At 43.5% G+C, this 288,358-nt stretch overlaps 4 protein-coding genes, 3 long non-coding RNA genes and 1 pseudogene across 22 annotated transcripts; 5 read left to right on the top strand and 3 right to left on the bottom strand.

The window, feature by feature from the left end:
• Positions 1-12,893: 12,893 nt before the first annotated feature.
• Positions 12,894-17,066, top strand: LOC125723841 (cytohesin-2-like; annotated as a pseudogene).
• Positions 17,067-24,855: 7,789 nt separating this feature from the next.
• On the bottom strand, positions 24,856-26,559 carry LOC125723865 (uncharacterized). Its single transcript, XM_049000709.1, has 2 exons — positions 25,659-26,559; positions 24,856-25,275 (listed from the first exon to the last, which is right to left on the bottom strand). Exon 1 carries the CDS (start codon positions 26,338-26,340, stop codon positions 25,666-25,668), a length of 675 nt encoding a protein of 224 aa, XP_048856666.1. The 5' UTR covers positions 26,341-26,559; the 3' UTR covers positions 24,856-25,275; positions 25,659-25,665.
• Positions 26,560-40,844: 14,285 nt separating this feature from the next.
• LOC125723885 (uncharacterized) lies at positions 40,845-48,575 on the top strand. 2 transcript variants are annotated; one of them, XR_007387014.1, is made up of 3 exons: positions 40,845-40,932; positions 42,619-42,672; positions 48,481-48,575. It is a non-coding gene; the product is annotated as an uncharacterized LOC125723885 (long non-coding RNA). The 2 variants fall into 2 exon arrangements; XR_007387015.1 differs by lacking the exon at positions 48,481-48,575 and adding an exon at positions 44,075-44,150.
• A 51,407-nt stretch (positions 48,576-99,982) lies between these two features.
• Positions 99,983-103,772, top strand: LOC125723851 (uncharacterized). Of its 3 annotated transcripts, none has more exons than XR_007386985.1 (3): positions 99,983-100,330; positions 101,609-102,990; positions 103,225-103,410. XR_007386985.1 is itself a non-coding variant. In XM_049000693.1 (3 exons), the coding sequence occupies exons 1-3, from the start codon at positions 100,219-100,221 to the stop codon at positions 103,507-103,509; spliced, it is 312 nt and encodes a 103-aa protein (XP_048856650.1). In that variant the 5' UTR covers positions 99,983-100,218; the 3' UTR covers positions 103,510-103,772. The 3 variants fall into 3 exon arrangements, 1 of the variants encoding a protein (XP_048856650.1); XR_007386984.1 differs by having other exon boundaries at positions 103,108-103,410; XM_049000693.1 differs by lacking the exon at positions 103,225-103,410 and adding an exon at positions 103,494-103,772 and having other exon boundaries at positions 101,609-101,792.
• Positions 103,773-159,544: 55,772 nt separating this feature from the next.
• LOC125723898 (NACHT, LRR and PYD domains-containing protein 12-like) lies at positions 159,545-224,228 on the bottom strand. Its single transcript, XM_049000724.1, has 15 exons — positions 223,861-224,228; positions 218,451-218,545; positions 217,854-217,955; positions 217,211-217,324; positions 215,374-215,487; positions 213,537-213,650; positions 204,615-204,678; positions 204,199-204,427; positions 201,729-203,574; positions 188,407-188,580; positions 187,767-187,940; positions 186,886-187,059; positions 162,834-163,007; positions 162,673-162,719; positions 159,545-161,058 (listed from the first exon to the last, which is right to left on the bottom strand). Exons 3-15 carry the CDS (start codon positions 217,913-217,915, stop codon positions 160,538-160,540), a joined length of 3,807 nt encoding a protein of 1,268 aa, XP_048856681.1. The 5' UTR covers positions 217,916-217,955; positions 218,451-218,545; positions 223,861-224,228; the 3' UTR covers positions 159,545-160,537.
• On the bottom strand, positions 166,366-168,263 carry LOC125723873 (uncharacterized). Of its 3 annotated transcripts, none has more exons than XR_007386996.1 (3): positions 167,792-168,263; positions 167,482-167,729; positions 166,366-167,419 (listed from the first exon to the last, which is right to left on the bottom strand). It is a non-coding gene; the product is annotated as an uncharacterized LOC125723873 (long non-coding RNA). The 3 variants fall into 3 exon arrangements; XR_007386997.1 differs by having other exon boundaries at positions 166,366-167,295; XR_007386998.1 differs by having other exon boundaries at positions 166,366-167,357; positions 167,544-167,729.
• Positions 224,229-235,305: 11,077 nt separating the features above from the next.
• Positions 235,306-236,219, top strand: LOC125723871 (uncharacterized). 9 transcript variants are annotated; one of them, XR_007386989.1, is made up of 3 exons: positions 235,306-235,354; positions 235,547-235,674; positions 235,707-236,206. It is a non-coding gene; the product is annotated as an uncharacterized LOC125723871 (long non-coding RNA). The 9 variants fall into 9 exon arrangements; XR_007386994.1 differs by lacking the exon at positions 235,306-235,354 and having other exon boundaries at positions 235,382-235,674; positions 235,707-236,090; positions 236,155-236,219; XR_007386987.1 differs by lacking the exon at positions 235,306-235,354 and having other exon boundaries at positions 235,382-235,674; positions 235,707-236,070; positions 236,103-236,218.
• Positions 236,220-250,457: 14,238 nt separating this feature from the next.
• On the top strand, positions 250,458-287,922 carry LOC125723837 (uncharacterized). 3 transcript variants are annotated; one of them, XM_049000671.1, is made up of 13 exons: positions 250,458-250,630; positions 261,989-262,106; positions 268,268-268,463; positions 274,609-274,761; positions 275,185-275,350; positions 275,810-275,910; positions 278,962-279,118; positions 281,672-281,783; positions 282,810-283,005; positions 283,699-283,851; positions 284,079-284,235; positions 284,581-284,681; positions 287,255-287,922. In XM_049000671.1, the coding sequence occupies exons 1-13, from the start codon at positions 250,477-250,479 to the stop codon at positions 287,429-287,431; spliced, it is 1,941 nt and encodes a 646-aa protein (XP_048856628.1). In that variant the 5' UTR covers positions 250,458-250,476; the 3' UTR covers positions 287,432-287,922. The 3 variants fall into 3 exon arrangements, with proteins under 3 accessions (XP_048856628.1, XP_048856627.1, XP_048856629.1); XM_049000670.1 differs by having other exon boundaries at positions 284,064-284,235; XM_049000672.1 differs by lacking the exon at positions 250,458-250,630 and adding an exon at positions 253,204-253,265 and having other exon boundaries at positions 284,064-284,235.
• Positions 287,923-288,358: the final 436 nt, after the last annotated feature.

Genomic DNA, 288,358 nt, shown 5'->3' with positions numbered 1-288,358 from the left:
CCTTAACTATTCATTTAACATTTTTTAAATGATTTATTTTTCCACTTTTACGTTTAGTGGTCACTCCATAAGAGCTGTCCTTTAACGTGCTGCGCAGTGTCCCTGGATGCTTTGCAGTCCACTGCAAGGCTTGGACTTGAGGAGTCGATTCATTATGAAATGACTCCCAGTCTGAGCTGTGAGCTAATGCACAATAACCAGAAGCCAGGTAGTGACTCTTGGTTGTTGTAGTTGTTCTTTTCTGACCTGGGAGGTGTTCCACTAAGCAGGATTTCTCAGTTAGCGGAGTTAACTTAAGCTAGAAGTCATGATTGTTCAATAGGAATGCTCCTTATCTCTTATTGGACAATTATGAGTGAGCCAGTGTCTTGTTTAATAAGAGAAAATCTGTATCCATCTTCTGAATTATTCTGAATTATTCTACTTCAAAACAAACAGTTATCCTCAGAGGCAGCATAACATCCTGGCAACTGCTCAATGCAGCATTAAAAAGCACTACAGAGAGTAATGAGCTCACAGATGTAATGAGCACAGAGCATCACCAGCACGCTGCTCTCAGCAGTTGAGGACATTAATCTTTCCCCACAGAATACTCTGCTTGTGTAGTGTTTGTACTTGGCCTGATACTGAAGGGGCATAAGTGATAATTAAGTGACATGATAATAAAGTGCATTGCTGGGTGTCTCTTTGCCAACCTCACATGAAACAGTACTGTGATGCAAGACAGGGAGCTCGCACTCCCTCATTCAGAGAAGGGCACAGAGTGCGGCTGTGGAAACCAGCGCATGTGCAAAAAGGGCATCAGAAATTCTCTGCACCCATCGAGGCCCATCCTGGCTGACGGGAAAGCATGGCATGCTGCCCATTTGGCCTCAGTACCCAGTGGACTTCCCAAATTTCCAGCCCTGCCAAAGACTGGTCCTGAAAGAACAGTTGAGCTTAGAATGGCCTAAGGAACTGGAAGCTGTGCAGCCAGGGCACACAAACCATCATCGGCTCAAGGACTATGGAACTTCACAGAATTAAACAAAGAAATGAAATGCATGTTCTGACCGTGATTTTCTGGTTAGAAAGAGATACCTTAAAGGAAAAGATAGATTCAGTGTAAAATATATAACAGTTGTTCATAGATCCTCTTACTGTGGTCCTCAGTGAATGGAACATTTCTAATTGTAATTGATTTCTGTTGGAAGCAAAACAGGCAGTTCATAGTGAAAAGGTTGTGCAGTTACAGGAAGGCACAAGCACAATGTGTTTTGTTGAACTTACATTATTGTTTTGTCTGGGGTGTAGTGACCTTAAAGGAAGAAATGTTACAGGTAAGGCGTGTCATGCCCGGCTCGTCCGCTCCTCGTCTGTGCCACGCCCCCTGATTACCCACGTGTATTTCCCTGATCGTCTCCAGCTTTGTCTAGTTACTTTGATTAGTCCTGTGTATTTAAGTCCTGGTCTCCCCGGTTTTCCTTGTCCGTCATTGATGTTTGTAGGTGTGCTATGTTTTCCAGTCCTCGTTCGCCCATTAAATCCCTGGTTTTGCCCCGACTTCACCTGTCTGCCTGCTATTTCCACGCCTGCCCGCGATTGTGACAGCGTGTCTTTTATAGAATACAGTGCTGCTGCAGGAAGAAGAATACATAAGTAAAGGGGGGATGTTGCGTTCAGTTAGTAATTGTTCTGGTTTCCATATTACTGTATGTCACAAGAGGGTGCTGTAAGGCTGTTTGATTCGACTTCAATTCCTATTCCAAGAGTCAAGAATGGATAGTTGATCCCAGGCAGCAGTTTTCCAGATTATCAACTTCAAAAACTAAAAAATATGATAGGAAAAAAGTCTTTGTAAAATTAAGAAGTATATAATACTATGAATGACAAGGGGTCTTAATACTTTTCATTTAATTTTATTAACTCAATCTTTTGCTGGGAAGTATACCTTTTAAATTATATACATAACAGTACAACTGCATTATTTGTGTTTTGTATGCACACTTCATACAAAGCAAAAGGTTAGGGCGGCTACTTCATTAATAGTGTTTCTTATTGATACTTTACAATTCCGTTCTATTGCCCAACTCCCAAAGGATCATACATTTTTATTAAAACATAGTAGTCTATGGAAATGTCAATACTAATCATACATTCCAGTGACATAACTAAATAGACATATGTTGACACACAGACACAGATAAAAACAATTAAACTCCCTCTATGTGAAAATGACATGTGACACACGTCCTCAATGTTAAAATCCATGAGTGTAAAAAATGACCATCGTTGCTAATGTTATATCTCAGGTCTCAGATTACTTCGTTAAGTGTCAATTAAACTGAAAAAAAAATCACAGAAAAAGGCAAGCTTATTTGCCGACATTTAGTAACCGACAAGCTGATTAAGGAGGACTAAACCTGTACCTGGCTTTCCTGTCAGCTCCTTGGGGATGGCTAATCTTCAAATTTTATTAAAAATACTACAACTTTATTTTGTGCCTTGCTTAAAGTAAAATATCTCCAGACTACTAAATACCGCGTTAATGGTGACATTTTAAACTGATTCGCTTCTTTCGCCTCACTCTCCTCTATGTGACGGGTGGGCGTGGTTGATCTAGCCGGCTCCCGATTGGCGGGTATTCGGTAGCTCCTGTGTCATGTGACTGGTAGTAGCGTAGGCAGCACCACCATAGATTTGAAACCCTGTATGCCGATACGCGATGTTGGCACGGTAATTGTGAAATAGAGGATTCATAGATATGACTTAGTGAACCGACTATTTTCGAAACTGCAACAACATGAGGAATGTTAAAACTAGAAAACAGGGAACCACATTTCACAGGTAAAAAAATCTGCGGTACGGTCAAATAAGATACATTACATGTTTACTAGCCTGTGACACTGACGGGATACTAGCATTAGTTTTTGTTGAGAATACTATGAGCAGTACTACATAAATTTGGGGGGGGCAGTAGTGGTGGGCTTGTTTATTTATTCTACATAATTGTAAGATATAAATGCGTTAATTAGTAAAGAAGTTATGGCCAAAAGATCTTTCCATCTACACCCTGACATGTTGCTTGTTTATGTCTAATTATCGCTCTAAGATGGTGGCGCTGCTGACACGTTGTGGAAAAGCTAGATGAGGCATCTAGGCTTTCAAATTCATGAGCACCACGATGTACTTCGTTTAAATGGGAGGTTCACCCCAAAACTATAAAAAGATATTTTAGAGGGGTCTTAATGTTATCTATTCATCAAAGTTCTGCTGGGAGTTGTTCAGGTTTGGAAATATCAGCCGTAGAAATGTCGTGCTTCTATCGAAGTACACTACTCGTATCACTGTGCATTAGACACAAGCGCGAGCTCCCTGGCGATATCTGCTGCGCAGTGATATTATTGGTGTGTGGAGTCGGGTAGAAGGAAATAGTTCGTATATTAAACTGCTCGCGACGAAGTCTGTGGATTTTCTTAACCTGTTCCTGATTTCTGGTAAGAGATATTGCTGTTGAATTTTTCAAATACGTTGTTCTGGTGCTTTAAGTAGTGAAAGCAAAATTGAATCTTATTATATTGCTTATTCATTAATAAGTAGCTATAACATGTATACTGCCAAATGTTTTGATTTAATAAATATTTAAAATTAATAAATATTTCAAAAATACTTCAACATTTAAAATAGTTCATGATTTTCAGGAGCAGTACAGTGGTTAGCACTGTTGCCTCACACCTCTGGGTTCGAGGTTCGAGTCTCGGCATGGGTCACATGTGTGCGGAGTTTGCATGTTCTCCCCATGTCGTCGTGGGGTTTCCTCTGGGTACTTCGGTTTCCCCCCACATTCCAAAGACATGCTGAGGCTAATTGGACTTGCTAAATTGCCCGTAGGAGAGCATGTGTGAGTGAATGGTGTGTGAGTGTGCCCTGTGATGGGCTGGCCCCCCATCCTGGGTTGATTGATGGATGATTTTCTGGTCACACCGCCCCCTCAGAGCCCACCAATCAGTGACTGTCTCATAGTGTGATGTAGTACACAATGTCCGCACCACCCACTTTTCAGTGAGCAGTAAAAACACACCAGCTTGTCTCAGCGGACAGCAGCTCTTATCAGATAAGGGGAAAAGGACGAGATATCAAAAGTAAAAATAAATATATCACATTTGGTTAACATCAAATGAAAACAGCCCTGCAATAATATATTGGATTCTAGGATATCACCTATTAAAAGGGTGAATCTATTCTAGCAGATCATAAAAATCCAATTATGAACAGTGAAAATTGGCATAATAGGTCCCTATAAACGACAGGTTTCTGTCCATGGTGCTGAAAACCAGGATTGGCAGATTTTAAATTACAGCGATTCCCCCACTATATCGCGGATTTTCCTCTGATGCCTCACGATTCTCTGCGTATCCCGTACATTGTTTGTGGTCCGATTGTTTTCGTTTTGTTCTAAGCCCTACGATGGAAGACGTTGACCATTCAGGAGAAGGTAAAACTTCTGGATGTGCTTCGGGAAGGAAAGCGTTATGCGGACGGCGTTCGCCATTATGGTTTGAATGAATCAACAGTACGCTACATGAAGAAGGATGAAAAGAATGTGTAAGAGCCATATATGTTTTAATTTTTATATATTCCATTACATATATAGAGAGAAAGTTGTGTGTGTGTGTGTATATATATAAAAAATTATTATTTTATTATTATTATTATTATTATTATTATTGTTATTATTATTATTATTATTATGTCACTCATATCCTTAGCCCGACATACAGATATATGTGTTGTTTTAATGAGTTTACATGTGTTTAAAGCATGTGGGAGGGGTATGTTAAGGCTTAAACCTAAAAAAAAATGTATATGGTCTTTCTGTATCGTGGATTTTCACCTATCGCTGATGGGTCTGGAACGCATCTTCCGCGATCGGGGGAGGGTCAAATTTACCTTTTTAACCTGATTTAACTTCAACCCTCTTATTTAGTTAACAGAGTGTGCGGGGGGAATACAAAGGATTACAGTGGGTAATAGGTGATTTATATTGACCTTAATTATCACCCAAGTGACTCTGGACAATCAGCTCAATAATGCTTCCCAAACGTTTCTCTCTTTTTCACTAGTTACACTTCATTACACCAAAATCAAGGAAGAATCAAATGTACAAGCACATTATACAAAATATAAGATGCAAACACATACAAAAATATTTTGTAAAAACATTAAAAACAGATTAATATATATTGTGCAATTTGAAACTTTACATTTAGACCTCACTTAGAAAACGCAGGTGATGACCAGCCCAACCAGCAGTTCCGTCTGGTTGTACAGAATACCTACTCAATTAAATTTTGAGGTCATGACTAAACTAAATTTCAGCTCTGCCTTTAACATCAGCCGTTAGATGAAACTGATCATTCCAGAGGGAAATACAGTGAAGCCATGAAACATACTAGATGTAAATATATTAATTTTCACATACACTTGAGCTCAGTGAATTCAAGCGCGTCATACACTGTAAAAAAAAAAGAATCCACCAAAAAACGGTTTTAAGTTAATGGACTCTTCCTTCAATTTACAAATATTGTATATTCAGTTTTCCACAGTTTCTTAAATGATAGTTTATTTTCATTTTTAATTCTTCATTCTGCCAATGCAGATTTGTTTGTTTAATAAATGGTGTTGTTCATAAAAGTACAAGTAACAAGTAATTTGAGAATATAGTGATTCACTACATTGATTATTTTTCATAACTCAATGGCCCATAAACATACAGTTATCCATCTGAAGCTGGATTTAAACCAGCAAACTTTGGATTACAAGCCCAAATACTTGAGCTACTGAGCCACACACTTACACTGACTCAGCTTAAGTTGCAGAGACACAGTGCACTTTCTGTTGGATGTCAGACAGAACGGCAAAGGACCCCTCACTAACAGGAACCTAAAACACACAAACACTTGGGAACACTTCAAATGCGTGATCTGACTCTGCAGGGGGAGAACATGTTCATGTGGAGTCTTGGCTTTTCACAATGTTTCATTCCTGCTTATAGCGAAGGTTTTTTTTAGCCGTCGTCACTCTAAGGTTGCCCATTAATGGTTTGGAATTGGGAATGTAAAGCTGTTTTGTTAGCATGTCTGCCTTACAATTCCTTTACTGTAAGTCAAGGCCTGCTGGAGCTCAATTCTGCTTCATGGCGCTTGTATTTACTCTTTATTTTGTATTACATTATGTGTGAGACTAACCCCTTTGTCTACCTCTCCATTCCTCCTGTCGAGCTCCATACAGAACTAGTGGAGAAAAGGGGTGCTTGGAGGGGGGACGATATCTCTGGATGCCCACTTAAGAAAGATCTGCGTTACCTTCCAATACACCTTCCAAACTTAAGTGGATTGAACATGGGTGCTGTTGAATTAATAAAAAAAATGCACTGTATTAAAATTATTTTGTTTATATAACATAAAATTGAACTATAAACATGAAATTTAAATCTGTTGAGTTTATATATTGACAAAATAATAATTCAGAATTTTGAACCCTCATTGAACAAAATTAAACCTAATATGGACAAATGGAAAGCATTGAAATTATCCTTATGGGGGGAAGGTTAATGTTACTAAAATGGTTGTGGTGCCTCAAGTTAATTATCTCTCTATGATGCTTCCATTTAATATTCCGGAAAGGATATTTGAACAGTACGAGAGTATAGTAAAAGATTTTTGTTGGGAAAGAATAAACCTAGGATTAAAATTACTTCGCCCAGAGACAAGGGAGGTCTAGGATTGCCAGATGTTAGATTATATAGCATGTCATTTGAAATAGCCAAACTCTACTATCACTGGAAGAATGTGAATTCTGATGTGGACTGGATAGCTATCGAGAGCAATTTGGCTTCACTATTTCAACCTCTGCACATTCTGTCACAATGGGGGGACAATATAAGAAACACAAACCCGATAATATCTTTTTCGAGGAATATATGGATCAAAATACATAAGAAGCTTAAAGTATCACATGACATGCAGCCATATTCCTCAATTTGGCACAATCCTCAAATACAAATAGGAAAAAGTATGGAAACAATGGCAACCCAAAGGGGTGAAAACTCTTTGGGATTTATTCGTAAATGGGATGTTTATGTCATAATCAGACTTAAAGAGTAAGTATGATGTAGGAGGAGGAGGGAGTTTTTGGAAGTTTTTGCAACTGAGGCATTGAGTCACAAGTGTTAAAATGCAGAAGATGAATGGTCAAGAATACTTTCTAGAGTGGGGAAATATTATAGGGAAGTAAAAGGTAAATTTATTCAGTATAAAATTATACACAGATAGTACTGGACACTAGTTAGACTAAATAGAACTGGACTAATTAATACTGATCAGTGTTGGAATTTTAGAAGGCAGGTGGGGGTTTATTTACACATGCTGTGGCAGTGCTCTCAGGTATATCCATTTTGGGGTAGAGTTCTTGGTCTCCTGGACAAATGGCTAGGCTTTACTTTACCCCGCAAACCTGACCCTGTCTGCTAGGAGATAGAGTGGAATTGCCAAAGGTGAATAATAAACAGTTTAAGGCTGTGATGGTGGGACTCATAACTGCCATGAGGGTAATATTAAGGCATTTGAAATCCTCAACAATCCCCAATATAAAGGAATGGACCGATGAGATGATTAAGGCAGCTTCATATGAAAAAATGTTGGACAGACTAAATGGGAAACGAGGTATAATGAAAATGTGGGAATGTTTCTAGGGCCATGTTTTTGAAGGATAAATGGCTGGGAGGTTGAACTAGTGATTGGTCATATTGTTTTATAAATGTGAATGGCTGAAGTGTATTATATGAGAGTGCTGTAACTTTTTGGTTTGAAAAATAAGAAAAATTTGAATTACAAAATAAAATGTTCTTAGAAAGTAATTTCATGTAACCACTAGTCTTAAAATTAATTACATCCAACGGTACATTTTTTAGTGTAGGTAAGTAGATGGATCGATAAAATTAAATAATTATTACAAATCACAAATAACTATTACAGTCATGGCCAAAAATATTGGCACCCCTGCACTTGTGTCAAAAAACACACCCCTTCTCCTAGAAAATTGTTGCAATTACAGATGCTTTGGCATTGTCATTAATTTCTCTTGTTGGCACTTGAAGAAAACAAAAAGAGGAAGAAGGAAAAACAGGAATCGGAGACATTCCACGCAAAAGGGCACCTGCCCTTCTCATATTGTCTCAAAAACCCAAAGCCAGTCAGAGTGGTCTGGGGGTGATTGTACACCCAAATACGCCGTCAGATCCCAACTGTTACAGGCCTATTTCTGTTTTGCCATGTATTTCCAAGGTTCTGGAAAAACTTGTAAATGGTCAACTCACCGATTATTTGGAAGCACACAATATCTTATCACCTGTTCAATCAGGATTTAGAACTGGGTTCGGGTGTATAACAGCTACTCTTAAAGTCTTAAATGATATCTATTCTGCTTTGGATTCTAAATTATACTGTGCTGCTATTTTCATTGACTTGGCCAAGGCCTTTGACTCTGTCAATCATAAACGTCTTATTGATAGGCTACATGACACAGGCATCTCTGAAAAATCCTTGTCTTGGTTTTCCAATTATCTTACCGACAGAGTGCAGTCTGTAAAATCTGAACTACTCCTTTCCCAGCCTCTCCCAGTCACCAATGGTGTCCCGCAGGGATCAATACTTGGACCTACACTTTTCTCTATTTATATTAACACTGTTGCTAATTCGGTTACGGACTCATCTATCCATCTTTATGCTGATGATACAATTCTTTATTCTACAGGTCCTTCCCCTGCTACAGTCTTGCAGCAACTCCAACTTAGTTTTAATAGTTTGCAACAGATTCTTTCCAATTTGCACCTCCAGTTAAATACTTCCAAAACTAAAGTTATGTGGTTCGGTAAAAAAGGTCATATTCCATCAAGCTCTCCAGGTATCTGTTCCCTAGACGGGACACCACTGGACCAGATTACTGAATACAAATATCTGGGAATTTGGCTGGATAATACTCTATCTTTTTCAAAACACATTGACAATTTGCAGTCTAGGATCAAATTAAAACTTGGGTTCCTTTATAGAATGCGTTCTGCATTTACATCATCTGCAAGGAAAACTCTGGTTCAAATGACAATCCTTCCCATGTTTGACTATGGTGATGTTATTTACAGATCAGCATCCAAAGGCCTGCTTCAGAAGCTCGATGTTCTTTATCATTCTGCCATTCGGTTCATAACAAATGCCCCTTTTAAAACCCATCATTGTACCCTGTATTCTTCTCTCAACTGGTCTTCATTGTACACCCGCCGTAAAATCCATTGGCTTATGATTATTTACAAAACTCTCGTTGGTTTTTCCCCTCCTTACTTACAGGATTTGTTACACTTTTCTACTTCTGTGTATAATACTCGATCTGCTAATTTGATTCTGTTGACAGTTCCTAAGGCTACTTCTGCATTTGGCCTGTCGTCTTTTCAGAACGCTGCTGCTAGAGATTGGAATGACCTGCAGAAAATGTTAAAACTGGATAATTTCATTCATAAATCAGCTTTCCAATCTCGGATTTCAGCTTATTATAAAGACGTGTGTCGCTGTTATTTAGACTAGCTGCTCCAACTCACTGCTGCTCTTTTCATTGCTGCTCCAACATTCTTATTGTTTATATAATATTTTATGACATTTTTCCGTAAATATGCAACATATTCACTGTTTCTCGCTTCATTTCTTTCTTTATTTATCTATTATTACTATTATCATTATTATTTATTTTTTCTATTTTCTTTTCCTTTCGTAAACTTGTATATTGTATATATGTATTTTTCTTAAAATGTTTTATTTTACATTATTTTACATTTCTTTTTAAAGGCTTTGCCCTTTCCAGGCCACAGTTGTAAATAAGAAACATGTTCTTAATCTGTCTTGCCTGGTTAAATAAAGGTGAATAAAAAATAAAAAATAGGCCATTTCATTCATGTTGATCTTAGTCTTTCTCATGATGGTGGGTAAATCTGGGGTGGCTCTTGTGGTCCTCATATGAGGTCTTTGGTGCACATTAAGTGAGGCAGATACAGGCCACCCATTGTGTACTTCTGTGCCATTTAAATGGGCTTGCAATCTGAAGAGGTGTGAGGTCACAGTGATTTAACACTGGTCCACTTTTTCTTATGGCCTTGAGCCAGGTCATGACAATATCTTGTGTAGCACTAATGACGTAATGGCATCTGCTCATGTTATCTCATAACTTGAGGCTGTTTGTGCAGCACAACCCACACGGCACCAACAAGACATTGAGAACAATCCCAGCAGCCCTCGGCTCTCTTACCCAATGCTGTTATAAGGGGACCAAACTTCTTTAAATTTCGCTTCCACGGTGGCTTTTGAAAAAAATAAGCAAATCACGCAATGCTATTGAAATTATTAAAACATAGAGATTAACAGTCAGATATGTTTTGTGATTTTAAATGAGGAAGTAATATATTGGATATAACATGAATGTATTTCTTATTTCTTTTTTTTTGGGCTTTCTGTGGTGAGAAATGAAAGCTACAGGCATGTAAATATTGCTTCCTGTAGTAACTTGTAAAATGTTCCTCATTGTTAACAATCACATTACATGTGAAGGTGTCAGTCAGTGGAAACACATAGTGAGGCACGCTGACCAGCCATTGTATTCGTTCAGGACCAGCCCATCAAGTAAAGGTTTCAGCACCACGGACAGTGACCTGTGTTAAACTGACCTCAGGTTCCTACATTGGCTCTATGGAATTTTCTGTAAATAATTAAATGCCACTGGCCCCCTACATGCGGAAATGTTTCCCCCTCCCCCAGACTTCTTCAGAGAGCTTTGGAGGACATTGTCTGCACGCTACCAGAGGCAACTAAGAATGTGCTTGAGTTAGGAGGAGGCAGTAGGCCCCATTTTTCCCTCCTGCTGTAGAGGGTCATCGGGAGGAGGTGGGTTTGCTGCTCTCTTTCGTGTCTCTTCAGCAGGTGGCTCTTAGAGATTTGTCTGAGAAAGGTCTGTACCAGGCTTGTGTTAAAGTGCTGCATTTTCGGGAACTGAGTGGACTGGCGGATTCTAGGTGGTCAGGTTTGTTGAGGCCTGGATCTTCCCCGCGGGGATGTTGGAGGTCCCTGTACAAGCCCCCCATTGAGAATGGTGATGCACATTGATTCCACAGGGTGGGAATTGGTTTTCTTAGCTAATCTGTTTCTTTAAAACAAAGAAATGGATTGTTTACTTGTGTTTTTTATTCTACATCATAGATAATGTGAACCTTCATATAAGTAAGAGGTAATATTTTGCTCAGTATCAGTTCAAGTTCAAATACTTCAGGTTTTTTATTTGACAAAACACATAAAATTGTCATGCAAAGTCATTGATTTATTTTTAAAACTATTGCACTGTGATATATTTAACATCATATTTTCTGTTCTGCCAAATCTCTTATTGACATCTTAGTGGTTTTCTAACAGCTTGTGGTGTCACATGGTGGTCGAAAATGATATTACAGGCTTTTGTTGAAATTACCTTAAAATTCATCTGGAATGTATTGATTTATGCTGTAATTAATGATGCAAATTAACACAGATGGGGCCATTTTGACCCCATTTTGATGTTTTTGAAGAGGTAGACGGGTCCAGTTGGCTGTATTAGTCAGAGTGCTAAGAAACATAGTGCCAACAAGCCCATGGCCCCTTTTCATGTAAAACTTCGTACAGGAGGCTGTTTGTGCAGTTTAGTGCCTTTGTTAGCCTCGGCTCCTGTAAATCATATAAGCACACCCACCACACCCCCAGGAGCATTCCGCGTGCCCCCACCGGCCAACCTGCTTGTCCCCCCCAACCCACAGACCGTCTGTAGTTCTGAAATTTATCCACATGGCTGCTGACCAAGTCTAAGGTAAAATTTCATAAATAAAATTTTCAGTAAAATACAATTTTTTCCTCTAATCTGGGAGACAGTGCAGAATTATTGGAGTCGGTCCTAACTCTGTCTTGAATATGTACCCAGCAGGCACCTAGGACTCGTATCTCCCTCTGAGAATTTCTTCTAATGCGCTCAGCAGCAGAAATTCTCCATCCTAGATGAGCCTGCAAAGTTCTGTTGAAGTCAAATATACTTTAGTCAAATAAAGGATGAGACAATTTACTTAAAGCATGATATAGTTCATATTGCTCTTCAGGCTTCGTGATTAAATATTAAAATTATGGAGTACAAAGTTGTACATGCAAAGAAAACAATGCACAGTGGCAGAGTGCCTGGCCCAGAGGGTCTAATGGAATTTATCTTAATGTCTTTATTCGATTTTACTTTAATTTTTACCATATTATTCATTGTATTGTTCTTTCGATTTTATTTCTATTTTATTATTGCTAATACACCGGATCTGAGTGCCTCATTTTGTTCCCTTCATGTAGAACACGTTTTGTAATGACAATAAAACATCCTTATCCTCATCTAAATCACACTGTCTAACTACTAACCTGTTTAAATAATATAATTGAATCTCAAAGGTTAATTTTCACTCAATTTCCCCCTCAGCCCAACAGTACCACAAACACCCAACATGCACGGAAATTTTCTCCTAAGTTGTTTTCCCTGCCTGGAACAATACCACAGCAGTCACATGGACTAATGTTTCAAAACATTTCAGAAACCTTGCATTGAGACTTGAGGTGTTTAGAAGGGATCAGTCCTGGGTGGCAAAGTTGCCATCACAAAGGTTTTTGATTAAGGGATTCATGATGCCAGGTAGCCATCTTTCACAAGCTGGTGGCCTGTGCCACTGATGCCTTTGCTTTGGTTTTATATGTCTGTCCTGGTTTGTGTTCTTGCCACTTCAGGTTCCCTGGTTTTGCTCTACATTCCTCGGTCCTCTGCTGTGGAGTCTACCTTCTGCTTCACCTCATTCTGGAGTCGCCCATCCAGTCAGCGGCCCATGTCCCCCTGGTTCCCTGTTTCCAGAGGTTGGTATGTTAGTCTCCGGGGCCAGGGGGCAGAAATCTGCCATGTTGGATGGGTGGCTCAGGTTGGGGTGCTCCATCATAGACTGGTACATGAAGGATTATAAATGGTTTTTAACCAGTATGTACCGAGTGTGCGTCGTGACGAAAAGAATGTCATGGGAACATTTAGGACTGACTGCAGTATTAGTTCAAAGCATGATTGTGTTTTTCTTAATTTTTATTGATTTATTTTTGAATTATTAATTTTCTAAAGTAACTTGATTCAGTTAAAAGGGGTTTGTCCATTTGCTTTAGCAGAAGTTCGTGTAAGTATGATGTTCACCTTCCCTTTTCATAGTCTAGTCTTTGCCAAGTTTTATACTTATTTCCCCTGGTTAAGTTAATCTGACTTGTGTGTTTAGGAGGGTCATACAGGCTTTTTGTTTGTAATGGAAGCACAGGGTCTGTACTTGCAGCTTATTTGCCATGCTAATGGAAGCATTTTACCTTCCTCTCTAATCTCTTTTTTTCTTGGCTCTCACTGCAGTCTCCTCTATGCCAGGGTTTCTCAAGCCAGTCCTTGGACCCCACTGCAAAGATCCACAGTTTTGCTCTGTCCAAGCTCTCAGCACAGCAGTAAAAGGTGACTGTTTGGTTCATGCATGCAGGGATCTGGGACAGAGCAAAAACGTGGAGCTGTCTGGTGGGCTGAGGAATGAGTTTGGAAATGCTGCTGTATGAAGTATTAAACCATTTGACCGGTTGGATAAATGTTAAAATGTTTTCTCAAAATATAAAAAGAGATAATCTTCTGTTTTGCGTCTCATTACAAGCAAACTTGTTTTTTGTTTTTATGTCATGTTAGTGTTTATGTTAGTATTTGATATCTAATTTTCAGTCTTCTGGCAATATAATCTGGTGAATGGGGAAAGACTTCCAGCAGGGGCTCCGGTTTCCTCCCACAGTCCAAAAGTGTGCAGGGTAGGTTAATTGGCAAATCTGAGTTGTGAGTGTTTGTGCCCTGCAGAGTGTTGACTCCTGCCCAGGGTTGGTTCCTGCCTACGCCTGTTGTTCCAAGGACAGGCTCCGGTCCCCCCCGCGACCTCAGTTTGGCTTGCTGTCTCCCCGCTTGGTTTTCTTTGGTTTACGTCTTCACTAGTCCCCTCGTTGCTTTGACTTGTGTGTAAGTTATGTATGTGTGATTGTATTGCTGCATAGGGAGTGACTGCTATTTTGTTTTGCAAGTGTGTGTTGGACTCTGTTTATTTGGTTAGGGAGTGAGGTGGAGTGTTTGTCTTTTGGTTTCCTTTTCTTTTGCACTTAGGTGAGATTAGCTGTGGGTCGCACTTGATAGTTGGGGATTTTGTTTGTTATTTTGGCTGTGGTCACTCCCAAAGTCTTTTGCACCGGGTTATTTGTTCAGTGTCAGTATTATACATGAAAAAAAATGAAAATACAAAAAATATCCTTTTGCCCACTGGTGTTCCCTTCTTGCCCTCACCCCGTTTGTCCCTTTATCCCATTCCCCTTTCCCGTGAATACTGTTACACTCCAACCCTAGACAGGATATCAAAACAGCATCTTACCATGAGGGATATTAATCATTGACCTTTATCTTTGCTATTTCAGAAATCCGTATCTGCTACCTTGTGACTGGAAGTATACACTGTAAAAAAAGGTAAAATTTGTCACAGTTTTAAACGATTTTATATCAGCCAATTTGACTACAGTATAATTATTTTTTTCCTCTTATGTTAAATGACAGAAAAGTTTTATCAAAACTACATTGCATAACTGGCATCGTAGTACTGATTAGCACCGATTCAGACATCCCGATGAACAAATATGAAGTTCATTTAAACTGTGGTACCTTAAATCCGTCAAGTTACCTCGATAAGCCAGTAACCCTGATTCGTAGTATAGGCCACTGATCACAAGCACTCTGTGTAAACGTATTGTTTAACCGGCGCTGTTGCATTACCAGGGTGAGAGGTTGACTTGCTGGTTAGCTATAAAAACAGACGTTAGTGCAACTCCACGTTAATGGTGCGGTCATCATGGCTTATAAATGCTTATTATCGTTCATCATTGTTTGTGTCAGTAACGATAACATAAACAAGGGTAGGCACCAGGAGAACATCATTGGCTCTTGCATCGATTACTTTTCCCGTAACACCCTTTAGATTGTTTCCCTGAAGGGCAGCAAACCGACAATTTCGGTGTGATTGAGCTGATCACGTGTGCATGGGGAGGGAATGCGGACCACATGACCTTCCCGGCGAGCTCAGCACATCCAGCATCGCTTCGCAAATACAATCAAAATGTTTTATCTTTATTCACACTTTCTATCTTTATTTATTATCTCTACGATCTCACTGCTGGACGAATGCCTGGCATTCAGAGCATTCTTTATTAGCCATTTGCCTTTGGATGCAGTTTATTTGCATGCCCCAAAGCTTCCAGGCATCAGTAATTGCTTCCCACGTTACTCCGGTCCTGGGGTCTTCTGTAACTGCCCTTTGGGATTACATATATTCAGCATATGCTTTTGTCCGAAGTGATGAGAGTTTGGGGTCAGAGCACTTGGGTCTAAGGGACTTGCTCAAGGGCTTAACAATGTTACGATTACTCTGCCATGGGAGTTGAACCAACAACCAAACTGGCAGAGATGGCCAACCTGCTGAGCTCCACACCCGCTGATGATCTCCTTTTCCTGTCTGCTGCAGTCTCCATGGACCTGAGTCCAGAGAAGCACTCTGAACTTGAGGACATCCGGCTGAGGAGAGGAGCCCTTCTGCTGGAGATCCAGAGGCTGCGGGAGACGCTGAGAGAGGCCCTCATGGAAGTGGAGGGCCTTGAATCCAGCACCAAACGCAGCCAAATCTTAGAAAAGAATAAGCATGTCGCCATGGGAAGAAAGAAATTCAACATGGACCCTAAGAAGGGTATCCTGTTCATGGTACAAAACAATCTTCTCCGGCACACGTCTGAGGACATCGCCCAGCTCCTATACAAGGGAGAGGGGCTGAACAAAACAGCCATTGGGGATTACCTGGGTGAGAGAGACGACTTCAATATCCAAGTCCTCCAAACATTTCTTGGGCTTCATGAATTCGCAGGGTTCAACCTGGTACAGGCTCTCAGGCAGTTCCTCTGGAGTTTCCGTCTGCCAGGAGAAGCACAAAAGATTGACAGGATGATGGAGGCCTTTGCGCAGAGGTACTGTCAATGTAATCCTGGAGTCTTCCAAAACATTGACACCTGCTATGTACTTTCATTTTCCATCATCATGCTAAACACTAGCCTTCATAATCCAAATGTGTGAGACAAGCCCAGTGTGGACAGGTTCATCTCCATGAATCGAGGAATCAATGATGGAGGCAACCTGCCAGATGATCTCCTCCGAAATCTTTATAAGAGCATAAAGAATGAGCCATTCAAGATTCCTGAAGACAATGGGAACAATGCCTTCTTCAACCCTGACAGAGAGGGTTGGCTCTTCAAACTGGGAGGAGGACGGGTGAAAACATGGAAAAGGCGGTGGTTCATCCTGATGGACAACTGCCTTTACTACTTTAAACATACTACGGATAAGAAACCCAGGGTGATCATTCCGCTGGAGAATCTGAGCATCCGTGAGGTGAAGGATCTCAGGAAGCCTAACTGCTTTGAACTGTACATCCCTAACAACAGCAGACAGCTGATGAAAGCCTGAAAAACGGAGGCGGACGGCCGCCTGGTAGAGGGCAATCATGTGGTGTACCGCATCTCGGCGCCAACCCCTGAGGAGAAGGACAAGTGGATACAGAGCATCACTGCTGCTGTGAGCACTGACCCTTTTTATGAGATGCTGGCAGTAAGAAAAAAACGGCTGAATAAATAAATAACGATAAAGACTGTGTGAATATGGTTGGATGTGCTATTGCAGAAAGTATTTATTTCAGAACAAGGAACTTTGCACAAAGTAATGTTTAACCTTAAGGTAGCATGACCGAATACCAGGTTTTGTTTTGATGCGACATATTGTTCACTACAGATTTTATCATCGAAATGCCCTGTCCTTTTTTTGTATAAATGTTAAATTAAATGTTATTTGCACTGTATTGCTGATCTTTATGTCAGAGTACCTTTTTTTCTGAGAATCCACACTGCTGTAAATTTGCATTAACATGATTGGGATTGGGATGGAAAAATTATTTTCCATCTTAACCCATATTCTAAGCATATTGATTTCTGTTGTAAATTTTACTTTTACAGCAGTATGATTTAAGACACTAACAGCAATTCATTTTTCAACCAGTAATTGTTAATGTGATAGGAATTGCATTCAACAGCAAATGCGTTCAACTTAACCAAATGTATAAATCTTACATATTCTGATGATTTGACATTCCCCCGACGTCTGTGTGATGTATTTCAGCAACAACACGCAGTTAATGAGATCACTATGCGGAATTTAGCCGACTGTTATTTTACTGATTAGGATATATCACCCAAGATTGGGGTATACTATATATCAAGGGTCAGCAACCTTTTTGAAACTGAGAGCTACTTCACGGGTACTGAGCCATACAAAGGCTACCAGAACAGACTTTACCTAAACTTATCTAAACTTCATGAAGAATAAACATGTTTTAAATGCTTTTTTGGTTATTGTCATTTTCAAATCTATATAAATACAAATGTGATTAAAGAAGAATAGCAACAAGATAAAATTAAATTTTAGTCGCTGCCCACTGGTGAGTTGTGGTATTTTTAGAACAGGTCCGTGGGTGACTCAGGTGGTCCTTGGGGGCATCCTGGTGCCAGTGGGCACCATGTTGGTGACCCCTGTTCTAAATGGTATGTAGGGTTTGCAAACTACACCAACGCTTCTGATGTAGCTACATTTAGGCTTATAGTGGAATAATATAGTGGAAGATTCCTTGCGTGAGTGTCTGAGAGCGTGAAAGTCATGCCAGATGCATGGTAGTCAGCAGCCCTGCTTTCCGTGTGCATCTGTCTCTTACTTTAGGTGGCTAGAGATCCAGCATTACTCAGGATTAGGAGCCACTTGCACTGATAATAATTAGTTTATTTTTCCCCTTGCAGTCTGCTGCTGTATAACATTATGAAATCAGCCCAAAAATCCGCAACCCATGACCTCCTAATATTTACCCGAAACTATGTTTTCAAAATAGCACAACTGGGCATGAACACCGCGGACCTGGAAACTGCTGAGCATTGAGAATCAGCGTGCAAAGGCTCTTAATTTGGATATGTTTGTGAAATGTTCTGCTGCACAGCACAACAAAGAAAAACAACTTGTCAGTGATAATGAAAAGTACAATCGGCATTGTTTTAACCATGAGAGTCCAAATGCTTAGATAAATTGTCACTTTTTCAGTGTAAGTATGCTCCTGAGCTCCACGATTCTGAATGATAGTCGGTTTCTCACTGAACCTCCATGCCACTCTGTTAAAATCTCTTGCCACCCCATGTAAAATTTTCTAGATCCACCACTGTGCCAGAGTAAAGACTTACAGTAAGAATCTTGAGTATTATTTCAACATAAACTTTGCTTGGGTGCTTCATACTTTAAATTAAATATAAATTATGGCAACGTGCAAAACTATTAAGCAAAATGCAACGTATTTGTTTTTCATTTACGTAATTATATATGTTGATTATGATTCTTTTTAGTTCCACAGTACATGCAGATACTACAATCCAAGCATGCACTCTTAGGTTAATTGCTATCAGTTTATATAAAGATTTATAGAAATTTCAGTCAGAGACTAGCTTCTGATATAGAAAGAATGTTTACATTTTTTTTGGCCGTGGAATAGTTTTTCAGTGCTGCATGTAGTTTCTCTTTATTGTTTGAATAGGGCACACTTACACATCAACAAGTGCAGTGGCAGTTGTGATGTCCTCGCATATGAGAAAATACACGGACAACTTTTATTAAAGAAAACGAAAGGCTTTACTCTCCATACTCCAGTCAATTGCATGCATAGGCCTACTGCCGCATCTCACTTTGCCAACTTCCGCTTCCGTGCGGCTCAGGAGGATCTGGCTGCAGAACACTGGAAAGGGGTCCACAGCTCAAGGGGACCACCAGAGGACAGATGGAGTGGAACCGGGAACCAAGGGATTTGCCAGTGACTGGCACTCACTGTTGTTTTCGACTACAATAAAAACAGCTGTACTGGCTAAATAATGAGCATACAAAAAGAAAAAAAGGCATGGATAGGAATAAAAAAGTAATTAAAAATAGAAAAACAACTGAAGAGTCATTCACACTGAACACGCGTCTCTGCTCTCAGGACGATGATCCTGCCAACTGCGCCAGACTGTGACAGACCGAACCACAAAACTGTAGACTCAGTGGACAGCTGACTACGCCACCCAAGGAATTTCATCCAGCTTTCCATTGAGACTACAGTTTTGCAGTCTGTTCTGCCAAACAATGTATTAAAAAGTGCAGTGTTATACATGACACTGTAATTAGTTCAATTCAAGAGATGTACTATCAAGTTATAATCGTGTGATTATCATAATCACACAAATATATGAATTCCTCTGATACTGAATTAAACAACCCTTTATGCTGTCCCTTATGTGAATTAGTAAAAATCTCCATAGTCATATGCAATTCCAATTCCCCCTTTTATTTATTTTATGGCAGACAGACAGCAGTGTATTATTATATTATAATTATATTATATTTATTATAATTATATAATTATATTATATTATAATTATTATATATATCATTATATTAGGGTGCCCCTCGCAGAAGGTAAATTTAATCTTATTTAATTACATTTTCTATATAGCGTCAGATGACAGCAGACGTCATTTACTGTAAGGTTACCTTTACTATAGAAGATATAACAGCTCCCAAAGTTCTTCATCTGGTACAGAAAACATACGCCTGACAGATGTTGAAGTTTATTCCGTCTTTATTCTTCTAGACGCCGTGAAAAACTATAAAATAAACATATTATTAAATTCCTGCATTACATTTAATCTTACAAGACATTCTAAAAGATCCATGATATTACCGCTAAACAGCGGCTCATACATCACCGCAATTCCACTTTTCAATACAAGACAACAAGTAAATACAATAAATATAAATTACCGTGTGCGCCTTCTGACCAAATGCTTAGGAGTTATTACAGATCCTGCCGTGACAAGCCGACAAACCACAAGTTGACTCCATGAATCTCCCAGCATGCATTTACTCCTACCCTATTCCGTCACATGACCATGTATTCAAGGGTTAACACGGATCAATTAAATAGTCAGCAGAGGGCACTGGCATACATTTCACAGTATACATTCTATATTAAATCAAACCAGCAAAAGGTGATTATAAAATAACCGTCTTAGCGACAGTTACAGAGTGGCGTAGTCGCCCTTTCGCTCTATAGCGCCCCCTACCCCTACTACGTTTATAATTATAGTAATTGCCTCATGTGCAGTTGCGTTGGCTAAGTTACCTGGAAATGTTATTAGCTGCACATTCTCCTAGAAACTAACAACGGTGCTCACTCAGGTATATTTATAATGGTCAGAAAGCTGATGTAAAGTCTGATATAGTGCTGAATGTGTTATTTTGTAGACAGTAATAGGTTTAATTAATTTTATATTCCATTACTGTAGAAAGCTATACTTGCTTACTTAAGGTATTTTGCGTTATTAATGTGTGATTTAAATGCAGGTAGTTTTATTACAGTCAGCTTTTATTCACAGTGAGTAGCTTGTCATCATGAAGAGGAAGTGTGACAATCGTGAGGTTTTGGGCAACCACAGAAAAGCAGGAAAGTAAGTAGAGACAGTGAGATAATTAGTGCCAGTCAGATGATAGACGTATACAGTATGTGAGTCAAAGGTTCTTCATATATTAATCATCCCATTCAGGTAACAAATCCTTAGAAATCCATTCCTGAGCATCATGCCAAGAAACACCACTTGTTTACTGATAACTGCTTTCATGTAAACTCTGCTGTGCTGAGAGTAAAGATGAAGAGGGAGAGACAGCAAGAGGCTGCTGACGGCAGAGAATGCAGGCGACATGGAGGGGAGTGAGAAAAGGAGCAAATATTGATGGTTAAGAGTGAATAATGACGTCACAGCAGCCTGATCCTGATGTTAGTTTAATATGCTTCTTAGTTTGGCCTGTGGTGTGTATTTCAGATACAGCATTTAATCAGGGAGACTGAGTGTGAGTCAATGGGAGAGAGAGAGAGAGAGAGAGAGAGAGAGAGAGAGAGAGAGAGCAGACAGGCAGATGAAGATGAAGGTGTATTAGGGAGGAGGGGGGAGGAGCTTGGACCTTCACCAAATCAGCCAAATGTAAATGCCACGTCTATCAAACAGGAGACCCTGCTTTCAGGAGAAATGGTTTAAAGATCACACTGGGCTCCCTTACAGCCCCCCCTCATCTTAAGGGGGGTTCTTTGTTTCTACTGTATAATTTGTAACACAAATGTCTAAACTGGCATGAAAGACACATTCAGCTCTTGTGAAGACTGGCATGTGAAACTGGAAAAGGCACTGGGGAAATTCAGTGCACATAAAGACAGGCAGTGCCACAGATTAGCACTGATGACATGGATTCAGAAGATCAATCCTGTTAATATTCAACCTTCAGATGAGCTGGAAAGAGCAGCAGCAAGTGAGGAAAAATCTTCTGAAGTTAAGTACTTGGCACGGCAAGGCCTGGCTTCTCGAGGTGTTGGTAAGGAGAGTGGGAATTTCAAGCAGCTTCTAATGCAAACAGCAGAGGGCGATGCAGAGCTGACCATGTGGCTGAAAGGTCACTTTGATTTCACCAGTGCTGTTTAACTGTAACGCCTGTTCCTGGGTTGCCCTCAGTCCTTGTTATTGGTTATGATTCTCACTGTCCTGCATTGTGTCTTGTTAGCTGTGTATTTAAGTGCCTGTTCTGCTTCTGTTCTTTGATGCTTCATTATAGCTGTATGTTGTATGTATGTATATAGTTCTCTAGTTGTGTTTATTCCATCATTTAGTTCATTCCTGGTCATTTGCAGTTTATTTTGGATCCATCCTGATCCTTTTGGTTTTGATGTGTGTGTTGTAATAAACCCTATTTTTCCAGCCGTGTCATGCACTGCCGCAACCAGAAGAGGGCAGAAGATCCATCCATCCATCCATTTTCCAAACCGCTTATCCTACTGGGTCGCGGGTGGTCCGGAGCCTATCCCGGAAGCAATGGGCACGAGGCTGGGAACAACCCAGGATGGGGGGCCAGCCCATCACAGGGCACACTCACACACCATTCACTCACACATGCACACCTAAGGGCAATTTAGCAACTCCAATTAGCCTCAGCATGTTTTTGGACTGTGGGGGGAAACCGGAGGACCCGGAGGAAACCCCACGACGACATGGGGAGAACATGCAAACTCCACACACATGTGACCCAGGCGGAGACTCGAACCCGGGTCCCAGAGGTGCGAGGCAACAGTGCTAACCACTGCACCACCATGCCGCCAGGGCAGAAGATATGGCACAAAAACAAAGGAAGAAGCCTAACTTTAAAAAGAACAAAAAACATCAAGACTCATCCAGCATGGGGTGGTGGGTTAACGAATAACACAAACAAAGAATAAGCAAACAAATGAAAAAAGATGCAGAGATGACTGAGAAGCAGGGGATGACTGGAGAAGAGACGACAGGACCAGAAGACAGGAGGGATACAGGGAGAGCGGAGAAGACAGTATAACTGAAGAATGGGAGAAGAGGAGAGACTGCAGAGGAAGGAGAACATAGATGACTGGAGGGGAGGGAATATAGGTGCAACAGAGAGAAGGAGGAAGGGCTGCGGAGGAGAAGACAGGATAAGAGGGGAAAATGTGAGCAGAGAAGAACAAACACCCCCACTGCCCACCAAAGTGGACTTTTAAGTAAACCACAATTTTAGCCTTGGGCTCAATATCTGGACTTGTCTCTGTGTAGCGATGCATAGAATCCCTGACACTGGTTATGACTGTACTGTATTAGTCCTAAACCTGCCATTATAGTGTAAGGAGAAAAGATTTTTTTTTAAATAAATCATTTAAAAAAAAAAGGTAGAGCAATGTAGCCGCCGGAGAAGTCCCCCCCCCCCCCCCCCAAAGCCCTGTTTATTCCCTTCTAGCTACCAGATGAAACTCACAATGCACCCCAACGCCACCTAACTTCTCTTCCACATGATGCACCTTATTTACCCTCTGAATCCTGTCTATTATTGAGCGTTTTTCTATCCATTTGATTATAAGCTTATTACACTGTATGTACATTAGTCAGCCACATATGCTGTACGGCTTTGTTTTCCGGACAGTCTGGGCTACTCAGATGTGTCATAATTCGATTTGTAAATGCTGACAGTCTTGATATTATCCTTCTTATCAGGAAAAACTACTTCTGCATATAGATATTTCTCAATTTTTAGTCTCATCTAATATAAAAATTGGCAGGTAGTACAAATATAATCTTATAAATGCTGAGATTAGAGTATCTGCGATGCAGGAATGCAGGGGTTTCATTGGGGCCCTTTCTATGGCTTAGTACTGTGAAGGAGTACATGGTTAGTGCCAGGCGCAAATGAATATCTTTGATTTTGCATCCATGTGGTAACTTGTTGAAGTTATCTGATAGTCAGTAATACATGGTTTAATTATTATGATTCTTTATTTATTACTTTATAACATCTAAAAGAAACTGAAATAGGAAAGCTTATTTTAATTTATGGTCCACTGGATAAACACAGACATTACAGACGGTTTTAGAGTCTAATGTTTTTTGCGATCATTTTTCTGCCTGCGTATGCTGTGATTGGTGCAGTGAAATTTGAGAATGTGTTTGTGGTCAGTATCATAGCCTCAGACAACAAACCAACGCTGTAGCGTGTCACTGTGTTTACATGTGAGAGGGGTTCCAGTTACATAATGAACTCGTTCTAATTGTTTTGACGGAGATCGACAAACCTAAAAAATAAATGCTGGTGTTATCAAAAACTATGTCATATAGCTATATTCCAGATTTATTACAGCCAAACACATCTCGGAGCTCCGAGGAACCTCCTTCTCCTTACATTTCCCTCCATCCCACTCTTCTCATCCCTCCATCCCTCAAATACTGTTACATTTGTCTTTTTTCCACACTCACACCCTATCTTGATCATACTCTGACTGCATGGCATCCATATGCAGGGCAAACTATTTTACAGTCTTATCTAGTATAATAGGACATAAACATTGAATTTGATAGTTATCTTTTATTTACACATTAGAACACAATGCATGAACATGAAGGGATCGTTTGCATTTGCAACCAACACCTCCGCAAACCCCCCTGCGGAATACTGGCCGCGGACAGGGGTGGGAATCCCCAAGCTGGAAGACTGTACTGCGTCATGTTAACATTAGCTAGCTAGTTAGCATGGATACAGAGTGCACCGGACTAAAACTATAAAGGACGTAAGGTGTGTGATATAGTAAAACACTTACTAACTGGTAATGCACGTTAGCATTACGTTAAATGACAACTTTACCTGTTACCAGAATAGCCTCCTACACGTTCGCCGAATGACAGCAGGCGGAAGGCGGTGCGTTTTTCAGAAACACACCAGAGTTAAATTTACTCCGCATTATTTACCGGCACTTCTAACACCAACATTTGCAGCCATTAACTCATATGTGGTAGTAACACTGAAATTACTTTCTCTGCGTCAAAATAAGGCAACCCTGTGATTTTGATACTTTATCATTTATACTTAACTGTACCTTCCTCCCATTCCTCCGTCTCTGCTTACTGACATTTAGGAGAGTGTCAGATATAAATTAACAATTCAAAATTATCAAACAAAGACAGACACAACACTGAAGAGATGACAAAGACACAGTTTGAAAAGTAAATATGTTTTATTGCAAATCTCTTATCTTAACATAGCCTACCTTATCATATGTTAACTTAACCCATCTTATATTTTAACTTAGCCTATCATCATATTTTAACTTAGCCTATCTTATGATATTTTAACTTAGCCTATCTTATCATATGTTAACTTAGGCTAAGATAAAATATGATAGGCTATCTTATTATATTTTAACTTAGCCTATCTTATCATATAACTTAACCTATCTTATCTTATTATATTTCAACTTAGCTTATATTAATATATTTCGTCTTAGCCTATCTTATATTTTAACTTAGCATATCTTATCCTATCGTATCTTATAGCTACATTAACACTTAAACAGTATCTCTTTCCGTTGGGTCCCGCGGGATCCCAGTCCCAATGCAGGGCTCTAACACGGGTATTCTAAGAAAAAGAAAATAAACACTTTACTTAACTTTACTTAAAGCAGTCATATAACTAATGAATAAATAAATAAATACCCAATTAATGCCTTATAAATCATTTATAAAAGTATTAAAAACACGGCTGTAAATACTTATACAAAGGCATAACACATTATAGCTATCTTGATAATGCATTATGAATGCTCTGATCTATATATACACAATAAATATCTTCATAATACATTATATCGGCCATTAATCCATAATAAACATGGCTATAATGTGTTATGATTTTTTTTCTTCAATATAATATATTTATGGATGCATTACAGTGCATTGTGAAGGTGTCAATAATGCAGTTATATTACTGCTTTAAGTCATTTGTAAACCTGAATTCACAACCTTATAATTACTGCCTCTTGCTACTTCTTCTGAAGGGCAGGGGACAGCAGAAGAAGCACCACTTCATCTTCTTCTTCTTCTTCTTGTGGCTCTTCTCAGTTGCATCTTCAGAAAGATCTTCGGCATTCACATGGAATGATACTTCTTCTTCACTGTAGATCTTCTCGGCAGCATCAGCATCTTCTTTTGTTTTATCTGTCTTCATCACTTCAGTCTCGTCCTCTTCCTCAGGTCCTTCTTCTGGTATAGTAAGTAGCTGTGATCTGTCTTCAGATGCCACCATACACTGAAACCTGACCAGTGTGGTAGCATCAGCATCTTCTGCCTGCTGGAATACCACATCAGCTTCTTCATTTTCCTCAGGTCCATCTTCCTGTAAAGTCTGCAGCCATATTCTGGCTACATATGCCGCCATGCACTGCCAACTGTCCACTGTGGCAGCATCAGTGTCTTCTGCTTCCTGAAGCTCCTCATCTCTTTCTTCATCTTCCTCAAGGTCTTCCTCCTGGATGGGTTCTAGCCAAGTTCTGCCTACTTGTGACACCACATATTCCACAGCATTCCCTGTACTTTTCCCTCCTCCTCCCTTAACCTCCTCCACATTCACTCCCACCTCACATACATTCTCCTCACCTCCATTTAGCATATCCATTATACTAATACCAGCCTCTGTCCCCTCCATCACAACCCTGGAGGCCTTCCCCTCAAATGTTCCCCACTCTGGTACCTCCACATATTCCTCACTACTCTGCCCCCTTACCTCACCCTCCCCCCGGCTTGTCCGGTCCTTCCTGACTTTCTTTTTTTTGTTAAGGTAGCAAGTTTTATAAATTTCCCAGTCTTCAGATGAAAGGCCGTAATTACTCTGAAGACTTTGAGATGAAATACTAGTGCTGGCTAGCAGTCCATCCTTTCCCACACTCTCCCCTCCCTTACCCAAATCAGTAGACCCCCCCAATCCCCCCTTAACCCCCCCAGCCTGGACAGTGGGGAGTGTCACTGGTGAGAACTCCTCCACACCTTCTCCCCAGTTGATCACTTCATCCCACAGGTTCCAGGCTTCCCAGTGTTGGGTGTTGGTCCATCGATCAGCTCTCTCAATTCGCTCTCTGGGGAATAAATGAGAGATTAACCAGCACTTAACAGAGATAATAAAATAAATAAAGAGCTGGAAATTCTTCAACCATACAGAAAATACAATTGTTATAATTATTATAATAAATAATTACAGGGTTCACATATATAAAAAAGAAAGAATAAAAGAAACAGCGAGCAAGATTGCAAAAAAAATCTACTGTAAAATGCACGATACTGTAAGTGCAATAGCATATTAAACAGTAATGTCACCAAATTATAACTAGAATCAAATACGAAACAACTGTACTCCACATCAAATGAATACCCAGATGAATACTACCAAGCACTGAGTTAACACTAACCAAGCTAAGAATATTTGAAAGTGTTAATCCTGTGTAACAATGTAAATAGATGTAATGATAAACTTAGAAGCATCTAGCCAACTCCGAAAGTGATGGCCCAAATTTTTTTTAACAATTTACCTACCACCATGTACAGTAGGGGGTCCCAACTTCCGGTCGGTGTTCCGGTACCGTCCGCGCGGAGTATTGCACCGGGCGGCAGACAACCGGGGGTAGAGGAGCCAGCCGTCCCGTTTATTAGGGGATCGCGCCGTTTTGGAAAGAAAGCTGCCCGTATTGATGTACGGAAATACGCCATTAGCCCCGCATGTCCGTATACACCGTCAATCTCCCGCCGCTCGGCGAGGGAACCCCCAAATTATACCGCCGTCTTACCCATCCGTGACACTTTTCTACGACGGAAACCGATCCGCGGACATCGAAAGGTTGGGAAGCCCTACTAAACTAGCATGTTTGAGATGAATTTACTAACCAAATAGTCTGTCATTATTTAAATATTAGCAACCACAGTAGCAATAAAAACCACTGCACTTTAAATGACGTTAAAAAATATGTAATATTAAAAAAATGTAATGTTTTTTATTGTATTATAGACATTTACTATGTCATTATAGTATAAAAGGCTAAATAATCAAAGTAGCACAACATCAGTTGAAGAATTCAAAGACATTTTGGAGAGCTAACAAGCTACTCACCTCTGCGCCATTTTCACTCAGAGTTTGTTGTGCTTCAAACGGTAAAGTTTGTTTACGTTGTTTCTATGGAAACTGCTCTGACTCTCCGCTTGACCGTAATATAAAGGCATGTATGCAGTCATTTTCTGATTGCAGATTTGATCCCTATGCAGTAATTGACCACTGACCTCTTGGACCCTCTGGGCTGCCTTCACCTGCATTGAGGCAGCTGTTACGTTTGCTGTCATTACATTCAGCCCAAAATATCAAAGTACAGGATTTAAGATTTGAATTAGTAACAGGACCGTGGGAAACAAAACATATATGTTATTGATCCCTCGAAGAAAGTTTTCAATTTTCTCCTTCTTTCAGTTCTTAAATAACGTGTCAGTTTTTGCTCTGTTTGGTTGGGATTTACCATTTTAACATTGTAGCAGTTCCTAGGCAATACACAGACAAATTCTTTTTTTTAGGATGGAATTGTTATGCTATAAACGATTACCTTCACGTTTCAACAAAGGTACTTGCTTTTGATATATAATTTTTTGTACATGTGTACTCTGGTCATACCCCTTGTACATATGGATGGCATGGAAGGACAGTCACTGCTGTCACCTATACTGTCCCTGTCTGCTTTTCTCATTTAAGTGTTGATACGGCAAAAGAAGATGGACCTTTTGTAGAAATTTCCAGCCAGAGACTTGGTTCCTATATGAAGAGAATATTTTATTTTAATTCAGGCTAAGAAACTACAGAAAACCAGCTCTGCATGTGATCTCCCCTTTACTGCACAAGGAGGGCACACACATCAACAATTAGCAATGCAGCAAAATACAGATGAACAATTTCTCACAGTTTCAGAATAAATCAGATTTCTCTGTAATTCAGAGATTGTCTAAGACTAGATCATTTTCTGCACTTGAACCTAATTTCAAGATAAATGACACCTGGGTCTATTAAAAGAAGGTGATGCTGCCTGACCCACCAACCAAGGCTGGGAGGAAAGGGAGGAATACTAGTCAAAGGAAGGAAGAAAAGCAGCCCACCCTGTCTCATGGTCATGGATACAAAAGTCAGGGAGTGTTACGAAGAAGACACCACACTTAAGACCATTGGTTTTATGCACTGAATTACACCAGATAGAGTTTTTGCATTCTAGCTGTGTTACGTAACATTCCTCAGCCTTCATTTGTTTCCACAGAATGCAGGACATAATTTAGGGTGCCAAACAAGACAGCGGAACTGCAGTATAGCCAATTATTTGTTTCAGTAGTTTATAACAACTCGAACATAAAATGTTTGTTTTTTAGATAAAAGTCCAGTTGAAACAGACTTTATTTTTAAATGTTAGATTGGATTTAAGAGATGGAACATGTTGCTTGTGTTAATACTGCTTTGATTTTGAGGATGAAGTCTGAAGTGTAGGTGACGTGTAACAGGTTGTTATTTTACTTTTAATTTATAATTATACAAGATTCTGTTTTCCTTCTTCTGTCTAACCTGATGGGTACAATATCCTTTAAACTTTCCCATGATGCTTTTGTCCTGCATCGCCCCTCCCTCTGTCTTTTCCCCTTTATAAGGGTCCCGACCTCATTTCCTCTTCCCTTTGGTGTATTGCACACGCGGGAAGAGGTGAGGATCTAGTGGCACGGTCCCCCGAGTTAGTAAGTCAATTGTATAATTATGACCCATATATATTATATTTGATTTATTATTCATCATAAGCAGGGGATAGAAAACACGTCTATACATAAGTATATACATTGTTTTACTTTGTGCAGAGAGAGCGAGAGGGCCAGAGCATATGAAGTTTACCCCTTTCCTTATTGTTCCCAACAGTTTCAATAAAATCCAGGAACGACAACGGCATCTGTAATATCCCTTCCTCCTGCACCCGACACACACCTGATAACACCCCAAAACACAATGCAGAGTATAGGCAGGGAATGACCGGTTACATAGGTACACTAGTGTGGCTTGTAAATATGCCCTTAATTTATGCCTGAATATCCCTCCCATATAGTGGCTGACCACATATCATGTGAAAGACCCGGAGAGAGTGAGTGTATATATATATATATATGTATGATGTACATGTGAGAGACACCATCGGAAGTCTGGTTCAGTTCCTCAGAGGCACTACTATGGAGGCGCTTACAGTAATAAACTTGCTGACCGCAGAAACTGGCACTATGATGGAAGTTATGCAGAAGTGCAGAGTAGATGGAATAATTTTTGTACCTCAATAAGATTGTATGCCTTTTGCCTGTGTCTCCAGCCAGTGCCGGGGGTGAAACGCGCTTGCAATTATCAGCGGGATAACATTATCGTTTTTTTTATTCTGTGGAAAATGAAAGACTGATTTGCTGGCCAGATTTATTTATGAATCATAAACATGTTGTGGGCTATATAAGTAAAGTCAGGGCTCTCAAGTCTTATGCATTGACTGTGAGACACTTGCATTTCAACCAGTTCACATGTTCACACACCGCACCTTATGTTTGTCAAGCTGAGAAGTAAGGGTTAGGGTTATAATTATCAATAAATAATGTACTTCCCTGTGAAACAATGATGCTGGATGTTTATTTGCATATCATGATATGGTGCAGCCTTTTAATAGGTTTCTGTTTTTCTGTTAATCCATTCATGGTGTTGAATAAGTCAGCAAGCATAAGTGTAAGGCTAGTGAGTGACTGGTGTTTTCGGGGGAGACTCCCTAGAGCTGGAGAGAAATACCTTAAGGCACGGGATGAAAAATCCCAAATCTTCCAGGAAAAATGTCAGCATTATATGTATTTGCCACACAGAACAGAACAAAAAATTCCTTAGGGAATCACACGCCTACCATAGTCACTATACTACTCAGAACGCCTGGCAGCCACCAAATCAAACATAGGAAAAGGTCCGGATTTATAGCGTTAGAATGTGGTAGAGACTAATATCCATAACGTACCATCCTAGAACACACTGTGCTCTAAAATTTAAGCCCAATTAAAATCTGAATATTAAATGAGGAAAATAATTTGATTTGTTCTTCTATCCCAAGTTGTGGTCTAAAAGCAATAAGACCACCATCCATTATACCTGCTTTGGGGAAAATGCACTCCTGTAGCCACTAGGGGAGCTCTCACCTCTTCTGGGCCCAGCTAAATAATTATGTTACGCATTCTAACAAGCTTTATTATCTGTGTCAATAAGCCCTGCTTTTACACTAACACTCCTGCTGAGAGGCTAGTTTGATTACCAGTCTTGCCCTTGTCATTAGGAACACATGAGAATTTGCGCAGTGCTGTTTCACAGTGGATTCTCACTGGTTTTCCCCAAGACTGGTACGATACATTTTATTCAGTTTCATACCACAGGTTATTGCAAGAGGGATCAATTGGTTTACTTTTATACTGGTGCAAGGAAACTATTATTATGATGGTGGGTTATCAAACACAGTAGCTGGCTACCTCAGACATAAGACGCCCATTATGTACCTGTGTGTCACCTATATGGGCTTGGAATCTGTATATCAATTGAAATAATTATTCATAGCCCAGATAGCATCATATTATTGTTTCAGCGTTGAAGTATAGTTAAATGCATTGAATTATGGTCAGTGTTAAATTATCAGCATTGAAACTGAATTGATTTTTGGTCAGATTTTCAATATTGAAAAATTAATGGTGGCGAAACCTTGATATAAAGTGACTTTTTCAACATTGAAAATAAGATGCTGAGTTAACATCAATATTATTGAAAATAAAAATGGAAAAATGAATTTATGGGGGGCGGCATGATGGTGCAGTGGTCAGCACTGTTGCCTCACACCTCTGGGACCCGGGTTTGAGACTCTGCCTGGGTCACGTGTGTGGAGTTTGCATGTTCTCCCCATGTCGTCGTGAGGTTTCCTCCGGGTACTCTGGTTTCCCCCCACAGTCCAAAAACACGGTGAGGCTAATTGCAGTTGCTAAATTGCCCGTAGGTGTGTGTGTGAGAGTGACTGGTGTGTGAGTGTGCCCTGCAATGGGCTGGCCCCCCATCCTGGGTTGTTCCCTGCCTCATGCCCATTGCTTCCGGGATAGGCTCCGGACCCCCCGCGACCCAGTAGGATAAGCGGTTTGGAAAATGGATGGATGGATGATGACATAACTGGTCTGTGAACATTAGTGAGCATATGATGTAGGCTGTCCAGGAATGTAATAATGTGTGCAGTGTTACATGGGCCCAGGGTTGCATGATGGTGAACAGCACCGTTCTGACTTATAGCTGCGCACATAGTTATGTTACCACCACGCTGTCCTGGGACATTGATTATGGCACCGTGTACAATAATGTTCCTGCCATGCTAACGCGCTCACTGTTTCTTTCAAAAGGGACTCTGTAAATGTGCTTCATCCTGATTCTGTTGCATGCCAGTACACGAGATAATGCAGAGATGCTCACATTGTTCATGTTTTGGGAGATGGTGTCATCCTCTGTTATACGCTGCTGTATTTCTCATAGCCTAATGGAATTATTTGTGATCACCATATTGACTATATGGGTCTCTCGTTCTTCAGTGAACATTCTTCCTCTGCCCCCAGATTCTGGATGTCTAGCAGGTCTGTAGAGTAACCATTTCAGTTTTTACCTGTACAGCATTGTTGTGTTTCTCATTAGAGTATAGTACTATTACAAAACGTACTGTGAAGTAACTGTACTAACCGATTCTCATTTGGAACCGTCCTTATGATGCCTGCTACAGCGTAGCGGCTCAGGTCAGGCTGAACCCATTGGCCAGCTTCCCTCAGGGTCATTCCATGGTTGATCACATGATCCACTGTTGTAGCTCTGATGACATCAGTTATTCTATTTCTTCTTACCCTTCCTCCTTCCTCTTCACCTCCTCATCCTCTAAATTCACCTCCTAGTCTTCATCCTCTTCCTCGCCGTTCTCTAATTCTCACTCTTCTCAGTCTTCCTTCTCCCTCCATTGTTCTCCACACTGAAAGCTTACTGTACCTGTGGCTTATTTATAGCGCTCATGCTGATTGCAAAGTGAACTAATTATCTAAAACCGTTTTCACATGTGACAGTGTGGCCAGACAGCTGGCAAAGTAGTGTAATAAATAGCTATAAATGTGTATAGTTTTACTAGGAGTGTGTTGATCATTTAGAAATTGTGTGTAAAACAGTGAGTTGTGTTTACAGTTCCGCAAAAAGAGTGCTGTGCAGTGGATTGTATTTACACATTTGCAAATTGTGTGTTACAAAAGTGCAAACTGAGTGCAAAACAGTGAGTAATTTTGCTATAACTATTAATAGTTTTATAAGAATCATTGTTAGTGTTTAAGTATTCAGAAAAACTGTAAAAAAATTAAACGGGGGTGACTGTCCATTAAGCTAATCTGCAATCCTATTACACATAGCATGACACAGTACTGTTTTTGACTTTTTCTTTAAATCCACCGCGATTGTGATGAATGGGGCAAGAGAACAAAAACCACAGAAATGGCTCTTTGCATGCTATCCAGTGACTACGCGAGATGGTATAGTCTCTATGGTTTAACTAGAGAAGGCTTGGAGGAAAATGCTATGGAAAACTGATTATTTTGTGTCTCATGCCTGGGCTCTCTAGGAAAAGCATAGAGACCGTATGTATCTCTACAATTGTGGAGATTTCTGTGGGGTGCACATATATAGTATATATCAAATTTATATTATATAGATTATATCTAAGCATCATTCATACTCAAGTGAGAAGACAGTTATAAATCCATGTTAAGAAAAGGTTTCTGTGTCGGAAAGGTACAGAAAGAGCCTAACGCAGGTTTACAGGAAACAATCATGTGGTGTAGAACACAAGGACATGGACAGAGAAAGGCAATGGCACAACCCCTCAATATGATCAATTCATCTACTCTGTGTCGTCCTCCCAGCTGTCAAAGTAATTGTCAGCAAATGATGTACTTGACACGTACATTATTTACGTGTCAAGCCGTTCGGACGTTTTAACACGTCATGTCCAGTTACGTGTACTTTACTGTTTACAGTAACTGGCAGTCATTGGACATAGTGCAATTATTATTATCATCATTATTTGTTATTATTATTATCCATCCATTTTCCAAACCGCTTATCCTACTGGGTCGTGGGGGGTCCGGAGCCTATCCCGGAAGCAATGGGCACGAGGCAGGGAACAACCCAGGATGTGGGACCAGCCCATCGCAGGGCACACTCACACACCATGCATTCACACATGCACACCTACAGGCAATTTAGCAAGTCCAATTAGGCTCAGCATGTATTTGGACTGTGGGGGGAAACCGGAGTACCCGGAGGAAACCCCACAACGACGACATGGGGAGAACATGCAAACTCTGCACACATGTGACCCAGGCGGAGACTCGAACCCGGGTTCCAAAGGTGTGAGGCAACACTGCACCACCATGCCGCCCCACTCTCAAGACCACATCATCTAATATAATCTCAATATGTGACTGTGTATATTTCTCACACAAGGATAACTGAGAGGTTATCTGATAATGCTCCAGTCCAGTGTCCATAATATACACTTCTTCATTACGCTAATCATTATCAATCGCATTTTCAGATGCAGAACTATGGGGACAGAAGCAAAAAAGTTACTCATTGATGCCTTTAGTATAACTGAGCTACAAAAAATTACATCTGCTCAATTTTTGCTCCACTTCTCTTTTCCTGCATTTCCATGAAACTTTCAAGTTGGCGCTGGGGCTTGTGGTCAACCAATAGGAAAAGTTTATCACTATAAGCCCCACCCAGTAAGTCTTGGTCGAGAAAAAAGTATGTTCTTTTTGGAACTAAAAAATGGTTCAGGAACTACCTCCTAAGACCTTCAGTTGGGCCAAGTTCGTGCAGTAGGAAATCGCCTTATGACCTGCACCCACAATGGCTTGTTTAGAGACACCGGTTCAGCTGCCTGTATGCTTTTTCACCTGCGGCAGAAACAGCAGGCAAACCAGCACAAACAAGGTACGAACATGCAGTAATGGGGGTTCAAATCCCCAGACAGCGCCACCCACTGGGCCACATAGCATTTAATTTATCTGCAAATGTATATTTAAACCTTTGAGGTCCATGTCAGGCTCTTTGCAAGCAGAGATCAGGTCACTGAAATCTGAAGCAGTGTGTTACTAGTCTTACTAAAGCATGACAGAAGTGCTCACTTCTTTAACATTTATTCTGTGATCAAAGCATTGACTGCAAAAAACAAGGAGACCATAACATCTATAAAAGGTGAAAACACCAAATGTCAAGCGCCCCCCCCCCCCCCCCCCTTAAAGGGGGTTCTTTGTTTCTACTATGCAAAATAAGTAAGTAAACTTTAAGGTATTTTGTGTCATTAATGTATGATTTAAATGCAGGTAGTTTTTTTACAGTCAGGATCCTTATGGAGAATCTCTATTAATCCATTTAAAACCTAAAACTGGCTAGATCAAAAGTGTTTGGGCAGTTTGCAAATCCTAAAGATTATTTACAAGGTAATAAAACGGTTATATAAATGTGAATACGTGTGTAGACTTGTCTCGAAATGAAAATCTCACGCCAACCAGCTGACCAAAGTTGGCAACCCTGCGTAAGTCGGCCCTTTATTTTATATGCAAACATGATCATATGCAGGGGGCACATAACTGGTATGAAAGTACTTATTCGCCGTTTAAACCGATATGCGCGGTAATGTCTTGTAGCAGCGCAAATACGTGTTTATTTTATGTACATTCGCAATGTTATGACAAGAAATCATTGTGCATTGTAGCCTTCATGCCGCAGACGAAGTACAAATTAGCCACATAAATGTTAAGATGCAGGGTAATTTCTTTTCATAACAGCGTGAATGCACATAAAATAAATGGTACGCATTTGCGCTGCTACAACAAGGAGTTGCCGCGAGTGTACAGGGAATGCGTACTTGCGCACCATGCAGTTATGTGATCCTGATCATATGTATAGTATATTGTACAATAAATGCTATGACATTTAAGTTGTATTGTTGGATCTTTTTTAATCATAATTTTCTTCGTTCATTCCTGCCGACAGTTGGGGCAGAGACTGTCATATGCTCTGGGTAACACTCACAGCCAGACGCGGCCTAACAGTAAAACATTTAGAAATGTGACAAAAGGTCTTCTGTTTGTCCATTTATTCCTACATAGAGTTTTAATCCCGTTTACATGAAAAGCTGTACTTTTTGTGTCCCTGACAATTCCAAATTTCTTTTTGCAGCAAACTGACAAAAAGAATAAGTCAAGGATACTGGAAAATACTTGAAAAACATGGTAAAGTGGATTTCAGCATTTTCTGTCGTCACATTTGTATTAGAATTGTAACAAATGTCTTCGTTAGTACTATATTGTATTTCACAGGATGTTCCTTGACAGATTGGTTCTGTGGACTGTGGTGCGTTCATGTTGATTGTTGTCACGTCACGGATCGGGGAAGCAGGAGCAGGAAGACGGAGAATCGGGAAACAAAGGATTTATTGGGGAAACCAGCTAGGAACAAGGGGCAATAGAAGTAGCGACTTAAATGACATGATTGGGGAAACATATTTTGAAGCGGAGTTAAATACATAGGACTAATGAAAACAACTGGAAACAGCGAATGACATCGGGATTCCACACGAGGTTAACGAGGGGGCGTGGCACACGGGAGGAGCGGACAAGCGGCGCATGACAATTGTAAGACAGACCACCTTGAATTGTTGGACTTGTGATACAGAGAATGTATTGAAGTTTTCCCCCCTCCCCTCCCTTTTATCAGTATGCACTCTGCATGGCCTTGGTGTGTCTTGAGTATTACAAAATGCACCATGAACTGTCTATATTATATTTTTCTTTTAAGTCATAATATGTGAATTTGATCTGTTGTTTTTCAGTGAGTTGCAGGGATTTGACAAAAACATCCTTTTAGAAATGCGTGAGGAAGTAAGTTCTTTTCTTTTTGACAAGTAGTGTATCTGTCAGGTTTGTGACACAACAGAGAAATTAAATATTTTATTTCACTCCTCAGGGTCAAGACTCTGGTCTCCAGCTCACCGCTCTCTCTTACATTTCCATGGCCATTTTGTCCGATAGTATTATTGGATTTTTCTACGCTATATATATATTTTTTATGTTTAGTTATTCTGTGCTCCATAATTATAAATAATAGTTTATTTTCCTTGTGACGTGTCTGTGCTTAATAGTATTAAATAAGAGTTTAAACAACTACAGTTTCCTCAGTAATGTATTTCATGAACTGATACTTCCCCAACAAAACCCATGCATGCATTCAAGTCTCTGTCATGGTTTGTACATAATATTTGCAGCAACCATTATGAAATTTTTGCAGAATATGTACTACAAGCCTCTCCAGTTGCAGCCACACCCATATCCAAACTCGCATATAAGGTATATTTGTATATGTGTGTTTCCAAGGTACCAACATTCCTACAGAACCATGTTACATAATATATCCAAATATAGGGAATTTCAGCATGAGCCCTGATGCATTATGCATACTGCTTTCAAATCTGTGATCAAAGCACTGACTGCAAAAACATGGAGACCATTACGTCTCTAAAAGGTGAAAACTCTACATGTCAAGCGCCCCCTACTGGCTAGCTGCAGTACCATTATTAGCACCACCCATCCCCATGTGTTTCAGTGGTAAGAGGCGATTTTCCACATCAATTTCATGTCTTTCCATCCACATAATGACAAACCATTTCTTCTCAATGTATTATTAGCTATGTAATTAATGTAATCTGAAAATGAACGTCACTAATATTATTATTACAATTAATTTGCATATTTTCAAAATCTATACTTTTCTTCAAAACAAAGTGCAGCTTCTATCCCAAGCACAATCCATATTATTACTTAAAAGCTTATTGACCCCCTGATTCTGGTATCAGTTACTTTTCAGTATTTTCAAGTAAACATTATCTGTGCTGTATTTGTATGATGAAACCAATCCTTGAGTCCAATATAAAATAACTGAAATAAACACACAGTCATTCAAACTTCTGCATTTTTTAATTTTGTTTTGTCTTTCAATAAAAGCTGAAAAGGCTAAAAAGTAAATGCTGGTGTTATCAAAAACTATGTCATATAACTATATTCCAGATTTATTACAGCCAAACACATCTCGGAGCTCCGAGGAACCTCCTTCTCCTTACATTTGGGGAAGATGGTGGCGCAGGAGGTAGTGCTATCGTTTAGCAACCAGAGAGTTGCAGGTTCGAGCCCTGGTTTCTCGTGACCCCATCAAAGTGTCCTTGAGCAAGACACTGAACCCCAAATTGCTCCTGGCATGCAGGTTGGCGCCTTGCATGGCAGCCTCCGCCACCGGTGTGTGGATGGGTGAATGTGAGGCATGAATTGTAAGGTGCTTTCAGTTCTCATAAAAGTAGAAAAGCACATTTACCATGTGTGTTTTGGATTTGGATTGTATTAGTGTGTAGTCAATCGCTCATGTACACATGCTCAATCGCAGTAACATTTTCACAGGAATTTGGGAGGTTGAAATGCTAATTCTATGGGGGTGTATTCAGTGGGAAAGGTGTGTATGTAGGGCATGTCCCCCCCCCTATTTGTGGTGTTAGATATTCTGTTTCCCCCCCTGTGTGTTAAGTAGTGGGTTTGCTCTTGCGTGTTTAATAAAAGATTGTACTACACTGCTTGTCCTGGCATATTGCCTGTGGTTTGGGGGGAGGTTAATCTGTGTGTGTGACCGTGAGTGACGCGACATGTGTGCTACAGTATACATCCAGTGTGTAACTGTATAAAGTAAAACTCACTGTATAATATAAAATGCAAATGGAATACTGTAATATGAAGCATTGCAGTAAGAGGACAATATTACAGTACAGGGCACATTGTTGGATTACATACCTGTTGGCTCTATGAAATGTTTGATGGTTGAGGACATGGTTGTTCTCCCATCATTCGGCCGACCAGCCTCAGCCATTGTAAGGCCATGATTGTGGACCTAAATATATATATACAGTACTGTGCAAAAGTCTTAGGCAGGCAAAGAAAATGATGTTTAGATTATCCTCCTGTTGGTGTAAAACTATGATATGATGCCTGTCAAAGTGTGTCAGCTTCGCCATTTCAGAACCTCTGCTAAAATCATCCTAGTATTTGCAGCGACCGTCCAGTGCAGCCATGTGTTTTTTGACTTGGCCACTAGCAGACCTCATACAGCTAGTCAGTCTGTCACTGACTTTTTAAACCAATATATTTATATATTTAATTGAGCTATTTGTGAAATTTAACAAAATCATGGAACGGCTGAGGTGCCCCTGAGGAGAAGTTTGGGAACTGAAGCGGTGTTCATCTAGCCATCCAACTAGATATCAGTAACTTTTTAGAAAACAGAAGAAATTATTACTAGTTTTTATTGTGTTACTCTTAATTTGCACACGTTCTAATGTTAAATTGTATTTTTTGTTCTAAGCCAAAGTACACTTGCTACCCAGATAAACAGCTTTAAACATTTCTTTGGACTGCCTAAGACTTTTGCACAGTACTGTACTGTATATGGTAATGCTAAATTGATAACTCCTATCAGTGTTGTGTTTTTGGGAAATATGCTAAATTTGCTGATGCAGTCTTCTCAGTTGCCCCTTTGTCCGCCTTACTTACTGTTGCTATGCCTGCTATGTGCTCACTCTGCGTGCCTTAATTATATTATGGGGTTTTATTATTAATTTATTCATAATCATTGTTATTTTTTCAACCTCTGTGTGGCCATAATATTTTGGGTTTTATAGTTACAGTCATGTGAATTAATCTATTTTCTCTGTTTTACCATGAAGTATAAGGTGTGACAGGGGATGATTTTGTGGACATTGGAGAGCAAGATGTTTACCTTTTGTTCCCCAAAAACCTCAGACTGAGGAAATCCCTAATTTACATTTTAAAACTAAAGGCAAGTAAACTGTCTGTTTGATAGCAAGCTCTGTGTTTTTTGTGGTTTCACAGACATACTGCTGTCAGGTCATGGTTACAGAATATATCATATTTAGTTTCATGATCTTTCCTTCAATCAGTCTGGAGTGGAAGCAGAAGACTTCCTAAAAAATAAGCAGGGAAGTCAGCGGCAACACCTGAACAAAAGAGATTCAGTGTAAGTATCACACAGTCCTGGAAATAGAAACTAAAGTGGACAGAGCTGTTAAAACACAGACAGCGCAGGTGGAAGTAGAATCAGCAGAATAAGTGGTTCTCACATCAGAAATACTGCTACCATTCATTCTGCTCATTCTATGTCCACCTGCACTCCTCTGTATTCTAACGTTTTTGGTACAAAACTGATATCTTTCTTTTTTCTACACGTCTCCACCAGGCTGTTGTAAGATCATCCCTGGGTGCATCAAAAATGTGTACCACTGCCTGCAAGGGAGCGGAAATTGACTGGAACCCTGTCATAAGCAAAATCTGTACCTCATATAATTGTTTAAAATCAATATTTCTAATCAAATAGTTTAATTTCTCTATTTTACTTTTTTACCACTTAAAGCACAATGAGGGCTTAAAATTTCTATTCACAAGGTAAAACACCAAATAAAGTGTTTTAACAGAATATTTAATGTAATTTCAAGGTCACGGCAGAGTTGCCCTGCAGCCTCGTCGGCAAAGAGCAGGAAATTCTGAAAAAACCCTTAAAAATGCTCCGAAACAGGAGGGAGGACCTCCGAAGGTCAGGAAAGGTAATACATACGGTACATAGGGAACCTGCAAGCAAGTTAAAATTATTCAGTCCCTTACAATCAAATTAAATCATGAATGTAATGTCCGGAATACAGACCTAGTCAGCCAAGGCTGAATAATGTTCCTGTTCATGTTCTGCTTCACTTTCCTGGCTTCTCATGTCGTGGCAAAACTTCATTTCTATTGATTCCATTGTCTAGAAGAGAGAAGGACTTCAGCTTCACTCCAACGGTATGTAGCTTTTCTGTATTTATACCTTATCATTGTGTAATATATATAGTAATACGTTTCATAATTTAGCTTCTAAAATATTGTGCAATCACCAGCCCAATTGATATTTTTGCCATCTTAATCCTCTCAGGATCAGTACAGTATATTTGCAAACATATTTTATGTCTTTACAGACATGTAAGACTGCTGAAAAAAGGTTGGAGAACAGTGGCTCTTGGAGGTAAAATGTGTTTTTACATTTTCCCAGTCCTGCTGCATGATTCACTGTACTGCAGTGTCAGGTTTCCCATTGCCCAGCACACCTCATTTGGCTAAAGAACTTGATGATGTTACGATGATCAGTGTGTTGGCCAGTGAAACTGACAATGTGCTGAACTTTGGGAAATTTTGAAATTTATTATGAACACAGTATATTAATCTGCACAATGTAGCAAAATAGTCTGAAATGTAACTGAGATACAGAGGTTATACACTGATCAGCCATAACATGTGAAGCGAATAATATTGATTATTTGGTTACAGTGGCATCTGGCTGTGGGGGGGTTATACAGGTCCTTCTCAAAACATTAGCATATTGTGAAAAAGTTCATTATTTTCTGTAATGTACTGATAAACATTAGACTTTCATATATTTTAGATTCATTACACACAACTGAAGTAGTTCAAGCCTTTTATTGTTTTAATATTGATGATTTTGGCATACAGCTCATGAAAACCCAAAATCTCAAAAAATTTGCATATTTCATCCGACCAATAAAAGAAAAGTGTTTTTAGTACCAAAAAAGTCAACCTTCAAATAATTATGTTCAGTTATGCACTCAATACTTGGTCGGGAATCCTTTTGCAGAAATGACTGCTTCAATGCGGCGTGGCATGGAGGCAATCAGCCTGTGGCACTGCTGAGGTGTTATGGAGGCCCAGGATGCTACGATTGCGGCCTTAAGCTCATCCAGAGTGTTGGGTCTTGCGTCTCTCAACTTTCTCTTCACAATATCCCACAGATTCTCTATGGGGTTCAGGTCAGGAGAGTTGGCAGGCCAATTGAGCACAGTAATACCATGGTCAGTAAACCATTTACCAGTGGTTTTGGCACTGTGAGCAGGTGCCAGGTCGTGCTGAAAAATGAAATCTTCATCTCCATAAAGCTTTTCAGCAGATGGAAGCATGAAGTGCTCCAAAATTTTGATTTCCGAATGACAGAAGCGCCTGACCCGGGCTACAGAGAAGCAGCACTGGACTGTTGCTCAGTGGTCCAAAGTACTTTTTTCGGATGAAAGCAAATTTTGCATGTCATTCGGAAATCAAGTACCCACAGTCAGTGATGATCTGGGGTGCCATGTCAGCTGCTGGTGTTGGTCCACTGTGTTTTATCAAGGGCAGGGTCAATGCAGCTAGCTATCAGGAGATTTTGGAGCACTTTTTCATTAGCTGTTTGCCGAAATCATCATTATTAAAACAATAAAAGGCTTGAACTACTTCAGTTGTGTGTAATGAATCTAAAATATATGAAAGTCTAATGTTTATCAGTACATTACAGAAAATAATGAACTTTTTCACAATATGCTAATTTTTTGAGAAGGACCTGTGCAGTATATAATGTTATATATCAGGCTTCCCCAATTCCAGTCCTGGAGAACCAGTTTGCAAGGACCTGTCAAATACACCTACTAAACCTGGCAATTGGCTGGTGAGCTGAATAAGGTGTTTGAGTATTAAAATCTGGGTGCAGACTAGGCCTGCAGGACTGGAACTGGGGAATCGTGGGGAATTGAAAGTTACCATCACCAAAAATAACTTTTATTTTAAAGTTTCATGATGAAATTAATTTGCTCATCAGGATGTTCTGTTTGGCAAAGTATTCCAGTACTTGGGTTTTAAATTATCCATCGTAAATCTTTGTCACCAGATGCACAGTAATCATCCCGCTAAAGCAGAACTACACTGTCATCGTATTAAAGGGGTGAGTGTGCACACAGCATCGGTTACTTCAGCATCCACAGTGTCATTCTCCCAAGTTACTATACAGCAATTAACAATCACTGACAGCCGCTAGTAATTAAATGCCTAATAACCATCATGTAGTGATTGAAAGTGATTCAGTCTCAGCCATGGCAAATGTAATCTTATGCATAGTTATTTAACAACAATAGTATTCCCAGATTGAGGTGAGTACGAGGACAATCTTTTCATAGCTATTTCCTAGCATGGAGTATGGCGTAAGAGGCAAGTTTATGCATGCAGACAATTGCATATTTCAACTGATATGGGAATGCCACTTTGGGGCCAATGACATGCTGACCTCAGTAAAATTCCAGAAGATATTTTTCAGCCTGGATACTTCTCTCCCGTGTAGTAGTTCTCCGCTTTACAGCAACAAGAACTTAACATACATGATGGTACATAAATGTGATCTGCTGATTTCAGATCTGTAAGCATAAATTACCTTTGTTGTATTCCCTGGCCTTCAGGCTAATTGGAGTTGCTAAATTGCCCGTAGGAGTGCATGTGTGCATGAATGGTGTGTGAGTGTGCCCTGTGATGGGCTGGCCCCCCATCCTGGGTTGTTCCCAGCCTCGTGCCCATTGCTTCCGGGATAGGCTCCGGACCCCCCGCGACCCAGTAGGATAAGCGGTTTAGAAAATGGATGGATGGATGGTATTCCCTGGCCTTCAGGGAATACTTTTGGTTTCAGCACTGTTCCCCTGTCGCTGCAGATACTTTGGCATGCAAGCCAATAACTCAAAAACCATTCGACGAATCCTTTTCAAACTTTGTACAGGTATTGGTGAGGAACTAGAACTGATTTAATTTTGTAACAGTACCAAAATGCAAGCAGCGCCACATAGTGATAATGAAAAAAGCAGCAGTTTTGATGCTTGACCCTGCTAAGACCATAATTCAATAACCGTTTGATGGCTCTTTTTCAGTCTTTGCAGAGGCATTATAGGGGGCTGGAATGGAACTGATAAAATTTTGAGACAGCTCGCCAGCAAATATGAAATATGGCTCTCAGGAAATATGAAAGAGCTTTGTGCGTGGAGATGTGATCTTTCCACATGATTTCAAGTGAAAACATGAAAAGTCATCTTTAAAACGAAGGCTTTCGCTATTGCAAATGTCACACTATTTGGCCTGAAGTACTACACTCTTACTTAATTTATTAATTAACCAGAAAGTATTAGTTATATACTGATCCCACGTTCGTTCATTCTTAATCATAACAGTTACTGTATTTGTTCATCATTTGTACTTGAGTAGTTACTGAGTTATTACTGAGTAATGTATATTTGAATAATATAAAATATAACAATACATGTGCTATAAATCAACAAACCATTGTCCTTTCCTTTTATCCACTGCAGGGCTGCAGGAAGCAGCATACAGAGGAAATGCCTTGGGCGGGATGGTAGCCCGGATCAGGGCTCACATACTGGCTCACATGTGAGCAATGAAGAAGTAGCACTTCATGTGTACAGGAGAAAAACAGCAACCAGAGGAATCCTATGCAATCTCAGTGAGAATAAACTCCCCAGACCCAGGACTGGGGCAGGAATTGCAGGATTCTCCTCTAGCATTTATTTTGGCATACTGTATTTATTGCTATTATCCTTGGTACATGTTTATATTTGCCAATAATTGAAATTGAAATAAACATGATTATTATTCATCCATCCTCATACCGCATATCCTGGAGACGAGGGCCTGGAGCTTATCCCAGGTAGCATAGGACACAATGGTATACTTTTGGATGGGATGCCAGTCCATTGCAGGGAATGCACTCACTCACACACTGTGGGCAATTTAGAGATGATAGTCTATTATTATTAGGATACCTATAGTTTTTAGTAGTTTTCACTATTATTATGCTTTTTGCCATGGGAGTCTATGGCAGCCCATAGAGCTGATTGGCAACTTTTTTGAAATTTGGCACATCGATAGAGGTCAGTTCCAACTATTCATACCAAATTTGGGTTCAATCCATCCATCACTCTAGCGCCACCCTCAGGCCAAATTTCAAGAAATGTTTTTGCCTTATTCTCTTTCTTATCATTGTATGATTATGCTATTTACTTTTAAGTATTAGCATTACCTGTCTTGGTGACATCCCATAATACAGCTCTGATGACCTGATCACATATAAAACACGTCCCACGCAGCACATTATGCTTTATTATCTATTTATTATTCAAACATCAAACTTTGATGACGTCAATGTATATCCCTGACATAAATCACTGATGTGAAGCTATGGACATCATACTTAACTAGCTGACGTTTTAGTATTTTATATAGCATGATGGGTGCAGGTCTAACTTAGTGTATAACTTAGTTTCGGCAGTGGTTTTGCTATATAGAGTCCATCGTCATGATCCCATAGTTAGCGGAAGCGAAAATAGTGTAATTAGTACAAGTACTAAAGAAATGTAATGTAATACCGAACAGCTTTCAAAAATGCGGTACTGCAATACCTTTTTGGCACCGGTATCCCGCGCAGCATCAGTCTGCCTGAGATATTTGATTAAGTGTGGATCTTCCTATACGTGCAGCACGAATAAATAAAAACCTCTGCTTTGTATACTTGACAAATCTGTGTGTGTCATCATACTCAAACCCGCCCCAAATAAGCCACGAAATTAACCATGAATTCTACCCTACTGTGGTACACAGCTTTGCTTCTTATGTTTCTTTCACACAAAAAGTTGCAGGTTGATGACAAAACGTGCTCGCGTCCTGACCAGTAAGTGCAACAGGGGGGCAGAACTGGGAAGGGGGGCAGGATGCGATCGTGCTCGGTTGCCGTATAAGGCAGCCGGGCCCAGTGTGGTACGCGCTTAGTCTAATTACAGGTTCTTGTGGGAAGCTTGTGTGACGTATAACCTTGTTCATGTCAGGTTTTGGACTGGTTGCGAGCGCGATCGCACCGGCAGGAAACAGGCAGGCAGAACACGGGGAAACTGGGATTTATTAGCACTAAAACGGGACGAAGCACGAACATCGACTAACTAACATCAATGACGGACCAGGAAAGAAAGCAAGACATGGACTGAAATAGACAGGACTGGGCGAAAATAATCGGACACAGCTGGGTATAATGGGGAAGCACACGTGGATAATCAGGGGGGCATGGCACACATGAGGATCGTACGAGCTGGGCGTGACAGTTCGACATACTGATCGCTATGTATCGCGATACAACAGTTTGCAATGTTACCAAAGTGTCATTTTATAATTCCCATATTAAATAAGTTACCGTGCATAGTGCTTTGGGGAGAGACAGACTCCAAGAGTGCAGTTCATTTCACGTGTCTTTAAGTCATTGTCTGATATTATCCAGAGCTGAATGTGTGATTCATGCTTACTACTATATTCTTGCTTTGCAGTTCTTACACAATTTTTTTTCTTATTTACTTCTAAAAGTAAATAAAAAACTTATAAAACTGCCATTATTATATAAGAACTATACGTATTATGATGTTATTATTTAGTTATGTTGTTGCTTGGTTACATTTGATGCCTCCGCACGTGGGAAGCTACCGGTTTGAAAGACGCGGCTTCACTTGCTTTTCTGCACCAAGATGGCAAGGTACGTTGCATTTCTGCTCCCATTTTATCGTATAACTTATCTTATTATTTAGTATCTGTCTTTGTATGTACAGTGGTACCTCGACCCACGAACAGTCCTGATCACGAATAAATCGGGTTACGAACCAGATGTTCCAAAATGTTTTGTACCGGTTGTCGAACCGTGTTTCGGACACACAAACGTCCCGAAAAGGGTCCAATGAAAGCTCCCCAAAGAACCACCCGAAACGCGAAGAAATGTCCAGTATAATAATAAAAAATATATATATTTTCGAAATTACTGCATTTGACTGTTACTTAGTCTTTTAATGTTGATTGTTTAGTTTTTTGGGGGGATGTTTTGTGGTTCTTTTCCGTGTTTTTGGCGTCTTTCGAGCGACCAGCGTATGCTCAGTTTTAATGTTTTATTTAATTTAGCATTTGTTAGCATGTAAATGTATGCTCTCAGTTGTATGTGCACAGTCTGTCATAATTTGATTGTACGGTAGGGGGCGTTGAGTTGTACTGCGCGTGCTCGAAGTGTATATATGTATGTATAGAGTGACCTAAAGAGAAAGACGGCGATATGTCATAGTTCATGGTGAATAACTTGTTGTGTGAACTTATTTTTCCATTTATAAATCCTCTATTATTGTTAGTCTTCTCCCGATTTTCTTACCGCTGCACCGACAGTTTGACGTGCCAACAGCATTATTTGTTACAAGTAAGGTTATTTTAATTTAAGTCTATATTCTTGGTCGCGTTCTCCCCATGTCGTCGTGGGGTTTCCTCCGGGTACTTGCTAAATTGCCCGTAGGAGTGCATGTGTGCATGAATGGTGTGTGAGTGTGCCCTGTGATGGGCTGGCCCCCCATCCTGGGTTGTTCCCAGCCTCGTGCCCATTGCTTCCGGGATAGGCTCCGGACCCCCCGCGACCCAGTAGGATAAGCGGTTTAGAAAATGGATGGATGGATGGTATTCCCTGGCCTTCAGGGAATACTTTTGGTTTCAGCACTGTTCCCCTGTCGCTGCAGATACTTTGGCATGCAAGCCAATAACTCAAAAACCATTCGACGAATCCTTTTCAAACTTTGTACAGGTATTGGTGAGGAACTAGAACTGATTTAATTTTGTAACAGTACCAAAATGCAAGCAGCGCCACATAGTGATAATGAAAAAAGCAGCAGTTTTGATGCTTGACCCTGCTAAGACCATAATTCAATAACCGTTTGATGGATCTTTTTCAGTCTTTGCAGAGGCATTATAGGGGGCTGGAATGGAACTGATAAAATTTTGAAACAGCTCGCCAGCAAATTTAAGTAGCAGTGATAGTAAGAAAAGAGGGCATCCATCCATCTATTTTCCAAACCGCTTATCCTACTGGGTCGCAGGGGGTCCGGAGCCTATCCTGGAAGCAATGTGCACAAGGCAGGGAACAACCGAGGATGAGGGGCCAGCCCGTCGCAGGGCACACACACACCATTCACTCTCACACACACCCCTACGGGCAATTTAGCAACTCCAGTTAGCCTCAGCATGTTTTTGGACTGTGGGGGGAAACCCCACGACGACATGGGGAGAACATGCAAACTCCACACACATGTGACCCAGGCGGAGACTCGAACCCGGGACCCAGAGGTGTGAGGCAACAGTGCTAACCAGTGCAGCTGTCAGAGTTCGCTGGTTAAAGCGGGTAGTGCGCACAGGCTGACAAACGGACAGGAAGCAGGCAAGCAGGCGGAGTACGGGGAAAACGGGGATTTATTCGGGATCAGGACGGAGCAGACAGCACTAAGACTAACTAACATCAATGACGGACCAGAAACTAAGGCAAGTCATGGACTGAAATAGACGAGACTGGGCGAAAATAAGTGGACACAGCTGGGCAAGATCAGGGAAGCACACGTGGGTAATCAGGGGGCGTGGCACACACGAGGATCGTACGAGCCGGGCATGACAGCACCACCATGCCGCCCCTGAAGTAGTACACTCTTACTTAATTCATTAATTAACCAGAAAGTATTAGTTATATACTGATCCCACGTTCGTTCATTCTTAATCATAACAGTTACTGTATTTGTTCATCATTTGTACTTGAGTAGTTACTGAGTTATTACTGAGTAATGTATACTTGAATAATATAAAATATAACAATACATGTGCTATAAATCAACAAACCATTGTCCTTTCCTTTTATCCACTGCAGGGCTGCAGGAAGCAGCATACAGAGGAAATGCCTTGGGCGGGATGGTAGCCCGGATCAGGGCTCACATACTGGCTCACATGTGGGCAATGAAGAAGTAGCACTTCACGTGTACGGGAAAAAAACAGCAGCCAGAGGAATCCTATGCAATCTCAGTGAGAATAAACTCCCCAGACCTAGGACTGGGGCAGGAATTGCAGGATTCTCCTCTAGCATTTATTTTGGCATACTGTATTTATTGCTATTATCCTTCATACATGTTTATATTTGTCAATAATTGAAATTGAAATAAACATGATTATTATTCATCCATCCTCATACCACATATCCTGGAGACGAGGGCCTGGAGCTTATCCCAGGTAGCATAGGACACAATGGTATACTTTTGGATGGGATGCCAGTCCATTGCAGGGAATGCACTCACTCACACACTGTGGGCAATTTAGAGATGACAGTCTATTATTATTAGGATATGTTAGGTTGAAGAAACTGTTATTAATCATTTGTTGTGCCAGATGTGCCAAACCCATACCTTTTGCTCAATTCTCTGACCCCTGATAAGAAGTATTTTTCAGTAGTGGATCTGAGTAATGCCTTTTTCTCAGTACCACTACATCCTGATTCACAACACTTATTTGGTTTCACTTATAAAGGACATAAATACACATACACTAGACTCCCTCAAGGGTTTTCAGAAAATCCACATGTGTATACAATGGCTCTTAGATACTCAATGAGTTCCTGTAAAATAACGCCCCATAGTCAAGTGCTATTGTATGTAGATGATATATTAATTGCCTCAGATACAAAACAACATTGCAAAGAAGCCACACTGTTAGTGTTACAGCATTTGTATGATACAGGACATAAAGCATCAAAACAAAAATTACAGTATTGCAGAGAGGAAGTTATATATCTTGGACATAAACTCTGCCAACAAGGTCGATCGTTATTAGAAACTAGAAAACAGGCAATACAAGAGGCACCAAAACCAAAGACTAAACAGCAAATGATGTCCTTCTTAGGACTTTGCAATTATTGCAGAGAATGGCTACCTGATTATGCTGCACTCGTCCAACCTTTACAAACCCTGATTTATGGGAAGGACATGGCACTGAAAGATAAAATTCAGTGGACAAAAGAAGGAGAATTGGCATTCACAAATCTAAAAATGATGTTACAAACTAATGTGACACTTGCTCTGCCAGATTATCAACAACCATTTACCCTATGTGTTGATGCAAATCAAGGGTATATGAAAGCAGTATTAACACAGCCATTCGGCGCAAAAGAGAGGCCATTAGCATTCTATTCTAAACGATTAGATGCAGTGGCAGCTGGTTTTCCGCAGTGTTTACAGGCATGTGCAGCTGCTGCAGAAGCAGAGAAATTATCAGCAGAACTAGTGTTGTGTCACCCACTCACCCTGAAGGTGCCACATTCGGTCTCATTGGTTCTTTTGCAGACGCCGCTACCGTTCCTCACACATGCTAGACATCTGACCTTAGTCTCACTCCTGCTTTCACAGTCAAACATTACTATACAGCGATGTGGTCCTCTCAACCCTAGCACCCTTCTTCCGACAACGGAAGATGGAGAACCACATTCATGCAAAGCAGTTGTGGAAGAACAAACTAAACCCAGAGCAGATATTTTACAGACCCCAATACCAGACTCAACGGTTGTTTTTGTAGATGGATCAGCATCAAAAATGACATGGGGAAGAACAAGGTTGGATATGCTGTAGTTACATCTACTGAAGTGTTAGAGGCCAATGCACTCCCCCCTGCTTGTTCAGCACAAGCGGCTGAACTCTATGCTGTAATTAGGGCATGCGAGCTTTTCAAAAACAAGCCACTTACTATATACACTGATAGTCAATATGTGTTTGGAGCTGTTCATCACCATGCAAGAGTGTGGAAAAATAGAGGATTCAAGACATCTTTAACTCATACGAACTTATTACTCAGGTTGTTAGATGTTGTGCAATTACCAAATTGCCTTGCGATATGCAAATGTAAGGCACACCAAACTGATGCTTCCGCAATAGCTAAAGGAAACAGTTTTGCGGACATGACGGCAAAAAGTGCTGCACAAAAACAACCTGCCTTAAATGTTACAGATGTCTTGTTGATACATAGTGATGTATTATGTGATGCACAGACTCATGCACATAAAACAGAAATACAGAGCTGGATTAAGAAGGGAGCAATACAACAAGGGAAAGTTTATTATATGAATGACAAGCCCATCCTACCAAAAAATTTATACAAGACAGCTGCCTTAGTGAGCCATGGAAATACTCATGTCTCAACAGGAGGGATGATACATATTATCCAACAATACTTTTATACTATAAATTTTTCAGATTATGCAAAACAATTTTGTCGAGCGTGCTTAATTTGCTGTAAACACAATGCACAGGGTAACATGAGACCAAAACGTGGCCAGTTTCCCGCAGCTGAGTATCCATTTCAAATTGTACATATGGATTTCATTGAATTATCTTGGTCACAAGGGAAGAAGTACTGTCTAGTCATTATAGACACCTTTTCTAAGTGGGTAGAGATATACCCTGTAAAACACTGTGATGCAATGACCGTTGCAAAATGTTTGGTAGGCCATTATTTCCCTACCTATGGCATACCTCATATTATAAGATCGGACAATGGGACTCATTTTGTGAATCAAACCATGTCCCTCTGCTCACAAGCACTCGGGTTTACGATAAAAAATCATTGTGCTTATCACCCCCAGAGCGCAGGCTTAGTGGAGAGAACTAATGGCACCATTAAAACAAGGCTCAGAAAGACAGTGGAAGAGACAAAAAGGCCGTGGCCAGAATGTTTGTCTCTAGTAAAATTATGGATGAGAATAACTCCCACTCCTGCAGGATTGACACCATTTGAAATAGTGTATGGTAGACCGTTTCCCTTAGCAACCGAAATGAGTGATATAGGGAAAGCGGACAGAGAAAATACGTTAGCCGATTGGATGCATAAACTACTAACATCACAACAAAAACATAGCCCCAGTAGTCTGCCGGTAAATTCTGTTTCTGTTCAACAGGATAACTTGCAGCCAGGAGATTGGATCCTGGTCAAGGTCCTGTTGCGAAAGGATTGGAGCACTCCTCGGTGGGACGGTCCTTATCAAGTCCTCCTCACAACACCAACAGCGGTGAAAATAGCAGAGCGACCTTCCTGGATACATAAGAGTCACTGTAAGCCCATCAAGCCCATATCAGAGACCTCTTCACCTTCGGAGTAGCAGTGGAAGTCCGCTACAAAGGCGCAGCAATCAATAGGATACTGACGTCTCAACCCGGTGAAGAAAACAGCTGATCTGCACTCCATTTAGAATGGCTCTGATTGGGTGGGGATGTGGTAAGGTGACTCTCGGTGTAATTCTCTTTATGGGAATTGTTGGTCTGCTCTTGCACTCACCAGAGCAGGTGTTTCATCCACCTAGATGGACACATGATGGTTCCTACCTGAGACCTATCTCCACAAATGAGACCCATCCTTTCCTACAAAATTACTGGTATCGTTATGTTTATGATTCAGCAAAGAAAGACAATTTAACTAACTGTTATGTCTGTACACATATGTCCCTGGATCCCCATGCCAGTCCCTCATGGTTGGACTGGCTTCTCACTGGGTCCTGGTGGCAGTTACTGCTAAAGTTCTCACTCCCCATTCTTGTTACATTATTATTTGTATGTTGTTGTTTCATTTGTATTATACCCTGCCTCCGTTCCATGATACAACACACTTTTAGTTCTGTTTTTCTGCTATACACTGCAGAAGAACGAATGGATTTACTAACCTTGTCTAGCCCTCTTAATAATAATGATGATGTGATCTAAATGACGGTTGTGCTGAAAGTGCTTTTGCAATTTGTACAATACTGATGTTTCTGATCATACTGTCATGATAAACAGGAGGGACTGTTAGGTTGAAGAAACTGTTATTAATCATTTGTTATCATTTCTGTATAATCAGCAATGAGTGTAAATATGTATATACATTATTTTGTTTTTCTTTACCTTCATAATTTAGATTATATTAGTTTACACGTATCCTGAGCACGTGTTTAAATAGTTGTCCACCTGAGGAAAACCACAACTTCTTCTTACTCTCACAGTCCTTTCTTTGTTCTCACTCCAAGACCCCTGCCCCCCATCGACTATAAATAAAGGTGCCAAGGGGAACCACCCTTTGTAACACATTCCTTTGTAGCCTAGCATGCAGAGAGTGTGGTTACCCTTGTGCAAGTAAAACTCTAAGTGTGTTGTCTCGTAATTAATGGTGTGTGCAGAGTTGGAGTGGAAAGCCTGACGCTTTCTCCAACACGCCGCTTCAGATTCCTGAAAGTTGAGCCAGGTGAGACGCCACGTGAACTGTATGTAAGGTTGAAGGACTTGTTTTCAAGATGGATTAAACCTGAAAACTTAACTGTAGAAGAAATATCTGAGCAGATAATTCTGGAGCAGTTTTTGAGAATGGTTAATCCAGAGCTGGAGATCTGGATACGGGAGCATGACCCGAGGACGGCAAAGGAAGCAGCCAGCCTCGCGGAGGTTTTCACTGCAGCTAGAAAGGGAAGCAGGAGCATCCATTTCAGCCGGGAGACCCACTACGCCCAAACAAGTAAGTCCATTGGGGGTGAACAGGGGTCTGGTCAAATGCAGGCTAGGGATTTTTCTAGCTCTAGGCAGCTTCCTTCCAATAGACCTTATAATGTGAAGAAATCCTTTAAATCTTCAGTTCAGGATATTGAATGTTATCATTGTCATAATTTTGGCCATACACAACAATTTTGTCCGGCCCTTAAGTCAAAACCATCTCTTTTGTGTGCAGTTCCAAGGCCAGCTGTAGAGCCGGTAGGAAAGGAAGCTTGTACTGTCCCGGTGTTAATTAATGGGCGTAAAGAAGAAGCATTGCTTGACTCTGGCTGTTTTCAAACGTTAGTACATTCTAGTATAATTTCAGGAGAAAAGTTAAATGGGGGGGGGGGGGGGACTACAATAAGGTGTGTGCATGGAGATGAATATAGGTACCCCACTGCTGAGGTTTACCTGACGGTGGGAGGGCAGACCTACTTGTTAGTGGTAGCTGTGGTTCCCAGTTTGCCATATTCAGTAATACTTGGTAATGATATTCCCACTCTTTTTGATCTGATATATCAGTCAGATTATGGCCCTCAGGGGAGTAGTGAGAAAGATATTCAAGGCTCAGGTGATGAAGCTGGAGGTTTACTTCCTCTAGAGGGGACAGTTGATTCACGGAAATCCTGTCATGTAGTCACAAGAGCACAAAGGGCAAAGGAAATGATGTGAGAGCTACCTTTTTTTGAGGACTCTCTGGAGATGGAGCCAGGAAAGATTAGGAAGTCGAGGGCTCAGAAGAGAAGGGAAAAGTTCAAAAGCTCAGGGGAGAAGGGTATAACATTGTTCCCTAAGCCAAATAATCAACTTGAGTTTGACGTTCCCTCAGATTTAGGTGCACTCCAAAGAAGCGACCCGACTCTAAAACCCTGGTATGAGAAGGTAACGGAGGTAGAGGGAGTTAGTCAAGGTCAGGTAAGTTGTCTTGCAGATACTATGTATTTGATTAAGGGAGGCATCTTGTATCAGAGGAAGGGGAAGTGTGAAGCAATGGCACTCCCTCAACAGTTTAGAAACAAAGTTATGGATTTGGGTCATTCAATTCCATGGGCAGGTCATATGGCTTTTTATAAAACACTGAATAGGATCAGTATCCGGTTTGTTTGGCCAGGGATGTATGTACAGGTTTCTGAGTTCTGTCGTTCTTGTGAAAAATGTCAGTTGATCTCGGGCAAAGGAGTAGCGTCAGCCCAGTTGCAACCATTACCAATTATTGAAACACCTTTTGAGAGGCTAGGCATGGATATTGTGGGTCCTTTAGAGAGGAGTGCCACAGGCCATCGCTATATATTGGTTATATGTGACTATGCGACACGGTTTCCGGAGGCCTTTCCACTCAGATCAATTAAAGCTCGTCATGTTGCTAATTGTCTGCTGCAGCTTTTCTCGAGGGTAGGGATACCAAGAGAAATTTTGACGGATTGTGGCACGAACTTTCTATCCAAGTTGTTGCAGCAAGTTTATAAGCTGTTAGGGATAAAGGGACTTAAGACCACCCCTTATCACCCCCAAACGGACGGGCTAGTGGAGAGATACAACCAGACTCTCAAAAATATGCTGCGCAAGTTTGTTTCTGATACAGGTGCTGACTGGGATCAATGGCTGCCTTACCTTCTGTTTGCCTACCGAGAGGTCCCACAGGTTTCTACTGGCTTCTCACCTTTTGAACTGTTGTATGGTTATCAAGTGAGAGGCCCACTGGATCTGCTTAAGGACTGTTGGGAGGATTCTAAAGCAGAGGGTGAAAACATCGCTGCTTATGTCATCAACATGAGAGAGAGATTGAAGAGAATGGCATCGTTGGTGCAGGACAACATGAAAGCAGCACAAAAACATCAGAAGACATGGTATGATCAGAAGGCGAGGGATAGAGGCTTTGTTCCGGGCCAGAAGGTACTGTTGTTGCTTCCTACCAGCGATAACAAGTTGTTGACAAAATGGCATGGGCCATATGAAATTGTCAGGCAAGTAAGTAAAGTCACTTATGAATTGAATATGCCAGAAAGAGCTAAAAAATATCAGACATTTCATGTGAACTTGTTGAAAGAATTCCACAGCCGACAAGGGCCGGTCCATCAGTTACTGGTGCGTTCAGTTAGGGATGAGGAGGTGACGGAGAGGTTTTTTCCAACTAACACTGCAGATTGTACTTCGGTTGACCTTTCTCATTTGTCCCCTACGGAGCAGGTTGATATAAAACCACTCGTGGATCCACAGCTCTTTCGAGAGACGCCAGGGTTTACATCGCTGGTTCAACATAACATACGGGTGAAGGAGGACGCACCCGGTCGTCAAAATAGTTACAGGATTCCAGAACGGTTGGTGCCAGTGCTGAAGAAGGAGATAAAACTGATGTTGGATCTAGGAATTATTGAGGGGTCGAGTAGTGAGTGGTGCAGTCCGATTGTCTTGGTACCGAAAAAAGATGATACCTTGAGATTCTGTATTGATTTCAGATATTTGAATGCAGTATCCAGGTTTGATCCCTACCCAATGCCCAGGGTAGATGAACTGTTGGAGAGGGTTGGATCAGCAAGGTATATCACGACACTGGATCTGTGTAAGGGTTACTGGCAAGTGGCGTTGGCACCAGAAGCGAAAGAACTGACGGCCTTCAAAACTCCGTTTGGTATGTACCAATTTAAAGTCATGCCATTTGGGCTTCAAGGGGCACCAGCGACGTTCCAAAGATTAATGGATCATGTACTGAGGGATGTGTCAGCATTTTCTGCAGCTTATCTGGACGACGTGGTGGTGTACAGTGAGTCCTGGGAAGAGCATGGTATGCATTTACAGAAGGTGCTACATTGCATCAGAATGGCTGGATTGACTATTAACCCCAAGAAGTGTTCCATAGCCCAGAGAGAAGTGGAGTACTTGGGCTTTGTGGTTGGCTCTGGGAAGATAAAGCCACAGGTTGGGAAGATCGAAGCAATCCAGGCTTTCCCTGTTCCGATGACGAAGAGGAAGGTGAGAGGTTTTCTGGGCCTGGTAGGCTGGTACAGGAAATTCATACCTTCTTTTGCAGAGCGATCTGCTGCACTGAATGACCTCACGAAGGGCTCAGCCCCCAACAAAGTACGGTGGACAGAAGAATGTGAGCAAGCATTTAGAGATCTCAAGGAAGCAGTTTGCACATATCCAGTCCTACACAGTCCAGACTTCAATAGGCCATTCATCTTGCAAACGGATGCTTCAGGAGTGGGCCTTGGAGCAGTTCTTCAGCAAGAGGTGGATGGTGAAAGAAGGCCTGTGGTGTTTCTGAGTCGGAAACTACTGGACAGGGAGACGAGGTATTCGACGGTGGAGAAAGAGTGTTTGGCCATGAAATGGGCTGTTGAGGCCTTGAGGTATTATCTTCTGGGACGTCATTTCACCCTAGAGACGGATCATCGCGCTCTCCAGTGGTTGAACCGCATGAGGGATGCAAATGTTCGCATTGCAGGATGGTACCTGGCTTTGCAGCCTTATGACTTTACGGTCCAGTATAGGCCAGGGAAGTCAAATGTGGTTGCTGATTGTTTATCTAGGATGACAGAGGACTGAGGTGCTCGCGCTTAAGAGAGGGGGGAGGAAATGTAAGGGAGAGGATTCCCTTACTATTTTATTGTAATTGATAGTATGTTAGTGATACACTCTTTCTTTATTTTAATAAATAGTATTTTATTTAGCATTGTACTTTACCCAGGGATTTGCATAGGAGAACAGTGGCATACACGGGTTTGCTGGTTTATTGGATCTTGAAGTCAGTTGGTGGCCTTGGTTCAGATCCTGCGTAGTGCCTCCTCATCAAGGAAGGTGGTGGGGTCTGTGAAAAGGAATGGTGATTGAGGGAGAATAAGGTTACCAGTAAGAACAATTGATGCAAAGAACTGATTGTAAGATGTGGTTACTCACCTTTCTTCTTGTGTTTCTCCAAGGTGTTTGGGCAAATATGTCCCCTGGGTCCAGACACCATTTAAAGGTTCCGGGAGAGACCAGGGCTTAAGGGAGAGTGGGGAATCTGTTGTGCTGGGGATTTTGGGTTTTATAATATGGGGTTTGTGTAAGATTAAAGAGGGAGATATGTATTAATATGAATGTTAAATGTAGTTAAGTATATATGTAGGTTGATGTGTTGTGTATTATGGTGGAAGGGGGGAATTTAAGAAACTACCTGTGAGTGGAAGAATGGTTTAGTCGGTGACAGCTGGAAGTATTTAAGGCTGCCAGTTGTCAGAGGGTTTTTTCTGTTCTTCTGTTGTGCTGTAAAGATGCTAGATGTGAAGTTCTTGTAGGAAGAGCTGCATGGAAAATAAAGATGTGTTGTTCCACTGCATTTGGGGAAGTCTTCTCACTGTAAATCCAGCCGCTGCAGGTCTCCATATGACAGGGTCCTTAGGCAAGACCTCCTCACGCTATACTGTGCCTACCTCAAATATGAGAGACAAACATAAGAATAGAGTCATGCCGGCTCAGACGTCGCCCGGATTAACAAGGTCTGCGCCAGATGTTGAGGAACCAGGACAATCTGACGATAAGTGGGCTACTGGAACAAGAATAAGACATGCATGGACAAGAGATGAGAACAAGGGACTGTTGGAATGCTACTATACAAGTAACCCCAGTGAAAGAGGTTACATGAAGCAGATGTGGGACCTATGGATTCTTCAACACCCCACATCAAGACTAACACCAAAACAACTAGTAGCTCAATGTTCCAACATCCGCAAGAAACAACTGCTATCACAACTAGAGATTGATGAGGTACAACACGAATGCTATGACAAGGGGGAGCCAGGACGACAGGTCAGGGGGGAGATATCATCATCATCATCCCCACATTCCGAGATTGGGTACCAAGCCCCAAGAACTACAAGCCCTAGTAGGCTGAATACAAGAGCAGCTGAGAAATAAGATCATGGCTAAGCTGGAAACCTGGACCCTCCGACACCGATTACCAAGAATGCGTGAAGTACCCTCAGAAGGTCTACTAGAAGATGTGAATGCAGCACTACGGACAATCCCTACTACAACCATCACTGACACCAACCAGCTGATCTACACCACAGCAACAGTGATCCTTGAGGTGCTTGGCTATAAGATGAACAACAGCCGCAAGGAGCAGTATCCCCCATGGAAGAGAAGGTTAGAGGCTAAAATCAAGGCAGCACGGAGGGAAGTTAGCCAGCTATCAGAATTACAGAAAGGTGTGATGAAAAAAGAGTATAAGTATAAGAGTATAAGAAGTATAACAAGCTGTCCATAGCTGAGGCCTTAGAAACTGCCAAGCAAAGACTCACAGCCTTGGCTACCCGTCTGAAGAGGTACACCAGAGATATAGAAGCCAGGAGAATAAACCGGACCTTCTCCACTGAACCATCCAAGGTGTACTCTCAGTGGCAGGGTAATAGCATGAAGATAGACCCACCAAGGCTGGAGACTGAGCAATACTGGAAGAGCATATGGGAGAAAGAGGCATCACATAACAACAATGCACAGTGGCTTGTGGAACTAAGAGCAGACCACAGTAACCTCCCTGAACAAGCCCCAGTAACCATCACATTGGCAGACATCCAAGAAAGAGTCTCAAACATGAAGAACTGGACAGCACCAGGTCCCGACATGATCCACGCCTACTGGCTAAAGAAGTTAACTGCACTCCATGAGCGCCTGGCAGCACAGATGAACCAGCTGCTAATGGATGGGACCCACCCGGAATGGCTGACCAAAGGTAGGACAGTCCTGATACCGAAGGACCCCCAGAAGGGACCGGTCCCATCCAACTACCGACCAATAACCTGCCTCTGCACAACATGGAAGCTCCTATCAGGCATCATAGCGGCTAAGATGAATAGGCACATGGATCAATACATGAGCGGGACCCAGAAAGGAATTGGTAGAGATACCAGAGGAGCAAAACACCAGCTACTGGTAGATAGAGCAGTCACTCAAGACTGTAAGACCAGACATACCAACCTGAGCACCGCCTGGATTGATTACAAGAAAGCATATGACTCAATGCCTCACACATGGATCCTAGAATGCTTGGAACTGTACAAGATCAACAGGACTCTAAGAGCCTTCATCAGGAATTCAATGGGGCTGTGGAAAACAACTCTAGAGGCCAACTTCAAGCCAATAGCACAGGTTACCATTAAGTGCGGGATTTACCAAGGAGATGCCCTGTCCCCGTTGCTGTTCTGCATAGGCCTTAACCCTCTCAGCCAGATCATCAACAAGACTGGCTACGGATACCGACTACGGAATGGGGCGAACATCAGCCACCTCCTCTACATGGATGACATCAAGCTGTATGCCAAGAGTGAACGAGACATCGATTCACTGATCCACACCACCAGGATCTACAGCAATGACATCGGAATGTCATTCGGGCTGGATAAGTGTAGTCGAATGGTAACAAAGAGGGGAAAAGTAGTCAGAACCGAGGGGATCGTACTGCCAGAGGGCAACATAGCAGACATTGAGGATAGCTACAAGTACCTTGGAATCCCGCAGGCAAACGGGAACCATGAAGAGGCCACAAGGAAAGCAGCAACAACCAAATACCTGCAACGAGTAAGGCAAGTCCTGAGAAGTCAGCTGAATGGGAGGAACAAGATCCGGGCAATCAATACCTACGCCCTACCAGTCATCAGATACCCCGCTGGCGTTATAAGCTGGCCAAAGGAGGAGATGGAAGCCACTGACATCAAGACAAGGAAGCTCCTCACAATGCATGGCGGGTTTCACCCCAAATCCAGCACACTGAGACTGTACACTAAGCGGAAAGAAGGAGGCAGAGGACTAGTGAGCGTCAAAGCCACTATCCAGGATGAAACATCGAAGATCCATGATTACATCAGGAAGATGGCCCCGACTGATGACGTGCTCAGTGAATACCTCAGGCAACAGAAACCCAAGAAGGAAGAGGAGCAAGAACAGGAACCATCATGGAAAGATAAACCCCTGCACGGCATGTACCACCGGCAGATAGAGGAAGTGGCTGACATTGAAAAATCCTACCAGTGGCTGGACAAAGCTGGACTGAAAGACAGCACAGAGGCATTAATCATGGCAGCACAGGAACAAGCTCTAAGTACAAGATCAATAGAGGCTGGGGTCTACCACACCAGGCAGGACCCCAGGTGCAGGCTGTGCAAAGATGCCCCCGAGACGATCCAGCACATAACAGCAGGGTGCAAGATGCTAGCAGGCAAGGCGTACATGGAACGCCATAACCAAGTGGCTGGCATAGTGTACAGGAACATCTGCGGGGAGTATGGGCTGGAAGTCCCAGGGTCAAGATGGGAGACACCTCCAAAGGTGGCTGAGAATGATAAGGCTAAGATCCTGTGGGACTTCCAGATACAGACTGACAAACTGGTAATGGCTAACCAACCGGACATAGTAGTGGTGGACAAGCAGAGGAAGAAGGCCGTAGTGATAGACGTAGCAATCCCAAGCGATGGTAACATCAGGAAGAAGGAACATGAGAAGCTCGAGAAATACCAAGGGCTGAGAGAAGAGCTAGAAAAGATGTGGAAGGTGAAGGTAACAGTGGTCCCAGTGGTAATTGGAACACTCGGGGCAGTAACGCCCAAACTGGGAGAGTGGCTCCAACAGATTCCAGGAATGACATCTGAGATCTCTGTCCAGAAGAGCGCAATCCTAGGAACAGCTAAGATACTGCGCAGGACCCTCAAGCTCCCAGGCCTCTGGTAGAGGACCCGAGCTTGAAGGACAAAGACCGCCCACAGGAGGGCGAGTGGGGAATTTTTATTAGGCAGTCACATAAACTTTTAAAATGATCTCCATGTTGATTTAAACCTATGATATTATGTCTGTCAAACTGTTTGCCCTTAACCGTTTCAAAATCTCTCCTAAAGTCATCCCAGTATTGGCAGTATTTTCAATATACTCATGTATTTTTTGACATGACCACTAGCTCACCTCATATAGCTAATCAATACCTCAGTGACTTTTCAAAACTAGTTTCATGAATTAATTGAGCTGGTGGTGAAATTTAACAAATACATGAAATGGCCGAGGTGAACCTGAGGAGAGGTTTAGGAACCATATTGGTGTTCATCTAGCCATCCAACAAGATATCAGTAACTTTTTGGAGAACATAAGAAATTCCTTTTAGTTTTTTTTGTTTTACTCATAATTTGCACATGTTCTAATATTAAAATTTGTTTTTAATACTGAGAAAATATAAATTTACTACCCAGATAAATAGCTTTAAACATTTCCTATGACTCCCTAAGACTTTTGCACAGTACTGTATATATCTCAGGATTCCTAATGAAACAGGATTTATCTGATTTTTTTCTGGTAATTGGTAATCACCTACACTGCTTCATTGATGATCAGGTGCCTTTCTGTTGTTGTTGTACTAACGTGACTTATTAAGATTTTATGTTATTTATGTTTACTTAGTTAATATATGATTAATTTGATTATGTTATTATCTTTACTAAGTTACCTCAGGACCGCTGTAGGTTTTGAGTTAATAAACTGTCTGCCGTCCCCTGCTGGCCAAAGCGTCGCCGCTGCGATATCAGGCTGCTGCGCTCAGTGAGCAGAGAGCGCGGATTAAGTCTGTTACTCAGTTACGTTCTGGGCAGCGCGGAACCGGGACATTAATGGGATAGAATAGGAAGCCTTTATTGTCAGTGTACAGGTAGCAAATACAATATATAGACCGAAATATAAAATATACATATAGAGGGGAGGGGAAAAGCTCCCCCCACTCATCAGGCTTAGATTTCATTACATTTTATTTTATTCAGAATCAAAATTCACTCCATTGGTACAACTGCATGTACTATGAATTTGTTTAGGCAGTTTTGGTGCATTAACAGCCAACATAGAACATACGTCAGAGAAAAACAGTCATTTTGTATGTTTGTTCAGCTTACAGAACCCAATTACTTGTTTTATTAACATACATCACACTTCAGACAGAGTAAAAAGGGTTATACTGGTTATAAAGCAGAGATTTTACCTTTTTGCCACGGAGAAGCAGCGACATGTGAGACTCTGATACGGTAAAAATGATTCCTCCAGCACACAGTGAGCTATCCCAGCATGCACAGCGACACGGGGGAGTTTGCCCCCCCATGTCACCTTCCTGTCCCCCCCTGACAGAGACACTTCTCTGTTTGCAGTGTTGGGGTCCAGCGTCAGCTGGCAGGAGCCTGTAGGCAAGAGGAAGAGCCATTAATCCCATGACGAAGCCCAGCATCTCCATCATTATCACTGTCACACCTCACACACTCACTCACACAGAACTCGCTCCAATACACACATTTTATTCCCAATATACTCATGTAGCCGCCCGAGTCTGCGGCGCTCCGGCTGCCCCCTGCGCTGTGAGACACGCCGCGCTGAGAGACTCGCTGGGGCCGAACTGCACTTTAGCCTGCGCTCTATTATTCTGTACGATACATAAAATTTAAAAAGTCAAATATGTGAATGACCTCAGGAAATGTTGGTCGCCCGCGCGACGCCGGTGGGAAGACGCGCCGAAATGACGCGGGTGTTAAACTAATAGGCTTAATTACAGGTAAATAAAATTACAAACAGCATTCATCAAACATATTAACCATAAAATTACACAACAAAGATTACCACTAAAAGTGAGTTTGTCTTTAGGTCACAATATGAACGTCTTTTAATCCACTTTGGACACACACCTCTCTCCAGCAGCGCGCCGACGCGACGCTCCCAACGCAGACGCATCTAGGCTGGTTCTCCGCAAAGCGCAGCACTCGCGTATTACACCGCGTATGCGTACATGGAAACGTTCATATTTCTCTGGTCAAGCTGTGTACTTTACACATGTGCACGTGCCCTATTTAAGTATTAGTAGTAATTCTGATATTCCCTGCACACGTACCACAGCCGCGAGGTCTGTGTATGTTTCCCTACGTTTTACAAATTCAGAGCGGCAGTTCACGGGGCTGCCAACTTTGATCAACTGGCTGGCGTGAGATTTTCAATTTGGGACAAGTCTGCACACATATGCATACGCATTTATATGTATGCAACAGTTCTATTACCTTGAAAATTGGCTGTAGGGTTTGCAAACTACCCCAATCCTCATCAAAATCATCTATGTTGGCGTTTAAAGACAAATTTGGAGTGCGGCAGGCGGTCGTCCGCGGAGGAGTAAAATGCATCATAAAAGTCTATACAAACACGTCCGCTTATACGTGCGCGGAGAGGTATCAGTCTGGCCGCCACGGGTTTTCTGTGTTGATTCCGGCTTCGTCTGTGCACTTACATGAGGATAACAAGACGCATGCGCGACGTGCAGTGCTACCAGAAATTGGGGTGGCAGTATGGTCACGTTTTGTCACGGAACATTGTCTTTACTAACGGTACAGATAGTATTAAAGTAGCATCTGATTTTTTTAGGAATGAGTGTCCAGAAGACCTGTATATTTTCACAGACAAGAAAAAAATATTCCGATCACTATTGTGTCCTTCTTTGTACAGCGTCTTCAAAATTTAATGGCAGTATAAGTTTCTAAGAAAGCAGTGTCATGCGTACAAGGTACAATGAAATTCTAACCTGAAATTCTTACTTGCCTACTTTCATAAGCAGCATTATTTTTCATACAGTTCCATCCATCCATCGATTTTTCTGGCACTTATCTAATATATAACATATAATCTATTTGTGTGTGTGTGTGTGTGTGCGGTTATATATATATATATATATATATATATATATATATATATATATATATATATATATATATATATATATATATATATATATATATATCCATCCATCCATTTTCCAAACCGCTTATCCTACTGGGTCGTGGGGGGTCCGGAGCCTATCCCGGAAGCAATGGGCACGAGGCAGGGAACAACCCAGGATGGGGGGCCAGCCCATCACAGGGCACACTCACACACCATTCACTCACACATGCACACCTATGGGCAATTTAGTAACTCTAATTAGCCTCAGCATGTCTTTGGACTGTGGGGGCAAACTGGAGTACCCGGAGGAAACCCCACGACGACATAGGTAGAACATGCAATCTTTGTCATCGTCTACTGGATATAAAATATCTTCAAACGGGATATTAAACAGTTCAATCTTGAGAAATAAATTAGCTATTTTAAACATAGAATAATTAACTGACTTACACTGGAACAGACCCAATACAGAAAAAAGTATTGCAATAATAACATGATGTAGCAAAATTTGTCAGAAGGTTTAGTAGTGACTTGGGCTCAAATCGGAAGAGATGAAGAAAAGAAAATTATAAATGAGATTTACTGCTTTAACCTGCAAACCAGTCATTCGTCTTACTGATACAGAAAATAATGTAGGAGGTGCCTTACAGAATAAATTGTATGATTATATATAAACATAAGGCAGAAGGAGCCTTTGTTAGATTGTGGCAAAAATGGCTTGAACAAGGTGAGCAGAACTCAGCCTATTTCTTTAGGCTAGAAAGTCAGCAAGCCTATCATCAAGCTAATAATTACTATGTATAGTTATTGCAGTCACTGGATGATTAAATAAAACCAGACAGTAGTAAAACTGCATATAGTTCACAGTACATGGTAAACAAAACAAGTCGGCTTGCAGCTCTAATCAAAGCGTGTTCTTCAGAGTGCCGTCTTGACTCCTTCGTCCTTGTACAACATTTAATGCCACAACCTCATACTAACAAGTGAGACTGGAAACGAAGGAACCGACCAAGATGGTTTTCTCGCACTGCCCCCCGGTGGACATGACCTTCAGTCCTCCAGATAGATGTAAACTACGCATGCAAGTGTAGTCGTGCCGTGTGAAGTCATGGCCCTAAAGCACAGACTTAGGAGATGTTCAGTGTCACAGCCAGTTTGGGTAAGACTGCAGGTGCCGTCTTAGGACAATATTAATGAATCTGAAAAAAAGTACAGTCAGCGAATAGACAAAAAGGGCAAATGTGAGGGAAGGAAGCCCCCCCCCCCGAACCTCACTGCTCATAGACAGCTCACACAAGATAAGGATGCAGATAAAAGGTTTTGATGAGCTGTTACTGAGTGATACCAAAAGTTCCTGCTACCCAAACAAAGCGAGGGCAGTTTCCCAGCTTTCAGCATTACAGTGCATGATGACATCTAGGACAGGCTGGGCCCTTACCCCACTGGCCCTTGGATCCCCTGCTGTAGCTACAGCCCACACTAGGCAGTGAGGAGCAGCCCCAGTGTCAGCCATTCCTGCTCTGACTGACTTCAGGGGGGACAAAGTGCATCAAAGCCCACAGCTACTCTCTCTCATCTGACTCCAGTTGTGTGTCACCTACACACTGGGTCAGACAATGTGTTTAATACATTAAACTGATCTTTACTGAATATCAGGTCTGTGGCTGGAAAATCATTATTAATGACTGATTGTATTATCAGGATAAACCTTGATTTTTATGCTTTAAACTGAAATGGGGTCAAATGAAAACTATGCAGCAGCCCTGATCAAACCAGCTACTCCTACCTGCCCTTTATCAGTGAGACTAGAGCACTTAGGGAAGGAGGTGGAGCCGCCGCCTTATTTAATGGGTTTGAATAATTTTTACAAGTCAGGCACTACTTTCTGTCAGAAGGGTAATTATGAATCTGAATGAACAGAAATTACATGTGGAGTTCCTCAAGGGTCCGTTATTGGCAGTGGGCAGTGGTGGCTTAATGGTTGTTGGATTGAATCCCCGACCAGCAAGGCACTGCTGAGGGACCCTAAGCAAAGCACTGTTCTCTGGGCACTGAATTAGCTGCCCCTTGCTATGTCACGATGTCACATATGGGTTAAATGCAGAGGACACATTTCGGTGTTGTGCACTGTGTGCTGTGGTGTGTCAACACTGATCACCAATTAGAATTATAATCCTCACTGAGCCTCTTTGTTCAACATCTACATGCTTCCATTTGCTCAGATTACGGAACATTATAAAATCTCTGTAACACTTAAGGCCATGTTGTTAGTAATTAAAAAAAAAATCACAACAAATAATAATCCATTGTTATGCATTATAATCATGGCTTTAAATATTTATCAAAAGGCATAACACATTATAGGCATGCTTATTATGCATAATGAATGATGTATGAAGCTCTCTTTAGTGCACTATAAATACCTTCATAATGCATTATAATGATCGGTATAAGCATTAAGGATGCTTTGTATTGCATTATGAAGGTATCTATAGTGCCTTATAGTTGAGTGTGTCATAAAGCATTCATAAAGCATTATAATTGTGGATATAATGTGTTATGCTTTTTTATAAATATTTATAGCTGTGTTTAGAATGCTTTATGAGTGCAGTATAATTAAGCAATGACATATGAGAAGATACTTTGATATATCATGGCTGTGATTCGGTCAAAGGCACAAGGCTATAAGCCACCACAAAAAAAAAATAGTTCTCATAACATCAGTGCAAGTGGGAGGGGCCATCGTGTCCAAACCGTCCGCATACCTGGATAATTCAGTCAATCACCAATATAGTTTTGTCTAATATTTCCGGTGCCAGCAGTAAAACAACTAGCCAGCTTATTATCGGAGTAACTTTGCATTGTAAATGAAAACCATGCCACAGGTCTGATAAATAAAATATTATGGCACTTGAGTGGCGAAGAGATCATGAGGCAGATTGCAAAGTTCAGTTATTGGCATCTCTAATAGTGCGACTGTTAAAAGGACAGTTGGCAGCTTATAAAACTTATTCTGGAACAGAAAAGAATAAATCCAACAAAACGGAATACATATGTGTGATGCCCGGCCCGTCCGCTCCTCGTGTGTGCCACTCCCCCTGATTACCCACGTGTTCTTTCCCGATTGTACCCAGCTGTGTCCGATTATTTTCAATCAGTCCTGTGTATTTCAGTCCGTGTCTTACCTGAGTCCTTTGTCTATCATTGATGTTAGTTGGCGTTTCATGTCTCCTGCTCCCTGTTTATTTATTAAATCCCTGGTTTACCCCGACTTCCGCCTGTCCGCCTGCTTCCTGCCCGTTCGCCTCGCACGATCGCCGTTCCGTCCGGCTTTGAACGTGACAATTATTTTTGAACCTTTACTCTCACTGTCACCTATGTTCATTTTCTAAACTGGTGGAAACACAGGCAGGTTCTGAAAAGGTATCAAGTGACAACCAGCCAGTGTTGTGCATGAACGAGTTCAAAAGAACGCGTTCATTGAATACGTTCATATTTCAGTGAACTTTGAACTGAACGCAACTTATTAGTAAATCTAACTTGAACGTGAATTTTATGTGTGATGAACGGCGTAGACGTCGTTCACTGTTAGAATGCAATTAAACATCGGGATTTATTTTCACCTGATATGTCGAGTGACAAGGTCGGCTCACACATTTAAACAGCATGTTGCGTTGTCACTCAAGCACTAGCGAAGGGCTCCTCCGCTCGAAAAATAAAATGCTCAGGCTGACTCTCGCTCAGTGCTTGTGTGCAGTGCATCTTGGGTAACGTAGTGTAAAGCCAAGGACAGTCGAATCTAATGTCTTTAGCTTCACACTACGTTTCCCATAATGCACACACACACACTTCTCAAAGGGCACAGCCTTGGCAACGCATGAGCGCGAAGCAAACTGCTGCAGCAGTAACCATGGCAAGCGCAGAGGAGGAAAGCTCAACCACCAGTGGAGCTGGCACAGAAAACACGGATGATGCTGGCTGTAACTTTGACAATTTACGGGCATTTTACACACTGTCTCACAGAGACTCTGACGGTAAAAACCTAACCTTTCTGTGCAAGCTTTGTCCACCTGCGCTGAAAAAACAAGTTAGAACATCAATGACCTCATTTTCCAATTTGAAAAGACACGTTGAGTTGAAGCATTCGTCCAGCGTGAAAGCATATATGCAAGCCCTTCAAGGTCATAGAGGGAAGGGCAAAACCCCCAGCCAAAGTCCCCAAACGACTCAAGTCACACTGCCTGCTTCCTTCAGGGGTATAATCTCCCAGCAACAGGTAGACAGATTAATAATAGACTACATTGTTGGAGATTTACAGCCACTGAGTAAGGTTGAAAAACCCTCCTTCATAAAACTAGTAACTGGTTTGCAACCAGGCAGACATGTGCCCTCAAGAAGACAGGTGCAGGGACTACTGAATAAGGAATTCATTGAGGTTATCAGTAATTTAAAAGCTGAACTTGCTGAGCTTGACTTTGTATGCACAACAGCTGACTGCTGGTCAGCTGTCAACAAAGGATTCATGGGCATCACAATTCATTGGCTTGATAAAAATGATGTGTCACTCAGGAGATCAGCAGCCCTTGCATGTCGTCGTGTCAGAGGGTCACACACATATGATGTCCTGGCTAAAGTGCTGACAGATGTGTACAAGGAATTTAAAATTCAAAACAAAATTGTGTGCACAGTGACTGACAATGCTTCCAATTTCGTCAAAGCATTCAGCTGTTTTGGAGACAGTGTTGTTATTAGAGCAGCTGATGAGGTGACTGAAGGCAGTGACACAGGATCTACCCCTGCTGAGAGCTCCGATGATGAGGACGATGGTCTTGAGCCTGCACCTCTGTCAGAGTTAGAGGATCCCTGCCTCCCACCTCATAGAAGGTGCATGGCCCATACTTTAAATCTTGTTGCCACAGATGCAAAGAATGTAACGGATAGGCTGTACAACAAATTAGCGAGGCCTGTATTTTCCAAGGCATCTGCTCTGTGGAATAGGGTGAAAAGGAGTGCGAAAGCCTCAGATTTTGTTGAGGAAAAGCTAAAGATTGGCTTTGTCACTCCGAACGACACACGTTGGAATTCTATGTTCCTCTCAATGCAGCGCCTGGCTCACATAGCCACCTTGACTCCCCAGACCAGCAATCTAACAGTGCCATTGGATGCCACTCCTGAGTATGACAGACTCCTTCTGCACACCATCTGTGATGAGTTTGGGCTTCGTCGATTCACTCCAGAGGAAATAGACTTCATCAACAAGTTTGTGAGTGTGATGGGTCCCTTGGCATGTGCTCTGAACATCCTTCAGGGGGAAAAAAACACATTCCTCGGCTACCTGGCTCCTACCATTGTGCAATTGAAAAATGATTTGGATGGTCTGTTGGATGAGAGTTCAAAGCCTACAGCTACACAAGGTCTGACGGCATGCCGCCCCCTCATCCAAACCTTGATGCAGTCACTCTCTAGAAGACTGGAAGGCTGTCTTGAAAACAAAGATCACATACTGGCAGCCATACTACTCCCAGTGTTCAAGCTGGACTGGGTGGAGGATCAGAGTAAGCGAGTGCAGTACAGATTGATGTTGAGGGAAGAGCTGCGATCTGTGAATGTGCCTGAGTCTGAGCAACCCCCTGATGACCTTGAGGGGAAAAAGAGTGCTTCATCCTTTTTTAAGTTCAAGCAAAGCCCATCAGCTGTCAATAAGTCTGAGGTGGACATCTATCTGGACGCCCCAACCACTGACGAGTTTACTGAATACATGGTGCTGCCCAAACTGAAGAAGCTCTTCATCAAATATAACACAGCAATCCCATCAAGTGACTCTTCAGTACCGGTGGCCAGATATTTAGGCCCAGGAGAAACCGATTGGGAGATGCCAACTTTGAAAAGCAACTGCTGTTAAACGTGAACAAAAAACAGTTTGGACTGAAGCCGTAGGCATGGTCTGTGGAGTGTTCATTACTTACTACAACAATGGCTTCTGTATGTGAAAGTTTTTATTTTTAATAGTTCAGTGAGATGGTGCCACACACCTTCAAGAAGCGTGAGTTTTTTTTTTTTAATAAATCTAAAGAGATATTTTGCTGAATAATAAATACTCTGTTCTGTCTAGTTTTCATTTGAGATGGATATGATGCCGATATGTGTTTACTGTACTTTTCTTTTCCTTCCCTTGTCTAGTATTGGGGCAAGAGATAAATAAACCATAAATAAGAATCATATTTTGTGTCCTTTGTCTATACATGTCCATATATGCAAGAATGTAGGTAGGTTATAGATGTATGTTAAAACAAAATAAATTTTCATTTAGACTATATATCGCACCTAAAAATAAAATGAACTGAACTTTGAACTAATTCAAAAATTTAAATTGTGAGCTATGAATGTGAACAGTTCACTTTGAGCATGTGTGAACTGAACTTTGAACTAGATCATGAAAAGTGTGAACTTGCACAACACTGCATGTTCCCATTTACATTAGTCTGTGTAGCGTTTGCTCTCATTAGTCTCCCATGTACCTGATTACCTTAGCCTCTGTGACGTTAGCACTTATTAGCCTCTTACTGTAGCCAGTGTGGCATTACAGTCCACATTTTTGCTCCCTGGGAGCTGGGAAGGAGCAAAACTATGTACTGTCTGGGATCCCTGAGGTCTGGGTTAGGAAACACTGCATTAGCTTTTTCTATCATCTCCAGTGGTGCAGTGATTCTTTAGACATGTCCCACTCTCCGAAATGTGAAATCCTGTCTCTACAGGTCAAAGATATTCATTCGTTTGCCAGTGAAGACGCCCTGGAAGTAAGAAAGCAAAGCATAGGTGAGAGATGTGGGGATGAAAAAGATGGTGTGAGTGATATAGGTCAGTCTGTGGTGATTATGATGTTTGAAAGGCTAGAAGACAGAGGAGTGGAAGCATGGACTCCTAGGTGAGGTGATACCTGGGTTTAGTGAGCTCAGAGATAAGAGGCAAAGCAGTTTGATGCCACTGCTGCTCCTCTGATGCTCCACCATCTTCCTGATGTTCCACCTCAGCCACAGTCCTACAGACTATCTGGAGGGGCTACAGCAAGAGGTCTAAATACCAGAAGCTGAGGAACGTGGGTGAGACCCGCATTGCTGGCTCCCTGTATCTCTGTCCCACTGCTGAGCGTCTTACTGACCCGAAACTTTGCTACTAAGGTTCCAGTGAAAAACAGCGCAGAGCTGGTCATTAATTTCAGTATGTTGTTGTCCCTGTGGATGGAGCAGACTGTGTAGCTGTCAGCCATTCACACGTCCATAGCATGAATGACTTGTATATGAACATAGTCACATAGTCATGTGTTCCTTAATGACAGGAATACCTCCTGAGAAATGCATCCTTAGGTGATTGTGTTGTTTTGTGAACATTATAGAGTGTACATAAACAAACCGAGATGGTACAGCCCACTACACACTTGGCCTACAGTAAAATTTTATTTCATTAGTAGAAAGAGTACACTGTAAAATACCAGTAAAAAGTAAGGCATAGTCAATGCATGAACCAGTAACTTAGCTGTCTATTATCATTATAGAGTATTGTGATGAAGACTGTGATCGAGTGCCATTACAGACTCTCTTTTGGAAGGGGGGGTGGTTAATTGACAAAGACTGCTGCCCTCACTCACCTGGAGATAATGAGACTGATGATGAGACTGAGGTTTTAATGGGGTGGGGGGCTCACCTTCGGAAATAAAACGTGCCAGAGAGAGAAGCAGGTTGGGGGCCGCTGGGTTGAGAGAATCTGTGGGGCGTTTTGTGGCGTTAGCGGTTGGTTAGCACCGGCGGTGCGGAAGAAACTGGGGACCACTCATTGACTGGAAGGAAGGTAGTGGGGGGGAAAGCTTCTGTAGGTAGCCAGGAAAGAGTAGACAAACACCAGCAGAATTACCCCAACTGCCTGCCGCTTACACTGGACGTATGCACTGCAACCAACACAGCCTTGGGACCTGCTCTGCAGCGAGACGGCGGGGTCTCACTGCGCGGACAGGGAAATCCGATTTTAATTCCTTCTGCGTTGTTTGTATGTGTTGTGTGTGGGCGGGGGGCTATAGTGCAGGCTATGGCGGCTGCGAGGGCCTTGTATGCATTTCAGAAGTCTGTTTATATCACGTTTGTATTTCCATGGTCGAGACTGCGACGTTTATTGCTGTGTAGACTCTCTTATTGGTGGCGTGCTGTGATGAGCTTGAATGATTTATCACTTTGAGATCGCAGCCTAACTTATTTCACAGTTGCTGTTTTTTTCTGTGTGCTGTGAGGCAGCCAACGTCAGCCCCTTGTTTTATGAACTGATTGAATAATAAAGTTTTGTTATTGCTTTAGTTTGCCTGTTTCTGAGTGCAGTGTTCTAACCTACAGGACCAGACCAGGGTATAATTAAAGGTGGTTCCAATATCGCCCTCTAGTGGTAAGCAAATGTTTATTACAGTATTATGTACTGTAGATAATTGTATTCATTTGTACGACTGGCCAGCATCACCAGAAACAGGAATTTTTCAGCTCCATTATAATCTAATGACACCATGTGGTCCATCGCTGACCGAAGAGTCATTATGTGACACGTGGCTGTATGTATAAATATGCTGTGTGTTCAGTGGCTGATTGCTGCAGTCCATGTATTCAGAGATTACAGTGTGACACGTGGCTGTATGTATAAATATGCTGTGTGTTCAGTGGCTGATTGCTGCAGTCCATGTATTCAGAGATTACAGTGTGACACGGGGCTGTATGTATAAATATGCTGTGTTCAGTGGCTGATTGCTGCAGTCCATGTATTCAGAGATTACAGTGTGACACGGGGCTGTATGTATAAATATGCTGTGTGTTCAGTGGCTGATTGCTGCAGTCCATGTATTCAGAGATTACAGTGTGACACGGGGCTGTATGTATAAATATGCTGTGTGTTCAGTGGCTGATTGCTGCAGTCCATGTATTCAGAGATTACAGTGTGACACGGGGCTGTATGTATAAATATGCTGTGTGTTCAGTGGCTGATCTTGATTTTATCTGGCGAATGTTTTTACTAGGATAATAATGCTTTACAGATGGATCTTGGAGCTAGAATAATTATTAGAAAGTAAACTGTATTTCTGAGTTCTGGTGTTTGGGGCCAGACTATGGTGGCTGAGAAAGCTCAGCGCTCAACTCAAAGTTAAAAATGCGCTGCAAATACAAAACAAACACATGCAACTTCTAAAACGCGCTGCAAATACAGAAAACGCATGCAACTTCTAAAACTCGCTACAAATACAGAAAACACATGCAACTTCTAAAACGCGCTGCAAATACAGAAAACACATGCAACTTCTAAAATGTGCTGCAAATACAGAAAACACATGCAACTTCTAAAACGCGCTGCAAATACAGAAAACACATGCAACTTCTAAAATGTGCTGCAAATACAGAAAACGCATGCCACTTCTAAAACGCGCTGCAAATACAGAAAACACATGCAACTTCTAAAACGCACTGCAAATACAGGAAACGCATGACGTTTTTCAATAAGCGACCCACCAAAAATGCAAAGAGAACAGTAAAGGTATACTGGCTTACATACAACATTAATAATAATTATATGACATATTATGCCTAAGGAGTGGTGGTATGGTGGTATGGTGGTGCAGTGGTTAGCACTGTTGCCTCACACCTCTGGGACCCGGGTTCGAGTCTCCACCTGGGTCACATGTGTGAGGAGTTTGCATGTTCTCCCCATGTCGTCGTGGGGTTTCCTCCAGGTACTCTGGTTTCCCCCCACAGTCCAAAGACACGCTGAGGCTAGTTGGAGTTACTAAATTGCCCATAGGTGTGCATGTGTGAGTGACTGGTGTGTGAGTGTGCCCTGCGATGAAATATACAGCTCTTCTGGACACTCATTCTTAAAAAAATCAGATGCTACTTTAATACTATCTGTACCGTATATATACACAGTGTTCCGTGACAAAATGTGTCCATACTGCCACCCCAATTTCTAGTGGTACTGCACCTCGCGCATGCGTCTTGTTATCCTCATGTAAGTGCGCAGACGAAGCCGGAATCAACACAGAAAACGTGTGGCGGCCAGACTTACATGCGGACGTGTTTGTGTGGACGTTTATGATGCATTTTACTCCTCCGCGGACGACCGCCTGCCGCACTCCAAATTTGTCTTTAAACGCCAACATAGATGATTTTGATGAGGATTGGGGTAGTTTGCAAACCCTACAGCCAATTTTCAAGGTAATAAAACTGTTACATACATATAAATGCGTATGCATATGTGTGCAGACTTGTCCCAAATTGAAAATCTCACGCCAGCCAGTTGATCAAAGTTGGCAGCCCCGTGAACTGCCGCTCTGAATTTGTAAAACGTAGGGAAACATACACAGACCTCGCGGCTGTGGTACGTGTGCAGGGAATATCAGAATTACTACTAATACTTAAATAGGACACGTGTGCATGTGTAAAGTACACAGCTTGACCAGAGAAATATGAACGTTTCCATGTACGCATACGCGGTGTAATACGCGAGTGCTGCGCTTTGCGGAGAACCAGCCTAGATGCGTCCGCGTTGGGAGCGTCGCGTCGGCGCGCTGCTGGAGAGAGGTGTGTGTCCAAAGTGGATTAAAAGTTCATATTGTGACCTAAAGACAAACTCACTTTTAGTGGTAATCTTTGTTGTGTAATTTTATGGTTAATATGTTTGATGAATGCTGTTTGTAATTTTATTTACCTGTAATTAAGCCTATTAGTTTAACACCCGCGTCATTTCGGCGCGTCTTCCCACCGGCGTCGCGCGGGCGACCAACATTTCCTGAGGTATTTCACATATTTGACTTTTTATATTTTATGTATCGTACAGAATAATAGAGCGCAGGCTAAAGTGCAGTTCGGCCCCAGCGAGTCTCTCAGCGCGGCGTGTCTCACAGCGCAGGGGGCAGCCGGAGCGCCGCAGACTCGGGCGGCTACATGAGTATATTGGGAATAAAATGTGTGTATTGGAGCGAGTTCTGTGTGAGTGAGTGTGTGAGGTGTGACAGTGATAATGATGGAGATGCTGGGCTTCGTCATGGGATCAATCGCTCTTCCTCTTGCCTACAGGCTCCTGCCAGCTGACGCTGGACCCCAACACAGCACACAGCCGCCTGTCTCTGTCAGGGGGGAACAGGAAGGTGACAGGGGGGGCAGAGCAGCCATATCCTGATCATCCAGAGAGATTTGACAGCTGGAGCCAAGTTCTGTGCAGAGAGAGTCTGACTGGCCGCTGTTACAGGGAGGCTGAGTGGAGTGGAGATGGAGCCCTGATAGGAGTGACTTATAAAGGGATCGGGAGGAAAGGAGGGAGGGACTGTCGGCTTGGAGCCAGTAACAAGTCATGGATGCTGTGCTGCTCTCCTCACAGACACTCTGTCCGGCGCAATAATAAACAGACTTTCATACCCATAGAGCCCTCAGGCTCCCACAGAGTAGGAGTGTATCTGGACTGGGGGGCTGGTGCTCTGTCCTTCTACAGAGTCTCCTCTGATGGACTGACCCCCCTGCACAGATTCACCTCCTCATTCACTGAACCCCTCAATCCAGGGTTTGGGGTTTATCCAAACTCCCCCGTGTCGCTGTGCATGCTGGGATAGCTCACTGTGTGCTGGAGGAATCATTTTTACCGTATCAGAGTCTCACATGTCGCTGCTTCTCCGTGGCAAAAAGGTAAAATCTCTGCTTTATAACCAGTATAACCCTTTTTACTCTGTCTGAAGTGTGACGTATGTTAATAAAACAAGTAATTGGGTTCTGTAAGCTGAACAAACATGTAGAATGACTGTTTTTCTCTGACTTATGTTATATGTTGTCTGTTAATGCACCAAAACTGCCTAAACAAATTCATAGTACATGCAGTTGTACCAATAGAGTGAATTCTGATTCTGAATAAAATAAAATGTAATGAAATCTAAGCCTGATGAGTGGGGGGAGCTTTTCCCCTCCCCTCTATATGTATATTTTATATTTCTGTCTATATATTGTATTTGCTACCTGTACACTGACAATAAAGGCTTCCTATTCTATCCCATTAATGTCCCGGTTCCGCGCTGCCCAGAACGTAACTGAGTAACAGACTTAATCCGCGCTCTCTGCTCACTGAGCGCAGCAGCCTGATATCGCAGCGGCGACGCTTTGGCCAGCAGGGGGCGGCAGACGGCAGACAGTTTATTAACTCAAAACCTACAGCGGTCCTGAGGTAACTTAGTAAAGATAATAACATAATCAAATTAATCATATATTAACTAAGTAAACATAAATAACATAAAATCTTAATAAGTTACGTTAGTACAACAACAACAGAAAAGCACCTGATCATCAATGAAGTAGTGTAGGTGATTACCAATTACCAGAAAAAAATCATATAAATCCTGTTTTATTAGGAATCCTGAGATATATACAGTACTGTGCAAAAGTCTTTGGGAGTCATAGGAAATGTTTAAAGCTATTTATCTGGGTAGTAAATTTATATTTTCTCAGTATTAAAAACAAAATTTAATATTAGAACATGTGCAAATTATGAGTAAAACTAAAAAACTAAAAGGAATTTCTTATGTTCTCCAAAAAGTTACTGATATCTTGTTGGATGGCTAGATGAACACCAATATGGTTCCTAAACCTCTCCTCAGGTTCACCTCGGCCATTTCATGTATTTGTTAAATTTCACCACCAGCTCAATTAATTCATGAAACTAGTTTTATAAAGTCACTGAGGTATTGATTAGCTATATGAGGTGAGCTAGTGGTCATGTCAAAAAATACATGAGTATATTGGAAATACTGCCAATACTGGGATGACTTTAGGAGAGATTTTGAAACGGTTAAGGGCAAACAGTTTGACAGACATAATATCATAGGTTTAAATCAACATGGAGATCATTTTAAAAGTTTATGTGACTGCCTAATATATAAAGCACTTTTCAGTCTCTTAATGCATGTTACAGTGAGCAGCTGCCATTCTGCGAAAGTCTGGCTTCCCTCTTGGGGACATGATCAACAGAACAACGTGTGAAAGACAGTGAACTAAAATGATGTGTTTTGGGGTAACTCTCAGGGGGCGGCTGATTTATCACTATTTGCCCAATTGTGAGTCAAAGTCAGAAAACAAAATCCTTTGTTCTGTTTTGGGCTCCGGCGCCCAGATGGGGTGACTGGCCCTGCAGGCTGTTTGACTTCACTGGCTTGTTGTCAGACAGTTTAGCTGTATCTGTAGCTCAGAACACGTGGGGACTTGTGGAGCCCATCAGCTGGGTCCAATAAATCTGACCGCCGTAGTCCCAGTTAGTATTAGCACAACTTCTCTATCCATGGCCTTCTCACTTCATAAGTCAAAGTCAACTTTACTGTCATTGTGTATGAGCACAACGAAACGGGGTAGTAGGGCCAATAAAGGCAGTAGAATAGAATAAATAACAATAAAGGCAGTGCGACAATTAGCGTCCTAAATATATATATATATATGAAATTGCTAATGGCCACATTCGGATTCAGATATAAAGTCAAAGTAATTAAAAATCTGGGGCCGAGTGCCTGAAAGACTACAAGTCCTGCTACAGGTTATTGTGTTTGTGTCACAGTCAAGTTTCCAGCAAATCCAAGTAACTCTGGGCAATGACATACAGTGGTTTGCAAAAGTATTCAGCCCCCTTGAACTTTTCCACATTTTGTCCACTCTTCCATAAAGGCCAACTTTGTGCAGTGCACGACTAATAGTTGTCTTATGGACAGATTCCCCCACCTGAGCTGTAGATCTCTGCAGCTCGTCCAGAGTCACCATGGGCCTCTTGGCTGCATTTCTGATCAGCGCTCTCCTTGTTCGGCCTGTGAGTTCAGGTGGACGGTCTTGTCTTGGTAGGTTTACAGTTGTGCCATACTCCTTCCATTTCTGAATGATCGCTTGAACAGTGCTCCGTGGGATGTTCAAGGCTTTGGAAATCTTTTTGTAGCCTAAGCCTGCTTTAAATTTCTCAATAACTTTATCCCTGACCTGTCTGGTATGTTCTTTGGACTTCATGATGTTGTTGCTCCCAATATTCTCTTAGACAACCTCTGAGGCCGTCACAGAGCAGCTGTATTTGTACTGACATTAGATTACACACAGGTGCACTCTATTTAGTCATTAGCACTCATCAGGCAATGTCTATGGGCAACTGACTGCACTCAGACCAAAGGGGGCTGAATAATTACGCACACCCCACTTTGCAGTTATTTATTTGTAAAAAATGTTTGGAATCATGTATGATTTTCGTTCCACTTCTCACGTGTACACCACTTTGTATTGGTCTTTCACGTGGAATTCCAATAAAATTGATTCATGTTTGTGGCTGTAATGTGACAAAATGTGGAAAAGTTCAAGGGGGCCGAATACTTTTGCAAGCCACTGTAAACCACAGGCATCACCCTAACGGTAGGAAGTGTGATCCGCTTATGACTGACATGCAGTAGAGACAGGATCCCATCCAACACGGGACCCACTATAGGCTCACACAGAAATAAAGGAGAAAAACACCAGCTGCCTTTTCCAAGCTGTTCACATTCCTGCGCTTCCTCATGGTGACAGTAACAGCCCGTGTCACATGACCACTGTCATGTCCTACCCATCACACCTGCCTGACCCTCCTGTCTCCTCACTAGTGTGACCCTCATTATTCATGCCTGTTGCTTGTTGCCCCTCGTTAGTCTTTGCATTTAAGTATCTATTTGTCTCGGTCATTGATGTTAAACTTTCCTGCTGCCTGTGACCTTCCCGGTTGCCAGTCCTCCCGTTTGTGATCCCTCACGATCCTCTTTGTTTCCAGTCTCAGCCCATCTAGTTCAGCAAACCCCCTTTTTGTTTCGCTACCAAGAATGCAGAGATGAGAGTCTTTTACCAAGCTTACAGTGTCCAGAGTGGATGAGCATGACCACAGTGAGAAGAGGATGTGATGGATGGAGGACCTAAGTACCATAATCTTAGTAACGCATGAGCAGAATTGGACCATAAGAGGAACTGGCCGGCTCCATCTCACACATGGTACGTGGGTGTAGAAGTTACTCAAAACCATATGGCTGAAATCCTCCACATGTGCATTTTGAATGTACTGGGCATCATGTTTTGAGCCTGTTTTAACCATGAGAATCCAGTGAGGGGCGGCTCAGTGGGTAACAGGGCTGCCTTGCAGCTGCAGTGTCGAATGTTTCCATCCTTCTCCTATGCTGTCTGTGTGGCGTTTGTTTGCTCTCTTTATCCCACATGGGTTTCTTCCTGCAGCGACTCTGACAGGCATCTGTAAATTGTCCGGACTCCATAACTGTGAGTGTTCCTTGTGATTAAATGGCATTGTATCCATGGTGGACCCCAGCTTTGTGCCCTGCGTTTCCTGTAATTGGCTCTGGGATACCCTTGTGATAAGTGTTTGGAAGATGGATGCATCACATCTTGGTACTTGTGACGATCTGTCCCGTCTCCTCCTGATTGGGCCAGCAGAGCTCACTGCTGACACTCCGTAACTCTCCTAACCCTCCCCAGCTGTATCCCATCGTTGACGTTCTCCACCCTGGTCTGTTATCCTCCTACACCTCTCTCCCGTCGCTGATTACTGTGTATAAATGTTCCTGCTCTCATGGTTCCTCAGCTCCGTCATCATTCTTCCAAGTGTTGTTTGCTGTATTCCCTTAATAAAGCCTGTGTCTTTCCCAGAGCTACTGCATCTGAGTCGTCCTTAACCCAGATTATATTACTCATCACATAGAATATCCATTTACATTTAACCCCATGGACACTAAGCTTTTCTCCCAGGGGTCTAAGGTAAGAGAGACCAATTGGACCAATTCGTCCAGATAAATACATTTGTAAAAGAAGTAGTGAATACGTTTCCAATCAATTCCTATTACACATTGATGTTATAATCAGAAGCCACATTATGAAATGGAATATATCCAAACAGCATTTTAATCTGACCAGTAGGGCATGCTGTTGTACCACTTGTAGAAACACTTTTGCATTTACCAGACTTGTTTACCCAAAGTGACTTACAGCAGTGGGAAGGGTTATGTTTTATGCATATTCTTGGGGGATTTGAACCCATGACCAATGCATCATAAATGCAACACTCTAATTGTTCAGCTAGAGAATCTCTATGAAAAAAGTCCTAATGACTTGAAGTAATCAGCTCCTAATGCCAGGTAGCTGAAAACACAATGAGGTTCTTCCTCAATGTGATGCTGCCCAACCCAGCAGACGGGAATCTGATGAATCAGACACGCTTGCCAGTGTCCAGTTTAACCTTTGGGGTCCATGGACTCAACGGCCAATCAGAGATGGCAGACAGCTGTCCACATGGCCCCGATTGAGCGGTACGTTTGCGTAACCTGCTGGCTGTAAAAGGAGACCATGTGTTTGAATGCTGCATCGCAGGCCTGACACATGAGAAAGACCAGATGCCAGCCACCTCAGACATGTGGATTTTATCTGTGTTCCACAGGCACTTTCATATAAGTGATTTACAGGAACAGCCAGTCTAGTGCAGGGCAGCGCAAACACCCTCATGCATATACTGGTTTTAGCACAGCTTCATTGTAAAGCATATCAGATGGCCTCAGAATCCTGCTCCCTGCTTAATACAAGGTGAACAGGGAGTAGGAACTGGGGCACTAAGGAGTAGTGGACTATGGGATTAGGGGCCACAGGACTAGGAGACTATGGGACTAAGGGAATAGGGGACCAGGGGAAAAGGGGCTACAGTGTTAGGGACCATGGGACTAAGAAACAAGGAGACTAGGGACTTGTGGATCATGGAAGTGGGGCAAAGGGGAATTGGGCACTATGGACTATGAGACTAAGGTATAGAGGGACCACAAAATTTGAGCACTTAAGACTAGAGGACTGTGGGACTGCAATACAGCATCTCCGGAAACCTGTTTACTCCTGCTGGGCAGCTTTCATGTGGCACCCCCTGCTGGACAGTGGAGACACTACAGAGGCTGTGTATTGTGTTCAGTCACCTTTTACTGTAAATCACACATGGGTTCATGCTCATTTGTGTTTGCTCTGTATCCCCATGGGCCGAGGCGAAAATTCCATCCACTTTAGGTAATTCAGGGGCCTCTTGCCAAGTTATGTGAGCTTCGTGTTTGATTCTATGGGCTTCTGTACTGGAAGCAGTCCAGGGTAATTCTGGGAAAGTATGGAGCTTAGACAAACCAAACTACAGCGTAACATGCAGCCAAGGGGGATTTTAAGATTTTGGTATATTGTGTGGGCATCTTTCTATTCTTGATATTGATTGATGTATGTAATTATGTAGTATTTTTAATATACGGATAGCGCACTATTGTATACAAAGCGACAAGCCAAGCTTGCAGTTTTGCAGTGTTCATGTGCTGCCACCTTCTGGGAAAACGAAGAACGGATTTTCAGATTAAGATCTAAAAAATTACACATTTACATTTTAGCCCATGTTACACTGGGCTTTTCTCCCAGTGCAGTAAGGTCAGAGAGACCTACCAGAGAGAAATCTACCATAGTTACTGTTGTATATACATTTATACTGACTTACATTTTACTTATTTATCAGAAGCTTTTATCAAAACGACATACAAATGAGGAAGCAGATTGACACTGTACGGTGCTGGGCGTCGCCCCGGTATGCAAAGTGCTTGGAAAGATTAAAAGCGACAAAACATTGTATAAAAGATCGAGTCCAAGTGCAACAATTATTAAAAATAATACTTAAGAATATCAGTAACAGAGCTCAGAACCAGCATGTATGGGCCCTCAGGACCTGTGATGATGAGCACAAAAACACCAACGCAAATCCCCAAACTGCACAATATTGTGTTTTGAGTGAAACCTCAATGAGTCTTTAGGTCCATGATACTGTAATAATTTCGAGGAACTTTATCGCTGCATGCAATTCTCAAAGCGCACCACTAGATGGCGGCTTCCTACCGTGAGCTGAAACAGCCGCCGTAGGGGCGATACGCGGCAAGTTTCCCCAGCCGCCAACCGGCGTGCACCGGGGCTGCGTCTGGTTCAGGCTTTTGCCTGCTGCTTTCCTCCAGCTTATTTTCTTGTGTAACTTGGTGCTGGGCTCCTCACCATATAAACAAACTCAGCCTCGCAAACATTAAGAAATCTGGATGCTATGAAAGGATCGTCTACCATACTCCCATATTCCACTCTGCTTTCATCCAATTGTCTTTGGTTTGTACTGCTGGGAACCATTATCGCTGTCCTTTTATTTTTCTGCAAACGTAATCGTATGATCACATTATATCGCGACGTCCCTTGTCCCCACCAACGTTTTGTTGAAATTGCATGAAGGTCAGACCCACTTTTGTACCGTTTAAAACACATGTTGATCATTTTTTCTCCTGCAAAAAAGAGCATTTACTTTTATTTTGGAGATATTTTTTTGCAAAGCGACTTACAATTGAGAAAGCGGCGAGTTGAGCAGCAAACTTAAGGCGGTGTGACTAAGTAGGTTTGGACCCACGAAGCTCAAATTCCACGGTCAAACAATTAAAAAAATTTTCTTTGAGAAGGCAGACGCAGGCAGTCACTGGTGCATTTGGGGTTAAGGGCCTTAGTCACAGGAGCATAGTGATATAAGGCACTGAGCCAAACGCCAACCCACAGCACTGACCTCTGGCAGAATTAACCTTTACAAGCATGTTAGGCAAATGCCACTAAGTACAAAACTGATGCACTTTTACATAAATAATTGTACTTATCATCAGGGTTCAAATGTCAGAAGTGCTTCTGCTACTCTTTAGTAAGGTTACAAATTCCATCTGTCCATCCATCCATCTTCTGTAGCCAGGTATACACAGACGCACACACACAGAGGCGCACACATGCACGCTAACACGCGCACACACATACACAGACGCACACACACAGAGGCGCACACATGCACGCTAACACGCGCACACACACACACAGACGCACACACACAGACGCACACACGCACGCTAACGCGCACACACACAAACACACATGCGCACACAAACACGCATGCACACAAACACGCACGCACACAAACACGCACGCACACGCGCACACACACAGAGGTTTGTAATTATATCTTTGTGGGGACCCTCCATTTGTTTCGATCGTGAAATCTCTAATCCCAACAATGACAGTCTACCCAGCCCCAACCTTAACCATAAGTAAGCAAACAAAATACAAGATTTTAGGTATTTTCAGTTTTGTGATTCTATTCACAGATTTTTTAATGAAATTGAGGTTATGTTTCTGGGGTGTGGGGAGTGAAAAATGTCCTTATATGGCAAAAGGTTTTTATCAAATCGTGGGGGACGTTTGGTTCCCACAATGTAATACACTGTGTTCACAATTATTAGGCGAGTTGTATTTTTGGGATTAATTTTAATAATAAACAAATATAGTGTCATCAGTCAGTCCAAAATGTTAATAAACCTGAAGCCTGAATGTTATGCAAAGGAAATGTGAGTGTGAACATTATCAGGGGAAAACACGTGTGTGCACAACTATTACACAACTATTAGTGTGCACAATTATTACACAACTATTAGTGTGCACAATTATTACACTATTATTAGTGTGCAGAATTATTACACAACTATTAGTGTGCACAATTATTACACAACTATTAGTGTGCACAATTATTACACAACTATTAGTATGCAGAATTATTACACAACTATTAGTGTGCACAATTATTACACAACTATTAGTGTGCACAATTTTTATGCAACTAAATGAAAAACCTACATTTTCCCATCTCCCTTGTTTATTATCATCTTTCAAAGTGCGAATAATAAACAAACATCACATAATTTCCAAATAAACATTTCTGACATGAAATATCAATTAGTGAGCAATATAGCCACCTCCTTACGGACGCAGCAGGAAGTGTGAGTGTCCTGCAGGCTGGAGAGAGAGCTGCTGATGACGCGCTCAGCGGTCCGGACCCTTCAGAAGACTGTGCAGACCGCTGAGTGCATCATCGGCAGCTCCCTCCCCAGCCTGCAGGACACTTACACTTCCCACTGCATCCGTAAGGCCACCAGCATTGTGACTGACCGGTACCATCCCACCCACCAACTGTCTACTACCCCTCTTCCATCCGGAAGAAGATTCTGCAGCATCAGGAGCAGGTCTGCACGACTGTGCAATAGCTTCTCCCCCCAAGCAGTCCGCCTGCTGAACAGCAATAAGTCTTCCATTCATGGAATCTGTTATTTTCTTGTTCTGTTGACGATTAACTTTTTTTGCAGCAGCAACCACAGCCTCCCAGACACTGTTCAGAGAGCTGTACTGCTTTCCTTCACTGTAAATCTCCCATATAAGCAGGACCCACAAGTTCTCAATAGGGATTATGTCAGGTGATTATGTCATTATTCTGTCATCCTTAAGGCCTTTACTGGCTAGCCATGCAGTGGAGTACTTCAATGCATGCGATGGAGCATTGTCCTGCGTAAAAATCATGGTCCTCCTGAAAGATGCTGACTTTATCCTGTACTGCTGCTTGAAGAAAGTGTCTTCTAAAAACTGGCAGTAGGTTTGGGAGTTGAATTTGAATCCATCTTGGCATTTTCTGGGAAAGTAGAGTGTACCCTTGGGGAGGTGGGCTCCGGCTGGGCTTAAGATACGGTTTCATTAATGAGACTCACATGGTCAGAAGGATTGAGGTAAACGAGTCTCACTGGCTGTTTCTGAAAGTGGGACCCCCCCCCCCCCCCCCAATAAAAATCTCACATCTTCCCATTAAAATAATAATTGTAACTCTCCACTACGATTATTCATGTTACAAGGTCCAACTGACAGCACTACTTTGAGGAGAGTTCTTCATCTTCTACCTGTGTGTTGGTAGAATAGTGATTCAGAACATGGGCTTGTGATCTGAAGCAGGCGGGAGTCGCCGTTGTACCTTTGAGGGAGGTTCCTCACTAAATTAGCCTAGTTGTGGGCATCTCCATCACTGCAGTTTGCGAGGGCTTGGTAACCTAGCCACTTGCAGTTGTTTCCCGTTTTAAGGTTCCCTTTCAATAGCGCTTGTAATCAGTCAGTGGATGGCGATTTGGTGGAGTGTTCCGGACCGGCGTGAGCCAGGCAGCCGGCGGGATACTGAGCCACTACAATTGCTGCTGTTTTCTGCTTTTGTTTCGTTGTGTTTTTGTTTATTTTGTTTTCGGGTTTCCTGTTTAATTAGTATTAAGTGTTTATGTTTTTTGTTTAGTTTGTTGTACGTAAACCGTGGGGCGCCGTTGGGGAGGCTTGGTGTTGGGTGGTGAGGATCTGGTTTGGGGGGGGGGGTAGGTCCTGGCGATATAGCGCTGTGTGGTCGCTCTGCCTTCTTAGCCCTCCCCCCTGGTGTGTGTATCTACGCCATGTGATGTGGTGACCCCGTGGAGTACCTTCTGACAGTGTGTCCCCCCACCCCAAGGTAATAGCTGCCGGGTTTGGGTTTCTTTGTGTGATTGGAGTGTTATTCTAACATGATTTGATTTGTACTATTTGTGGGTAATTTTTAAAGTAATTGCTTTGCTGTTTGGTTTTTCCTTTGGAGTGTTAACTGAACGCAAAATAATAAAGGCAGTGTTCATGGTCTTCACGTCCCCCGGGCGGTGATTATGAATTTGTGTGCTTTTATATCGGAGTGGGCGTAGTCGGCAGGATTTCACCAGTACATGGTGCAGATGTGACTCCCTGATCGCTCCCTGCGGAGGTTAGGTGAGATTTTTATTTATTTTTTTTTTTTTTTGGTGTTTAATTTGTCATAGTGGAAAGGCAAAGTAAAACAGCAGCATTAGTTTCCCAGGAGCCGCTACTATCTTGAGTAAATTTAGTTTGCCGGGCTTCGTTTGTGCCGTCTAGTTTTATTGTCCTATTGTCATTATGGACGACGAAGTGCAGCAGCTCAGGAATTTGTTGGGGCAGCTCCAGCCTGATAATGATCGTTTGCACCAGGAACGAGCAGAAGTTCCAGGTCCCTCTACTGCCACCCAATCCTCCCCTGCACCTCCACCTGTTTCGGTCGAGCCTCGTGTCTATAATGAACGTTTTACTTTTATTTCTAGAGACCGGAAGTGTCCAATGTTTGGGGGCAGGTCTGGTGTGAGCTTTGAGGAGTGGGAGGAAGAGGTGCGAGTTTGTATGCGGGCCTGGCTTCTGTCGTCTGCTGATCAAGCATTTTTTCTTTTTGACCATTTAGAAGCAGAAGCTAAGGAGGAGATTAAATATGGCCCTGCTGTTGAACGGGGTGACCCAAAAAGGAGATACTGACACATGGAGAGTCACGTCACCGGTTACAGGGTGGTCCCACACGCAACTACAACCGGATCTTATATACGCACGCTGGCCACAACAATTAATCTATCAATTCAACAAAATCACGATACCTGAAAAGATCGCACATGGAACTCATGTTTTTTTTCATTGGTACATGTCAGGGTCTTATGTTCACCAGAAATGGTTGTCAGTTCAACAAGACATGTATCAGGATGCACCAAGAGAGCTACAGAAAGTCAGTGATACCAGATGGGCATGCAGGTACTATGCATGTAAAAATCTCATGGACAGACTGCCAGCTGTATTGCGTGTACTACATGAGATAGATGGAGAGAGCAGTGCGGAGAGATCAGTGGATGCACGGGGCCTGCTTTCACAAGTAGACCTTACCTTTATTGGAATTCTAGCAGTTCTTAGGAAGATTCTTGGGGAAGCCAAATATCTGTCAGACATGCTTCAAGCACCTTCCCTTGATCTAGCTAGAGCTGTGGACCTAATCCAGGCCCTACAGGACACTTTATGGGAATACAGGGGTGAATCATGTTTTGATCAACCGTGACAAGATACTGTGTACAGCAAAAATGTATAATGTTGTAGTTGAGGCTGTTTTTTTTGTGATTATAATTTTATTGTCATTCCGTCAATTTATCAGAAGGCACATACAGGACAGAGATACCACAAGAATAAATGACAAAAAAGCAGCAAGAGAAAGGAGAAAAAAGAAAAGAAAAAAAGAAAAGGAAACACAGAACAACTTTTCACACTTGACATGTTGGCAGCAAACTCATATAAACTAGACCATTCAAAGAAGCTCTTTTTCAGCCATATTCCTCCAGGTATTTACAGTGATTGCTTTGCCTTGTTAATCTTTGCAGTGGTATACTCTAAATAGACAATGTAATGGAATGAGACAATCCAGAATTGCTTCAGGTTTGTATCAGGGTGTATCCATCGCTGTTGTGTGGTTTTCTTAGCAGCTGTAAAGCCTGCCTTTAACAGTTTTTTATCACGTAATGAGAACTGGTACATCAAGTCATCGTTAAGCAATAGTAAGCAAGGCTCCATGTCAAAGTATAGTCCAGTAAGATCACATTACACACGAGTGACAAGCTTCCATAAATGTTGGGTCACTGGACAGTCCCAGAACATGTAGAAACGTACCGGTAGTGTCAGTGTTGCAAATGCTGCAGTATGGATGGGGAGCAGGTTTGATGAGATACCGTTTGTAGGGTTACAATAGAAACGATGGATAGTTTTAAAGTGAATACGTACATAACTAAGGTTTTTGGAAGTAAGGCAAAGATTCGACCGCACTGTTTCCCAAACCGGGTGGAATCCTAACCTAGAAAGTTCTAAATCCCATTTTGGCAGAATCTTCAAAGGCTTATGAACGTTAAGGAGTAAATTGTTGTAAATGTTTGTGACTGTGCCTTTAGATGCCTCGACAGGATCGATCCAGCTAAACATTGGGTGATCATCTAAGACAGAATTCCATGGCACAGCATAGGTCTTCATTGTGGATCGTAGCCTGAGGTCGAAGAAAAATGAGAAGCCAGGCAGACTGTATTCTTTTTGAATGTCCTGGAATGTGCGCACAACATTCGCATCAAACGTATTATAAAATGTGAAAACCCCCTTGGATGACCAGGGGGGACAAACAAAAGCTTTATAGTCTGACAGAAAGTGGAAATTGTTCCATAAAGGAGATTGTTGACCTATTACTTTTTCGGCGTTGTACCATGCAGCTAAGGTGGATGAAAAGATACAACCAAGTTTGTGTCGTGATTTACGAAGACCTACCCCTGGGAAAGGTAAGTCCTGGAGTCCGTGGGGATGCACTATAGCCGATTCAATACCTCTCCACGACACTACACTGCCTGCGTCTGTCCAAGTGCGCATAGCCCTAATTTGAAATGCCCAATGCTAGAGCTTAAAATCAGGGAGGGCGAGGCCACCGTCTGATTTGGTGCGCTGTAAAACTGAGAAGCGTTTCCTGGGTTGTCTGCCGTTCCAAATTAATTTGGATACAATGAAATTTAAATCTTCAAAATAATTTGGAGGTGGTACACATGGAATCATAAAAGACCAAAAGATAAGTGAGTAAAATATTCATTTTGATTGAACGGCATCTTCAGCTAGAGAAAGACGTGGAGACAAAAGGCTGGAGGAGATAAAGACAGCGCAGAAAGAAGACGACGTATGCAGACAAGTGACAAACCACTGTTTCACAGAATGGCCAGAGAGATGTAAGTTAGATCCAGACATTAAACCATACTGGCAGCACAGAATGGATTTTCACCTTGCTCACGACCTTCTCATGAAGGGAGAAGGACTTGTGATACCTCCCCCCTTGAGAGCGGATGTTCTTCAGCGTCTGCATGAAGGCTATCAGGGAATTACAAAATGCCGAGCCAAAGATACACTGTCAGTATGGTGGCCCGGTATCACAGCACAGATTGGCCAGATGGTGGACAGCTGGGTCCTAAATGGCCAGATCTGCAAGTTTTTCGCAAGCAGGATGAGGAGAGAAGGCGTCAGCAGGCAAAACACTACAACCGCAGACTCCGCTCCAGACCTCTCGCAGAACTGACATCTGGTCAGACAGTTTGGATTAGCACAGAAGGGACTGCTGGGAGTCGTCAGACCTGCAGATACTCCTAGACCATATGTGGTAGAGACTGATAAAGGTCATCTTTGGCCTACAGGGACTGTTACTAGGTCAAGTTGACTGGAAAACCACCTGACAGAATGGACTTGTGAACAAAGAGGGAAGTTCAGTAGAAGAGAGAGAGAGAAGGAGGTTGTTGATAGCAGTAATAGAAATTAATGTCAAAAGGTACACAGCACATTTGACTTAAGCTAAAAGGAGGAGGTGTAATAATAGAACTACTGTTCCCATAATGCTCTATTCCCCACAGTGCTTTTGTGCCTTGTATGCAGTATTCCAGTTGTTGTATTAAACACGATCTAACCATGTACTGACAGTCCCATCTGCTCATTATACAGTTTAGTCAGGGTGATGACTGACTGATGACTGATAACTGAGGGGGACAGTTAAGTTACTTTGGTTAGTCTTTATTTATTTATTATTTTTTTATTTTGGGTTATTTCTGTATTTTTTCCCCTTTTTTAAATTTTCTTTAATTACATTTGGTTGTTTGGAGCCTATTGACACTTGATAGAGGGATTTAATGGACAATAAAGAGTGTGCATCCTATCCTATCCTGTAAGGCATTCAAGTTTGTCCATCAGCCCACAGGCCAGCAAGCAAAGGCAGTTTAAAGTTTATAAAAGTTTAGATGAATGCAAGTATTTTCTGGCTGATCATGTACACGGGACTGATTGCTTCCTAATCGTATAGTTTTTATTGTTTATCGTTTTATATGTTTTATCCTGATTAATTCTGCAAGGTTTTTGTGGTTTTTCGACCTCCCAAGAGCAACTTCGATTTCGTTTTGTTTTTAGTTCATACTTGGTTCAGGCAGAAGTTCTTTTGGTAAGTAGTAGTAAATTTATCGGATTTAAAATTTTAAATAAAAATAATAATTAAGTTCCGTTTCAACCCAAGTAACTTATTTTAGTGTACTCGGCACTTTATTGCTAATTAATCTTTAAAGTTAAATACGCTATATAAATTTACTGGGCTGGGAGTACGGGGTCATAGTGAGTTAGTTAATTATGGGGCCGGCTCAGTGTGGCGTTTGCAACATGTTTGCCCTTCTGGACGTTAGTGTCCAGTCGGACTTCATCTGCGAGCGATGTAAGCTAGTGGACTCGCTCATGGTCAAGGTTCGCGACCTTGAGGAGCAACCAGCTCTCATCCAATGCAACAGTGAGTTAGAGGAGCAAGTTAATACGCCTTTTAGGGAGAAGGTGTGTACGCCACTAGCCGGGAGGGGGGAGAATGAAGAGCAGAGAGGCTGAGAGAGCTGGGTGACCGTAGGTCGTAGACGCAGGAAAGGGCGTACACACGTTGCAGAGGCGGCATCACCTGAGGTGACTGTGTCGAACAGGTTTCAGGTTCTTCCAGCTTTAGAGCCGGAACGGACTGGGGAGGCAGGTGGGCACTTGGGCACTGAGGAGCCCCCTCCCCCCAGGAAGAGGGAGGTTGTGGTAGTGGGGGATTCCATTATTAGGGGAGTAGACAGTTATGTGTGCACGCGTGATAGAGGGTCCCGTACGGTGTCTTGCCTGCCTGGTACCCAGGTAGGAGACCTTCCAGATCGTGTGGATAAGCTTTTGGCCCAAGCTGGGGTGGATCCAGTTGTCGTGGTGCACCAACGACATAGGCAAGGGTAGAAGGGCTGTTCTGCAGGATAAATTTATAGAAGTTGCCAATAAGCTTAGAAGCAGAACGTCCACGGTGGTATTCTCTGAAATACTCCCCGTGCCACGTGCAAGTCAGGCTAAGTTAGCTGAGATAAGGAAATTAAATGCGTGGCTAAAAGGATGGTGTAGGAAAGAGGGGTTTAGGTTTATGGGGCATTGGAGGACCTTCTGGAACAGGTGGGACCTGTTCAAGCCGGATGGGTTGCACCTGAACCAGAGGGGAACCAGTGTATTGGGGAGGCGTATGTGTAGAGTAGTTGAGGAATGTTTAAACTAGGGACTGGGGGGGCAGGGAGGTTAGTTAACTATGTCAGTGGGGGGAAACGGAAAGCCCCAAATAATCATATTGTAAGTGGGCACCGTAATAGGCCTACCCTTTGTTGTCTGTATTTAAACGCCAGAAGTATTAGGAATAAAATTCATGATTTAGAGGCTTTTATCTCATCGGACTCTTATGATATTATAGGAATAACTGAAACGTGGTTGAGTGAAAAGGATGGACAAGAATATAATATGGATGGTTACACGTTGTTCCGTAAGGATCATATAGGAAAAAAGGGAGGTGGTGTTGCAGTATATGTAAAGGAAAACTTGCAGGCAAGGGAACTTACTGATATAAATAAAACTACGGAAGCAATATGGGTAAAATTAGATGCTAAAAACTCAAATAGCCTAATTGTCGGTGTTTGTTACAGAACACCTAATATAGCTGCTGAGGAAAGCAGATTGTTATACAGTGATATTAGGACTATGAGCAATAAAAATGATGTGGTAGTTATGGGTGATTTTAATCTACCAGGAATGCAGTGGGACATTGTCACTGGCTCTTCAGAAAATGAACTGGAGATGGTGGAATTAGTACAGGATTGTTTTTTTACTCAGTTTGTTAACACCCCTACCAGGGGAGATGCCATTCTTGATCTTGTTCTCTCTAATAACCAGGACAGGATTGGTAAATTAGACGTTTTACAACCACTTCACAGTAGCGATCATAACATGGTCAAATTTGAGGTTAAGTTTAGTGTTCGAAGAGCTAAGTCCAAATCAAAAATATATAATGTTAGGAAGGCTGACTTTAAGTGTATGAGACTAAAACTAGAAACTGTGAACTGGATGGAGTTAAATAACAAAACTGTTGAAGAGGCCTGGGAATTTTTTAAAAGCACATTATTGCAAGTGCAAGAGGACTTCATACCTGTTTCCAGCAAGAATAAATCTAGGAAATTGAAACCTAGGTGGTTTACTAGGGAAATAAAGTATAAAGTAAGGAGGAAAGGGGCTTTGTTCCAGCAATGGAAAATAACTGATGATGACAGAATTAAGCAGGAATATCTAAGTCTACAGGCTGAGTTAAAAAATGATATTAGACGAGCTAAAAGAAATGTCGAAAGGATGGTTGCATTGGAAGCTAAGGATGACGTTAAAAGTTTCTTCCAGTATTTTAACTCTAAAAGAGCTCTAAAACCTGAAATTACTAATCTGCAGGATAGTAAGGGTCTTATAATAGTAAACGACATTGATATAGTAAATTAGTTCAATGATAGTTTTGCACGGGTATTCACTGTTGAGGACCTTAGTAATTTACCAGTTATTACCTATCCAGCATTGTCTATAGCTAATATATATATAACTGAAGCAGATGTTTTGCAAAGCCTAGCTAAGCTCAAAATAAATAAATCACAGGGCCCTGATGGCATCTTACCTATAGTGTTAAAAGAGATGAGGGATATTATTTGCCGACCCTTAACTTTACTGTTTCAAAAATCCTTATCTGAAGGTGTGGTACCTTCTGATTGGAAGCACGCCTTCATAACGCCTATTTTCAAAAAAGGGGATAGAAGTAATTTGTCTAACTATAGGCCAATCAGTCTAACTTGTATAACTGGTAAAGTTATGGAGGCTATAATCAAAGAGAAAATGGTAGATTACCTGGACTCCAATAACATTTTGCGGGATAGCCAGCATGGATTTAGGAGAGGTAGATCCTGTTTAACAAATCTGTTGGAGTTTTTTGAGGAAGCTACTCAGGAAGTTGATGATAAGAAGGCCTATGATGTCATCTACTTAGATTTCCAAAAGGCTTTTGATGTTGTCCCCCACAAGAGGCTCCTACTTAAACTCAAAGCGACAAGTATTTTAGGTACCGTAGCGACCTGGATTGATAACTGGTTAACAGATAGGAAACAGCGAGTAGTTATAAGAGGCACAATGTCACAGTGGGCTTGCGTTCATAGTGGGGTACCGCAGGGTTCGATTTTAGGACCACTATTGTTCCTAATTTACATAAATGATATGGATACCAATATATACAGTAAACTGGTGAAATTTGCAGATGACACCAAGGTGGGTGGTGTAGCAGATACTGAATTAGTGGCTCAGCAGCTACAGCGGGATCTTGATTTAATTAGTGACTGGGCCGATACCTGGCAGATGAAATTTAACGTTGATAAATGTAAGGTACTCCATCTAGGGAGCAGAAATATAAAGTACAGGTATTTCATGGGTGTCACTGAAATAAAGGTAGCTGATCATGAGAAAGACCTTGGTGTGTATGTTGATGCTTCCATGTCCCATTCTCGCCAGTGTGGGGAAGCAATAAAAAAGGCCAATAGGATGTTGGGGTATATCTCCAGGTGTGTGGAGTTTAAGTCAAGGGAGGTAATGCTAAGATTATACAATTCCTTGGTGAGACCTCACCTAGAATATTGTGTGCAGGTTTGGTCACCATATCTTAAAAAGGACATTGTGGCCTTAGAAAAGGTGCAGCGTAGGGCCACAAAAATGATTCCTGGTCTTAGAGGAATGTCATACGAGGAACGGTTACTTGAGCTAAATCTGTTCAGTCTCAAGCAAAGGAGACTGAGGGGGGACATGATCCAGGTATATAAGATTCTAACAGGTTTGGATGCTATTCAACCAAATAGTTACTTCAGCATTAGTTTAAATACACAAACTCGTGGCCATAGGTGGAAATTAGCGGGAGAACATTTCAAGCTGGATTTAAGGAAGCACTTCTTTACACAGCGTGTAGTCAGAGTATGGAATAGCCTTCCTGATAATGTAGTGCAAGCTGAATCCTTGGGTTCCTTTAAATCAGAGCTAGATAAGATTTTAACGACTCTGAGCTATAAGTTTAGTTCTCCCCAAGCGAGCTTGATGGGCCGAATGGCCTCCTCTCGTTTGTATAGTTCTTATGTTCTTATGTTCTTATGTATAATGACAGACAGACAATATGTAAATCAATTTTGAAATCAGCCTATGGCTGGGCAATATTGTACAATAGTAAAGTTTTTTTCATAGGAAATGATATTGATAATTATCACGATATAATTTTATTCTACATTTTTACTTAAAATTCACATAATTGCGTTTAAAAAGGCAACGTGAAAATTGAGAAACGTGGAAATTGAATTGACTGCAAACTTAAATCTAAATTTAATAAATCATATATATGATATTTGAATGATGTGTGAATGTGCCCTGCGATGGGCTGGCCCCCCATCCTGGGTTGTTCCCTGCCTCGTGCCCATTGCTTCCGGGATAGGCTCCGGACCCCCCGCAACCCAGTAGGATAAGTGATTTGGAAAATGGATGGATGGATGGATGGATATATATGATATTTGATGTATACACAGGCCTATAGAGGACTCAGACGTCAATCCCTCGCACAGGCCTATAGAGGACTCAGATGTCGGTCCCTCACACGGGCCTATAGAGGACTCAGACGTCGGCCCCCCACACAGGCCTATAGAGGACTCAGACGTCAGCCCCCCACACAGGCCTATAGAGGACTCAGACGTCAGCCCCCCACACAGGCCTATAGAGGACTCAGACGTCAATCCCTCACACAGGCCTATAGAGGACTCAGACGTCAGCCCCCCACACAGGCCTATAGAGGACTCAGACGTCAGCCCCCCACACAGGCCTATAGAGGACTCAGACGTCAATCCCTCACACAGGCCTATAGAGGACTCAGACGTCAGCCCCTCACACAGGCCTATAGAGGACTCAGACGTCAGCCCCCCACACAGGCCTATAGAGGACTCAGACGTCGGCCCCTCACACGGGCCTATAGGGGACTCAGACGTCGGTCCCCTCACACAGGCCTATAGAGGACTCAGACGTCGGCCCCTCACACGGGCCTATAGGGGACTCAGACGTCGGTCCCCTCACACAGGCCTATAGAGGACTCAGACGTCAGCCCCCCACACAGGCCTATAGAGGACTCAGACGTCAGCCCCCCACACAGGCCTATAGAGGACTCAGACGTCAGCCCCTCACACAGGCCTATAGAGGACTCAGACTTCAGCCCCTCGCACAGGCCTATAAAGGACTCAGACGTCAGCCCCTCACACAGGCCTATAGAGGACTCAGACTTCAGCCCCTCGCACAGGCCTATAAAGGACTCAGACGTCAGCCCCTCACACGGGCCTATAGAGGACTCAGACGTCAGCCCCTCACACGGGCCTATAGAGGACTCAGACGTCAGCCCCTCACACGGGCCTATAGAGGACTCAGACGTCAGCCCCCCACACAGGCCTATAGAGGACTCAGATGTCAGCCCCCCACACAGGCCTATAGAGGACTCAGACGTCAGCCCCCCACACAGGCCTATAGAGGACTCAGATGTCAGCCCCCCACACAGGCCTATAGAGGACTCAGACGTCAGCCCCCCACACAGGCCTATAGAGGACTCAGACGTCAGCCCCTCACACGGGCCTATAGAGGACTCAGACGTCAGCCCCTCACACAGGCCTATAGAGGACTCAGACGTCAGCCCCTCACACAGGCCTATAGAGGACTCAGACGTCAGCCCCTCACACGGGCCTATAGAGGACTCAGACGTCAGCCCCTCACACGGGCCTATAGAGGACTCAGACGTCAGCCCCTCACACGGGCCCATAGAGGACTCAGACGTCAGCCCCTCACACAGGCCTATAGAGGACTCAGACGTCAGCCCCTCACACGGGCCTATAGAGGACTCAGACGTCGGTCCCCTCACACAGGCCTATAGAGGACTCAGACGTCAGCCCCTCACACGGGCCTATAGAGGACTCAGACGTCAGCCCCCCACACAGGCCTATAGAGGACTCAGACGTCAGCCCCTCACACGGGCCTATAGAGGACTCAGACGTCAGCCCCCCACACAGGCCTATAGAGGACTCAGACGTCAGCCCCTCACACGGGCCTATAGAGGACTCAGACGTCGGTCCCCTCACACAGGCCTATAGAGGACTCAGACGTCGGCCCCTCACACGGGCCTATAGGGGACTCAGACGTCGGTCCCCTCACACAGGCCGATAGAGGACTCAGACGTCGGCCCCCCACACAGGCCTATAGAGGACTCAGACGTCAGCCCCCCACACAGGCCTATAGAGGACTCAGACGTCAATCCCTCGCACAGGCCTATAGAGGACTCAGATGTCGGTCCCTCACACGGGCCTATAGAGGACTCAGACGTCAGCTCCCCACACAGGCCTATAGAGGACTCAGACGTCAGCCCCCCACACAGGCCTATAGAGGACTCAGACGTCAGCCCCCCACACAGGCCTATAGAGGACTCAGACGTCAGCTCCCCACACAGGCCTATAGAGGACTCAGACGTCAGCCCCCCACACAGGCCTATAGAGGACTCAGACGTCAGCCCCCCACACAGGCCTATAGAGGACTCAGACGTCAGCCCCCCACACAGGCCTATAGAGGACTCAGACGTCAGCCCCCCACACAGGCCTATAGAGGACTCAGATGTCAGCCCCTCACACGGGCCTATAGAGGACTCAGACGTCAGCCCCTCACACGGGCCTATAGAGGACTCAGACGTCAGCCCCCCACACAGGCCTATAGAGGACTCAGACGTCAGCCCCCCACACAGGCCTATAGAGGACTCAGACGTCAGCCCCCCACACAGGCCTATAGAGGACTCAGATGTCATTCCGCTGGATGCATTAGAGAACCAGAGCGTACCTCTGGCAGATACGTGGTGGCTGTGTGGTCAGGAGGGAGGATTGAGGCCTCCTCTCCCCAATAATTGTGGAGGCCTCTGCACTAGGGGGATGTTAGCTAGCCAGGTGGATATTGACAAACAGCCCTCTAGGTCCCACAGGTTTGTTACGAGCTGCGAAGATGATCCCAGTGTGTATATAGATGCCATATGCCAGCCGAGGGGCATTCCAGAGAAATATAAGGTGAGAAGTGAGATAGCTGCAGGGTTTGAATCAATATTAATTTGGCCTACTGTTAACAAAAATGTGGAATGGAAAAATTATTTGTACTATAATCAGCAGAGGTTTATCAACTATACTCAGGAGGCACTCGCATCTCTGGGGGAGCAGCTTCAGGCCACCAGTCTGATGGCATGACAGAACAGGGTGGCCCTGGATTGGCTCCTGGCAGAAAAAGGGGGAGTGTGTGTGCTGTTTGGGGATCAGTGCTGTACATTTATTCCCAACAATACAGCCCTGGATGTTTCATTTACTGAGGGTATGAGAAAGTTGCAGGGGTTACAGGATGAGATGGCGAGAAATTCGGGACAACATGACGGGTTGTTTGACTGGTGCTATAATATGTGGGGTAGTTGGCAGTAAGCCTTTATGAAAGCACTCTGTGTGCGTGCTGTGTTCATTCTTGCTTTGCTACTAATCTTTTTTTGTGTACTTCCTCTTGTTCGCTCCCTAGTGGGAAGAGCGCTGTCTCAGCAGGCGACTATAGCTGCAATGTTTAGAGTGGTGGGAGGACCGTTTGGAGCGGCAACCTCCTGGACCAACACGGAAACAGATGGCGACATAGACACCTTGGATACGCTCCTGCCCATAGCTGAAGTTCGGCCATACCGCCTGTGAATACTCCATGTTGGAAACGCTGCAGCCTGCCTGCCGCCCACGACACCTGGGACTTTCCTGCTCATGACAGAGTGCCTGTTATAGTAATCTACAGTGTTATCAGTTAACCTTTCAGTTATCTTTGCATTAGCCGTATATATTTATGTAATGAGCTTGTGGTAGGTGATGTACTCCTGGTAGATTATGTATTCCTGATAATATATGCAATGTATCCTGGGGAGTTCATTGCTGTTGGTTGATTCTGAGTGTTGATAGTTTGTGAGCCATGTCAGCCATGGACCCCGAAGGGGGGCCGCGCCTGTGGCGGGCTGGGAGTGGAATTTCCCTAGATCTTAGGGTTTTAGCCCTCCCTCCTAGGCTGGATGGACAGAATTGTGTGTGGGACTCTTTAGAATCCCAAAGGGGGGAAATATATGGGATATTATTTAGCACTATACAATGTAGAATATAATCATTACGGTATTATTAAAAAGCATGCCAAATACCCGTGATGTAATCATTACAATGTAATCATTATAATGTAATCAACACAATGTAATCAATTGAGTATGTATTTGCACCTTGTATTAGCCTCAAATGTTCTGTTAGCTACTTTATGTTAGCCCTGAATGCATGAATATCCACCTTTATTAGTGTTATGCTTTATCATTATGTTGAAGGACAAATATATTATCAACCCTCTAATTAGACAATGTGCAACAGGCTCACCAAAAGTTCACGGCTGAGCATTTTTAAAAAAGCAAGTGGAGATGGTCGCACCACCATTACGTTCGGCTGAGGGACCAAACAGTAAAAGAATTGATGGACAAACTTATCACCTAGGGGTGTGGATTGATGTAAAAAACAATGATTGTGAATGGTTGAAGGAATGATGATGCTTAAGTGACGAGATATTGTTAAATGATAAGAACTTGTATAAAAATAGGTATAAAACAGTACTGGACACACTTTAAGTGTCCGGCCTTGGTTGTAACTTAATTGTTGCAATAAAGACTGAATTTGGATCTACACCAGCGGCTTCTGACTTCTGATTTAGCAGGGAATGAAAAACCACAAAACTAACATTTTGCCTTTTTCCCCATCTGTAACTGTTATTATGTTATTATCATTTAGAACTGAATATCCATACTCCCTTTTAATCTCATGCATCTTTTTTATCATTCCCCAGACTTTACTAATGTCAGTTTCCCGTCCTACTGAATTACAGAAGGACCTCCAAAACTCCCTCTTTGCTCATTTAACTACCCTCCTTACGTTAGCCTGCAACTTTTTGTACTCAATCAAATTCTGAAAGTTGTGAGTACTTTTTAACATTGTAAAAGCTTTGTTCCGAGACTTAACTGCAGTATCACATTCCTTTGTTTACTATGAGATCTTTGGTTAGTCTGCTTTGCTGCCTCTAGAATTACTGCATCATGGTTAGATTTCTTTTGTCCGACATAAAGCCGGCCCTGCAAAACGTCACCTAACGTCACCAAGTCACATGGTACAAAAACCTACAAGACGATCGTGACAGATCGTGCAGCACGTGCAGAGAGCAAGTAAGATCGTGCAGCACCTTTCAGCCGGCGTAACTGTAAATGTCGCTACTATGTGCCCCTGGCTTATTTTGTAAATGTCTCGTAAATGTTCTTGTTTGTTTTGTTAATCTTAATGGTCACTGGTCAGCTATTACTTCTGTTGTAATTTAAAGCTTCAATAACAAAAATAATAAAAAAACCTCTCAGCCGGCTGCACAAACTGGAACTGCCTCCGTGACACAACTTTGCCCTTATTGGCTGAACAATTTTAGTCACACGCATGACGTTTGTATCTCTGGAAGTTCCGATACGTTATCTGCTATTTCTCCCGAAAAGCCTGTAAAGAAGTAAAGTTTCAATAAATGCTCTAATAGTACACATAAGTTAATCATTTATTTATTGTTAGTTACTGTAATGTTGCGCTGGTTTATGTGTTTAATCGTCTAGTCTGTGAAGAAGGCATTCAAGTAAGAATTGCATTGTATTCTGTGCATGACAATAAAAACTTTGAATCCTTGAAATAAATGTATTTGATCTTTTTTCTGGCAGCTATCTTTTCACTGCTAGCACTTTGGATCAGGAGTTGGTTATTGCAGAAGAGGTAATGTGCATGCAGGTGATATTTGTATAGATGTATCTACACCCTTTTGGAAGTGCGGCCATCTCAGTCAGGTCTCGCACTACGAGGAGTAGAAGTTGTCTAGTTTGGCTGCTGTCAGTTTATATTACAAGTTTATATTACAGTTTATATTATTATATTACACTCCTGCAGCCGCCGGCAGATGGCGCTCCCCCTCACGTCAGCTGCAGTCAGACCTAAGTGAAGTCGAACGCACCCAATGGCTCCTCCCCATTCCCAATTATCAAAAAACCCACTAATTGAATGGGTCGCGTAATTATCGCTATGAATTCTGGGAGTCTGTGCAACTTCAAGACCGCAGCTCTCGTGTTAATTATAACAAGGAAGGAATATTATTCTATATTTTTAATGGCGACCGAATGATTGATTGATATAATGTAGTGTTTCATTCTAAATCCTGTTTTGATAAGATATCGACATTTCGTAAACATTCGATATACAATTAAACCATAATTGGTCCGTCTTGTTTCTTTGTCACCCAGAAACTTTACAACTGTGTTGTGAGCGGATTTTCAGCGCTTATATGTTTTTAAACTTGTCTTACAATTTTGTGGTACTTCTACGTTTCTGCGCTTTTGTAAATGTAGATCGTATGTTTCGTCATTTGATTAAAGCGTTTGAAGACTTTGCAGCGCGCTGACACCAATCGGCCACCGTAGCTTAGCAACCGAATCATAACAATTCTTTTCCGTTTAGAGTTTTCATTTGAACATTTAAAGCAGCTCAGACTTGCAGTTTATCAGCAAGAGAGAAGACGCGAAAGATGTCCATCGTGAAAACCACCGTGAATCTCCAGAGGATTGACTGGCTGCTGCCGAAAGGTGCAGTCAGTGTGCGGATCGCCCCGGAATACATCCCCGGTCCAGTTGGCCGAGGTAAGGATGGCAAAATGATGCCCAGACTAACTCAGCACTTAAAGAGTTAAAGTCAGAATATGCTTGACTAGTCTTCTTGAATCTTCTGTTCTATTATCTTGTTTTAGAAGTACATGTCTAAATAATAAAGTAGTTCACCTTTAGCTTTAATATACGGGAGTCTTTTTGCATGTCTACTGCATTATATAATGAAATCAGTAAAATCTGTGGCTGTGCTGTGTTTAAACATCAGAGAAAATCATCATGAAGTGGTAAAGTAACAGCTGAATATGTCCTAATATACGGTGTTTCCCCGAAAATAAGACAGGGTCTTATATTAATTTTTGCTCCAAATGACGCGTTACGGCTTATATTAAGGTAGTATTTTCCCAAGTATAACATGCTACAGTATATTTACCGGTATTCATGAAAAAAATCCACATTTATTCAAACACAGACATCATGTCATCTTCTAACAGTATCTTTCCATGTAAACAATTTGACGGTGAATTTATTCATGAACAAAATTCTGCTGTATACTGCATATGTTTATTCAAATATAGTCGTAATGTCATGTTCTTCTGGAACATCATCGTAAATCTCCAAGTTCCAAATTCCGTCCTGAATATCTCGCAACTCAATTTCCTGTAGAACCAGTGTCCCCAATCTCTCATGTTTAGCAATAACTCTGTCCTTAAATGAGCGCCTCTTGTCCATGTAGCCTTCTCGTAGTATAACCGCATCTCATTCTAGTTACCGTACAATCCATGGGACAATAACTAGGGCTTATATTACGGGCTTCTTGAAAAATCATGTTAGGGCTTATTTGCTGGGAAACGCGGTAGAAATCAGAAAAAGCATAAATCTTAGTTTGGTACCTTGAGAGTGAATAAATAATGCAACTTATGGAAAGTGTAAGATATGTAAAGGATTTGACTTAATAGTCAGTTGTTGATGCCAGCATTTGGATTGAGTGGGCTGCTATATTTGATGCACATGAACCTTTCCAGTGTTGTTTTTCGCTGTTGTTCTGCGTATCAGGGAATCTGTGCACAAACTGGCTTGTTTTTATAGGTCAGGTTCCCCTGCTGAAACGCAGACGGCCCAAGTCAAGACCAGCGCATAAGTTTCCCAAGCGTGTGTTTCCTGTATCCAATAAAGACTGCAGAATTTTTCTTAGTGTGCAATACCGACTGCCAAGTGTGATATCTGTGATGGTTGTGATGTAGTGTTGTTGTACAGTGACATAATGTTTCATTTAAATTAAATATGCTGTCCCCTGTCTTTATAATCCCAAAGGACAAACCAGTTCCAGTGATGCTGGCCGTCGGAAGAAGTGCCGCACCAGGCCGCCGGCAGCCAGCTCCCTGACCACGTCTGCCTCTCCTGGATCTGCTGCCATCCCGGTGGCAACCAGCAGGGGTCAGCAGGGCACAGGCCGCCGTAGAAATACGGCGGGAGGCCGGTCAGGGCGAAGAAGGAGGTATGACCAACAGAAGGGGTTAGAGCCTAAGCCCAGCTCACCAACCTTCTCCTCTTCATTTTTATTTTCGTCTTCAGCCCCCTCCTCTTTTGTTTCATCCCCATTTCTTTTTATGGGCTCCTCTGTTTTATCCCCACACTTAGTCACACCTGTAAGCCCAGCTCCACATCCATATTCAGCTCCAGGCCTGGTTCATCTGACCCATCTGCTTCAGGCTCCAGCACAGGCTGTAGCCGCCTCATCTCACCTGGAAAAATTCTATTGGTTGTATAACTATTATGTAACCAAGTACTCTAAAATGACCTATGACGCCAAGTGCTTTACTGAGTACTGGTGTCAGGAGTTTTGGAACAGACATTTAAATGAAATTAACTTAGCGAAACAGGGGAAGAATGAGGATAATGAGGGTACTCATTCATCCAAGAGGCGTAGGATTGATGAAGATGAGTTCATCTTTCCTATTGATGCACTGGAGCAGCTAAGTACCATGCCCAGGGCTCAGGAGATGGGTGTGGAAATGGGCTATCAGTCAGATGCACATAGCTACATTTCCCTGTAGATTCAGCACATAATTACACAAGAGTTGTCATACATACTTAGGATAAGATAAAATTAGGATATGTTACCATGTAGTTCTATAGCATAAGGTACTATAGGATAAGCTTAAGATAGGATAAGGTTAAGATAGGACAAGTTAAGATAGTCTTAACTTGTATGCCATTTTATGTTTTACAAAGACATGATAAATTACCATAAGTTTAGGATAAGATTATATGAGATAACATAGTATAAGAATAAGATAGGATTGCATAGCATAAGATAAGAAAGATAGGATAAGATAACATAGAATAAAATTAAGATTGTATAACATAGGATTAGATTAATTATAAATAAAGCAGTCCTCCTCAGAGGGGCGTGGTGGAGGGAATATTTAAGAAATAAAAATAGGATTAGTTAACATAAGGTAAAGATAAGATTGTATAACATAGGATTAGATTAATTATAAATAAAGCAGTCCTCCTTAGAGGGGGGGTGGTGGAGGGAATATTTAAGAAATAAAAATAGGATCAGTTAACATAAGGTAAAGATAAGATTGTATAACATAGGATTAGATTAATTGTAAATAAAGCAGTCCTCCTTAGAGGGGGGGTGGTGGAGGGAATATTTAAGAAATAAAAATAGGATCAGTTAACATAAGGTAAAGATAAGATTGTATAACATAGGATTAGATTAATTGTAAATAAAGCAGTCCTCCTTAGACGGGGGGTGGTGGAGGGAATATTTAAGAAATAAAAATAGGATCAGTTAACATAAGGTTAAGATAAGATTGTATAACATAGGATTAGATTAATTGTAAATAAAGCAGTCCTCCTCAGAGGGGGGGTGGTGGAGGGAATATTTAAGAAATAAAAATAGGATCAGTTAACATAAGGTTAAGATTAGATTGTATAACATAGGGCTACAGTGAAGAAATCAAAAATTTCAAGGCAGCATGAAGGTAACGCACAATCAGGGATGTGCAATTTCTGAGGCATGTATTCAAAAAAAGTATTTTAATTGTGTTTTATGATTCATATTTGAGTTCATGAAATAAAATGTTTTTTTCTACAGACTTTGATCAGTGTTTTTGTATTTTGTAAAATATGAGAAATACTGTATGCATGGTAATGTCAGGTGTGCAAAATGTTTGTGCTAACAAAGGACACAGAGCCCCTAGAAGGGCACAGAGCCCCAGGGAACTTCCAAGCAGCAGAGCAGATTCCAACAACCGAGGATCAAAGGAAAGAAAAGATACTGGCAGGAAGAAGATGATCTTGTGGCCAAAGGTTAAAAATGTAGAAGTTTGGAGAACAAATGTGTTACAAATGAAATATTATTTGAAATGTGCTACAGCTTAATCATTCTATCATACATCCATCCATCCATTTTCCAAACCGCTAATCCTACTGGGTCGCGGGGGGTCCGGAGCCTATCCCGGAAGCAATGGGCACAAGGCAGGGAGCAACCCAGGATGGGGGGCCAGCCCATCGCAGGGCACACTCACACACCATTCACACCTACAGGCAATTTTTTAGCAACTCCAATTAGCCTCAGCATGTTTTTGGACTGTGGGGGGAAACCAGCGTACCCGGAGGAAACCCCACGACGACATGGGGAGAACATGCAAACTCCACACACATGTAACCCAGGCGGAGACTCAAACCTGGGTCCCAGAGGTGTGAGGCAACAGTGCTAACCACTGCACCACCATGCCGGCCCACAAATTTAAACAAATTCATTTTAAATAACTTTAATCTCAGAGCCAATTGCCATGTGCCCACAAATATTTCAATTATTATTGTTTATGATTATAAATGCCGAATACATTACTGGAGCCTTCGATTTAGCATACACAGTGCCCTCTACAGGATTCTGTCGAAACAGCATCTCTCAACCTCGTTCACAAGATTTGTCTTTTTCACAAAATGTTTTTCTTTGTAAATCCCAAAATCTTCCTATAAATGTATGTATGAATGCTTCTCGTCTTTTTCAGTCACACGAAGCCTTTATAAATGAGCTCCCCGATTAATCTGTTTACATGAAAACATCTTAATTGCGTTAAGGCATGTAAACGTAGCCACCTAACGAAAGGTAACCACGTGACTTAGCAGACTGCATGTTCCTCATTTCCTCTGTATGGACCATAGAGCTGTGTATCGGAGAGTCTGACAACACGCTACGTTTCAAGATACAGGCATTACAATTCAATGCGCTGCTCTATTTTGCCATTCTTTTTTTTAAAAATCTTCTTTTAGAAAAACATGGCACATTATAGAGAGCACACCACCAAATGGATGAAATCTGAGTAAAAACATTTGATTTTTAACGCAATCAGAATAAAGGGGTCTGCATTTATCACTGTCCCTGTAACAATCCAGCGTCGTAGCACTACAGCTATTTCGGATTCAGCCAACGAATAACGTTGCTAGTCAGCAGCCTTGTGCAAGCTACTGAAAATTACTAATTACCAATTACTGCATATAAAAGTAATTATAATAAGGGTGGGATTCGACCGTGTGTCTGCCTGGGGGGTCGCCGGCCAGGATCGCCAGCAGTTTGGACGTGTGGTTGGTCATCAATGTGCTGCATCAGCGTCTGCTCCCTCTGCCTGACCTGCCCTGTATAATTACATAATCAAGGAAAATAACAGTGGGCTAAAGGTTGCATAGTGATCACAGTAACATCGCGTCGATGTTGAAATACATGGTGCAAACAAAAGTAGTGGAATTACACTGACGAGTTGCTACCAACACTGCTAGGCAGCTAGGTTTGCTAATGCTAACGTTAGCAGCGCACCCATATGCTACTTCCTCTCGCAAGATAAGGCAGCGTTACTGTCACTGTGTAAATACAATGAGATCTCTTTGGAGCAAGCCTGTCGATACCATGTTAAGTGTAAAACCACAAGTAAAATACCTAGAAAAATAATAGAAATATAGATGGTGCTGAACCATGGTGAACAGTGGAGTCATAACAGAGGCTGTGCGTTGTGTTCAGTCACCTTTCACTGTAAATCACACATGGGTTCACAATCTTTTGTGTCTGCTCTGAATCCCTCAGGGCTGGAGTGAAAACTCCATTCACACTAACATGGTGCCAAGGGGTATTGGGTAGTCATGATTCTATCCTTTTTGGATGCAATTTGTTTTACTGATTTAAATAAGTTTAAAAAAATGTCAAAATATAAGGATAGCTCATTGTATCCAAAGGGATGTGCCAAGCTTGCAGTGTTGATGTGCTGCCACCTTCTGGGAAAATGATGAACTGATTTTCAGATTAAGAACATGTATGGTTTTCTGGTATCAGGTGAGAACTGTTCATGCTGCGAACCTATGCTTATGGGTTAGGGTTAAGCTTGGGTCTAGAGCTCAGGGTACTTCCAGGCTTGGAGGCCAAGGGTAAGGTCTCTCTTTCCCCATGTAAGCATTTAATGATGATCCAGCACCAGGGCTTGGGTAAGTCACCACGAGTTGGGAGCCTCATTCCCCAGGTAAAGGATGAACGATGTCCATCCATCCATCCAGGTAATGCTAATACTTGAAAGTAAATAGCATAATCATACAATGATAAGAAAGAGAATAAGGCAAAAACATTTCTTGAAATTTGGCCTGAGGGTGGTGCTAGAGTGATGGATGGATTGAACCCAAATTTGGTATGAATAGTTGGAACTGACCTCTATCGATGTGCCAAATTTCAAAAAAGTTGCCAATCAGCTCTATGGGCTGCCATAGACTCCCATGGCAAAAAGCATAATAATAGTGGAAACTACTAAAAACTATAGGTATCCTAATAATAATAGACTGTCATCTCTAAATTGCCCACAGTGTGTGAGTGAGTGCATTCCCTGCAATGGACTGGCATCCCATCCAAAAGTATACCATTGTGTCCTATGCTACCTGGGATAAGCTACAGGCCCTTGTCTCCAGGATATGTGGTACGAGGATGGATGAATAATAATCATGTTTATTTCAATTTCAATTATTGGCAAATATAAACATGTACCAAGGATAATAGCAATAAATACAGTATGCCAAAATAAATGCTAAAGGAGAATCCTGCAATTCCTGCCCCAGTCCTGGGTCTGGGGAGTTTATTCTCACTGAGATTGCATAGGATTCCTCTGGCTGCTGTTTTTCTCCCGTACACGTGAAGTGCTACTTCTTCATTGCTCACATGTGAGCCAGTATGTGAGCCCTGATCCGGGCTACCATCCCACCCAAGGCATTTCCATTGTATGCTGCTTCCTGCAGTCCTGCAGTGGATAAAACTAAAGGACAATGGTTTGTTGATTTATAGCACATGTATTATTATATTTTATATTGTTCAAATACACATTACTCAGTAATAACTTAGTAACTACTCAAGTACAAATGATGAACAAATACACTAACTTATGATTAAGAATGAACGAACGTGGGATCAGTATATAACTAATACTTTCTGGTTAATTAATAAATTAAGTAAGAGTGTACTACTTCAGGGGCGGCATGGTGGTGCTCTCATGCCCGGCTCGTACGATCCTCGTGTGTGCCACGCCCCCTGATTACTCACGTGTGCTTCCCTGATCTTGCCCAGCTGTGTCCACTTATTTTCGCCCAGTCTCGTCTATTTCAGTCCATGACTTGCCTTAATTTCTGGTCTGTCATTGATGTTAGTTAGTCTTAGTGCTGTCTGCTCCGTCCCGATCCCGAATAAATCCCTGTTTTCCCCGTACTCCGCCTGCTTGCCTGCTTCCTGCCCACTTGTCAGCCTGTGCGCACTACCCGCTTTAACCAGCGAACTCTGACAGGTGCACTGGTTAGCTCTGTTGCCTCACACCTCTGGGACCCGGGTTCGAGTCTCCGCCTGAGTCACATGTGTGTGAAGTTTGCATGTTCTCCCCATGTCGTCGTGGGGTTTCCCCCCACAGTCCAAAAACATGCTGAGGCTAACTGGAGTTGCTAAATTGCCCGTAGGTGTGTGTGTGAGAGTGAATGGTGTGTGAGTGTGCCCTGCGACGGGCTGGCCCCTCATCCTGGGTTGTTCCCTGCCTTGTGCACATTGCTTCCGGGATAGGCTCCGGACCCCCCGCGACCCAGTAGGATAAGCGGTTTGGAAAATAGATGGATGGATGTACTACGACATTATTTGTGCCCCCTCAAGTAAAGTGTTGCTCCTAACTCATCTGGTCTTTTTATATGTTGTTAAAACATACTGAATTAATCCCTGCAAGAATTTCTTTGAGGGGGTTAGAGAGAAAATGCAGGAGACTGAATCCAGGACCTCAGCTATATCTTTTTTAAGTGTTTATGTGTAAACAGTCAAGACTTAACTATATGGGCTCATACTAAAATTAAAAATTCATGGCAAAGTGTTACTCCATTTTGAACAATATGAGCAGAGTATGCACAACCTTTTTATGTGAGACACAGCTATATGCACTATATATTTGTGCTTCCCCTAGACTTCCTGAGACCTTAAATAGTGTGACATTTGCAATAGCGAAAGCCTTCGTTTTAAAGATGACTTTTCATGTTTTCACTTGAAATCATGTGGAAAGATCACATCTCCACCCACAAAGCTCTTTCATATTTCCTGCGAGCCTGCTGCAGTGGGCTCTTGGGCAGGCAATATTGTATGTTACAGACCAATAAAGGAGGATCACTGTTTGAGTGTACTATTATAGCACTTGAATTATATTACTTATTATCCTCAGTCTTGATAGAATGGTAGACTTCATTGATAAGGACCTACAGTGGTCTGTCAGTAAACCTACAGCTTGGACCACTACCTTAATTTCAGATCAGGTCAGGTCAGGTCAGGTTGGGGAGATTGCACTGGAATAGGGTAGTAGGGACCTTGCGAGCTGGATCACCCTCAGGGAATCATGCCACATGGTCATAGTGCTGTACCTGACACTTACAATGCAGGTAACCTGACTCACGCGGGACTCCCTGAGCAACCACTCATTTGACACGAAGTCAAACCAGTGGTAGCCAAGGATTCTCCGAAGAGACACAGTACCAAAGGAGTCCAGTCTTCATCTCTGGTCACTGGATAACGTCCATGTCTAGCAGCCACACAGCAAAATAAGGAGCACCAGGAGACCTTCACCGTCTTACAAAAATATCAGGAGTGCCACAGACCCCATTCCAGCGACTACATGACCCCCATGCTCTCCCAATCCATCTACTGACATGATAGGAAGAGGCACGAGAGACATGAATGTCACTGCTGAGGTAAGTGATCCTCTCAAGGTTGACATTCTCTCTTTTTCTGAACTACATTTCACTGTAAACAGTACATCTACTGTAGATTCCCATTCATATTCCATTACTGCTTCTCCAGTACAGGGAACTGCTGTGCTGGGAGCTTACAACAGGACCCAAGGTACCCAGAGTAGTATACACACAGTCATAGTTCACACAGTCTGTTGATGGAAACTAGTGAACTTGCAACATTATACTGATTTTTTGTCAGGGTCAGAACTGAACTCACAGCTCCGTAACTGTGGGGCCATGGTGTTACTCACTGAGCAAAACAAGCTCATGTCTGGATGTCTGCAAAGACCCCTATGAAGAGAAACAGAGAGGACCCTGTAACTTTGCCAGGATTAGGGTTAACAGGGTCCTGCCCAGGGGCGATTTTAGCCCATTTTTGGGGGTGCTTCAGTACCCCCAAAATGAATAAAAGCACCCCCAAAGATTTCTAAAGATTTCTAACTTTTTTTGACAGTTCATGCTGTTTATGTGAGACAGTATTAAAATATGAAAAATCATTCAGATGTAATATTTCAATAACTAGTATAGATACCCCCCCCCCCCAGCCCCGAAAAATGGTTCGTTCCAGCTTCACTCTCCGCTACTCTGACTGGCTCCAGCGCTCCTGCCAGAGCAATGGTGGCTGAGACCCATTGCAGCAGTTGTGTGAGTACTTGGCTTAAAACAGGACATGTTAGCTGCATTTAACCTTCAGTAACTCTTTCTTTATATAGTTAGGTAGTAGGAGTCTGACCATGTCTCTTATTAGCTGAAAAACATTACCTTCACAGGTAAACTGCAGTGTTGAAAACACGTTTTCTGACGATGTTTGCTACCCTACAATCCGCCCTACTCTGTAGGAAAATCAGCAACATTTTGACCGTCCTGTTGCTCCCATTGAAATTTATATAGCCTAAATCTACAAACTTAAATTGCCAACCGTTTCACCAGTCCTCTTTGAAATGGAACGAGAGAAGCTGGTTATTTTTTCATGTTCCGAATATTAAACCTAAGGTAGCTAACTGACTGGATGCCCATTAACTTTATAACTTCTGGTGTGTGTGTGTGTGTGTGTGTGTGTGTGTGTGTGTGTGTGTATTTTGCACAGAAAGACAGCCAGGTTCATAATGGATATAAGGAAGTTTTTTCAAAAAAAGGACGGGCATTCAGATAAAAGGAGAAGATCATGATCTGTCAATCAAGAATAATGTTGGATCAGTGTTTAAATAGTCATATATTTTATTAAATGCACACGTGGTTTGGTTATTTGCCTTTTGATTGAAAGTACACTGAGAGAAGAGTTTTTTTATTAGTGATGTCAATAGCATTTTTTTATATTAATGTAATTTCTTTATCTAATTGAATACTATCTATTTGTGTATGATTGTCAGTTCAAAGAGGGAGAGAGGAAAGAGCAGATAGTGAGGAGAAAGTACAAGGTCAGGAAGAACCAGGTAAGAAAACAAACAGGGAATAGTCAGTGACAGGCAAAACAGAAACTGTTAAACTGACAGAAAAAGATCCTAATTTTACTCATACAATCTGGAAGTTGTGTTCTCTCTATATTAAAGCTGCTATACAGAATCTGCAAAACAAACTGTGTTGAAGCAGTTTGTGCCTCTTTAACAATATTCCAACATAACATTATTATCATTAATTGGGCAGAATAAAATTAATGATATATTTTTCTTTGGTTCAGCCACAAATCTACAAAACCTCAGCCAATAGTAGGTAGGTCAACTTTTGGACCATCTAGTCTGTATGACTGCCGCAGTACGTGCCCCCCACAGTTGCATTAAGTCAGAATGAGCATCCTAAGAACGTGAAAATTTAGCAGGCTGACATTGAAACAAGAAGAAAAGGGAAGACAATGCTTAGTATATTCGAAATATGAATTTAGTATACTTTAGGTATTTTAATTCAAAGTTTTGTACCTTATTGATTGAATTGTACATGTTTGAAGTATTTTTATTTTCAAAAGATGCTTATATCTTTCCTCCAAGTACCACAATGGGGAGCTCACGTACCAGGTACCACAGTTTGAGAACCATGATCTTATATCATTAGACTTCATTCTGAAATGTAAACAGGACACCTTCATTACATTTTCCTATTTATCGATCTGATTTACTGTTTGGTTAATCTCATTACACAAGGAGGCGAAGAACAGGGAGAGACTCTGAGAAAGCAGACCAGGGAACAAGATGAGGAGAGGCAGAAAGAACCAACCAGGGAAAGAGATGAGGAGGGACAGACAGGGCAGAGTTCCAGTCAGCAATCCAAAGATGTTCAAGATATGGCTCTTGATTTGGGGGATAAGACTACTGGTCCTAAACAGGTAAAACTGTCCCAGTACCCTCTCACTCAGTTTGGCACACAAAAAAGATCCTTCCAAGAAAACTGGTTCAAAAGCTTTAAATGGTTAGAATATTCTTCCAAAAAAAATGCTGCTTTCTGCTACGCTTGTCGAGTCTTTGACAAAAGTCTTAGGTATGACACATTAGTGAACGATGGAGTCAGTAATTGGCAAAAGGCACTGAGCAAGTTTCAAAAACATGAATCCACTCAGTCACACAAGGACAGTGTAGTTTGTTGGAACAGCTACAAAGCAAGTCTGTCACAAGGCAATATTGTGGAACAGATAGAGGCAGCAAGTGCCGCAGAAGTAAGTGAAAGAAGGGAGTACCTAGAACGTATTGTGGCAGTGACCTGCTTTTTGGGGAAGCAAGGAATATCATTTAGAGGTCATGATGAAACAGAAGAGAGTGACAATAAAGGGAATTTCTGTGAGTGCATAAAACTTTTGGAAAAGTTTGATCCATTCTTGCAGAGGTACACACCCCCATGAAACACAACATACATCTCTTGTAGTAGTCAGAATGAGATGATTGAATGTTGTTCACAAGAGGTAACTGCAGCTATTGTTCATGAGATGACGGAATCACAGATGTATGCCATTATGGCTGATGAGGCCAGAGATGGAAAGACAGAACAGTTGGCTTTTGCAACTGTCAAACACACGCTGGGCATGCCAGGTTCGTTCAGTAACGGCTGTGCTTAACAACTTCCATGCCATAATTGAGTGCCTCTCCACTATCAACACACCTATTGCGGTGGGATTAAAGGCAAAACTCAGTAAATTCTCCTCAGTGTATTTGCTGATTGTTTTCAAGGATCTACTGTCTGTAACCGCATGTTTACACAGATACCTACAAAAGGAGACCATAGATATTGCCCAGGCACAGACATATAAAGATGCAGTGGTTGAGACTCTGAAGCAGAAGTGCAGTGATGCCACTGCTACTGATATTCATGCAAGGACAAAGGCTTTGTGTGAGGCAAACCAGATAGCTGTTTTGGAGCAGTCTTCTGGACAGAGGCAGAAACGAAAGAAAATGGATGGATTTGTTGTTGAATCAACCTGTGGGGCAGGCAGTGAAGTCTGTGGCTCTTCTATTTCTTAAAAGGAAATTGTTGTTTCCTTGTCTGGACAGAATGATCTCTGAACTTGAGAAGCGTTTTTCTGGTGTTAGTCAGGAATTGCTTAATGGGATTCAGGCCTGTAGTCCAACCTCAAACCAATTCTGGTCTGAGCCTCATTTGTAGGGACATATTAGGAGGGGAAAAAAGAAGGAAAAGGATAAAAAAAGACATGAAAAAGAAAAAAGGAGTGATAGATTCAGAAAGGAATAAACAAAATTATAGTGTGCAGAAAGTAACACAACTATACAAGCATATAAAATCTTAGTGTGTGCTTGGATGGGTGCGTGCAAGTATATGTACATGTGTGCTCAATTGTGTAGGCGAGATGCAGGCTAGTGTGTGTGCCCACTCTCAGAGACAGAGTGTTGGATGCGTGTGGAGATGTATGAGACTGTATGTAGTGTTAGTTAGTCTTAGTGCTGTCTGCTCCGTCCCGATCCCGAATAAATCCCTGTTTTCCCCGTACTCCGCCTGCTTGCCTGCTTCCTGCCCACTTGTCAGCCTGTGCGCACTACCCGCTTTAACCAGCGAACTCTGACAGGTGCACTGGTTAGCTCTGTTGCCTCACACCTCTGGGACCCGGGTTCGAGTCTCCGCCTGAGTCACATGTGTGTGAAGTTTGCATGTTCTCCCCATGTCGTCGTGGGGTTTCCCCCCACAGTCCAAAAACATGCTGAGGCTAACTGGAGTTGCTAAATTGCCCGTAGGTGTGTGTGTCAGAATGAATGGTGTGTGAGTGTGCCCTGCGACGGGCTGGCCCCTCATCCTGGGTTGTTCCCTGCCTTGTGCACATTGCTTCCGGGATAGGCTCCGGACCCCCCGCGACCCAGTAGGATTGGAAGCGGTTTGGAAAATAGATGGATGGATGTACTACTACATTATTTGTGCCCCCTCAAGTAAAGTGTTGCTCCTAACTCATCTGGTCTTTTTATATGTTGTTAAAACATACTGAATTAATCCCTGCAAGAAATTCTTTGAGTGGGTTAGAGAGAAAATGCAGGAGACTGAATCCAGGACCTCAGCTATATCTTTTTTAAGTGTTTATGTGTAAACAGTCAAGACTTAACTATATGGGCTCATACTAAAATTAAAAATTCATGGCAAAGTGTTACTCCATTTTGAACAATATGAGCAGAGTATGCACAACCTTTTTATGTGAGACACAGCTATATGTACTATATATTTGTGCTTCCCCTAGACTTCCTGAGACCTTAAATAGTGTGACATTTGCAATAGCGAAAGCCTTCGTTTTAAAGATGACTTTTCATGTTTTCACTTGAAATCATGTGGAAAGATCACATCTCCACGCACAAAGCTCTTTCATATTTCCTGAGAGCCATATTTCATATTTGCTGGCGAGCTGTCTCAAAATTTTATCAGTTCCATTCCAGCCCCCTATAATGCCTCTGCAAAGACTGAAAAAGATCCATCAAACGGTTATTGAATTATGGTCTTAGCAGGGTCAAGCATCAAAACTGCTGCTTTTTTCATTATCACTATGTGGCGCTGCTTCCATTTTGGGACTGTTTCAAAATTAAATCAGTTCTAGTTCCTCACCAATACCTGTACAAAGTTTGAAAAGGATTCGTCGAACGGTTTTTGAGTTATTGGCTTGCATGCCAAAGTATCTGCAGCGACAGGGGAACAGTGCTAAAACCAAAAGTATTCCCTGAAGGCCAGGGAATACCATCCATCCATCCATTTTCTAAACCGCTTATCCTACTGGGTCGCGGGGGGTCCGGAGCCTATCCCGGAAGCAATGGGCACGAGGCAGGGAACAACCCAGGATGGGGGGCCAGCCCATCACAGGGCACACTCACACACCATTCACGCACACATGCACTCCTACGGGCAATTTAGCAAGTCCAATTAGCCTGAAGGCCAGGGAATACAACAAAGGTAATTTATGCTTACAGATCTGAAATCAGCAGATCACATTTATGTACCATCATGTATGTTAAGTTCTTGTTGCTGTTAAGCGGAGAACTACTACACGGGAGAGAAGTATCCAGGCTGAAAAATATCTTCTGGAATTTTACTGAGGTCAGCATGTCATTGGCCCCAAAGTGGCATTCCCATATCAGTTGAAATATGCAATTGTCTGCATGCATAAACTTGCCTCTTACGCCATACTCCATGCTAGGAAATAGCTATGAAAAGATTATCCTCGTACTCACCTCAATCTGGGAATACCATTGTTGTTAAAAAGCTTTGCATAAGCTTACATTTGCCATGGCTGAGACTGAATCACTGTCAATCACTACATGATGGTTATTAGGCATTTAATTACTAGCGGCTGTCAGTGATTGTTAATTGCTGTATAGTAACTTGGGAGAATGACACTGTGGATGCTGGAGCAACCGGTGCTGTGTGCAGACTCACCCCTTTAATATGATGACAGTGTAGTTCTGCTTTAGCGGGATGATTACTGTGCATCTGGTGACAAAGATTTACGATGGATAATTTAAAACCCAAGTACTGGAATACTTTGCCAAACAGAACATCCTGATGAGCAAATTAATTTCATCATGAAACTTTAAAATAAAAGTTATTTTTGGTGATGGTAACTTTCAATTCCCCACGATTCCCTAGTTCCAGTCCTGCAGGCCTAGTCTGCACCCAGATTTTAATACTCAAACACCTTATTCAGCTCACCAGCCAATTGCCAGGTTTAGTAGGCATATTTGACAGGTCCTTGCAAACTGGTTCTCCAGGACTGGAATTGGGGAACCCTAATATATAGCATTATATACTGTACAGGTCCTTCTCAAAAAATTAGCATATTGTGAAAAAGTTCATTATTTTCTGTAATGTACTGATAAACATTAGACTTTCATACATTTTAGATTCATTACACACAACTGAAGTAGTTCAAGCCTTTTATTGTTTTAATATTGATGATTTCGGCATACAGCTCATGAAAAAGTGCTCCAAAATCTCCTGATAGCTAGCTGCATTGACCCTGCCCTTGATAAAACACAGTGGACCAACACCAGCAGCTGACATGGCACCCCAGACCATCACTGACTGTGGGTACTTTTTTTCCGAATGACATGCAAAATTTGCTTTCATCCGAAAAAAGTACTTTGGACCACTGAGCAACAATCCAATGCTGCTTCTCTGTAGCCCAGGTCAGGCGCTTCTGTCATTCGGAAATCAAAATTTTAGAGCACTTCATGCTTCCATCTGCTGAAAAGCTTTATGGAGATGAAGATTTAATTTTTCAGCACGACCTGGCACCTGCTCACAGTGCCAAAACCACTGGTAAATGGTTTACTGACCATGGTATTACTGTGCTCAATTGGCCTGCCAACTCTCCTGACCTGAACCCCATAGAGAATCTGTCGGATATTGTGAAGAGAAAGTTGAGAGACGCAAGACCCAACACTCTGGATGAGCTTAAGGCCGTTATCGAAGCATCCTGGGCGTCCATAACACTTCAGCAGTGCCACAGGCTGATTGCTTCCATGCCACGCCGCATTGAAGCAGTCATTTCTGCAAAAGGATTCCCGACCAAGTATTGAGTGCATAACTGAACATAATTATTTGAAGGTTGACTTTTTGTTGGTATTAAAAACACTTTTCTTTTATTGGTTGGATGAAATATGCTAATTTTTTTAGATTTATTTTGGGTTTTCATGAGCTGTATGCCAAAATCATCAATATTAAAACAATAAAAGGCTTGAACTACTTCAGTTGTGTGTAATGAATCTAAAATATATGAAAGTCTAATGTTTATCAGTACATTACAGAAAATAATGAACTTTTTCACAATATGCTAATGTTTTGAGAAGGACCTGTATAACCCCCCCACAGCCAGATGCCGCTGTAACCAAATAATCAATGTTATTCACTTCACATGTTATGGCTGATCAGTGTATAACCTCTGTATCTCAGTTACGTTTCAGACTGTTTTGCTACATTGTGCAGATTAATATATTGTGTTTATAATAAATTTAAAAATTTCCCAAAATTCAGCACATTGTCAGTTTCACTGGCCAACACACTGATCATCGCAACATCATCAAGTTCTTTAGCCAAATTAGGTGTGCTGGGCAATGGGAAACCTGACACTGCAGTACAGTGAATCATGCAGCAGGACTGGGAAAATGTAAAAACACATTTTACCTCCAAGAGCCACTGTTCTCCCACCTTTTTTCAGCAGTCTTACACGTCTGTAAACACATAAAATATGTTTGCACATATACTGTACTGATCCTGAGAGGATTAAGATGGCAAAAATATCAATTGGGCTGGTGATTGCACAATATTTTAGAAGCTAAATTATGAAATGTATGACTATATATATTACACAATGATATGGTATAAATACAGAAAAGCTACATACCGTTGGAGTGAAGCTGAAGTCCTTCTCTCTTCTAGACAATGGAATCAGTAGAAATGAAGTTTTGCCACGACATGAGAAGCCAGGAAAGTGAAGCAGAACATGAACAGGAACATTATTCAGCCTTGGCTGACTAGGTCTGTATTCCGGACATTACATTCATGATTTAATTTGATTGTAAGGGATTGAATAATTTTAACTTGCTTGCAGGTTCCCTATGTACAGTATGTATTACCTTTCCTGACCTTCGGAGGTCCTCCCTCCTGTTTCGGAGCATTTTTAAGGCTTTTTTCAGAATTTCCTGCTCTTTGCCGACGAGGCTGCAGGGCAACTCTGCTGTGACCTTGAAATTACATAAAATATTCTGTTAAAACACTTTATTTGGTGTTTTACCTTGTGAATTGAAATTTTAAGCCCTTATTGTGCTTTAAGTGGTAAAAAAGTAAAATAGAGAAATTAAACAATTTGATTAGAAATATTGATTTTAAACAATTTTATGAGGTACAGATTTTGCTTATGACAGGGTTCCAGTCAATTTCCGCTCCCTTGCAGGCAGTGGTCCACATTTTTGATGCACCCAGGGATGATCTTACAACAGCCTGGTGGAGACGTGTAGAAAAAAGAAAGATATCAGTTTTGCACCAAAAACGTTAGAATAGAGAGGAGTGCAGGTGGACATAGAATGAGCAGAATGAATGGTAGCAGTATTTCTGATGTGAGAACCACTTATTCTGCTGATTCTACTTCCACCTGCACTGTCTGTGTTCTAACAGCTCTGTCCACTTTAGTTTCTATTTCCAGGACTGTGTGATACTTACACTAAATCTCTTTTGTTCAGGTGTTGCCGCTGACTTCCCTGCTTATTTTTTAGGAAGTCTTCTGCTTCCACTCCAGACTGATTGAGGGAAAGATCATGAAACTAAATATGATATATTCTGTAACCATGACTTGACAGCAGTATGTCTGTGAAACCACAAAAAACACAGAGCTTGCTATCAAACAGACAGTTTACTTGCCTTTAGTTTTAAAATGGAAATTAGGGATTTCCTCAGTCTGAGGTTTTTGGGGAACAAAAGGTAAACATCTTGTTCCCCAATGTCCACAAAATCATCCCCTGTCACACCTTGTTCTTCATGGTAAAACACAGAGAAAATAGATTAATCCACATGACTGTAACTATAAAACCCAAAATATTATGGCCACACAGAGGTTGAAAAAATAACAATGATTATGAATAAATTAATAATAAAACCCCATAATATAATTAAGGCACGCAGAGTGAGCACATAGCAGGCATAGCAACAGTAAGTAAGGCGGACAAAGGGGCAACTGAGAAGACAGCATCAGCATATTTACCAAAAACACAACACTAATAGGAGTTATCAATTTAGCATTACCATATACAGTACAGTACTGTGCAAAAGTCTTAGGCAGTCCAAAGAAATGTTTAAAGCTGTTTATCTGGGTAGCAAGTGTACTTTGGCTTAGAACAAAAAATACAATTTAACATTAGAACGTGTGCAAATTAAGAGTAACACAATAAAAACTAGTAATAATTTCTTCTGTTTTCTAAAAAGTTACTGATATCTAGTTGGATGGCTAGATGAACACCGCTTCAGTTCCCAAACTTGTCTTCAGGGGCACATCAGTCGTTCCATGATTTTGTTAAATTTCCCCAACAGCTCAATTAAATATATAAATATATTGGTTTAAAAAGTCAGTGAGAGATTGACTAGCTGTATGAGGTGTGTTAGTGGCCAAGTCAAAAAATACATGGCTGCACTGGACGGTTGCTGCAAATACTAGGATGATTTTAGCAGAGGTTCTGAAATGGCGAAGCTGACACACTTTGACAGGCATCATATCATAGTTTTACACCAACAGGAGGATAATCTAAACATCATTTTCTTTGCCTGCCTAAGACTTTTGCACAGTACTGTATATATATATAATTAGGCCCTCAATCATGGCCTTACAATGGCTGAGGGTGGTCGGCCGAATGATGGGAGAACAACCATGTCCACAACCATCAAACATTTCATAGAGCCAACAGGTATGTAATCCAACAATGTGCCCTGTACTGTAATATTGTCCTCTTACTGCAATGCTTCATATTACAGTATTCCATTTACATTTTATATTACACAGTGAGTTTTACTTTATACAGTTACATACTGGATGTATACTGTAGCACACATGTCGCGTCACTCACGGTCACACACACAGATTAACCTCCCCCCAAACCACAGGCAATATGCCAGGACAAGCAGTGTAGTACAATCTTTTATTAAACATGCAAAAGCAAACCCACTACTTAACACACAGTGGGGGAAACAGAATATCTAACACCACGAAGGGGGGGGGGGGGGGGGGGACATGTCCTACATACATACCTTTCCCACTGAATACACCCCCATAGAATTAGCACTTCAATCTCCCAAATTCCTGTGAAAATGTTACTGCGATTGAGCATGTACATGAGTGATTAACTACACACCAATACAATCCAAATCCAAAACACACATGGTAAATGTGCTTTTCTACTTTTATGAGAACTGAAAGCGCTTTACAATTCATGCCTCACATTCACCCATCCACACACCGGGGGCGGAGGCTGCCATGCAAGGCGCCAACTTGCACGCCGGGAGCAATTTGGGGTTCAGTGTCTTGCTCAAGGACACTTTGATGGGGTCAGGAGAAACCAGGGCTCGAACCTGCAACTCTCTGGTTGCTAAACGATAGCACTACCTCCTGCGCCACCATCTTCCCCAAATGTAAGGAGAAGGAGGTTCCTCGGAGCTCCGAGATGTGTTTGGCTATAATAAATCTCAAATATAGCTATATGACATAGTTTTTCATAACACCAGCATTTATTTTTTAGGTTTGTCGAGCTCCGTCAAAACAGTTGAATTAGAACGAACCCATTATGTAACTGGAACCCCTCCCACATGTAAACACAGTGACGCGCTACAGCGTTGGTTTGTTGTCTGAGGCTATGATACTGACCACAAACACATTCTCAGATTCACTGTACCAATCACAGCATATGCAGGCAGAAAAATGATAGCAAAAAACATTCAGCATTAGATTCTAAAACCGTCTGTAATGTCTGTGTTTATCCAGTGGACCATAAACTAAAATAAGCTTTTCTATTTCAGATTCTTTCAGATGTTTTAAAATAATAAATAAAAAAATCATAATAATTAAACCATGTATTACTGACTATCAGACAACTTCAACAAGTTACCAAATGGATGCAAAATCAAAGATATCCATTTGCGCCTGGCACTAACCATGTACTCCTTCACAGTACTAAGCCATAGAAAGGTCCCCAATGAAACCCCTGCATTCCTGCATCGCAGATACTCTACTGTGCAAAATTATTTGTAACACAAATGTCTTGTGAAGATTGGCATGTGAAACTGGAACAGGCACTGGATAAATTCAGTACACATAAAGACAGGCAGTGCCACAGATTAGCACTGATGACATGGATTCAGAAGATCAATCCTGTTAATATTCAACCTTCAGATGAGCTGGAAAGAGCAGCAGCAAGTGAGGAAAAATCTTCTGAAGTTAAGTACTTGGCACGGCAAGGCCTGGCTTTTCGAGGTGTTGGTAAGGAGAGTGGGAATTTCAAGCAGCTTCTAATGCAAACAGCAGAGGGCGATGCAGAGCTGACCATGTGGCTGAAAGGTCACTTTGATTTCACCAGTGCTGTTTAACTGTAATGCCTGTTCCTGGGTTGCCCTCAGTCCTTGTTATTGGTTATGATTCTCACTGTCCTGTTAGTCCTCAGTGTCTTGTTAGCTGTGTATTTAAGTGCTTGTTCTGCTTCTGTTCTTTGATGCTTCATTATAGCTGTATGTTTTATGTATGTATATAGTTCTCTACTTGTGTTTATTCCATCATTTAGTTCATTCCTGGTCATTTGCTGTTTATTTTGGATCCATCCTGATCCTTTTGGTTTTGATGTGTGTGTTGTAATAAACCCTATTTTTCCACCCGTGTCATGCACTGCCGCAACCAGAAGAGGGCAGAAGATATGGCACAAAAACAAAGGAAGAAGCCTAACTTTAAAAAGAACAAAAAACATCAAGACTCATCCAGCATGGGGTGGTGGGTTAACGAATAACACAAACAATCAAAGAATAAGCAAACAAATGAGAGAAAAGATGCAGAGATGACTGAGAAGCAGGGGATGACTGGAGAAGAGACGACAGGACCAGAAGACAGGAGGGATACAGGGAGAGCGGAGAAGACAGTATAACTGAAGAATGGGAGAAGAGGAGAGACCACAGAGGAAGGAGAACATAGATGACTGGAGGGGAGGGAATATAGGAGCAACAGAGAGAAGGAGGAAGGGCTGCGGAGGAGAAGACAGGATAAGAGGGGAAAATGTGAGCAGAGAAGGACAAACACCCCCACTGCCCAGCAAAGTGCACTTGTAAGTAAACCACAATTTTAGCCTTGGGCTCAATATCTGGACTTGTCTCTGTGTAGCAATGCATAGAATCCCTGACACTGGTTATGACTGTACTGTATTAGTCCTAAACCTGCCATTATAGTGTAAGGAGAAAAGATTTTTTTTTAAATATATTTTTTTTTAAGGTAGAGCGATGTAGCCCCCGGAGAAGTCCCCCCCCCCCCCCCCCAAAGCCCTGTTTGTTCCCTTCTAGCTACCAGATGAAACTCACAATGCACCCCAATGCCACCTAACTTCTCTTCCACATGATGCACCTTATTTACCCTTTGATTCCTGTCCATTATTGAGCGTTTTTCTATCCATTTGATTATAAGCTTATTACACTGCATGTACATTAGTCAGCCACATATGCTGTATGGCTTTGTTTTCCGGACAGTCTGGGCTACTCAGATGTGTCATAATTCGATTTGTAAATGCTGACAGTCTTGATGTCATCCTTCTTATCAGGAAAAACTACTTGTGCATATAGATATTTCTCATTTTTTAGTCTAATCTAATATAAAAATTGGCAGGCAGTACAAATATAATCTTATAAATGCTGAGATTAGAGTATCTGCGATGCAGGAATGCAGGGGTTTCATTGGGGCCCTTTCTATGGCTTAGTACTGTGAAGGAGTACATGGTTAGTGCCAGGCGCAAATGAATATCTTTGATTTTGCATCCATGTGGTAACTTGTTGAAGTTGTCTGATAGTCAGTAATACATGGTTTAATTATTATGATTGTTTATTTATTACTTTATAACATCTAAAAGAAACTGAAATAGGAAAGCTTATTTTAGTTTATGGTCCACTGGATAAACACAGACATTACAGACGGTTTTAGAGTCTAATGCTGAATGTTGTTTGCTATCATTTTTCTGTCCTCAGTGCTCTTCCTCTGGCAGGACTGGGGATGAGAGAGTCCAGTTGTTTGATGCAGTGGGTCGCTCTCACTGGATGGTCTAATTTAGAAGCTGATCATTTATGTCAGTTATTACAGTCAGTGGCGCTAAAAGGTGAGCTTCAGTGAACAGTGTGTGGGAGCTGCAGGAACAGAGGCACTCAGGCAAACCCAAGTGCAGAATATTACCCCCGAATGGCAGCTCTGGGATGGGGGAAAGGGGGGGGTGGGGGGGGGGGGGGGTGCTGAAGGGCTGTTTGCTCTGGTGGGTCCAGGCCAGTCACTGGCAACTTCAGCACTGGTGTTTTGACAGGTCGCTGCTGCCTGTATTTTGTCTGAAATTTTGTGGTTTCCTTTCAATAAGCTGTCAGGCTGTAGAGTCACAGAGAGGCTGTTCTTCCCTGACTTCAGCTCTGAAGTCAAACCTCAGAAAGCTGGATCTGAGCTACAATCACCCAGGAGACTCAGGAGTGAAGCTGCTCTCTGCTGTACTGGAGGATCCCAGCTGTAAACTGGAGAAGCTGAAGTGAGTAGAGAATGAATATTTTATGTCGGTTTCAGTCAAGTTTATTTGTATAGCACATCTTCATACAAGAAGGTCATTCAAAGTGGTTTCCAGAAAAGATGATAAAAAATAAAATGCTTAATGCACAAAGTAAAATCGTAGGACTAAATATAACAATAAAAAATTAAATAAAAAAAAACATGAAACATTTAAGGAGAGATATTAAAAGTAGCAAATTGCCAGTCCCATCAGACTGGCATCGGTCATCGACCTGCAGCCCAGGATGCTCCGGTCACAGGAGCACTTATGTTCCACCATGCTGTTCGTTATGGACACACTGTGGGCAGCACAGGGATTCAGATCGGCCAGGCCGTTCCTCCCAATCACACCCTTCCAGGTTTCACTGTCGCTACGCACATCAGCGTTAATGTCTCCCAGCAGGACGATGCAGTCCCCACGGGGGGCACCTCCCAGCCCCCCTCCCAGGTCTCGAAGCAGGCCAGGTACTCTGAGCTGGTGTTCGGTGCATACGCATAAACAGTCAGACCCCCTCCGCCAACTCGAAGCGGAAGGGAGGTAACCCTCTCGCTCACTGGGGTGAACTCCAACGTTCTGGCACTGAATTGGGGGGGCTATTAGCTTATTTCGCAGAGGTCACCATTTTCAAAATGAAAACAAGGCTGATGTGGGATGAATTCCACAAAATTCGTTGATGCTAGTGTGGCATATTGTTGTGAACCAGGATGTACATCTTATCAAAAACGAGAATGTGATCAAGGTTTGTCTTTCCCTTGATTTCCTTGTAACCGGGACACTTAGAAGCTAAGTTCAAATTTAGAAAACACACTTTTGCAGAATCATGGATTTACAGTAGTGAGGATGTTTCATATAACCAAGCTGCCTCCTGCTATAATTCCTCACAGTGGGGCTGAAGATTTTTATTTTCTATGTGAAAACCCAAGATCCATTGGAGGTGAAGTACCTGACTCTGCTTGGACCTAAAATGTATTCATACCCCTTTGATTTACTCTGTAATGTACCATATATGTTTAGTAATATGTATCCAGCATTTTCAGCCTCTCTCAGGATAATAGTGCTTGTGCTTGTTGTCCAGAAAATTGTAAATTCAGAAAATAAATCAAGCTTGTTAATGACTAACGTTAGTTATTCACGCTGCAAACAATATTTTGATATTTGCTGATTAGCTAGTACATTGACACTTAGGCTACGCCTGTCAAAATCCTTAACTTACCTTTAATATCAGTAATGTTCCCCTCTATTCAGTCGCTGTATCCTTTTAACAGAACTGCTCTTGATATTCAACATCCCTCCTCAGCCCATTTTTCAGCATCGTTTATGGTAAAATGTGGCACCAGCTCAAAGTTTACGGTCCAAGCCGTTGTTATGTGACTGTACTTCCAGGCTTCCACTTGGGGTGACTCCCTCCTCTGCCTCGCTTTCCATTCAAAATGGCGGCCGTGTGAAATCAGCACATAAGTAGACCCACACCTGCCCAGTGCCTCTCACCGGGGGCAAGTCAAGAGTGGAATAGAGGGGAGTCCAGCCCCTCTCAAGCCCAACCTGTGCATATATTTAGTCGGTATCTCTCTACCTCCCCAACCAGCTCAGGTTCCTTTCCCATCAGAGAGGTTACATTCCATGTTCCTAGAACCAGAACTGGTAGCCGATGATGGGTCCGCCTAGGCCCCTGCATACACTGCCACCTGATCCACATTGCACCCAACCCCCACAACTCGCCCTGCAGATGGTGGATACACAGGAGGGGGGGCCCATGTAAATTAGGCGCTCACCTGCTCCAGGGAAGGGTCCCGGTCTCCCCAATGTGGGCAGGGTCACATGATCCTTATTGTAAGTGACTCACACTTTCTCTGGCTGCTCACCCAAGAACAATTTGCCTTGGGAGACCCAAACAGGGGCAGCTCCCCCGACAACATAGCTGCTAACCTCACAGAGGGACAGGAACCCTTCCAGCACAATAGTGTCAATACATGGAAGGGCCCAAACGTCACCCTCGATCTACCTACATACTGTCCTGGCTGACCTCACTCAAGCATTACCCACTGATCTAACACCATACTGTCATGGATAACCTCACTAAAGCATTACCCACTGCTCCAATACCATACTGTCATGGATATCCTCCATCACATGTGACCAACTGATCTAATAACATACTGTCCTGGCTGACCTCCCTCAAGCGTTACCCACTGATCTAATACCATACTGTTATGGATAACCTCGCACAAGCATTACCCACTGATCCAGTACCATACTGTCATGGATAACCTCGCACAAGCATTACCCACTGATCTAATACCATACTGTCATAGATAACCTCCCTCAAGCGTTACCCACTGATCTAATATCATGCTGTCATGGATAACCTCGCACAAGCATTACCCACTGATCTAATACCATACTGTCATAGACAACCTTACTCAAGCATTACTCACTGATTTAATACCATACTCACATGGATAACGCAACTCAAGCGTTACCCACTGATCCAATACCATACTGACATGGATAACCTCCCTCATGCGTTACCCACTGCTCCAATACCATACTGTCATGGATAACCTCCCTCAAGCGTACCCACTGATCTAATACCATACTGTCATGGATAACCTCCCTCATGCGTTACCCACTGCTCCAATACCATACTGTCATGGATAACCTCACTCAGGCGTTACCTACTGATCTTACACCAAACTGTCATGGTTAGCACTGTGTTGGTTAGCAGCTAATAGACAAAGAAAATGTTGCAATTTTAAATTTAAATATGCTGAGTTTAACAAAATATAATGTTCGTCAAAACTGAGGTGAGTGTTAATCTGCCACTTAAAAGCTGTACAATAAATTCATTGTTTAAAAGAATCTCTTCTGTGATGAATGTAACGGCTCACTGTGATATTGATGTTGTACCTGTATAACTATGCATGTCACAAATAAAGAATCTTGAATCTTAAAAGTCTTTCATTGTCCTAAAGGTGAACCGGTGTGAACTCAGAGAATTGCTGTGAGGCGCTGGCTTCAGCTCTCAGATCAAACCACTCACATCTGAGAGAGCTGGACCTGAGTGACAATGACGTACAGGATTCAGGAGTGAAGCTGCTCTCTGCTGGACTGGGTATTCCACACTGTAAACAGGGGATACTGAGGCCAGTATTACTGAGTATTCCTTCCACGTAGTAAACTGTATTTATTGAAAGGAAACACATTGTCAACAGGAAATATTCTTAAAAGTAATAAATAAGATCACATCACCAATACAATTATCAGAGTGTTTTTGTCTGTCTCTCTGCAGGCTGTAGAGTCACAGAAGAAGGCTGTTCTTCCCTGGCTTCAGCTCTAAGGTCAAACCCCTCACACCTGAGAGAGCTGGACCTGAGCTACAATCACCCAGGAGACTCAGGAGTGAAGCTGCTCTTATGGAATATTATTTAGCACTATATAACGTAGAATACAAGTATTATGATATTATTAAAAAGTATGCCAAATATCCATGATGTAATCATTACAATGTAAACATAATGTAATCAACACAATGTAATTGTAAGAGAGGATCACTTTTCCCCCAATGATGCAGGTTTATAACTCGGCTAAACTGGGCACCAGCTATAAGAAACAGCTCACAACAGAAGTCTAGCAATAAGCCTTTATTACCAGGATTCCACAATTCAGTGTCGCTGCCTCAATAAGTGAATAGAGCACCCAGACAGCACCACAACCCCCCACACAATGATCTCAGCACAGCAATCTCTAAAACATTTGGGAAAACACTTCACACTCAGCTAAAACACCCGGCTAAAGTTCACACGTGGACAATAAAAAGGCCTGGGCAGCTCACATCAACACAAGGGCCATGAACACCCAAATCACATGTGGTTCCTCCTAAATAACACATAAATACACAAGGAAAAAAAATCAATTCATATCAAACAATATTATTTAAAGTAACTAGTCGGGGGAAGACAGCCCAATCCCCCGAAAACAAAACCCACAACACAAACCATAATCCAACTCCTAGAAGGAACCACAAACCTTTCCTGTGGCGCCTGGAATCCACGCCGCTGCCACCAATCGCTGACCGGCGTCATTAGCTTCCCAACTCTGCGCACCCCAATAACTCGCCGTATGTCCCACAATGCAATAATTTTCCCCCAGCGCACGCGCTTCCGCATCTGGCAGCTGCAGCATGGACTCCAAGCACCACCGAGCATATGGGCCCCCCTTCTTACTCCTTCGCTGACAATTTATGTTGTTCCTCCTTTCCCCTCACAGGTGTTTCCTATTAACCCTTATCACCATCACAATCCCCACCTACACACGCACCCATCCAAGCACACACTAAGATTTTATATGCTTGTATAGTGGTGTTACTTTCTGCACGCTATAATTTTGTTTATTCCTTTCTGAATCTATCCACTCCTTTTTTATTTTTCCTGTCTTTTTTTTCTCCTTTTCCTTATTTTTTCCCCCCTCCTAATATGTCCCTCCACTACGGCCAGCTCACCCACTGCAATGTTTTTACATGTGTTAAAACAAAAATAAATAAATAAAATAAAGAAATAGATCAACATGAGGGGCCTATACAGAGTTTATAGAGCCCCTCATGGTAAAGCAAACATGTTTGGCACAGCAGTGCATTCAGACCATGATTCTGCTAAAGCTGCCGGACAGGACAAGGGGAGAAAAATAACATTTCTAGAGCCTCTTGATATGGGAAGTCGGAAACGTCAGGCCTATTTGTTGTAACTGCATGCAAGTTACAAGATGGTCTCCTGGCAGCCTATTGCAGATGTTTGGTTCGAGCTGAAAATATATTAACTGTTAGGCTTTAAAAACGATAGCTGATAGCATAAAACGGTGATAGTTTAAAGCAGAAAATTCCATTGTGAAACGTCTTTATCACCCTGGGAGCGTTTAAAAAACGCAGATATTTTTCGCTGCTTTTCAGGTGGCTGACGCTACATATTTTCCGACGCACGCTCTCTGTCCGCTGGTGGGAGTGTGCTCACCTGTGTGTGCGCGCACGTGTCTGTGAGCGCGCATCGGGACGGAACTCCGCCATGCGCGAAAGTGTAGAGCAGGGGTGTCCACACTTTTTCAGCTTGCGAGCTACTTATAAATGACCAAGTCAAAATGATCTACTTAAAAAACATATTGTTATTTATAGATTTATAGATATTCGTTATTATTTATTGTTGTTATTATTATTGTTATTTAATATTGTTTATCATTGTTATTAATTTCCCTTTGGCATAAATTAAGGATTTTTGCATTGAACTGGGATTTTAGTTCCTTCACCTTTCTCTTTCTCTGCTCGCTTTTCGGAGTGAAGTTAATGCCGTAGTTTTTATGAGCAGTCCGAAAATGCCGCTCCACATTTCCCTTCTTCGGAATAGCAGTGGTAGACTGACAGATGAAACAAACGCACTTCGAATATGACCTTGTGGGGAAAAAATACTCCTCCTTTCATTCCGTATGGAAGTGGTAGGTTATTGGCTTCGTACTTGGTCCTGCTCCCCCATTCAGTTTTATACCCTCTCTTTAGTTTAGTAGAAATAAATTGGAGGCGACTCTGTTGCTTACTGGAGTTTTGCAGCAGCTGGCGCGGTTGATCGCGTCATCCTTCCTCTATTTTTTATGTCATGCGATCTACTCAGTCTTTGCGATCGACCAGTAGATCGCGATCGATGCATTAGGCACCTCTGGTATAGAGACAAAAATGACAAGCTGTTGTGCAAATAAGATATAATAACAAAAGGTTATTTAATCTGTTGATTAAAAGGACAATGTATAGAGCTCTTCTATAGTAAAGGTAACCTTACAGTAAATGACTTCTGCTGTGATCTGACGCTATATAGAAAATGTAATAAAATAAGATTAACTTGACCTTCTGCGGGGGGGGGGGGGGGGGGGGGGGGCACCCTAATATAATGATAGGGGAAACACTGCTGTCTGTCTGCCATAAAATAAATAAAAGGGGGAATTGGAATTGCATATGACTATGGAGAGAATGGTTGGCTATAGTGAAAAAGGTGTGGAAATTTTTACTAATTCACATAAGGGACAGCATGAAGGGTTGTTTAATTCAGCATCGGAGGAATTCATATATTTGTGTGATTATGATAATCACACTATTATAACTTGATTGTACATCTCTTGAATTAATTACAGTGTCATGTATAACACTACACTTTTTAGTACATTGTTTGGCAGAACAGACTGCAAAACTGTAGTGCAGGGGCGATTCTAGGTTCAGAGCTTTGGGGGTGCTGAGCACCCAGGGAGCTGCCCAGCAAGGCAAGATACACTTTACTCGTCACAATGAGACTTTTTCCCTGCCTCTTTCAGTCCCCGCATCCTTAAATGTCTCCAGTTGTCCCGAGTTCTATCTGACTGTCTCCTTTGTGCATTTAAACCCCTGTTCCTCCCTGTTCTTTTCGTCTCTTGTCTTCGTCTCCGTCATCAGTCATCATTTTACCATCTCTGTGCAAGTCTGCAAATTTCTTTATTAAATCCTAAGAGTTTCTCTGTGCCTGGGTCCTTGTCAAAAAACATAACATGACTGTTTTGTACATTTTAACAATTTAATTCCAACATTTGTGTAAGAAAAGCAAAACACTTTTTGGAAAAGTCTTTAACAAGACCATCAAATTTGATAAAGTTTTTTTTAAATGCTGCAAAAGACCACAACTGCAAAAGAAGAATGGATTGGAATAAAAAAATACATATCCTAACCTTAATTACTGGAGGAGAGTAATGAATGATGCTAATAGTGAGTGAAAAGTAATGTGTATGTATAATATAATACAGATACATAAAGAATACCCTCAAAAAATAGAACAGTGTGAAATACACAAATGTACAAAATATTAATTTAAAAAATTATAAAGATGGAGGCAACTTTACCTATGGTACAATGTATGCAATGTATGAAAAGATCTTTACTGCAGATACTACTATGACTCTGCAGATTTGTTTTTTTATTTTAACCTATGTCGCCTCACCTTGTGGCTGGCAAATCTGTCTATCACTTTTTGGTGGTCAACTCTCTCAAGCATCTCTTTCTCAACTGACATCACAGCCAGGTGCTGGAGTCTGCTTTGACCCATGGTCCTTCTCAGCCAGGTATGGAGCCGACGCAAGACACTGAAAGATCTCTCACAGCTACAGCTGCTAACTGGGATTGTTAGGGCAACCTGAATAACAGTTTTCAGTGTGGGGAAGATCTTCTTATCCAGAAGTTTGTATAATGTTAACATATCTGGAATGGCACCAGCCTCACTCTGGAGCTTCAAAAAGTTTTTGGCAACTGCAACTTCCTCTAACTGAAGTTCAATATGGTAATGCAGTGCCAGGGCTGACAAATGAGGCTCAGACAAGATTTGGTTTGAGGTTGGACTACACGCCTGAATCCCATTAAGCAATTCCTGACTAACACCAGAAAAACGCTTCTCAAGTTCAGAGATCATTCTGTCCAGACAAGGAAACAACAATTTCCTTTTAAGCTCTTCTGACACAGAAGAGCCACAGACTTCACTGCCTGCCCCACAGGTTGACTCAACAGCAAATCCATCCATTTTCTTTCGTTTCTGCCTCTGTCCAGAAGACTGCTCCAAAACAGCTACCTGGTTTGCCTCACACAAAGCCTTTGTCCTTGCATGAATATCAGTAGCAGTGGCATCACTGCGCTTCTGCTTCAGAGTCTCAACCACCGCATCTTTGTATGTCTGTGCCTGGGCAATATCTATGGTCTCCTTTTGTAGGTATCTGTGTAAACATGCGGTTACAGACAGTAGATCCTTGAAAACAATCAGCAAATACACTGAGGAGAATTTACTGAGTTTTGCCTTTAATCCCACCGCAATAGGTGTGTTGATAGTGGAGAGGCACTCAATTATGGCATGGAAGTTGTAAGCACAGCCGTTACTGAACGAACCTGGCATGCCCAGCGTGTGTTTGACAGTTGCACAAGTTCACTTTGCTCCAATCCTAATTTCTTCTGAGTGTCCATGAACTTATGATGGTTTACAAGAGACACACTAAAGAAGGAATGGAGACTTTCAAGCACGTTAAAGAACTCTACAGTTTCAGAAACAGCTCTGCATGTGTGACATAGGATGAGATTTAACTCATGTGCATAGCAATGAACATATATTGCCTCAGGGTGCTTCTTTTGAAAATGGGATTGCACCCCCCCAACTGTTCCGCTCATGACAGCTGCTCCATCATAGGTCTGTGCCACACATTTCAACTGCTCAATTCCCTTTTCTTGCAGCTGATTCTCAATAGCAGCATTTATTGAGGCAGCATCAAACTTTGGGATCTCTGTCAGGGCTAGGAAGCTCTCTTTAACTTCCACAGACACATACCTCACACAGAGGGCCAACTGTTCTGTCTTTCCATCTCTGGCCTCATCAGCCATAATGGCATACATCTGTGATTCCGTCATCTCATGAACAATAGCTGCAGTTACCTTTTGTGAACAATATTCAATCATCTCATTTTGACTACTACAAGAGATGTATGTTGTGTTTGATGGGGGTGTGTACCTCTGCAAGAATTGATCAAACTTTTCCAAAAGTTTTATGCACTCACGGAAATTCCCTTTATTGTCACTCTCTTCTGTTTCATCATGACCTCTAAATGATATTCCTTGCTTCCCCAAAAAGCAGGTCACTGCCACAATACGTTCTAGGTACTCCCTTCTTTCACTTACTTCTGCGGCACTTGCTGCCTCTATCTGTTCCACAATATTGCCATGTGACAGACTTGCTTTGTAGCTGTTCCAACAAACTACACTGTCCTTGTGTGACTGAGTGGATTCATGTTTTTGAAACTTGCTCAGTGCCTTTTGCCAGTTACTGACTCCATCATTCACTATTGTGTCATACCTAAGACTTTTGTCAAAGACTCGACAAGCGTAGCAGAAAGCAGCATTTTTTTTGGAAGAATATTCTAACCATTTAAAGCTTTTGAACCAGTTTTCTTGGAAGGATCTTTTTTGTGTGCCAAACTGAGTGAGAGGGTACTGGGACAGTTTTAACTGTTTAGGACCAGTAGTCTTATCCCCCAAATCAAGAGCCATATCTTGAACATCTTTGGATTGCTGACTGGAACTCTGCCCTGTCTGTCTCTCCTCATCTCTTTCCCTGGTTGGTTCTTTCTGCCTCTCCTCATCTTGTTCCCTGGTCTGCTTTCTCAGAGTCTCTCCCTGTTCTTCGCCTCCTTGTGTAATGAGATTAACCAAACAGTAAATCATATCGATAAATAGGAAAATGTAATGAAGGTGTCCTGTTTACATTTCAGAATGAAGTCTAATGATATAAGATCATGATTCTCAAACTGTGGTACCTGGTACGTGAGCTCCCCATTGTGGTACTTGGAGAAAAGTTATAAGCATCTTTTGAAAATAAAAATACTTCAAACATGTACAATTCAATCAAAAAAGTACAAAACTTTGAATTAAAATACCTAAAGTATACTAAATTCATATTTCGAATATACTAAGCATTGTCTTCCCTTTTCTTCTTGTTTCAATGTCAGCCTGCTAAATTTTCACGTTCTTAGGATGCTCATTCTGACTTAATGCACTTACTTTTTAGCGTAACTTTTCATTTTAGGAACAGATTGAAATTTTGTCTTGTAAGATTTATGAGTTTCATGCTTTCATAGTGGTACTTGGGAGAGCTTAACATTTTCTCAGGTGGTACACGCTGTAAAAAGTTTGAGAAACACTGATAAGGCAAGTTTATGTGCTTTTGGAAAACATTTAAAGCTGCTGTACAGAAACTGTGAAATAAACTAGCTTAAAACATTCTTAGTATATATATAAACTGAGCACTCTGCTTCTCTTTACAACTCCTCACTCCACCAGGACACTGTTTGGCACTTTCTGATAGTGCGCAAATGTGGGGGGCACGTACTGCGGCAGTCATACAGACTAGATGGTCCAAAAGGTGACCTACCTACTATTGGCTGAGGTTTTGTAGATTTGTGGCTGAACCACAGAAAAATATATCATTAATTTTATTCTGCCCAATTAATGATAATAATGTTATGTTGGAATATTGTTAAAGAGGCAAAAACTGCTTCAACACAGTTTGTTTTGCAGATTCTGTATAGCAGCTTTAATATAGAGAGAACACAACTTCCAGATTGTATGAGTAAAATTAGGATCTTTTTCTGTCAGTTTAACAGTTTCTGTTTTGCCTGTCACTGACTATTCCCTGTTTGTTTTCTTACCTGGTTCTTCCTGACCTTGTACTTTCTCCTCACTATCTGCTCTTTCCTCTCTCCCTCTTTGAACTGAGAATCATACACAAATAGATTGTATTCAATTAGATAAAGAAATTACATTAATATAAAAAAATGCTATTGACATCACTAATAAAAAAACTCTTCTCTCAGTGTACTTTCAATCAAAAGGCAAATAACCAAACCACGTGTACATTTAATAAAATATATGACTATTTAAACACTGATCCAACATTATTCTTGATTGACAGATCATGATCTTCTACTTTTATCTGAATGCCCGTCCTTTTTTTGAAAAAACTTCCTTATATCCATTATGAACCTGGCTGTCTTTCTGTGCAAAATACACACACACACCAGAAGTTATAAAGTTAATGGGCATCCAGTCAGTTAGCTACCTTAGGTTTAATATTCGGAACGGAGTAGCGGAGAGTGAAGCTGGAACGAACCATTTTTCGGGGCTGGGGGGGGGGGGGGTATCTATACTAGTTATTAAAATATTACATCTGAATGCTTTTTCATATTTTAATACTGTCTCACATAAACAGCATGAACTGTCAAAAAAAGTTAGAAATCTTTAGAAATCCTTGGGGGTGCTTTTATTCATTTTGGGGGTATTGAAGCAGCCCCCAAAATGGGCTAAAATCGCCCCTGGGCAGGACCCTGTTAACCCTAATCCAGGCAAAGTTACAGGGTCCTCTCTGTTTCTCTTCATAGGGGTCTTTGCAGACCTGAGCTTGTTTTGCTCAGTGAGTAACACCATGGCCCCACAATTACGGAGCTGTGAGTTCAGTTCTGACCCTGACAAAAAATCAGTATAATGTTGCAAGTTTTCTGTGTTCACTAGTTTCCATCAACAGACTGTGTGAACTGTGACTGTGTGTATACTACTCTGGGTACCTTGGGTCCTGTTGTAAGCTCCCAGCACAGCAGTTCCCTGTACTGGAGAAGCAGTAATGGAATATGAATGGGAATCTACAGTAGATGTACTGTTTACAGTGAAATGTAGTTCAGAAAAAGAGAGAATGTCAACCTTGAGAGGATCACTTACCTCAGCAGTGACATTCATGTCTCTCGTGCCTCTTCCTATCATGTCAGTAGATGGATTGGGAGAGCATGGGGGTCATGTAGTCGCTGGAATGGGGTCTGTGGCACTCCTGATATTTTTGTAAGACGGTGAAGGTCTCCTGGTGCTCCTTATTTTGCTGTGTGGCTGCTAGACATGGACGTTATCCAGTGACCAGAGATGAAGACTGGACTCCTTTGGTACTGTGTCTCTTCGGAGAATCCTTGGGTACCACTGGTTTGACTTCGTGTCAAATGAGTGGTTGCTCAGGGAGTCCCGCGTGAGTCAGGTTACCTGCATTGTAAGTGTGAGGTACAGCACTATGACCATGTGGCATGATTCCCTGAGGGTGATCCAGCTCGCAGGGTCCCTACTACCCTATTCCAGTGCAATCTCCCCAACCTGACCTGACCTGATCTGAAATTAAGGTAGTGGTCCAAGCTGTAGGTTTACTGACAGACCATTGTAGGTCCTTATCAATGAAGTCTACCATTCTATCAAGACTGAGGATAATAAGTAATATAATTCAAGTGCTATAATAGTACCCGCAAACAGTGATCCTCCTTTATTGGTCTGTAACATACAATATTGCCTGCCCAAGAGCCCACTGGAGCAGGCTCTCAGGAAATATGAAAGAGCTTTGTGGGTGGAGATGTGATCTTTCCACATGATTTCAAGTGAAAACATGAAAAGTCATCTTTAAAACGAAGGCTTTCGCTATTGCAAATGTCACACTATTTAAGGTCTCAGGAAGTCTAGGGGAAGCACAAATATATAGTGCATATAGCTGTGTCTCACATAAAAAGGTTGTGCATACTCTGCTCATATTGTTCAAAATGGAGTAACACTTTGCCATGAATTTTTAATTTTAGTATGAGCCCATATAGTTAAGTCTTGACTGTTTACACATAAACACTTAAAAAAGATATAGCTGAGGTCCTGGATTCAGTCTCCTGCAGTTTCTCTCTAACCCCCTCAAAGAATTTCTTGCAGGGATTAATTCAGTATGTTTTAACAACATATAAAAAGACCAGATGAGTTAGGAGCAACACTTTACTTGAGGGGGCACAAATAATGTCGTAGTATATCCATCAATCTATGTTCCAGACCGCTTATCCTACTGGGTCGCGGGGGGTCCGGAGCCTATCCCAGAAGCAATGTGCACAAGGCAGGGAACAACCCAGGATGAGGGGCCAGCCCATCGCAGGGCACACTCACACACCATTCACTCTCACACACACACCTACGGGCAATTTAGCAACTCCAGTTAGCCTCAGCATGATTTTGGACTGTGGGGGGAAACCCCACGACGACATAGGGAGAACATGAAAACTCCACACACATGTGACCCAGGCGGAGACTCGAACCCGGGTCCCAGAAGTGTGAGGCAACAGTGCTAATCAGTGCACCTGTCAGAGTTCGCTGGTTAAAGCGGGTAGTGCGCACAGGCTGACAAGCGGGCAGGAAGCAGGCGGAGTATGGGGAAAACGGGGATTTATTCGAGATCGCGACGGAGCAGACAGCACTAAGACTAACTAACATCAATGACGGACCAGAATCTAAGGCAAGTCATGGACTGAAATAGACGAGACTGGGCGAAAATAAGTGGACACAGCTGGGCAAGATCAGGGAAGCACATGTGGGTAATCAGGGGGCGTGGCACACACGAGGATCGGACGAGCCGGGCATGAGAGCACCACCATGCCGCCCCTGAAGTAGTACACTCTTACTTAATTTATTAATTAACCAGAAAGTATTAGTTATATACTGATCCCACGTTCGTTCATTCTTAATCATAACAGTTACTGTATTTGTTCATCATTTGTACTTGAGTAGTTACTGAGTTATTACTGAGTAATGTATATTTGAACAATATAAAATATAACAATACATGTGCTATAAATCAACAAATCATTGTCCTTTCCTTTTATCCACTGCAGGGCTGCAGGAAGCAGCATACAGAGGAAATGCCTTGGGCGGGATGGTAGCCCGGATCAGGGCTCACATACTGGCTCACATGTGGGCAATGAAGAAGTAGCACTTCACGTGTACGGGAGAAAAACAGCAGCCAGAGGAATCCTATGCAATCTCAGTGAGAATAAACTCCCCAGACCCAGGACTGGGGCAGGAATTGCAGGATTCTCCTCTAGCATTTATTTTGGCATACTGTATTTATTGCTATTATCCTTGGTACATGTTTATATTTGCCAATAATTGAAATTGAAATAAACATGATTATTATTCATCCATCCTCATACCGCATATCCTGGAGACGAGGGCCTGTAGCTTATCCCAGGTAGCATAGGACACAATGGTATACTTTTGGATGGGATGCCAGTCCATTGCAGGGAATGCACTCACTCACACACTGTGGGCAATTTAGAGATGACAGTCTATTATTATTAGGATACCTATAGTTTTTAGTAGTTTTCACTATTATTATGCTTTTTGCCATGGGAGTCTATGGCAGCCCATAGAACTGATTGGCAACTTTTTTGAAATTTGGCACATCGATAGAGGTCAGTTCCAACTATCCATCCATCCATCCATCCATTTCCCAAACCGCTCATCCGATTGGGTCGCGGGGGGTCCGGAGCCTATCCCGGAAGCAACGGGCACGAGGCAGGGAACAACCCAGGATGGGGGGCCAGCCCATCACAGGGCACACTCACACACCATTCACGCACACATGCACACCTACGGGCAATTTAGCAATGCCAATTAGCCTCAGCATGTTTTTTGGACTGTGGGGGGAAACCGGAGTACCCGGAGGAAACCCCACGACGACATGGGGAGAACATGCAAACTCCACACACATGTGACCCAGGCGGAGACTCGAACCCGGGTCCCAGAGGTGTGAGGCAACAGTGCTAACCACTGCACCACCATGCCGCCCCCCAGTTCCAACTATTCATACCAAATTTGGGTTCAATCCATCCATCACTCTAGCGCCACCCTCAGGCCAAATTTCAAGAAATGTTTTTGCCTTATTCTCTTTCTTATCATTGTATGATTATGCTATTTACTTTTAAGTATTAGCATTACTTGTCTTGGTGACATCCCATAATACAGCTCTGATGACCTGATCACATATAAAACACTTCCCACGCAGCACATTATGCTTTATTATCTATTTATTATTCAAACATCAAACTTTAATGACGTCAATGTATATCCCTGACATAAATCACTGACGTGAAGCTATGGACATCATACTTAACTAGCTGACGTTTTAGTATTTTATATAGCATGATGGGTGCAGATCTAACTTAGTGTATAACTTAGTTTCGGCAGTGGTTTTGCTATATAGAGTCCATCGTCATCATCCCATAGTTAGCGCAAGCGAAAATAGTGTAATTAGTACAAGTACTAAAGAAATGTAATGTAATGTAATACCGAACAGCTTTCAAAAATGCGGTAGCGCAATACCTTTTTGGCACCGGTATCCCGCGCAGCATCAGTCTGCCTGAGATATTTGATAAAGTGTGGATCTTCCTGTACGTGCAGCACGAATAAATAAAAACCTCTGCTTTGACAAATCTGCGTGTGTCATCATACTCAAAACCGCCCCAAATAAGCCACGAAATTAACCATGAATTCTACCCTACTGTGGTACACAGCTTTGCTTCTTATGTTTCTTTCACACAAAAAGTTGCAGGTTGATGACAAAACGTGCTCGCGTCCGGACCAGTAAGTGCAACAGGGGGGCAGAACTGGGAAGGGGGGCAGGATGCGATCGTGCTCGGTTGCCGTATATGGCAGCCGGGCCCAGTGTGGTACGCGCTTAGTCTAATTACAGGTTCTTGTGGGAAGCTTGTGTGATGTATAACCTTGTTCGTGTCAGGTTTTGGGCTGGTTGCGAGCTCGATCGCGCGGGCAGGAAACAGGCAGGCAGAACACGGGGAAACTGGGATTTATTAGCACTAAAACGGGACGAAGCACGAACATCGACTAACTAACATCAATGACGGACCAGGAACGAAAGCAAGACATGGATTGAAATAGACAGGACTGGGCGAAAATAATCGGACACAGCTGGGTATAATGGGGAAGGACACGTGGATAATCAGGGGGGCGTGGCACACATGAGGATCGTACGAGCTGGGCGTGACAGTTCGACATACTGATCGCTATGCATCGCGATACAACAGTTTGAAATGTTACCAAAGTGTCATTTTATAATTCCCATATTAAACAAGTTACCTTGCATAGTGATTTGGGGAGAGACAGACTCCAAGAGTGCAGTTCATTTCACGTGTCTTTAAGTCATTGTTTGATATTATCCAGAGCTGAATGTGTGATTCATGCTTACTACTATATTCTTGCTTTGCAGTTCTTACATAATTTTTGTTTTCTCATTTACTTCTAAAAGTAAATAAAAAAAACTTAGAAAACTGTCATTATTATATAACAACTATACGTATTATGGTGTTATTATTTAGTTATGTTGTTGCTTGGTTACATTTGATGCCTCCGCACGTGGGAAGCTACCGGTTTGAAAGACGCGGCTTCACTTGCTTTTCTGCATCAAGATGGCAAGGTACGTTGCATTTCTGCTCCCATTTTATCGTATAACTTATCTTATTATTTAGTATCTGTCTTTGTATGTACAGTGGTACCTCGACCCACGAACAGTCCTGATCACGAATAAATCGGGTTACGAACCAGATGTTCCAAAATGTTTTGTACCGGTTGTCGAACCGTGTTTCCGGCCGCGAACACACAAACGTCCCCAAAAGGGTCCAATGAAAGCTCCCCAAAGAACCACCCGAAACGCGAAGAAATGTCCAGTATAATAATAATTTAAAAAAATCATATTTTCGAAATTACTGCATTTGACTGTTACTCAGTCTTTTAATGTTGATTGTTTAGTTTTTTGGGGGGATGTTTTGTGGTTCTTTTCCGTGTTTTTGGCGTCTTTCGAGCGACTAGCGTATGCTCAGTTTTAATGTTTTATTTAATTTAGCATTTGTTAGCATGTAAATGTAAATGTATGCTCTCAGTTATATGTGCACAGTCTGTCATAATTTGATTGTACGGTAGGGGGTGTTGAGTTGTACTGCGTGTGCTCGAAGTGTATATATGTATGTATAGAGTGACCTAAAGAGAAAGTCGGCGATATGTCCTAGTTCATGGTGAATAACGTGTTGTGTGAACTTATTTTCCCATTTATGAATCCTCTATTATTGTTAGTCTTCTCCCGATTTTCTTATCGCTGCACCGACAGTTTGACGTGCCAACAGCATTATTTGTTACAAGTAAAGTTATTTTAATTTAAGTCTATATTCTTGGTCGCGTTCTCCCCATGTTGTCGTGGGCTTTCCTCCGGGTACTTGCTAAATTGCCCGTAGGAGTGCATGTGTGAGTGAATGGTGTGTGAGTGTGCCCTGCAATGGGCTGGCGCCCCCATCCTCGATTTTTCCCTGCCTTGTGCCCATTGCTTCCGGGATAGGCAACCCAGTAGGATAAGCGGTTTGGAAAATGGATGGATGGATTCTTGGTCACAGAAAAGTATTAAAAATTGAAGAAAATGCAGCGTTTCTGAGGTTTAAACATATTGAACATAATACATATTTACATTATTTGAAATGGGAGAAATTGATTGAGGTCACGCACTTTTCAGGTCAGGAACTAAGTTCGTGAGCCGAGGTATGACTGTATATTGAAATATGTTTGTGTAAAATTCAGTATATTGTTTGGATTATATTTAAATTTTATGTGCAGGTTAGTTAGTGTCATATGCAGGGTTGCCAACCCTCACTCAAGATGTCTTGTAGTCAATCTGTTTTGTTCAATTATAAACCTAAAATTAGCTCCATCAAAAGTGTTGGGGTAGTCTGCAAACCCTCCAGACTATTTACAAGGCAGTAAGACTGTTACACATATGGAGATGAATGTGCAGACTTGTCTGGAATTGAGAATCTCACGCCAGCCAGCTGACCAAAGATAGCAGCTCTGCCTGTGCAGTAATGCGGTTGTTGATTGGGAAGGTGTGGGTCAGTGCAGAAGTGTAGTCCACATGTCAGGAGTGACTGACAGCTCCATTGCATTGCCTGTATGTTGTTTTTCTCATTCAGAATCAGACGAATGGAGAAAGCTGTTTGCTGGAGCGACGACAGATACTGGGCAACTTGGGACAAGTGGGGAGAGGTGATTGACTGGGGAGATGAGAAAGAGCTGTGCTCCCCAGCAGAATCACCTTCTGACCAGGCTGACAGTTCCACTGAGTCACATTCCCGAAGGCGAATTGCCAAGGCAGTTAGCTGGACGGATGATGCTTATTGGGCAGCCTGGGACAAGTGGGAAGAGATCATCTGCTGGGGTGATGAAGAGGAGTGCTCCCAAGTAACTCCACCCACTAGCCAGCTTGGGAGGGATAAGGGGATAGATGTACATGGGTTGGAGGCTTTTGTGATAAATAACAGGACAATCTCCATAAAGCCTGTAGACAACCATCAAGACAGTCTGAAGATAGGAGCTGTGCTGGTAGACCTCTGCCAGTTTGATCTCGAATATTTAGATCATAGTAAATTTAATTTCGAAATTGTACAAGTACAAATTGGAGAAGTTGAAGTGGAGGAGACTAGAGAAAAGGCTTTTGAAAAAGCATTTGAACTGGAAATTGTGGATGTGGCAGTAGAAGTTGTAAACAGTGAATTCCAGCTGAATGCTATGAATTTGGATATTGTTGAAACTAAAGTGGAAAAATTATTATTGGAAGAACTGATCGTTGGCGATTTAGAAGCAGGCAATGTGAAGGTGTCAGTATCAAATGGCAATGTGGTGAAGGTACCCTTAAGGTACCCTTCACCACAGAGGAACAGAAGGACCAGGCAACCTTAGACCATACTCTCTGGTGGTTGACTCGTGGCAACTGGACTTGTCTCTGAAAGTTAGAAACGTTTCGCTGCTCATCCAAGCAGCTTCTTCAGCCTGAGGGAGGTAGTAAGTGTCCACATATTTATCCTCCTGGGTAAGTAGTATAAGGGGGCTCGTTGAGTGAAACAAAGTTGGGGGGGGGAGTTGCGGGTAGATGTAACCAGTCCCTCCTACTCCAATAGAGTGGGTCGTTAAGGGTGGTCCACCTGGTGGAGGTGTGAATTGGGTCTGTTTTTTTCCTGGGAATTATTTTTGTTTTGGCAAATGATGAGAGGGCCGCAGGTTAAATTGGAGACAGGTTGTGCCTAATGCCTCTACCTCTGTTGAGGGAGGGGTTGTGCATTTGCACATGCAAAGCTGCTTGGACGAGCGGTGAAACGTTTCTACCTTTCAGAGAGGTACAATGTCTTTGGATGTCTTTTGTCTTTTGTCTTGTGCAGTCTGGGAGTTGACTGAATGCTGGGGCGGGGGTAGCTTTTCCTTTGTAGTGGGGTCCGGTGGGGCGCCTTGGGCTCTGTGGGGCCCGGTGCTGCTGCTGCCTTGGGCCCCGGTCTGGATGGGCTGGGCCCCCCTCCCTGGATGGATTTCGGGGAACGGGGAGTGCCTATGGGGGTCAGTGGGGGAGCTGGCTCCGGGGGGGGAGGTATTTTGCCCCCCCCCATTCCTTTCCTCCCCATCCCTAAATGCTTCCCTCCTCCCGCTCCATCACACCACCACACATGTAGGGCTTTGAGGTGTAGGTGCGTTGCTGGGATGCAGGGTAGGTATTCCTCCTCTGTCCCCTCGCGACCACCTGTACCTCATTCATACACTACAACGTAGACACTCTCATTACTTACTCTCTCATGACACATACATTTAGGGCGTTGGGGATGGGCACACAGAATGGCATCCAGAGGGCGGTCTGTTCATTCAGCCTTACCTCTGGTGCCAGGGCCCACATCTCAATTTTAATCACACATAGACATTGAGGGCTCTGGGGAGAGGCCGAGCTAACACCAGCTGTTGGTCGGCAGGGGGTGGTTAGTGCCATGCCCTTCACCTGTTTTAAAAGCACTTTAGAACAACACGCACCAACACCGCATCTGAGCGGGCGAAGGGGGGCATGGGGTCTTTTCACACCCCCGTTCCCTGTTCGCCATTTGGGGCTGGGGGCTGAGAGGAAGAGCTGGCCGTCTGGTCGGGGTCTGGGCTGGTGGGCTTCTCGGCTACTGCGGGGTCCGGGGTGATCTTCTGGTCTCCTCGCCAGAGGAAAAATAGGGGTCCACATAGAGTATATATGGGGAGTGAGAGTATGTGTACAGCGTTCATTTCTGTGTGTCTAAATGTTGGGTGAATGTGTAAATATTTGTTTATGTCTGCATGAGGGTGGGAACGTATGCTTGTATATGTGTGTGCCTGTTTGTCTATACACACGTGTCAGGTTGGGTCCTAGACTCCACCTGAAATAACATCTCGGGCACAATAAAGTGGTCCTCCGCAGAGGGGGGGTGGTGGAGGGAAAAAAAAAAAAAGCTTGTGACCCACCGACCGATTTCTTATTTGATTACTGTTGTTCCTTGTCTTGTTTTTGACCCCTCGTGGTCTGCTTTTGTTTTTATTAGTGTCTCTAGTGTTTATCCCCTTTCCTCCTTTGAATCCCTGAGTGAGTCGTCCACTCTCTGTTTCTGCTTGCTCCATGACACGCTGTCGCTCTCAATCCGCCCTGGACCTGTGACAGTATTTCTGTTTTTGCTTTTGTTTGGACGTACTGAGTTTAGGATACCTAGCTTAGAAGGAATAGTTTAACCTGTCATGTGTAACATTGTTAAATGCGCTGATATCAGTGTTATGTCACAGTACCAGAAACTTAAAATGGTACATTTTGTTTTCTTTTTGTTTTCTTGCAATTACTACATACAAATGTTTAATGTTTTGCTGACATCTAATTAGAAAATAAATGCATTTATGCTTTAAATGATCTTTTTGTTGTCTTCAATCATTTCAACAGGTGAAAATGAGCTGAAATCAATGAGTTTGAACACTGGACACTACATTCCGTGTTTGTGTATAAAGTCATGTTTAGCGTACATGCGAGTTCATTCGTATCCTTTTCCCCAGAGACAAAAAGTAGGCTAGGCTAATGGGAAAAAAACACACAAATATATAGACCTAATGTCAGTGTATTATTCATGAAGTTTTGTAATATCTGAGACCAAATTAAACTTAATCTGTGTATTTAATGGATTTATGTGCTATTGCTACTGGTTTAATTGGTAAATAGGCCTTTTTTACCAAGCAATTGAATATTTAAATGGGAATGTTTTACGTTATTGATTTAGCTTTAATCATGAAGTACCAAGCTTGATATCAATCCATGTCTAATGTGACATATTCAGGACATGCAAAGTCTATACACATAGGCACAGACTATGGCTGGGATTCGTGTGGCCTACCCTGCAGATGGGAGGCCAACACTGCATGGTATATATTCTTTAAATTTATTTAATATTAGTTACATAATTACTCATATAGACCATGTTAATACTTAATATTGCATATTATATATAGTGAAAAATATACTCTCATATACTATACTGTGTGAAGTGTATGTAAGTATGGAATATCCATCCATTGGCTGTAGCACTTATCCTATTCAAGGTCAAAGCCAGAAGCTATGGATGCAAGACTGGGACAACAGGAGCTGACCCTGACAGGAAGCTCATCTTATAATGATATTCCCCACACCGTGCTACTTCTTGCAGAGCTTTGCTGGGGTAGGTGGTGTGGCTATCATACCAGCCGGCGACGCATCCAGTTAGGATGCTCTTGATGACACAGTTATAAAGTGTCCTGAGGATAAGGGGACTTGTGCCACACCTTTTAGCTCGTCGGAGGTAGAAGGGCCGCTGCTATGCATTTGAATTTTTCCCAATATGATAAATGTAGCGTGGAAAAAGTAACCATATCAGTTTACATGGGCTTCTACAGGGGGTTAAGTGTCCATCCATCCATTTTCTGAAGCCACTTAATTCCAACTGGGGTTGCCTGGGGACTGGAACCTATCCCAAGAACACTGGGCACAAGTGGGAACCAACCCTGGGGAATCACCAACACACCACAGGGTGCACACACAACTACAGGACCAATTTAGACTCACCATTCAACCCCTCTTGAATGCTTTTGGACCGTGGGAGGAACCTACAGCGCCTGGTGAAAACTCAGACAAATAGACAACAGTGCTGTGGAGGTGGTCAGCAGCGTCAGATTCCTGGGGGTGCAGATAACTGACAGTCTGGACTGGTCACCAAACACAACATCACCGGTTAAACGGGCTTAGCAGCGTTTGTACTTCCTCCTCCGGATGAAGAGAGCTTTCCTCTCCTATCCTCAGCACCTTCTACCGAGGCACCATAGAGAGCGTGCTGACCAGCTGTATCTCCATCTGGTTTGGCAGCTCGAAAGCCTCAGACAGGAAATGGCTGCAGAGAGTGGTGAGGCCTGCAGAGAGGATCATCGGGACTTCTCTTCCATCCATCCAGGACATTGCGCACAAACACTGTCTCAGCAGAGCCTCTGACATCATCAGAGACTCCGCCCACCCCCACCATGGACTGTTCGCCCTGCTGCCCTCTGGGAAGAGGCTTTGCAGCATCAGGACCAGGACAGTCAGATTCTCTAAGAGTTTCATTCCTCAAGCCATTAGACTCCTGAACTCTCAATACCTCAAGGCAGCCCCCCCCACCCCAGACTCCGCCTCTCTCCATCCATCCACACGTCACTTTCCAGAGCTGCCTTTTTTCAATTGTCTAGTGCAATATGTCTGAAACGCTGATGTACACTGGTGTTTGCTGCTATAGTGCTGTTGATATATTTTTATGCATATTCTATGTTAATTCCACTATATATTCTTTTTTAATTCACTCTGCTGGGCCGATGATGAGTCAATGCAACGTAATTTTGCTCTGATGTGAACTAACCGGTGTATGTTCTGAATGACAATGAAGTAGCCATTCTATTCTATTCTATTCTTTTCTATGTCTGGATAAGTTTGGGCTGGAATACAGAGAGAAGCTGGTGGCCAAAGCAGTGAGGGTCATGAGTGGCAGATGCTCTGGGGTCCAAACAGGAGTTAGAGAGGTTGCCAGATATGCATTTTATGTTCACTGCAGCCCACACTGTTTGCATCTTGTCATTGTTGACTGTGTGAAAAATGTCCCTGTAGCTGCATGTTTTCTCCTCTTTGCTGGAAAGACTGCATGTGATCATGTCAGGCTCATATGTTCACAAGAAATGGCTGGATGTACAGAAATAAATGTTCAGTGGGGCCCAGGGGAACTGCAAAGGCTCAGTGAGACTAGATGGACCTGCTGCCGTGCTGCGTGTAGAAACCTTACGGAGAGGCTGAGTGCTGTACTAAGGCTGCCAGGTGAGATTTTAGATGATGCTGATCCCCAGAGAGCTGCAGAGGCAGGAGGACTGCAGTCTCAGATTGACTTGAGTTTTGTAGGGCTCCTTGTAGTGTTCAGAAAGGTGCTCGGTCAAGCAAAGTTTCTGCCAGACATGCTCCAGTCACCTAAGGCTGATCTTAGCAAAGCAGCTGACCTCACTGATGCATTATGCATACTGCTTTCAAATCTGTCATCAAAGCATTGACTGTAAAAAACATGGAGACCAAAATGTCTCTAAAAGGTGAAAACGCAACATGTCAAGCGCCCCCTACTGGCTGGCTGCAGTACTATTATTAGCACCACCCATACCAATGTGTTTCAGTGGTAAGAGGCGATTTTCCACATTACTTTCATGTCTTTCCATCTACACAATAACAAAACATTTCTTCTTCTGGAGAATAAGATCACAGACAGCTTCAGCAGGACTCTGCTAAGACAGGATGACTCTGCCCAGCATGAATGGGGTCAACTGTGATCAAATGCTGCACGTGAATCGGGGGGTTTAACCGGCATCCTACCCACATATTTTACATACATGGGCACCGACTGGGGGCATCAAGAATAATTTACTGTAAGAAGCAATGATAATAGAAAATAATGACAAAACATTTCTTCTCAAAGTATTATTAGTTATGTAATTAATGTCATCTAAAAATGAACGTCACTAATATTATTATTACAATTACTTTGAATATTTTGTAAAATGAAAATCTATACTTTTCTTCAACACAACATGCAGCTTCTATCCCAAGCACAATCCACATTATTACTTAAAAGCTTATTGACCCCCTGATCCTGGTATCACTTTTCAGTCATTTCAAGTAAACATCATGTGTGTTGTATTTGTATGAGGAAACCAATCTTATCAACATCAACAACTGAAATAAACACACAATCATTCAAACTTCACCACTTTTTAATTTTGTTTTGTCTTTCATTAAAAGCTGCAACATCAAATCTGGCCAGTTCTGATCTGCCTGCCATTTTTGCCTAAAAAATAAATGCTGGTGTTATCAAAAGCTATGTCATATAGCTATATTCCAGATTTATTACAGCCAAACACATCTGGGAGCTCAGAGGAACCTCCTTCTCCTTACATTTGGGGAAGATGGTGGCGCAGGAGGTAGTGCTATCGTTTAGCAACCAGAGAGTTGCAGGTTCGAGCCCTGGTTTCTTCTCACCCCATAAAAAGTGTCCTTCAGCAAGACACTGAACCCCAAATTGCTCCCGGCGTGCAGCTTGGCGCCTTGCATGGCAGCCTCCGCCCCCGGTGTGTGGATGGGTGAATGTGAGGCATGAATTGTAAAGTGCTTTCAGTTCTCATAAAAGTAGAAAAGCACATTTACCATGTGTGTTTTGGATTTGGATTGTATTGGTGTGTAGTCAATCGCTCATGTACATGCTCAACATTTTCACAGGAATTTCGGAGACTGAAGTGCTAATTCTATGGGGGTGTATTCAGTGGGAAAGGTGTGTATGTAGGGCATGTCCCCCCCTTTGTCGTGTTAGATATTCTGTTTCCCCCCCCTGTGTGTTAAGTAGTGGGGTTGCTCTTGCATGTTTAATAAAAGATTGTACTACCCTGCTTGTCCTGGCATATTGCCTGTGGTTTGGGGGGAGGTTAATCTGTGTGTGTGACCGTGAGTGACGCGACATGTGTGCTACAGTATACATCCAGTGTGTAACTGTATAAAGTAACACTCACTGTATAATATAAAATGCAAATGGATACTGTAATATGAAACATTGCAGTAAGAGGACAATATTACAGTACAGGGCACATTGTTAGATTACATACCTGATGTAAATGTTTGAATGGTTGTGGACATGGTTGTTCTCCCATCATTCGGCCGACCAGCCTCAGCCATTGTAAGGCCATGATTGAGGACCTAAATATATATATATACATTACTGTGCAAAAGTCTTAGGCAGGCAAAGAAAATGATGTTTAGATTATCCTCGTGTTGGTATAAAACTATGATATGATGCCTGTCAAAGTGTGTCAGCTTCGCCATTTCAGAACCTCTGCTAAAATCATCCTAGTATTTGCAGTGACCGTCCAGTGCAGCCATGCATTTTTTGACTTGGCCACTAGCAGACCTCATACAGCTAGTCAATCTCTCACTGACTTTTTAAACCAATATATTTATATATTTAATTGAGCTATTTGTGAAATTTAACAAATTGAAGCGTTGAGAAGAACTGAAGCGGTGTTCATCTAGCCATCCAACTAGATATCAGTAACTTTTTAGAAAACTTAAGAAATTATTACTAGTTTTTATTGTGTTACTCTTAATTTGCACCCGTTCTAATGTTAAATTGTGCTTTTTTTCTAAGCCAAAGTAAACTTGCTACACAAATAAACAGCTTTAAACATTTCTTTGGACTGCCTAAGACTTTTGCACAGTACTGGATATATATACATGCACAGTTGTACAGATGTATAGAGAACATGCTTGAGCGATTATGACGACCATTTTGCAGGTAATGAGTTATATAATGAACTAACACCAGATGTCAGACTTTTCAACAGAGAACCAGTATAATATATTATGACCAACATGTCATGAACAATTGAAAATGTAGGATTGTACATAATTATTCGCATGACTGAGCCAAAGCATTTGCAATTTGACCAAAAGAATGAGACTTTGCATTTATGATGTGCAAAAGGGACTCGATGATGTGGAGGTTGTACAAGTAGTTATGAGAATTTCATTTCTGATCTGAGTAATGTACCAAAGTAACTGAGAAAACGTGTAATATTGTTCTGCTGTACGCTAGAGTAAACGCATGCGCTGGACTATTCACAGTCCCTTAGAAGAAGCTAAATCACATTTCCTTGGAATTACATCAAATAAAATACTCTGTTATTTTATAAATCTGCTGCATGACCACAATTCTGTGTCATATCAGCCACCTGTCAGCTATGAGAGATGAGTCTCTTCTATCCTCAGCTCTCACTGTACTGTACAGATCTGTGTGGACAACAGGCTTTAAAATGTTCATGTGCTAAGGGCTCTCAAACAGAATTTCTGAAAATACTGTTCCATCCATAAAGTTTTTTGCAATTAACTTATCTTTATAATTTGCATAATTTAAAGCCAGACATGCCTGCAGTAGTTGCTGGGGATGTTCACATCTCCTTCTAATGAAGGATGTGGAGAAAACAATGGAGGGAAATCTCTGCCAGCAGTGATCTGGGACTGAAGTCTGGAAGAAATGGCAGGACTTCTCCAGCCTCGCAAAGTGATAACTGGGGATAAATGGGGACTGGGGATCATGCTGACTGGGCAGGGGGTCAGGAGCTGCGTCACACACACAGGACAACACAGAGGGGTCTCTGTGAAAAGGGTCATTTTTCGTAGAGACAATTCCTCACTACGGCTTGTGGGGACTGAGCGACTTAATGTACAGTCAGAAGAGCATCAGTGTGTTTTGGCCAAACTCTGTGTCTCTGTGACACGACAGCAGGCAAAAAAGGATGTAGAAAATAAGGAGTGGGTGGGAGCACTGGTTACTCTACCAGCATTACCCACTGATCTAATACCAACCGCCTCCTGTTGGCATTCCTCACTTCCTCACGGTTGGTTCTGTGCTCGACCGTGGGCATCTTGCAGTTTCTATGACGTCACACCATTTGATCTTGACGTCAGTCCAGGGTCTCATCCTCTCTATCCTCAGTGGTCTTCTTCTGGCAGGACTTGGGATGAGGGAGTCCAGTTGTTTGATGCAGTGGGTTGCGCTCACTGGATGGTCTAATTTAGAAGCTAATCATTTATGTCTGTTATTACAGTCAGCGATGCTAAAAGGTGAGCTTCAGTGAACAGTGTGTGGCAGCTGCAGGAACAGAGGCACTCAGGCAAACCCAAGTGCAGAATATTACCCCCGAATGGCAGCTTTTTATCAGCAACAGGGAGACCTGGGATGGGGGAAGGGTGGGGTGGGGGGGTGCTGAAGGGCTGTTTGCTCTGGTGGGTCCAGGCCAGTCACTGGCAACTTCAGCACTGGTGTTTTGACAGGTCGCTGCTGCCTGTATTTTGTCTGAAATTTTGTAGTTTCCTTTCAATAGGCTGTCAGGCTGTAGAGTCACAGAGAGGCTGTTCTTCCCTGACTTCAGCTCTGAAGTCAAACCTCAGAAAGCTGGATCTGAGCTACAATCACCCAGGAGACTCAGGAGTGAAGCTGCTCTCTGCTGTACTGGAGGATCCCAGCTGTAAACTGGAGAAGCTGAAGTGAGTAGAGAATGAATATTTTATGTCGGTTTAAGTCAAGTTTATTTGTATAGCACTTCTTCATACAAGAAGGTCATTCAAAGTGCTTTCCAGAAAAGATGATAAAAAATAAAATGCATAATGCACAACGTAAAATCGTGGGAATACATATGAAAATAAAACATTTAGTGCATGTGTGAGTGACTGGTGTGTGAGTAACTGGTGTGTGAGTGTGCCCTGCGATGGGCTGGCCCCCCATCCTGGGTTGTTCCCTGCCTCGTGCCCATTGCTTCCGGGATAGGCTCCGGACCCCCCACGACCCAGTAGGATAAGCAGTTTGGAAAATGGATGGATAAAACATTAAATTAAAAGAACATGAAACATATAAGGACAGATATTAAAAGTGACAAATTGCCAGTCCCATCAGACTGCCATCGGTCATCGACCTGCGGCCCAGGGTGCTCCGGTCACAGGAGCACTTATGTTCCACCATGCTGTTCGTTATGGACACACTGTGGGCAGCACAGGGATTCAGATCGGCCAGGCCGTTCCTCCCAATCACACCCTTCCAGGTTTCACTGTCGCTACGCACATCAGCGTTAATGTCTCCCAGCAGGACGATGCAGTCCCCACGGGGGGCACCTCCCAGCCCCCCCTCTCAGGTCTCCAAGCAGGCCAGGTACTCTGAGCTGGTGTTTGGTGCATACGCATAAACAGTCAGACCCCGTCCCCCAACTCGAAGGAGAAGGGAGGTAACCCTCTCGTTCACTGGGGTGAACTCCAACGTTCTAGCACTGAATTTGGGGGGGGGGGGGGCTATTAGCTTATTTCACAGAGGTCACCATTTTCAAAATGAAAACAAGGCTGAGGTGGGATGAATTCCACAAAATTCGTTGATGCTAGTGTGCCATATTGTTGTGAACCAGGATGTACATCTTATCAAAAACGAGAATGTGATCAAGGTTTGTCTTTCCCTTGATTTCCTTGTAATCGGGACACTTAGAAGCTAAGTACAAAGTTAGAAAACACACTTTTGCAGAATCATGGATTTACAGTAGTGAGGATGTATCATATAACCAAGCTGCCTCCTGCTATAATTCCTCACAGTGGGGCTGAAGATTTTTATTTTCTATGTGAAAACCCATGATCCATTTGAGGTGAAGCACCTGACTCTGCTTGGACCTAAAATATATTCATACCCCATTGATTAACTCTGTAATGTACCATATATGTTTAGTAATATGTATCCAGCATTTTCAGCCTCTCTCAGGATAAAAGTGCTTGTGCTTGTTGTCCAGAAAATTGTAAATTCTGAAAATAAATCAAGCTTGTTAATGACTAACGTTAGTCATTCACGCTGCAAACAATATTTTGATATTTGCTGATTAGCTAGTACATTGACACTTAGGCTACGCCTGTCAAAATCGTTAACTTACCTTGGATGGATTGTTTTTGCATGACATCTCTACGCAGGTCAGGCTTTAGCAAATCAAGACGTGACCTCAGTCTTCTTCCCATGAACAAAACGGCAGGAGCTTGACCTGTGGTAGTATGGTCAGCATTTCTGTATGCAAGTAAGAAATTTGCCATCTTCTCTTGTAGTGACACTTGAGCATTTGACATTGTTTTCATTGACTGTTTAAATGACTGAACAAATCGTTCAGCTAGGCCGTTCGTGGCGGGGTGGTAAGGTACTGCTGTGGTGTGTTTGATGCCATTTCTCTGGAGGAAGGACTGAAATTCCTCGGATGTGAATTGACTGCCGTTGTCACTGACAAGTCGTTCAATCCTGTTCTTGCAAACAGTGTGCGGAGTAGTTCCACTGTTTTTGTGCTTGTGGCATTTTTCACTATGAAGACCTCTGGCCACTTTGAATATGCATGAATCACCACAAGAAACATACGATCTAGGAAAGGCCCAGCGTAGTCCACGTGGATCCTTTGCCAAGGGGCAGTTGGCCACTCCCAGCTGTGGACAGGGGCGGATGGAGGCTGTTTTTGCGTCTGTTGACATTCAGGACATAATTTGGCCATTTCCTCTATCTGTTGATCAATGCCTGGCCACCATATATAGCTTCTTGCAAGACTTTTCATTTTTACCACACCCAGGTGTCCATCATGAAGTGCTCCCAGGACTCGGGATCGCAGCTTGGGTGGCACAACAACTCTTGTACCCCACATGATGCACCCATGACACACGGATAACTGCTCGCGTCGACTGAAGTATTCAGGCAAGGCCACTGTGTTTTTGGCAGGCCACCCCTTCACAGTTAACTCAAAGACCTTTGCCATAGTTGGATCTCTGGATGTTTCCTGTTTGACCTGTGCGCTTGTGACAGGTAGGTTCTCCAGAAGGGTTGTATGGAACATCTCAGCTGGGTCTGCAGTGGCATTGACTTCAGGTTCACATGGTAAACGAGAGAGTCCATCAGCATTACCATGCCGTGTTGTGCCTTTGTACTCAATCACGTATCTGTGTCCACCTAAAAACAATGCCCATCTTTGTAAACGTGCTGCAGTCATAGCCGGAATAGATTTCCTAGGGTTAAAAATGGCCACTAGGGGTTGGTGATCTGTAATTAATGTGAAACATTTGCCATATAGGTATTGGTTGAATTTCTTGACACCCCAAACAAGGCTAAGCCCTTCTCTGTCAATTTGTGCATAGTTCTTTTCAGCAGCACATAAAGATCTGGATGCAAAGGCAATAGGGCATTCAGAGCCGTCCGGCATTTTGTGTGAAAGGACAGCACCTGTGCCATATGGCGAGGCATCACAAGCCAAGCGAAGAGGTAAATCTGGGTTACAGTGAGTCAAGACTTTTTCGGATGGGATAAGTTCTTTCGCAGTCTGGAATGCCAGGTCACAACTTTTTTTCCATTTCCAGGTCACTTTTGCTTGTAGGAGGCTGTTCAATGGATGAAGCACAGTTGCAAGATTTGGCAGGAATTTGTGATAGTAATTGACCAGTCCCAAAAATGAGCGAAGCTGGGAAACATTGGTGGGCTTTGGAGCCTTCAGGACGGCATCAATTTTGTCTCGTGATTTGTGGAGACCCTCTCTGTCTATTCTGTGCCCACAGAACTCAATGGAGTCTTTAAAGAACTCACATTTGTCCTTATTGGCTCTAAGTCCACACTCAGCTAGCCTCATTAGGACAGCCTCTAGATTAGCCAAGTGGGAGCTGTCGTCATGACCTGTCACAATAATGTCATCTAAGTAGCACTGGGTGCCTGGAATGCCCTGTAGCACTTGATCGATAGCACGCTGCCACACCGCAGGCGCGGATGCAATGCCAAACACTAGCCGATTGTACCGAAAGAGGCCTTTGTGGGTATTAATTGTTAGGTACTTTTTTGATTCAGCATCCATTTCCATTTGTAAATATGCTTGAGCCAAATCAATCTTTGAAAAATGTTGCCCTTCAGCTAATGAAGCAAAAATGTCTTCTATACGTGGTAACGGGTATTGATCTGCATGGAGAACTGGGTTTATTGTTACCTTAAAGTCGCCGCATAGCCTTATCGCGCCATTTTTCTTCACAACTGGTACGATTGGTGTTGCCCAGTCTGACCATTCAACTTTGGACAAAATACCCTGGTCCTCTAGTCGCTTTAGTTCTGTCTCTACTCTTGGACGCAACGCATAGGGGACAGGACGAGCTTTCAAAAACTTGGCTGAGGCACGCTCATCCACTGTGAGGTGTGCTTTCATGTGTTTTAAAGTTCCTATGCCCTCTTGGAAGACTGATGCTGTCCGTTGAAGTTAAATTTTCAGCTCTTCCTGTGTGGCTTTACTGCTTTCATTCTCAATGGGCTGCATTACCTTAATAGACTGCCAATTGAGCTTAATCATATGCAGCCAGTCACGTCCAAATAATGGTACACTTCCGCATTGCAGCACATACAAATCCAAAGTTTTCATTTTGTCTTCATATTTCACTTTGACTTCAATTTTTCCCACCGGTGCCACCTTTTCTCCTGTATATGTTTTCAGTAACAGTGGTGTACGTTTCAATTTAATATTTGCAAACTTCTCTTTGTAATCTTTCAGCGATATAAGAGAAAGTGCTGATCCAGTGTCTAGTTCCATTTTTACTTTCTTTCCTTCAATCTCTGGGGTCACCCATATCATCCTCTTATCACTGCCTGACACTGAATGGAGTGCTATATGCCCCAACCCTGTGTCAGTATCATCTGAGGTTGAACCACTTGTATCGGTGTCATTCATTTCATTCACCCTTTTATCTCTTTTCCGGAATCTTTGTTTTTCCTCATTTTGCTTCATTTTACACATTCTCTGTATGTGGCCCTTTTTATTACAGTGTTTACAGTTCTTATCACGAAACCAGCAGTCTGCTTGGTCATGAGAACTTTTCCCACATCGGAAGCATACAGCTGCCTTGACTGGCTTGGTTGAGAATTTGTTAACATTATGAGTCTCACTTGTAATTTTCTTTTGTAACTGTGATGCATCCCTTGAGGCAGTTTCCATTGCCACTGCAATTTCTAATGCTTTGGCTAATGTCAAGTCTTTTTCGGTTAGGAGTCGTCTTTGTATGCTTTCGTTATGCATACCGCACACAAGCCTGTCTCTGAGTGCGTCAGACAAGCCCGCGCCAAACTGACAATGTTCTGCGAGCTTCCTGAGCTCTGCCATGTAGTTGGGAATTGATTCGTTCTTTTGCTGATTTCGGTTATGAAACCTGAATCTCTCTGCAATAACAAGTGGCCTCGGATTAAAGTGCTCCTGCAACAGTTTGCTTATATCTTTGAACGATTTCTGAGCAGGTTTTTGCGGCGCGGTTAAACTCAACTTAAAGTTGTATGTCTTTGCGCCCATAACACTCAGCAAGACTGCCACTTTTCTCTCATTTTCAATGTTGTTAGCTAAGCAATATTGTTCCAGTCTTTCGATATACGTGTCGCGGGGGTATGTGTGCCTGGGCACCTGCCCGTTCTGTCTGACGGGGGCATAACCAGATCTTTTACAGTGGGGTTGGGGGGAGGGAAAGGGTGCCTGGGGAACTGCCCGTTCTGTCTGACGGGGGCATAACCAGACCTTTTACAGTGGGGTGGGGGTGGCAAGGGTGCCTGGGCACCAGCCAATCCTGTCCTACGGGGGAGTAAGCAGACCTATTACAGTGAGGTGGGGATGGCAAGGGTGCCTGGGCACATGCCTTTTTTGTCTGACGGGGAGTACCCAGATATTTTACAGTGTGGTGGGGGGGGGGGGGTAAGGGATCCTGGGCACCTGCCCGTTGTCTGACGGGGGCATAACCAGACCTTTCACAGTGGGGTGGGGGTGGCAAGGGTGTCTGGGTAGCTGCCCTTTTTGTACGATGGGGGAGAACCAGACCTTTTTCAGTGGGGTGGGGGTGGCAAGGTTGCCTGGGAAACTGCCCGTCCTGTCTGATGGGGCTTTAACCAGACCTTTTGCAGGGGGGTGGGGGTGGCAATGCTGCCTGGCCACCAGCCCAATTGATCCTACCGGGGAGTAACTAGACCTTTTACAGTGGGGTGGGGGTCGCAAGGGTGCCTGGGCACATGCCTTTTCTGTCTGACGGGGGCATAACCAGACCTTTTACAGTGTGTTGGGGAGGCAAGGGTGTCTGGGCACCTGCCCGTTCTGTCTAATGGGGGCAAAACCAGACCTCTTACAATGGGGTGGGGGTGGCAATGCTGCCTGGCCACCAGCCCCATTGATCCTACCGGGGAGTAACCAGATCTTTTACAGGGGGGTGGGGGTGGCAAGGCTGCCTGGGCACTTGCCCGTTGTCTGACGGTTGCATAACCAGACCTTTTACAGTGGGGTGGGGGTGGCAAGGCTGCCTGGGCACCTGCCCGTCCTGTCTGACGGGGGCCTAACAAGTTCTTTTACAATAGGATGGGGGTGGCAATGGTGATTGGGCACCTGCCCATTGTCTGACGGGGGCAAAACCAGATCTTTTTACAGTGAGGTGGGGGTGGCAAGGGTGTCTGGGCACCTGCCCGTTCTGTCTGACAGGGGAATAACCAGACCTTTTACAGTGGGGTGGCAAGGGTGCCTGGGAAACTGCCCGTCTTGTCTGACGGGGCTTTAACCAGACCTTTTACAGGGGGGTGGCAAGGGTGCCTGGGCACATGCCTTTTTTGTCTTACGGGGGCATAACCAGACCTTTTTCAGTGGGGTGGGGGTGGCAAGGTTGCCTGGGAAACTGCCCGTCTTGTCTTACGGGGGCATAACCAGAACTTTTGCGGGGGGGTCGGGGTGGCAATGCTGCCTGGGCACCAGCCCCTTCGATCCTACCGGGGAGTAACTAGATATTTTACAGTGGGGTGGGGCTGGCAAAGGTGCCTGGGCACCTGCCCCTTCTGTCCTATGGGGGAGTTAGCAGACCTTTTACAGTGGGGTGGGGGTGGCAAGGGTGCCTGGGCACGTGTCCATTCTGTCTGATGGGGGCATAACTAGTTGTTTTACAGTGGGGTTGGGGAGGGTTAGGGTGTCTGGGCACCTGCCCGTTCTGTCTGACGGGGGCATAACCAGACCTTTCACAGTGAGGTGGGGGTGGCAAGCGTGCCTCGGCACGTGTCCATTCTGTCTGATGGGGGCATAACTAGTTGTTTTACAGTGGGGTTGGGGAGGGTTAGGGTGTCTGGGCACCTGCCCGTTCTGTCTGACGGGGGCATAACCAGACCTTTTACAGTGGGGTGGGGGTGGCAAGGCTGCCTGGGCACCTGCCCGTTCTGTCTGACGGGGGCATAACCAGACCTTTCACAGTGAGGTGGGGGTGGCAAGCGTGCCTCGGCACGTGTCCATTCTGTCTGATGGGGGCATAACTAGTTGTTTTACAGTGGGGTTGGGGAGGGTTAGGGTGTCTGGGCACCTGCCCGTTCTGTCTGACGGGGGCATAACCAGACCTTTTACAGTGGGGTGGGGGGTGGCAAGGCTGCCTGGGCACCTGCCCGTTCTGTCTGACGGGGGCATAACCAGACCTTTCACAGTGAGGTGGGGGTGGCAAGCGTGCCTCGGCACGTGTCCATTCTGTCTGATGGGGGCATAACTAGTTGTTTTACAGTGGGGTTGGGGAGGGTTAGGGTGTCTGGGCACCTGCCCGTTCTGTCTGACGGGGGCATAACCAGACCTTTTACAGTGGGGTGGGGGTGGCAAGGCTGCCTGGGCACCTGTCCGTTCTGTCTGACGGGGGCATAACCAGACCTTTTACAGTGGGGTCGGGGGTGGCAATGCTGCCTGGGCACCAGCCCCTTCGATCCTACCGGGGAGTAACTAGATATTTTACAGTGGGGTGGGGCTGGCAAAGGTGCCTGGGCACCTGCCCCTTCTGTCCTATGGGGGAGTAAGCAGACCTATTACAGTGAGGTGGGGGTGGCAAGGGTGCCTGGGCACATGCCTATTCTGTCTGACGGGGGCATATCCAGACCTTTTACAGTGTGTTGGGCAGGCAAGGGTGCCTGGGCACCTGCCCATTCTGTCTGACGGGGGCATAACCAGACCTTTTACAGTGGGGGTGGGGTTGCAAGGCTGCCTGGGCACCAGCCCCTTCGATCCTACCGGGGAGGAACTAGACCTTTTACAGTGGGTGGTGGGGGTTGCAAGGGTGCCTGGGCACATGCCTTTTTTGTCTGACGGGGAGTACACAGATCTTTTACAGTGTGGTGGGGGGGGGGGGTAAGGGATCCTGGGCACCTGCCCATTGTCTGACGGGGGCATAACCAGACCTTTTACAGTGGGGTTGGGGGGGTGGCAAGGGTGCCTGGGCACATGCCTTTTTTGTCTGACGGGGAGTACACAGATCTTTTACAGTGTGGTGGGGGGGGGGGTAAGGGATCCTGGGCACCTGCCCATTGTCTGACGGGGGCATAACCAGACCTTTTACAGGGGGGTGGCAAGGGTGCCTGGGCACATGCCTTTTTTGTCTTACGGGGGCATAACCAGACCTTTTTCAGTGGGGTGGGGGTGGCAAGGTTGCCTGGGAAACTGCCCGTCTTGTCTTACGGGGGCATAACCAGACCTTTTGCGGGGGGGGGTGGGGGTGGCAATGCTGCCTGGGCACCAGCCCCTTCGATCCCACCGGGGAGTAACAAGACCTTTTAGAGTGGGGTGAGGGTGGCAAGGGTGTCTGGGCACCTGCCTATTCTGTTTGACGAGGGCATAACAAGGTCTTTTACAGTGGGGTGGGGGGGGGTAAGGGTGCCTGGGCACCTGCCCCTTTTATCCCACGGTGGAGTAACCAGATCTTTTACAGTGGGGTGGGGGTGGTAAGGGTGCCTGGGCTCCAGCCCGTTCTGTCCGACGGGGGCATAACCAGACCTTTTACAGTGTGTTGGGCAGGCAAGGGTGCCTGGGCACCTGCCCATTCTGTCTGACGGGGGCATAACCAGACCTTTTACAGTGGGGTGGGGGTTGCAAGGCTGCCTGGGCACCAGCCCCTTCGATCCTACGGGGGAGTAATCAGACTTTTTACAGTAGGGTGGGGCTGGCAATGGTGCCTGGGCACCTGCCCCTTCTGTCCTATGGGGGAGTAACCAGACCTTTTACAGTGGAGTGGGGGTGGCAAGGGTGTCTGGGCACCTGCCCGTTCTGTCTGACGGGGCTTTAACCAGACCTTTTACAGGGGGGTGGGGGTGGCAATGCTTTCTGGGCACCTGTCACTTCTATCCTACGGGGGAGTAATCAGACTTTTTACAGTAGGGTGGGGCTGGCAATGGTGCCTGGGCACCTGCCCCTTCTGTCCTATGGGGGAGTAACCAGACCTTTTACAATGGGGTGGGGGTGGCAAGGCTGCCTGGGAAACTGTCCGTTCTGTCTGATGGGGGCATAACCAGACCTTTTACAGTGGGGTGGGGGTGGCAAGGCTGCCTGGGCACTTGTCCGTTCTGTCTGATGGGGGCATAACCAGACCTTTTATAATGGGGTGGGGGTGGCAAGGGTGCCTGGGCACCTACCCGTTCTGTCTGACGGGGGCATAACCAGACCTTTTACAGTGGGGTGGGGGTGGCAAGGGTGTCTGGGTAGCTGCCCTTTTTGTCCGACGAGGGAGAACCAGACCTTTTTCAGTGGGGTGGGGGTGGCAAGGGTGCCTGTGCACCTGCCCCTTCTGTCCTATGGAGGAGTAACCAGACCTTTTACAGTGTGGTGGTGGGCAGGGTGGGGGGTAAGGGATCCTGGGCACCTGCCCGTTGTCTGACGGGGGCATAACCAGACCTTTCACAGTGGGGTGGGAGTGGCAAGGGTGTCTGGGTAGCTGCCCTTTTTGTCCGACGGGGGAGAACCAGATGTTTTTCAGTGGGGTGGGGGTGGCAAGGTTGCCTGAGAAACTGCCCGTCCTGTCTGACGGGGCTTCAACCAGACCTTTTGCAGGGGGGTGGGGGTGGCAAGGGTGCCTGGGCACATGCCTTTTCTGTCTGACGGGGGGGCATAACCAGACCTTTTGCAGTGTGTTGGTGAGGTAAGGGTGCCTGGGCACCTGCCCATTCTGTCTCAAGGGGGCATAACCAGACCATTTACAGTGGGATGGGGGTGGCAAGAGGGTCTGAGCATCTGTCCTTTATCTGACGGTGGCATAACCAGACCTTTTACAGTGGGCTGGGGAGGCAAGGGTGCCTGGGCACCAGCCCCTTCGATCCTACCGGGGAGTAACTAGACCTTTTACAGTGGGGTGGGGTAAGATATCCTGGGCACCTGCCTGTTCTGTCAGACGGGGGTATAACCAGACCTTATACAGTGTGGTGGGGGGTGGGTAAGAGACCCTGGGCACCTGCCCCTTCTGTCCTACGGGGGAGTAGCCAGATCTTTCACAGTGGGGTGGGGGTGGCTAAGGTGCCTAGACACATGCCTTTTCCGTATGAGCGGGGCATAACCAGACCTTTTACAGTGGGGTGGGGCTGGCAAGGGTGTCTGGGCACCTGTCCCTTCTGTCCGACGGGGGAGCACCTAGACCTTTTACAGTGTGGTGGGGGGGGGGGGGGGTAAGGGACCCTGGGCACCTGCCCGTTCTGTCTGATGGGGGCATAACCAGACCTTTCACAGTGGGGTGGGGGTGGCAAGGCTGCCTGGGCACCTGCCCGTTCTTTCCGAAGGGGGAGCAAGCAGACCTTTTACTGTGGGGTGAGGGTGGCAAGGCTGCCTGGGCACCTGCCCATTTTGTCCGAAGGGGCAGCAATCAGACCTTTTACAGCGGGGTGGGGGGGGGGGGGGCAAGAGACCCTGGGCACCTGCCTATTCTGTCTGACGGGGGAGCAACCAGACCTATTACTGGGGGGTGGGGGTTGCAAGGGTGTTAATTATTTAACAAATCAAATTTCTTTATTTATTTAAATATATTAATAATAATTTTATTTACTTTAATCCACTGAAGCAGGATAGTAACAGGACATAATTATATTTTCCAGTTTTTTTCAGTCAGTTATGTCTCCAGTTAAATGATTATTATACACATTGATTGAGTGTCATTGTGTCAGTTATGTTCAGCTGCAGTAATACAGTGAATTTAACTTAATCCAGCAGACTGTGGTTTCATTATGTTACTCAGTTATGCTTTGGGTGATGCTGAAGCAGGACATTAATAGGACAGAACAGAAAGCCTTTATTGTCATAGTACAGGGAGGAAATACAGTAAATGGACATAAATATATAATATATAAAATGTACATATACAGGAGAAGGGGATACCCCCCCCAATCAGGATTACATTTAATTACATTTTAGTCAGAGAGAAAACGTATAAAAAACTATATTTTTCATGTTTATTCAGCTCACTGAACACAGTCATTTATTTTTTGTCAAACACACAGTACTGTGCGAATGTTTTAGCCAGTCCAAAGAAATGTTTAAAGCTGTTTATCTGGGTAGCAAGTGTACTTTGGCTTAGAACAAAAACACAATTTAACATTAGAACAAATTAAGAGTAACACAATAAAAACTAGTAATAATTTCTTCTGTTTCCTAAAAAGTTACTGATATCTAGTTGGATGGCTAGATGAACACCGCTTCAGTTCCCAAACTTCTCCTCAGGGGCAGCTGAGCCGTTCCATGATTTTGTTAAATTTCACCAACAGCTCAATTAAATAATGAAACATATTGGTTTAAAAAGTCAGTGAGGGATTGACTAGCTGTATGAGGTCTGCTAGTGGCCAAGTCAAAAAATACATGGCTGCACTGGACGGTCACTGCAAATACTGGGATGATTTTAGCAGAGGTTCTGAAATGGCGAAGCTGACACACTTTGACAGGCATCATATCATAGTTTTATACCAACACGAGGATAATCTAAACATCATTTTCTTTGTCTGCCTAAGACTTTTGCACAGTTCTGTACATTTCAGAGTAAAAAGGATAATAAAGGTTAAAAAGCAGAGATTTTACCTTTTTGCCAGGAGAACCAGCAACACGTCACAGTGACACTGAGGAGTTTCTATAAACCCCAAACCCTGGATAGAGGGACTCAGTGAATGAGGAGGTGAATCTGTGCAGGGGGGTCAGTCCATCAGAGGAGACTCTGTAGAAGGACAGAGCACCAGCCCCCCAGTCCAGATACACTCCTACTCTGCGGGGACCTGAGGGCTGTATGGGTATAAGAGTCTGTTTATTATTGTGCCGGACAGAGTATCTGTCAGTATAACAGCGCAGACACCATGACTTGTCATTGTTTCCAAGCAGACAGTCACTCCCTCCTTTCCTCCTGATACCTTTATAAGTCACTCCTATCCAGGCTCCATCTCCATCCCACTCAGCCTCCCAGTAACAGCGGCCACTCAGACTCTCTCTGCACAGAACTTGGGGGCAGCGGTCAAATCTCTCTGGATGATCAGGATATGGCTGCTTCTCTCCCCCCCGTGTCACCTTCCTGTCCCCCCCTGACAGAGACAGGCTTCTGTTTGCTGTGTTGGGGTCCAGCGTCAGCTGGCAGGAGTCTGTAGGCAGGAGGAAGAGCCATTAATCCCATCAGGCCGCCTGTACTTTATGTTTCTGTACGATATAAAAACAGCACAGCTTCCCCTAACGAAGCGGGAACTGAAGTTTATGAAACATAAAGTGGGCGCGCGACGGCGGCGGGAAGAGCCGCCAAAATGGGGCGCGAGCTAAACTAACAGCTTAATTAATTTAATTCAGAGATGACAAAGCAGCGACATTCCTCAGACATATTCATCACAAGCATATTTACCACAAAACGGCACCAGAGATCAACACTAAAGTCAGTGTCTTTCCTTCTAACTAACCGCTAATTCCGGCGCGTGCGGCTTGAAAATGGCCATCAATAACAGAATATTTAAGTAATATTATTACACGTTTAAAGTGATATTTAATAAACATTTGGACCTGGATTCTGATATAAACGATGATTCCGGCACAGATCGTGCATCATAAAAAACAGGAAGGTTCTCATTAATTAAGAAAAATATTGCTCTGAAAAACGGGATTATTATCTCATTAATTCGGAAAAACAGAATGAATTTTTCCCAGATGAATGCAATACGCTTCCATAGAGAACCGCTTACCGCGCGCGTGACTGTAGATGCTGCGCCGCTGCCGCGAGGCGTGAGCCCCGGATCTCGCGCACGCACGCGGCCGCTCTAATCTGTTAACATGGGCGCCGAAATGAAATTTGATATTTTCCGCCACACATCTAGTGTGTACCGGGTGCTAAATTCTTTTAGCGCCGTGGATCAGGAGAACTTTTTAATATTCATGAGCGAAGCCCTACATGATTGGCTGGCTGATTATTATTTATGAGAGGGGCACTACCTGATTGGCCAGTTAACATCGACTTGTGCTGCTTGTTTCTTCTGCCTAAGGCCAAATCCAGTCCTGGGGGGCCGGTGCCCTGTGTAGCAAAGTTCTTTCCCTTTTCCACCATAAATAATTCAGCTCAAGAGCTGTGTGGTTATTAGCACAAGGATATCTAGCACACATAATCAGGTGTGTTAAATGAGGGGAAACCCAAAAATGTGCAGGACAGCATTTGGGCTCCTCTGGTTTAAGGGATTCAGTGACCAATCGGTAATATTTTCTCATGAATATTAAAGAATGTTCCAGAACCACCCTGTAAAAATGCAAATTCACATTTTGCACTTGAGGAGAGAGTCCGGTCTCACTGCCTACAGCTGCCTCCTTAGGACAATACTAACAAATCTCACACAGAAAATACATACACTCACGGCAACCGCAAAAAGAACAAATGCAAAGGATTATTTTTTTGTGAAATTAAACATATATAACTAATTCAGAATATTTTTAACCATCCTACACTCCCACACAAACACAAAGATAATACAAGCAGCAATAAAACATTTGTAAAAAATATTTTTAAAAACGATTAAATGAATTGATAGTGCTTTTGGTGATGATTTTGATTTTTTGTTTCTCGTTTGGATGTTGTCTAAAATGACATGAAACTCACCTAAACACAAACATGGAAATCCATCCACACACAGTGCAAAAAGCCACATTCATCACAACAATTGTGTGAATACAACCATAACATAGTATTCATGGTATTATTAATAAAAACATGCAAACACACTTACATTTCTGTAAGCCTGGTCTGGTCCTGCACTCTCCACTGTGATCCACACTACAGGAGAAGCAGAATGACATACTATTGCTGTATCCATTTATTAATTGGTGCCTCTTCTTCACATACACGCATAAGTATGTGTAGCGTGTCAGACACACACTCTGTACTCACTGCAGCTTCTCCAGTTTACAGCTGGGATCCTCCAGTACAGCAGAGAGCAGCTTCACTCCTGAGTCTCCTGGGTGATTGTAGCTCAGGTCCAGCTCTCTCAGGTGTGAGGGGTTTGACCTCAGAGCTGAAGCCAGGGAAGAACAGCCTTCTTCTGTGACTCTACAGCCTGACAGCCTGCAAAGAGACAGACAAAAACTCCCCAGTAAATAAGATCACCTCACCATTACAAGCATTACTTTTAAGCAAAAGTGACTCCTATAATAAATATTTCAATAATCACGCAAAATTAACATCTTTTGAACATTTTATAAGAACCTATACTTCTCAGAACAAGAACCAGATCCAGTTGATATAGAATCATTTAAAAATAATCTAGACTTACCCATATTAACCAATGAAACAGCAGATGCCCTTGATGCCAGAGGTGGTGATTTCAGGTCCAGAGAGTACAAATCCAGACCAAGATTTTGTTTCAACAAACCAGTTGAATATAAAGAGTCACAATCACAGAGAACTCAACTGATTTGTACTCACTACACCTGAAATCTCCACCTCTGCTTGATGCACCATTAACATCAGAAGAACTCCATAAGGTCCTCAACCAAATGCCTAACAACCAATCGCCAGACCGGATGGTTACTTTGCAGAAATCTATACACATTTTTGGGACATATTATCTCCACTCTTCAATAGACTGGTAAGAGAAATTAAACATGCATCACAAATCCCATCAAATATGAGCGCAGTGACCATTACAGTGTCATTGAGACCTGATAAACACCCAACACAACCCTCCAGTTACCAGCCATTACAGTGTTATTGAGACCTGATAAAGACCTAACACAACCCTCCAGTTACCCGCCATTACAGTGTTATTGAGACCTGCTAAAGACCTGTAAGGACATAAAACTTATAGGTCCTGCAGGCCCCAAATCTGATCAGCCTGCATCAGTCTATTTCAGAGCTCCGCTGGCCCAGGCAAGACTGGACTCTACTCGTCAAACCACCCCTTTTAAGGAAGGCAAAGGCCTGCCGGCTCCTGAGAGACTGGATAGGAATAACTGGAGCAACACAGAAAAAGCAAGACCTTTCACCCCCCTGGAGTGGACGGAGTTCCACAGTCAATCCACAGCAACAACAGATGTCAGCCTCCAGACACAGACACCTTTTCCACTATAAACAGGATAACTCACCACACATAGATGTTAGGGACAAATACACGCATGTTTGGTCTCGTTTGAATGGGCATGAGATGGCGAATATTATACTCTCAGATTTAAGGCAGTATAACTTTCCCCAAGGGAAATATAGATAATTTGGCTAAATCTACAAAAATGAGAGAGCCTCCCACATGGTAGAACAAGGGAAATATGACCGCCCCCTAAAGTGATCTGATTGGCTGGGGACTTGAGAACCAAGGCCAGCAATGGCCCTAAAATTAACTATTGACCGAAATTGGTCAGTCTTCAGAGACATGCCATCACCTGGTTTGGATACTTAAGGAAGGGCCTCAGAAGAGGTCGGGGAGTCACTCTGTAATCAGAGCTCCCACAGAGAACTGCGTGAAAGTCCATCTGTAGTCAGATGCTTTCCGCAGAACTTTGTGCACTCTCAGCTGAGGTATGTGATGGTTTAATATTGTATTTGTTAAATTGTATTTACAAGTATGTGGCCACATGTCAATAATTGTATATTGTAGTATGTTTAATAAATGTTGTCTTGATTACTTAATGACTGTCTGATTTGCTAACTTCTTTATAAACTTTCCAGATTGGACTTCTATCCTTATTAGGACGAAAGTGGTAAATACTATCTTGCAGCCTCTGGGTTAAATCCCCTTTATCCGGGTCCCAAACTCGACTGCCCAGGTTGAGTTACGGTGGATACCAAAACTACACCTCTGGAGTTCGCACACGCTCAGTTACGGGCCGACTTAACCTCTGAGGTCAACACATGCTGATGAAAGGTACCGGTCTACCCTCTTAGGGGCGTACACACTATGTTCCTAGGCACCGGGCATAGTCCCTGAGACGCTCACATGGTAAGACAATGGGCGACATCGGCGGAGTCCCTGAGACGAGCCAAAAGTAAACCTCGTACAAACTACCGCAACAGAAGGTGCGCCTTCACAGCCGCTGAGGTTGACACATGTTATGATATGGGCTGCCCCCGGCTGAGCCTCTGAGGTGGACGTACGTGTGGTTTGGGTAAATATCGGCTTAATCTCCGAGGCACCCACATGCTCAGTAATTGGCAGACACTGAGCCTTTGGGGAATTATATAGGTCGAGGGACCCGAATAATCAGAGGCGGACATTGTCTTAAATGGTGGCGATTTCTGTACCTTTAGGACAAACCCTGTGGAACAAGCCCACGGATCGCCCTGTCGGCCGAGGCGAATCCTGACTCGAGTTGGTAATCTAAAAGACAGTCCAGAAGTAATCTGAACAACATAAACGTCATGACTACAATATACTGAAATAAGGTCATTAATAAAATGGAGTCAGATGTGTGTCTAAAAGAATATTTTGTATATTAAAAAGGGTAAGTAATTCGCAGGAGCGCTTGGAAGGACCGACACGCATTCACAGCCTTCGGCTGCGCCATTGGATTCCGCCATTGGGCCAGTGGGCGGCTCCCTACAGACCCAACACAACCCTCCAGTTACCCGCCACTCTCACTAATGAATACAGACTTGAAAATCATTACAAAAGCTCTCGCCACTCAGTTACAGACAGTCATTCCTACTATAATCCATCCTGATCAGACAGATTTCATCAAGACAAGACATGCCTCGGACAACATCCATAGATTATTTAATTTAGTCAATGCTGCTCAGCATACCCATACTAAAACCATGATTACATCATTAGATGCAGAAACTGCATCTGACAGTCAGTTGGACATTCCTCTTTAATACATTGCATAGATTTGGCTTCGGAGAATCGTTCACCCACTGGGTTAAAATACTGTACACCTCAGCCAAAGCTACAGTGTCACAGATGGGATCACATCACCTGCATTCACACTGCGACGGGGAAGACGGCCTGCATGCCCACTCTCTCCTTCACTGTTTGCCATCTTCATAGAAACAATTGTGGCAGCAATACGACAGAGCAGTGAAATAAATGGAATTCATACTAATAACAACACAAAATTAGTCTCTATGCAGATGATATCTTGCTGTTTTTATGAAACCCTCAATATATGAAATTTAAATTTCATTAATACCTTTTCAAATCTATCAAACTACACAATAAACTGAAAAAAAAACCCCATAATATTCTCACTGTCTGAAGATGCCTGGGATTCAGCTGATCAGGATGGTCCATTTCACATTGGAAATATCCGGTACTTGGGTATCTACATCTCCCACAGGCTGTCTGACTTGGTTACCCCCAACTACACTCCCTTATTCAAAACAATAGATGAGTCTCCCACTTAAATCAATAAAAATAAAATAACTCGTCCAGAATAATTTCAGAAAAATTCTTTCAAATTCTTAACTCATTAATGCCACATTTTTGCTGGAAACACAAAAACACAAAATCAAACATTCCACATTACAGAAAAGTAAATCTCAAGGTGGATTACAAGCTCATTTTTCTTAATTATTACTTAGCAAATAAACTGCAAGACTTAACTAAATGGTCACACTACAGCAGTAACAGCAGCTCATGGTTATAGCAGGAGCAGCTGTACTGTAAAAATCTCAGACATGCAGACTTACTCAAAATGTCATTAAAGAAACAAAACTGCTTTAACAACACAGTGCTGCCATTTCCACAGCACTGACAGCCCAGTGGAAAGCCATTAAAATCACTAACTGTACTCTCAGACCCTGTAAATACACGCCAATCTGGAATAATCTGGACTTCCTACTTCACAATATCTATTCACTATCACTCACGGGGACAGAAAGGGATTACACATCTCCACCTCCATTTCAGTAACAGTCATTTCATGACATTCGAAGACTTAATCCATAAATACGAGTTGAGAATATGCAATTTTTCTAATATTTACTAACTGAATCCAGCATCAAAACCAAAATGAACCTCACACATAACACACTGAATCCTCCTCAGATGAGACAACATTCTGCAACTTAAAAATAAAAAGAAACCTCTAGAATATATAATCCTCCATCTACGACAGACACTTTGATATTTGTACCAAAAATTAACTGGAATAAGACCTTATCTTTTCCCCCAGCTCTGATTTCTGGATGGACGTCTGCAACAACATATTCACAGTGACAAATACTGGCCTTCAGTTCAGTACAAAGTAATTCACATAAAACATGTGACTCAATATAAAAAGTAGTCAGTACTGATACCTGCTCACAGTGTACAAGGGGTGTCACAGATAATTATCTGCATGCTCTGTGGGACTGTATACCTGCTCACAGTGCACCATGGGTGTCACAGATAATTATCTGCATGCTCTGTTGGCCTGTATACCTGTTCACAGTGCACCATGGGTGTCACAGATAATTATCTGCATGCTCTGTGGGCCTGTATACCTGTTCACAGTGCACCATGGGTGTCACAGATAATTATCTGCATACTCTGTGGGCCTGTATACCTGCTCACAGTGCACAATGGGTGTCACAGATAATTATCTGCATACTCTGTTGGCCTGTATACCTGCTCACAGTGCACCATGGGTGTCACAGATAATTATCTGCATGCTCTGTTGGCCTGTATACCTGCTCACAGTGCACCATGGGTGTCACAGGTAATTATCTGCATGCTCTGTGGGCCTGTATACCTGCTCACAGTGCACCATGGGTGTCACAGATAATTATCTGCATGCTCTGTGGGCCTGTATACCTGCTCACAGTGCACCATGGGTGTCACAGATAATTATCTGCATGCTCTGTGGGCCTGTATACCTGCTCACGGTGCACCATGGGTGTCACAGATAATTATCTGCATGCTCTTTAGGCCTGTATACCTGCTCACAGTGCACCATGGGTGTCACAGATAATTATCTGCATGCTCTGTGGGCCTGTATACCTGCTCACAGTGCACCATGGGTGTCACAGGTAATTACTGTATGTTCTCTATAGGTGAAAGATCTGGACTGCAGACAGGCCAATTCAGCACCCGGACTCTTCTCCGACGAAGCCATGTGGTTGTAATATCTGCAGTATGTAGTTTTACATTGTCCTGCTGAAATACACAAGGCCTTCCCTGAAACAGACGTCCTCTGGAGGGGAACACGTGTTGCTCTAAAACCTTTATATACCTTTCAGCATTCATAGTTCCTTCCAAAACATGCAAGTTGCCCATACCGTATGCACTTATGCACCCCCATACCATCAGAGATGCTGGCTTTTGAACTGAACGCTGATAACACGCTGGAAGGTCTCCCTCCTCTTTAGCCCGGAGGACACGGCGCCCTTCATTACCAACAAGAATGTCACATTTGGGCTCGTCTGACCGTAGAACAATTTCCCACTTTGAAACAGTCCATTTCAAATGAGTCTTGGCCCACAGGACACGACGGCGCTTCTGGACGATGTTCAGATATGGCTTCCTTTTTGCATGATAGAGCTTTAGCTGGCATCTGCAGATGGCACGGCGGATTGTGTTTACCGACTGTGCTTTCTGGAAGTATTCCTGGGCCCATTTAGTAATGTCATTGACACAATCATGCCGATGAGTGATGTAGAGTCGTCTGAGGGCCCGAAGACCACTGGCATCCAATACAGGTCTTCGGCCTTGTCCCTTACGCACAGAGATATCTCAAGTTTCTCTCAATCTTTTGATGATGTTATGCACCGTAGATGATGAGATTTGCAAATCCTTTGAATTTCACGTTGAGGAACATTGTTTTTAAAGTATCCCACAATCATTTTATACACTCTTTTACAGATTGGAGAGCCTCTGCCCATCTTTACTTCTTTTTTTTTTTTTTTAAATATTCCCTCCACCACCCCCCCTCTGCGGAGGAGTACTTTATTTCTGGTTATTTATTCTTTTTTATTTACTTCCTCAAGAGAGGGAGAGGGAGAGAGAGGGGGACAGAAGAACGAAAACAGAGAAGAAGGGAAATAGAGAGGGAGGGAGGGAAAAGAGAAAAAAAATAAAGAAGAAAGAAAACCACAGATAATCTGCTTCAATACCTGCTGATGAGAGAAAACAACAACCAACATCTGTACGAGTCACAATGAGCATGTTAAGGAGCAACAGCCGATAAAGACAGTGTGTGTTTGTGACAACCTGTTTGTACACCTGCGTGTATCTGTGAGAACCTGTGTGTACACCTGTATGTGTCTGAGAACCTGTGTGTACACCTGTATGTGTCTGTGAGAACCTGTGTGTACACCTGTATGTGTCTGTGAGAACCTGTGTGTACACCTGTGTGCACACCTGTGTCTGTGAGCGCGCTGGTGTTCAAAAGGTTACTCCATGTAAATGTCTAGTAGTGTGTGTGGGGAGCCACAGCCCCATCCCCAAGGACATGAAGCCGACACGGAGGAGGCCCGGACCCCAGACATGCAGAGGCCCCCCAGGGCATGGGAGCCCCCGGAGGACCACCGCAGGGAGAATAGCAGCCCCTCACCCAGAAAAGGGCAGAGGAGAGCTCCGGAGGGAGGCCATCCGGCAGCCACAGTGCAGGAGCCCCAGGGGGCCGTGGCGGCGAGCCCGCAGGCTCTGCCGACGGCCGGCCCCACCAGGGCAGACCAGGCCCTGGGCCCAGAGATCCAAGGCACCCCCACCCCCCAGCAAGGGCCCGACAGAGCCAGGAGGGCCAGATCCCGCCAGGCAACCGCCGAGGGTGAGCCAGCACCCACCCGAGCACCCAGCCCCGGACAACAAGAACCACCAACGCACCAGCGGCCGGGGGCCCCATCCACCGGCCCCCCAGCCCCAAATGGCGAACAGGGAACGGGGGTGTGAAAAGACCCTATGCCCCCCCTTCGCCCGCTCAGATGTGGTGTTGGTGCGTGTTGTTCTAAAGTGCTTTTAAAACAGGTGAAGGGCATGACGCTAACCACCCCCTGCAGACCAACAGTTGGTGTTAGCTCGGCCTCTCCCCAGAGCCCTCAATGTCTATGTGTGATTAAAATTGAGATGTGGGCCCTGGCACCAGAGGTAAGGCTGAATGAACAGACCGCCCTCTGGATGCCATACTGTGTGCCCACCCCCAAGGCCCTAAATGTATGTGTCATGAGAGAGTCAGTGATGAGTGTGTCTAAGTTGTAGTGTATGAATGAGGTACAGGTGGTCGCGAGGGGACAGAGGAGGAATACCTACCCTGCATCCCAGCAACGCACCTACACCTCAAAGCCCTACATGTGTGGTGGTGTGATGGAGCGGGAGGAGGGAGGCACTTCGGGATGGGGAGGAAAGGAATGGGGGGGGGCCAATATCCCCCCCCCCCCCTGGAGCCAGCTCCCCCACTGACCCCCATAGGCACCCCCCGCTCCCCGAAATCCACCCAGGGCAGGGGGCCCAGGCCCATCCAGACCGGGGCCCAAGGCAGCGGCGCCACCCGGCCCCACAGAGCCCAAGGCGCCTCACTGGCCCCCACCCCAGAGGATAAACTACCCCCACCCCAGCATTCAGTCAACTCCCATACTGCATAAGACAAAAGACATCCAGGTTGAGTCCCTCCTCCTCCTCTATTGGATCCCCCCCCCCCCCCCCCCGCAGAGTGGATACACCAAAAGCAGGGACCCCCTGCGGACAGATGGTAAGAACCTCCCTGCCAGCCGAAGAGGCCCCCAGCTCCACCGACGCGCCGAAGGCCCCCACACCGGGGCCGAGCCCCCTTGCATGCACCAACCCACACCCCGGCGGCACACCCACCAGGACCCAAGCCCACCCAGCCCAGCCGGAACCCCGGCCTGGAGGCAGAGCGCCCCCAGAACTCCAAGTCCGCCCCGGATCTACCCAGGAGCAGCACGGCCACCAGGCCGGTAACCTACGTCCGCCGGCACAGGCTCCCCCAGCAGCGCCGCCTGCAGCCGCCAGAAGGACCCCACCCAAGAGCCACCAAAGCCCCATCCAGGCCAGGACCGCAGTCCCAGTGCCGAACCCCCCAGCAACCCACCCCCAGGGAACCCCCAGACGCCCCAAGCCAATATGCCCCCCCCCATGCCAACGACACCGACCAAAGCAGGACAAAACCCTGACCCCCCACCCCTACTAGGTGATGGAGCTGATCAAAGGAGCCCAGAGAGACTGATCTAGTGTGGCGGCAGAAGCTGTATCAAGACTAATATGGTTCAACTAACTGTCTCTATATTGGTTGATATTAAGGTTATTTTTATTCTTCCAGTTCATAAGGACAGTCTTCTTAGCAATGCATAAGGCGGTGAAAGCCATGTGGGTTGTGTTAAAATCTGTAGTGACACCATCTAGGTCGCCCAACAAGCAGACTGAAGGAGAGGCTGGAATGTTACATTTCAGACACTTTGATATGTCTTCACAGATCCTGAGCCAGAACATCTGAGTAGGTGGACAGAACCAAAAAGCGTGGATGTAACTGTCAGGTGTGTCGCCTTGACAGTGTGAGCAGTTGTTAGAAGACGTAAAACCCATCCTGAACATCCAATGCCCTGTATAGTCACTCTATGCAGGATTTTGTATTGTATTAACTGTAAACTGGGATTTCTAATCTGTTCAAAGGTTTTTAAACATATCTTAGACCAGAAATTGTGGTCCCAGCTGACTGATAGATCTGCCCCCCATTTTGCAATGGGAAGGGATATTGATTCATCCATTTTAGAAAGTGTCCTGTATATTTTAGACAGTAATTTGGGGGTTTTAAGATTAAGGAATTCTGCCACACTTCGTGGTATTTGTAATTTGATTTGATTAAACCCTAATTTCTTTTTTACTATAGATTTAACTTGTTGATATTCTAAAAATCTATTCTTGTTAATCCCATATCGTTTAACTAATATGTCAAAGGGAATAAAGTCTATTCCTTCGAATATATGTTCCAAGTATTTAATAACAACTCTAATCTGGGAAGTTTATCATATTATTATTTAGTAGTACATCAGGGTTGTTCCAGATGGGAGTACGTTTGCATGGGATTAATGAAGACTCAGTCGCTTTTAGAAACTCCCACCACGCTGTCAGAGAAGAGCTGATACTGATGCTTTTGAAGCATTCCTGTCGTTTAATGTTTGAGCTAATGAATGGTAGATCCGAAATCTTTATATTATTGCATGGTGCTTGTTCTACGTCTAGCCAAGGCTCATCTAAGAGGGTATGTTTTAACCACCCTGAGATGTTTTGGAGCCTGTTGGCTAAGAAATTGTGGTGAAAGTTAGGCAGATCTAGTCCTCCTTTGTCCTTAGTCCTTTGCAGTGTTTTTAAGCTAATACGTGGGGGTTTATCTTTCCAGAGGAATTTAGAGATGGCGGAGTCCAGAGATCTAAACCAGTCAGGTGGTGGTTTGCTCGGGATCATTGCAAATAAATAATTAATTCTTGGCAAAACCATCATTTTTATTGAGGCGACCCTTCCCATAAGTGATATGGGTAGGGACTTCCACCTAACCAGATCATCCTCTACTTTTTTTAAAAGTGGGGTATGGTTTAGTTTAGTTAAATCTGCCAGCCTAGGTGAAACGTTAATACCTAAATATTTAATATCTCCAGACTGCAGTGGAGTGGGAGAATTATTCTGGAAGGAGCAGTTAATTGGGAGAACTGTAGATTTTAACCAATTTATCGAATAATCTGAGACTCTTGAGAAAGAGTTTATTAATGCAATTACCTCAGAAAGAGTGGTTTGTAAATGCTGGAGAAAAAGTAACACATCATCCACATAAAGACTTACCTTATGTTCTATATTCCTGCATTTAATGCCTTTGATCACTATAGTCTGTCTAATTGCTGCTGCTAGTGGTTCAATAAAAATTGCAAATAGTGAGGGGGAGAGAGGGCATCCCTGCCTGGTGCCCCTCTTGAGACAGAAACTGGAGGATGTTTGGTCATTCGTCCTGACATATGCTGTTGGGGAACTATATAATATTTTTAACCAGTTCATGAAAGAGTTTCCGAAACCAAATTTGCGTAAAGCTGCAAATAACAGAGAATGGTTAACTCTATCAAATGCTTTTTCTGCATCTAGAGACAATATTGTAATTTGAAGGTTTTTATTACATGAATAGTCGATCAGGTTAAGTAATCTTCGTGTATTTGTTGATGAGTGCCTCTCTTTTATGAAACCAGTTTGGTCAGGATGAATTATGAGAGGGGTTATCTTCTCTATTCTTTTTGAGAGAGCTTTGCAGATTATTTTAAGGTCAACGTTAATAAAGGATATTGGACGATAGCTGGTAGGCAATGTAGGGTCTTTGCCTGGTTTTAGCAAGAGACTAATGTTAGCAGAATTCATATTTGGTGGTAGCCTACCATTTTCCCTGGTTTCTTGCAACATTCTGTGGAATGTTGGTGCCAGAATTGTCCAGAATTCTTTATAGAATTCTGCTGGAAATCCATCTGGACCTGGCGCCTTTTTATTGGGCATACCGTTCAGGGCTTCCTGGAGTTCACCTGGAGTCAGCAGAGAGTCCAGTGCCATCGCTTGATTGTCTGATAATTTCGGAAGGGTTATACTATCAAGAAACTGATCAATTTTGTCTTTAGATGGGTTTATCTGTGGTGAATATAAAGATTTGTAAAAGTCCCTGAAAATATTATTTATTCTGTCAGGATCATATACTGTTTCCCCATTTGAGTCTGTAACAGCACATATAGTTGTTTTTTCCTTGTTTATTTTTAACTGATTAGCTAAAAATTGACCTGATTTATTACCATGTTCATAATATTGCCAGCGAAGCCTTTGTGCTAAGAATTGAGTTTTTTTATTAATAATTTAATTTAATTCTAGTTTTGCTTTACGTATTTTATTCAGCATTTCCTGTTCCTGGGATGAAACGTGTCACGGGACGCGGTCGAGCGAAGCGGCGATCGTGCGGATCGGCAGGCAGGTAGCGGGAGACAAGGCGAAATCAGGGCAAACAGGGGTTTATTTAGGGGATCCGGGGCAGGGAACAGAAGACGCGAACTAACATCAATGACAGACAAGGCAAACAGGTAAGACCAGGACTTAAATAAGACAGGACCAAGCAAAGTAAATGGACAAAGCTGGAGACGATCAGGGAAGCACACGTGGGTAATCAGGGGGCGTGGCACAGACGAGGAGCGGACGGAGCGGGCGTCACAAAACGTAGGCTTCTTCTAACGATTTGATGGTTTCTTCTAATTCTTGAATACACTTGTTTTCTTTTTTCTTTTTATGTGATGAGAATGAGATTATTTTACCTCTCATCACCGCTTTGCCTGCTTACCAGAGAACAGATGCTGATGTTCCAGGCAGGTCATTATAATCTAAATATAAAGCCCACTCTTTTTTAAAATAGTTAAAGTCTCCATCTTTAAGCAATGATGCATTAAATCTCCAGTTTCTACTTGGTGGAGTGGCCTTCCTATTTATTAGGGTTAAAGATACAGGAGCATGATCACTGACAGCTATAGGGTGTATCTCTGTGTCTGAAATGTCACTCAGCAGAGAGCTACTGACTAGGAAATAATCCAGATGAGAGTAAGAGTGATGGACATGTGAGAAGAAAGTATATTCCCTACGGGTGGGGTGAAGAGAACGCCATGCATCGCAAAGTCCGTAGTCGCTCATGTGCTGTTTAACTATATTAGTGGATTCCCAATTGCGCTGAGCAGCTGTGCTGAGCCTGTCCATTTCTTTATCTAGTCCAAAGTTGAGGTCGCCCCCCAGAACAAGTGCGCAATCTAGGTGTTCAGAGAGTGCGGTAAAGAAAATGTGGAAGAATGAGGGGTTATCAACATTTGGACCATATATACTAACAATACATAACCTTTTGTTAAGTATAGATAATTTAATAATTATAAATCTACCCTCTAGATCTATAATTGTGTTGAGTACTGTAAAATTGACATTTTTATGTATTAAAATTGCTACCCCTCTTTGTCTAGAGTTATAGCAGCCTGAGAGCACATTAGGAAATTCCGGTGTTTTAAGTTCATCAGTAGCTTTGGTAGGTCTATGAGTCTCTTGTAATAAAACAACGTCTGCCTGTAGTTTTTTAAGCTGGCCAAAAATCTTCAACCTCTTTTCTCTGGAGCCAGCTCCATGCACATTCCATGAGACAAACCATAGTGTGCCCATAGACCGGTGTGTGCAGCTAATATTGCACATGCAAATGAATGAGGTATAAGTGAGCGTGTACGCGCTTGTGTGTGTGTGTGTCCTGTGTGTCTGTGTGCGCTATGAGGTCGGAGTGGTTGTGCTGATGCTGACTGCATATGTACGTGGTCGTACCGTGCAGATGCGTAACGACTGAAGATATTGTGGGTGACAAAGTAGTAAAGCAGGTGCTTGGTGTAGTGAAAGAAGGGGGAAGTGAGAGAGACATACAAAGGGGAAGTTGGTGAGGGTTTACATGGGGACAAGAGAGAAGCGGAAACATCGCTAGTACTATAGCGCTGCGGAGACTGACGGTAATGTATTCAGTATGACATCACGTTACATTAGCAGATTGACATGTATAAGGTAGACAGATGTTAATGGAAGAGGATTAGAGGAAATAAGAAAAATAAATAACGGGTTCTTATCTGGACTGGCATTAATATAACCAGGGGCTGGTACTGGGGTCGCGGTACAGCTGCCCATCCACGTAGAGCCGGTCTACGGCGATGACAGTTCGGGAGCCCTTCTGAATGAAGTTACGTCGGATTGGGAACAGAACTCTGCGTCGCTCCAGGATCTCTTTGGGGAACTGGTCGTTTACGCCAAAGTCTGTTCCTTTCAGCTCCCAGCCGCGGCTCTTCACCTGCTCCTTCTGCTTAAAATGTCCAAATTTAGCCACAATAGGACGCGGTCTCAGTGCACCAGGCCTCTTGGCTCCCAGCCGATGGACTCTCTCAAAGCAGATGTTTTTCACATTGTCCTCCGAAAGCTTCAGGTGGTTCTTATTAAAGGCTTTCACAGTAACTTCTGCGTCTTCTTCGGCAGATTCCGGAATGCCTGAGAACACCAGGTTATTTCTCATACTACGGGCCTGTAGATCGATGACAGTCTCTTTTATTTTTTTATTTTCTTCATTCAGATGGGTCACATTCTCAGTTAGAGACTTAACCGAGTCCCGTAGTGAGGCGTTTTCAGCAGCGAGTGTTTCCACCTGCTGCTGACTAAATTCCAAAGATTCCCTCAGGGATATGAATTCCTGATGTAGAATCTCGACTAGCGCTAACCTCGCGTCGAAGCTGGACAATCGTTTGTCGATTGAATCCAGGATGTCGGCAAAGTTTTTACCAGTCGGTGATGTTGTTCCGGGGGAGTCTGCCGGGCGACTTCTCTTGGAGGACGGCGTTTCGCTTTGGGCTGGAGAGGATGTGTTTGCGCTCTTCTTCATGACTGTATTGCTGAAATACCAGTCGATATACTCCTCAAGAGATTCAAGAGATTCCAAATTTTCTTCGCTGTTCATTCAGAGTTACCGCCAAGTCTCCGGCGTCTGACGTCACCTACAGCATTTCCGCTTACGCTTCAAGTTAGGCAGATCTCATCTTTACTTCTGAGAGACTCTGCCTCTCTGACATCCCTTTTAATGCTAATCAGGTTACAGACCTGATATCAATTAACTTAATTAGTTGCTAGATGTTTTCCCAGCTGAATCTTTTTAAACTTTCTTGCTTTTTCGGCCATTTGTTGTCCCTCTACCGACTTTTTTGGGACATGTAGCAGGCATCAAATTTTAAATGAGCTCATTTACTGGATAAAGGTGTACAATTTCCCAGTTTGAACATTTGTTATATTATCTATGTTCTGTTGTGAATAAAATATAGGCTGATTTGAAAGTGTTTTATTTGTTATTTCATTCAAATTTAAAGAACTTTTCTGGAATTCTGGTTGTTTGTATGTTTGCAGAGGGTGGTGCAGTGGTTAGCACTGTTGCCTAACCCCTCTGGGACCTGGGTTCGAGTCTCCGCCTGGGTCACATGTGTGTGGAGTTTGCATGTTCTCCCCATGTCGTCATAGGGTTCCCTCCGGGTACTCCGGTTTCCCCCCACAGTCCAAAAACATGCTGAGGCTAATTGGAGTTGCTAAATTGCCCATAGGTGTGCGTGAGTGACTGGTGTGTGAATGTGCACTGCGATGGGGTGGCCCCCCATCCTGGGTTGTTCCCTACCTCTTGTCTATTGCTTCCGGGATAGGCTCCGTACCCCCTGCGACCCAGTAGGATAAGTGGTTTGTAAAATGGATGGATGGATGGATAGATGGATGTATGCCTTCTGATGTTTGCAGCAAACTATTTTGTGGATAAAAGCTACGTCAACACCCACCCCCCCCCTTACTTTTTTGCTGTTATTTTTATTAATTATTATTATTACTGTTTGATTCATGTATTGTATGTTTCAATCATTACAGATATGTATGAAAGTGTGTCTGTGTATGTATGGACATTCATATCTATGTATTAATATACACTGCTCAAAATAATTGAAGGAACACTTTTTAATCAGAGTATAGCATCAAGTCTATTAAACTTCTGGGATATAGATCAGGTCAGTTAAGTAGCAGAGGGGGTTGTTAATCAGGTTCAGCTGCTTTGGTGTTAATGAAATTATCAACAGGTGAACTAGAGGGGCAACAATGAGACGACCCCCAAAACAGGAATGGTTTAACAGGTGGAGGCCACTGGCATTTTTCCCTCCTCATATTTTCTGACAGTTTTTTCACTAGTTTTGCATTTGGTGACGGTCAGTGTCACTACTGGTAGCATGAGGCGATACCTGGACCCTACAGAGGTTGCACAGGTAGTCCAACTCCTCCAGGATGGCGCATCAATACGTGCCATTGCCAGAAGGTTTGCTGTGTCTCCCAGCACAGTCTCAAGGGCATGGAGGAGGTTCCAGGAGACAGGTAGATACTCAAGGAGAGCTGGACAGGGCCGTAGAATGTCCTTAACCCATCAGCAGGACCGGTATCTGCTCCTTTGTGCAAGGAGGAACAGGATGAACACTGCTGGAGCCCTACAAAATGACCTCCAGCAGGCCACTGGTGTGAATGTTTCTGATTGTTAGGTCAGAGACAGACTTCATGAGGTTGGCTTGAGGGCCCAACGTCCTCTAGTGGGCCCTGTGCTCACTGCCCAGCACCATGGAGCTTGATTGGCATTTGCCATAGATTACCAGAATTTGCAGGTCTGCTACTGGCACCCTGTGCTTTTCACAGATGAGAGCAGGTTCACCCTAAGCACATATGACAGATGTGAAAGGGTCTGGAGAAGCCATGGAGAACGTTATGCTCAGCATGACCGGTTTGGTGGTAGGTCAGTGATGGTCTGGGGAGGCATATCCATGGAGGGACACACAGTCCTCTACAGGCTAGACAACATCACCTTGACAGCCATTAGGTATCAGGATGAAATCCTTGAACCCATTGTCAGACCCTATGCTGGTGCAGTGGGTCCTGGGTTCCTCCTGGTGCACGACAATGCCTGACCTCATGTGGCAAGAGCATGTAGGCAGTTCCTGGAGGATGAAGAAATTGATACCATTGACTGCCCCCCACGGACATTATGTTTCGTCCATTCGATGCCACCAGGTTGCACCTCAGACTGTCCAGAAGCTCAGTGATACCCTGGTCCAGATCTGAGAGGAGATCCCCAGGACACCATCCATGGTCTCATTAGGACCATGCCCCGACATTGTCAGGCATGTATACAACCTCGTGGGGGCCATACAAACTACTGAGTATGATTCTGAGTTACTGTAATGAAATTTCAACAAAATGGACTAGTCTGCCGCATCATTTTTCACTTTGATTTTCGGGGTGTCTTTGAATTCAGCCCTCTGTAGGTTGACAATTTAATTTCCATTAAACGATGTGGCATCCTTTCATTCCTAAAACATTCCCAGTCTACTTCAGTATAGATATCCAGCATGATTTTTTTCCCCATTGATATCTGATGTGTTTTTAAAGTGTTCCTTTAATTTTTTTGAGCAGTGTATATGTGTGATAAATTTTTATTTAATAATTTCTTTTTGACAATTACGGCTCCAATCATCCACAATCATCATATATAAATAGAATCCTTCGTTTTTTACTTTTTTGCATTTATCTCTTTTTCTTTTCCTCACCCCTCTACGACTCCTCAGATTAAATACTGATTTCACTCGCCCCCCAGTCCTGCCACTTCCAGTAGCCCATAGTTTGGGGAAGTGGTTCTTTTCCCCTGTGCCTCTGGGTGGGGCAGGTCACCTAATGCACTGGGGGTGGGGTGTCACAGACACTCTCAAACACGCGTACCCTGCCACAGACATTCTCACACACACGTACCCTGCCGCAGACACTCTCATACACACGTATCCTGCCACAGACACTCTCATACACATGTACCTTGCCACAGACACTCTCAAACACGCGTACCCTGCCACAGACACTCTCACACACGCGTACCCTGTCACAGACACTCTCATACACACGTACCCTGCCACAGACACTCTCACACACACGTACCCTGCAACAGACACTCTCACACACACGTACCCTGCCACAGACACTCTCATACACATGTACCTTGCCACAGACACTCTCAAACACGCGTACCCTGTGACAGACACTCTCACACACGCGTACCCTGCCACAGACACTCTCATACACATGTACCTTGCCACAGACACTCTCACACACATGTACCCTGTGACAGACACTCTCACACACTCGTACCCTGCCACAGACACTCTCGCACACACGTACCTTGCCACAGACACTCTCACACACATGTACCCTGTGACAGACACTCTCACACACATGTACCCTGCCACAGACACTCTCACACACATGTACCCTGTGACAGACACTCTCAAACACACGTACCCTGCCACAGACACTCTCAAACACACTTACCCTGCCGCAGACACTCTCACACACGCGTACCTGGTCACAGACACTCTCACACACACGTACCCTGCCGCAGACACTCTCATACACGTGTACCCTGCCGCAGACACTCTCACACACACGTACCCTGCCGCAGATACTCTCATACACGTGTACCCTGCCACAGACACTCTCACACACACGTACCCTGCTACAGACACTCTCACACACACGTACCCTGCCACAGACACTCTCAAACACACGTACTCTGCCGCAGACACTCTCACACACACGTACCCTGCCACAGACACTCTCATACACATGTACCTTGCCACAGACACTCTCACACACATGTACCCTGTGACAGACACTCTCACACACGCGTACCCTGCCACAGACACTCTCATACACATGTACCTTGCCACAGACACTCTCACACACATGTACCCTGTGACAGACACTCTCACACACTCGTACCCTGCCACAGACACTCTCACACACACGTACCCTGCCACAGACACTCTCATACACATGTACCTTGCCACAGACACTCTCACACACATGTACCTTGTGACAGATACTCTCACACACACGTACCCTGCCACAGACACTCTCAAACACACGTACCCTGCCACAGACACTCTCAAACACACTTACCCTGCCGCAGACACTCTCACACACGCGTACCTGGTCACAGACACTCTCACACACACGTACCCTGCCGCAGACACTCTCATACACGTGTACCCTGCCGCAGACACTCTCACACACACGTACCCTGCCGCAGATACTCTCATACACGTGTACCCTGCCACAGACACTCTCACACACACGTACCCTGCTACAGACACTCTCACACACACGTACCCTGCCACAGACACTCTCAAACACACGTACTCTGCCGCAGACACTCTCACACACACGTACCCTGCCACAGACACTCTCATACACATGTACCTTGCCACAGACACTCTCACACACATGTACCCTGTGACAGACACTCTCACACACGCGTACCCTGCCACAGACACTCTCATACACATGTACCTTGCCACAGACACTCTCACACACATGTACCCTGTGACAGACACTCTCACACACTCGTACCCTGCCACAGACACTCTCACACACACGTACCCTGCCACAGACACTCTCATACACATGTACCTTGCCACAGACACTCTCACACACATGTACCCTGTGACAGACACTCTCACACACGCGTACCTGGTCACAGACACTCTCACACACACGTACCCTGCCGCAGACACTCTCATACACGTGTACCCTGCCGCAGACACTCTCACACACACGTACCCTGCCGCAGATACTCTCATACACGTGTACCCTGCCACAGACACTCTCACACACACGTACCCTGCTACAGACACTCTCACACACACGTACCCTGCCACAGACACTCTCAAACACACGTACTCTGCCGCAGACACTCTCACACACACGTACCCTGCCACAGACACTCTCATACACATGTACCTTGCCACAGACACTCTCACACACATGTACCCTGTGACAGACACTCTCACACACGCGTACCCTGCCACAGACACTCTCATACACATGTACCTTGCCACAGACACTCTCACACACATGTACCCTGTGACAGACACTCTCACACACTCGTACCCTGCCACAGACACTCTCACACACACGTACCCTGCCACAGACACTCTCATACACATGTACCTTGCCACAGACACTCTCACACACATGTACCTTGTGACAGATACTCTCACACACACGTACCCTGCCACAGACACTCTCAAACACACGTACCCTGCCACAGACACTCTCAAACACACTTACCCTGCCGCAGACACTCTCACACACGCGTACCTGGTCACAGACACTCTCACACACACGTACCCTGCCGCAGACACTCTCATACACGTGTACCCTGCCGCAGACACTCTCACACACACGTACCCTGCCGCAGATACTCTCATACACGTGTACCCTGCCACAGACACTCTCATACACACGTACCCTGCTACAGACACTCTCACACACACGTACCCTGCCACAGACACTCTCAAACACACGTACTCTGCCGCAGACACTCTCACACACACGTACCCTGCCACAGACACTCTCATACACATGTACCTTGCCACAGACACTCTCACACACATGTACCCTGTGACAGACACTCTCACACACGCGTACCCTGCCACAGACACTCTCATACACATGTACCTTGCCACAGACACTCTCACACACATGTACCCTGTGACAGACACTCTCACACACTCGTACCCTGCCACAGACACTCTCACACACACGTACCCTGCCACAGACACTCTCATACACATGTACCTTGCCACAGACACTCTCACACACATGTACCCTGTGACAGACACTCTCACACACGCGTACCCTGCCACAGACACTCTCATACACATGTACCTTGCCACAGACACTCTCACACACATGTACCCTGTGACAGACACTCTCACACACTCGTACCCTGCCACAGACACTCTCACACACACGTACCCTGCCACAGACACTCTCATACACATGTACCTTGCCACAGACACTCTCACACACATGTACCTTGTGACAGATACTCTCACACACACGTACCCTGCCACAGACACTCTCAAACACACGTACCCTGCCGCAGACACTCTCACACACGCGTACCTGGTCACAGACACTCTCACACACACATACCCTGCCGCAGACACTCTGAAACACATACCCTGCCAGACACTCTCACATACATACCCTGCCAGACACTCTCACATACATGTATCCTGCCGCAGACACACGGCAAATGACAAATGGGACCAAACTGTTTGTCCGTTATAAGCGAAATTCCATTGTATGCGAGTCCGCTATATCTGATGCTTTTTCTGCATGTTCTTAAAGGTGCACAGCCGGCAGACCTCGTCTGTTATAGACGATATTCCGTTATAAGCGAGTCCATTATAAAAGGATTATACTGCATCCCCAACTCCACCTAGCAGACATACCTATGAGGGGATTGAGGTATGGACTGATTCTGATTGTGTTTGGACTAAACACCCCGGGATTCAATTACATCGTCCACCATCATTCACCCACATTATTGTTGTGCCACAGGTGAACTGCACAAACATGTTTTTTACCTGATCACTTATATAACTTGTTTCTCACAGAAAGAGCTAGAACACCTATCTTGCCTTTCCCAGGGGAAAGGAATGCTTATCTTTTCTCTCCCAGGGGAAAAGGGAAAGCCTTGCCTAAAATGCTTCGTAACCGCAAGCGCAAAACAGCCTCACCTGGACAGGAATTGGAGAATAAAGAGCACATTCCCTGAGGGAGGGGTAAGCCTGGCCAGCTCGCCCCCTGCCCGCACGCGTACTGCTCCAGATTTAGTATAAAGGAAGGGGGAGAGCTCAGCACTGACCGGAGATCAGCCGTGGGATAGAACGCGCATCGCCCGGCACTTCTCAGGAACCACGTGTTGGTCTCCTGCCAGGACTGAAAGGGGCTCCCCAGTCCGTGTGTGAAGGTGGGTGATTATAGCACATCTGAGTGTAGATGGCTTGTGGCTACTTTTTCATTTTATTAATTAGTCGGATTACCTATCATCCATCCATCCATTCATTTTCCAAACCACTTATCCTACTGGGTCGCGGGGGGTCCGGAGCCTATCCTGGAAGCAATGGGCACGAGGCAGGGAACAACCCAGGATGGGGGGCCAGCCCATCGCAGGGCACACTCACACACCATGCACTCACACACGCATTCCTATGGGCAATTTAGCAAGTCCAATTAGCCTCAGCATGTTTTGGACTGTGGGGGGAAACCGGAGTACCCGGAGGAAACCCCACGACGACATGGGGAGAACATGCAAACTCCATACACATGTGACCCAGGCGGAGACTCGAACCCGGGTCCCAGAGGTGTGAGGCAACAGTGCTAACCACTGCACCACCATGCTGCCCCCGATTACCTATCAATGCTTATGAAATATATCATAATTTTGTGTATATTTTAAGAAATATTTCTGAACGGACCAAAGCGAACCTGATTGTTCCTTCGACAGCCCTATATCCCCCTCTCACATTAAAACAATATTCTAGGTGGGGTCTTACCAAGGAATTGTATAATCTTAGCATCACTTCATTTAAATTAAACTCCACACACCTAGAGATGTAACCCAACATCCTATTGGCCTTTTTAATTGCTTCCCCACACTGGTGAGAGTGGGACATGGACACCAAGGTCTTTCTCATAATCAGCTACCTTTATTTCAGAGGAACCCATAAAAAAATCTGTACTTTATATTTCTGCTCCCTGCATGGATTACCTTACATTTATCTACATTAAATTTAATCTTCCAGGTATCAGCCCAGTTGCTAATTAAATCAAGATCCCGTTGTAGCCTCTCCGCTGCTAGATCAGTATTTGCTACATCATCCACCTTGGTGTTGTCTGCAAATTTAACTAGTTTACTGTATGTATTGGTGTCAATATCATTAATGTAAAATAGGAACAATAGTGGTCCTAAAATTGAACCCTGCGGTACCCCACTATGAACGCAGGCCCACTGTGACATTGTGCCTCTAATAACTACCTGCTGCTTCCTGTCTGTTAACCAGTTTTCAATCCAAGTTGCTACAGTTCCTAAAATCCCTGCAGCTTTGAGCTTAAGCAAGAGCTGTTTGAGGGGAACAACATCAAAGACCGTCTGCAAATCTAAGTACATTTTGTGACCAATTTCTATTTTTGCTTCCTCAAAGAACTCAAGTAGATTAGTTAAACAGGATCTACTTCTCCTAAATCCAGGTTGGCTACCCCTCAGAATGTTATTTGTATCCAGGTTATTTGTATCCATAACTTTTCCAGTTATGCAAGTTAAAGTAATTGGCCTATAGTTTGCTGGATTACATCTATCCCCTTTTTTGAATATGGGTGTTATATTAGCATACTTCCAATCATAAGGTAGCACACGTGCAAATAAGGATTTCGGAAACAGTAAAGTTAAAGGTTGGCTAATAATAACCCTCATTTATTTTAAAACTATAGGTAAGATGCCATCAGGACCCTGTGATTTATTTATTTTGAGCTTAGACAGGCTTTGTACCACATCAGCCTCAGTTATACATACATGCCCTCCGCAATTATTGGCACCCCTTTGTACAAGGGGTAAGAAAAAAATCCACCTTCTGGTGAAGTTGCTTCATCTCACACGGGAAAAAAATGAGAAAAATCCAACCTTTACTTAAAATCAATTTATTTGAAGGAAAATCAAATCCTTCTTCAATAAATAATTATTTTTAACAAAAACACATGAGCCACGATTATTTGCAGCCCTGCAAATTATAGTGAACACAATGTAACTGAAGCATGTTTCCCATGTAAATTATACATATTTGAGTTGATTGGAGTGAGTAGGAACCTTCAAGCTGTAATCCATGACTTCCTGAGCAACTGGGGTACAAACATGAGGAGACACAGAGGCCAAATTCCCTTAGTCATCCATCAACATGGGAAAGATAAGAGACACACAGACCAAATGAGGGAGAAGTGTGCTGACCTTCATAAGTCAGGGAATGGGTATTAAAATAGCTACTCGCCTTAAAATGCCCATTTCTACTGTTAGGGCAATAATTAAACAGTGGGCATCAACTGGAACTGTTACAAACCTGCCTGGAAGAGGACCCAAGTTTATTTTGCCCCCACATACAGTGAGGATGATCGTAAGAGAGGCAAAAAATCCCCAAAGATGACTGTTAGTCAATTACCAGACAAAGTAAAACCTTGGGGTTACCACGTCTCCAAAAAACCATCAGATGCCCCCTTCATGCTAACAGACGTTTTGAAAGTTATGACAGAAAGAAGCTTTTTCTGTCAGTTACTTAAAATGTTAGTGCCAGGAGTTTGCAAAACATTATACAACTTTGACTGGAATCAAATTCAATGGTCTGATGAAACAAAAATGGAGATTTTTGGCAATAAACATTCAAAGTGGGTTTAGCGTAAAAAGAAGGATGGTTATAATGAAATGAACCTTATCCCAGCTGTAAGATATGGTGGAGGTTCTGTGATGTTGTGGAGCTATTTTTCCTCCAAAAACCTCGTTAGGGTACATGGCACTATGGGCTCCATGAAATACCAGGACATTTTATATCAAAATTTGGCTGCTGCTGCCAGGAAACAAAAACTGGGGCTTCATTGGATCTTCCAGCAGGACGGTGATCCTAAGCACATGTCCAAATCAACATTAAAATGGTCAGCTGACCGCAGAATCAAGCTTCTGCCATGGCCATCTCAGTCCCCTGACCTGAACCCCACTGAAAACCTGTGGGCTGAGCTGAAGAGGAGAGTGCACAAGAGAGGGCCGAGGACCCTGGGTGATCTGGAGAGATTCTGTAAAGAGGAATGGTCTCAGATGCCCTGCTCTGTATTCTCCATTATACTTATTAAATGTTATAGGAGACTCAGTGCTGTTATACTGGCAAAGGGAGGCTGTACAGAGTATTAAAAGCAGGGCTGCCAATAATCGTGGCACATGTGTTTTTGTTGAAAATAATAATTTCTTGATGAAGGATTTGTTTTGCTTTGAATAAATTTATTTCAATGAAAGGTTGGATTTTTCTCATTTTTTCAGTGTGAGATGAAGCTGCTTCGCCAAAAGGTGGATTTTTATCTAACCCTTTTTACAAATCTTTACCAGGGGGCCAATAATTGTGGAGGGGGCCAATAATTGTATATTGTTTATATACGACACTGTATTTGTACTAAATGGTGGTAAGTTAATCATGTCCTCTACTGTGAACACCCTTGTAAAATAATCATTAGACTCATTTACTATATCAATCTTCATTTTCAATTATAAGGCCCTTACTATCCTGCAGATGAGTGATTTCAGCTTTTAGAGCTCTTTTGGAATTAAAATATTGGAAGAAACTTTTAATGTCATCCTTAGCCTCCAATGCAGTCTTACTTTCGACATTCCACTTACTGTAGCGAGTCTAATGTTATTTTTTTAAGTCAACCCCTAGACTTAGATACTCCTGCTTTATTTTGAAATCATTAGTTATTTTCTACCTTAGTATTTCCAGCGTACAGTGTGAAATACCCAATAATACTCACCTCACTACCCCCAGTTTACAGTGTGGAATACCCAGTAAGACTGACCTCAGTATCTCCAGTTTGCAGTGTAAATCCCCCAGTCCAGCAGAGAGCAGCTTCACTCCTGAGTCCTGCAGGTCATTGTCACTCAGGTCCAGCTCTCTCAGGGGTGAGGAGTTTGATTTGAGAGCTGAAGCCAGTGCCTCACAGCATTCCTCTGTGAGTTCACACCGGCCCACCCTTAAAAAAATTAAACACTTTTAAATCCACTTTTTACACTGCAGCACTATATTCAAATGAGGAGAATAGTGACCATGACATAATGGATTTTCAGAAAATGATTAAATTATTAAAAATCATTTTAGCAATCATCCCGATTCTGTTTGGTGTCCATTATTTTTTTGTCCATAACACGTTAAAGTCCGCATGTTTAACTGTAACAGTGCTGTTAACTTTGCTAACCAACACAAATGTTTTGCATGGATTATATGTGTCACGCCCAGCTCGTGTGATCCTCGTGTGCCACGCCCCCTCATTAACCATGTCTGTTGCCCCGATTCTGACCAGCTGTTTCCTGTTATTTCGGCTTGTCTTGTGTATTTCACTCCGTGTTCAAGTCTGTTTCCCTAGATCTGTCATTGATGTTGTGAGCCGTGTTTCCTCGTCTGCCCTTAATAAACCCCGTTTGCTCGTCTTCACGGCTCCACTGCCCTGTCTGCCTGCTCCTCCGCTCAGCGGACGTCACAATATGGTTGAATGGATGTTTCCTGCTTCCCTGCTTAATTATTTCTAACATGGATCGATGGCTGATAAGATTGTGGGATATAAGGACGTAGGAGAAGAAAACAGAAGTTGTTTGTGTTTGTTTATTATGTAACTGCTGAAAGGCATTGTGGGTTTTCTTGCTGTCCAGTTACTTTTGTGTAAACTGCATATTCTGTACTCACTGCAGCTTCTCCAGTTTACAGCTGGGATCCTCCAGTACAGCAGAGAGCAGCTTCACTCCTGAATCTCTTGGGTGATTGTAGCTCAGATCCAGCTCTCTCTGGTGTGAGGGGTTTAACTTCAGAGCTGAAGCCAGGGAAGAACAGCCTTCTTCTGTGACTCTACAGCCTGACAGCCTGCAAAGAAAGACAGAAACTCCCCAATAAATAATATCACCTCACCATTATAATTATTAAATAAATGTGATGCTCTAATAAATAATTCAAGAATTACAGTTTAGTGTCTAAGACAAGGCAGGACCCCTCCTCTCTTTCCCTTAGCTAATTGCTCACTATCTCCTCTTTATAGTGTGGAATACACAGTAATACTGACCTCAGTATCTAAAGTGTACAGTGTGGAATACCCAATATTACCGGCCTCAGTATCTCCAGTTTTCGGTGTGGAATACCCAGCAATACTGGCCTCAGTATCCCCAGTTTACAGTGTGGAATATCCAGTAATACTGGCCTCAGTATCTCCAGTTTGCGATGTGGAATGCCCCACAATACTGGCCTCAGTATCCCCAGTTTACAGTGTGAAATATCCTGTAATACTGACCTCAGTATCCCCAGTTTAGAGTGTAGAATACCCAGTAATACTGACCTCAGTATCTCCAGTTTACAGTGTAAATCCCCCAGTGCAGCAGAGAGCAGCTTCACTCCTGAATCCTTCAGGTTATTGTCACTCAGGTCCAGCTCTCTCACGGGAGACGAGTTTGATCTTAGAGCTGAAGACAGCACTTCACAGTGTTTATCTATGAGATCACAGCTGTTCAGCCTGAAACAGAAAACACTTTAAGACACAGACATATACACATCCTACACATTAGTAAAATACAAAGCATTACAATAAGCATTTGTTTTCAGTATAATTAGCAGCACAGCTTACACTTCAAAATGAAGTGTAATGAGTCTGCAGAGTGTTCTGTGCGTCCTGACAATCTGCTGCAGTCATATGATCACTAATTGTGAGTCAGTGCACCTTTGCTCAAAACTAGAGGTAAAAACATTAAGTACAAGCTATAGGAATACATAGGAACACATCAACAGCAAGATGGACGTGAACCTCCCATAACAGTCAGACCAGTGCTTCCAGTGCAGCCATCTTTCTGCCAGGTGTCCCTACACTCGACACGTATCACTGAAAGGAGGAGATGTGAACATTCCCAGCAGCTAATGCAGCAGCAACTGGCACTTGGATTCCTGATCCCATGAGTAAAATCCTTTTTCTCCCTGTATTGTTATACCTGGGAACATGTCAAATCACCAATTACGTCTGGGTGATATGACGATATTATCGGTAATGAGCGTAATCAGACAAGTATCCCGGTGTCGATATCTGACAGTGACTAACCGGCGATTATCGTCTTTGCTGGGGAAACGCGCTTAGGCTACATACAAAGCAAGATAACAGAAGGATTCATGATTTGTTTTCAGTTCAGCTTTCTAGCCTAAGATTCTGAAGCAGTTAAAAAGAAACATTGCGCAGAATTTCACAAGCATTGTCCCTTGCAGTAACCATGCATTCGCTATTCTTGTAAGTTCAGTATTGTCACATCACCAACTTCTATCTTTGAGTCAGCAGCCAGAATGTCAGTCATTCAAGTGCAGCTTTCTGGTGGGAATTTTGAGCTTCCCGACTCAGTTTTTTGTGTCTAAGTCTCAGGCACGGCTTTAAGTGTGTCCCTGACCCCTCGGTGGAGGACTGTCTGCTCGCGGTCGGTGAAGTAGTTGGAGCCGCTAATGTTGTTTCAGCTTCCCGAATGAACAAAGCTATTGTGATCTTTTTAAAAGACGTTTCCATGGTTGATGACCTCATAGAAAGTGGTCTCAACATTAAAGATGAATTCGTACAGATGCTGCCTTTATGAAGCCCGTCAAAAAAAGTTGTTTTATCTAATGTTTCCCCATTAATTAGAAATGAACTACTGTCCAACATTCTGGGCGCTACGGGAAGCTGGGGAGCCCGATTAGGATGATTCCTGTCTTTTAGGCGGCAAACATTTACGATTCTTAATGCGCCACAGGAGGTCCTGGACGTGTCTGTTAAGATCACAGTGGAAGGGAAAGTTTATATGATTTTAACAGCTGTGAGAGTGTGAAGTGTTTTGCGTGCGGTGGTTTTGGGCATGTGCGGCAGGCCTGCCCGCGAGGGGACCCCCCCCGGGGGAGTGCGAGGAGGGGTGCGAGGCACCGCGGGGGCACCGATACTGTAGTAACGGACTTGGACTCAGACCGTGGGGACCGGGAGGACGAGACCCCCCCGCCCGAAGTCACTGCTCCCCCCCGCTCCCGAGTCGCACCGGCGGCGGCGGCGCGGTGAGTGACTCCGCTCCCGCTGAGGCGGCGGGCTGGCAGAGGAGCCCGGCCCGGACGCGGCGGGGCCCGCTGGCGGCGGCGCGGTGAGTGACTCCGCTCCCGCTGAGGCGGCGGGCTGGCAGAGGAGCCCGGCCCGGACGCGGCGGGGCCCGCTGGCGGCGGCGCGGTGAGTGACTCCGCTCCCGCTGAGGCGGCGGGCTGGCAGAGGAGCCCGGCCCGGACGCGGCGGGGCCCGCTGGCGGCGGCGCGGTGAGTGACTCCGCTCCCGCTGAGACCGGCACTGACCCATCTGTAGACACACCGCAGCGGAACATCCCGAGCCTGAGCTGGACCTGCACTTACTGGATTCTGATAAAGATTATGAGGACGTAGAGAGTTTGGCTGATGACTTGGAAGACTCACAGGCCTCCATGGACACCAGCACCCCTGTAGGTAGGACCAAGGTTTACTCTTTTCAGCAGATCTGTTTCTTTCTGGACAGCACTGAAGGCCAGAGAAAACCTAAGATAGAGTCCTATTTCCCTGATTTGAAACTGTTCTTAGCTTCATGTACGATGGCGATGAGGAAATGTACTTTGGACGAGCTTGATAAACAGAAGCGGTGCAGATTAAAGAAGCTGATGGGCACTGTTAGGAGTGTGTTACGCCACCGCTGGCAGTACAGAGGGTTTATCTTTTATGTTTCTTGTCCTTTATCAGCTCTTTTTACCAGTTTTATGGCTTCATTGATTTTTGACTCGCTAAATATTAACGGGTGTCGCAGTGCTACTAAAAGAGCTGCATTGTTTGATTATATTGCTGTAAAAAAGGTAGATGTTGTGTTTTTACAAGAGACTCACAGTGATGAGGGGAACCAGGCTCAGTGGCGGGCTGACTGGGGCGGCCAGGTTGTTTTTAGTCATGGCTCTTCTGTCAGTGCTGGGGTCGCTCTGCTGTTCTCACAGAGGGTCCCAGTCCTGTGACCGGTGGTTACAGATGTTGTACCTGGGAGGCTCATGTGTGTTCAGTTTTACCTGCATGACCTGTTGTGTATGAACCAAATGTAGGCTCAGAACGGGTGGCCTTTTTTACAGATTTACATATGTTCTTAGAGACACTGTCACAGGAGAGCGTTGTTGTTCTGGCTGGTGATTTTAATCCTACTCTGGAGCACGTGCTCGACAGGAATAACGAGGATCCTCACCCTGGTTCAGCTTCTGTTCTGCGATCTGTTATTGACTATCATGGTCTGATTGATGTGTGGAGAGACCATTTCCCAAAGTGCAGACAGTATACCTGGGTGAAGGTGAACTCTAACATGGTGTCTGCTGCTCGGCTGGACAGCTTTTATATAAACTATCGGAATAAGGGCAGGTTTTTAAGCTGTGGCATCGCTCCCTTCCCTCTCTCCGATCATCATTTTGTTTCTGTCACTTTCTCTTGCACTGACTTCTCCTCCCAACATGTTACTGGCGTTTTAGTAATAAATTAGTTCAGGACCACAACTTTGTACGATCTTTCTACTTCTGGGAGGTGTGGAGGGAGAAAAAAATCACAATTCAAGTCCCTCAGTCAATGGTGGGATGTCGGAAAAGTGCAAATTAAGCTCTTCTGCCAGAACTATGCTGCATATTTCAAGACTGAACTACAGAACCGGTTTAAAAGACTGGAGGATGAGATCTTGCGGCTGTGCACAGGAGCAGAGCCTGGCAGGGTGGGAGATGCTGAGGCCCTGCAGAGGAACTGACTCCTGTTGAAAGACCTTCTGGTGGAGAGAGGGGCTGGAGCGTTGGCCCGGGCCGCTATACGAAGGAGACTCATATGGACGCCACACCGCGTATTTTTGGATTGGAGAAGCACAGGGAAGAAAGAAAGACCTTTCGGCACTTGATCCTCCCCAATGGGCGTAGTACGTTTGACAAACACGAGATTTTAACACACAATAGCCTTTTATGAGAACCTGTTCTGTGCTGAGGCCTGTGATCAGACAGTGGCTGATCAGTTTCTTTGGGACTTACCAAGTCTTTCAGTCGCAGACAGACATGAGCTGGAAGAGCCTTTGACTCTGACAGAACTTACTGCTGCTGTCCATGAGCAGTCAGTCGGGAAAGCACCAGGCCTGGACAGACTGACTGCGGAATTTTATAAATGTTTCTGGCCCCTGATTGGTGAAGACTTGTTCTGTGTTTTTCAAGAAAGTGTTGATATGGGCCTTCTTCCATCCAGCTGCCGGAGGGCTGTTCTAACGCTGCTGCCCAAGAAGGGGGATCTTGGACTTCTGAAGAACTGGCGGCCGGTCTCGCTTCTCGGTGTGGATTATAAGATTTTGTCCAAAGCTCTGACTAACCGGCTGAAAACATGTGTTTCAATGATCATTCACTGGGATCAGTCTTATTGTGTATCAGGGCGTTCAATTTTTGATAACCTTTTTTTAGCTAGAGATCTTTTGTCCTTTGTGTCAGAACGAGGTTTGGACGTAGATCTGGTCTCTTTAGATCAGGAAAAGGCATTTGACAGAGTGGACCACACCTTTCTGTTTAAGACCCTTCAAGATTTTGGTTTTGGTCCAAAGATTGTTTCTTACATTAGACTCTTGTACACCAATGTGTGTAGCCTCCTGAACATTAATGGCTCTCTCACCAGGCCTTTTCCTGTCACCAGGGGGATACGGCAGGGCTGTGGGTTGTCTGGGCTGCTGTACTCACTGGCGGTGGAGCCGCTGCTTCAGGCTTTTCGAAGGCGTCTCCAGGGAGCACCGGTACCTGGCATCAGCCTTGGGGGAGGAGTGACTGTTACACTTACTGCTTATGCAGATGACGTCACTGTTTTTATCAGGTCCAACACGGATATGGAGGTGCCTACAGCACTTTTTGGCGATTTCCAGCGTGCCTCTTCCGCTCGCGTCAACTGGAGCAAAAGCGCCACGTACCTGCTGGGCCAGTGGTCTGGGTGGGGCCCTCCTCAGCTGCCACAGCAGTGTGTATGGGGCAAGGATGGCATCAGAATACTGGGTCTTTACCTGGGAACTGAGCGCTTCATGGAAAAGAATTGGAGCGGATTGGTTGACAGGATTACTGGACGACTTCAGCGTTGGAGGTGGATTCCGCCCCAGCTCTCATATCAAGGAAGACTGCTGGTGATTAACAGTTTGGCTGCCTCCATGAAGTGGCACCGACTCATGGTGCCGGATCCTCCGATGGACCTGCTGCATCACGTCCAGAAGGGGTTCATTGATATCTTCTGGAATGGGCACCACTGGCTCCCTTCAGGGATTCTTCATTTGCCAGTGTCTGAGGGAGGGCAGGGCCTGGTTCATCTGCTGAGCGAGGTCAGGGGGATGAGGCTCCAGTGTGCACAGACACTGCTTTACAGCACCGAACACCTGCCGTGGATGCATGTGGCCCTCGCCCTGCTCCGCAGCTGCGGAGGCCTTGCATATGATAAACAAATGTTTTTACTTTCTGGAGATGCCCTTCAGCTTATTGGAGTGAGTGGTTTTTATGCTGCGGTGCTGAACGCTTGGCGCTTGTTCCGGGTGGCATGGATGGAGAATGACCACTATGGCCTTGAGGAACCATTGTTTAATGATTCCTTTGTTTCCTCGCGGCTGACACAAATTCAGTGGATAAGATACTTGTGGAGTTGGGGGTCACAAGGGTAAAACATATTTTATATGCTGAGTCTGGGCACTTTTTGTCACCTGACTCACTTGCTACCCAAGTGGGGTTCCGGTCTATGAGGCTGCTTGGGAACCTTTTACATGCACTTGAAGGTTCTTTTCCCCCCAACCTTTCAGGAATATTTACAGTGGGTTCCGGGTCGAGGTGCGACCTGCCCTTCCTTCCCAGAACTGTGTGTTACCCCGTTGGTAGCTGTTGATCACAGTGACACTGGTCACATACTTTCCTTCCGGTACTTGCTGAATATCCGGTTCTCCCTGGCAGGGAGGAAACTCCTGTACCATGTTGCCGTTAAGTCTTTTTTCTTTCATGACCTGAAAGGGAGGCCAGATACGAAGTGGAGGACCATTTGCTGCTCCTGGGGAGTTTTTGCCATCATGGAGGCTCCTCTATAAGAGACGGCTTCCCAAACGTTCGGGGGACCTCCAGTGGAGAATCCTGCACTGCATACTGCCCACCAACAGTTTTGTGTCTCGGTTTAATGCTGATGTTGGGTCTCAGTGTTTGTACTGTAGTGAGCGTGACACTGTTTTCCATACCTTCTGTTATTGTGTCAGACTGGCACCACTGAGTGGGCTGCTGGGTCACTGGCCTGGGGATCATACTCACTGATGCTGTGTCTCAGTGTTTGTACTGCAGTGAGCGTGACACTGTTTTCCATACCTTCTGTCATTGTGTCAGACTGGCACCACTGAGTGGGCTGCTGGGTCACTGGCCTGGGGATCATACTCACTGATGCTGTGTCTCAGTGTTTGTACTGCAGTGAGCGTGACACTGTTTTCCATACCTTCTGTCATTGTGTCAGACTGGCACCACTGAGTGGGCTGCTGGCTCGCTGGTCTGGGGATGATACTCACTGATGCTGTGTCTCAGTGTTTGTACTGTAGTGAGCGTGACACTGTTTTCCATACCTTCTGTCATTGTGTCAGACTGGCACCACTGAGTGGGCTGCTGGGTCGCTGGTCTGGGGATCATACTCACTGATGCTGTTTTTATTTTTGGTTGTAAATGTTCCAAACCTTGAATGGATAAATGTTGTCCACTTGGAAGACTACGTCTGCGTCAGGAGGGTCAGGACATTGATGTTTTGGACTTGTTTAAGACCCTGGTGGAGTCACGTGTTCATGTGGACTTTGTGTTTCATCAGGTCACGGACAATTTGGCTGTTTTTCGGAGAAAATGGGTTTTCGACAAGGGACCTGTAATTATTTCTGCTGATGTTGTTTTGCTTTTTGCCTGGTGATTCACGCTGAGATACTCTTCGGGCTGTGATTAGGATTGGCTGCTAACTGTTTAAGGTGGTTAAAAGTAAAAACAAAAGTCTCTCTCTCTCTGTCACGCCCAGCTCGTCCGCTCCTCCTGTGTGCCACGCCCCCTGCTTACCCACGTGTGTTTCCCGAATCGTACCCAGCTGTTTCCGTTTGCTTTCAATCAGTCTTGTGTATTTAAGTCCTGGTCTCCCCAGTTTTCCTTGTCTGTCATTGATGTTTGTGATGTCAGTCAGTGTCCAATGTTCCCTGTTCCCCGAAACCAGAATAAACCCCGTATTTGCCCTGATTACGGCTTGTCTGCCCGTTCCTGCCTGCTTGCATGCACGATCGCCGCCTCGCCCGACCGCGTCCCGTGACACTCTCTCTCTCATCTGTGTCTGAATCAATCAATCCATCATTATTTATATAGCGTGTTTTAACCACAGCGTTTATAAAGTGTTTTGCAAACATTTAAAAAGAAAAAGAAAGAAATTAAAATAAGCTCAGAATAAATAACAATAAGTGAAAAAAAAGAGTAAAAATGTTTTAGTAAAATAAAATTAAAAATTAAAAAAATACCATCATAAAGCACTTTAACCACCGATGTCCTCTTTAGGGGCCCCTCCCTCAAAGGGGCCTCTAGCCCCTATGTCTTCTGGGGGAAGCGACTGCCCCCCCACAATTACTGATATTAATAAAAGCATAAAATAATAAAACTGATTATCACAGATATGCGGTGGTGAAAAGATGCCTTTTCAGCCTAGTTTTGAAAGTACTGAGACATTCAGTAGCTCTCAGGTTTTCTGGGAGAGAGTTCCAGAGTTTGGGCCCATAGTGACTAAAAGCTGCCCCCTCCCTCCCCAGCCGGGTTTTAGGAATAATCAGTAAATTACTGCCGGATGATCTGACTGATCTGCCTGGGACATACCTTACAGTCATGTTACTGAGGCAGGACAGAGCTAAACCACGTAAATATTTGCGAATTAACTTTAAAATCAATCCTAGAAGCCAGAGGAAGCCAGTGCAGGGATGTGAGAGCAGGTGTGATGTGATCCCTGTGACCGGTGCATGTTAACACTCCGCCAGCGGCATTCTGGGCCTGTTGTAGATGTGAAATGGTAGATGTGAAACAGACAAGAGGGCATTACAGTAATCTATTCTACTAGAAACAAAAGCAGGTATTATTTAATACTGTGAAGACCCCCTCAACTCTGCAAACAAGTAAACCAGCTTCCTTTCTTTTTAACAACCTAAGCAGTTCTGTTAACCTGCTTTATGACTTTATGGTCGTGTTTCCACAAACTGTGCTTGCTTTTCAGAACAGTATTTCCCTTTTAAGGTTACTCATACTAATCTGGTGTAGGATCACACATGCACTTATCACAGAGCTTAAATTCCAGGTGGCCTGAGACAAGGCCTACCCTGGTACGAGAAGGCACACATCGGCCTAGGCCTCAAAGGGGGGTTCGTGACCCCACACACACACACACACACACTTAAACACACACAGATATCAAGGGGGGCCAGCACTCCAACTTTTATTTCTCAAAGTTTCAACGACCTCCAGACAGCAGAGTGGACCTCAAGGACAGGGGTCCCTCGACTTGGCACACAACCCCCTCCCCAGACATCCTGCCTTACATACCACTCACCGAACAGACCAGCACCCTTTCGGGCCGTTTACAAGCTCTTTGTGTTCTACCATGCTATATTAACAGAACTGAATTAAGGTACATTATCCATTCTGGGGAGAAGATCAATTGGGATAATCCACACCAAGCAAAATATGTTGTTCCTAGATGTGCAACTTAAATTGGTATTACCACAGACTAACAGCCACGTCTATCTAAGAGTAAGATGTGCTGTTGGAATGTGAATATGTCATGTAATGTCTGTACAAAGTGTAACATCTGTTGAGGTGCAACCCAAACCACCTATAGCATATACTGATTTGAGTCAGTAACATACATGATATAAGTAATTATTAATTAATTATTACAGATGGTATGAGGTGTGAACCGCTAGGCTGGTATGGCATGTTTGGTATAAAACTGATGGAAAATCACTCCTGATTCCAAATCTAGTCAGTGGTTACCATGAAAGTGGATGTATCAAAAGTTACACCAGCTTAATGGAAATCATCAATAAAGGGGGAATCAGTCTAGTCATAAATCCCAAAAGGACCAATACAGTTGAATTCCTGGTCATTCCTATTCATTAACTTTAGACTATAAAACCTGGCACCTCAGAGCAAAGTGGGAGGAGAAACAAAAGACCATCAGCCCAAAGAGAAAGGTGTAGAACATCAGCCCAAAGAGAGGCAGAGAACATCAGCCCCGGAGAAGAGAAGCCCACAAGAAGCCCTCCTGAAGCCTGCCAGCGAAGGCCCAGCTGGACAGAGAACTGCAACCAAGACAAAGCTTCACAAGGAGAGAGAATCAAAGGGGCTCCACTCCAACAACTGCTGCAAACGCCGCGCCTCCCTGAGTGCCATCACCCGTCAGCTCATCAGTCTCTGCAACCAACTGCCAAACCCCCCCCCCCCCCCACCCAATCTGCAACCAAGTAAACCAGCTTCCGCTTATTCCAATAACCTAAGCTGTTCTGTTAACCTGCTATATGACTTTAGGGTCATGTTTCCACAAACTATCCTTGCTCTGCAGAAAAGTATTCCCATTTGAAGGTTACTCATTCAAATCCGGTCATTGCATTTCCATAATTACACTGTTTGTGTCTATTCTGTTATTTCGTGTTTATTGTTTGTGTTAGATGTAATGTCTATCTTATGTTAGTTGTAGTGTTAGCTTTTACACAACAACTTCAGCCTCCATTCATTGAGTGCTCACAATAGTCCCTGCCTCTGAGGTTTCAGAGCGTAGTAGCCAGATCACACAAACTCGCCTGAAATATCGTGAGACTCTCTCTCATCGGCCGTGAGGGGAGCTTCGCTACCGATCGTTTACATTACCTGGTGATGCAGCTCGCTGGACGAACCTTCTAACCCAGGTTACTAAGCCATACTGGTAACTAGTGAATCCCACGTAAGTCTCACATTAACAGACTCACGGGGATTCGCAATTGAGTTTGGAGCAACCAACCATTCGGCATAACAATTAGTTAATAAACATCATTAAATAATGATTAATTCAAATGTAATTAACTTCAAAACATATTGGTGGAGATATTAAAATTTACCTGAGCTAAATATTCCTACAATGGTGTCCCTCAGGGATCAGTGCTGGGCCCACTACTGTACACTGTATATATTGGTCACATTATCAGAAATCATGGTTTTGGGTTTCATTGTTTTGCTGATGATACACAGTTATATATATCTGTTACGCCAGATGATGCATCACAGCTCTCGGTTAGACGACTGTCGACTAGATATCCGGTGCTGGATGGCAAATAATTTCTTTATGTTAAACACAGAAAAACAGAAGTACTTTTAATTGGTCCGAAGGCAGCTCAAAATAAGTTTGACAACCTCAACCTTGGTGGTCTTCATACCCAACCTAACACAGTGGTCAGAGATCTTGGTCTTCTGGTTGATTCAGATTTATGTTTCGATGCTCATATAAAAAGCATCACTAAAGCTGTGTTCTATCATGTACGGAACCTAGCCAAGCTTCGGAAGATGCTCTCCTTTCATGAAGCGGAAACACTAACACCTTTATAACTTCCAGGCTGGATACTGTAATGCCTTCCTTTCTGGGTGCCCATCTGGATCCTCACATAAACTTCAGCTGGTACAAAATACAGCAGCCAGAGTTCTTACAAACACAAAAAAAATTGATTATATTAGCCCTGTTCTATGTTTCCTTCATTGGCTTTCAGTTAAGTCTCGGATTAACTACAAAATACTGCTATTGATTTATAAAACACTGAATGGCCTTGCACCAGAATACCTTAGTAACCTGCTGGCCTTATACAACCCTCCTCGCTTTCTTACATTATAAAGAGCAGGATATCTGTTAGTACCCAAGGCAGAAAGAGCTACGGCAGGCTGCAGAGCTTTCTCTTATAGAGCTCCTCAGCTGTGGAATAGTCTTCCAGCGGATCTGCAGGATTCAGGCTGACTTTCAACATTCAAGTCTAGACTAAAATCACACCTGTTTAGTTTAGCTTATAGGTACTCTAGTTCTAGCTCTAGCTAACTGCTCACTCCCAGTCAGACCTATAGTGTGAGGTGTAGAGCTGGGTGGGGATCGGTGCCATTGGCTTTGGATAAACTGAACTGTCAGTCTGTCACTTTAGCTTCACACCCCCTTGTGGAATTGGAGTGCTGACATTCAGGGACTCCCCATGCCTGCGTTCCCACCTGCCTCTCCCTCCTACTTATGCTGCCATTGCCATATCTGCCGGAGCTTACATACTGCACTCACCTAACTGTTTCCACTGCCTCTAGTCTCCCCTACTTTGGTTAATTGTACATTTTATTTCCCCTACTCCCCCTGGCTGTGCTGCCTGGAGACCCCAAATTTTCAAGATATCCTGCCTGCCCTGCTGCCTGCGACGTCTCCACTACCTGTGACGTCCTTCCCGCCTGCTGCTGCCCCCTGGAGGATGGGCTCCCCCTTTGAGTCTGGTTAGGGTTAGGGCTTCTCTCTGCTGCCCCCTGGAGGATGGGCTCCCCCTTTCAGTCTGGTTAGGGTTAGGGCTTCCTCTGCTGCCCCCTGGAGGATGGGCTCCCCCTTTGAGTCTGGTTAGGGTTAGGGCTTCCTCTGCTGCCCCCTGGAGGATGGGCTCCCCCTTTTAGTCTGGTTAGGATTAGGGCTTCTCTCTGCTGCCCCCTGGAGGATGGGCTCCCCCTTTGAGTCTGGTTAGGGTTAGGGCTTCCTCTGCTGCCCCCTGGAGGATGGGCTCCCCCTTTGAGTCTGGTTAGGGTTAGGGCTTCTCTCTGCTGCCCCCTGGAGGATGGGCTCCCCCTTTCAGTCTGATTAGGGTTAGGGCTTCCCCTGCTGCCCCCTGGAGGATGGGCTCCCCCTTTGACTATGGTTCCTCACAAGGATTCTTCCTTCTAGGGAGTTTTTCCTTGCCACTGTCCCCTCTGACTTACTCACTGGGGGCTTTGGGCAGGGATGCTGTAAAGTGCTTTGAGATGATAATGTTCTGAAAACACACTATACAAATAAAACTGAACTGAATTGAAACTGCATTCAGTGTTGGGGGGGGGGGGACTCAAAATGATTATTTATTGTGATATTTTTAAACTAAATGACACATACACATTTTCTTTACTTATCACCCAGCCCTAATCAACAATACACTAATCGGAGAGTTATCAGTCCCGTGAAATAGGCTTTTAGAAAAATTGTTTGTTTGAATGATTTATGAATAATGATACTTCATTCACCCCCATGGGGAAATTGTCTTTTCGCCCCTCCCATCTTGCTCTCCGAGAGACACACAGACACATATACAGGTGAGAGGAAGTTTGGGGGTAACAGCATAGGATCAGCCAGCGTCCAGCGCCCCTGTAGCTCAAGGACCCAGCAATGACATCACTCTGCCGGCCAAGAGATCTGAACCAGCAACCTTCTGCTCACAGACACAGAGTCCGAACCCAAAGAGTCACGCACCACACCCAGTATTTACAGAAATGCTCCCTGCAGCATCCAAAACTGAAATGAATATGAGTGGTTTTCCCACTATTAATGAAAACGGGACTATTCTGTATGATGCTGTATCTTTGGTTATTTGTTACACAAAGGATGGTCGTGGAAATCTTATCTTTTTTTGTTTTTACTACCTCACTACCTTCAGTTAATATAAACTAGATTAAAAAGAAACCTTGTTGATAAAAGAGGGGAAATAAATTACATATATACATATTCATTTTAGGGGGCGGCATGGTGGTGCAGTGGTTAGCACTGTTGCCTCACACCTCTGGGACCCGGGTTTGAGTCTCCGCCTGGGTCACATGTGTGCAGAGTTTGCATGTTCTCCCCATGTCGTCGTGGGGTTTCCTCCGGGTACGCCGGTTTCCCCCCACAGTCAAAAAACATGCTGAGGCTAATTGGAGTTGCTAAATTGCCCATAGGTGTGCATGTGTAAGAGTGAATGGTGTGTGAGTGTGCCCTGCGATGGGCTGGCCCCCCATCCTGGGTTGTTCCCTGCCTCGTGCCCATTGTTTCCGGGATAGGCTCCGGACCCCCCGCAACCCAGTAGGATAAGCAGTTTAGAAAATGGATGGATGGTTATTAATTTTATATTTTAAACAATGTTTATCTATGTCTGCCGGACTAGATGTGCCGTCACATCCTCAGTCAGCTGCAGCTGAGGCCAGCAGAGGGCGCCAGTGAGCAGCCAGAGACAGCAGTCATACGGAAGCTCCCAGCTCTGGGCTCCATCACATGAACACGCCTGCTGACAATAACACTCACTGATACACCCTGTGGATAAAGAGCCCTCACTGTTTCTATAGCAGGTTAGGATGCTGTGCTGTGATCAGAAGGCAGACTGGATGGGAATGGAAACGTAGTAACAAACAAAAAGTGACATCACTACCTTCAGTCATTATAAAGGCTGTGGTCAAGATTAGCTACTGCTATACAAACAGCTATAGCTGTGATTATCAAAATAAAACCCACTTATTAATCCATGAGGAGAAATATATAATATATATTACACATTTCAAACAATATCCATGTATCACTACCAGACCAGACATGATTTCCCATCCCCACATCACTTACAGAGCCGTCCTGGAGTTCTTGACCACAAGCAGCAGCCTGCAGTGCTGTTTATCTGATCTGATGTATTTCTTCAGATCAAACACATCCAGCTCCTCATCTGACATCAGCATCACAAAGGCCAGAGCTGAGTACTGTGCAGGTGAGAGGTCATCTGCTGAAATGTTTCCTGAATTCAGGTATCTTTGTACTTCCTCTACTAGAGAATTGTCACCCAGCTCAGTCAGACAGTGGAACAGGTTGATGGTCCTTTCTGGTGATAAATTCTCCTTTATTTTCTCCTTGATGTATTGGGCTGCTGTGATGGGCTGGCCCCCCGTCCTGGGTTGTTCCCTACCTTGGGCCCATTGCTTCCGGAATAGGCTCCGGACTCCCCGCAACCCTAACGAATGAACGGTTTGGCAAATGGATGGATGGATGTATTGGGCTGTTTCCTTAATGGTATGTGAGCTGATTCTTGTCGGCCCCAGTAGCCTTTGTAACAGAGTCTTACTGGACTCTGTTGAGAGGCCCAGGAGGAAGCGGAGGTAGAGGTCCAAGTGTCCATTCTTGCTCTTTAATGCCTGATCCACTGCAGTCTCCAACAAGTCAGCTGATGAGTTTGACAGGAACACATATAAAGCAGCGAGATACTCCTGGATGCTCAGATGCACAAAGCAGTACACCTTCTCCTGGTACAACCCATACTCCTCTTTAAAGACTTCTGTGCACACTCCAGAGTAAACTGAAGTTTCAGTGACATCAATGCCATTCTCTGACAGATCATGCTCATAAAATATGAGATTTCCTTCCTCAAGGTTGTCAAAAGCAAGTTTACCAAGTTTTAAAAGGAATTGCTTGCTGTATTCCTTAAGCTTAGTTTCTTGGTTTTTCATATACTTGTCATTTTTTAAACTTGTCTGAAAGATCAGGAAGTGTGTGTACATTTCAGTCAGAGTCTTTGGAATTTCTCTCCTGTCAGTCTCACTAAGAAACCTCTTAAGCACAGTGGCTGAAATCCAGCAGAACACAGGTATGTGGCACATGATGAAGAGGCTCCTTGATGATTTCACATGTGTGATAATCCTGCTGGCCAGGCTCTGATCATTAAATCTCTTCTTGAAATACTCCTCCTTCTGAGCATCACTGAACCCTCGTATCTCTGTCACCTGGTGGACACACTTAGCAGGTATCTGACTGGCTGCTGCTGGCCGGGAGGTTATCCAGAGGAGAGCGGATGGGAGCAGATTCCCCTTAATGAGGTTAGTCAACAGCACATCCAGTGACGTTTTCTTTGTTACATCAAACCAGCTCTCATTGTTCTGAAAATCCAGAGGAAGGCGATACTCATCCAGACCATCAAAGATGAACAAGACTTTGTACCTAAACAGCTCAGTGGATTGAAATGATTTCAGTTCTGGGACAAAGCGGTGAAGCAGTTCAATCAGACTGTATTCACCCTTAATCAAATTCAAGTCCCGGAAAGGAAGAGCAAATATGAAGTGAACATCCTGGTTTGCTTTTCCTTCTGCCCAGTCGAGAATGAATTTCTGCACAGAGACTGTTTTCCCGATACCTGCCACCCCTTTAGTGAGTACAGTTCTGATAGGAGTCACACGCCCACATAAGGGTTTAAATATATCATTGCACTTGACTGTAGTATCTTCTGTTCGCCATTTCTTGGATGCTGTTTCAATCTGTCTCACTTCATGTTCATCATTGACTGCTCCAGTCCCACCTTCAGTTATGTAGAGTTCTGTGTAAATCTCACTGAGAAGTGTTGGCTGTCCTTCCTTAGCTTTCCCTTCAGATACACACTCAAATTGCTTCTTAAGTTTACATTTGATTTCCTGTTGCAGCATGAGCTGTCCTGAAAAGAAATGAGAGGAAAATGCACTAATTCCCACCATGATCCTGACCAGTATGAGAGGAAGAATATTTTCCAAAAACACACTTTTTTTACACATACATATCCAGATATTTCCCTGTGAATGTGAAACTGAAAGTTTTATCATGCGTATTTTACTGGAACACCACATACAGGACCGTGAATAAGCCTTAGGCAGCCAAAGGAAATGTTTAAAGCCATTTATCTGGGTAGTAAGTGTATATCTGCTCAGAACCAAAAAAAATACAAAACCCCTTTTAATTTCCCAAACCTCTCCTCAGCGGCACCACAGCCAGTCCATGTATTTGTTAAATTTCACCACCAGCTCAATTCATTAATTAATTTAATTAGTATAAAACTCAATGAGATATTGATCAGCCACATGAGGTGTGTTAGTGGCCAAGTAAAAAAATATGTAGATATACTGCACGATTTCTGCAAATATTAGGGTGACTTTGGGAGAGGTTCTGAAATGGCAAACACACTTTGACATACATATTATAGTAGTTCTACACCAACATGAAGACCATTTAAACATCCTTTTCTCTGGCTGCCTAAGACTTTTGCACAATATTGTACATGTACATAATATTATAAAGCTCTTACTCTTCTCCAGCATGTCAGCAAGATCATTTTGCTTCATGGTCCTCAGGATGTACAGTGTGATCTTCAGAGCTACCTCTCTAACACTGGTCTTCTGTATCTGACCATCACAGTCCAGGTCATTGTCCTCCTCCAGCTGAGGCTCAGAGCATTCTGGGTAATTCTGATCTAGGTACCTCACAAACGTCTTCAGCTCGTCCTTTAGGAACTTCATGGCTTTTTCCTCTAGTGACTAAAATAAACAGTCACAGTTAATTACTTAACTCTACTTACACCAAACCTTTTCAGAGTTTCACTTGTGAATCATAATTTAAAACATATTTCCATTAATATGATGAATTTATTATTATACAGCTGTATAAAATATAAGCTAATTGACATAACAGCCAGGAAAACATATATCAGCAATAATTACAAACCTTCAATATGGATGATAAACCCGATTTATCATGTAGGTCTGAACTGCATTCTTCCATTTGGTCTCTGTGAATTAGGCAGAAACATAAAGACCTCAATTCATCTACACAAATGTAACAGAAAGACTGAAAAGTTTGCTGTTACTGCAGATAAAGAATAACACTGTGGTATATTACAACACCAATTCCAAAAAGTTGGGACATTGTGCAAATTGTAAATAAAAACAGAATGCAATGATATGGAAATCTCATAAACACATATTTTATTCATAACAGCATAGAAAACATATCAAATGTTTAAACTGAGACATTTTGCTATTTCATGAAAAATACCGGCTTATTTTGAATTTCATGACAGCAACACGTCTCAGAAACGTTGGGAGGGGGGCAACAGGAGGTGGGAAAAGTTAGTGGTACAAAAACCCAACAGCTCGAGGAACAATTTGCAAATAATTAGGTCAATTGGGAACAGGTCAGTAACATGACTGGGTATAAAAAGAGCATCTTAGAGCTGCAGTGTCTCTCTGAAGTAAAGATGGGCAGAGGGTCACAATCCCCCTAATACTGCACTGACAAATAGTGGAGCAATTTCAGAAAGAAGTTCCTCAGTATAAAACTGCAAAGAGGTTGAATATTTCATCATCTACAGCACATAATGTAATCAAATGATTCTGAGAATCTGGAGAAATCTCTGTGAAAAACCAGACTAGATGCCTGTGATATTTTGGCCCTTAGGCAGCACTGCATCACAAACAGGCCTGATTCTGTAATTGAATCACTAAATAGGCTCAGGAATATTTCCCACAAACATTGTCAGTGAATACAATTTGCGCTGCCATGCACAGATGCCAGTTAAAACTCTATCATCCAAAGAAGAAGCCGTATATGAAGATGATGCAGAATCACCGACGTCGTCTCTGGGCCAAAGCTCATTTAAAATGGACTGCGGCTGAATGGAAAACTGTTCTGTGGTCAGTCGAATCTAAATTTGAGATTCTTTTTGGAAACCAGGGACACCATGTCATCCGGACTAAAGAGGAGAAGGACCACCCAGCGTGTTATCAGCACTCAGTTCAGAAGCCAGCATCTCTGATGGTGTGGGGGTGCATTAGTACATATGGCAGGGGCAGCCTGCATATCTGGAAAGGCACCATCAATGCTGAAAGGTATATCCAGGTCCTAGAGCAACAGATGCTCATATCCAGACGACGTCTCTTTCAGTGAAGACCTTGCATTTTCCCACATGACAATGCTAAACCACACACTGCATCAATTACAACATGATGGATTCGTAGAAGAAGGGTCCGGGTACTGAACTGGCCTGCCAGCGGTCCAGATCTTCCAGCCATTGAGAAGATTTGGTGCATCATAAAACGAAAAATATGACACAGAAGATCTAGGACAGTTGAGCAACTAGAATCCTGTATCAGACAAGAATGGGACCACATTCCTCTCCCAAAACTCAAACTGATCTCCTCAGTCCCCAGACATTTGTGCCCTTGAGGGGTAAAGTGGGCTATCCCACAAAAACAGAGTTTTGAGAAAATGAGCTCTAAAGTTGAAATTAAAAAAAAAAACAAAATCAGTGTGCCTATATCCTACAATTGATATATATCATAGGTAGCACAGAGGTATGACTTAGATAATAACAACTTATCCAATTGAAAATATTCAATAAAAAGGGGGTAGGGGTCAAAAATGTGGGATAGCCCACTTTACCTCTCAAGGGCACATTTACAGACTGTTGTTAAAAGAAGAGGAGATGCCACACAGTGGTAAACATGGCCTTGTCACAACTTTTTTGAGATGTGCTGTTGATGCGACATTCAAATTTTTGCTTACAATGATGCATTTTCTCAGTTGAAACATCTGATATGTTTTCTGTGTTCTGTTATGAATAAAATATAGGTTTATCAGATTTTCATATCACTGCATTCTGTTTTTATTTACAATTTGCAGAACGTCCCAACATTTTTGGAATTGGGGCTGTAGTTTGGAAAGATGTATCTGCCATGTTAAACTTTATTCACTGGGGCGGCTTCCTGATTCTCTCATGACAGCAGAAGAGAACCAGTGACATCAGGCTCCAGCACACAGAGACACAGCAGGCAGGAAGGACAGTTTTCTATGCAGCCCTTTGTGCCCAGTGACATTTAGAGTGATTCACTTGATTAGCAGAGCTAAATACCAGCATTTGATTCACAATCCTCAGTCAAGAAACTGGTGAAATAGCTTGTTGGTTAAATTCAGCATCTACAGGGGTAATGGGCCGCTAGCTGGGGCGATATTGCTGCCTAAATATGACAAAACATTAAACATCATCATCCTCCACCTGTTCTCCATCCCAGTGGACATAATGTGCATGATGTCATCAGCGTGCGCCACTCCCTCTAGAGTGTCCTACTGTATTACAGAATACTAACCGCTTCAGGGATCACCTTTTGTCTGTCAGCCAGCAGCAGTGAAGGAAGCTGCGCATGCAGGGCAGGCAGCCTGAGAGCTGACAGGGCCTGGTGGGGCAGAGTCTGGCAGAGGAACACAGCTGACCTCTTATCTGCAGCCGCATAACTGGCCCAGCTGCGCAGGCAGGGCAGACAGCCTGAGAGCTGACAGGGCCTGGCGGGGCAGAGTCTGGCAGAGGAACACACCTGACCTCTTATCTGCAGCCGTGTAACTGGCCCAGCTGCGCATGCAGGGCAGGCAGCCTGAAAGCTGACAGGGCCTGGCAGGGCTGTGCGCTTTAGGAGCTCGATGGCTACCTCCAGGTCAGAGTTCCTACTCATGTGGCCCCCTCCATCCGCTTTATCGGACCGGATGCTAGTGAACGGCAGCACAGCCTCAGTCGGAACACTCTGGGTCGCCCTCTGTGGCGAAGCAGGATTAACGGAAAGTCTGACTTATTTCGTGAAGTCTGGCTCATTTAAGTGGGAATTCCGTTCCATCAACGTGTCTTAAATTAATCCCTGCTGAGCTGCCCTGGTAACTTAGGTGAGTGAACAAGTTTGGTCCGGACCAGGTTAACTGTCTCACTTAGTTAAGCGTTGTCTCAAAGAACGTCCGTCGTGTGGGAACAGATTCCCAATAGATCGTTCCGTCGGACGAAATTCTACGAACTCGCTACTGATGTCGTGTACTAAATATAATAAAGTCCATTAAAAAAATCATGTTTTAGCATTTCATTTATTTCCAAAATGAAAGTAAAAGCGTAGCCATGTTAGAAAGGTCAAACATGAAATGCAATAACAAACTGAAAAATAAATTGTTAAAATAATATGAACAGGAAGATATTTTTATATTTTGTTTAGTCACTGTCTACTTTTTTTAGTCTACTAAAGTTTATTAGTAAAATAGCAAAGACAAGATACGGTTATTTGTGCAGAACATTTCACACGGATGCAATTGAAAGTATTTTACGGAGATCAAATACTGCAGAATAACATTATACAGTAAGAATGACACATGAACTCAACCCAAAAAATTAGAACCAGGAACTTTCGCGGCGTAAGGCGACAGCATAAACCACTGTACCACCATGCCACTGTATTCGTCACTTGTAACATTTACATAACTTACTCATTTAGTCTGTCTGCAACTCATTGCCAAGCCAACTCCCTGGCTGTGTTTATGGCCACAGTATTGCCTTTTTTAGCGATTACATCCTTGTATTTTTCATACAGCTCCATCAGCAGCGTTTGTTCTGTGGCAGAAATAAACACCACTCTTGTTTTACACGCTTTCCGACTCATTTGATCAATATCGTTCATCCATTCATTTGGTCTTCTTAAATATCTCGAGTGTGCGTACTAAGTGAGACTATGCAAGTCTATCTTGTATGAGCCTTGGACAGGAGGGATGGTCTGTTACTCGCCTCTAGTATAAATGAACTGGCTGATTGTGGAAGAAGACGGCGAAGACAGAAGATGGCGAGGTCTTTTTATGAAGCTACACATATTAAAGTGCTGCCCACTGACCAGTCCTAGCTAGGAGCCCAGTTTACCTTTATGTTATGGCCTGACTATAGACCCAGAGAGACATGCATGCTAGTGGGCTGTAACACTGTTACATTTACATTTACATTTACAGGATTTGGCAGACGCCCTTAGCCAGAGCGACTTACATAAGTGCTTTGAGACTCTGCAATGAATTTCCGATGCTAGCTCAATAAGGACCCAAGCTATGAATACTATCTCTGAGAACTCCATTGAGTATTGCAGAATTTTATTTTATTTTTTCTTTTTAAACACACACCAGAATAAGAGTCGAGAAAGAATATAGAAGTTCTACGTCAAGTATTTCTGAAAAAGAAAAGTTTTGAGTCGTCGCTTGAAGACAGTCAAGGATTCAGCTGTTCGAACATCTAGGGGGAGTTCATTCCACCAATTAGGTGCCAGGACAGAGAAGAGCCGAGATGCGTGTCTTCCTTGTGCCTTGAGGGGAGGAGGGACCAGTCGAGCAGTGCTGGAGGATCGGAGAGATCGTTGTGCAGAGCGGGGTGTGATGAGGTCCTTTAGGTAGGATGGTGCCAGAGAATTTTTTGCTTTGTATGCCAGCATCAGTGTTTTGAATCTGTTGCGTGCAGCTACAGGAAGCCAGTGGAGGGAGCGCAGCAAAGGAGTGGTGTGGGAGAACTTGGGAAGGTTGAAAACAAGACGAGCAGCTGCATTCTGAATCAGTTGGAGGGGACGGATGGCGCTCAGTGGTAAACCTGCTAGATGCGAGTTACAGTAGTCAAGGCGTGAGATGACGAGGGACTGGACGAGTATCTGGGTAGCCTGAGTGGAAAGAAATGGACGTATCCTCCTGATGTTAAAGAGGAGAAACCGACAAGAGCGAGAAAGACTGGCGATATGTGAGGAAAATGACAACCGATCATCTATGGTAACTCCAAGGTTTCTAGCAGAAACCGAAGGATGGATCAGGGAGTTGTCGAAAGAGATCGCAAGGTCCTGGAGGGGGGATGAGTCAGCCGGGATGTAAAGCAGCTCAGTTTTACTAGTGTTGAGTTTTAGCTGGTGAGTAGTCATCCAAGATGAGATGTCTGCCAAGCATATAGAGATCTTAGTGGAGACATGAGTGTCTGAGGGAGGGAAGGAGAGGATGAGTTGAGTGTCATCGGCATAGCAGTGGTAGGAGAAGCCATGTGAGGATATAACTTCGCCAAGAGATTTAGTGTAGAGGGAGAATAGGAGAGGGCCAAGAACCGAGCCCTGAGGGACACCGGTGGAAAGACAACATGGAGTAGATGTGGATCCATTCCATGTCACTTGGTATGTTCGGCCTTCTAGGTAGGAAGCCAGCCAGCGCCAGGCCAGGCCACCAATGCCAAGACTCCTAAGGATGGATAGGAGAGTTTTGTGGTTGACCGTGTCAAATGCTGCTGATAGGTCAAGAAGGATGAGGACAGATGACAGTTTGGCTGATCTGGCAGCATGTAGCTTCTCAGTGACTGCTAAGAGGGCAGTCTCTGTAGAGTGAGCTGCTTTAAAGCCAGACTGATTAGGATCCTGGAGGTTGTTCTGAGAGAGATAGAGAGAAAGCTGGTTGTAGACTATACGTTCGAGGATTTTTGAAAGGAAGGAAAGAAGCGATACTGGTCGGTAGCTGCAAGTGTCTGAGTGATTTAGAGTGGGTTTTTTTAGGATGGGAATGACCCTGGCTATTTTGAATGCTGTTGGTACATGACCGGAGGTTATGGAGCCATTAATGATAGTCGTGATGAAGGGGAGAAGGTCTAGAGAGATTGTCTGAAATAATGCAGAAGGGATTGGATCAAGTGGGCAGGTGGTAGGGTTGGAAGATGAGATGACTTTCATGATCTCATCTGCCGTAAGACCAGAAAACTGGGCCAGTGAGGGGGGAGGGAAATCCTTAGTGTGTAGTGTAGTGGATGAGGGAGAGAATGTCTGACAGATTCTGTCAATCTTCTCGGCAAAGAAGTTGGCAAAATCTTCAGCAGTCAGGAAGGAAGGAGCAGGAGGAGGGGGAGGGTTGAGAAGAGACGAAAAGATGTTATGGAGTTTGCGAGGATCTCGTGAGGATAATTCTAGTTTGTCTTTGTAAAAGGCAGTTTTAGCTGCAGTCACGTCCATAGAGAATTTGGATAGCAGAGTACGGTAGGAAGACAGATCTGCATCAAGCTTAGATTTCTTCCACGTCCTCTCAGCTACCCGCAATTCTCTTCGGTTAGTACGTAATGCAGCTGAAAGCCAAGGAGTAGGCCGAGTTTTCCTTGGTTTGGAAGACAGCGGGCAGAGGTTGTCCAAGGATGTGTAAAGTGAGGAGATGAGAGTATCAGTTGCAGACTCCAGTGCCAAGGAGGAAAAGGAGTCAGGGTCAGGAAGGTAAGACAGGGTGCAGGAAGCAACAGAAGAAGCGGAGACAGAGTGGAGGTTTGGTCGAGTGGGGAGGAAACGTTGAAAACTGGGATTGGGCAAGACGGGTAGGGCAATGGTAAAGGATACAAAGTAGTGATCAGAAATGTGTAGAGGAGTAGAAGAGATGTCAGTAGCCGGAGAGGGGCGGCTGAAAACCAGGTCGAGGACGTTACCTCCTTTGTGTGTAGGAGAGGAGCTGTTGGATGTTAGAGAGAAGGAATCGAGAAAAGGGAGGAGACCAGAAGAAGGGAGCTTGTCATGGGGGAGGTTGAAGTCACCAAGGAGAATGAGAGAGGAGCTGTCAGTGGGGAAGAGACTGAGGAGAGTATCAAGCTCCTCTAGAAAGCAGCCTAGGGGGCCAGGAGGGCGGTAGACAACAATGATCCGAATATCGAGTGGAGAGGTAACAGCAACTCCATGGAATTCAAAGGATGAAATGTTGAGATGGGGCAGAGAGAGGGGCGTGTAGCACCAGTTCCGAGTTACCAATAGACCTGTGCCACCACCCCTGCCAGTCTGGCGAGGAGAGTGAGAGAAAGCATAAGCAGAGGAGAGAGCTGCCAGGGTAGCCGAGTCCTCAGGCGATATCCAGGTCTCCGTCAGAGCCAGAAAGTCAAGAGAGTGGTGTGAAGCAATGGCGGAAATGAAATCAGCCTTCTTTACAGCAGACTGGCAATTCCAGAGGCCACCCAACACGCTTCGCTGTGACTGGGGTGTTATGGGAGGGTAGACAAGATTACTGAGAGTGCGGCGCCTGGATGTTGGATGAGATATTCTAGGTCTCAAAGATAAGTGTACTGGTATACGTCTAAGGCACATGTCTGTAGTGATGGTGTGAGAGATTGCGAAGTAGAGGATAGGATAGAGTAGGAGAGAAAGGTTTAGAAGCAGTAGTAACAACTAGACCGTTTACCTTTATCACCTTCAATTTAAACTCAGTAAGCCCTGCCCCCTAATTAACACCTTCAGGGAGACCGAAACTACACACAACAAAAGTTCAGGGAGACCGAAACTACGCTTGATTGCCAGAAACTACACACAACAAAAGTTTCAACAGACAGTAAACAGAAAGCAAACAGAGTCCTACCTTACTAGCAGAGAAGTAATCCACAAACAGAGCTTGAAGCACACTGAGTATTGAGCTGGAGTCACCTTCAATTTAAACTCAGTAAGCCCTGCCCCCTAATTAACACCTTCAGGGAGACCGAAACTACACACAACAAAAGTTCAGGGAGACCGACACTACGCTTGATTGCCAGAAACTACACACAACAAAAGTTTCAACAGACAGTAAACAGAAAGCAAACAGAGTCCTACCTTACTAGCAGAGAAGTAATCCACAAACAGAGCTTGAAGCACTCTCAGGGTTCTTTCTGTTACACCCCCCAGGGGGCGCATTTCATGGCTTGCACTATAAATGCTGCCACTCACAGCCACTAATGTCCTGAGGCCCCAGGGCACTGGCCCCACTGGCCCGGTCCATAACCCAGCCAAGGCTCCAGGGGGCGCTGTCTTGGAGCACCTTCAGCCACCAGCTCATTCCCCCACCGTGAGCTAAGAAGCTCTACTGGGGATCTTTCCTGCCTGCTGCCGTTAGACACCACAATGCCTGCTGTCGATGTGCAGCCCCCACAGCCAGCCTTAACCTCTGATTTTTAATGTGGTAAAAGCTGCTCTCTGTTTTTAATCATATAAATAATATACATTTCTATTTATTTCTTGAACAATATTGTATTTTCAGGATTTTTTCATTATGCCCTGTGTACTTATTAAACTTGTTATCCTACAGAAATTTTATTTACTTCAATAAATGTTTACTCACTTACACTATATCTGCTGTCTTTGCACGTCGTCTTTGTTTTACATTGTATGTTTGTATCTGTGCACTTTGTTGCTGAACGCAAGAGAATTTAACCCTGGGATCAACAAATCATCTTATTTTATACTCGGGGGATGAGAACCACTGCAGTGTCACATTAATTATGATCTGAATCAGCAAGTATTTAAACGTCACCTTTGGCAAAGGAACCAAGAGTCTTTCTCTATTTTTGTCTGATGATAGTAGTTTATTGTTCAAGCCACACAGTTCGATTAAACATGTTAAACTGAAGCCTTCATCTGAGTATGATCTAATGAATTCATGAGAGTGAAATTATTTGTTATCAAAACAGAAACATCCGTCTCATGAGACAACAATCTATTGTCGAGTCATTCTTTAATGGACATGCAGGGGGAAACAGGCAAACCAGTTTTTTCGAGCTCTGTGCTGAGGACTGAAATTTAAAATCCACTTTGCGATTAAATAACTTCCAATTCCAGCTCGCAGAAAGTCAGGTTTAACAGTAATCCTCATCCATTTACCTCAGATGTGATTTATATGGAATACAGGCAAAACCTTTGTTTAAATTCTCAAGGTGATGGAATCTGTTAAAGGTAAAAATTGGTGCATTCATTATAAATATGTTATTTCCTCATAGCTTATATGTGTCTCTGTGCCATTTGACTGAGAGTCTGAATGTCATTAACAGTGCTTGTTTAAATGCACATTTACCTTTGATCTGTAGGAAAAGGTCCCTCTCTGAAGTTATCTGGGGGGCCCATTGACGCGTCACTCTTCATGGAAACACAGCTGGGTACAGGGGAGTCTGCTCTCTCCATCAGGACACTGTGGGCAGCGAGAGGAAACAAACCCTCATGGTATAAATATAATTCATACAATGGGGACGGCATCACACTGCTGTTTAGCCTTCTGCTCTGCCTTCATGTACTTTGATATGCTGTGAAGATCTTGATGTCAACTGACTTATTTACAGTCAGCTGTTAAGGAAATTGTCTCATCTAAAATTTAGATATTATATGAAACTTTTAGTATGACCGTTAAAAACCTCCACAACTACACTTGGCTGATGTTCCTTTTTACCTGTTTATATATGTTTTTGTTTGTTAGTTTAGTTTTCTTATGGGGCCATTTTGTATAGGAGGGATGGTCTGTTACTCGCCTCTAGTATAAAAGAACTGGCTGATTGTGGAAGAAGACGGCGAAGACAGAAGATGGCGAGGTCTTTTTATGAAGCTACACATATTAAAGTGCTGCCCACTGACCAGTCCTAGCTAGGAGCCCAGTTTACTTTTATGTTATGGTCTGACTATAGACTCAGAGAGACATGCATACTAGTGGGCTGTAACACTGTTACCTCTCAGGGCTCTTTCTCTTACACCCCACAGGGGGGCGCATTTCATGGCTTGCACTATAAATGTTGCCACTCACAGCTTCTAATGTCCTGAGGCCCCAGGGCACTGGCCCCACTGGCCCGGTCCATAACCCAGCCAAGGCTCCAGGGGGCGCTATCTTGGAGCACCTTCAGCCACCAGCTCATTCCCCCACCGTGAGCTAAGAAGCTCTACTGGGGATCTTTCCTGCCTGCTGCCGTTAGACACCACAATGCCTGCTGTCGATGTGCAGCCCCCACAGCCAGCCTTAACGTCCCATTTTTAATGTGGTAAAAGCTGCTCTCTGTTTTTAATCATATAAATAATATACATTTCTATTTATTTCTTGAACAATATTGTATTTTCAGGATTTTTTCATTATGCCCTGTGTACTTATTAAACTTGTTATCCTACAGAAATTTTATTTACTTCAATAAATGTTTACTCACTTACACTATATCTGCTGTCTTTGCACGTCGTCTTTGTTTTACATTGTATGTTTGTATCTGTGCACTTTGTTGCTGAACGCAAGAGAATTTAACCCTGGGATCAACAAATCATCTTATTTTATACTCGGGGGATGAGAACCACTGCAGTGTCACATTAATTATGATCTGAATCAGCAAGTATTTAAACGTCACCTTTGGCAAAGGAACCAAGAGTCTTTCTCTATTTTTGTCTGATGATAGTAGTTTATTGTTCAAGCCACACAGTTCGATTAAACATGTTAAACTGAAGCCTTCATCTGAGTATGATCTAATGAATTCATGAGAGTGAAATTATTTGTTATCAAAACAGAAACATCCGTCTCATGAGACAACAATCTATTGTCGAGTCATTCTTTAATGGACATGCAGGGGGAAACAGGCAAACCAGTTTTTTCGAGCTCTGTGCTGAGGACTGAAATTTAAAATCCACTTTGCGATTAAATAACTTCCAATTCCAGCTCGCAGAAAGTCAGGTTTAACAGTAATCCTCATCCATTTACCTCAGATGTGATTTATATGGAATACAGGCAAAACCTTTGTTTAAATTCTCAAGGTGATGGAATCTGTTAAAGGTAAAAATTGGTGCATTCATTATAAATATGTTATTTCCTCATAGCTTATATGTGTCTCTGTGCCATTTGACTGAGAGTCTGAATGTCATTAACAGTGCTTGTTTAAATGCACATTTACCTTTGATCTGTAGGAAAAGGTCCCTCTCTGAAGGCGGGTGGGGGCTCCATTGACCTGTCACTCTTCAGGGAAACACAGCTGGGTACAGGGGAGTCTGCTCTCTCCATCAGGACACTGTGGGCAGCGAGAGGAAACAAACCCTCATGGTATAAATATAATTCATACAATGGGGACGGCATCACACTGCTGTTTAGCCTTCTGCTCTGCCTTCATGTACTTTGATATGCTGTGAAGATCTTGATGTCAACTGACTTATTTACAGTCAGCTGTTAAGGAAATTGTCTCATCTAAAATTTAGATATTATATGAAACTTTTAGTATGACCGTTAAAAACCTCCACAACTACACTTGGCTGATGTTCCTTTTTACCTGTTTATATATGTTTTTGTTTGTTAGTTTAGTTTTCTTATGGGGCCATTTTGTATAGGAGGGATGGTCTGTTACTCGCCTCTAGTATAAAAGAACTGGCTGATTGTGGAAGAAGACGGCGAAGACAGAAGATGGCGAGGTCTTTTTATGAAGCTACACATATTAAAGTGCTGCCCACTGACCAGTCCTAGCTAGGAGCCCAGTTTACTTTTATGTTATGGTCTGACTATAGACCCAGAGAGACATGCATGCTAGTGGGCTGTAACACTGTTACCTCTCAGGGCTCTTTCTCTTACACCCCACAGGGGGGCGCATTTCATGGCTTGCACTATAAATGTTGCCACTCACAGCTTCTAATGTCCTGAGGCCCCAGGGCACTGGCCCCACTGGCCCGGTCCATAACCCAGCCAAGGCTCCAGGGGGCGCTGTCTTGGAGCACCTTCAGCCACCAGCTCATTCCCCCACCGTGAGCTAAGAAGCTCTACTGGGGATCTTTCCTGCCTGCTGCCGTTAGACACCACAATGCCTGCTGTCGATGTGCAGCCCCCACAGCCAGCCTTAACCTCTGATTTTTAATGTGGTAAAAGCTGCTCTCTGTTTTTAATCATATAAATAATATACATTTCTATTTATTTCTTGAACAATATTGTATTTTCAGGATTTTTTCATTATGCCCTGTGTACTTATTAAACTTGTTATCCTACAGAAATTTTATTTACTTCAATAAATGTTTACTCACTTACACTATATCTGCTGTCTTTGCACGTCGTCTTTGTTTTACATTGTATGTTTGTATCTGTGCACTTTGTTGCTGAACGCAAGAGAATTTAACCCTGGGATCAACAAATCATCTTATTTTATACTCGGGGGATGAGAACCACTGCAGTGTCACATTAATTATGATCTGAATCAGCAAGTATTTAAACGTCACCTTTGGCAAAGGAACCAAGAGTCTTTCTCTATTTTTGTCTGATGATAGTAGTTTATTGTTCAAGCCACACAGTTCGATTAAACATGTTAAACTGAAGCCTTCATCTGAGTATGATCTAATGAATTCATGAGAGTGAAATTATTTGTTATCAAAACAGAAACATCCGTCTCATGAGACAACAATCTATTGTCGAGTCATTCTTTAATGGACATGCAGGGGGAAACAGGCAAACCAGTTTTTTCGAGCTCTGTGCTGAGGACTGAAATTTAAAATCCACTTTGCGATTAAATAACTTCCAATTCCAGCTCGCAGAAAGTCAGGTTTAACAGTAATCCTCATCCATTTACCTCAGATGTGATTTATATGGAATACAGGCAAAACCTTTGTTTAAATTCTCAAGGTGATGGAATCTGTTAAAGGTAAAAATTGGTGCATTCATTATAAATATGTTATTTCCTCATAGCTTATATGTGTCTCTGTGCCATTTGACTGAGAGTCTGAATGTCATTAACAGTGTTTGTTTAAATGAACATTTACCTTTGATCTGTAGGAAAAGGTCCCTCTCTGAAGTGGAGTGGGGGGTCCATTGACCTGTCACTCTTCAGGGAAACACAGCTGGGTACAGGGGAGTCTGCTCTCTCCATCAGGACACTGTGGGCAGCGAGAGGAAACAAACCCTCATGGTATAAATATAATTCATACAATGGGGACGACATCACACTGCCGTTTAGCCTTCTGCTCTGCCTTCATGTACTTTGATATGCTGTGTAGCTCTTGATGTCAACTGACTTATTTACAGTCAGCTGTTAAGGAAATTGTCTCATCTAAAATTTAGATATTATATGAAACTTTTAGTATGACCGTTAAAAACCTCCACAACTACACTTGGTTGATGTTCCTTTTTACCTGTTTATATATGTTTTTGTTTATTAGTTTAGTTTTCTTATGGGGCCATTTTGGATAGGAGGGATGGTCTGTTACTCGTCTCTAGTATAAAAGAACTGGCTGATTGTGGAAGAAGACGGTGAAGACAGAAGATGGCGAGGTCTTTTTATGAAGCTACACATATTAAAGTGCTGCCCACTGACCAGCCCTAGCTAGGAGCCCAGTTTACTTTTATGTTATGGCCTGACTATAGACCCAGAGAGACATGCATGCTAGTGGGCTGTAACACTGTTACCTCTCAGGCCTCTTTCTCTTACACCCCACAGGGGGGCGCATTTCAGAAGCAGATCCATCCATTTTTATGCTGATCCAGACCAGATGATTCCTGCTGGGGCCTCTGTGAACATGAATGTTAAGTAGATAAATACACAATATCGAGTACTCAGCATTTTTACATCAAACTGATGAATTGTGTCTCCATTCTGTTATGTTCCATGTGTAGAATTACACATAGTAAAGAGGTTTAATGCAAACTTTCAATGCCACATTTTTTATAAATAATTATATGTATCAACATCCTCTCCTGGCGCCGACACCTTATGGTGGTGGAGGGGTTTGCGTGTTCCAGTGATCCAAGGAGCTGAGCTGCCCGGGGCTTTATGCCCCTAGAAGGGTCACCGAAGGCAAACAGGTCCTGGGTGAGGAAGCAGACGAACTGCGGCTCATTAGACCCCTTATGATGAGGAAAAACATAGATTCACGTTTTCCCTCCCCCGGATGTGGGTCACCGGACCCTCCCTCCCCCCCCCCACAGCCAGGCCTGCACCCATGGGGCCTGGTCGGGCACAGCCTGAAGAAGGCACATAGGCTCCCCCTCCAGTGGGCTCATCACCTGTAGGAGGGGCCAAAGGGGTCGGGTGCAGTGTGAGTTGGGCAGTGGTCGAAGGCGGGGACTTTCGCTGGGATCCTCAGCTGCAGAAGTTGGCTCTAGGGAGATGGAATATCACCTCTCTGGTGGAGAAGAAGCCTGAGCTGGTGTGTGAGGTTGTGAGGTTCTGACTAGACTTTTATGGATGGAATTTCTAGGCACAGCCAGGGCACTGAGGGTTTGGTGACCTCAGGATCGGGTCTCTGCTTTTTGCAGATGATGTGGTTCAGTTGGCTTCACTGGACTGTGACCTTCGGCTCTCACTGGAGCAGTTTGCAGCCAAGTGTGAAGCGGCTGGGATGAGGATCAGCACCTCAATCCGAGACCATGGTCCTCAGCCGGAAAAGGGTGGAGTGCTCTCTGGGTCGCGGAGGAGGTATTTCTCCAAGTGGAGGAGATTAAGTATCTCGGGGGCTTGTTCATGAGTGTGGGAAGGATGGAGCAGGAGATCGACAGGCAGATCAGTGCAGAGTTAGCAGTGATGCGGGCACTGCATCAGTCTGTCATGGTGAAGAAGGAGTTGAACCAAAAGGCAAAGCTCTCGATTTACCAGTCAATTTACTTTCCTACCCTCACCTGTGGTCATGAGCTATGGGTAGTGACTGAAAAAACGAGGTCGCGAATACAAGTGGCTGAAATGGGTTTCCTCTATAGGATGGCTGGGCTCTCCCTTGGAGATAGGGTGAGGAGCTCGGTCATTCGGGAGGGACTCAGAGTAGAGCTGCTGCTTCTCCGCAGGGTGACTGGGCTCTCCCTTGGAGACAGGGTGAGGAGCTCGGTCATTCAGGAGGGACTCAGAGTAGAGCTGCTGCTTCTCCGCAGGGTGGCTGGGCTCTCCCTTGGAGATAGGGTGAGGAGCTCGGTCATTCGGGAGGGACTCAGAGTAGAGCTGCTGCTTCTCCGCAGGGTGGCTGGGCTCTCCCTTAGAGACAGGGTGAGGAGCTCAGTCATTCGTAGGGGACTCAGAGTAGAGCCACTGCTCCTCTGCATTGAGAGATGACTGCAGTGGGTGCATGTATACAGCAGTGATATTCCAGCAGACCAGGGGAGGGCAGATGTACTTAAACAAAGTACATCTACACAGTACAGTACAAAAACCACGACCTCCATCACAGCTATCACCCCCCTACCCTCCCCCCGGAACTCAGAATACACGAAGCGGATGTGAGCCGGCTGTTCCAGAAACAGAAATCCAAGAAGCCCCCGGACCAGACGGTGTCTCCCCCTCCTGCCTCAGAACCTGTGCTGATCAGCTGGCTCCCATCTTCACCCGCATCTTCAATAGATCCCTGGAGCTGTGTGAAGTTCCCTCCTGCTTCAAACGCTCCACCATTATCCCGGTCCCCAAGAAACCCACCATCACAGGACTGAATGACTACAGCCTTGACGTCTGTGGTCATGAAATCCTTTGAACGTCTGGTTTTAGCCCATCTGAAGGACATTACAGGACAGGTCGGTGGATGATGCAGTGAATATGGGGCTGCATTATATATTGCAACATCTCGACCGTCCAGGAACTTATGCCAGGATCCTGTTTGTGGACTTTAGTTCGGCTTTTGACACCATTGTGCCTAATCTCCTCTCCTCCAAACTCTCCCAGCTCAGCGTGTCACCAGCTACCTGCCAGTGGATCACCAGCTTCCTGACAGACAGGAAGCAGCAAGTAAGGCTGGGGGGTCACTTCTGAAACACGGTCCCTCAGTATTGGTGCCCCTGAAGGATGTGTCCTCTCCCCACTGCGCTTCTCCCTCTACACCAATGACTGTACCTCCAGGAACTCAGCTGTAAATCTCCTGAAGTTTGCAGACGACACCATCACTGGACTCATTCAGGATGGTGATGAGTCTGCATACCGGCAGGAAGTGGAGCGGCTGGTACTCTGGTGCAGTCAGCACAATCTGGAGCTGAACACGCACAAGACTGTAGAGATTACAGTGGACTTCAGGAGACGTCCGTCATCACTGCTCCCCCTCCCCATATCAGACAGCCCGGTGTCTACTGTGGAGTTCTTCAAGTTCCTGGGTACCACCATCTCCCAGGACCTGAAGTGGGAGACCAACATCTCCTCCATCCTCAAAAAGGCCCAGCAGAGGATGTACTTCCTGAGACAACTGAGGAAGTACAGTCTTCCACAAGAGCTGCTGATCCAGTTCTACACTGTAGTCACTGAGTCTGTCCTCTGCTCCTCCATCACAGTCTGGTATGGAGCAGCCACCAAACAGGACAGGAAGAGACTGCAGCGGACCGTACGGACAGCAGAAAGATCATCGGTGCCCCCCTGCCCTCCATCACAGTCTGGTATGGAGCAGCCACCTAACAGGACAGGAAGAGACTGCAGCGGACCGTACGGACAGCAGAAAGATCATCGGTGCCCCCCTGCCCTCCATCACAGTCTGGTATGGAGCAGCCACCAAACAGGACAGGAAGAGACTGCAGCGGACCGTACGGACAGCAGAAAGATCATCGGTGCCCCCCTGCCCTCCATCACAGTCTGGTATGGAGCAGCCACCAAACAGGACAGGAAGAGACTGCAGCGGACCGTACGGACAGCAGAAAGATCATCGGTGCCCCCTGCCCTCCATCACAGTCTGGTATGGAGCAGCCACCAAACAGGACAGGAAGAGGCTGCAGCGGACCGTACGGACAGCAGAAAAGATCATAGGCGCCCCCCTGCCCTCCATCCAGGACCTGTCTCTCTCAAGATCCAGGAAAAGGGCAGGAAAATCATCACAGATCCCACACACCCTGGACACAGACTTTCTGAGCTGCTGCCCTCTGGCAGACGATATAGAAGCCTGCAGACCAGGACACCCGACACAGGAACAGCTTCTCTCCCCTCGCCATCTCCCTCCTAAACAGCTGAACTGTCACACTGCTAAACACCTACAGCACTGCAACTGCGCTTTATGTACAGTCTGTGATACATATTTCTGTAATGTTTTCTGTATATAAAATTTACGTTGCTTACTATATCGTATTGTTCATTTACACACTGTGTATATGTGTGTGTGTATATATATATGTATATATGTACACATGTATATATATATATACAGTATCCATAAATATATTTACATTTATAAACAGTATAAACATATACATGCAAATAACACTTTTATATACACTGAACAAAAATATAAACGCAACACTTTTGTTTTTGCTCCCATTTTTCATGAGATGGACTTAAAGATCTACAATTCATTCCAGATACACAATATTACCATTTCTCTCAAACATTTCTCACAAATCAGTCTAAATGTGTGATAGTGAGCACTTCTGCTTTGCTGAGATAATCCATCCCACCTCACAGGTGTGCCACATCAAGATGCTGATCTGACATCATGGGTAGTGCACAGGTGTACCTTATACTGCCCACAATAAAAGGCCACCCTGGAATGTGCAGTTTTGTCTCACAGCAAAATGCCACAGATGCCACAAGCATTGAGGGAGCGTGCAATTGGCATGCGGACAGCAGGAATGTCAACCAGATCTGTTGCTCGTGCATTGAATGTTCATTTCTCAACCATAAGCCGTCTCCAAAGGCGTTTCAGAGAATATGGCAGTACATCCAACCGGCCTCACAACCGCAGACCACGTGTAACCACACCAGCCCAGGACCTCCACATCCAGCAGGTTCACCTCCAAGATCGTCTGAGACCAGCCACTCAGACAGATAATGCACGGCCCCATGTTGCAAGGATCTGTACACAGTTCTTGGAAGCTGAAAATGTCCCAGTTCTTGCATGGCCAGCATACTCACCGGACATGTCACCCGTTGAGCATGTTTGGGATGTGCTTGACCGGCGTATACGACAGCGTGTACCAGTTCCCACTAATATCCAACAACTTCGCACAGCCATTGAAGAGGAGTGGACCAACATTCCACAGGCCACAATTGACAATCTGATAAACTCTATGCGAAGAAGATGTGTTGCATTGCATGAGGCAAATGGTGGTCACACCAGATACTGACCGGTTCTGAGTCCCCAGACCCCCAATAAAGCAAAAAACTGCACATTCCAGGGTGGCCTTTTATTGTGGGCAGTATAAGGTACACCTGTGCACTACCCATGATGTCAGATCAGCATCTTGATGTGGCACACCTGTGAGGTGGGATGGATTATCTCAGCAAAGCAGAAGTGCTCACTATCACACATTTAGACTGATTTGTGAGAAATGTTTGAGAGAAATGGTAATATTGTGTATCTGGAATGAATTGTAGATCTTTAAGTCCATCTCATGAAAAATGGGAGCAGAAACAAGAGTGTTGCGTTTATATTTTTGTTCAGTATATTTTTTTAACATTTACCTTTATATGTATAAATATAAATCCATAATACATATTCATATTGTAGATTGTTGTTGGTTTTACACTGTTGTGCTTGAGACCATCTACCGGAATCTAATTCCTTGTATGTGTTCGCTCACATACTTGGCCAATAAACCCGATTCTGATTCTGAGACTGATTTCCAAGGGACCTAAAAGTATGACAAGTCCAAATCGCTATTACAATAGTTCCGAATATACTTTAACCATGTCGAAGTCACAAAGATTTTCCCATTTTTTCCTTAACTCGTTCTCACACTGACAAGAAAAAAAAAAAAAATTAATCAGCTCGACAAGTATCCGCTGGTCAGGCAGACGATGACCATTCTATCGTGGGCGGTGCCGATTCTGTGCTGACCGGATTTTGGCTCGTATCGATGGTATTGAAAAATCTCTAAACACCTTGGACGATATAAAATCATCAATTTCCTCCATTGAGAGATATCTTTCTATCTTATTACTGTTAATGATTTGTTGTGATTGGTCGGCTCCACTACTCACGGTTTGGCGGAGTAAGTGACACCACCTTCTGTCATTCAGCTGCGCTGTGGGTTGCGTTTGACTTATTATTTACCGATTATTAAAATCAGACTTACGTACTATTTGCATTAAACAGTTTAAATACGACTGCAAAGTATGACTACAATTAAGATCAGCACATTTCAGATTGGAGAACACAGAACAGATCCGTGGTAAAACCTTTGATTTAATAAAAAGTTAAGCATTGAGTTTAACCCGGATGTTTCGGCACACTGCCATTAATCCCCAACACTTAATAAAAGAAAAACTTAATATAGCTTCAAAATATTACAGCCTACGTCCCGGTCCATGTTTACGCAGCACAGTATATTAGGTGAACTCATGGCTGAGCGTAAGTAATTCAATATTATTGATGTTAATTTGAAAACTCTTCTGATACACGTACAGTAACCTACTGTGCTGTACGGACGTATATTTAATGTTCAATTATATTGAAAATTTTAAATTCCGCTGTATATGTAGGCTGTGTTAAACATATCAATTTTATTATTATTAATTTAATCTTACCTTGAAACATAGAATATCTTTACATTATTCCAGAATCTTGATAAAATGTTTCTTGATAAAATGGCGACTCTGCCTTTAAAATGCCGACACTTAATTTCACTTTCGTTTACAGGCAGGAAATGATCAGCTCCGTCTCATGCAAAAAATGGACACGGACTCAGCGGCACTTCGTAGGGTTTTGGGGGGATATTATCTATGTGTCTATGTTGCACACTTGGACAAGGTGAATAAATTCCAGGCATGCATAGGGTTCTTTTTCAATGATGTGATGATTTTTACTTCACCGGAAAAACACTGAAACACAAGCAGAAAAACCCGCTTGTTAAACAGGACTGTATGCTGCGATCCTTGTCTAGTGCTCTGCATGACCCATGCGCTCTTTGCACTCCACTCAGTGGACCCCGCCGCGAGCTGGCCAAAGTGCCTGTGTGTGCTCCGCTCCTGTTACCCTGCCTGCCTGAATCGCACCACAGTTGTCCCTGCCTTAAACCCATCAGCCACGCAGTACATTACACTATCACAAGAGATGAACAATGCAAATAACAGTGCAAAATAATAACAGTATTGAACACAATATTTAGCATATGGGAAACTAACAAGGGGTCCACATCTATTAGTAACAATAACCGTAATTCGGTTAGGCCACTTAAAAAAAATGGTTCTCGTTCCCTCTCGACCCGCCGAAATGCCTCTGACCCGAATTTTTTTTTATTTCGTAAAAATCGCATGGAAAATGCCCAAGAATGACGAAATTTGAATTTCCCGCGCATTCCACATCGACGATTGATCCACATTGTGTAATCCTAGTCTTGGAATGGTTTCATGAACCTAAATTTGTCTCTACCTGAGATGGGCTGGTGCAAAGATTTAAATCTGGGGAAGTGATGTGGTACATGTTCTTAAGTACTTGTTTGTAGAGTTGCATTTCCTTGTTCAACCATTCAGGTTCCTGTATTTTGTAAATTCCTCATGTTTTAACATGTTCTAATACACTTTCTTTCTAGATATATATTTTAAAATCTTGGTTGTTCATTTAGAATGGGAATGACAAACAGAATATTGGTTTCAAATAGTATCATTTTTATATTCACGAATGAAACATCAGCATAAAGTATCCAAATCAATAGTTGGGAAGGCATTTATGAGATACACATGGATCAAGGAATTTACATTCTTGTATTTTCTTACATTTAATATATTTGAAACGCAACAAACTGGAAGAACTGAGGAGGCGTACTAAGTAGGTCTGCTCTCTTCGGTATGTATTTTCAAATATGTATTTTCTTACATATTTGAAAGTCCAAACAGTCAATCAAAATTTGTAAAAAAATAAAATAAAATAATAATAATAATAATAAATCCCTCTCCCCCCCCAGACCCACCCCCTCCAAAAAAAAAAAGGACAAGAACCAATTTTTTTTTTTTAAGTGGCCTTATAACACACATTCAGGATGATCGTGCGTGTAAAAAGCGGTACTGCAGTAACACTTAAATCATTAACAGTGGCGATTTGAGAAATTTAGAAATGGGGGGATCCAAGCTATTTGGGGGGGTCAAAGACAAAACTGTGTAATTTTATAATTTCATCAAAATATATTAACTGGTGTAACGAAGTAAAGGCCAAACTAAACACTTGAATCACACTTTTAAAAAAAAAATTCCAATACTCAACAAGTACAGGTAATATATTTTACAGACAGAACATTAAACAAAACAAAAACAAAAAATGACATTCAGACAGAGTTATTACAAAGTAAAAGATACCATCTCAATACCAAATATAACAGAACATTTTATACATCAGGTAAAAACGCATCAAATCAGGATACAGTTCTGATTGTTTTTTATTTTTAGACTAGTTATTAGATTAATATAATTTATTAGGTCTAATTTGTGAACAAGGAAAAATTGGTTAGATTTATTGTATTTACATTTATGAATATAAAATTAGTAGTATTAAATTTATCTGTATTGTCGCGCCCGGCTCGTACGATCCTCCTGTGTGCCACGCCCCCCTCGTTAACCTCATATGGAACCCGGACGTTATCAGATGTTTCTTCTTGTTTCATTCAGTCCTGTGTATTTAAGTCCAAGTCAGAGTACGTATCCCCAGTTCCGTCATAGACGTCGTGCTCCGGGTTTCGCCTCGTCTGTTTGTTCTACCTAATAAGCCGGAGCTCCTGATTCTCCGCTCCCTGCCCGCCCGACGGCGATCGTGACATATATTCTTCCGGGTACAAAAAACCGCAAAAAACTTCTTTACAAGAAAACTGAAAATTATGACATACATTTGTTTGTATCATGTTAAGCATATCAGAGTAGAATTTTTCAGAAAAAGGGCAAGATCAAAATAAACGAACATTAGTTTTGCAGTCACATTCACAGAAAGAACAGCTGGTGTCAATCTCTCTGATCCTTTTAGATTGAAAATATTTGGACGGATAAACTTTATGTGACAATTTAAAGGTGACTTCTACATTACTTGTTAATAAAAACTTACATGGTAAAGTCCACACCTTTTTCCAAGGTATATTATCCACTATGCCATTCCAGTATGAAACAACATATGGAACGAAGGTGTAGTTTTTGGTAAAGAATGTCCTGATTTTTTAACTATTATTTCTTGAAAAGCATGTATAGAAAAACACACCTTACCAACAGCAGATTCAACAGGATCCATAGATGGAACAAAATTCTTCAACAACATAACTACTCCATCAGGGATTGTATCAAAAACAATGGCAAACTTTAGGGCTTATTGGGATTTCAAAAACTGACAGAAACTCTGAATAGCTATAAAGCTGCCCAGCTCTGCTACATAGTTGACTTATTAAAAGTACACAGCAAATGTGCCAGTGTTAAATTAACACTGCATGATGTCTATATGGGTTCACACCATACCAGGAGCTGCACAGAAAAGGGCATCACAACTGTCCTAACACCTTTCCACATATGCTAAACATTCAAGAGCAGGACCGGCAATCAAATACACCCCCACCCCATTAAAACATACACCACTCTGGAGACGTGTGCTGTCGGTTTCCAAGAGATTTTTGCTGACTTCACACCAACATGCTATAAAGCCACCAGCACCACAGCTCTCTAATCTTCAGGATCAGTCAGAACTGAGTCAGCAAAGTCTCAATATAAACCAAGAGAAAGCTGTAAGGTCCTTTTTAGTCAGAGTCTTTCTCATAATGGTGGGTAAATGTGGGACGGCTCTTCTGATCCTCAGGACTTCTTGTGCACATATTAAAATGGGGCAGATATGTGGAGGTGGAGACTCGGTGACTTACAGTAACATCCTATGGTGTAAATTGAACACTATAAGAGTTAATAAAGATTAACACTGTAAAAACAACACTCAAGGCACTCTGTAAAGTGTGAAAGATAACACTGGACCCATATAAACACCATGCAGTGTTAATTTAACACTGGCACATTTGCTGTGTAGTGAGCGGCATTTAGCAACCAGCATCAAAAACATTTTAGCTGTATTTTGTTAGTTTATTTTAAATAAGTCGCCCCCGGTTTATTTAATTACATGTATTAGCTATAGGAACTAGTGCCCGGTATTTACAGTAGTGACATACATTAAAAACATTTTAAAACTTTGGTAGAATAATGCCTTAGTTATTTTAATAAACAAGCTTTTTCAGTAAATGTTTGTTCACACTCATGCGAGCGCACGCACACACACACACACACACGCACACACACACAGACACACACGCACGCACAGATAAGATAAGATAAGAAAAAAACTTTATCCCGAGGGAAATTATTTTGTCCTTTACATGCTCAGTGCAACAACAGGAATAAAGGTAAGGTAAAGAAAATAATTGTGCAAATAACTATGAGTAATACTTTGTATTATAACTATATAAATACTCATACTCAGTACAAAGTAAAAAAAACTGTAACTAAGCTATAACAAATATAAAATAACAGATTATTAGTGCATGTGGTAATGAAAAGTGTCTTAGTGTTGTGCCTTGAATAATTGAGATAGCGGCATGTGATGATGGATAAAACAAACATTCAATACCAAACAGATGTGTAATATTGCACAATCCAAATAAGGATTAATGACAGATTCTGAAAAAATCACCTACAAAATGAGGAAGAGTTATACAGTCTTATTGCCACAGGTAAGAAGGATTTCCTGTGGCGTTCGGTTCTGCATTTGGAGGCAATTAGTCTTTTGCTGTGGGAGCTCTGATGACCCATCATGGCAGCGTGCATGGGGTGGGAGGGGTTGTCCATGATGCTGAGAAGCTTTTTCAGCATTCTCCTCTCAGACACCTCCGGCAGGTTCTCCAGTCTGACCCCCAGGACACAGGCACAGACACACACACACACACACAGACACACACACACACACACACAAAACCCCAGACACGCACACAAGTGCACACCCCAAGGACTGACCTTTAGAGTTTGATAATCAAACTCAATCAAAAATCACCAGGCATATATACAATGTACTGTAGTTAACATTTTTTCTTAATATGTATAAGGATCGTTTTGTTAAAGCAAAAAGAAATGCTGTAGGTGACGTCAGACGCCGGAGACTTGGCGGAAAATCTGAATGAACAGCGAGGACAGCGAGGGGAATTTGGAATCTCTTCAGGAATACATCGACCGGTACTTCGACATTATAGTCATGAAGAAGAACGCAAATGCATCTTCTCCAGCCAAAAGCGAGACGCCGTCCTCCAAAAGAAGTCGCCTGGCAGACTCCCCCGGAACAGCATCGCCGACTGGTAAAGACTTTGCCGACATCCTGGATTCAATCGACAAGCGATTGTCCAGCTTCGACACGAGGTTGGCTCTGGTCGAGATTCTACATCAGGAATTCAAATCCCTGAGGGAATCTTTGGAGTTCAGCCAGCAGCAGGTGGAAACTCTCTGCTGAAAACGGTTAAGTCTCTAACTGAAAATATGACCCATCTAAATGAAGAAAATAAAAAACGAAAGAGACTGTCATCGATCTACAGGCCCGTAACATGAGCGATAACCTGGTGTTTTCGGGCATCTCGGAATCTGCCGAAGAGGACGCAGAAGTTACTGTTAAAACCTTTATGAAGACCCACCTGAAAAACATCTGCTTTGAGAGAGTCCATCGGCTGGGAGCCAAGAGGCCTGGTGCACTGAGACCGCGTCCTATTGTGGCTAAATTTGGACATTTTAAGCAGAAGGAGCAGGTGAAGAGCCGCGGCAGGGAGCTGAAAGGAACAGACTTTGGCGTAAACGACCAGTTCCCCAAAGAGATCCTGGAGCGACGCAGAGTTCTGTTCCCAATCCGACGTAACTTCATTCAGAAGGGCTCCCGAGCTGTCATCGCCGTAGACCGGCTCTACGTGGATGGGCAGCTGTACCGCGACCCCAGTACCACTCCCTGGTTATATTAACGCCAGTCCAGATAAGAACCCGTTATATATTTTTCTTATTTCCTCTAATCCTTTTCCATTAACATCTCTCTAGCTCATACATGTCATTCTGCCAATGTAACCTGATGTCATACTGAATACATTACCGTCAGTCTCCGCAGCGCTATAGTACTAGCGATGTTTACGCTTTTCTCTTGTCCCCATGTAAACCCTCACCAACTCGCCCCTTTGTATGTATCCCTCACTTCCCCCTTCTTTCACTGCACCGATCACCTGCTTTTCTACTCTGTCACACACAAAACCCTCAATCGTTACGCATCTGCACGGCACGACCACGTACATATGCACTCAGCGTTACCACAACCACTCTGACCTCATAGCGCACACAGACACATAGGACACACACACACACACACACACAAGCGCGTACACGCTCGCTTATACCTCATTCATTTGCATGTGCAAATGTCAGTTTCACAGTTATAGATCCAGAGGGTAGATTTATCATTATTAAATTATCTATACTTAACAAAAAGTTATGTATTGTTAGTATATATGGTCCAAATGTTGATAACCCCTCATTCTTCCACGTTTTATTTACCGCACTCTCTGAACACCTAGATTGCGCACTTGTTCTGGGGGTTGACCTCAAATTTGGACTAGATAAAGAAATGGACAGGCTCAGCACAGCTGCTCAGCGCAATTGGGAATCCATAAATATAGTTAAACAGCACATGAGCGACTACGGACTTTGCCATGCATGGCGTTCTCTTCACCCCACCCGTAGGGAATATACTTTCTTCTCACATGTCCATCACTCTTACTCTTGTCTGGATTATTTCCTAGTCAGTAGCTCTCTGCTGAGTGACATTTCAGACACAGAGATACACCCTATAGCTGTCAGCGATCATGCTCCTGTTTCTTTAAGCCTAATAAATAGGAAGGCCACTCCACCAAGTAGAAACTGGAGATTTAATACATCATTGCTTAAAGATGGAGACTTTATTAACTATTTTAAAAAAGAGTGGGCTTTATATTTAGACTATAATGACCTGCCTGGAACATCAGCATCTGTTCTCTGGGAAGCAGGCAAAGCTGTGATGAGAGGTAAAATAATCTCATTCTCATCACATAAAAAGAAAAAAGAAAACAAGTGTATTCAGGAATTAGAAGAAACCATCAAATCCTTAGAAGAAGCCTACGTTTCATCCCAGGAACAGGAAATGCTGAATAAAATACGTAAAGCAAAACTAGAATTAAATGAAATTATTAATAAAAAAACTCAATTCTTAGCACAAAGGCTTCGCTGACAAAATTATGAACATGGTAACAAATCAGGTAAATTTTTAGCTAATCAGTTAAAAATAAATAAGAAAAAACAGCTATATGTGCTATTAAAGACTCAAATGGGGATACAGTATATGATCCTGACAGAATAAGCAACACTTTCAGGGACTTTTACAAATCTTTATATTCACCACAGATAAACCCATCTAAAGACGAAATTGATCAGTTTCTTGATAGTATAACCCTTCCGAAATTATCAGACAATCAAGCGATGGCACTGGACTCTCCGCTGACTCCAGGTGAACTCCAGGAAGCCCAGAACGGTATGCCCAATAAAAAGGCGCCAGGTCCAGATGGATTTCCAGCAGAATTCTATAAAGAATTCTGGACAACTCTGGCACCAACATTCTACAGAATGTTGCAAGAAACCAGGGAAAATGATAGGCTACCACCAAATATGAATTCTGCTAACATTAGTCTCTTGCTAAAACCAGGCAAAGACCCTACATTGCCTACCAGCTATCGTCCAATATCCCTTATTAACGCTGACCTTAAAATAATCTGCAAAGCTCTCTCAAAAAGAATAGAGAAGATAACCCCTCTCATAATTCATCCTGACCAGACTGGTTTCATAAAAGGGAGGCACTCATCAACAAATACACAAAGATTACTTAATCTGATAGACTATTCATGCAATAAAAACCTTCAAATTACAATATTGTCTCTAGATGCAGAAAAAGCAATTGATAGAGTTAACCATTCTCTGTTATTTGCAGCTTTACGCAAATTTGGTTTCGGAAATTCTTTCATAAACTGGTTAAAAATATTATATAGTTCCCCAACAGCATATGTCAGGACGAATGACCAAACATCCTCCAGTTTCTGTCTCAAGAGGGGCACCAGGCAGGGATGCCCTCTCTCCCCCTCACTATTTGCAATTTTTATTGAACCACTAGCAGCAGCAATCAGACAGGCTATAGTGATCAAAGGCATTAAATGCAGGAATGTAGAACATAAGGTAAGTCTTTATGCGGATGATGTGTTACTTTTTCTCTAGCATTCACAAACCACTCTTTCTGAGGTAATTACATTAATAAACTCTTTCTGAAGAGTCTCAGATTATTCGATAAATTGGTTAAAATCTACAGTTCTCCAATGAATTGCTCCTTCCAGAATAATTCTCCCACTCTGGAGATACTAAATATTTAGGTATTAACGTTTCACCTAGGCTGGCAGATTTAACTAAACTAAACCATACCCCACTTTTAAAAAAAGTAGAGGATGATCTGGTTAGGTGGAAGTCCCTACCCATATCACTTATGGGAAGGGTCGCCTCAATAAAAATGATGGTTTTGCCAAGAATTAATTATTTATTTGCAATGATCCCGAGCAAACCACCACCTGACTGGTTTAGATCTCTGGACTACGCCATCTCTAAATTCCTCTGGAAAGATAAACCCCCACGTATTAGCGTAAAAACACTGCAAAGGACTAAGGACAAAGGAGGACTAGATCTGCCTAACTTTCACCACTATTTCTTAGCCAACAGGCTCCAAAACATCTCAGGGTGGTTAAAACATACCCTCTTAGATGAGCCTTGGCTAGACGTAGAACAAGCACTATGCAATAATATAAAGATTTCGGATCTACCATTCATTAGCTCAAACATTAAACGACACGAATACTTTAAAAGCATCAGTATCAGCTCTTCTCTGACAGCGTGGTGGGAGTTTCTAAAAGCAACTGAGTCTTCATTAATCCCATGCAAACGTACACCCATCTGGAACAACCCTGATGTACTACTAAATAATAATATGATAAACTTCCCAGATTGGAGTTGTAAAGGTATTAAATACTTGGAACATATATTCGAAGGAATAGACTTTATTCCCTTTGACATATTAGTTAAACAATATGGGATTAACAAGAATAGATTTTTAGAATATCAAAAAGTTAAATCTATAGTAAAAAAAAAATTAAGGTCTAATCAAATCAAATTACAAATACCACCAAGTGTGGCAGAATTCCTTAATCTCAAAACCCCCAAATTACTGCCTAAAATATACAGGACACTTTCTGAAATGTACCATTCCAGCCTCTCCTTCAGTCATGGGCGACCTAGATCGTGTCACTACAGAGATTAACACAACCCACATGGCTTTCACCACCTTATGCATTGCTAAGAAGACTGTCTTTATCCATCCATCCATCCATTTTCCAAACCGCTTATCCTACTGGGTTGCGGGGGGTCTGGAGCCTATCCCGGAAGCAATGGGCACGAGGCAGGGAACAACCCAGGATGGGGGGCCAGCCCATCGCAGGGCACACTCACACACCATTCACTCACACATGCATTCCTACGGGCAATTTAGCAAGTCCAATTAGCCTCAGCATGTTCTTGGACTGTGGGGGGAAACCGGAGTACCCGGAGGAAACCCCACGACGACATGGGGAGAACATGCAAACTCCACACATGTGACCCAGGAGGAGACTCGAACGCGGGTCCCAGAGGTGTGAGGCAACAGTGCTAACCACTGCACCACCATGTCGCCCCTGACTGTCCTTATGAACTGGAAAAATAAAAATAATCTTAATATCAACCAATATAGAGACAGTTTGTTGAACCATATTAGTCTTGATACAGCTTCTGCCGCCACACTAGATCAATCTCTCTGAGCTCCTTTGATCAGCTCCATCACCTAGTGGGGGTGGGGGGTCACGGTTTTGTCCCACTTTGGTCATTGCTGTTGGCGTGGGGGGGGGGGGGGCATATTGGCTCGGGGCATCTGGGGGTTCCCTGGGGGTGGGTTGCTGGGGGGGTTCGGCACTGGGACTGTGGTCCTGGCCTGGGTGGGGCTTTGGTGGCTCTTGGGTGGGGTCCTTCTGGCGGCTGCAGGCGGCGCTGCTGGGGGAGCCTGTGCCGGCGGACGTAGGTTACCGGCCTGGTGGCCGTGCTGCTGCTGGGTAGATCTGGGGCGGGCTTGGGGTTCGGGGGGCGCTCTGCCTCCGGGCCGGGGTTCCGGCTGGGCTGGGGGGGCTTGGGTCCTGGTGGGTGTGTTGCTGGGGTGTGGGTTGGTGCATGCACGGGGGCATCTGTCCGCAGGGGGTCCCTGCTTTTGGGGTATCCACTCTGCGGGGGGGGGGATTCCAATAGAGGAGGAGGATGGACTCAACCTGGATGTCTTTCGTCTTATGCAATCTGGGAGTTAACAGACTGTTGGGGCGGGTGTAGTTTTTCCTCTGTGGTGGGTTCTGGTGAGCTGCCCTGGGCCCCGGGGGGCCCGGTGGGGCGCCTTGGGCTCTGTGGGGTCCGGTGGTGCCACTGCCTTGGGCCACAGTCTGGATGGGCCTGGGCCCCCCGCCCTGGGTGGATTTCAGGGAACGGGGCTGCCTATGGGGGTCAGCGGGGGAGCTGGCTCCGGGGGGGGGAGGTACTTTGCCCCCCCCCCATTCCTTTCCTCCCCATCCCTAAATGCTTCCCTCCTCCCGCTCCATCACACCACCACACATGTAGGGCTTTGAGGTGTAGGTGCGTTGCTGGGATGCAGGGTAGGTATTCCTCCTCTGTCCCCTCGCGACCACCTGTACCTCATTCATACACTACAACGTAGACACTCTCATTACTTACTCTCTCATGACACATACATTTAGGGCGTTGGGGATGGGCACACAGAATGGCATCCAGAGGGCGGTCTGTTCATTCAGCCTTACCTCTGGTGCCAGGGCCCACATCTCAATTTTAATCACACACAGACATTGAGGGCTCTGGGGAGAGGCGGAGCTAACACCAGCTGTTAGTCGGCAGGGGGTGGTTAGTGCCATGCCCTTCACCTGTTTTAAAAGCACTTTAGAACAACACACACCAACACCACATCTGAGCGGGCGAAGGGGGGCATGGGGTCTTTTTACACCTCTGTTCTCTGTTCGCCATTTGGGGCTGGGGGCTGAGAGGAAGAGCTGGCCGTCTGGTCGGGGTCTGGGCTGGTGGGCTTCTCGGCTGCTGCGGGGTCCGGGGTGATCTTCTGGTCTCCTCGCCAGAGGAAAAATAGGGGTCCATATAGAGTATATATGGGGAGTGAGAGTTTGTGTACAGCGTTCATTTTTGTGTGTCTCTGTGTTTGGTGAATGTGTGAATATTTGTTTATGTGGGAACGTATGCTTGTATATGTGTGTGCCTGTTTGTCTATACGCATGTGTCAGGTTGGGTCCTAGACTCCACCTGAAATAACATCTCGGGCTCTATTCCCCCCCGCCACACTCCCTGCCGGTGGATGGGGCCCCCGGCCGCTGGTGCGTTGGTGGTTCTCGATGTCCGGGCTGGATGCTCGGGTGGGTGCTGGCTCACCCTCGACAGTTGCCTGGCGGAGTCCGGCCCTCCTGGCTCTGTCGGGCCCTTGCTGGGGGGTGGGGGGACCCTTGGATCTCTGGGCCCGGGGTCCGGTCTGCCCTGGTGGGGCCGGCCGCCGGCAGAGCCTGCGGGCTCATCGCCACGGCCCCCTGGGGCTCCTGCACTGTGGCTGCCGGATGGCCTCCCTCCGGAGCTCTCCTCTGCCCTTTTCTGGGTGAGGGGCTGCTATTCTCCCTGTGGTTGTCCTCTGGGGGCTCCCATGCCCTGGGGGGCCTCTGGATGTCTGGGGTCCGGGTTCACACGCAGGTGTACAAACAGGTTCTCACAGACACACACAGGTGTACACACAGGTTCTCACAGACACATACAGGTGAACACACAGGTTCTCACAGACACATACAGGTGAACACACAGGTTCTCACAGACACACACAGGTGTACAAACAGGTTCTCACAGACACACACAGGTGTACACACAGGTTCTCACAGACACATACAGGTGTACGAACAGGTTCTCACAGACACACACAGGTGTACAAACAGGTTCTCACAGACACATACAGGTGTACACACAGGTTCTCACAGACACATACAGGTGTACACACAGGTTCTCACAGACACATACAGGTGTACAAACAGGTTCTCACAGACACATACAGGTGTACAAACAGGTTCTCACAGACACACACAGGTGTACAAACAGGTTCTCACAGACACACACAGGTGTACAAACAGGTTCTCACAGACACACACAGGTGTACAAACAGGTTCTCACAGACACACACAGGTGTACACACAGGTTCTCACAGACACATACAGGTGTACAAACAGGTTCTCACAGACACACACAGGTGTACAAACAGGTACTCACAGACACATACAGGTGTACACACAGGTTCTCACAGACACACACAGGTGTACAAACAGGTACTCACAGACACATACAGGTGTACACACAGGTTCTCACAGACACATACAGGTGTACAAACAGGTTCTCACAGACACACACAGGGGTACACACAGGTTCTCACAGACACACACAGGGGTACAAACAGGTTCTCACAGTCACACACAGGGGTACAAACAGGTTCTCACAGACACATACAGGTGTACACACAGGTTCTCACAGACACATACAGGTGTACACACAGGTTCTCACAGACACATACAGGTGTACACACAGGTTCTCACAGACACACACAGGTGTACAAACAGGTTCTCACAGACACATACAGGTGTACACACAGGTTCTCACAGACACATACAGGTGTACACACAGGTTCTCACAGACACATACAGGTGTACACACAGGTTCTCACAGACACACACAGGTTGTCACAGACACACACTGTCTTGTTCTGCTGTTGCTTCTGTTCATTGTGATTCGTACAGATGTTGGTTGTTGTTTTCTCTCATCTTTTTTCTCTTTTCTCTCCCTCTATCTCTATCTCCCCTCTTTTCCGTTTTCTTCCTTCTTTCCCTCTCTCTCCCTCTCCTGAGGAAATAAATAAAACTAAATAAATTAATAGAAATAAAGCAGTCCTCCGCAGAGGGGGGAGGGAAAAAAAATCTTTTAACTGAACAAGTAATGTTATATTTTAGAAGCTCCATCTTTCAAACCGCTTATCCTACTGGGTCGCGGGAGGTCTGGAGCCTATCCCGGAAGCAATGGGCACGAGGCAGGAAACAACCCAGGATGGGGGGCCAGCCCATCACAGGGCACACTCACACACCATGCACTCACACACACACTCCTATGGGCAATTTAGCAAGTCCAATTAGCCTCAGCATGTTTTTGGACTGTGGGGGGAAACCGGAGTACCCGGAGGAAACCCCACGACAACATGGGGAGAACATGCAAACTCTGCACACATGTGTGTGAGGCAACAGTGCTAACCACTGCACCACCATGCCGCCCCCTATTTTAGAACAAATAGACTGTGATATAACAAATCATAATTATGATCCACTAAATGAAAAATAGGCCAGCTATCCCTTTCTATCCAATGATTATTGAATATAATTTCAGTCCTCCGTAAAAATATCTATTATTCCAAAGAGGACCATTGCGAGGAGCGAAATTATGTGAATACAACATTTTATAATATTGTGACACCTGTTTATGATAATTAAATAATTGAATAGGTAGTATGATAAACTCAAAATCACAAATTAAAGAAACTGAGATCACACTTTGCTTGAGGGGACACAGATACTTAGTAGTAACACCGTTACCACTGAAGTACAAATCATTAACAAATATAGTTGCTACTTGAGGTGAAAGTCTTGTTTGTTGACATCAGTATTTCACTTGTGTTATTTGTTACATGTTCCTTCAGTAACTTTCATAGTAGATATAGTTCAATGATATGTTATGTCTTAGGCCTTAGCAAGAAGAGATTATTTTAAATACTAAGTGTCTTTGCCTCATGAGAGCTGCCTGCGGTTGGTTCCACAGATCCTGAAGAGAGATCAGACATTGGAGAGACGAACAGCAGAGTAAGGAGGGGGATGAAGGGATTCGAAGCTGCCCCAACTGGTGCACAAAGACCTGTAGTTATGAAGCAGTCGCAGTAGGCCGTACACAATATCTTACACGGTAGTACAAATGTAGGAGTAGTTCTTATGTTAATCATATTAATCATATGTTAACCATGTACAGTATTTACAGTGATTCAATGACAATATGTCAATGTGTCAATCATTAATCAAAGGATAAGCAAATATTTACAGTAATTCAATGTCAATATAATCAATTTCTACAGTCAGACGGCAAACTGTAAGGTGCACACATGATGGGAGAGTTCTACAAGCTAGGAACATGTGAGGACTGGACAGGGCACACACAAGACATGTTGTTTATGGGTAAACATACATGCCACGTTCAGGAAAACAACTGACCATAACAAGAACAATACAAGGGCTATTTACAATTACACAGACACAGAGCTACATACACGAGTGCTTGCAAGGCATGCTGGGATGCGCGGATCTCCCTGGTGCTACACTACACTGAATCCTGCCCATATCCCCCACCACGCGATCACGAATATTTTCAGCGGCAAAAAGTACCCATCGGCCATGCCCCCCTGTTTGAGCACCCGTCTGAAAAGCCTGTGAATGATGAAGCCTGCGCACTCATAATAAATGCCACATTTGAAGTGTCACTATTGAATAAATTTACTGTCATTTTGTGGACCATGGTAAAAGAGCACTTCATGCAGTCATAAAAGTGACCCTATCACAACCCTGTCCATCCGACAACCCACCAAAACTCAATCTACTGCAGATTCCTCACAAATGGTAACACAAATAAACAGTTAACACTAGAAGCAGCGTGTTGGTTTCACCTACTTATAGTGCGGCTAGGCGGTCATAAGGGCACTAGCTGTAAGTCTTTTTATAAGGACACTGTCACTGACACATAATGACCGCTAGATGGCGCTTTTTGCACCAAAGAAATAGTTTGGTTATAAGATCAGGGTGCGTTTGGCCAATGAGTCATTCATTTCCATGTTGATAGTTTCTGACTGACTCGACTGAGAAAATCATCTGAAAAAGACTAGTCTCATTTTTATTTGATTTGTTTTTAATCTTTGCCTTATGTCTTGGATAATGTGAAGGTTTGTTACCATTTGACTTTCCCATTTGACTTTCTTTTGTATTCAGATTCACCCACTTCAGAGAACTTGGATTTGGAAAATTTATGGTGTATAATATATGAAGACTTTGCATTCTATTTAACACTATGAGAAAATTACATAGCACAATAAATCACAACGCTAACCATTTTAAGCACCTACAAAGGAAAGACTATATGATTATATTCCATAGACATCGATTCATTCGTTTGTTCGTTCATTCTGACAATGTTAAACGTTAACATTAAAGCATTAAAAGTGTGGAAAGCAAGAAAGTGGCGTGTGGCTGCTCGGTGAGAACAGGATCAAAGATTTCTGTAACTGCGCTGCTTGTGACATTTGCGTAGTGAATTTCCTAACAAGCAGCTGCTTGTGATTAACAACTGATTGTTTTCCATTGAAGACCTCAGAGAAGATGTAAAACATAGTCATTCTTTTTTGGTTTATACTTTCATAAGGTTTTCGGATTTTTAAAACAGTACAGAAGCTAACAGTTGGATAACAGCTTTCCCAGTGCTTGTGAAGTTGGTGCCCTTGCAGTGTAGCGTTATACTCATGGATACAGAAGGTATAATCAAAGCTCAACACCTAGCCTGCTAATGTGCCCTTGAGAGGTAAAGTGGGCTATCCCACAAAAACAAGGTTTTGAGAAAATGAGCTCCAAAGTTGAATTTTTGTCTAAAAATCAGTGTGCCTATACCCTACAATTGATATATATCATAGGCAGCACAGAGATATGACTTAGATAATAACAACTTATCCAATTGAAAATATTCAATAAAAAGGGGGTAGGGGTCAAAAATGTGGGATAGCCCACTTTACCTCTCAAGGGCACAAATAGCCAAGATGCAACACCCCCTCACAGAGTAACACAGTTCATTGTTAGATGATTTGGCTGAAACTAATTCATATCACGAGTAGCCTACCACCATATATTATGAGTCTCAGCTGAAACTAATTCATATCACGAGTAGCCTACCACCCTCTATTATGAGTCTCAGCTGAAACTAATTCATATCACGAGTAGCCTACCACCCTCTATTATGAGTCTCAGCTGAAACTAATTCATATCACGAGTAGCCTACCACCCTCTATTATGAGTCTCAGCTGAAACTAATTCATATCACGAGTAGCCTACCACCCTCTATTATGAGTCTCAGCTGAAACTAATTCATATCACGAGTAGCCTACCACCCTCTATTATGAGTCTCAGCTGAAACTAATTCATATCACGAGTAGCCTACCACCCTCTATTATGAGTCTCAGCTGAAACTAATTCATATCACGAGTAGCCTACCACCCTCTATTATGAGTCTCAGCTGAAACTAATTCATATCACGAGTAGCCTACCACCCTCTATTATGAGTCTCAGCTGAAACTAATTCATATCACGAGTAGCCTACCACCCTCTATTATGAGTCTCAGCTGAAACTAATTCATATCACGAGTAGCCTACCACCCTCTATTATGAGTCTCAGCTGAAACTAATTCATATCACGAGTAGCCTACCACCCTCTATTATGAGTCTCAGCTGAAACTAATTCATATCACGAGTAGCCTACCACCCTCTATTATGAGTCTCAGCTGAAACTAATTCATATCACGAGTAGCCTACCACCCTCTATTATGAGTCTCTGCTGAAACTAATTCATATCACGAGTAGCCTACCACCCTCTATTATGAGTCTCTGCTGAAACTAATTCATATCACGAGTAGCCTACCACCCTCTATTATGAGTCTCAGCTGAAACTAATTCATATCACGAGTAGCCTACCACCCTCTATTATGAGTCTCAGCTGAAACTAATTCATATCACGAGTAGCCTACCACCCTCTATTATGAGTCTCTGCTGAAACTAATTCATATCACGAGTAGCCTACCACCCTCTATTATGAGTCTCTGCTGAAACTAATTCATATCACGAGTAGCCTACCACCCTCTATTATGAGTCTCTGCTGAAACTAATTCATATCACGAGTAGCCTACCACCCTCTATTATGAGTCTCTGCTGAAACTAATTCATATCACGAGTAGCCTACCACCCTCTATTATGAGTCTCTGCTGAAACTAATTCATATCACGAGTAGCCTACCACCCTCTATTATGAGTCTCTGCTGAAACTAATTCATATCACGAGTAGCCTACCACCCTCTATTATGAGTCTCTGCTGAAACTAATTCATATCACGAGTAGCCTACCACCCTCTATTATGAGTCTCTGCTGAAACTAATTCATATCACGAGTAGCCTACCACCCTCTATTATGAGTCTCTGCTGAAACTAATTCATATCACGAGTAGCCTACCACCCTCTATTATGAGTCTCTGCTGAAACTAATTCATATCACGAGTAGCCTACCACCCTCTATTATGAGTCTCTGCTGAAACTAATTCATATCACGAGTAGCTTACCACCCTCTATTATGAGTCTCTGCTGAAACTAATTCATATCACGAGTAGCCTACCACCCTCTATTATGAGTCTCTGCTGAAACTAATTCATATCACGAGTAGCCTACCACCCTCTATTATGAGTCTCTGCTGAAACTAATTCATATCACGAGTAGCCTACCACCCTCTATTATGAGTCTCTGCTGAAACTAATTCATATCACGAGTAGCCTACCACCCTCTATTATGAGTCTCTGCTGAAACTAATTCATATCACGAGTAGCCTACCACCCTCTATTATGAGTCTCAGCTGAAACTAATTCATATCACGAGTAGCCTACCACCCTCTATTATGAGTCTCAGCTGAAACTAATTCATATCACGAGTAGCCTACCACCCTCTATTATGAGTCTCAGCTGAAACTAATTCTTATCACGAGTAGCCTACCACCCTCTATTATGAGTCTCAGCTGAAACTAATTCACATCACGAGTAGCCTACCACCCTCTATTATGAGTCTCAGCTGAAACTAATTCACATCACGAGTAGCCTACCACCATATATTATGAGTCTCAGCTAAAACTAATTCACATCACGAGTAGCCTACCACCCTCTATTATGAATCTCAGCTGAAACTAATTCATATCACGAGTAGCCTACCACCCTCTATTATGAGTCTCTGCTGAAACTAATTCATATCACGAGTAGCCTACCACCCTCTATTATGAGTCTCTGCTGAAACTAATTCATATCACGAGTAGCCTACCACCCTCTATTATGAGTCTCTGCTGAAACTAATTCATATCACGAGTAGCCTACCACCCTCTATTATGAGTCTCAGCTGAAACTAATTCATATCACGAGTAGCCTACCACCCTCTATTATGAGTCTCAGCTGAAACTAATTCATATCACGAGTAGCCTACCACCCTCTATTATGAGTCTCAGCTGAAACTAATTCATATCACGAGTAGCCTACCACCCTCTATTATGAGTCTCAGCTGAAACTAATTCATATCACGAGTAGCCTACCACCCTCTATTATGAGTCTCAGCTGAAACTAATTCACATCACGAGTAGCCTACCACCCTCTATTATGAGTCTCAGCTGAAACTAATTCACATCACGAGTAGCCTACCACCATATATTATGAGTCTCAGCTAAAACTAATTCACATCACGAGTAGCCTACCACCCTCTATTATGAGTCTCAGCTGAAACTAATTCACATCACGAGTAGCCTACCACCCTCTATTATGAGTCTCAGCTGAAACTAATTCACATCACGAGTAGCCTACCACCCTCTATTATGAGTCTCAGCTGAAACTAATTCACATCACGAGTAGCCTACCACCCTCTATTATGAGTCTCAGCTGAAACTAATTCACATCACGAGTAGCCTACCACCCTCTAAGTCTCAGCTGAAACTAATTCACATCACGAGTAGCCTACCACCCTCTATTATGAGTCTCAGCTGAAACTAATTCACATCACGAGTAGCCTACCACCCTCTATTATGAGTCTCAGCTGAAACTAATTCACATCACGAGTAGCCTACCACCCTCTATTATGAGTCTCAGCTGAAACTAATTCACATCACGAGAAGCCTACCACCCTCTATTATAAGTCTCAGCTGAAACTAATTCACATCACGAGTAGCCTACCACCCTCTATTATGAGTCTCAGCTGAAACTAATTCACATCACGAGTAGCCTACCACCCTCTATTATGAGTCTCAGCTGAAACTAATTCACATCACGAGTAGCCTACCACCCTCTATTATGAGTCTCAGCTGAAACTAATTCACATCACGAGTAGCCTACCACCCTCTATTATGAGTCTCAGCTGAAACTAATTCACATCACGAGTAGCCTACCACCCTCTATTATGAGTCTCAGCTGAAACCAATTCATATCACGAGTAGCCTACCACCCTCTATTATGAGTCTCAGCTGAAACCAATTCATATCACGAGTAGCCTACCACCATATATTATGAGTCTCAGCTGAAACCAATTCATATCACGAGTAGCCTACCACCCTCTATTATGAATCTCAGCTGAAACTAATTCATATCACGAGTAGCCTACCACCCTCTATTATGAGTCTCAGCTGAAACTAATTCCACACATATAATAGAAAAATGCAGGCACAGCCCGTTAATGAATAAATATGCATTACATTTTGTAAAAATAATGTATGTCGCAATGGATTTTTGTCCAGAAAGCTGTGTGGAAGTGTAAGCTTTTGCAATAAATAGCGTAGGGTCAGAATTTTTACCATTTATTGAAAATGAATCACAGCATGGGGTGGCATGGTGGTGCAGTGGTTAGCACTGTTGCCTCACACCTCTGGGACCCAGGTTTGAGTGTCCGCCTGGGTTACATGTGTTCTCCCCATGTCGTTGAGAGGTTTCCTCCGGGTTCTCCGGTTTCCCCCCACAGTCCGAAAACATGCTGAGGCTAATTGGACTTGCTAAATTGCCCGTAGGAATGCATGTGAGAGTGACTGGTGTGTGAGTGTGCCCTGCGATGGGCTGGCCCCCCATCCTGGGTTGTTCCCTGCCTCGTGCCCATTGCTTCCGGGATAGGCTCCGGACCCCCCGTAACCCAGTAGGATAAGCGGTTTGGAAAATGGATGGATGGATGGATAGTTTAATATGCTGTTGCAGTTAGATTTCACTTTTTCTAATCATGTAGATGGCAGAATTTTATGTGGTGGAATTTCCTGAGCGGGAAGAAGTAGCAGTGGTGACCAAACACTGGATGAAGGGGGAGAATAAGTGTCCGTGGCCAACATTTGTTTCGCCAGACAAAATAAGAAAAGCTGCAACCAATCAGGTAAAACCTGACATTTCCTGGCAGTGTTATGCAGGTGAAATCGCCTATTCAACAGGTAAGTTTTTGTGTCAGTGAATTAACCTTGACCATTTGTTAACACCAATTTGTTAGTATACAGCACCATTATACTGAGGCATATCACCCACTCAGCTCCAAAAAAGTTTTTATATTTCATTCACTGATTGTATTTGTTTTTCTCGGCATATTTTTTATGTAGAAAGTTATGAGAAAGCCTAGAAAAATGCCAAGGCGATAGAAGAGGACTCTTCGTTTTCCAGTGATCCAGAATGACAGCTGCAAAGGGGAGATCGTTGTAGAAGGTACAGTCATTTTCCTGCACCATTTCATTGCAATGAATTAAGCGCAGATTTCAGGCTTAGAATTTCTGCATTATACAATCAAAATTTATACTCTCTGCAGTTTATCTAATTAGCATCTGTGTTTTCTGTGTATGTTGTCTAAAGATTGTAATTGTCTATTATGGCTGTGTGATATGTCCAAACTCATGTGACATTTTAGGTCATTTCATATCTCGTTGATACATATCAGGATATAGCACATTTTCTGTAGGTTCAAAGCATAGTTTATGTAAAATGATCACAAGGATAAACTTATGCCTTGTTAACTTTTATTTGTCTAGTGTATCATTCAAATGTATAAAATAGCTTAAATGTACTACCACTAACTGTGATTTGCAACACAATGCAATAAATGACAGAATATTTAATAAAACAGTTATCATTTTTCTGTCGTCACATAATATAGATCTTCATTTTGGACAGCCCTATTTATTATTATATTATGCACTAGGGTGGCCCTTATAAATGGAAAAAGGCTAAAGAATAACCACGGACGTCGGACTGAATCGCAGACAGCAGAAGAAGGCTTCACAGAGACATTCTGTGATTTATTTGACATTGCTCACCAGATGCATTGTCATTAATTACTGCTGAAGAAGACAAAGCCTTTCTGCTTGCACAACGTGAACAAGGCCGAAAGGGTGTCATGGCAGGCGTGGATGCATCGTCGGTAAAGAAAAAAGCAGAACTGATCATTAACCGGATAAACGCTGTAAGTGGGAAGAAAAACAGAAAGTGGAACTAGATTTGATGAACCAAAGTATTGCGCTCTCCTCAAGTCACTCTGAATCTTTTTGGCCAGTTTCTGCATTATAGAATCAAAATCTATATTCTCTGCAGTTTAATCCATTAACATCTGTGGTTTGTGTGAATGTTGTCTAAAGACTGTAATTTTCTATTATGGCTGTGTGGTATGTCCAAACTCATGTAACATTTCATTGGTAAATTCAATTCAATTCAATTCAATTCAATTCAATTCAATTTATTTTTATATAGCAGTTTTTACAACAAAGTTGCCCCAATGCACTTTACAGGAGTGTGTTGCGGAACATCCTTAACAGAGATAACGACAGAACACAGAAACAGTGAAAATGGAAAAATGAAAGAGAAAGTCAGATGACAGCGGAGGAGAGGAACCAAAAACTCCCAAGTGGGGAGAAAAAAACCTCTGGGGGTCCAAGGTCAACTGGCAGCCCCACCCCCCTGGGCATGCTAACATTACTGGATAAAGGTAGAGAAGTAGCCGGATTGTTTGCTAAGAGCAAGGTGTAAACTGTGATCCGGTCCTAGTTAAAGTCCATCAGTGAGACAGTCCTCCACATAGGCGTGTGTCGGGTGGCAGGATGGAAGCTGCACCGACATCGTCATAGATCGCAGGTCACATCTGTGATGGCACCCTTCTGTAGACCCTGATGGCAGCTCAGAAGGTGCCCCCTCGGGCACCCTCCAGACATGTGGGAAGAAAGGCAGAGAGTGCAGGTGTCAGAGTGCACTGATACATTAATGGTCAAAGAGTGCACTGATACATTAATGGACAAGCACGGTAGGTAAAAATGGCACGTACAGCAGCATCAGAAGCCATAATTACGGTGTTAAGTGCTATCTTGTGGGTAAGCTAAACTAAAGTAATAGGTCTTCAGTCGAGAATTAAAGACTGAGACCGATTCAGCATCCCGGACATAGGCTGGTAAGCCATTCCACAGTATAGGGTCCCTGTAGCAGAATGCTTTACCACCAACAGTCGCTTTAGTTTTATTAAATAAAAATGCAGAACTGATCATTAACCGGATAAACGCTGTAAGTGGGAAGAAAAACAGAAAGCAGAACTAGATTTGTTGAACCAAAGTATTGCGCTCTCCTCAAGTCACTCTGAATCTTCTGATTCAACATAAAGAGTGTTTGGACGTGCGGATGTAGAAAACAAAATAAGCTGAAAGAGAGGAAGGAACTTACTGACTGCTGATGTTGTAGAATCACTTGACTGCACCAAAACAAGTTTTGCAGTGCAGTGCACACACTCTCCACTGCTGTTCATGCTTCTGGGCAGAAAGTCGACGATATCAATATCAACCACTCTTCCATTTAACATGCATGCAAAAGCATCATTTTCTCAGAGCAAGTGAACTGAAGGCAAACAGTGGACCACCTTCCAATCATTGTGTCTGGGTCTGGAGTTGATCGACTTCTTCGCATTGCCAAACAGCGCTAGCACTGGTGAAGCAATGTCTAATGGCACTTATTTCAACCTCTGTGCACTAAATTTAAAAAGTCAACCAACATGAATGATCAGGCCAGAATTAAATAATTTCCTTATCAATAGACAGTAGTGTATGTTAAATGTCTGAATACACATCGCGGTCCTATACTTTCACAGACCTAAGTTAAATTCTAAAGCCCCCCCAGGCCACCGGTATGTGTGTGTTTGTGCACATGAGCGTAAACAAACATTTACTGAAAAAAAGTGTGTTTAATAAAATATCTAAGTCTTTATTCTGTCAAAGTTTTTTTTTTTAAATAAAAATAAATAAATAAAGACCAGCGGTTAAATCGGGCATATAGTCACTGTCTGGTCTCGCTGCATAGTGGATGACTAAGTTAGGGTGCTTGGTCACACATCGCGATCACCAACCTAAAGTTAAACTCTAAAGCCCCCTGACCTCTGATGTGTGTGTTTGTGCGAATGAGCGTGAACAAAGATTTACTGAAAAAACTTGTTTATTGAAATAACTAAAGCTTTATTCTGCTAAAGTTTTTAAAAATGTGTTTTTGATGCTTGTCACTAAATGCTGCTTAATAGTTCCTACCCGGGGCTGCTCCCCCAGAGACAGTGGCTAGTCCATATAATGCTAGACCATATATTTTCGCACCTAAAACATGACAGGGCTTTTGCGTTAGAAAATAATGCATTTACTTAAAATAATACATTGACAAACACGACAAATGTTTTTTATCCCTTAAATTATTAAAACAACTACGGTATTAGTCTAACAAAGTTTTAAAAATGTTTTTGAAGTTTGTAGCTGTCAGAGTTCGGGCTGGTGAGCGAGCGAGCAGGAAGCGGGAAAAGACCAGGTGGGCAAGCAGGGAATTCGGGGCTTATTCGGAATTGAGACAGGGAAGATGGGGCAGACAGCGACAAACACAGAGCAGCTAACCTTAACTAACATCAATGACGGACAACCAGGCAGGGCAAGACGTGGACTCAAATAGACAAGACTGGGCGAAAATAGACAAGACTGGGCGAAAATAATCAGACACAGCTGAGTAAGATCGGGGAAGCAAACGTGGATAATCAGGGGGCGTGGCACACACGAGGATCGGACGACAGGGCATGACAGTAGCTAAATACCGCTCACTATAGTTCCTATCTGGGACTACGTACGGCGCCATCTCCTAATCGAACGCTCTCCTTGCGGTGCCTTGTTTTATGAAATCTGCTTGAAAACTTTGTCGGTTACCTTCCATATTGGAATGTTGAAGACATTTTTGATGAATGTTGCTAAATACCGCTCACTAGTTCCTACAGCTATTAAATTAATAATAAACTGGGAGCATCTCATTTAAAATAAAACTAACAAACTACAACTAAATTGTTTTATTCCTTAGATCATATTGGTTTAAAATGTATACTAAATTGTCATACAACCGTTTAAGTTATGGGACTTTATCCCGCTAATTAAACAATTGTAGTTAGATACTTCATCCAACGCCCCAGGCCTGCAGCGGGGCGTCCGGGCCCATGCCAGAGCCCCAGAGCTGTGGTGTTAGAGATTGACCTTTATTTAAATTAGAAATATATTATGTTATAATATTTACAAATAAGACAGATTGATAGTGGTAATGTGCTTTCTGCCTGTTTGGGGGTGCTGGCTGTGTGCTTCTCACACCCAGGACCATCGGTTAAACGAGATTTTACAGTCACTCTGTAGACACCCCGCAACAATTTGTCAGCCGGCGGCCATTTTGTTTTATTGACGCTTCCTCCTCATGGGCTTATTGCTCACGGCTCAAAAAGCTCTTGCGCCGACGCCCTGTTCCCCAAGGCCACGGACATTAGCAGACCGACATGTCTAGACATGCAATATGCATAAATCCCCCTAAAAATAGGATGGCGGTGTTTTTACCGATATAAAATAGTGCATTTTGTTTAAAAAAATACCCCGTTAGCAATACACAACTACTGCTTTTACCATTCAAAACTGCCAGACCCTCTTTCCTCTCTAGCTAGAAAAGCTTGATGCATCCGGTGACCCCGTTAAAATTATTGTTAAAAATTGTATTATGCCTTAAAACATATTTAAAATATCGCATTAATAAATCCATGTAATGTATTTTATTCTTTTAAAGACTACTGATTCCAATTTGGTGCCTTATCCTTTTATCTTGTAGGTCGCAGGATATCGCCATTTCTAACAACTATAGGCCATGGTACGTCTGGGATATTTTGCTTAAATTCTTTATTAATTGTCGTTGGCTATATGCTTTATAACACATTTTATACTTATTTTACATGTTTACTTATTGTATACACACTTTAAAGTTCAGAAAACGACTTGCCTCAGCTGTTTTCAATAAAAGACAGTGGTGTGTGGGGATCGTGGCTCTACGCACAAGTGCGACATGGCGAGAGAGCGACAGTTATTTTAACAAGGATCGCCCGCGAAAAAGGGATACGTCCCCCTCCCGCTTATGACATCATAGACGGGGAGAGAATTAAGCTCCGCCCAATGTACCACCTAATATTTTTTAACCTTCCACTCATAAAATACTTTTTTAATGAAATCAGTTAATCATAAGTTGTTAGTACAGTTTGACTGAGTTAAAAAGTGACATAAAAAGTTAAGTGAAGTAAGACTACACAGAAAATGTGCCAGTGTTAAATTAACACTGTTTATATATTGGAGTGTTTATATGGGTCCACAGCATTCGGTGTTACCTTTAACACTTTACAGAGTGCCTTGAGTGTGTTGTTTTTACAGCAGTTATCTTTATTAACTCTAATAGTGTTAAATTTACACCATAGGGTGTTAAGTCAATGAGTCTCCACCTCCACATATCTGCCCCATTTTAATCCTCTGGGGTCTAAGGGTAGGGGACACACTTTCACTGACTGGAGCATTTAACACTTTACAGAGTACAATGAGTGTTGTTGTATAGTTTTAAATTTATTAGCTATTTTAGTGTTCAGTTGACACCATAGATCAAGTGAGTTAAATGATGAAAAACCCAAAAATGGGGTGCAGGGCTCATACTGCACATAATGCAGTATACCATCTAATGTGCCCACATCATTCCCATATGTGGCATTGGGGGACTGCTTGCTTCAGGTTCATATAGTTTTTTATTATTGTCTTCCTTCATTTATCCATACATTCCATTTTCATCCATCCATCCATATAATATAATAAAACTGGATACCGTTGTCACGATCGCTGGCAGACAAAGCGGCGATCGTGCGAGGTGAACGGGCAAGCAGGATGCAGGCAGGCGGAATACGGGGATTAACGAGGGTTTAATCAAGGAACAGGGAACTGGAGACATGTAACGCCAACTAACATCAATGACAGACAACGGGTTAGTACAAAACAGGAACTTAAATACATGGAACAAGGCAGCAGGAAACAAGACACGACTGGGCACGATCAGGAAATCACACGTGGGTAATTAGGGGGCGTGGCACACACGAGGAGCGGACGAGCCGGGCATGACAACCGTGATACTTGTATTGTTATGTACCGTGTGCGGGATGAGTGAGCGGGAAGCGAGGAAATCAGGATCGGGCTCACGGAAATCAAAAAGACGGGGTGTATTGCAAGATGAACACCACACAGTAGGACAATGTTAATGACCGGACTGGGGAAACTAACTGGAACGCGGACTAAATACATTGGACTAAGGACGGCAACAGGAAACAGCGGGTGGGCACGGGGAATCCACACGGGGTTAATGAGGGGGCGTGGCACACGGGAGGAGCGGACGATCGGGGCATGACATGTATGTATTTTTATTCAAAGATCAACAGCATGTAATACACAGATGTTTTCTGTACCAGACAAACAAAATAGCTACAATTAACAGTGCATGTATATGACATGATAATAAATATATATGATCTTGCTTAATTTATTAAAATGATTTCTTGACACACCTCTGTGGAGAGCGATATCTGCAGGGGACTAAGGACATATAGGGAGGCTCTGCGCACACCAAAGTTAATCTATTCACGCAGGCTGCGGTGACAGTCGCTAGGCAAATGATATAGGGGTGACGCAATAACTAGGAACATACAGAACAACATGTTGCACCAGATAAGACGAAATTGCCTGAAAGTGTAAAAGTACGGCCAGGGGCGGGGGCTGCTTGTAGAATGCCCCCGGGTGATCTCTTCTCATCCACGGACCTGGTGGAGACGGCGAACTCCAACAATCTGGGGGCTCGGGGTCGAGATAGAGGTCGGCATTCGGCAAATACCAGACGAGACCTGAATGGGCACGGAAGGCTGCAGGCGCCACTAACAAAAGGTAAGCAGAGCCTGTTATATCAAAATCTGCATATATGGCTATACTAAATAAAGTAGTCCGAAGTGTCCATCAGGGCCGTCAGTACATTGAGGCGGCGAATGAGGGTAGGTAAAAGAATATTAAGGCTGGGTTGGAGTCCCACTGTGGTGTCCTTGGTGTGGCAGCCCCACTATTCGCTGACGAGCAAATAGAAGCACTGGGTTAGAGTCCCAGTGAGCTGGGTTAGAGTCCCGGGGAATTCAGGACCCCCGAATTCTACAGGTTACCAGGTGGGAGTCCCGGTAAAGGTTGGGTCAGAGGCCGAGGGGTCAGGGACCCCGGATTCTGAAGTTTATTATTTTGGGTTAGAGACCCAGGGGTGAGGGACCCCGGATTCTGAGGTAATTATTTTGGGTTAGAGACCCAGGGGTCAGGGACCCCGGATTCTGAGGTAATTATTTTGGGTTAAAGGCCCAGGGGTCAGGGACCACGGATTCTGAAGTTTACTATTTTGGGTCAGAGGCCCAGGGGTCAGGGACCCTGGATTCTGAGGTAAAGGTTGAGTCAGAGGCCCAGGGGTCAGGGACCCCGGATTCTGAGGTTATTATTTTGGGTTAGAGGCCCAGGGGTCAGGGACCACGGATTCTGAGGTAAAGGTTGAGTCAGAGGCCGAGGGGTCAGGGACCCTGGATTCTGAAGTTTATTATTTTGGGTTAGAGGCCCAGGGGTCAGGGACCCCGGATTCTGAGGTAATTATTTTGGGTTAGAGGCCCAGGGGTCAGGGACCCTGGATTCTGAGGTAATTATTTTGGGTTAGAGGCCCGGGGGCCGAGGGCGAAATTGGCCCTGTTTAGGCAGGGAACAGATCATTTACATCGTGAGGGTCAGAGCAGAGGAGAGGGCCAGCCGGAACCCGAGAAGGGGGAACCGAGAGAGGGAGACAGGCCCTCTGCCTATACGTGTAAAAAGGTCGCCCCTTCTGCCCCGCCTGCCCATATGTGCCCTATGATCACAGTTACGTCCGGGGCGATAAATGTACAAGGGGGGCATCCGGCTGGGGAGGAGACCTCGACTCCCTCAGACGCCGGATTAGGTGGGAGATCGGAGGCGGACTCGAACGTAGATACAGAGTGTAGGGATCCCAAGGAGAGACAGGCAAGCAGGGAGGAGAAAATGAAAAAGCAAAAAGCGGCGGGGGCGGAAGGCAGACAGGACCAGGTGGCGTTTGCAGCTCGAGTAAGGAGGGAGCAGTTAGAGGAACAAGGGGGAGTAGATTCGCCTGGTCAGCGGGCAGGGACCAACACAGGGAAACTAGAGGAGGGTAAAAAGGTGGAAATGTGGGGTCACGTTTCGGGGGTATGGAAGGACGACCCAGAGGACAGGGCTCGTAGGGCCCTCGCAGACCAGGTAGAGGAGCGGATGGCCGAAATAGAGGCGGCACTACAACGGGAAACCTCACTCAGAGGAAAGGGTGAGGACTCAGGGCTTTGCCCTCGATGAAGAGGGAGAGAGCGAGGGGGAGTGTCATTGCAAGGTCTCAAGGCCCCCAAAGCATCAACTACCTCTGCTAAGAGGGACGGGCCAGACGCAGGATAAATATAGACCTTTCTCGATAGGAGACGTGCAGGCACTGGCTGATAAAATGCCGCCCCCAGCAGAAGGAGGAGGACAGTGGATGGATAAGCTAAACCAGCTCACTCAGGAGACAATGGTGGCACTGGGAGATTTCCGGGCAGTGGGAGCCAGATGTCTGACTAAACACTCATTGCTGGAGGTAGAAGAGAGGGCAGGAACACTGACGCATCCTGATGACGTTAGCTTGACAGCCGTAGTACTGCGCATTTGGAATGCCCTGAGAGAAATGTTTCCTCCCCCAACTGGAGCAGGCGTCCCAAAGCTGGCGTGGGATAAAACCCTGCACCCTAGGGAATACCTGGATAAGTGTAAGGAGGATTGGACGGCGAACCGGGTGTCACCCCGGACAGGAGGGGGTGCAGCGAGAATGGAGGGGGTTCCAGAGGGGGTGTGGGCTGCGATCCTCGACAACCCAGACTTACCAGGTGCGGACTCCCACATGTGGGATAGGCATGTGATACACCACCTACAGAGGGCCAAGGACGAGGCAGGGAAGGAGGAGAGTGACCTTAAAGAGCTCCAAACCCATTTGCTGAAGTTGCAGGTGGGGGAGGCTAGACAGAGGGCCAACGAGAATAAAAAGAGGGGGGCTGGGAAGCAGATGGACGATCTGTTTTAATATGAAACTAATATATATATATATTAGTTTCATATTAAAATGTATAACAGTCCTATATAACAAAAATCAGTGGAATAATGTGTACATTAACTATGGTTACATAACATAAACCGGTTTATTTTAAAATGTCAACTACAAAAAGAAGATTCCATTTGACATTTTTTTCACTTTTAAGCAATTTATACGACATGTAAGTGCTTTTCTGTTTACATTAGGCTCTTGTACAGCATTTTAAGCCAATAATTGTACGGCAAGCTGGAAATGAGAATTGCTGCAATATTCAATATTCATGAACTGTGGTGTGGCCACCAATATGTGTGACTATATAAAACGCTGTGAGCTCATACTTTCATTTTTACAATTGTCTGTAGAACTGAAGCTTTCGAAGGTCATTTGGAAAAGGTGAGTTTGTTTAATGAAAAAGGCAAATATACCGTACAAACCGTAGGCTAGTAATCCTAATGACCTAATAATCGCTCATTTTGTCCATCTGTGGAAATATTTTAATATATTTTTAACTGTTAGTTACTCTTGTTCTCGAATCATGTTATTCCCAGGAGACTCATGCAGATGTACAGAAGATGTCAATTTCTGTATTAATATATAAGAACTTATTCTAGTAATTATATAACTGGTAAATCACAAATGTATTCATATTTTACCGTTTATCACTGTTGTCTGTGTTACTAAAATGCTTTTGAACTTCTTTCACTTTCACAATCGTCTATAAGAAGTGAAAAAAGTGATTTTGTCTGACAAATACAGTGCTTTCCCTAGGTATACAGCTTGGGGGGGGGGGGGGGGGGTTCATGTGTTTTTTTTAATGACAGCAGTCAATATAACAACTGAACTAAACATCAGAACATTTCTTTTTATGACAGTTACCCACAAAGTGTGCAGCTTTTGTCACTGCAGTGCATCTTCCTGGGCTTCTGGAAGAACATTTCTAGAGCCTCTTGATATGAGAAGTCAGAAACGTCTGGCTATACTTTATCTTCAGAACTTAACTAACACGTACGTGCCAAACCGTAGTGATGGACAAAATGACACTTTCGGACCATTTTGCTATTTTTTTATGTCAACACTAGATGGAGCTCTCTATTCAAAAAGGAGCTCAAAGTATCCCGAAAATGAAACAAAAGTGCCGCGTCTACCAAGTAGCATTTCGCATTTCACAAGTCTGAGATAGAAGATGAGCAGGTCATTTTAGCCATCGGAAAGCTGCAGCCTCCCTTCCTCCTATCCTTTCTTAATTCTCTGTGGATTATTACCAGAGTTGGGTAATTCAGGTCCAGAGAGTGTGCTCATCTGTGTGTGACAATGCATAGGCCTGTTCTATAGGAAAGGTAACCTTAAATGACTTCTGTTGTGATCTGGCACTGTATAGAAAATAAAATAAAATTAACTTGACCTTCAAGGGGGGCGGGAGGCGCCGTTGGGGGGGGCGGGGCGCCCCCTAATATAATGGTAGGGGAAACACTGAAATATCTATAGAATATATCTCAGTAGCGTGCAAAAAAACTCCATAAATAGTTAATTTACTGGGTTTGTGAAAAGTCCTAGTCAACAATGTGTATTGAAACACCTTTGGCTAGAATGAACAGTAACCGACCTTCTCAGGGGATCTTCCTAGGGAACTCATAAATGTGAAGTAAGATTTCAGCAGCTGTATCAATATTATAATTTAGGCTCAATTCTAGAAATTCTTTAACTATTAAATATCCACTGTACCTATTGTTAGGTTTGGGGATTGGACGGGCGAGCAGGAAGCGGGCAGGCAGGCAGGATCTTCGGGAAAACGTGGGTTTATTTGGGAACGGGAGAGCCAGGGCAGACGGTGACAAACTGACATCAACTAACATCAACTAACATCAACTAACATCAACTAACATCAACTAACATTAATGACAAGTCTGGGGAAGAAGGACTCAGACGCGGACTAAATACACAAGACAAGCCGAAAATAACAGGAAACAGCTGGGCATGATCGGGGAAGCACACGTGGATGATCAGGGGGCGTGGCACACACGAGGATCGGACGAGCTGGGCGTGACACTTATATTGTTCCTTTGTAAAAAGAAAGAAAAAAGACTTCATTTTAATATACCAGATGCAAAAACAGGAGAATCCACTTGTCAAGTGTTTTACTTTAAGGCAGTTTATAAGATAATGTGTATATGCCTTCATGTTCATAGCACAGCGTTTTAAGTCAACGACTGTATGACAACTCTAAAATGAGATTTGTTGCAATATTTGCTGTGTTGTGGCCACAGTAATCTGTTTGATTAAAAAATTCTGATGTAAAAAAAACCTATCAACTCCTAAATTCACTTTCACAATTGTCTGTAAAGAGGCAGCTTTTGTGGGCCATTTGGAAAAAGTGAGTTTGTTCACAAAGATATACAGACACGGAGTGGGACAAATTTTCAGCCCAGAATTTTTATGCCAAAGACCAGGGCCCACTTTCTTGATATCGGTGACTCTTAGCATCTTACAAAGACTCTAAAGAGCGCAAGGATGAAATCTAATGAAGATTGTAGTCATGTATCAGACAAAGTAATGTTACCATATAGACCAGTCATTTTTTAATTAAGTGATGTTTGGTTATGAAACTGTACCCTTAATGATTTCAGTCTTATTTTAAATGAGCAATATGAGTCAATAACAGTGATAAGAGACTAAGAGAGACTCAGACCATCTTCACGGAAGATATACTTAATTAAAAATGTTTCGGGAAACACAGTGGAGCTGTAAGAGAATTAAGGTAGAACTTATGAACGACGTAGCATTAAGGGACTAAAATACTAAGGGGTAACGAGACTAACACTGGACAGATGAGGCTAATTAACAGACTGAGAAAACAAATGAAAACTAATTAACTCAAAGGAACTAAAACAGGGAAACTAAAAACTAAGCAAGGAACAGGGAAACAGAATCTAACACTGGGGAATTAGGCAGGTAGGAACACAAGCAGGGGCACAAGGAACGAAACCAAAACCAACTACAAAATCACCAGACACAGGAACTAGAAAAACTCACACAAATGAAACACTAGGGAGTGAAATACAAACACAGAGGAAGCAGGATTTGAACACATGACAAAGGGATTTGCAAGTAGTCACATGCTCAACATGTTGAGCCATGCGGCTGACAGAAAACAAGGGAGACAAAGACTGACAAGAGGGACAGGATGGCCAGCGATGCCTGCTGGCCAAACGGGGAAGGGACACAAAAGACTGAGACAACAGGGGCTGAATCTGACAGTTAAGAAGGTTTCAGGATACTGGGCCCATCCAATTTTGTCTTTGTTCTGGGGGAACTTTCATAAATGATGCTACAGTATTCTGATATTTCAAGAAGAAAAAAAATAATAAATAGCATATGTAAATAAATAATTGTATACTGAACTGGCTTTCCCAAAAGTTTTGTTACGCTAAATAGTTTATCTATTACTTAAGATTGATTACACTGCACAACAATTTTTTTTAAGTTTTTCTTCCTGAAAAGTTTTTGCTGATCGTGACAGGTACCTGCAGGGCATGCACAAATATAGTTTTGGTCTTGTTGTTTCACATAGGGGGCGGCATGGTGGTGCAGTGGTTAGCACTGCTGCCTCATACCTCTGGGACCTGGGTTCGAGTCTCCGCCTGGGTCACATGTGTGTGGAGTTTGCATGTTCTCCCCATGTTGTCGTGGGGTTTCCTCCGGGTACTCCGGTTTCCCCCCACAGTCCAAAAACATGCTGAGGCTAATTGGCGTCGCTGAATTGCCCATAGGTGTGCATGTGTGCGTGACTGGTGTGTGAGTGTGCCCTGCGATGGGCTGGCCCCCCGTCCTGGGTTGTTCCCTGCCTCATGCCCATTGCTTCCGGGATAGGCTCCGGACCCCCCGCGACCCAATAGGATAAGCGGTTTGGAAAATGGATGGATGGATGGATGTTTCACATAGGAAATAGACAGTTAACTGTTTACTGGCAATAACATATTTAATCGCATTTATGTTTCACATATGATATTGTGTTTACCATAGTTAGAAGTGTATTGCTCGTGATTTTCATTTGTATTCAATGTCAGGTGCATCACATTGCAGTGTTAAATAGTAGTCAGCAGAAATATTTGTATCTGGTGACAGCATTCCTGCAGTCTCGAACCCAACAATTTGGCTTTTGCTTTTGACAGATCCAAATCTCTGACCAGATCGTTTAATTCCGACTGTGTTATGAGATGTGGATCGCCTGATGAGTACGGTTCAAAATCCGGATCATTTTCCCTGCCAGTTCCTGCATTGCAGTTTCTTCATCTGGCTTATTTAAGGTCCATTCCTCTGGTGGTTTCGGAATTGGAAGACTGTGGTCATGTGGCACGGGTCTCATTGCTGAAGGCAGATTAGGGTATTCAATTGGCTTCATGTTTTTGGCAGAGAAACCAGACACATTGGTCAAACAGAAGTAACAGTCTGTTACCTGGTCTTTCTGTTCTCGCCATATCATCGGGAAAGCAAACGACATTGTCTTTCGAGTGCCTCTGAGCCAGGCTCTCAGACAGACAACACGTCACACAACAAATGTGAGGCGGTCATTCCTTGTCTTGATCACCGATTTTACAGCCGAAGCACAGATTATATGCTTTATTCACAAGAGCAGTCATTGAGCATCTTTGAGGAGCAAGCATATATTCACCACAAATGTCGCAGTAGACGAGAGGGTAGCCTCCCTTCGCCTTCGGGTGGGGGGACGGGTCCTGACTGTTGCTTTTGCTTATGCGCCAAATGGCAGCTCAGAATACCAACCCTTTTTGGAGTCCTTGGAAGGGGTGTTGGAGAGCGCTCCTCCTGGGGACTCCCTTGTTCTGCTGGGGGACTTCAATGCTCACGTGGTCAATGACAGTGAGAACTGGAGGGGCGTGATTGGGAGGAATGGCCCCCCCGATCTGAACCTGAGCGGTGCTTTGTTATTGGACTTCTGTGCTCGTCACGGATTGTCCATAATGAACACCATGTTCAGGCATAAGGGTGTCCATATATGCACTTGGCACCAGGACACCCTAGGCCGCAGTTCAATGATGAGCATGACCTCAGGATTAGATCTCTGCTTTTTGCAGATGATGTGGTTCTGTTGGCTTCATCGGAACGTGACCTTCGGCTCTCACTGGAGCAGTTCGCAGCTGAATGTGAAGCAGCTGGGATGAGAATCAGCACCTCCAAATCCGAGACCATGGTCCTCAACCAGAAAAGGGTAGAATGCTCTCTCCGGGTCGGGGAGGAGGTCCTTCCCCAAGTGGAGGAGTTTAAGTATCTCGGGGTCTTGTTCATGGGGAAGGATGGAGTGAGAGATCGACAGGCGGATCGGTGCGGCGTCAGCAGTGATGCGGGCGCTACATCGGTCTGTCATGGTGAAGAAGGAGCTGAGCCAAAAGGCAACGCTCTTGATTTAACAGTCGATCTACGTTCCTACCCTCACCTATGGTCACGAGCTGTGGGTAGTGACCGAAAGAACGAGATCGCGAGTGCAAGCGGCTGAAATGGGTTTCCTCTGCAGGGTGGCTGGACTCTCCCTTAGAGATAGGGTGAGGAGTTCAGTCATTCGGGAGGGACTCAGAGTAGAGCCACTGCTCCTCATTGAGAGGAGCCAGATGAGGTGGCTCGGGCATATAATTAGGATGCTTCCTGGACGTCTCCCTGGTAAGGTGTTCCGGGCATGTCCCACTGGGAGGAGGCCCCAGGGAAGGCCCAGGACACGCTGGAGGGACTATGTCTCTCGGCTGGCCTGGGAACGCCTTGGGATCCGCCCAGAGGAGCTGGATGAAATGGCTGGGAAGAGGGAAGTCTGGGCCTCCCTACTGAGACTGCTGTCCCGCGACCCAACATCGGATTAAGCGGGAGATGATGGATGGGTGGATGTAACGCAGCTGCTACGACATTGACAAGACATATCGACTGACACAAATCGTCCTGCAAACGTCTATAGCATCTAGATTACTTGTTACATTGCTATTGAGGCAATGCTATATTATGAAACAATACATACACACTATCAGGTAAATTTTAACCCAATGAGCAGCATCTGTGTATGCAAGCCGCTTTTTTGGACACAAATATAACAAAAATATATGACAAATCTGAAGATTTCACCCATCAACCACCGAGCAAAGCTGCGAGTAAAATGTCCCCCTCAACATGACATCACTCACCGTAGTCAGAGCAAACACTGATAAGACACCCAAGGAGGGCCTTAGCCTGAGTCTCATGATATACTCCTTGAAAGGAGTGACGTCAGACACCATAGGGAAGAGCCGTTAGCAATAGCAACACCCTGAGTATGGCAGCATTCAGAATGACCAGACCAACAGCAGGTATCCGCACGTACAGAGATCTGGCCACTTCCTGGTCTGCATGCTTCAGAGTGCCACCACTGAAATCAGAATCAGAATCAGAATCAGAATCGTGTTTATTGGCCAAGTATGTGCAAGCACATACAAGGAATTTGATTCCGGTAGATGTTGTCTCTCAAGTAGTGTAAAAGAAAACAAAAAACAAAACAGCAGTGTGTAAGGATACAATGAACAATATCCAGAGCAAGTGTAAATACTATAATAAAAATGTGGACTTTACAACGCTTCCCCGACAGTAGAGAAAGATGGACATCTTGCCAGAGAGACAACCCAGATAGCGAAATGATTCGGTGCCGGATCCAGCAGGAGGATCTGGAACAGATCCGCATAACTGGCCTGGATCGGAGTCCACTTGCACAGCAGGACGGATCCAAAACAGTTAAAGATCACTGGATCCAGGAAAGACTCTACCCATATTTGCCAGTATCATAGTTCACCCAGCCTTACAAACAACATGTTAAATATAAGGAAATTTAATAATTACCTTCTTGTCTTACGTAACGTTTGTTGTATGTATTAAATAAAACTTACATTAATAAAATCAAGCCTATTTTTTAAGGTCGTGGAATCTTACATTATATAAATATATTAATTAATAATTATTTGTGATTTCTAATTAATATTTATTTCATCCTCTCCACCTTTCTACCTACCTACACTAAAAATATATTGTTGGATGTAAGTAATTTTATTAAGATCATTAGTTACACAAAGTTAAATTATCTAAGAACAGATGTACATTTTGAGTTCACAGTTCAATTTTATGTTAAACTGAACAAATTTTAGAAGACTGGGATTAATTATTTTAAATGAATTCAATAGCACTCATGTTCAGTCTACTTAAATCTAATTTGTACGTGGGATTGTAATTTATCTATGAATTTTAATTATCTAGTACTGAATCATTTTGCTACCTGAGAAGACGTTCTACATACCTACCCGGGTGGGCCGCCTCAAATTGGGACCCAAGTACTGCCATGCAGCAGGTGACGCCCCAGCACCACACCAGCCCCAATCCCCAACAGGCCTGACACTATTAGCTCTCCGAAGGTTTCGACTCGCCCGGGGATGAGGCTCGCGAGGGCTTTGCCCCCCCATCCACTTTATGATACATGCAGTCTACCTGTGGGCGGCTGCAGCGGTGCTACGCCTGTGGAGAACAGAAGGGTGTTGTGTCTGTTTAGACTGAGCTGCTGTGAAGTGTTTTATGATGACTGGAGTGTCAGTCCCACCACCAACCTCCGAAAATTTTTCCCTGCAAATTGAAGATCCACTCGCAGGTCCGGATGCAGTTTAACGTCAAACCCAGGACAGTAGCTACTGTACTATAATATACACTCAGTACTCTACAGCAAATAATAATGTAAATATAAAATCATAACAGTTTAGAATAAAAAGTGATACATCCATTAACATCCTGCTACATCCTCTTTTAGTCGTCTTTCGATTGGTGTATATAATTTACTATGAACCTTGGACGTAAATGCAATCAGTCGCTACTCGATCAGACATAAGGCGACAGATACCTGTCTTTTTTAATACATTTAAATTTTTGAAGTAGTAATATGATCAATATATAATACAATGTCACTGTCACAACATGCATGGCCCCCCTGTGGCCCCTCCTAAATTTGTATGTTACTTGGGTCTGAAATAAATGCATTATTATTATTGCTGTTATTATTATTTACATTTATATATATGGGCAAAAACTTGTGCTGGAAAGAGGTGAAACAAACAAGCTCTTGACGGACTCTTAATGCAGGGATGCTGGGTGGTCGAGTCGTTTCAGCTGGTTAAATTTTTTTTTCTGTTGTTAACTTATTATTCTTGTGGAAGCAAGACAGTCTAAACAAGAGATGAGAGTGAATATTTGTAAAACCTGTGAAATGTAACCGCAAAGCTTTAGTGGCCCACCCGGAATTCTCCGGAGCCTCCTGACTGGCAACTCCGGCCTGAATATATCTATACTTCAAATGTGTGCAATGTCTAGTAAACCGCATAACTTGTTCACGTTTAGTCATTTTGTGAAAAGTTCAGCAGAATGATGGTGTATGAGGCCTCTGAATTTAGAAATGTAAGTTTCCGATTTCCTCAAACCATTGGGGTTAGTAGTAATATATTATAAGTAGCCCAAAGAAAGAACATGTTGCTGTAAATAAAATTTAAAAAAACATCATTCAACTAATATGTGCCAGCAAGCTTGGCAAAATTCACCTGAAGAAGTAGCAGAAGCAGACTGGTCCTCACCATACCGGCCAGGGGCGCCATAAGAGGGGGGGGGGGGGGGGGGGAGTTTCCAAGTGCCCCTGACTGACAGGGGCCCTAAAAATCTTCAAACATAATTGGATTGGTCTGTGTTGAGAGGCTGAAATGATGCTTTCATGGGGCCCAAACTCTCTAGCAGCACCCCTGGTACTAGCACTTCTTGAAAATTTGTACATTGGTAGAAATGGTCAATGTCAATGGATAATGCGGCTGTGTGTGACTCAGCCAGTTAGGACTCTGTGCCTGTAATTGGCCGGTTGCCGATCCTGTGATGGTTAAGTGTTTTTCCGCACTGGAGCCTTACGCAATAGTCTTAACCCTAGTTTCACCAAGGAGTGGCTGATCATGCTTTCTAAACTGTGTCACTTTGGATTAAACCATATGGTAAAGAAATGTCATTTATAATTTGTTGTTAAATGTAATTTGCGTTTAAATGGATGAGGAAAATACAATGCATTCATTGAACAGGTCTGGAAGTTGGTGTTTGGAAAATGGGAGGCGGCAGCAGTACTGAACTTGTGGTGGAACAGGAGAGGAGACCAGAGCTCCTTAAAGACCCATGGAGGAATGTTGTGTGGAACCCTAGGTATGAAGCCCGTTTTTGTTCAATATAATCAACTGATTTGTTTTTTTACTAGTATCACATAATTTTATGCATGAGTCTGACTTGCTTGTGCGAATGCTGGTGCAAACTGATTGCCGCTGCTCGCCGGTAAATTCTAACCTTTGATTTCTAATTCTAACTCTGGTAATTTGTTTTATGTGCATTTGGTCTCGACTGGAAGAGTTATTTTTCTGCTTTTACTGATCTTACTTTTTTGCAAGACCGATGTTTTAGCCCACCTGTTCTGTTTGGGCTATTGAGTCTTCCCTGGATCTAGATCTGCCCACTGGACATTTAAGTTGTCCGAGTCCTCGCCCACAATGTGTATCAGTTGCATTTTTACCTGGTTTGTGTTTATCTGGACTCCACTGTCGCTTGTTTTCCAAGCTGCGATGGGTCTGCTCCAGTATTCAGCAGCTGAGCTCCTCCAACTGCGTTTCCACCTGTCTGAGCATTTACTGACTATTCTGCAGCTTTATCCGGACATCGCTTTCTGCCCTCGCCGGAAATACATTCACTGTGGGTCCCGCAGGGGTTTCCGGACTGACCCCGCGAAAACAATAAACTCCATCTAATCCAGCTCCCATCATCCTCCACATAACTCCAGCAGGACTGTCGACCACAGTGTGCTAGCAAGCCAAGCTCGGTCGACTAACACTTCTACTCTACGTGAAACTTCAACTGTCAACTTCGGTCTGTTAAACATCCGCTCACTTAAGAGCAAGGGACATCTCATCCAGTAGCTCTTGATCGACAGTCAGTTGTGTCTAACTGAAACATGGCAACTACCTGATGACTTTTCTCAGCTTAATGAATCTACTCCTGTGGGGTTTGCTTACATCTCTGAACCCCGTGGCTCCGGCCGTGGAGGAGGTCTCACGAAAATTTAGCATGAGAAATGGAGAGTCTCGCCGGTGTCTGTTCAGGCATTCGGCTCTTTTGAATCCACTGTATGCCAAGTGTCTGGACCTACTCCTACCATCATTGCAACTGTTTACCATCCCCCTAAATCAAATGCTGACTTTTGAAATGACTTTGCTATTTTTATAACTCACTTATCTACATTATCATCAAATATAATAATTGTTGGGGGATTTTAATATACACATGGACAATAACAATAACCCTTTTACAAGATTCAATTCATCCATTCAATTTTATTTATATAGTGCTTTTAACAACAGTCATTGTCACGAAGCACTTAACTTAGTACTACATTTAACCGGCCAGAACCCCACCAAGCAAACCTGAGACGACAGTGGCAAGGAAACTCCCTCTAGCAAGAAGAAACCTTGAGAGGAACCTAGGCTCAGAAGGGGACCCCATCCTCTACTGGGCAACCAGGGAGCATGGAACTGCATTTATACTGAGATTCATTAGAGTTCATATAGTTATGAAGTCCCAGTTGGTTTCATGTTGTTCTCTCCAGGAGTCCAGGTGCGGGTTCACATGGTGTAGAGTCGGCTCGGTATCAGCTCAGAAAAAGAGAAGATGGAGAAAAGTTATTGCCCTACACCTAACCTAACCTCCGGCAGGACTAGAGTAACTATGGCAGCCTGGCTAAAAGAGAGACCAGGAAGGAAGCACAGACATGAGGGTTTCCAGGGGTTTTGGCATCAAGCCAACCCGCCATCCACAGCTTAAGTGATCGACGAGAGTGGCAGGACGACAGCACCAATCCCCCCTTTCACCTTTAATATCAAATGACTATGAATCTCCAGATTTTCCTTCACCTTAGAAAAGGGGATTTAACTATCCAAATGACTGGCTAAAGAGGTACGTCTTAAGCCTTGACTTAAATGCAGAGATTGTGTCTGAGTTCCGAACACTAATAGGAAGTTTATTCCATAGCTGTGGTGCTTTATGAGCAAATGCTCTTCCCCCAAAAGTAAAGTTCTTTATTCTGGGTATGGATAGAAGACCTGCATCTTGTGATCTAAGCGTACGATTCAGAATGTAGTTGCAAATGAGGTCACTCACATACAGCAGTGCAAGACCATTTAAAGCTAGGTTAAGAGCAGTATTTTGTAATTAACACGAAATCTAACTGGCAGCCAGTGCAGTGAAGATAAATTTGGGGTAATATGATCACATTTTTTAGTTTTGGTGAGGACTCTGGTTGCTGCATTCTGGACTAGCTGGAGTTTATTTAATGACCTCTTTGGACAGCCGGAGAATAAGACATTAAAGTAATCGAGCCTGGAGGTAATAAACACATGAACCAATTTCTCTGCACCTTGAAAGGAGAGCGTGTTTCTTAACTTGGCAATATTACGCAGGTGAAAGTAGGCGGTACGGCTAATGTTAGAAGCATGTACATCGAACAAAAGATCAGAGTCTAGAATAACACCAAGGTTTTTAACAACAGTACTTGGTGTAATAGGTAGTCCATCCAGATTGACTGTGATGTCCGATAGTTTACTTCTGGTGGCTTTAGTGCCAGTAAGAAGAACCTCAGTCTTGTCTAAGTTCAGCTGGAGGAAGTTGTCTGACATCCACTTTTTGATATGCATTAAACATTCTTCCATTCTCTGAAGTTGCTGTCTATCTTCTGGTTTGGCTGATATATATAATTGTATATCATCTGCAAAGTAATGAAAGCTAATTCCATGCTTACGAATAACTAAGCCTAAGGGTAACATATAGTGAAAATAGTAAGGGAGTTAGAACTGAACCTTGTGACACTCCGTATCTGACCATGACATGTTCTGAGGAATCACTATTTAGATTCACATACTGATAGCGATCTGACAGGTAAGATTTAAACCAAGAGAGTGTCACTCCCCTTATGCCTACAGTATGTTCAAGCCTATGTAGGAGAATGGCATGGATTTACTTTTTTTCTAGCATTAATTCCCTTATGGACATTCCCAATATATCCACCCCAGAAGAGTTAGTTTCCTATTATAACTCTGGGCTTCATGACATTCTTAACTCTGTTGCCCCATTAAAAACCAGATCTGTCTCTTTTTGTATTTCTGCTCCCTGGTTTACATCTGAACTTCGGCTTTTGAAAGCCAAAGGTTGCCAACTAGAGAGGCTTTACAGAAAGACTGGACTCACTGTTCACAAAGAGATGTTCAAAGACCATATATCATACTACAGGGATTCAAATGCTTAAACCAAATCCAACTATTATTCCCATATAATTTCATCCGATAAGGGTAATACTAAGGCATTGTTTTCGATACTCAACAATATTATCCAACCCCCAGATTTTCTACCATCCCATCTTTATTCAGCAAATCGCTGTAATTCCCTTATGTCCTTCTTTAATGAAAAAATACAGAGGATCCATTGGGACCTTGGATCAACCTCATTTGAACTCATTTGAGCTCCACTCCCCTACTCTGACATTTTCATCCTTTCAGCTTCCCACCCTTTCAGAAATTTCAGATATTATCTGTAAGTCCAAGTCATCCACCTGTCAGTTAGACCCTCTGCCCTCAGATTTGGTTGAGGCCTGTCTCCCTTCTCTGGTTCCCCTCATTTCGTCTCTCATTTACTCTTCTCTCACCACTGGAACTGTTCCTCCATCGTTCAAAACTTCTGTCATAACTCCAATACTGACGACCTGGTGCTGAGCCTACTGACTTCAGTAACTTCCGTCCAATTTCTAACTTACCTTTTATCTCTAAAATTCTTGAAAAAACAGTAGCTATTCAACTTCATTCCCACTTACCTCACAATAATTTGTATGAACAGTTCCAGTCTGGTTTTCACCCTCTTCATAGCACAGAAATCACACTTATAAAAATCACTAACGACCTACTTATGGCTGCTGACTCTGGTTTACTAACTATTCTCATTCTTCTTGACCTGAGTGCAGCCTTTGATACTATTTGTCACAACACCCTTGTAAATAGATTATCTTCCATTGGTATCAGAAACACTCCATTACACTGGATCAAATCTTACCTCTCTGGCCGCACTCAGTTCATTCAGCTCAAATCTTCCACATCTCAGCCCTCCACTGTCACTTCAGGTGTGTCCCAGGGCTCTGTCCTGAGGCCCCTCCTCTTCATTATCTACCTCCTTCCTCTAGGCAAAATCTTTCACAAGTACAATATCAATTTCCACTGTTATGCAGATGACACCCAGCTCTACTTCAGTAGCAAACCCGACTCTTCCATTTTACCTTCCTCCCTCATTGATTGTTTAGCAGAAATTAAGTCCTGGTTCTCTTTAAACTTTCTCAAATTAAATAAATTGGGTGTCATCCTCTACAGTACCTTACCCTTCCAGTCTCACATCAATAACATCACTCATATTTCCTTCATATTTCCACCTAGGTAATATTAATCATCTACGTCCTTCCCTTACTCCACATACCACTGCTATTCTTGTTAACAGTCTTGTTACTACTCACTTAGATTACTGCAACTCTCTCCTCTTTGGTCTCTCTAAGAAATCCCTTCATAAGCTTCAATTGGTTCAGCTGCCCGTATTATCACCCGAACCTCCTCCATCCACCACGTCACTCCCGTTCTGCAGCAGCTTCACTGGCTGCCAGCTGAGTTCCGTATTAACTTTAAGATCTTGCTGTTAACATTTAAGGCCATCCACAACCTTGCTCCTCCATATCTGTCCGACCTCCTACAAATTGCCACTCCCCCTCGCACCCTTAGATCCTCATCCTCCATCCATTTCACTGTCCCCCTCGCCCGTCTTCCCACCATGGGGAGCAGAGCTTTCAGTCGCTCAGCTCCTCGGCTCTGGAACTCATTACCATCAGAGCTCAGATACACTGACTCACTTCCACTCTTCAAATCGAAACTTAAAACCCATCTGTTCAAGCTGGCTTTCTCTCTCTGCTTTGTCTAATTTAACCTATATTTTATATTCTTGTATTTTTTTGTATTTTATGGTTTTATGATTTATATTGTTTTTTTGCATTCACTGTACAGTGTCCTTGAGTGTCCAGGAAGGCGCTTATAAATAAAATGTATTATTATTATTATTATTATTATTATTATTATTATTATTATTATATACCTGTATTTTTAAAATATTCATGAGTAATATACTGTAAACCTTCTGCTATCAAACACACCCAGCCACACATACAGCCTGCATATGGTGGTGTGTGGCACTGCAGGTTAGGTCTCTGCACCCATGATAAAACGTTCACTAGTTGTAATCCCATGACTGGTAGTGATTTCACCAGTGGGCCCATGAGTATGGCTATTATTGTAGCAAAATTATTTGCAAATGCGTGTGGAGAGTACATTTGTGTGTGTAATGAGATTTGTAAATGTGCAAAAAAATCTTAATGAGATTTAAAGTTTTAGTTCTGGAAGCATATTACATTATTCTTGGAAAAAAAGATCTGTTTTTCCAAAATAAGGACATAAGAACCCTGTTTTTATAAGTAAAATTTTCAGTTTTTCTGAAATAATGAGATAATCATCCTGTTTTTCTGAGTAATATTTTCTGTTTTGAAACCGATCACTTGAAACAGTACGGCATACTTCATGGACATAAGCTGATGCATCGAAAAAGCATTCAGGTTTATGATTCCACATGCCATAAAAAGTTTGGACCTATATTCTAATACAAACATCTCTGAAGATGATTCCAGCACCAGAGTTGCGTTCCATGAGGATCCAGTAGGCTTATTTTCAGGAATTGTCTTGAGTCACAACAAAGCCTGCCTGAATGCATTTTATATTTCCATGCAGCATGTCATATTGTTTCAAATGATCCAGGATAAACACTCCATGGTTTAAATAAATAATCAAGCAAGTATTATTCGTTATGGCTTATTGGTGTTAACCTACAAATGCCACTTGGAATGTTGTATAAAAGCAATATCATACTCAAAGTTGTGTGTTAGTACTACATTATATGACGGCTGTGATTATCTTCAGCACTCGGCTGCATGACCGAATCACAGCGATGATATATTGGAGTACAACCACATTCCTTCTCATATGTTATTGCTTAATGGTTTTTAGATACACCTGTAAAGCGGAATGATACATCTGATGTGAAATGTCCAAGTGTGGTTATACTCTAACAGCATTCATAAAAAACATTTTGTCAAATCAGATTTCTTGGTCGAAACTAACTGTTGTATATTAGATATAGGACTATTTGTGTTTCTTATAAATTTTGACAAATTCCCATTTCCATTCCTATAGCACAAGAAAGGACCTTGTGAAATACATACAGGATTACAAGCCCCTTATTGATTCAGTGCCTCAGGCTCGGATTCTTCTCATTGGTCAGATTACAGCTGGAAAATCAAGCTTCTTCAACTCCATCAACTCTATCTTCCGTGGCAACATAACAAGCCAAGCTGACGTAGGATTTGTAGGAACAAGCCTGACCTTGAAGGTAATGTGATTATGCGAGTCTTCATTTCACATGAAAGACTACCTTATACAGCTGTCCACCATTCTGGTCAGTGTTTGTTCCACATCTGCTATGTTTATTTGCAGTTTGTTACTCGTTGCTCTTTGTTGCCCTCATTTAGGACAGTACTGAATCCCTTGTATGAAATTTAGTTTGAGCCCATTGTCACAAAAATTTTACCCAGAGACATAGTTCTGAAGTGATGGGAAATTATTTCTTCTTGCAAAAGGGAAGCAATGTGATACACAAGGGATGATCACAGACAGCTTCAATGAAAAGGAGATACAATGTTCTAATTTATACAATGGGACAAGCTATATATAAATGGTCCACTCTCCATAAGTATTCCAGTCATTGCACTCTTCTTTGCTAAGTTCAATTCCTTGTGTTGTACACCAGGGCAAAAGACTTGGGGAGCAGGTGGGGAGGGGGGGGGCAAAGAAAGGGTGGTTGACTAATAGAAATGGAACTGGCAGACAGGATCACAGGGGGAGAAACAGGGAGGTGTGGATATGGACAACAGGCAAACAACGTTAATGATGGAACTGGGGACCACAAGACTGGGAAGCACTTAAATACTGAGTTAATGAGGGCCCAGACAAGAGGCAGTTGGGAATTGCTAACCTGAGGGCAAGAACAAGAGGTGAAAAACGAGCAGCAGTTGTGGTTTGTTAGAGCAATGGCAGGGAGGAAACTGGAGGATCAGGCAGACATCATGGGCAGGGAAGGACTGTACCCCACCCCTCCCCAGAATCGGGATGGGACAGGACAAACACTGACAGGGGCACAGACCAGGCAGGGACCAGGCCAGGAATGGACAGCAAATGACCAAGGAGACCCAGGAAAGAGATGGGGGCAAATAAAACAGGTCACACCTGGACAGGACAGATTTTACTACAGAGGGACAGAACCCATGGACAAAACAGGACTGGACAGGAACACACCACCCTAGGGCTTTGACCGTGGAGTCTACAACCAGGATAGACATACAAAGTCCCCAGATACAAGGACAAGACCAGGAACACAGGACCAGACACCATTAGGAACACAGAGCAGACAAAAAGGACCACAAGGGACACAGATTAGGGAAGAGCACGGTTGGGAAGGGGCAACAGGGCAAAAGCAGGGCAGAGCAGAAGGGAACAGGGCTTGGCAGGGGATCATCCAGACCCTGTGATGTGGGGGGCAGACTAAAGGACGCAGAGCCTCCTGGGGTTGGAGAACTTGTGGGACCAGGTGGCACTGAGGGGTCAGAGTGGCTAGGTGGCACCAAGAAGACAGCAGGGCCAGGGTCAGATGGTGCTGCAGAGACAGTGGAACCAGACCAGGGGGGCACTTAGGAGACAGGATAGGAACAGGAGGATAAGGGACCTGCAGGGTGAGAGATGGAGGGACAGGAGGGCATTGAGGAGCTTGAAGGGCATGATGACTGGGACAGCTGAAGATGAGCAGGACATGCTGGAGGGAACCTGGAGGCCTAGACACAGAACGGATCCAGGACGTCCAGATATGGGCAGAACAGAACAGCTCTCACTGGCCTGGCAGCTGAGAGTGAAGCTATATCCAACAGGACACCATGCAGTGAGCGGGGTAGAACCAGGCCTTCCAGAAATGGGCAAGGCAGATGACCTGGCATGTTGGGAGCATGGGCAAAGTGGCGCCCTTGGAGCCGGGAGCAGCAGAAACCTCATCTTTGGTGGCCACTGCGGGTGCAAGGTGGGCAGCCCTCTCGGGGCTGGAAGCCTTGGGCCAGGTGCTAACAGAGTGATGAAGGCCTCTCCTGGGCTGGGGGCTAGTGGAGCGACAAAGGCCTCTCCTGCATCTAGTGCAGTAGCAACTTCTCCTGGCCCAGGCATGGTGCAGGCCTCTCCTGGGTTGGGAGCTTAGGGTGCTCCCCAGTAAGGATCATTACATGTACATCTGTATATTCTATTTATTGTTATTTATTGCCACTCAACTCCTTACTCTTCTATACCACGGCATTTTTGCACAGCATTTTTGCACAAGTAACCCTCGCTGCTACCATACAGTAACTCAAATACTGTATCCAGACTGATACCACCATTAATTCGGCGCTTATGATGTTGCTCGGTCTTTGTCCTACTCTGTGTTGCATCATTGTCCTGGAGGAACGGTAACTCATTTCTCTATATACTGTGTGTATGGCTGAAATGACAATAAAACCTACTTGACTTGACTACTTGACTTGATCCGCAAGGAGGCCAAGCCAGGTACAAAGCAGCAGCGTGTCCAAGCAATAGAGTTATTATGGGAGAGGAGAGTGACCCAAGATATGTGTAACAGACTAATTACAGGCCTAAACAAAGTAATAAGATTGATTGTGGAGAATAAAGGTGGACAGAGTGGAAAATTACACATTCCTTAGTGTGTTCTGTCTGGCTAACAGTCTGAAAGGCTGCTGATGGCTGCATATTCACGGGGTGGGGCTGGGGGGCAGTCACAATGACGTGTGAATGTGTCATTAACTTCTCTGCTTGGCCACAATGAAAAGAGATATATTTGCAGGGGATCAAGGTGAGGTTAACCTAAGAACACTGAACCAATAGTCAAGCAGGGTGGTGGTAGCATCATGCTGTTTTGCTGACAGCACTTTACATAACTACATTGCACATAGAGGATTGAATGATGAAGTAGCACTGGATAGATAGATTGGGAATTAGATAGATAGAGGAACATAAAAGAAACATAGCATAATAAGTATTTACTGTAACCCTATGGTGTCTGAGGCCTCTCACCCTCTTTCAAAGTAGTCTGACATGCCTTGACATTTTACAGTTTTTCTGAATTGCTAAAACACATTTCCTAAAATCTCCTCTCCTTTAATTAAACCACTAAGCACAAACCCTAAAATTCAAGCTAAACTCACAAAAAAATGAAAACGCTACCAGTCAAAACTCTTGTTAGCATGTAAATTAGAAACCGCAAGACTATTGTCACGATCGCCGTAGAAAGAGGGTGATCGTTCGGGCAGGCGAGCGGGCAAGAAGCAGGCAGGCAAGCGGAATACGGGGAAACGGGGATTTATTGGAGAAACTAGAGGCAGGAAACATCAGACGTCGACTAATATCAATGACGGACAAGAAACTAAGGCAAGACATGGACTGAAATAGACAGGACTGGGCGAAAATAATCAGACACAGCTGGGCTAGATCGGGGCAGCACACGTGGATGATGTTGGAGTTAGACTCCACCGAGTCCGTTGATGAGGAAAAGATGCACACGTGAGGCGAAGGATGGTTGTAAGTCAGCTCTCTTTATTCTCAGCACAGATTGCAATCCGGGAGCCACACTCAGATGCACAAACAGTACATACCAAAGGAAGCTCTCTCTCTATGGTCTGTGTCTGGTTTTTGTAACCCGTTTAGGGAGTCTGCTAAACCTTTCCAGTTGCGTGACATACAACTCTTGTTTTGACCATGCTGTGCGTTAGTACCCACCCCCTTTTCCTTTTATCCTATCCTGTTATGTTGCAAAGTTGCAGCGTCAGCAACCCTCAGCGACCCCCTCCATTGTTAGGCCCCGCAGCCAAGCCGGTCAAGCATAAGCATAATGTCACCATGACCCTGATAATGCACCTTCTGCTTTCCTAATTTCACTTGCACTATGAGAAGGGCCGCAGCCCCCCTTTACTTCCTGCCTGTGTTCCAGTTTGTTCCCATTTCTTAGTGTGACAAAGTTTAGCACGAAGCCTAACCCCCCCTCAATAATCAGGGGGCGTGGCACACACGAGGATATGAGCCGGGCGTGACAACTACAGTATCGTAAAAAAAAAAGTATGGTCGATTACCAAAAATATTTGTATACTGTACAGTTATGACTGACACTAATATATAACGTTTGCCGTACAAAGTACTCCAGAAAAGTTACTGTAAAGGACAAAGCCAAAATGTAAACAAATGAGAGGCATATTACAGCTGTGTTTTCTATTTTGCATCAAAGTTCACCATAGCGCAAAATGTGTTTTAATGAATGAGAATGTGTTTTGAGTTTTGCAAAAAGGGTGACTGAGATCTGCAAATTGTCTCTAACTAGGTGAACATCGTTTAAAGTTTTGCCAAACAAGTGACTGATTCAATAAATGACTTTTGGCAATTGGCAGTTTTGTTCCCAAAATGATTTTTAATAATTCAGCAATTCAGAAAAACTGTAAAATATTTCACTTATGTAAACAACATTTATCCCAAAGTGCTACAAATGCTTTTATTCAGCACAAACTCAGCACCAATAATCTGAGATCATTTAGAATGTGATTATTCTATTTTTTTTTGTTAAAATCTACTTTAAACATATACTTTTCAAAAACCTATTTTCAGTGGTGCTGACAAATTGTAAAAAAACCACATTATAAACATTTCTAGCCAAGACGTTTGAGCTCTGAAGCTTATAGACATAGGGGCTGGCTACACAAAGGTGAATGAGACATTCAAAGAATTGCATGAGGTTTGATACTAAAGTGTTATAACTTTGAAGTGATTTTGGAGTCACCAGACCTTTGCATACTGTCAATGGCCCATCAGTGTGGAATGTCTGTCACTGCTCCTCACACCAATCAGTTTGGAAAGGCAGTGTGAATTTTAGTTTATTTCAGTTGCTAAATTTCTTCCACACTATGAAACATTACACAGTGAGAACATGTAATCCCTATGCAGAGAGAGCAGGAGGCAGGATTCAAACCCCCAAACCACCCACCAAGTCACTGTCCTACCCTCATGGGCTTATTGCCATTACCCATCATTCCTCTGGGTTCTCTGGCTTCCCTCCCCATCACCCACCAAGTCACTGTCCTACCCTCATGTGCTTATTGCCATTACCCATCATTCCTCTGGGTTCTCTGGCTTCCCTCCCCATCACCCACCAAGTCACTGTCCTACCCTCATGTGCTTATTGCCATTACCCATCATTCCTCTGGGTTCTCTGGCTTCCCTCCCCATCACCCACCAAGTCACTGTCCTACCCTCATGTGCTTATTGCCATTACCCATCATTCCTCTGGGTTCTCTGGCTTCCCTCCCCATCACCCACCAAGTCACTGTCCTACCCCCATGTGCTTATTGCCATTACCCATCATTCCTCTGGGTTCTCTGGCTTCCCTCCCCATCACCCACCAAGTCACTGTCCTACCCTCATGCGCTTATTGCCATTACCCATCATTCCTCTGGGTTCTCTGGCTTCCCTCCCCATCACCCACCAAGTCACTGTCCTACCCTCATGCGCTTATTGCCATTACCCATCATTCCTCTGGGTTCTCTGGCTTCCCTCCCCATCACCCACCAAGTCACTGTCCTACTCTCATGTGCTTATTGCCATTACCCATCATTCCTCTGGGTTCTCTGGCTTCCCTCCCCATCACCCACCAAGTCACTGTCCTACCCTCATGTGCTTATTGCCATTACCCATCATTCCTCTGGGTTCTCTGGCTTCCCTCCCCATCACCCACCAAGTCACTGTCCTACCCTCATGTGCTTATTGCCATTACCCATCATTCCTCTGGGTTCTCTGGCTTCCCTCCCCATCACCCACCAAGTCACTGTCCTACCCTCATGTGCTTATTGCCATTACCCATCATTCCTCTGGGTTCTCTGGCTTCCCTCCCCATCACCCACCAAGTCACTGTCCTACCCTCATGTGCTTATTGCCATTACCCATCATTCCTCTGGGTTCTCTGGCTTCCCTCCCCCGTCACCCAAACACATTGTAGAGTGAAGTGGAGTTTTTAAATTGTCCATAGGTGTGAATGTGTGTGGGAATGGTGTGTGTCACTCCCCATCCTGGGTTATTCCCTGCTTTGTGGGATATGCTCCGGACTTCTGTGACCCTGCGTAGACATAAATGACATTTCTCACATCTATCGTTCCAATAACCTGTACTTTAGGGGTCTGACAGGATTTTTAATCAGCATTAAATCTGGCCCACAGAACAACACATGACCATATTAATGTTGCCTGTTTAGTAGATTATCTGCATTTGGTGTTTTTCTTAAGCAAATCTGAATGAGCTGCCTGAGCTGAAGACCTCCACATCAGTGCCCCCATGTTATTTGAGCTTGAGATGCCTGCTGAAGTGTATTAGCACCAAGAAGATGAATGAAATCATGTGTCTTCTTCCAGTATCGCACTTACGAGGTGATGGCAGGCCGAGGCGGACAGCCTCTGGGATTCCTCCTGTGTGACACCATGGGATTGGAGGCAACTGCGAATGGAGGGGTGAAAACTGACGATATTGAGAGGATCCTGAATGGCTACATACCGGACGATTACCAGGTAAGAGCTGTGTATCTAAGCATGTCTAAAAAACAACTGCTATTTGAATACAGGAAACTAAATCTCAGAAAAGCAAACGAAGGGGTGAACATTGAAGATATTGAGAGCATCCTGAAGGGCTGCATAAAAAAAAGGTACTGGGTAAGAGCTGTGTATCTAAGCAGGCCTCAGTAACAACTGCCATATGAATGCATGCATGTCTGATCCCATTAATGGCTTATAACAGTCACATGTTTACAGATACTGGTCGTCTTCTCTCTACATTCTCTTCTGACAAAATTAAATTCTGATTTGTTCTCACATAAATAAGGAATTACACAGATGTCATATGAGATACACAACATTTTGCTTCAATTTCTCATGATCTCAAAGTCAGTGCATGTCTGTTTGTAATGTGTCATTAACAACGTTTTGTCTGTTTAGTTCAACCCTGCATCACCATGGCAACCTGGTGCTGGTCAGACAGAGTTACAAATTAAGGACAGGATCCACTGTGTGGTGTATGTGATAGACAGCTCAACATTAGGAATTATGGCTACAGAAATGAAGAAGAAAGTTGATGAAATCCGAAAGAAAACTAGTTTTCAAGGTTAGTGAGTGGGGAGGAATGTGGCATCTGTTATTGAGTGTGTGTTGTTGGGCAGGGGTACATGAATAACACAGAATAATCACACAGGAACCTGACAAAGTAAAAACAAGAGCAGCTTTCTGGAATGGAAAATGGCAAACCATGTTTTCCGGGGCTTTGGCAGAAACGGTATTCATGCTGTAACTGAAGGAGCTCCTGGATGCTCCTCCACACAGAGCCGCTCCATCTGTGAGAAGCTGGAGGGCTTTCTGTCACATAGGGCCCACTTTTAAAGGGTTGGGACTGAAGATTAGGGTATGAACATGAGCTGAGCTGAACACATGTGGATTGAGGAAAGGCAGAGTGATGCTGGCAGGTGCTTCTGAGTAAGACAGACATCAGTGTGCTGATTGCTATGATGGCTTATTCCATAGAACATATAATATGTCACTAGTGAGATGTTTTTGTTGATGTTTTTAGATGTGCCTCTATTGGTGCTACTGACCCATGTGGACAGAGCGTGCCCGCATGTGGAAAAGGAATTGAAGAAGGTGTATCACAGCTGCTACATAAAGGATATGGTGAGTTTCAGGGTCTAACACTGGAATCAGTACTAAAAGCTTGCAGCAGACACATACACAGTGAACAAGTGAGAGATAGCAGTTCATCTGGGTGAATGTCTGTGGGCTGTAGGAGGAAACAGAGTGAACAAGCAAACGTCACACATGCAACCAGCGGCAGGGATCGAGCCCACAGCCCTGGGGGGTCTGAACCTTTGGTTTATTATATTCCAATGGCTCACAAAACTTTATCTCAATTTTATTTTCTAAAACATATTTTCAGGCAGCAAAATGACCCTGTGGGTAGCACTGTGGCCTCACGCCTCCATAAACCAGGATGCTGGCCTGGGTGTCTCCTTCCTCAGGTCCTCTGTTTCCTGGGATTGGGGGTTATGGATGGATGGATGACAAATTTGTGTCCAAAATTTAGATTTCCATTTACTGCATTTGGCAGATGCCCTTAGCCAGAGCGACTTGCATAAGTGGGTAGAAGTCTTATCAGTGATTATATTCTGATACTGATTCAGTAGAAGTCGGTTATGAATACTATCACAATAAAAAACTCTGTTGGCAAGTAGTACAATTCTTTGACATTTAATTGCCCTCAGGAGCTTTAGAACTTTAGTTGTACAGTGGTACCTTGGAAGACAAACTTACTTCATTCCAGAAGGCTGGTCGACTTAGGATTTGGTTGAGTTCCAAGTTAAATTTCCCCATAAGAAATGATGTAAATGAGTTTAATCCCTTGCAGAGCCTCCATGTTTACCTATTGAAACCTATCAACTCAGCGAACTAATGATACAATCATTCAACAACTGATAAAGTCATACAGACATGAAAAACCACACATCCATCCATCCATTTTCCAAACCGCTTATCCTGCTGGGTCGCGGGGGGTCCGGAGCCTATCCCGGAAGCAATGGGCACGAGGCAGGGAATAACCCAGGATGGGGGGCCAGTCCATCACAGGGCACACTCACACACCATTCACTCACACATGCACACCTACGGGCAATTTAGTAACTCCAATTAGCCTCAGCATGTCTTTGGACTGTGGGGGGAAACCGGAGTACCCGGAGGAAACCCCACAATGACATGGGGAGAACATGCAAACTCCACACACATGTGACCCAGGCGGAGACTCGAACCCGGGTCCCAGAGGTGTGAGGCAACAGTGCTAACCACTGCACCACCATGCCGCACCTAATAATGATAAGAATGATAATAATAATAATAATGATAATAATAATTGCATTTTGTCCAATCACCGCCAGTTACTGTAAACAGTATAGTACACTTAACTAGACAATTCTGTATTATTTTGGTTTATACTTATTAATCCATTAATTCTATCTTTTGTACTTTAAATGGACAGAGTACAGTTATTATTAGTAGCGGAAAAGTATTGTGAGGGAACACAAAGCTATTGAGTTTTGCCTATTTGTTACATTTGTGGCTTCCATCCTGTTTATTTGTGGATTTCTGTACAGTTCGTACCACTGAATTGCCCCTAAGAGGTCAGAGTGGCAAAACATTCCCTAAGTAATTTTGCTTTCTCTCACAATACTTCAGTGTTGCCACACAATAGATTTGTGATCCCACTGCACTTGCCCGCTTGTGATTTGCTGTACTGTAATACAGACATGTCCTGTGTGCTTTAAGCATTAAACTATGGGGGACAATGTACACCAGACAACTATAATATTATGTTTATATACATATTTATTATTATAATCATCATCATCATTATTGTTATTATTATTATTTATGACGACGATGATGATGATAATAATAATAATAATGATAATGATAATAATAATAAATAAACAATAATAATGATTATAATAATTGCACAGTGCCCAATGACCGCCAGTTGCTGTAAACAGTAAAGTACATTTAACTAGACATGTCTGTATTATTTTGGTTTATACTTATTAATCCATTAATTCTATCTTTTGTATTTTAAATGGACAGAGTACAGTTATTATTATTAGCGGAAAAGTATTGTGAGGGAACACAAAACTATTGAGAGGAAACACAAAACAATTAAAAATATATTTTCTCACCCTGACATCTTTAGGGACTCAATATACTGCAGATGATCTATAGAAAAAAATCACAAATACATCACTATCAACAAATATGTGGTTTTATTTATGATGTATGAAATCAAAATCATTGGGACGCAAAGGAAAATGGCTCTTCGCAATTTTCTTTTAAACCGTAATCATAGGCTAATTGATTAATCATAAGTATTGATTTATTTCCATGACAATATTGTATATACAGTAATACTTATTTTGTCACCCTGGTCTATTTCATTGCACATAAGGAAAGTCACAGAGAATAATAACCAAAAGGGTGAAGAATTTGATTTTGTTATGGTGTTTGTGGTTAGAAGTTAATGGTGCTTTTATTTTGAAAGATCACTTTGTTGACATGAAGACACGTTGCAAAATGCCATCTGTATGTGAAGTTATATGTCTATCTTTAGAGATAAAAATATAACGTCTGTAACCGTGAGATAATTCCGTCTCTATGCAAAAAGTTTAAGACGTTTTGGCCCTAAAGGGCTTCCATAAGAGGGTGCAGCGAGCGCGTAGACAGGATGGGTTTTCTGCTCACGAGCGCATACACGCGTGCCTCATATTTTGAGAGTAATAATTTAATACTGATTGAGCAAGTGAGTATTGTGTAGAGTCAAGTGTATAGTGAGGATGATATTTCTGCTGGCGAGTGCATATGCAAGCGTGGTTTTTATGTGCGTGTGTTTTGAGACTAATTAAACGCCATAGACCCTTTCGAAGTCCGAATTTGTACAGTTGAACGCTTCTCGACCCATAGAAGTTCTAGTAGGAAAGGTTGAGATCCAAGATATTGCATTGAAAAAAAATACCCGTTTGATATCAGAGTTATTCGAGTTCCGAGGTTCTACTGTACATTCACATTCAGCAGCATCTGCTAAAGGCAGATTTATACCATTTCAGTTGTGACTTATTACAACCCTGTTTGACACAAGTCTTGTGATACAGCAGCTGGAAAATATACATGAATGTATGTGTCTCTCTGCAGATCTACAGAGCTAGCGGGTGTCTGGGCATCCGACCATCAAATGTGATTCCAGTGAAGAATTACCATGATGAGAGTGAGCTGAATAATACCTGTGACATCCTGCTCCTCAAGGCCATGAAGCAGATGCTGGACTTTGCTGACAATTACTTTGACAACTGTGAGGAAAACACGAAGTAGATAAATTTACCATATTGAGAGGTTGTGCCGTTGCCTCAATCTGTCCATGTCCCTGTGTTTTACGCCACAGGTTAGGTCCCTATAAACCTGCATTAGGCTGTTTTTGTACCTTTCCTGACACTCAAACCTTTTCATAGCCTGGATTTATAATTGTCTTTTCACTTGAGTATGAATGATGCTTAAATATATATATATATATATATATATATATATATATATATATATATATATATATATATATATATATATATATGACAATAATAATAATAATAATTATTATTATTATTATATAATTGAGAAATGATTGAAACAGAAAATTTTGCTATGATCTCAATTTTTCCAGGGCTGTGTGTGTGTGTATGTGTGTGTGTGTATATATATATATATATATATATATATATATATATATATATATATATATATATATATATATATATATATATATATATATACACACATACACAGCCCTAGAAAAAATTGAGACCACAGCAAAATTTTCTGTTTCACTCATTTCTCAATTTATGGGTACATGCCTGTGTAAAATGTACATATTTTTTTGCAAACTCCAGCCTGGTTTTTCCCTGCTTCTCATTAATGAAGAGCTTCTTCCTTGCTTTATGGGTCTTCAGTCCTGCTTCTAGGAGCCTGATATGATCCTAACCCTAGCAGTGCACTTCACACCTACACGTAATGTTTTTCCCATTCCTTTCTAAGGTCACTTGAGGTCATCCTCCGATTTATGAGGCACTGCCGGATAAATTGACGGTCATCTCTGGCGTTAGAAAGTAGCTTCTACCTTCTGACTGTCTAGTTTTTGGTTATTGCCTCCTGCTTCACCTTATTCTTTCAGGTATTCAGGTATACATTTTAACCCAGCACTAGATTAGATACCATGCTAATAAAATTACCTGATGATTCCAGCATTGGTCACTTTCTGTCTCAGTCTTAAAATATATGCAAATATATATAAAATTATATTTATCACGGATGAGGAGTTTATTTAAAATGCTACATCTAGGGGATACCTCTAACATCTGACAAGATTTTACCTTGGGCCCCTCATTAGGGTTCATTTCTTAAGACATGAGTTATGACATTTGATCCCCTTAAGATGATAACTAAAAAACTATTTGCTGGGTGTTGTTCAAACTTTGTATGGGTGCCAACTGGCACTGATTAAATTTTGACACAGGTCACCCCAAAATTTAAGCAATGCAGCTTAGTGGCAGCAAAATGAAGGGTGAAAGCAGACTACATTTGATTTTGTAAAAAAAAAAAAAAAAGTGTTGGATGAGTTTTATTAATGTGTAACAAAAACATTATTTAAATGCCTGGTTTTATTTTCAGATAAATTGTGTCAAAAATGAAGCAGCAGCACCATGTGGTAGCAAAGGAAGGAAATGACAGCTATAGAAGATACTCAGTCTTGTGAACACAATAACTCTAAAAGTATTTTATGAATCTTTTTCAAACAGCATAATGAAAGCAAAAAAAAAAACAGTTGTAGTACTTGACATTTGATCCCGGTTGTATGATAACAGATAAAAGTAATTCCCAGATTCTTTTAAACCTTTCTAGACATGTTGTAAGGGCAAAAGGGGGGGGGGGCATCAAATTTAATGACGCATCTGGCATTGCATGGATACACTTAAAAGCAGATGGATGCATAGTGTTGTGTAAATTTGTTAAATGTTCTGTATTTATATATATTTATATATTGAAGTTAATTTATTGTTCAATCTGACATTCAAATTTCCCTTTAAAATAAAAACAGCCATTATTTAATGTTGTAGATTGGTTTAGGCACTGTTTAGTCACCAGCATCTTTATTTCTTCACTCTTATTGTTTCTACATTTATTTTGGAGTTTGCATTGGGGAGGGGGGGCACTGCCAGTAATTCCTGCCCAGGTCGCCACATGAGTGAGGACCAGCCCTGAATGTACTAGGTATCAGGGGCGCCGCTAAGGGGGGGAAAGTTGGGACAATTCTAAGGGCCCACGCCCTTTAGGGGCCCCGAGAGATCTGAATGGGTGTGGTAGGGGGACCCAACCTCATATTTTGTCATAGGGCCCAAAATCGCTAGCGGCGCCCCTGCTAGGTATAATAGGTATAAGTACAAATTCGGTGCTTGAAGTGGGCTGTTCAGAGAGAGGCTGTACCTAGCACCTCTTTGTCTCCCTTTTCAGAGAACCGGCAACATTTCTACTATGTTTGATTTGCTAGTAACGGTAAAAGATAACAAGGGGAGTACCGGCACTCGATTTTCCCTACTTCAAGCACTGTAAAAATCCATTTAAGAAACATTTTACTCCAAAGCCAGCTGTAGCATAAGGCATATTGAAAATGTATAAAGTATATTGTTAAAAAGGTTCATGCAAAAGGGTAATGGGTCAGTGTGTGGCTCAGTCGGTTAGGGCTCTGTGGCCGTAGTCAGCAGGTTGCTGGTTCAGATCCTGTGAACAAGGCCCTTAACCCCAGTTTCTCCAGGGACTGGTGGACCGATAATGAAAACACACTGCTTTCCATGAACAGGTCAGAAAGCTGGTGTTGGGAAAATGGGAAGTGGGAGCAGTACCCCAGTGACAGAGGAGAACAAACCAGAGCTCCTTGGTAAAGCTTGGAGGGATGTTGTGTGGGACCACAGGTATGAAGCCCGTTTTTATCCAACATAATCAACAAATTGTTTTGTTTATTTTTTACTAGCATCACATAATTTTATGGATATATATTTAAACTATGCATAAGTTCTATAACCTTCCCCTCCCACACAAACACACATATAAACACTGGGCAGTGTGCAGCCCTGCAGGTTAGCTCACCAGCTGGTAACTGCATTTATCACCTACACTGCATTTATGTATCTCTGCTGGGTATCTTTTGCCTCACATTTAATCTGTCTGCTTATGCCCTAATTGTTAATGGTCTATTGTAATGGGCTCCTCCAATTGTAACAAGCTGGGCCAAAGCAAGTTTTATTTTATGTTGCAATAAAGATTTTGAGGGGGCGGCATGGTGGTGCACTGGTTAGCACTGTTGCCTCACACCTCTGGGACCCGGGTTCGAGTCTCCACCTGGGTCACATGTGTGTGGAGTTTGCATGTTCTCCCCATGTCGTCGTGGGGTTTCCTCCAGGTACTCCGGTTTCCCCCCACAGTCCAAAGACATGCTGAGGCTAATTGGAGTTACTAAATTGCCCGTAGGTGTGCATGTGTGAGTGAATGGTGTGTGAGTGTGCCCTGCAATGGGCTGACCCTCCATCCTGGGTTGTTCCCTGCCTCGTGCCCATTGTTTCCGGGATAGGCTCCGGACCCCCCGCGACCCAATAGGATAAGCGGTTTGGAGGATGGATGGATGGATGGATGGATGGATGGATGGATGGATGGATTGAATAAAGATTTTGAAGATTCTGATTTTATGTTCCGCAGAGTGATGTCACCATTGGGTCCTTGAACAAGACCCTTGCATAGCTTTAGCTTTGGTTAGCAACTGTAAATAAAAAATAAACAAACACTTTCTAATAAGCATGCATGACACTTCATTAAGTGGTTTCAGTTGCAGATGACTAATTAGATGTAAAGGAAGCCATAGTAATATGCTATTATGGGATCGTTTATATTCCTTATGAATTCTGACTAATTCCTATTTCCAATTCCAATGTCTGTTCTTTTAGCACACGAACTGATCTCAAGCAATACCTGCAAGATTACAAGCCCACTATTGATTCAGTGCCTCAGGCTCGGATTCTTCTAATTGGTCAGATTACAGCTGGAAAATCAAGCTTCTTCAACTCCATCAACTCTATCTTCCGTGGCAACATTACAAGCCAAGCTGCAGTAGGAGAAATGAAAACCAGCCTGACCTTGAAGGTAATGTGATTGTCTAACTTCATTTCCTGGTATAACATTCGTGTATCCAGATGTCTTTATATGATGTTCTTGCTTGAGAGGAAGGACGATATTCTGTTATTTTTAGCTTCACTCTGTTTCAGTTGCTGTTTGTTATCCTCATTGCGATTTAGGAAGGGATTGACCCTATGGCAGGATATTTAGTTTTAACCTATGGAAAACCCACATAACACAGCAAGAACATGCAACCTCCACATACACAGAGCCAGAGGCACGATTTGAGCTTCCAGCCCTAGAAGTGTGAAGTTGCAGCACCATCCACTGAGCCACTGTCCCACCCTCATCATATTCTTATTGCCATTACCTACAGGACATGTGGTGCTCAAATGTATTTTCCGTGATATGAAATCACATCGTACCGGTTGAGCACATAATGTAATTCTTAATGGTTATTAAATCCAATCCGCAGACCAAGTGATTGGTCTCCCTGAAAAATAAAAAACTAATCAGCAGTGTCACCAAGCTTAGTGAATCTCCCCACACCCCCATTTTAATGCTGGTTGTTAAGTCCATTATCCTTGTATTGTTTAAATAATGTTGGTTGCCTGAGCTGAAGACCTCCTCACCAGTGGCCACCAAGTTACATCATTTTGAGATGCCTGCTGAACTGGATAAGCAGGTAGAAGGTGAATGACATCATGTGTCTTCTTCCAGTATCACACTTACCAGGTGAAAGCGGGCCGAGGCGGACAGCCTCTGGGATTCCTACTGTGTGACACCATGGGACTGGAAGCAAGGGAGGATGGAGGGGTGAGAACTGAAGATATTGAGAGCATCCTGAAGGGCTACGTTCCAGACAAGTACCAGGTAAGAACTGTGTATCTAAACACACCTCAAAAACTACTGCTATATGAATACAGGAAATTAAATCTCATTCACTGATTGTTTTTGGCATAAATAATGTGCTGTTGTTACATAAGTGTCATATGAATGGACTCGCATTGCTTTTCGCTTGAGTTTCCTATGATCTCACAGTCAATGCATGTCTGTATGTCATTCACACCTTTTTGTTTGTTTAGTTCAACCCTGCGCAGCCAATGAAAGCTGATAACTCTCAGGCATGGAGCACATTGGCTCTTAAGGACAGGATCCACTGTGTGGTGTATGTGATAGACGCCTCCACAACTGGAATTGTGGACCAAGGAATGAAGAATAAAATTGATGAAATCAGAAAGAGAACTAACTCGGCAGGTCAGTGAGTGTGGAGAACAGGGAGGGAGGTGGCATCTATGACGGAGTGTGTGTCAGTGGGGGAGGGGGTGGATCTGGGGGTCACAATTCACAAGCAACTATTTATATACATGTTGTAACCTGCTTTTCCTGAACCATGAATAATACTGAACAATCATACGGGAAAGTAGAAATGTAAGTTCACCCCTGAGAAGTAATGACTTTAATAATGTATTTGGATATTCAGTATGAACACAGAGAAGTTCAGTTTACCGGACTGGAATATGGCAAACTGAACGCTTTCCATGCCTTTGGCAGACAACATATAATATGTCACTAGTGAGACGTTTCTGTTGCTGTTTTTAGAGGTCCCTCTATTGGTGCTACTGACCCATGTGGACAAAGCGTGCTCACATGTGGAAGAGGACTTGAAGAAGGTGTATCACAGCTGCTACATAAAGGATCTGGTGAGTTTCAGGGTCTAACACTGGAATCAGTACTAAAAGCTTGCAGCAGACACACACACCGTGAACAAGTGAGAGATAGGTCATCTGGGTGAATGTTTGTGGGCAGTAGCAGGAAACAGGGTGAACAAGCAAACGTCACACATGCAACCAGCGGCAGGGATCGAGCCCACAGCCCTGGGGGGTCTGAACCTTTGGTTTATTATATTCCAATGGCTCACAAAACTTTATCTCAATTTTATTTTCTAAAACATATTTTCAGGCAGCAAAATGACCCTGTGGGTAGCACTGTGGCCTCACGCCTCCATAAACCAGGATGCTGGCCTGGGTGTCTCCTTCCTCAGGTCCTCTGTTTCCTGGGATTGGGGGTTATGGATGGATGGATGACAAATTTATGTCCAAAATTTGGATTTACATTTACTGCATTTGGCAGATTCCCTTAGCCAGAGCGACTTGCATAAGTGGGTAGAAGTCTTATCAGTGATTACATTCTGATACTGATTCAGTGGAAGCCGGTTATGAATACTATCACACTAAAAAACTCTATCGGCAAGTAGTACAGTTTTTTGACATTTAATTGCCCTCAGGAGCTTTAGAACTTTAGTCGTACAGTGGTACCCTCCAGCATAGTCCCTGGAGGGTGAAGAACTTGGTGGCGAGGGCAGCGGGCGTAGCCGGGACCTCCTGCTGGGGTGCAGCAGCTGCAGCAGGCAGAGGCGAAGGGAGCGCCTCGGGCGGTGGACCTGCAGGCAGCGGGCGTAGCCGGGACCTCCTGCTGAGGTGCAGCAGCTGCAGCAGGCAGAGGCGAAGGGAGCACCTCGGGCGGTGGACCTGCAGGCAGCGGGCGTAGCCGGGACCTCCTGCTGGGGTGCAGCAGCTGCAGCAGGCAGAGGCGAAGGGAGCGCCTCGGGCGGTGGACCTGCAGGCAGCGGGCGTAGCCGGGACCTCCTGCTGGGGTGCAGCAGCTGCAGCAGGCAAAGGCGAAGGGAGCGCCTCGGGCGGTGGACCTGCAGGCAGCGGGCGTAGCCGGGACCTCCTGCTGGGGTGCAGCAGCTGCAGCAGGCAAAGGCGAAGGGAGCGCCTCGGGCGGTGGACCTGCAGGCAGCGGGCGTAGCCGGGACCTCCTGCTGGGGTGCAGCAGCTGCAGCAGGCAAAGGCGAAGGGAGCGCCTCGGGCGGTGGACCTGCAGGCAGCGGGCGTAGCCGGGACCTCCTGCTGGGGTGCAGCAGCTGCAGCAGGCAGAGGTGAAGGGAGCACCTCGGGCGGTGGGCCTGCAGGCAGCGGGCGTAGCCGGGACCTCCTGCTGGGGTGCAGCAGCTGCAGCAGGCAGAGGCGAAGGGAGCGCCTCGGGCGGTGGGCCTGCAGGCAGCGGAGGCGGCCACTCGGGCTGCGCGGCGGCCCGGCGTGTTCTCCGGACGGGAGAAGCTGCCCGGGGAGGCAGCTTAGCTGCGCAGGTGACCTCAGGAACAGCCGGAGAGTCCTCCTGTTCCCCGGCTGAGAGGGAGGCGGGGGCGAGTGCGCACGTCCCCAGAACGATCGCGTGCTTCTTCCTTTTTCGGGTCCTCGTCGGGAAGGGAGGCTGCGCGCTGTCCACAAAGGCAGACGGCGGGAGGACAGTCCCGGGCTCACTCGGAGCGACCCACCGCTCCGTCCGGAGCTCGGCCAGCTGCCGGAAGTTATCGCGCACCTCCTCTGCGAGGTGCGCGTCCTCCTCTAGGGACAGCTGGTCCAGGATGACCCAGCTCCGGCTGACGAGACCCCACGCCGGGGGATCTTCCCGGATGCCGGGCTGGGCGATCCAGAATAGCACCTGGTCAACGTAACCGGCGTATTCTTCCTCAATCACGGAAGGTGCTTTCTTCCTAGGGTCTGTCATTCTGTCACGCTTCGCCGGTTGTGCGAGTAAGGCGCATGGGTAGGCAAGCGGGCAGGAAGGAGGCAGGAGGTGAAATCGGGGTAAACGGGAATTTAATGGCAGCTACGGACGGGACAGGATCATGCAACCAAACTAACATCAATTACAGACCCTGAACTGAGGCAAGACGGGGACTGAAATAGACAAGACAACAGGGTACAGCTGGGTATAATCAGGGAAGCACACGTGGATAATCAGGGGGGCGTGGCACACATTTTGAGAGTAATAATTAAATACTGAGTGAGCAAGTGAGTATTATGTAATACGTATAGTGAAGCGTTTAGTGAAGATGATATTTCTGCTGGCGAGTGCATATGCAAGCGTGGTTTTTATGTGTGTGAGTTTTGAGACTAATTAAACGCCATAGACCCTTTCGAGGTCCGAATTTGTACAGTTGAACGCTTCTTGACCCATAGAAGTTCTAGTAGGAAAGGTTGAGATCCAACATATTGCCTTGAAAAAAAAATACCCGTTTGATATCAGAGTTGGTTGAGTTAAGAGTTATTAAAGTTCCAAGGTTCTACTGTACATTCTCATTTGGCAGCATCTGCTAAAGGCAGATTTATACCATTTCAGTTGTGACTTATTAGAACCCTGTTTGACACAAATCATGTGATACAGCAGCAGGAAAATATACATGAATGTATGTGTCTCTCTGCAGATCTACAGAGCTAGCGAGTGTCTGGGCATCCTACCATCAAATGTGATTCCAGTGAAGAATTACTTTGATGAGAGTGAGCTGAGTGACACCTGTGACATCCTGCTCCTCAAGGCCATGAAGCAGATGCTGGACTTTGCTGACAATTACTTTGACAGCTGGGAGGACGACACAGAGTAGATGAATTGATCATATTGAGGGGTTGTGCCATTGCCTTTCTCTGTCCATGTCCTTGTGGTCTACACCACACCTTTGTTTCCTGTAAACCTGCATTAGGCTCTTTCTGTACCTTTCCGACACAGAAACCTTTTCATAACATGGATTTATAATTGTCTTCTCACTCGAGTATGAATGATGCTTAGATATATTCTATACAATATAAATTCGATATATCCTTTATATATGTGTATCCCCAAAGAAATCTCCTCAATTATAGAAGTACATATGGACTTGATGTTTTTCCTAGACAGCCCAATCTTACAAGAGAAACAAAATAGTTGATTTTCACAGCATTTTCCTCCCAGCCAATGCCTTCTCTAGTTAAACCATAGAGGCTATACCATCTCGCGTAGTCACTGGCTAACATACAATAGCCATTTCTGTGGTTTTTTTTCTCTTGCCCTATTCATCACAATCGTGGTGAATTAAAAAAAAATCTGTTAAGTCAAAAACAGTACTGTGTCATGCTATGCAAATATACATCCAGCACCATTGATCTACAGGGGAGTGGGCGGTACCAGGAACTACACCGAAAAGGGTATCACAACAGTCCTAACACCTTTCCGCATATGCTAATCATCCAAGGGCAGCACTGGCAATTAAATACACCACCAACAATTAATTATTGTTATATTAACTTCTTTTATTAAGAAGTACTGTTAGGTTTTACAGTGTATACACATGCTGTCTTACCCATTTTGATTGTGACATCATCCTTTGTCCATGATGTTCGGAATTTTGGAAGAGGAATCGAAGCTGCGATCAGCTCAGCATCCCCCATCATGTGCCCAGAACGCTTCTTAATTCCAGTCTGTAGCATATCAACAAGAGGCTTGCAGTACTTCAGCTGCAGCTTGACTCTGTCAAGTTCGATGGTCAGGAGGTTGA

Source organism: Brienomyrus brachyistius, unplaced genomic scaffold (assembly GCF_023856365.1).
Source record: "Brienomyrus brachyistius isolate T26 unplaced genomic scaffold, BBRACH_0.4 scaffold52, whole genome shotgun sequence".
NCBI lineage: Eukaryota > Metazoa > Chordata > Actinopteri > Osteoglossiformes > Mormyridae > Brienomyrus > Brienomyrus brachyistius.
This window is presented reverse-complemented; position numbering and strand designations above follow the sequence as displayed.

Excerpts from the sequence above, each read along its gene's own strand:
- LOC125723837 (XM_049000670.1), top strand. The coding sequence starts at position 250,477 with ATGCCCCCGGGTGATCTCTTCTCATCCACGGACCTGGTGGAGACGGCG. Across the intron at positions 283,006-283,698 it reads AAACCAGCCTGACCTTGAAG|TATCACACTTACCAGGTGAA; the intron begins GTAATGTGATTG and ends GTCTTCTTCCAG. Across the intron at positions 284,236-284,580 it reads AAAGAGAACTAACTCGGCAG|AGGTCCCTCTATTGGTGCTA; the intron begins GTCAGTGAGTGT and ends TGCTGTTTTTAG.
- LOC125723898 (XM_049000724.1), bottom strand. The coding sequence starts at position 217,915 with ATGGATGGATCTGCTTCTGAAATGCGCCCCCCTGTGGGGTGTAAGAGA. Across the intron at positions 187,941-188,406 it reads TGTAAACTGGAGATACTGAG|GCTGTCAGGCTGTAGAGTCA; the intron begins GTCAGTATTACT and ends CTTTCTTTGCAG. Across the intron at positions 162,720-162,833 it reads TGTAAACTGGAGAAGCTGCA|TGTGGATCACAGTGGAGAGT; the intron begins GTGAGTACAGAG and ends CTTCTCCTGTAG.
- LOC125723865 (XM_049000709.1), bottom strand. The coding sequence starts at position 26,340 with ATGGAGGGGACAGAGGCTGGTATTAGTATAATGGATATGCTAAATGGA.
- LOC125723851 (XM_049000693.1), top strand. The coding sequence starts at position 100,219 with ATGTCCATCGTGAAAACCACCGTGAATCTCCAGAGGATTGACTGGCTG. Across the intron at positions 100,331-101,608 it reads CCCCGGTCCAGTTGGCCGAG|GACAAACCAGTTCCAGTGAT; the intron begins GTAAGGATGGCA and ends ATAATCCCAAAG.